Source organism: Passer domesticus, chromosome 3 (assembly GCF_036417665.1).
Source record: "Passer domesticus isolate bPasDom1 chromosome 3, bPasDom1.hap1, whole genome shotgun sequence".
Classification (NCBI taxonomy): Eukaryota; Metazoa; Chordata; class Aves; order Passeriformes; family Passeridae; genus Passer; species Passer domesticus.
Window position 1 is genome coordinate 113,356,750 of NC_087476.1, and position 238,855 is coordinate 113,595,604.

General features: G+C 39.6%; 1 protein-coding gene and 2 long non-coding RNA genes across 3 annotated transcripts; 1 reads left to right on the forward strand and 2 right to left on the reverse strand.

The window, feature by feature from the left end:
• Positions 1-19,232: 19,232 nt before the first annotated feature.
• On the reverse strand, positions 19,233-29,884 carry LOC135297530 (uncharacterized). Its single transcript, XR_010359496.1, has 3 exons — positions 29,765-29,884; positions 20,217-20,622; positions 19,233-19,310 (listed from the first exon to the last, which is right to left on the reverse strand). It is a non-coding gene; the product is annotated as an uncharacterized LOC135297530 (long non-coding RNA).
• A 12,318-nt stretch (positions 29,885-42,202) lies between these two features.
• On the reverse strand, positions 42,203-228,494 carry LOC135297840 (uncharacterized). The gene is made up of 12 exons (XM_064415794.1): positions 228,426-228,494; positions 228,062-228,218; positions 198,728-198,832; positions 183,609-183,724; positions 167,268-167,405; positions 53,877-54,094; positions 51,503-51,587; positions 49,845-49,954; positions 48,308-49,126; positions 47,242-47,435; positions 46,771-46,950; positions 42,203-45,981 (listed from the first exon to the last, which is right to left on the reverse strand). Exons 1-7 carry the CDS (start codon positions 228,492-228,494, stop codon positions 51,569-51,571), a joined length of 822 nt encoding a protein of 273 aa, XP_064271864.1. The 3' UTR covers positions 42,203-45,981; positions 46,771-46,950; positions 47,242-47,435; positions 48,308-49,126; positions 49,845-49,954; positions 51,503-51,568.
• On the forward strand, positions 137,475-140,432 carry LOC135297531 (uncharacterized). The gene is made up of 3 exons (XR_010359497.1): positions 137,475-137,620; positions 138,191-138,275; positions 138,419-140,432. It is a non-coding gene; the product is annotated as an uncharacterized LOC135297531 (long non-coding RNA).
• Positions 228,495-238,855: the final 10,361 nt, after the last annotated feature.

The window sequence follows — 238,855 nt, forward strand, 5'->3', positions numbered from 1 at the left end:
TCTTAGAGAGATCTAACATTTTAAGCAGAACTGCCTGTCTTCCCCTCTGACAGCCCACAAGGGCTTCATTTTTAAGTCAAACATCCAAAAACTGAAGCATGAAAGATTATCACCATATCTCATCCAGCAGGTCTCAGACACCTCTGTCCTAGGATAGAATCAGCCATGAAGAAGTGGCAATCTCTTTTCAACAACAAAACAAGAGATAGAAAATAAAGAACAAGGATGTAGGCATCCCACTTTCAGCTACCTTGGGTAGGGAAGATAAATCCCAAATGCAATGTTTATATGGCCCAGCATCTTTATGTCAAAATCCAAAGAAGGTTGCTGTATAATACTGCCCTTTTTACCTCGCACTGATAAGCTTCATATGCAGTGATTCTCTTCAGATTACTGGAAAGAGATTTCCCACAATCCTCTTTCCTGTGGTATCTGCTGATTTTTTGCTTTTTCTGGTACATTTCTGAGACTGAGCTTAGCTCAAATCACAAACCACTTGGGTCAGCCTTTTTGATCCAGGGCCTGATCAGTCACAAACTATGCCAACTCCAGTCTATATGCTACATAAACTGGTATTTTATTTCTAGTATCTATATATTAATGAAACCAGGACAGAAATTTGCGATTTCATCTCTGTGACTCTTTCTGCTCACACATTTTAAGTAATATGACAAAAATTCACAATGGATAAATTATGTGGCTTAATTTGAACTTCTAAATCTTTATGTGATTTGGATAATTTAGCTTCCATTAAACAATTTGGAAAGTAGAAAGTACTGACATGAAAAATAATTGGAACAAAGACAAAGCCAAAATAAAAGAGCAGAAATTATTACTAATGAAAGAGAATTAAGTATATGGCAATCTGGAATAAAGAATTCCAATACTAATTTTGAAAGATTGCTCTGGAGAACACAGCTGGAATAAACAATTGCTTTTACTGAAAAGGCTACACAGCTTTGGCTGGTTTCTTTATGGTTTAATTAATTATTACTACAAAACCATTTGCAGCTATCTGACATTTCAATCTAAGTGAGACACAAAAATGTGAAAACTGGAGTCAAAGGGAACATACATTTTCCCAGTTTTAATGACAAACATCAGTAATTATCTGACTGAATATCAGGAGCTGAAAGTAGTGGTGGTAATTTTCCTCTGAAACTGGCTCTTTCGTCTTCTTGGGGTGTTTTGTAGACCATTAATCAGAGAAGAAACTATGCTTATTGTGAAGGGTAGGCTGACACGAGCAACTAAATGTGTTCTGTGTGTTCCACCTCTGCAGGGTTGCAGAAAAGAGCCTGTCCTGGGAAAATGGCATTTTTTTCAGCTACACACATGGGATTGATACAATGACATTTAGACTAAACAGTAGCATTTGTCTATGAACTCTATTCAGCCTGTATTTATATTTGATTCTTTATCCCATGGTTTGAACATAAATTACAATTCACTTTGAAGATCTGTACTTCTTCAAAACTTTAAATAGAAATGTATCTAAAGATAATTTTATTTCTGTACACTAAAAAAAATAGAGAGGAAATATTAATTATTACTTCTGATGAAAATGTATAAAATATTGGAATTTTTATAAAAGCAAATTTAGCAGCCTTTTCATATGCACCCAGGCAACAAGATACAAATTAAATTTACATTTCTGAACTCTATTTGTTACATGAATAAATATGGATTAGTGGATTGAGTCAGAATAAGCTTATTCTATTACAGTTGTATTTGTCAGAGATTATTTACAGCGCTCTATATTTCCCTCCCGATGGATTTGTTTGGGTGGGGTGTTTTTTTCTCTCTTGTTCCTTCCAGGATGTCTGCATTTAGTCAGGGGCGTCTACTTTTTTGCAGCTCATTTTCTTTTTCCAAACACAACTTACATTTTTTACAGGTTGCCGAAAAATATTTTAAATGTGTAACTCAGTCACAAAATAAATTGTTTGGAGGAAAACTGAGAGCAAAATAATATTGTGTGGGGGGTTTTTTCAAACCGTGGCAATCGCTTATTTTGGTGCAACTCTTGAAAATTCTCTTGCTCCACTAAGCAGATGGGCACATGATTGTCCCACCCACTCCCCCAGATTTCTGCATTTTGGGAACCCAGGTCCATTTGTGCTCCCCATCCCTCCTACTCAACAGCAAGCTGCAGAGGCACTTCCAGACTCGCCCAGCAGCCTCAGCTTTGCCAGTGAGCGACACCTTCGAAGATGGGCAGCTACTTAGAGGCAGGTGTTGATAACCAGACCGCCAACTCAAGCATCACCACCCCCGCTCCACAAGCACACCAGCATCTTTCCTTCCATCCCTTCGCGCAGCGCCTGCGGCGGGGGAGAGCATTCCCTTAGGGCAGAGCTTCTCTCTCTGTGTGGGAGAATCAAATCTGTCTTTTCCCTACTCTCAGGTCTGCGTTGATGTAAATCTCCCCCCCTGCCAAGCAGCTTACAGATGGAGGGTTGAATGAACCAACGGTGTCCGTGGAAGCAGAAGATTTAAAATACAAAACACAACAATTAAAAAAAAAACCACCAAACCATATTCAACAAGCTTCTTTCTCTTTTCTTACAAGGCTCCATCACTGAGGCTTCTTTTCTGAGCCAGAACTCTACAACGCTCTCCAGAAAACGTTTAAATCCTTTGGCACTAAAATGAAAGTAGACCTCTAAGTTCATCTGCTTCTGTGTTCTCTCAAGTGAGGTTAGGAAAGAGGCAAAAAGATCATTCTGCCAAACTAATTTCTTAATCCTTGCCTGTCATAGTAATCTAAATCCTTGCCTGTCACAGTAATCTAGGATTATAAAGTTTCCAGTAAGGGAGCAGTGAGCGTCCTCTGTGTGCCTGGAAGGTTTATAGAACACCACAGATGCTAAAAGCAGCTAAGAGATCCCAGTTTTCTGAAAAACTTCTGTGTGGTTCAGTACGGCCAATGCTGAAAAGAGAAAATATCTTTCTTTTCTCCATCGTGCAGTTTTATATTCAGAAAGCATACACAGTGTTTGTGATTTTAAAATAAATCATTAATATGCACATTTTATTTCCTCTGCCTTTGCAGCCTTATTTGGATTAAGTGATACTAAAGCTGAAGTCTCCCTGTAAGGAAAGAGATATTGACAAATCAGTTATCATAAAAATGTTCTGCATCATTTTGTGCTAATTATTGCAACAGCAAGTCTTGCAGGTGTCACACATCCAGAATTTCACAACAAGCATCTAGGGAAAAAAAAATATATATAGCAGCTAAATAAATGAATCACAGGAAAGTGAACTGAAGAAAATATCATACATTTTCTATTCACCCATAATTTCAGTGAAGCCAGGATGATGATAAAAATACTCTTTCTTCATTCATGCTGATCTGCTAAGTAGTGCTACTAAAAATGTAGAGAAATTCTTCCATATTCAAATAGGAAGCAGTGCAAGTTTGCACAAGTGTCAGCCAGCTGCTGACTGTCACTGATGCTACTGCCAAGCAGACTTTCCAGGCTTGAAAAGATGCTCCTACTCATAATTTTGCCTATTGCTCATGGTCCTTTCACCATTGTGTGGATAAACTCCATCCTTTGCATGCTTTGCCAGCAAAGTTGGGGTTTGGGGGATCTTGGTGGAGTAGTCTGGCTTTGCACTGAAAGGGCTCAGTGCACTGGGAGAATCAGGGAACCTGGAACGCTGTGTTGCTGCTGTTCCTCCATGCCCCAGCAGTCTTAGGACTGTGTTGATTCCCACTTTATTTTGCATTCCTGACCATGAAAATAATACACGTGCACAGTTTTTGGTCTACTAATTATTACCCATCTCCTCTTTTCTGGTCCATGTCTTCAGTTTGATGTAGGAGCCAACCTTGTCAGTGTGGGTCATTTCAACAAATCCATGAGCACCCCAGTATAAGACATCTCCCCATCTGAAAAGTCTCCTGAGAGTTCCCTAAAATAGAGAAGGTTGGGTTTTTTCCTCCTCATTAACTGAAAATCCCAGATGTAACCTAAACAGACATATTGCAGAAAATCAACAAGTTTCAGCAGTGCCCAAGAAATGTGTGTAATTAACAAGACTTCAACACAATCTTTACAAATCTTACTGCCATATCTGAAAAGACCTTAAAAAATAGATGAAAAATCCCAAGCAGTTACCAAGCTGAAGCTGGAAAGACATAAGTGAAGGCATACATGTTTCAAAGGACCTTGAGAAGGAAGAGAAAACAACTTAAACCCCAGCAATACCAAACCATGTTCCAGTGCCAGGCCCAGGAAGGGGAGGCAGAGAAAGGAGAGAGGAGTGAAGCCTTTTTATCTGGGACTAAAGCGTGGCAGATGATCCAGTGAGACTTTTCTACATATGGCTTTTTAGGCACAAAAGAAGCAGAAAGGGTGTAGTTCTCATTTCCTCAGGACACAACAGCTTTACAAGCCAAGAGGAATCCTTATTAAAGATAATCTTAATGAATTCTACCGTTTTCTCTCTCTTTTTATTTTTTTTTTACAAATTTAGTGCTGTAAATCTGTGCTTTTAAGTGTATTCTTTTAATCATGTTTCACGAAGCAGCTTCCTCAGAGCAAGAGCACAGAAACTGTGTCGTTTCCATGGAAGCAGCAGTCCCCACAAGTATGGCACTGCAATCTGTCTATGAAGAACCCTAAAACAGTGCCTGGGGAGCAGCACAATGAGAGCAAGCCTGCACTTCACTTCTCCTGCCTACCTGCTGGTGTGGGAGAGCCAGAGGCAGAGAGATGTTCCAGCAGACATGTGAGGGATAGTGATGGCAGCCCTGGATGGGACAATTATGCTGTGGAAGAGGTCTGGGAGAAGTTCAGTTCAGCTGCTGTACCACCAGGCTGTGCTCTCCTCAAGCTGTGCCTCTTACAGCTACAGCTTGACAGCAGCTGTCCTCATACCTTGCTCACCTAAGAAGTGCAATGAAGTAAATTCTAATAAATACCTGGCAGTTCTGTAGCATTTCCTTGAAACTTTTTAAAGGCATTACATTCTTTTATTAGATTATGTTTAAAAGATTTCAGCAGAATGTGTTCCATGAGATGGATAAACACACCATATGATGGATGAGCAGCTGGCTCATAGGTCAGGAACAAAGGGTTACGGTCAATGTGGAGACATCAGACATTTGACCTGTCACTGGTGAAGTTCCAGAGGGCTCCGTCCTTGTCCCTGTGCTCTTCAGCATCTTCAGATATGATCTTGATGCAGGACTGGGAGGGATGCTGAGCAAGTTCACACATGATACAAAACTAGGAGGAGCTGTTGGCTCCCTCAAGGGCAGGGAGGCCCTGCAGAGAGACCTGGACAAAGGAAAGGACTGGGAAATCACCAGCCACAGGAAGTTCAACAAGGGGAAGTGCCAGAGTTTGCACCTGGGATGGGGCAACCCTGGATGTACAGACTGGGGAATGAAATGCTGGAAAGCAGTGCCATGGAAAGGGACCTGGGGATCCTGGCCGATGGCAAGTTGAACATGGGTCAGCAGTGCCCTGGCAGCCAGGAGGGACAACCTGTCCTGGGGACATCAGGCACAGCATCAGCCGGGCAGGGGAGGGAATTGTCCCCTCTGCTCTGCACTGGGACAGCCTCACCTCGAGTGCTGGGGGCAGCTTTGGGTGCCATGATATGAAAAAGATATAAACCTGTAGGGAGTGTCCAAAGGAAGGTGATGAGGATGGTGGAGGGCCTTGAGGGGAAGCCTTGTGAGGAGCAGCTGAGGGCACTTGGTCTGTTCAGCCTGGAGGAGACTGAGGGGAGACCCCACTGCAGTTACAGCTTCCTTGTGAGGGGGAGAGGAGGGGCAGACACTGATCTCTCTGACCAGGGACAGAACCCAAGGGAATGGCCTGGAGTTATGCCAGGGGAGGTTTAGGTTGGAGATTAGGCAAAGGTTCTTCCCCCAGAGGGTGGTTGGGCTCTAGAACAGGCTCCCCAGGGAAGTGGTCACATCCCCAAGCCTGACAGAGTTCCAGAAATATTCAGACAACACTCTCAGGCACATGGTGTGACTGCTGGGGATGGTGCTGTGCAGGGCCAGGAATTGGACTCCATTATCCTTGTGGGTCCCTTCCAACTCAATATTCTGTGATTCTGTGATTTTTTGGGGGAGCAGTCATTTTGAAGATTTAATACAAGTTCTGTACTTGTAGTATATTAACTGAGCTGAATTGCTACTGGGAAGTTAAACATATTACAGGAGATGCTTTGCAGAGTGAAACAGCAGTAAAAAAGAAGCTATTTTGTTGAGATGATGCATTTTATTTCATAGTCAGAAACATATTAAAGTATGTAGAGCATATAAAAGTAAGTGTTGAAATTTCATCTAGGATAGTTTCAATTTGAGATAAAGCACCCAATTTCTTAGACCTCTTCTCAAACAGTAAAAAAAAAAAAAAAAAAAAAAAAAAGCATCAAAATGTAAAAGGACTGTTCTATAACCAGAAGGGCAGCATGAAGGGCACAAAGATCCTTTAAGTCAACAACCTGCTCTGCAGGAATGCTCCCAGATCATCCTGATGCAGTTCAGTGAAGAACATTATAGAAATACAGAGCAAAATTGCAGTAGGTATTAAATATATATATGCATATATTTATATTCAAGCCATGGAATGATATCGGAGAACATCAGCCAGGAGTCTGATCTATTGCTTTCTAAAGGGTCTGCTTTACAAAGGACTCAGCTCCCAAAAACATCTTAGTTAGTTATTCATCATGGTGGTATCTCAGAGACAGAACTCCCAGTGTCATGCAAGTCATCTTTGAACAATATTAGGACTGTAAAACTCTCGAAAAAACCCTGACTTCCTTCTTTTTCATCTTCCCAGTAACATCATGGATTATGCTTCCATACAGAACAGAGACACTGAAATCTAACTTTGGTTTTACAGATTTCAGACCAGCTGCTGTCCAAAGGAAAGGGGTTTTATGAAAGGGTCTTCATATCAGAGTTCACCAGTAAGCTACTGAAATGCATACCTTCTCACACATTTCCCATTTTAGGGCATGCTATGACACCTGGAACATGCCAGTTTATGAGTTGGTAATTTTGAGGCTGCTGAAGTTCCTGCTCAGCTCAAAAAGGTGCTGCTGAACAAAGCAAGCAGATCCCATCTGCCTGTCAAGCCAAATGTTTTAAGCAATCACAGAATATTCTGAATTGAAAGGGACCCACAAGGATCCTCAGGTCCAACTCAAGCGAGTGGCCCCACAACCTTGGCATAATTAACACCATGCTTTAATCATCTAAACTAATCTCAGTGGCAGTGCAGCTCAGGGTCATAAAACTGGCTTGGTACTCAGCTAAGCTTAGTATAAACATGGATAGCAAAAAATAACCCTGTTTTTGGCTTTAGACTCCTGAAATATGCAGCTTATCACACCTTTACATAATGCATCACAAAGTGAAGGACAGCACTGCAACAGAGGCAGGGAGCACCTGTGAATGATGTCCTTGCTGAAGTTCTCAAACAGCAGGGGAATGAAGGAAAGACACTGTCATCTTGTCTCAAGGAACCAAACAATATTATAAGCTCTAACAAAGGGTTTGTCACTCTTTACTACAGGGGGTATGAGTATTTAACATGATTTTTTTAACAGGGTCCTTTGTACATCAATAGAATCAGGTATTTACACAGATAAAAGATAAAACATACACACAAAGGACTTCACATTCTAAACTTGAATATTATGCTTCTAACTGCAGATATCCATAAAGTGTTTTTATCTTCTCTGCTGCCAGTCAGAAGCAATGTCAGATCCTAGTGGCTGGATGACAAATTTCCTTATCCTGCGAGTGTTGTGCAGTTGCAGTTGATCTGGAGGACTTTACCTCAAGGGTGCTGTCTCTCAGTGTCACAGTTTAACAATCACTAAACTTTACATCCATTTCCATCAGGTCTGTGCAGCCAGTTTCCAAAGCAGAGCTGTCATACAGCAGAACGCCTGCTATCTGGCAGTCTAAAACCCATTAAGACAACTTAGACTTAAGCTGCAGACTATCAGCTTTCCAAAGGCAGGGAACTAATTTCTTTTTTTTTTTTTTACCACAGTGGAAAGAGCCTGTCTCTCACAGACAGCACAGTTAAAAGAGAGTGTCTTCAGCAATTTAGTGAAAAGGGAGGTGGAAGTGGGCAAGGGGTCACAGAGAGCAGCCATGGAAATTCCTGTATCTAACACACTACTCCAAGCTATTTGTTAGTAGCTGGAATCAGAGGCACACGTGTATATTTTTCCACAGAGTCTGCAACTTTCTGACATCTTTAGTGTCATTCAGGAAAAAAACCAAAACGCTGTTGCATGAGTAGTGTATGCATCTTGGGCGGCTTATCTTTCAGTAATTTCAGCATGCCTTATTCAGTTTGCGTTTCTCACATCTTCCCAACACCTCACTCTCTCTCACAGGAATTTCCAGCACAGATCCAGCCATCAGAACATCTTCAGAAGTTCATATCTGCCTGTGGATAAAGCTGGATCCGGATGATGCATAGTTTTAGATTTGTATTCACATAACTGGAAATTCTATAAATGAGGCTCCTGTGTGTCAATAACCTTTTTTCCTGATAATTACTGGTCTATTTATTAAAAAAAAAAAAAATAAAAAAACCACTGTAATTATACTTGTGCACTCAACGTGCTTTTCCTAATTAAAAAGTAAGCAACTACATATCTTGTTCATTATGAGTTCAAATGTGCTTGCTTATAATTCTTGATTGACTAGAGCTGAGAAGTGAAAGTATGTGAAACGGGGATTTTATTTCTTTTTCCAAAATAAAGCGAGAGTGACAAGTCATTAACTGAATACATACTAATTACTTTTGAAGCACCCGTACTCCACATTGTTTCTCAGGTGCTCTGAAAATCTGCAAGTGACTGATAGTCGAACCCTGGTTTCAATAGGTTTCTTCCCTATTGCAAAGGAGCTACTCTGTGACATTATTAGAAGCCACTTTGTGTGCAAGTTACAGAAACCCAGGCATTCACACATTTAGAAGCTTTTCAAGAAGTTTTTTCTTGCAGGTCAAACAGCAACTGTCAGTCATTGTGACACCTCAGCTACAGAGTTACAGTGAAACAATGGGCTACACAAAAATAAAACAAATCCCATGCAAACTGCATTCAGTGCAAATGCCATCTAAAAAGACCATACTGGAAATCTCTGAGCAATAATTGTTCTCCCATTAAGAACTGGATACATCTTTTATTCACGCCTGATGTTATGTCACATTGCTAGGAGAAATTTTTATAAACAGCAGAATTTATCTTCTGCACAGAACCAGATTTTTCTAATTAATATCTTATATTAGGAAAGCAGGAGGTGAAGGGAGCTATTCATGATTCTTCTTTGTCCCAGGTAAAGAGTAATACATGGGGTAGAAAAGGAAGGAGTTGACTATAGTACTTTAGCTACAGAGGAGATATCTTCTGAATGATGACCCCTTTCATCTTCCTGGAATTCCTTTTTTGCAGTTACCAATAGTTCGGTTTGCACAAGCAGTGATTTACAAGCAGCCTCCCCAGGAGGACTTTGACTGCATTTCACTGATATTGGGCTGCAGCTCAAAACAGAGACTGTCAGGTGAGTGCACTGGCACAGAATTTATGATAGATCAAATGTAGAACTTGAGAGCACAGTGAGTTACTGAACACATGTTCCATCCCAAATCCAAAAAAGCTGGCCCTTTACTATTGACACTGAAGTGCCAAACTTCTAAACATGAGACAAGCTTCCTTTTTTGTGCCATTAATTCCCCAAAATGTGCTTCCACCATAATTTCCACGGCATAAAAACCAGCTGTGAATTCAGCAGTGCATACAAACCACACTTTGTACAAACACACCCCCTCAGTCTCATATTGCACACACAACCTCAGCAGCTAAACCTGCACACCATAAACTCCCAGCTACTGGGCACAGCAAGATTCCAGTGTGGATGCAACTTATGCTGCATCCTGGGAATGCATAAGGCTGCTAATGCACAGCACATATCCTGTGACAAGTCAGCAACTCTCCCTGAATACAAAACAGTTACATTCAGCATACAAAAATGGAGATATCAATGGAGATATCAGCTCCTTTCTTCACTTTCTAACTTAATGCAAGGCTTCTGAGCCATTCTCCAGTAAGGACAGTGTTCTATTTGCATTTCTGTGGCAGGCAATATGCACGCTGAAACCTACTCCACCTTCAGAGAAGTAACTCTAAGTCTACCTCTAAACAGAGCAAATAACTTGTCAACTAGCTCCCTTCATTAAAAACTGTTACACCTCAAAAACTTAATTTAGTAGAAATTGGCACTTCTTTGTTTTTGCTTGTAGATATAAAACAAATCAAATGTATCTTGCCGTTTATTACCAGGCTCGTTATTTAAGCTACTGTAATAAAAGTCACAGTGAAATTGATTTGGCAAGATTAATTTCAAAATACCATTTCTCGTGTGATAAAAGGATATCATTCCATCTCTTGTAGCATCCATATTTATTGTGTGCTGCTGAAATTTTCAAATGAATTGAAAATGCTGCACCCTTACAATCAGATAGATTAGGAAAAATGTGGTTTGTATAGCATTGCAGCTGTTGAGAGAGAGCAGTAGCATTCCTTATGTCAGGCATTCATGTCTTGCTCCACTCCACTAAAAACAGTGGGCAAATCATTGTGGGACCTTCAGGGATGCAGGGCCATAGTGGTCTGAGCTAAGTAAGTAAAGCACACAAAATAAACCCTGGAAGTGCTCCTGTAAAACATCATTCAAATTGTCCTGACCAAACACTGCACATCCAATACAGTTCCCCAAGAATGAAGAATCCTTGAAAGTGAACCAAAGCCCTCTTGGCCAGATTTGCGTGGAAAAGTTTTAGGAATTAGGGGAGAGGGAAGGCACTGCAAGGGTGGTTTCCGCAAGAAGGTTTCCCTGTGTCTGACAGAGCCAAAGCCTGCCAGCTCCAAGACAGACACACCACTGGCCAGGGCTGAGCCCATCAGGGATGGTGACAGTACCTCTGTGAAAACATATTTAAGAAGGGGAAGGCATTACTGTGCGAAAGCAATTGTAGCCAGAGATGAGAGGAGTGAGAATATGCGAGAGGAGCTGCTCTGAAGGCACCAAGGTTAAAGGCAGGTGCTCCACGTGCCAGAGCTGAGATTCTCCTGCAGCCTGTGGTCAAGAGCATGGAGAAAGACCTGTAACCACACAGGGAACCCACATTGGAGGAGTCTGCTCCAGAACGACTGCATCCCATGGAAAGGGACTCATGCTGGAGCAGTTTGAGGAACTGTAGCCTGTGGGAAGGACTCACTTTGGAAAAGTTTGCAGAGGACTTTTTTCCATGAAAGGAACCCCCTGTGGAGCAGTCCTGTCCCTTTGAAGGAGGGAGCAGCAAAAAACATCGATGAATTGACCACAACTCTTTTTCCCCATTTCTCTGCACCCCTGGAGAGGAAGAGAGAAAATCCAGGAGTGAAATTAAACCTGGGAATAAGGGAAGGGTGAGGGGAAGGTTTGGGGTTATTTCTCATTGCCGTACTCTGATTTGATTGGTAACAAATTTGTTACCTTCAGTCACATCTGGTTTGTCCATGATGGCAACTGGTGAGTGATCTCTCCCTGCAAAGTCAGAAGAAATGTTCAGTTTTTCAAGAACACACTGGAGCTGGAGGAAGACTTGTTTTCAGATCTTTTAATTTAAACCTGCCTGACCCAACCAAACTGTGTAATCTTTCTAAAAGTAGTTATCTTGTTCTGGCTTATTAGTTTGTGTTTGTTATAATAAAACAAGGACAAGGGACTGGAAGCTACTTTGAGCACTCTGGCACATCAGCCATGCAGAGAAGTTGAGGCTGTTCTGCCTCAAGGCCCTGGCTGACTGCAGGTTCCACACAAATGCCTCTCTAAACAACCATTTTGTCTTTCAACACATAAAAATTGGAGGATCTAAATCAATAGCTGGAGCTCACAATGGATGCAGAGCAGCTGTGTTTTTTCACAACAAGTACAGCCATGCAGGCTCCAAAATGAGCAGCTGCAGGGGGAGAAGCAGCAGGGAAGGGGAAATCCTGCCAAGGCAAACCAGTAGGTCACAGGTCCTCAGCAGTGAGCATGGGAGGAGCAGGGACCATTTTAAACAACAGGATTCTTTTTCACCCTCAGATCTATTTTAAAAGTAGCAGAAGGAGTCATTGCATTTAATCTTAAAATAATCCCCTTTAAGCCTGAAGTGCTTATGTCTCTGTGAGCACAGCATTCTGCTGACATTGTAAGGGATCAGAGGGGAACAAGAGGCAATGTGCAAACAGCACCATTTTCAGGAGAGAGCTCATCAGACAGGTATCAATGTCTGCTTTCTGGCAGCTGTCCATTACAGGGCTCCTAAGTACTGTATTTTGTACAATTGGCTAGAGTATAGAGGAAGTGCCACCTGATGTCTACTTACATTGGAAATGGTTTAGTAAAATCAAAAATTGTGTTAAACTGTGGCTTTGGCCCTGGAGGCTGCAAGGTGAAGCACAGTGCTGTCGGTAGAGCAGGGCCCCAGAGGATGCAAGTCATAAAAGGAGGGGGGGAAAAAACTAACCAAAAACTCTTAGAATTTTACCAGCCTTTTTCATGCCAGTGGGCAAAGAAGCACATCAGCACTATGTGATGAGCTGCACAGCACTTCCAGGTGGTCATCTGAACAAAAACAGCCAAAAAAGCCCTGGTAGAGTCTGATGGAGTATGTTGTACCGTCCCCTTTGCTCAAGAAAGCCCAAGGCTGTATGATGCAAACTCCAGCTCATCCTTATCAAGGAAGGGCCAGAAGCTATCAGTTTCAATTAGGAATGGGAGAACTGAAGATAGCTCTGGTCCAATGTATATATTTATTTAAGTACTGTAGGAAGAATAAATCACAAGAGATCTGCTATCAGAAATGGCAGCAGGTAAGCTGCAACAACCTTTTGCTTCCTTTGGTCTAAAAGCTAATATTCCAAAATCAGGGTACTCTTCTTCTCCCCCACCAATATTCTTTAGATCCAGATCTTTAAGCCAGTGTAACAATTCCCTGCTCAACATTTCTACACTCTCATCAACCCATCATTGTCACTGCCAATAAAATACCAATTTAGAAAGGGGACTATTATGTGGCTCTGTGTAGGAACAGTATAATAATATATCTCAACAGCAATAATCATTGTTATCTGTGCTTGACAAGTGCAAGGTCCAAACTTGAAAATGAACCAGACTCTTAAAGAATAAAGCTTTTGGCAACAAAAATATGCTTTCTCCAGCACTTAAATACCAGCTAGAAGCAAGGAAGAGCACCTGTTTATGCACAATGGTTAATGTCCAAGCAGGTGCTCTACCTAATGTCCTCTTCCACTAAAACCTGCCAAGGTCTAGTGAAATCAATGGGAGTTTTATAGTTTATTTCAGTAGGGTTTGATATATGCCCTTACATTGTACTGACAGTTTCTTGTTCATACTGTGCAATAAATACTGCATTTTACTTCTAAAAATATATTCAGAAAATAATTTTCTAATACAAAAGGGTAACTTTTTGTTTACAGAAAGCAAAATTTAAAATATACCTTACATATTTCAGACTAGTTACAAAGAATTAAACTTCCTCCCTTCAGGGGGAAGGAGCTAAGCTCTATGGACTGTTGCCTTCAGCAGCAAAAAACCCCACCTGGAAACACAGTTATGGATATCTGAAATCCTTACTGGCTTTTTGGATGATGTAGGTCCTTAAACCATCACCTGGGCTTTTCAGGTTGCAGATGTGTGTGTTAACCAAGAGTGTGCTGGATGTGGGCACAAGCACATCTGCTTTTCTGCCATTCTGCACTGATGTGAACTTGTTATATCCAACCTGACACCACAAGCTCTTCCGAGGTGGGCTCGGGAGGCAGGAATACTGATGGCAGGTTTGTTTATAGCCGTGCTTATCAAACATATGTTCCTTGATCACACAGGCTGTAAGGAGATTATGCAGTGATTCTGACAAAAGCAGGTGGCTCCTCACTGTGAGCTGTGGCAGCTGAGGCCATAAGGCTCTAATAAAGTCTGAGCACCCTTGGGAACACTCTCCCATTCCAGCCTGGAGACCTGTCAGACCTCTGAGGATCACCAGCTGGTGACTGCTCTCCCAGGGTGGCTGAGCCACCAATTTCTCCTTAGTGGTACCATCAAAAATCAGGTCCCATTTTCATCTTCCATGCTAACTGAAAATGAAAATAAATTGGAAACCAAAAATAACCATGCTCTTACTAACAGAGCAAAATTTGAACATTTGAAAAACTGATATTCTTTTGCCATTTTAGTTGTGATTAGTCACTAAGGAGTTTTATCAGTCCAATCTATTTTGACCAACATTAAACAGGAAAATTCCTCTTTTTTTTTTTTGAAAAGAGAATGTCACCCATAACACTCTTTACTTCATAGACTTCCACTTTTTGTTCACCCATATCTTTCTTATCTTCTTCCCCTTGTATCATGATTATTTGTACTAAGCTGAACTGTGACCACTTTTTTTTTTTTTTAATCAGAAATTACACTGTCTTTTAACCAGACTTCCAAATAAAGTATTTCTAGAAGAATACTTTGTTTCATTACATGTCTATTTCTTACACTCTGGTATTAAGACATCTTAAACACCAATTTTCACATTTTTAACAATGAAAAGGACTAAGAGTTGTTGGTAAAGGATGTTTTCATAGCTGACCAGGTGCTAGTTTTGCAGAACCTGCCTCTGCAACTGGAGTTAATGATGCAGAAACTTTTCTGCATCAATTATTCTGTAACAACCTCCTTTGCAACCAGGTAAAACCAAAATTCAAGACTATGTAGCCTTCTCCTGAATATTTGTATTTAATAAAATGCCAAAAAAAACAGGTTCAAAAAATGTCCCAAAACTCTGTAAGTGCCTCTGTTATTGCTGTTAGTGAGCATCAATTTGTACAGAGCACCAATTCTTTCAACCCTTTACTGAAAACAGCAGTTTGTATCACAAACATTATTTGTTGACACTATGAAAATAATCAAAAGTCCTAAAATTAATGCACATTACAGAAGAACATTATCTGGCTCATAAGCCCACTACACATGCAATGCCACAGCTCCAAGATATTTCCTTGGATGAAATGTCTCACCACCAGCCATTCAACTATCAACAAAATTCACAATCGGTACAAATTCCAGCTGGTTTTTTAGCACTGTCAGTCATGGGTAATGACCTAATTATTCTTACCAGACAGTTACAGAATCACAACCATCTTCCCACTTGGATCAGGATGTAAGTGTGCAGGCTTACCCTCTGCAAGCAGAAGCTGAAAGAAGAAAGGTTTCTCTAAAGCTGATGATGAAAATACCCATTTAAAATTCAGAGCTTCACATGTTGCCAACAGCCTTCAGACCCACTCTCAGATTTCCTTCTGTTGAGAAGAGTGGAGTCTTGCAACCCTGCAGGTCAACAGCCAAATGCTTAAGCAGAAACCAACAGAGGTATTTAAATCTCATCTTCATTTATAAGAATTGCTTGCAGGTGGATGCAGGCCTCAGAAAAATAAATCAATAGCACAAGGCCAAACAGGATTTCCACTGCCTAGAACAGAAAGCTTAAAATTCACTCAGTGGCCAAACCCAACTCATACTCCAGCACTGATGTCAAAATAGTCCTTTACTAATTCCTTAAGGCACCAATATTCAATCCCACCCTAGGGCTCAAATACTCTTTGCAAAGTAAAATAATCCCAGAACAGGATAACATTACTGCTTTACCTATATAAGGTCCTTCCAGGAAACACAGTGAGTTTCAGCCAACCTCAGTGCCTCTTAACTATCAACAGATGAGAATTTGAAAAATTACATTGAGGACAGAGAGGAAATTAGAGGGGTTTATGAAGTTGGAACTTCTGCTATAAACTGTTGACTTCCTCTACATTTCCAATGTGCCATGAAACCACAGTGATAACAAACCTCTGCACCTCCTGATCATTGTGAATAGGTCCTATTTTTAACATCCCACTGTCAATTTAAATGCAGTGCTATACAAACATGAACTAACACCTTAAAATAAATCAAGATGTACAATAACAAAAACATGGAAATATTTCCCATTGATGGGAATCAGAAACTTACAGTTTCTCTTAACATGTGCATCTTGGGTAGTATGGTTTAAAATCAACTACACAAGCACTTTGAATATACAACAGGCCATTAAAAGATGTAGAAAATCCAAAAGACATCTACCCCTTCTGTCAGCACCCACATAAAAGTCATATCTTCAAATTTAGAATGCTCAGCACTATTTATTCAGCAGACACAGGCCTTTTGGCTATAGCCCTTGGGAAGCGGCTGCTCTGTATCTCCATGAATGACAGGCAAGTCTATCCTGGTGCATCTGAAAGCCAGCTGATGTTTTTTATCAGCAGTCCTACCAAACTCACCAAGGTGACAGGGTCTACTGAGAGCCTAAGGTTTTCTACAGATGAAAACTAATTTCAGCCAGTAGCCCATTAACCATATCTTTCAAGCACTCAGGAAATTCCTAACAATGGTTCCTAATTGAAGCTGCCAACAGAGTGAATTAATTGTTCATCTGAGCCCTCATGGTCTACTGTTTGTTAGCTCCTGAAACACTTTTTCCTATTTATTCTTACTTATCACTGTCCCATAGGGTCTTAGGAAATTGCTCTAGAGGGGAAAAAAGCATGTAAACCTTGGTGAAATTAATGTCCTTTTGCATAAAAACACTTCCTTTACAACTTATCTGAAGTGAAAATCCTTCTATGAAGAGGTTTCAGGGAAGGCCCAAACTCAAACCTAGAGCTGTAGAAAGAACAGCTGGAAATGACCAAGAGTAATATAATATAAATCACACTGAGTAAACTGAATAAAAATTTAGGAGGAAAAAATTTCTAACATTTGATTCTGCATAATTCACCTCCCTGGATTAAAAAAAAAAAAATAGAAAAAATGTAGGATTTATCATTTCCCTACTCTTATTTCAACTTCTCTCCTTATCCTGAGTGAGCTATAAAAAGACACACATGGAGGGAAAAGCCCTCATGCTGCCATGCTGTTTTTCCAGTATGATTTGATTAGATTCATAGTGCATGACCAAAAAGAGCTCATTGTAAACAGCTGATTGGGTTTTAAAGCAGTGGATAATCAGTTGGGTAAATTACCAGTCATTGTCTTTAGGACATTCTCTGCATTGTTCCCTCTCAGCTGCTTCCACGAGGCTCTCCCTGGTGTTGCATGGGGCAGAGCTGTGGACCTTGAAGGAAATAAATGAATATCGACTTGCAGTGATAGAGATGACACATCTTGGGAGGATCCCTAATGTCAGCACAGACAGAAATTGAGAAGTAATGACACCAGAAGTGTGCTGCGAATAAAAAGCAGTTGCTGGCTGCCACGAGAGGACTGGAAGTGCTGCTGAGTGGGAGGTAAATGTATCCAACCTTTCATGAAATAGGAAAGAAAAGTTCTTTCTTTGTAAAACCTCTCCAGCTAGACATAGTAAAAAACATAGCCATTGAATCATGGAATCATTTAGGTTGGAACAGATCTTTAATATGACTAACAATTAACATGACACTGCCAAGCACCCACTACACCCTGCCCCTTAGCACACATCTGTGGATCTTTCAAAGTTCTGGCACTTCTACTCCACAGGATGAGGATAAGTTCCCCTTTTTTCCAGTGCAGGACCCAGCACTTGGCCTTGCTGAACCTCATACAAGAGGCCTTAGCCCATCAACCCAGCCTGTCCAGATCCCTCTGCAGATCTTTCCTGTCCTGCGGCAGATCAACTACTTCGTGTCATCTGCAAACTGACTGAGAGTGCCCTTGATCCCCTTGTTCACATTGTTGAAGATATTAAACATGTAAAACATATTAAACAGATATTGGACTGACACCAATACTGAGCCCTGGGGAGCACCACTCGTGACTGGCCACCAGCTGGATTTAACTCCATTCTCCAACATTCCCAGCCATCCATGCAGTTTGCTACCCATCCAACAGTACACTCCTCTCAAGCCTCATAAAGCCATTTTCTCCAGGAGAATGCTGTGGGAAACCGTGTCAAAGGCTTTATTACAGTCTACCACAGATGGACAACATCCACAGCCTTTCCCTCATCCACTGAGAGGGTCACCTTGCCATGGGAGACTGGGTTGGTCAAGCAGGACCTGCCTGCCCTCATGAAGACTGGGCTGATGCCTGGGCTGTCCTTCACCTGCTGTGTGGTGTCACCCAGGATGATCTGATCCATGGTCTTCCCTGGCACCGGGTTCAGACTGACAGGCCTGTAGCTCCTCGCCTCCTCCTTCCAGCCTTTCTTGCACATGGTGTCACACTTGCTGACTTGCAGCCCCCTGGGCCTGCCTGGTTAGCCAGGCCTGCTGCTGAACGACTGAAAGTGGCTTAGTGAGCTCTTCTGCCAGATCCCTCAGCATCCCTGGGTGGATCCCATCCAGCCCCATAGACCTCCATGTGTGTCCGAGTGCCATTCCCCTGTGGACCATTTCCCTTTGGATTAGGAGGGCTTCATTCTGCTCCTCAACCTTGTATTTCAGCTCAGGGGGCTGGGTACCCGGAAAACAACATGTCTTACTACTACTTACTTACAACTTACTTCTTACTACTTACTTCTTACTTACTACTAAAAACTGGCCAAATCTTTCATTCATACAATATTGAAAACAAAAACATCAAATATGATTTACTGAAGTTAGAGATTAGAAGTCTGAAGCTACAAAGATACTCAAAGAAATTATTGAGGAAGTGGTGTTTTAGCCATCCAAAATATCATGCAACATTATATGAAAATATGGATCTGCCAAGAATAATCTGTATCAATACATTTTAGGATCTGACAGGGCTACAGGAAATAGTTGCACCATTTCCTAACTATACTGCATTTTTAAGACAGCAGAAATCACATTACATAACCAAACCACATAAAAGAAACAGAGATTTTTTTTAAGATTTTCTCTTTTAGAGACCAACAGCTGTTTTGCAGAAGAGGTGTGACCACTCTGTAAACTTTCCATATATAAAATAAATGGTTTTAAAGCCTTTTGTAAAGTCTTTAAAGGCAGTGGATTTTGTCTCTGCCCAGGATCCCACAGAACAAAACTGCATGACAAGAGCTGTCAGTGCAAGGCTGAGTATCAACAATTTTATGTCAAATCAAGGGGTTATTTCAAACTAGGAGCATGTTTGAGACTTGTGCCTGTTCAAAACTTCCATTACTTACCTGGATATCAAAACAAAGAGGCTCTGTGCAGGTCACCAAGATCTTTGCAAGCATTTGCACCACTGGTTCGGAATTCTATGTGATTTTGACAGAGAAATAGCTTAAAAACAATACTAAAAAGAAGTCATGTCTTACAAGCTGCAAACTGAATACAGGCACACAGTGTGATACTGTTGCTAAAGAAAGATTAAAAAAAAAGTAATCACCCTGAAACAATGCCAAGAGAAACATCACTATAGTTTCCAATTCTATTTTTCACATTCCAATTTTTAACGCTTAAAAATCTGTTCTTCACCCATTTATTTTCTAACACCTTTCACACAGCAAAAAAAAATCCTTTCTTCCTCAGAACTTGGCATGGAGTTTGGGTAAAAAAATAGTGATTTTCATCAGCTTATTCCAGGCTGAATTCTGCACCAACTCTTTGATTCATTTTGTTTGTACCAGTGTTTTTGAACCCCATTATCAGTACCATGTCTTAATTTTCATTCATTCACCTGCAGCTTTAGAAGCCAGATCTTTAGGAGCAGTCCAGAGCAACAATTTTATGCTCTAACATCTTATCATGACATCATTGCACCTCATCCTGAGTCACATCCTGAGCACACTGGCATCAGAAGCTGCTGGTAAAAATTACTGGGGGCAATTAAATCATCATTTCAATGAAAAGAAGCTTATTCTATGCTTATTTCTCAGGTGCCTTTTGCTATCTCCATAGCTGGTTTATCCACAGGTTCAGAATTACATTCCCATTCCATCTGATGTTATTATAAAAAGGACCATGAAAGAGACAAAACATTTAATTATTTTATGATCCTTGAAATAGGATGCATGTATATCTTCTGTCAGAAAGCAATAAAAGGAAAGACTGACTCCTTGCTAACATTTATTTTGAATTTTATGATCTGTGTATGAACGTATCGACTGGAGTTCAAAAACAAAGCTTTTTCTCCAGGGTTTTATTATGATAAAAGAAATTACCTTCTTCTTCTTAGGTCTATCCCTCAGTGCACAGAAGTAGCTGCTGGAACCAAGAGAAATGAGAGATGCAACTTGAATGACTGAGGCCTCTCCATCTCTCTTCACTCCCTCCCTCCTTTGCTCAACATTCCTTCCCCTGGCTTCTTTTTCATGCAGTGGTGTTTGATGGAGCAGCAGATGAGAAACACTTCCCATCTGTACCTTTTTATACTTGTCCAGGTTGTCACCATTAAAAAGTGCAGCTTCAATGCTACTGTTAAACCTTGGATAAAGCTCTGATGTAAATAGTTCATGCTGAAAATCTGTCATTGTCAGGTTGCTGTACCTACAAGTCAACTCTCAATATCATATAAGAAGCAGAACTGTCATCTCTTTCACAATCATGTTAAAGATTTCTTGGATGTTCCTGGAAGAGAGAAACACCATGGCTACAATCTGGTTTCTCAATTTCCCCGTAAAATACAATCAAATACACCTCTACAACCAAAGAATGACCCTTTGAATTGTGGTCTATACCATAAACTTATTTTCACTTGACCATTTGCCATATCCTTATTTATCCTGATCAGATGTTTACAGTACTCCAAAGACCTTTAAAATGGTGGGGGTTTTTCCCTTTCTGGATTACATTTTATAAATACTATCTCCCTTAAAAATTATTATGAAACAACATATCTGGATGACGTGCAAATCAGGACATCCATACATATTTGCTACTGCTTTGATGTTGCCAGTGTGATAATTGAACTTGAGCAAATAAGAGGCCATAACCAAGTGGTCAGCAAGACATCCCCATGATCAGAATGTTTGACAGTCTATGCACCACATGCTGTCCAAAATGGAATCTGTGTTAAACTGTAAGCTGCAAAAGTGCAACTGCTTTCTGCCATGACTGCCAAAAGATAAAAGATTGCTGCATTCACAACCCAGTGTGCCCAAATAGTCCATGGAAACCTTGCTAAACTGAAGAGATATAACATTGTGAAAATTGCAAACTAAGATGGTGCTGACATAGAATCATTTAGATTGGAAAAAAACCTTGAGATCAACAAGTCCAATTATTGCCCAAACAATGTTAAGTGATGGTAGGATGAATGTACTTCCAGAGCTCGAACAAATTCTGAGCCAGGCTGAGCTGGACTTGCTCTAGGCCATGCCCAAATTATGGGAAAAAAGGTTGTTAGTTGATCTTCTCTGCCATGGTGAAATGCTTCTCCACATCATTCAATCATTAACAAAAAACTATCAAAATCCATCTGAAACCTCTGCAATTCATAGGAAATCTGGTAACACTGAAGAGAATTTTGTTATCAACATTGTCTATCAAAAATGTCAGTGGTAAAACCATGGCATTAAAAATCAAAGAGTTTCAAGGTGACATCGCACACCTCCACCACCAAACAGATTAATGGAAAATTGTATTCTAAATGAAACAAAACAACAGCTAAAATTTGCCAAATAACTACAAGCACAGACATAGTGCACACATCATATATAGTTACCTTCATGCGCTTATTTTTTCAGCCACTCAGAGCAATAAATCTAGCAAACATTACTAGTTGACAGATAAGGATGATAATTATCTTCTTCTATCAAGTTAAGATATATTAATTTTCCTGAAATTGATTCCCAACCAAAATTTGCCCATCCTCTTGATATCACTACCTTCAACTGACTACAGACAACTGTTATACTAAAGAATAGTATAATAGTCATGGTGTGTAAAAATGTGTTAGTTTAACATTTTCCTCATCTCAAATGCTTTGCATAGTCTTAGAGGTATCCAAGAAAGAAATAATACTTGAAATTATTCCCAATACTTTAGGATATAACTCGTGGCTAATCAGAATTTTGAGAAAATGTAAAACATTTAGGCCTAATGTGTTGTTCTAATCACCAAACTTATATTCTGTGGCAATAATAACATTTGAACTAGGAAAAAAAGGGATTTTTTTTTTTTAGCAACAGAATCAATAAATATAGGTTGGTGTGCTGAAATATAATTCCAAAATGCACACATACACACACGTTCATTTTGTCTCAGCAGATACCTTCTCTTCTAAAATAAACTTGAAAGTATACACAATAAAATTAAACTTTGGAATTATGTAAAGAAGGTTGTTCCTTACAAGCCTTGTTTCAAACCTACAAGGAATGAAATCTTTAGATGTTATAGAGACACAGAATAAGATGAGTTGGAAGGGACCCACAAGGATCACTGAGTCCAACTCCTGACCCTGCACAGGACCATCCTCAATAGTCACACCATGTGCCTGAGAGCATTGTCCAAATGCTTCTTGGACTCTGTCAGGCTTGGTGCTGTGACCACTGCCCTGGGGTGCCTGTTCCAGTGCCCAGCCACTCTCTGGGGGAAGAACCTTTTCCTCATCTCCAACATAAATATCCCCTGACACAGCTCCAGGCCATTCCCTCAAATCCTGTCTTTCATCAGAGAGAAGAAACCAGTGCCCCTCTGCTTTTCCTCATGAGGAGGTTGTGACTGCAATGGGGTCTCCCTTCAGTCTCCTCTTCTCCAGGCTGAGCAGACCAAGGGACCTCAGCCACTCCTCACATTTTGAGAGGTTTGTATTGTTTAACAGGAATTTAGTTATCGTATTGCACCAGAATGAATTGAGTATCTGTTGCTGTTCTGGAAACTCATTTTCAGTCAAGTTACTACTCAGAAAAAAAGCATCGATATCACTTGGTGGCAAAACACTTGCAAACAGGGTTGTTTTATTCAAAAAAATAAGATTAGAAACAGTATAATGTCAAAGAAAATGACTTTTTGCAGAAAGAAAAAAATCCCTTTTCTTTTTGTGCAGTTCTATTTAAACGTGTTTAGTTTACAAAGAAATAATTCCCTTTCTGTGGCAGTTCAATAGCCAGTTTAATTTCACTTTTTCTACTATGAGCATTGCTGCTGTTTAATTTATTAAGAAGATAATTTCTGGAGAGCACACACACTCTGGGAACAAAGAGAAAGATAATCTAGCCATTTACTCAAAGAAACACTAGCATATTTATCCTTCCTGCATTAAACAAATCAGTCCTAACTCCCAGAGAAATCCATTTTGTAGTCTCCACTTCCATTTTATATTAACACTGTTTTCTTAAGGAGTATATTCAAAGATATTCCTGCTTGTGTACTGTGCCCCACAGCAGTGACAAACTAACCTTCTTCCCCATGGAGCTAAGGTTAGGATAAATGTCCTGTTATATCCAGGATAGAAATTCCATAACTGGGCCCTCTATGACAAGAGTGAGTCTTCCCAATTCCAATAGAAAGAAATTGCTGGCTGTCTCTGGAGTGAAGACCAGAGATTTCCTTGTTGACGATGTCCTTGCACAAGCCCCCAAAGCCTTGTATTCAGAGCAAAATAAAGCATAAAAACTCATCCACCAGTGATATTAAATAATAATCATCACCAAATAATGAATTTTCACTGATTTTCTCACAATGGTTTTCTTCTCGCACTTATTTTTCCCCTACTCCAACTGCACTTCAAAAAAGTGTACTGAATATTGTTTCTTGATTTCTCTGATCTGCAGCCTTGAGCAAATTACTGTAAATCCCTGTTTAATCTTTCTGTAATGCTGCTGCTCACCTTTTTACTCCTGCTTTTTTACAGTATCTACTTTAATTCCTCAATGAGTCAACAGGTCAAGAAATATAAGTTGCTTTCTCTCCTGCTCTTATTATCAGTATATTCCGATTAGAGAGAGCAGCTGTTAATACTGGTGAAACCAAAGAAGCATAAGTGAAGCTGTATAAAAAACCTTCTGAGTTTATTGATCCATTTAAAAATATAGGTTTTTGTTAATAAGAGTGTACTGCTTAAATAGTAAATTTTCAATTATCTCAGCATGAGCAATAGTGACTGCATGAGGATAGTACAAACACCCAGTACCTTAATTACCCAAAATAATCTTCTAGGTCCATCATTTAAATATCCTACCCCTAAAGTGATTTCCTTTTCTAATTATTGCCCCTTGCACTGTCCTGTAGGATCCATGTTTGTTTGCTTTTTGAATTTTGGTTTTTATTTACCTCTTTATAGCTTTAAAATCCTCTGGCAAGGAGTTCCACAGTCCAATTATTGCACATTGTATGAAGAACCAACCATCATTAAATGACTCCTATTATTTCTTATACAGGAAGATCCAAACAATTATTTGTTATTTAGCCCCTTTGATCCCCTCACAACTCCTTGAACTTTTTATTGCATCATACCTGCCTCTACAATCCCTTCCCACCTCGTTTTTCATCCCATGGAAGCCTTTTTTCAGTCTTTTGACCATATTTGACATTCTTTTTGACTTCTATGATTCTACAATGTCCAGCTTGAGATGGAAAATTCAGAATTCCATGCAGTATTCAAGATGCAGCCGAACCACAGATTCACACAGTGGCCTAATAATGGTTTGCACTCCATTCCTTTTCTAGTAATTCCAAACCTCAATTCACTTCTTTTTTACTGAAATAAGATAGTAAAGTCAATGCTGTCATTCAGAACAACACCAGTGTCTTGTTCTTGAGCCGTGGCAGCCCAGTCAAAGCCCATCATTTTATTCAAGATATTTTTGCCTTCAAGGGCCCTCATCTAGTTTTAATTTCATCTGCCATGTTATCACTCAGTTACCCAAGATCAATCTACCTCTGCTAGAAATGCTAAAGTAACCCTTATCTCATTCCACAGACTATCCCCACTGGGAAGGAAACCTCCTGCCTGGCACCAAACTTATCTCCCTGACTGAACCAACAAGTCCTAGGATGGGAGATAATACTGGTCTGGAGACCTCAGCCCATAAAAGTGGGTGGTGATGCAGCACCTGATGCATTAAAACTCTCAAATGGTCCCGAGACTAAAGCTGATGGCATTAGGGAATTATATCAAGCTAGCTCGCAGCAGCAGGCTTTCCACGCTGTGGAAAGATTTTTATCCCATCTGGGTAAAAAGCAAGTCCTGAAATATTGTCAAACCCATCCTGCAGAATGGAAACTGTAGTTCTTCAGCAGCTGTACTGATGTGGAATCAATAGTACCTGCACATGGCGCTATACACAAAGATACAACTGGCAAAACTGGTTTTTTATTTCTTTTCAAAGATAGAAGGAGCAGTAGTTCACTGTTTGCTCAGTCTTTGCCAACAGATGGTTTAATTTCTGTTTTTCTTTCCTCTGGTTTTAATCCAATATAGCATCCTGAAAGTAATGGTTACTTTATATTTGCAGTTTTGTATAAGGATACAATAATGGAAGCAGCTCGCTGATTTTCTCACAATGGTTTTCTTCTCACACTTATTTTTCCCCTACTCCAGCAGTATCAGTCAAGCATGTTAGAGACAATTGCAGTCAGAACACTTCAAAAAAGTGGACTGAATATTGTTGCTTGATTCCTCTGATCTGCAGCCTTGGGCAAATTTTTGCTACAGCCCTGTATAATGTTTTCAACAGGGATTTTTTTTTTATTATATTTTAGGCATTGTAAGAATCATTCAATGCAGAGGTCTTTGATCAAAGAGAACTTTTAAATATAAGTACTTTAATTTTAAATTGATTTCTCTCTCACAAAGCCTATTGTAATCAGTGGAACTGCACCACTGTGAAGGCAGACCAGTTTCTCTGAGAGTATTTCTTCTTATTTATTCTAAGCTTATAATAATGTCTAGATTATTTAGACATTTACAGCCAAAGATTTTAAAGACTGCCTTCTCTCCCTGCTCAAAAAGCCCCCACAATCATGAGCAATACAAGACAGTGTTTACTATGAATATAATTAACTAGGCCTAAATTAAACCCAAGACTTATGCTTCTATTTCTAGGAGGTTGCCCCAGATTTCCATCCTAAAATTCCTTCTCCTGTTGTTCAGTGAGTAAGTTTACTCATCAGAGAGACGCCTGTAGAGCTTGGGATAGCTTCCATCCACCATTCAAACCCTTCAGAACAGTCTCCAACTAATACAGAGTGAAATTCATATGCAGCAAATCCTCTGAAACAGCAAACATACAAAAATCCTCAGATCCCATTCCCAGGGCTTACACTCTGCACCCTTATAGGTGTCATCTAACACTGTAAATTAGGACACAACGAGCATCTCCCACATTTCCTTGCCCCTTGAGCAGAATTTTTTTCCTGGGATAAATTATTAAATGTGGCCTTCATAAGTGTGTCTAGCTCAGCTGATAATTAAATGAACACTGACAGAAATCAGTGATTAACATGTATATTTAAATACTGGAAAGAATTTTTTTTTTTAAATTCTGCAGCTGATGAGAGTTGTTGACAGTACAAGTCACCTTCTCAGTGTCCCATGCAAGTGCAGAATTAGACAGGAAAGCTATTTTCTGCAGTGCATTGTGCCAAGCTAAATCAATCTCTTCTAATGTCAACAGCAAACTCAAAGAATTAAAAAAAGCAGGTAGAGTCCAAGTCAGGCAGAGTGGATCTTACTTTAGGAGCTAGAAGAGGATTGTTTAGTTTTTCTTTCATTGGTCAGTCCACTCCCTCATTTCTGCACTCATCTCCTCTTCTGAAGTCAGAAATGTGCTCGTCTGCCAGAGGTTCCAGGAGAATTTCAAGTGCAAGAATTGTCAGTGCAACAGCCTGCAAAGCTAACACCTCCTAACCTGAGGCGGATTTGGTACTTTGTTTGAAATAGAGACAAGAGAAAACCTTGAGCAAAGTGAACATGAATCAGAACATATGTTGAACTGCTCTCTGTAAATGATACAGCTAACAAGGCTGCTAATTTTGTTATCAGGAAACAGAAGAAATGAGATTCATTCCTCATAAAACTGGAGACATGCTCATCACACCCTGCTCACCTCCCTCAGCACACAAATTCCTAAGACTCACACAAGCCTTCCCGCTGTAAATACACATGCAAGAGCAATTAATATTTTCATTTTGTGCCTCAATCCAAGCCCAGGTGTGTTTTTTTCAGGGATGATTCTATGCCTTCCTGCAAGTCCACTTTTAGGTTACCACTTTGGGTAACATTTCTGTGGGTCCTTTCAGAGATACAAAAGCACTGTAGCACCTTCATCATTCCTTATGTTAAGGTCCCACACTTCTCAGTTATCACATGTTCTATGTTCATATTTGGAAGGATACTTCCTCTCCTTTACATGCTATGAGGAACAAAACCAGAGGGGAAGTATGGAAATGTTAACAGTACAGATACCTAAATTCAGGTGCCAGCAGGATTTTTATCACCCATTTAAATGATTACCACTCATCACACTGAATCCTTCCCTACTTCGTAATTGACTCCTTTCCCTGAGGCACAAAAGTAGCCAGAAAAATTAGAACAATGAACATTGCTGTGGAAAAGCTCCATCAAGGCTGCCCACAGCGTGCCCTTTCAAGCAGTTTGGGAACATGCCTGTTCCCACAGCTGGATAAAACATATCCTATGTGTTTTTCACAACTTCTTATCCCAAGATTTACTATTCAGCACTCTGGTGTGCAATTTTTCACCCAAGTCATAAAGTACCTTTTCTGCATTGCAAGTGAATGATGAAACCACTGGGAAAAAAATGAAATAGCAAAACATGCATAGCAATTGCTCCAGGACATGTATGGCTACATGTATTCAGACACTTTAGTTTTTCCCATTAGGTCTGTAGCCTATCTAATTTTATACAAGGCATTTAATCTAATATGCCTATAATTTGGCAACTGCATCAAATCTCAGAGTACAAGTATCCAGCTTTTCTTGTTTTTTCATAACTGATGAGTGGACTTAGGACCTTATTCTGACGTACTGAAGAGAAAATCATTCCTTGTATGACCTTGATCCCAAATTCTGCTTCCCTGCTGTTACTCAAGCTGCTGATGAAAAGTTTAGATGAACAGCTCTTTCCTTAGAGCTTGATTGGTTTGAGTTTTTATTTCAGTTTGTCTGTCTAAAGTCTAGTTAACCCTGATAAATTAATCTTTATGAAATCAAGTTCAGTACCAGTAAGGCAAGTGAATTGTCTCTGAAGTTATGAGACTTGTCAGCATGACTATTACAGAGAAATACAACTGTATACATTTATGCTCCTATGAATATTATTTCAGCTGGTGGATGAATGGAAGTCATTTCTCACAGGGAACATTTAAAGGATAGTAAAGGAGAACTGTGGGCTAAACCCTGAACATCTTTCCTCATATTTAAGCTGTAAAGGGGCCCGACAATACAGTAGAACTATTTGAATGGGCAATAAATTGGTGCCAGCTTTTGCAGGGCAAAGCTGTGCATTGGCATTCAGGGCCAGCACCCTCACACTCACAGTGATCTGAAAACATGTCATGTGCTAAGTGACAGACCATATGCACTGCCTGGAATAGGAACTTTGGCTTGCTCAGAGGACTTGAATTAATGCATCAAGTAGGTGACAAGCTTTTAAACTGATGTATACACCAAGCTTCTCATAACCAAGCTGTCTTCGTCTATTATGTTTTCTGAAAAAGTCCCCCAGACAAACATAACTTTGCTTATTAAGCCCAGCAGAGAGCCTACAGCCTGCTGCAGACAATTGTCTCTGTTTTTTAAAATGCTATTTCCATCAAACACCTGGCAAAGTAATTTAGATCAGTGTTACTGGCAATACCTGTAAAAAACTGGAGAAATTCTTAATAGTGTTTATGAAACTCTGCAGAAACCAAGGAGCTGTGTGTATCAGCTTACCTGGCAGAGCTGAAGTCAGCTGTTTACTAGAGATGCAAATACTGATCAATAGATCATTTTTATGAGTTAGGGAAGTATTTACTTGCTTACATACTTTGGGCTGCAGCAAACAGGGATAAAACCCTGTTTTATCCTAAAAATAAACCGAGGGAGATCTGAACACACTAGGAAAAGCTGCATGAAAGAGAACAAATGGTGCAGATCAAAGCCTAAAGCACGGCTGACAAATGTGGGGAAGGACCTCTTTTTCCAAAGGTTGCATATGCCCTCCAAGAAGGCCCATGGCAGCAATTCCAATTAAAAAAAAAAAAAAAAAAAAAAAAAAAAAAAAAAAAAAAAGAGAGAGAGAGGAAAAGGGAAAAAAAAAAAAAGCAGGGGAGAGAGAGGAGAGAAAGAAATGGGGTGTGAATTACCTAGAAATTCATGTGCTATTCAAGGCATAAGTGCTTTACTGAATGACAGCCAGCAGCTCAAGGCGTCGTACAGAGCAAGCAGAGCCAAGATCCCGATGCTACTCAGGAAAAATGTTAAGTGATATTTGCAAGGAGAGCAGAAGCAATTTCAGAGTGCTGTCTAGGTAACACAAAGGAGATGCTAAAAGCACTGGTTCTTCAGCTCAAACAGACTTTCTGTCCCATCATGATAAGGTTGCCTTGCGTTCTGAACAAGGCATTGCTGGGGAGTTTTTCTGTTGTAATACATGCAGAGAAAGCAAACTATAAAAATGAAAGTGTGCTAGAAAAAGGCCTTAATGTGGCAGAGTGTTTCCATTATGCAGATGAATACTTGTAGGACCAGTGATGGGCTAATGTGAAATGTCACCCTTACGTTGGAGCTTTTGACCTGCCAGGAAATGTAACTCTTGACTACCTCTCCATGAGACATATTTCTTGTGGAGAAACAGACGTGCAGCAGACTCATCTTCAGAGCATTTCAAGAACTGAGATCAGCACTGAAAGCAGATCGCTGAATTTTAGAACATTTGCAGATTTTTTTTCCACTTTATATTTTAGTAGCCTTAAGGAAAAAAGAAAAGAAAAAAAGACAATTTAATTAAATTCTTCCAAGAGCTTAATTACCTATTTTTAATAAAAGCACATTCACCTATTAGATTGTCTGTGATCTTTATTTACTAAAGGGGAAAAGTAATAAAGTTACTGTCCCTGTTGTCTACCTGACTCTCGAATACCAAGACTATTTTTCAAATACATAATTAAAACACCTTTTTTGCCCCCTGCAAAAAACAAGTTTGATCAAAAGAGAAATAATAAATTGCTGCTAGCTTTCAGATGGCATTAGCATAGATTTTTTTTGTCTTAAAGTTTTTAAGGAGCCTAGCAATTAGGATCCATTATCATGCTGATTAGAGCTTTGAATCATTATAATGACTTCTGTCTGCACAAATCACATATTAATAGAAATGACAATTGATGGCCATCTTTTGGTAGCTGGCAGCTTGTAGTATTTCATGTAGATGGCAAAGACAACAGTTATAAGGTCCAGCAATGAGATTCCTCTGTGTCAAAGGTGGAATATCCTAATCCGCTTATGCATCTGGTGTCCCCATTCCTCAAAGGTGTGAATAGGCATTGCCAAATCCTTCTGAAACAAGAAATCACTTGGACTCTCAGCAGCAACCAAGGTCTCACCACGCAGCAAAACATTTTGCCATCTAAGCAACAACTTAGAAGTACCCTAAAGGAATATCTCCTCATGAAGGGGATCAAAACCCTTTTTGGAGTGACAAAGTGCCATCCAACTGGAAGCTATATGGCCCCTAAATCTGTTTTTGGTGGTGGCAACTGGTCATATCAGAGGCAGAATATTCTGCATCTGATAATAATTCACCAATAGATGGGGAATGTTTTCAATTTCACCAGGCTTCTAACATTAAAAACCCAAGCAAACAAACAAACAAATGAAAAACCCAGAACATACAAAAAGCCCCAGTAGCTCCAACACAAAATAAGACTTCTTGCCATGCAACTTCTTCCCATCTTAAGGAAAGAAACACACAAAACCAAAAAACCCCTTTACTTGAAAACTTCTTTAGAAGACAAAATATTTTCAAACCCCAATCACAGTAACATACACAGAATCACAATCACCCTCAGAACATTCATTCCCTTAATTATCAACAATTCAGAGAACAAGAAATCTTGTTGTCATTCTAAGCAGTAGTTCTTTGTTTGTCTTTTTGCCAACCAAATGAAAAAGAACAAATTAGGTGATTTTTTTTTTACTCAATTTTACCTTCGTTGCTGTTAATGAAGTGCCTTGAAAACCTGAAAGCTAAATACTCACATTGTCCATTAAATGAAAGTGTGTATTATCAGAAATAATAGGTGCTGTGCTTGCCAGCTGTGGATGAATCAGAAATTACTTTGATTCGTAGTTCCTGGTAATAAATCTCCCCTCTTATATTTCCCAAGTCTTGCAAATGCCTCAATTTTCACATCCCTTCTTGTAGAATGCATTTTCACTGAATTTAAGACAGCTGGTTGTATATTCTGAGGCCATACTCACCCATCTCAGCCTTTTTTCAAATTAAATTAACCATGTTTAAATCATGCTTACTGAGAAAACAGCCCCAGTCTAATCTTTATATTGACACAGACTCAGTATTTTCTTCCTTATCCCAAACCTTCTCTCAAACATTTCCTTTTAATCAGTCCCCATTTTCTTGACTTCTCATCCCCCTTTAGCCACAAGGACACATTGGACTTCTTAAGAATTAAATCAAATAGGGTTTTCAATCCCCAGATAATTATGAGATCATATGGAAGCAAAACATAATTGTACTTTCTTCCATGACGTGATGATAAATTGGAATTCATACTTTCTTCAAGAGGGGGAAGAACAGGAGGAAGGAAAGACACGAAAGCACATTATCGTGAGTGGTAGTTAATGATCTTCTAATTAATGTTGCAAGTCTCAATTTTCAGTTTTAATTGTGCCTTGCTCTACTTGCAAGTTCACCCTTATATGTTTCTGCCTCCAATAAGTGCAACCTATCAGTTTGAAAGCAGTTACAGAAAGCAGACCCTGATGCCTATTAATTAGATAATTACTATTGCTGACTTTTTATTCCCCCAAACTCCCCAATGGGATAAACACCCTTCCAAGAGTCAGAAACCTCTCATGCTATGGAGATTCCTGTTTTGCTCTTGCCTATTTGGTTACTAATTACATTTTAATCACTGAAATTATCCTCACAAGCAAATATATAGGTCTATTCACGAAAGTACTGATGTCTTGGGATATTTATTCCTTTGCAACTGTAAAAACATAGAACCTCTCCAGGTAAGAGATTCTCCCCTTGTATTTACACCAATTATGATTCTCCCCTTGTATTTACACCATTGTGAGAAAAAAATGCAAGGAATACAGAAGTTTTTCCCCAATCCTTTTATGTTCAAGCAACTCATATGTCAAATTGATGCACATATTATAAGGCTGCATAATTAGTTACCAACATTAAGCCTAAACTTAAGCATCTTTTTTTTCCTCTTAGTTGATGGTAACACAGTCCCTGGGTCATGGTCAGCACCACCTTGATATTTATTAGAATCTGTAACTGGAAAAATCCTCAACCCACCTTCATCACCCAGTTTGGAAAACTTAAGAGAGGTAACGGGAGGGGGAAAGGGGAATATGATGACAGGACACAGAGCAGACAGAGAAAAGGAGGAAGAAAAAAATGTTGGCAAAACAATTGGGAAAAAAGAAACCAAAATAAAACCCCTGCTTTTTTAGCAGCACTGAACTGTTACATACTTAAAATAGAAGCATGGATAATGTATTTTCATGGTTTATGACAGATGAGTCCCAGCTGAATGAAATCAAACAGTCATTCCCCAAAAGAGCCCAAGACTTTATTTCATGTGTATTTTACATTTGAAAGAGAGAAAAAAGATCCTGTTGTCATGCATCCTGATATCACAGTGTGGCCATTGACCTTTCTTTATTCCCCAGTTGTGCCATTTCTGGTGCCAGAGAGACTCCAGAAATGAACTGCCACAGTGAGTCACCCTGGCTGCGCTGCCACAGCCCAAACTGGAGTGCAGGAATTGAGGCTCTCAGAGCAGAAACTCTCTGGGAACAGCCTGGATCCTGGAGGGAGACAGAAACTACCTTGGACAGGCCCCCTTCAGATGCAATTCTTGGCACTCAGGATCCAGGCATTTTATCTCACAGGTTCTGTTTCAAGCCTAGAACATAAATATTCCTCCCCTGAGTCCAGGTCTGTATATGGCCATTATTTATGATGAACTGAAAAGCATAACTACTGGAGAGAGAATTTTTTTCTATGCAGATTGACTTTCCCAAATGTCTTTAAGATCCCACTGGAAAACATACATTGTTGGGAAAATTTGCTCCCCTTGTACTGCTAATAAGAGGTTTACAATTAAACTGGACAAGGCCATTGAAAACATACAATAAGCAGAAATGCTGCCATTGCCAGAAGCAAAGACTTGAACAGTTCTTTTTCCTGTCTAAAGCCTATGGCTGATAATTAAACTGAAATTGAATACTAGTTTAGCTTTTTTTAATGATTCCTGTTCAAGAATCCTACTGAGAGCAGCATGCAAACTTCATCCTTTTTTTCTGGGCAAATATGCCAGCAGGAAAAGAAACCAAATGAACACAAAACATTTCTATAACCTGTTACCACAAAATCATTTTAGACAAACAAAATTATGATGGGAAATTTATACTTTACAGATACCCTAAAAATAAGGATGTTCAAGGGGGAATGGGGAGGTGACACAGAATTGTTGCAATAAACTTTCAACACACAACTCATAGTCCAATACCCTGAATGAATCAATTTTTTTTTCTTGGGAAGCTGATGGGAGAAAGAAGCAGGCCAGGTACCATCAAAATTAATGAAGCAGGACTGGATACATAACTGCTAAGCAAATGGGATTATTATAACACCCTGGGAGGTTTGGTCTGTCCCAGTTCTGCTGCCTGCTTTTCTCCCCTTATTGGATGGCAAGTGACCCTCCGGGAATCACCATCTGAAGAAAATAAATCATCAGTGAAGTGACAATTTCACTGTATCATTTCATTTGCATCAAATACAAATACTTATAAAAGCAAATGCATTGGTTTGTATATAAAACACCAAATGTTACTTCAGCAGAATACTACCTTGGCAGATTTGGACTCTGAAAAAATGTTCAGTTACAGAATTAGGATTACCTATATGATTTTAATTTGCCATCCTTATGCATCTGCTTATGGGTAACAAACCATTTCTCCACCAAGGCAGGCGAACACACACAGTGCCCAGAGGAAAGAAAGTAGCAGGGAGAAAAGTTTGAGTCCAGAAAAACTTTCCTACTTCCAAAACCCACTCTCTACCACCAGCTGAAGGGCCACTGGAGGAGAAAAGGTGCTGTACAGAACAGCAGATTCATCCCAGAGGTCACCTCTGTCCCACAGTTGGACACTTCTGCAATCTGATATCACTTTCTTGTTTATTTTGACCTCCTGCAGGTATATTAAAGCCCTTTCCCATATGGGTCCCATGTTTTGTTGTAGTGGCTGACAGGAAATGGAAAAGGTAAAAGGTAAAAAGAGGCAGAACCCTGTAGAAGAAAGCTTTTTATCATTCAGAACCTCACAGAGGGGCATGGGACTCTAAGAATATTACACGGTATTGACAAATAAAAAAACTTTTGAGAAAAATTGACTTTAGTCCAGCTATAAATTTACTGCTCAAGGTTCCAAAGTACATTAAGTAAAAAAGACAAAGCCAATTAGGAATTTTAAAAGATACTTCAAAATTATTCCTGGCAGAGATCAAATGAAAAAATTAAAACAACAATAAGCTTTTTCACCTGCCTTATTGGAAAGCTGTAACATCAAGTGAAAAGACCCCTGATCCAAACTCAAAATTTTAATTTTATTGGAATCCAGTATTCATGTAGTCATTTCCTTTGCAGGTTGGAAGTAAATGTCAGCCAGAGAGCTTTTCATGGCCAAAAAAACATCTGGGAATTTCAGCTGGAAAGCAGTGAAACATTTTCTTCCAACTGGGCACGGTGAGGGGGCATGTGTTTGAGCAGACCAGAGGGGTTTCAGAATTCAAAAGCCAACATATTATCTCAATGTCTTATCTCAGGAGAAACTTAGGAAAGCCATACCCAATATTTCAGCCAAATTTCCTCACTTACTTTTCTCTCCTGAGCAGTTTGGGGATGCATGATAAGCCTCTAGTAAGTGCCACTGAGCATGGTGAATGTATTTGTCCCAATTTTCATTGAGTTAAATATTCCCATTCAAAACACTGCCTAATTAAAGTATCCATTATAATTCCATAATGTCAAGTTAATGGAAAAAATCTCCTCTAGAACTCAATTAAATTATTTCTGTTAATAATTGCTGAAAGACTGTGAAAAGAAGCCCTGTTAAATGCAAACTCCATACAAGGTCATTGCTTCATAATATGACAGGTTCAGCCTATTTCTAGGAGGCATGTAAAGGATCATGAAATACCTCCTAGATCATGCAATTTTCTGTGAACTTGGACATGTAAACATCAACTCAATAGTCTGAGGTGCATTTCCACTTGGCTTCGGTATCACTTGACGGTCAAGAAAATCTTATTGCTGTAGGACAGTCCAGCAAGGATCAAGCTCAATCATATGATTCACTGCTCACTTACTGGAAGGGGAGGAGAAAAAAATTCTCTAAGGCTGGTAAATTTAATGCACACATAAACACAAAATATCAAACTCTGAAAATACGTATTACCTTGTGATTTTCCAGAGTATGTGATACCTTAGGTTATCTTATTTACACAGTTCAGTGAGGGCTTTCTGTAGGCCTACAAAGAGCAAAAAAACCCACCTCATTTCATGCATTCCAGATGAAAATATTGCATTTTAGTCGGATAAGGATTTTACTCTTGACTTTCAAAAGGTCTTTTCTTGAGATCACATTTTGTTCACATTTAAAGGTCAGAACTTACACTGTTACACTGGATGCCTTCTTTAGGCGATAGTGAGAGTCCAATCCTTGTTTTATAAATTCAGTACATATTTAAATTAATGAAAGAATACGTATATACACATGTGAAATTTAATTCATGCTTTTAATACAATTTTAGGTGACCATCAACATGTTTTTTTAATCCAAGAATGCACTACAGTAAGTTTTAACCACCTCAATCTAGTATTTATATTATTTTCATTCCTGTGTTCTTTGCCCCAGGACTGTGACCTACTTGCTTTTTTGGGGGTAGAAGGGCTTTTTAAAGAACATATGACAAGGGGCAATTACTTTAAACTGAAAGAGGGTAGGTTGGATTGGATATTAGGAATAGATTGGATATTAGGAATAAATCTTTAGATTGGATATTAAGAATAAAGTCTTTAATGTGAGAGTAGTGAGGCACTGAAACAGGTGTTCCAGAGTTGTGGATGTCCTATCCCTGGGAGTGTGTAACACCAGTTTGGATGGGGTTTTGAGCAGCCTGGTCTAGTGGAAGGCATCCCTGCCCATGGCAGGAATGAGATGATGATCGAGATCTTCCAACCCAAACCATTCTGTGATTCCATAATGGTGGAACACTGACCATGCAATTAACACACAGCAGGTGGCTTTTCCAAGTCTCTCTGACCAAAAAACAAGGGGAGTTGTGGGTACAAAGAGTGTCATGCAGCCTGTCCCACTGGATGCAGCTTGACCATGAGCCAACCACTCTGTTGCAGATACAACAGCCTGAGTGAGTGTCCTCTGAGCTGTCCCTGCTCACATCCCCTGGGGCTGTGACATCTCTCAAGGTGCTCCCCGAGGCACAGAGACCTCTCTGTAAATGACATGGACAGGTCCAAAATGAGTTCTCTCTAAATTGCAACTTGAATGCACACCCCCTTGAGCTGGGCTTTGCGACTTCTCACCTGAAACTGAGATCCTTCCTTACCCAAGGCAGGGGAATCCTCCATTCCTAACAGATCCTCCCTAAGTTGCTGATTAGTTGTATGCTAAATTCATATTAAATAAATCCATATAATCAATTCCTCTAGATATAAACTGCTGTCCAAATCTGAGACCAAGATTAGACCAAGCTGTTAAGCTCCATCAGGAATTTGGAAAGCAAGGGCATGCACTCAACCTCACAACTCAATGGGAGGGTCTCCCTTACCCTTTTAGATATCTGGATTCTGTGTAAATCACTTTAAATCCATTCTAACTCAATTTTCCTTTGTGTTTCATCTCACCATTAAGCAATACAGTGAGCTTTGCCCTCAAACTTTGTTAAATGACACTTCTATAACTCATAGTGAAACTATTTTTGCTAATACCTTTCATGGTATTTTTGCGATTCGATACCTGAGACTGACAAAGTAAATACATACCTTAAAATTATTTAAGACTATGAATTGCCCTTTTTAGAATCACCTTTTAGAAATCACATCTGTATTTTGCATTCTGTAACAATTTCAGTTGGTCACACTTATAAAAATAATGTAAAATTATAAACACAGAAGAAAGAGAATATATTCATCTTAGGAAACAGTTTTACCTTCAAATTAAAAATGAAAAACCATTGTATAAAGATCAGCTATTGGTACTGAAGTCATCTCCATGACTTACAGCAGAAAAATATAAACCAGGGTGTTTCACGTTTCTTTGGGAGCCAATTCAGGCCTTGTGCAGTCAATTGTTGCTATAGCAACATATGAATCAGGGAGAAGATAACACATCTGAATGCAGAAAATGAACTTACCTATGATCATCCAGTTGCCTTTTGATAGGATGTATATGCTTATTTGGAAGGGAAAAATCATTACATTTTCATTACTACGCATCACTTCCAACAACATCCAAAAAATCTCTGTATGAAATATTTGAGGCCAAAGGGAATATTATACATTGCACATCATCCTTGCACTCAGGGTAGTTTGATTTTTATTTCACCATCTTCCAATAACAGAGCAGTGAAAAAGCGTAACACCTTTTTATATGTCCTTTCTCTCTGACATCAAATACAAAATTAGATCCCAATGTTAGGAACTTAAATAAGTCTACAACAAGGCATATTGCAAACCTAATTACAGTGCTATTGTTTAGAAACCTACCATGGTTGTGAAGGAAAAAAGTTCAAATGCAAGAAAGCCTCATTTCAGTGCATTTTTAATCCAAAATAAACATTTACTTTGCCTTGAAATCAAAGAACTGATAATAGTTGTTTAAACTATTTAACAATATAGAAAATGAGAGGCAAAGGAGAGTAAGAACTCATGTATCTGAATTTTTTAGAATCAGGATTAAATCATATTGCCCCAAGCTGTAATCAATACGTTCAGCATATGAAATAGTCACTGCCATGAGAATATAATCCAGAATTGCCTTCCTAATTATCCAACAGCTTTGAAACCACTTTTCTTCTGCTCCAGGCTGCACTTAAAAGTTCCCAACCCACACAGACACAATGCAGAAATACAGCCTCAGACATCAAATGCTGCACCCACAGGCATTCAGGTAGCTGGGTCCCACACAGCCTGCTTTGTCACCCCATCAGACCTTCCTTCCTGAACTTCCCTGGGAAGAAAGTACACAGGGAGAACAGGAACAATGCTTGCTGGTGAGAAATCTGTGCTGGGAAATGAGATGCAGCTCCCAACAAACAAGTCTCACCTGCTAGCAGGTGAGCCGCAAGAGGAAGAACAAATCAAGTGCAGGTTCAAGTAAACTTGCTGCATAAAGGAGAGCAAAGTCTTCAGCAAATTACATTTGAAGCCCACAGAATAAAAAATGCCAATTTTTCAGTTGCCATTGACACAACTCTGAGTTGCTGGTGAAATTAATGCCACCAGGAAAAGCATGAAAGACCCCAACAGAAGGCAGTCAGAGGAAGTTAGTAGAAATTACTAGTGACATTTCTTTGTACCAGCCAGACTTCATAAACTTCATCTCATTCCTCAAAAAAAAAAAAATCTTGCATAAATCCCAGAATTCTTAAAAAGTTTAGTAGAAAGAGACATAAGCTACTGACAAATGAAAATCGGCTTCTAGCTTACAAAAGCAGACATGGGGAGAAATGGGAGTTGCACATCAGCCATCTTAATTATATTGTGGAAAAGCAAAAATGTAACTGAAGGCAGAAGCAGCTACTGCTAAAGCTGCTTTTAAATGCTGGACAGAAACCTGCAAGGACAGGCACCAGGTATGAAACTCTCATGAAAGTCTCACCATCCGTGCACTTGTTTCTTAACCTTCCCAACCTGCACCTGCACCACCAACCTGCAAAAAGAAAAGTGACCCAACTCAAACCAAATCCTTTCCCCAAAAACACTCCCCCAGACTGGTGCTGGAGATTAGAGGTTAGAATTCAGTCTGATTTGCTGCTGTGATTTCCAGATGTACCTCTTCCTGTGGAAAATTAGCTCAGTGCCCGACACAAAGACAGATTTTACAGCTTTGTCCCTATGGCCAAGCGCAGAGAATCATTGACACAAAATTGCAATACAAACACATGGGAGAACTGGAGGTGCTTTAGCGTCCCTGAGGTAAAATAACTGCAAAGCAGCCTAATCAAAGCAAAGAAGGCAGAGGAGCCACAGCAGCCAGCCAGGAAGAAATACTTCATCTGCTGCCACAGTTTAAGGGAGTTTGAGGGATACTGTGAAAAAAATGTTTTGCACCAAAGAGAATTCTATTGAAGCAGTGACAAAATATCAATGTCACAATAAAAAGGCAAAATAAACCACAGGTTAGTAGGCTGGATTTATACCCACCCTTCCCTCACCTGTGTGTTTTTTTCTCCCTTCTCTGTAAATATTCCAGAACTCACACAGTGTTTCCTGCCTGTGTTAAGCAGTCAAAACACACAGAAGACAAGAACACATCAGCAGTACCATGACCAAACCCTGTCTGCTTAGCAGTGAACAAAAAAAGAACATATTTATGAAGTGAAAAAAAATTCAAATACTATCTATCTGTCTATACACCCCCACACTGACTGAAGATGAAGTAAAAGAAGAGGGTGAATGGCTTTCCATGCAAAGGAAGATGAAGAGTTCTTTCAACTGGCAAAGAAGGAGGATATGGATCTCGATGTTTGCATTTGATCATCTTGCTGCAGTGTAAATGTTTATTACATCCCTTTTTTTTTTTTTTTTTTTTTTTTACCAGAAGCAGGAATGAATTCCATCCAAGCTAAGACTAAAGCCACATCAGTTTCAGATGCCAAGATTACTTCTGGCAAAATATAAAGGCAGTTTTTCTTTTACATTGTGAGCTCCCTTTGCTGATATATAAACAGATGTGAAAGGAGCCTCCAAACTACAAAGTTTCAGATCAAAAATCTTTTGCTGTTTTGCTTTAGCTTTCCTTGAGGACAAACCCCCTGGGAAATCAAGTTGGGAAGCCAACAACCTCTGGCTTAGATTAGAGAACACTTGAGAAGCTTAAGAACTTTTCAATGAACTGGTTTGGGCTCAAAAAAAGTTAATTGCTAATTAATTGGTTCAGTGAATGTTTAGAGCTACTCCTTTACAGGAAGGTACCTGCGCCATGCAGAGATGGGTGCAATCAGACTGATCTGGAGTCAGCAGCAACACAAGCTGGATAAATGACCTTTGAGGGGCTGGGACAGCTCCTGGTGACCCACACATGGTGCCATGGGGACATCCCACTCAACCCCACGCTGAGCTCTGTGTATTCTGCTGTACTGTACAGTACAACAGCCAATCTGGAGTTCCTTCAGCTGTGCCCACCAGGGAGCTGCACATTGATGTGGGGATCAGATACCAGAGGGAATTTATCTGACTCAGCTGAGTACAAGAATTCAGCAGCCAAATCCAGCTCCAACATTTATCAGAATTTCAAATCCAATTTCAAATGGACTAGAAGTGAACACATCCTTTATGCTGGGCAAATTCTTAAGAAATAACTTAAGACATATTTTGCAGCCACCATGCCTATACAACACAAATACACAAAGGGAGCTACAAATCCTGCAAATTCAAAAGCTAGTTCCCCCCTTCCAGTCCTACTGACCTGTCAGTAGTCAAACCACAACATCTGAAGTTCATTCATTATTTATGCCCTAAGCACTTTGTTAAGAAGCTGGATTTAACTCCTGATTTACATCATTTATGCAAATCTCAATTGCAATGGCAAAAATAAACTGCCTGGGCTACAAAAAAGCCTGGTCTTGAAAGGCAAGAGATCAAGGCGCCCCCTCCTCCACAATTTTATTGCAAACCAGTCAGAATTTTCTAGTCAGAAAATGAAAGTTGTTTCCTTCCTTTATTATTTTTTTTAATCATAAAAGCATAGAGTCATTTTGGTTGAAAAAGACTTCTAACACCAAGTCCAACCATTAACCCTTCACTGCCAAGTCCACCACTAAATCTGATAGCCTCAACTACACATCTTCTAATTGACTTGAGAGATAATGACCCAAACTACTTCCCCAGACAGCCTGTTCCAGTCCTTGACAGCCCTTCTCGTGAAGAAGTTTTTTCTAACATCCAATCTAAACCTCCCCTGGTGCAACTTGAGGCCATTTCTTCCCATCCTGTTGATAGTTACTTGTGAGAAGGGACCATTTTTTAACAACCTAAAAGGTAGCAGTGCTAGGGCATCATGTGGGAAAAGCAAACACTGATACTTGTTGAACAAATTTATCCCTACATCATTTATTCCCTAAAGATTACACAATGAAGTTTTCACCCTTTTCTTGATTTTGCTGCTGCTCTAGGAAATTATTATTCTACTCACTGAGAAAACCTTCCCTTATTCCCCTCTACCCTGGGAAAAATGTAATATATGAAATGGGACAAAGTAATGTTGGTGGGGAAAAAAATCTTCCATTGAGGAGCCAAAATATCAAACAGTAATTTTAGTGAAGATTTTGTCTAACAGTTTAACATTCCTCAATCAGACCCAGAAAGAATTTGCCTTCTGCCTCCCTCAGGCCAGCCAAGCATCTCTGCTGCCCATCTTGCATTGTCCATGAACTACAAAGTGTCACTGAAGGGGCACCCCAACAATTTCATCCTTTAAAGGAAAGCAGTCATCATCAGACTTATGCACAACGTTGAAATGCTCACTTGACTCCATCTGCAGGGAAAGCTAGTCCATTGAAAATCTGGACCATATATCAGTTACCTCCAATTCCTTCTGGTTTTGTAATTTGTAATTAAAATTTCGCTTTATCATGGCAGAAAACTGTCACAAATTGCAGGGCATGAGACCTAAGAGTTAAGCCAGATATAGCATTGATTACAATAAAATATTTGCAGTAGCAGTGTACTACAGGTAACACATGCAGAAAATCAAATATTCTTTGCATATGCTGTGCCCTGACAACCCTTTATTTTAATTAAAGACACGTGTAAATATTTTGTGCAATCTTGTAGAACAGCAGGAGCATGTGTGTGTACAAAAGCAAAAAAATCATGCATTTCCACAGGACAAAATAAGGAAGAGCCATGGGAAAATGCTTTGCTTCTTCATTATCCTGTGTCAAATAAATGTGTGGTTCAGATGAAGGCTTAATGCAATTCCAGCCTCATTTATATCCTTCAGATAAAAGTTAGTAATAAATCAAATCAGCCAGGAGATAGAAACTTAATGCTTCAATAGCATGACCTATGGTGCACAGATTTAAGAAAAAAGCAAAAATATTTCAATATTAGGACAGATTATATATGTTTATCTTTTATAAAACTCAGTCAAATAACCAGACAAATAACTAAATGTTTTTTGATAAAACATTACATGTGATCTGAGGCATAACATGAAAATATATCAGCAGCATATTGACCCAACTGTTATTTTTACAATTTTTCTCTGAACTGTAAGGAATAATGAGACATTGACAAGAGTAGTTTGGTGGTTTTCCCACAATATGCCACTAATTTTTAAGACTGCCAGTTTCTAATGGTAAAAAAATATTTGTTTGCTTCCTTAATAATATTACTATTTTCCCATTAAATACTCAGCTGCACCCATTTAAAAATCTGAATAGGAGTTTCACCAGCTCCAGCATTAGATTCTCTTTGTTTACTTTGTTTACCTCCTCGCAATTTAGGAGACTGAATTATTTATGTGAGCAATGGTAAGAAGTCAATGGGACAATTCAGAGCACCCCTGTTAGATGCATGAGTCAGATAATGCGAAGACCTCCCCACCATGCTGAAATTTGAAAGATGTATTTGAATAGAAAACAGATTATGTCTATTCAAGACACAAAATCTGAAAGAAACCACAATTTGATTGAATTAGATTTCAAAAAGATCAAAACCACGTCATTACAAACATGGTGCAACTTTCTGTACTTCAAGAATGTTGCTGTCTGGTTTTTGAGGAGACAGTCCTTTATGTGCAAAGCCTCTAATTTGGGCCATGCAGTTAAAGACAATGAAACACAGATATCTCTTGGGTCAATCAGTAATTCCACAGAAAACAGTGAACTTCAGAACCAGTTGGTTAAATCTGTCCTAAAGGGATGGACTGAAAGCTGGCAACTTTACATTTTCACAAGCAGCCCCTCTTCCTAACAGTATCAGATTTTGTATTTGCCAAACCTTTCTAGCTCTAAATGCATTCTTGATTCTTAACTTCCATGCTCTGTGCCCAGAAACTCTGGCATCTTTTACCTTTAATAAAATGCAGAAGTCTGGTATTTCCTACTTCACCCACATCTTCCTCTTGACCCTCACCCATGGGGTTGTCAGCAGCATGACTTAGAGTAAAAGGCAGGTTTTTCCTTAGAATGAAAACCTTTGTGGCTATTTTCCAGACAGATTTTCTCTTTGGTTTACTGAATTTCTATTTAGCACTGAGCTCTGGTGCTGTTGTGACTGCTCCAGGATGTGCCAGCCCCTGACAGCCAGAGGAATGCTATTGCTGCCTTCAGCACACCTTTCCTTCTCATAAATGCCTCCTTCCCTCAGGGGAGACACCACTACACTTCCAGCTGAACAGCTGTGCTGGTGGCAATGCTGATGTTTCTCCTAACAACTGGCAGCAGCCATGCTGTTCACTATATTTAATAGCTGTAAAAAATTTAACATCCCAACAGCAGCCAGCAAGCAGTTGGCATTACTATGACTAGGCTGCTTGTTAAAATCCATGGCAGGTATTTTTATTGCACTTTAATTGCAGAGGGTAATTCAGAAGACATACCTGTAATTTAAGTCTCCAAATTAGGGCCTGTGATTTATGATGAGGGTGCTAGCAGAGTTTTATTGCAACATAACTGTCAGCATCTGAGCTTAGGCAACCCTGATCTCCAAATATTCTCTGCCAGAGTAAAAATATCAGTGACAGGGCAAACAAATCTAATTGGGGAATGGGGAGAAAAAAAAAAACCACAAGCACACAAAACCCCCAGAAGGAAGATAGCAATTAATTTTTTCTTCATCTAACTGGAACAGGGCTTTCCTTCCTGTAAAACAAAGAAGCCTAAATGCCAGAATTTTCTACATTGTACATGGCTAGAACCACTGGGCTACTTACAGGTCCCACACCCCTCTATCCCTGCATGGCCATCTCCTTGCAGCTCATGATCCTTCCACTGCAGCTACAAAGAAAATTCCTAAGGAAGGTTTTCCTGTGCATGGAGGAACCTGAGTTATAACAGACCTGCACAGGTTCTGCTCGCTCCCTTCACACAGCAGTGACCACACAGAGGTTTTTCAATTAACATCCAATGTCTAAAAGACTGTCAGCAGAAGGAAAAGACCAACAACATTTGCTATTGTGCAGGTTTGGGGCACTTGAAGAGTTTTTTCAGAAGTGTAGATTTCCCTGGAAAAGCAGTAGCCTCCACTGCCTGATTCCAACACGGAAATATCATTCCAGTTACAATGAAGCTGTAGCATGAAGAACATAAACACACTTCTTCCTAATTATTTGAGTTCTGGCTGCTGTTTATTTTTGGTTTAGGAAAAAGGAGAGGGAAACCTTCCTATTCTTCTGATTTTTTTTTCTTCCCTGCAGAAGATTTATACAGCTCTCATCAGCCAAGTCCAAAGAAATGCCTGTGATTGGCCACATATTGTCACCCCTAAATATCTCCCAACAACATGGCCACCAATCAGGAGAAATTCCCTTTGTCACTTTACAATATATCCCAGCAGTAAAAAAGTAGTGCTTAATGCCCCCAAATCCACAGGTATCCAGTGACCAAAACATCCTTTAGGGGAGAGGAGGAGGCTTTGGAACCAGAGGTGGAAGCAGATAGAAAACTCAACTGCCTGTGACCCAAGAGTGGCATCAGCTGTAAGCAGGAGCCATGGATTACTGGATTACAACAGCAATTCAAACAATATAAAATCTACTATTTTGATAATTCAAATTATTAAAATTCCACAGTTTCTTCCAGCAGCCTCTTTAGTTCCCTCATCAGCCTATTAGCTATTTTTTTACTTGTCCACATTTTTCCCCAGTGGGAGAAGAAACACTTGCGTGAAACAAAACCAGTCTTGTTCACTAAAATGCTGAAACAAAACACTAAAACAGTCTTAGTATTGCTCCATAATCCCAATCTATATTTAGCAAAGCTAAATCCTATTTATGGATTCAAACATGTGTAGTACCAAGCAAACTAAAGAGCCAATTACATCCCCAATGTCATTATCCCAGTGACAGAACAATGTAAAACCCAATAGCAGCTTCTCATTGATCAGCTAATCAAACAAGTTTCTAGGAGCTTGCTTACCATAAGCAAACTACAATATGACCAAATCCTTAAATATTTTCTTTGTTAATAATTCTTTGTTACTGTATGTCTGCAGTTTTACAGATTAAAGTCATACTTCAGTCTTGTCCTAAAGAAGCAGATTGCATGCTTGTAGCTGATTGTTGTCTCATAAAATGATGAGCATTCACCTTAGGCTGGGTGTCAGGCGGACATTGGCATTTCCATCTCCATCCCTATATATTCAGAGACCAAAAGAACATCCAGAGATGTTATTGGGAATACTTTTAATCATTTTTCCACCAGAGCACAAGGAGAAACAATGGAGCCCAAAAAGTCACAGCACTCGATCACCTTTCAGCCCTGGTTAGAATCAATAAACAGCTGTGATTCGCCATTCTTCTGAAAATACAGACTAAAAAAAATAAAAAGGGGGGCGGGAGGGAGAGAGAGAAAGAAAACATTAATCCCTGTAAGTCAATAGAATAATGAAATCTACTTGCATTGGAAATATCAAGAAGGGCACTTCATTTAATCATAATTTCCCACAATCCAGATCCACTTTCTACCCTATGTACAAACATAAAGGGAAAGAGCATCAGTGTAGCAGCACTACACACTCATTCATCTTATGTTTTTTCCTTTTTTATTTTTATTTTTTAATGGATATTTTTTCTCTTCCCTCAAGGGTATTTTCAAAGACAAACCCAAGGTATGTTAGGAGACACTGAGTTATCACCATTGCCATTTGCTTCCCATACTAAAAAGTTTTAATATGTTTTTCACCAAATAAAACCTGGATTCTAACAGTAACCAGCTCTGCACAAATGAGCAGATGCTTTTAGAAAACAGGGTGAGGGTTTAGCATTTTGCCCCAAAGAAGAACAAAGAGAAAAGGGAAATCAGAGCAAGGACTAAATGTTTCACCATCCTTGTAGTCAGCATTAGTGGTATTGACCAGAGAAAAGATCACAGACACCTACTCCCTGCCTGCTCCAATTACAGGAGAATTGGAAAGAACTTAAGAGAGCAAAAAGAAAGTTCCACAGCCCAAAACACCAACATAATTTTCTTTGTTCAACTCCATTTTCTTGGTGCTTTCAAAAGCTTTTAAGGTGCAGGAATTCCATGCCAGTGTGTGTTGTGACAGAGGGACACTGCTTTTAGCCACATGAAAGAGTCCTTGCTGAAGTGACCCACTCACAGGGAGAGCTGGGATGCAGGAGTTTGTTTTGTCTGGTTCAGGCTTTTGTTGCTTGGCAAAATCCACTTCACCAGTAAGTCAAAATCTCTTTTTAGCCAGAAGTATTTTGAAAAACAAGTTATCAATGCTCTCTGCTACTCTTTCATTTCAATTGAAATCAAATATCAAGGCGGTCAAAAACTGAAAAAGAAAAAAAAAAACAAAAACTCAATATATTTTTTAATTGGTACTATTTCATTTTTACCCCAGCTCTGTGAATAGAGGCGTCTCCAGGGAGCCCAAAAAGTAAAATTTCCAAAGTTCTCAACCATCCTCACCAACATGGCAATGACACTGTAAGCACCAGCACTTCCCACTACAAAGCTGAAGTGGCCAGGCTGATCTGTTCATGTCAGTTGCCACTCGTTTGCAATAAAATCATATTAAATCAGAATAGATGGGCCACTATGCTCTTGTTCTTGAAGGGCTTACCAAATTCTTACAAAGATGAGAAGCTTCCTGAACATCTGGCACCATGAGGTCTTCAGGTCCCCAGCCATGCCATAATTTGTACAATTTAAGCTCACTTGTGCAGGTCAAACAACATGCACACCCTCAATTTAGAAGTATTCTATAGGCTGAAAGACATTCAGTGACACTTTCCCTTGGGATGCATCACACCTGTGCTGGAGAAAAAAAATAGCAGTCACAAATTGGATTACAGGAGATAGCCTATATTTGATGGTATATGAAAAGTTTTCTTCTGTTGCATTGGGAGCCTTTTTATCACCAAATGACAGATATCTGTCCTTATTAAATCATATCTAGGATGTTCTTTGAATATCTGAACTGGTTCTCACCATCAAAGCCTGATAAAGCTGTGAGTAGTGAACTGATGAGCTCTGATACCTCCAACAGGCAGTAGGTTTAAGTGAACATTATCAGGAGGACCCACTATTTCCAACTTGTTTTGGATGCTTTCTAGCAACTTCCAAATCTGAGAACCACATAAACTCATTTTTACTTGATTTGTTAAAAATAACTACCAGCATTCATTACAGTCATTAACTGATCCCATGCTTTCATCACAGTGCTCCAAGATTGTTCCAATGCAGATATTGAAGCCTGCTCTAACCCACAGCTCCAACTCACCAGGCCTCATAACCTTTCTGAAAAGGTTGCTTCATTCCTTCTTAGGTCAATAATTCCCCAACTTCTCCATGGAGTAATTTTTACATTACAAAAAACTTCTGCTGTGCTCTGAGACTGCAACTCTGCCTCGTTTTCCCTGCTATGATCAAGCAACCAAAGGCACAATCCTTTCCTAGTTCAATCAGTGAGTCAACCTACCTGAGGCCTGCTCATCATCAATCTGCCACAGAAATATCTTCCTTGAAGTAGGTTTACAGAACAATAGTCGAAACAGAGCATGGGAAAAACCAACCTTGCTTGATATATATAAGCAAAAAATATCAGCAATCCACTTTTTCTATACACCCCCTCTCCCCGAATTTAGTGTTTTGCTCCAGAATTAAGCACATTGAGGATTTAAGCTTACCTTGAAAAATAACACTATTTATTTTTAAAATGCTGGAAACAGCAAGCTAGATACTACACATAACAAATCTTGACTTTTTTTTCTGTCTTCAATCTTTTCTCCATCATGAGAAGCACCATTTATGGACTGTAAGGTCCTGGATAAGCAACATCCCAAATGAACAAAAGTTGCCCTAGAGAATTGCCGGCTGAAACCTTCCACAATATTTAGTATTTTTCATTATGTGCTGGCTGCTGAGATCGCATGGCTTTATCTCAGCTTCCACAGGGGCATCATCTATTCCCCAGGTCTGTACAAGAGAGCTTGAGATGATAAATAATGTCATTTCATCCTACAGAGAAAGAGGAGATACTCAGTCAAAACTAAAAATATATTTTGAGTATCAGTATAGCACTTCACTTTCCCCACTTGTTTGCGCCACACACCACCCAGTTCATCACAAGCTCTGTCACAATATTGCATCACCAAAACGCCTTTAGCTTCAGTGTTCTACCTTTACAATAAGGAAGGGTTTTCAGTCACAACAGTATTAGACAAATTCCAAAAACCAAGTTTTGCACATTTGTATTCAGAATCCCTTGAACAAAGTCATCTATAGCAGCTCAACCAAGGAAGAACTAAAGTCATGACCTGGAAAGCTTGCTTCAAAATAAAATTAGGAACTGTTGTAGTGTATACTGCCAATTTATCTTCTAGAGGATTTCCAAGCTAAAGTTCCCCTGCCACATTGCCCATGGAGGGAATTCCACATGTGAAACTTCAGCCTCACTGCTGTGTTGCTTGGGCTTCTACTGGACAAAACAAGGATGTGCAGTATGCCTGGTTTAGGGAAAGAGAAAAGAATGTCAGTATTGCCCAGAAAGGGTAGGGGGGAGACAGAGAATAAAACAAAACAAAAACAAAATAAAAAAGAGTTGCTACTGTGCTGAAAGCCAAGATTCAATCCACTGAGACAAAGAATTTGAACCATTTTGAGGGTGACATGGTTACGATGCTTTCAGAGTGCCTGATTTATTTCTTGAACAAAACAGCCATGTATTTGGCACCACACAGCTTGAAACAGAAAACCAAAAACATCCATAGGATTTATGCTTTCTAGAAACCAACCATACCCCCAAGATGCATTTCTAGTTGGCCAAAAGAAAGCCAGTTCAGAAGGGTTTGCTATTTATAAGGCGCTCAGCTACAAAATGTTAAATAAACTTAACTTCACTGCAGAAAATTCTCACAAAATCCTCTTTCCTTGACTTCATCATCAGAAATTGGGAAGTTTATGCATACCATACAGATGCATGTGGACTCTAGCTTATTTGCTAATACATCTTGAAAAGTAAGAAATTATTAGATATACTTTATAGATAAAAACTGTGAATTAATATCAAAATCATTCATAGCTTGTCAAAAGGACTTGATTAGAGAGAAGGTGCCTTTTCAAAAAAATCATAGCATAAAAAAACCTGGAAAAGGAAATACTTGGAAGCAGCCTTTACAGGCAGGATGAAGGCAAATGGCAATCATTTCCAATCAATCAGTTTACCTGCAAGTTAGAAAAATGAAAGAAAAAGTTCCACGAGGCACATGTGAAGTCTGTTGTGATGTCTCCCCTGCTGGCTTCATGATTTCACTTGCACTGACGGATGAATACACCTAGAAAAGCCAAGACAGACTAAAAGTAGCCTAAAGTTTGCTTCCATATGAAGGAATGTGGTTATTATCAGATGTATTCCTGCAATTTGGGACAACTAATGACAATCCCATCCTCAATTTCCTATATATTCCTTATATTTTCTCTTTCACCACAAATGCATAAAACCAAACATAGTAAATTATTGTGGGTCTTCTTTCTTTCATTATTGTTGTTTTCTCTGGCCTTTATTATTTACCCATAATTTACCACCAAAATATGTTATTTCTCTTTATTTAAATGCAGAATACCAAAGTCATGCATAATTGACAGCAGTGAAATATGGGGCTTCGCACAGAAAATTCCTTTCTGAAAGAGAACCTCAGAGCAGCTTTCCCAAACTCCCAGACTTCTGCAGAGAATTGAAAGTATCTGCAACTTTTCTTATCAAGCCTGGAGAAGTTTCATTGCATCTGCTCCAAGAATTTTAACAGGTGAAAAATTGACAGCACGTAACATAACTTGAGCAGATATCTAATATTCTGAATTCATGGGGGAACTTATTTTGAAGACTATTTAATTCCTTGTTCTTGGAAAATTCCCACTGAAGTCAATGAGAGTGTGTGGGGTGAATTCAGAAACTACAACGTAAAATGGTACAATAGCAGCCAGCTCCTAAGAGAAAAGAACTTGGGTAGAACTGCTCTTTGCAACAAAAGCTGAACTTATCAAAACCCTCACATGGCTTCAGATTTCACTTTAATTAGAAATGAATCAACTTTCAAAACAATTCTTGAGGTGTATCAAATTTTAAAGCAAAGCTGGGTTTATTTCCACAAGCAACCTCCAAAGCCAATGTATTGGTTTTCCCAAAAATTAATTCCAAGAGAACTGATGGCTTCTGCTTCCTCCAGTTGTTTTGAACAAGCTGTACTTTGTGAGAAGATCAAAGGAAACAGAATGAGGGTATTAGCAGCTGTCATATTCTTTCTGCATGGTTACACCCAGACAACATCGCAGGGGCATTGCCAGGTGCTTCAGGGAAGAGCAAAGAGAGCAGCTGCTCAGTGACATTTGCAGATCCTGGCTCTGGTAGATTCTGGTTCCTTTCATGATGCTGCAACTACATAGGGAAGTACAATGTGAGCATGGCACAAACCCTCCCCATGGCCCAGCAGGCCATTTCCCCTTCAGAAACCTTGCAGTGGATAACTGGGAATAGCTTGTTCAGGGAATATTTCACCTAAGGCCCAGCATTTAGGGAGCTGGCTTGCATGGGAAGCATGCAAAAGTTGACTTTTCTGGCAATGCCTCCCTTATTGGAGTGTTTAGTTAGAGCAGGTCTGTTGGCATCACCATATTACAATCTATATAAAGGGTATTTCTTGGAGATTGTTGCTTGGTTATTCGTGGGGGTTATTGGGAGCATGCTGGTAGATGTCTCTCTCATGAAAAATGGGAAATAAGGATCATTGTTTTGAGAAGCTATTTCAGTAAGCAGGGCCAGATCATCAGGCTTCCTGAACTGGCTCTGCAGAGCTGCACTGATTGGCCCCTGGGGAACATCCTACCTTGATTCCTGCTGCTTTCCTCACAGATAGGATCTTGTAACCATCTTATTCCTCAGGCACATTTTGTCACCTCTCCTGCATTGCTCTTCATGAAAAAGAAACAATAGTTATTTTGCTCAGCCTCAAAGTTACAGTAAAAGCCCAGGGCAGAACATTTTACTCCATTCCTCTACTCATCAGTGTAAACAATTACTACCGAAGAGTAAAACATCAGCCTCACTTCTCAGCTTACTCAAACATCCTCTGGAATATCAGATCCTCCAGACTTATGTGTTTTAAAGGCATTAATATTAGCTATGATACTGCAAAATCCAACAATTCAATCAAATTACAATAATTAAAACTTGGAAAGACTGAGTAGAATTGTTTTGCACAAACTGAGCATCAACTAAACATACTCCCATGAATCAAGAGCTTGTGGTATACATGAACTGTAGCAACTCTTCAACCCTAAAAAGATAATTGGAAGAGGGAACAAAGTGGTTTTTTCAGTCTGGATGAATGATAACATAAAAGAGTTAATGCTGGAACTCCTGAGAAGCTCTTGTAAAACTGAGAAAAGTCACAACTTCTTTTAAATCTGTGAAAAAAAATCTCTTGTTTTGCTTCTGAGGCATTACTACGCTTCAGCAGGCACCAAAAACTTGAAAGTACTGGAATTGGATCAACAGCACACTTCTTTCAGGAAGCTTTGGTTTTTTTGTATCCAAGAAATTAATATTTTTTAAAATGAAACACTGCTTGAAACAAAACATCTCTTTTCCTGAGACTCAGCAGGTCAGGTTTAGTGGAACAAGAAGTTTGTCTGCCACATTGAAACTATCTAGTTTTGAAAGAGAACGAAGACAAAGACAATTCCCATCTCACCTCTTGTTTAATCCCCCAAGCCTTGGAAGACAGCTTTGACATCTACATTCACATATTCAGCAAAGGTTATTTTTTCTAAGCCGAGCTACAGAAGAGCCACCATGTGATTTCACTCATGCTTTGCTACAAAGGTACCACATTTACTTTGCTTCGAGGGTTTTACCAAACAGAAGAGTCCAGATATATCCAGCCCTCATTAGAGAGAACATATTTTCATTGGCCCTGCCACATCTAAACAGATCTGAGCCATGGGACATCCTCCAGTAAGAGCAGAATCAAGGCCCCAGCAAGCTGTGATTTTCCAAAAAACATAGCTGGCAAAAGCTGTGAAATATTTCCACCATAGAAGAGCATACAAGGTACAGAAGTAACAAATTCTAGTCTAAAAGTCTGTACCATTAATCAGGCCTTGCAATCACTCACTCCACCAGGTGGTTACACTGCAGCATCATAAATGAAGTCAGAAAATTTTAAATTCCCTGGGTGGAAATACCAAGCACGTGCTCTTTGTGATTATGGCTTTGCTGTTGCATATCTCAAGGAAGCATCAGTCAGGGTAGCCATAAACTTCTGAAAAGTTGCAGTCTAAGCACAGTTTCTATAAAGACTTAACTCCACATATTAAGGGAAAAAGGAAACCAAACCTCACCACTGACCACTAACATACTTCTTAAGTTCTCAAGAACTGCCATTGATTGAGAAGAAAGAAAAGTAAATGTACCCATTGTAGGAACAGTGTCTTCTAAAATAGAAAGTAATAAAATGGAAGGAGGAACAGATCTGACATGAGTCAACAGGAAAGGAATTCACACTGGGCAGGTTCAGAAACTCTCTCTTACCTTACAGCAGCCTTCTCTTTCATTTGCTTCCAGCTGTTTCAGATCACCTGCAGGTTTTATGGCATAAAACTTTTTTTAAAAGAAGTTTATGTAAAAGGTCTCTTACAGATTTTTAGCACTTTCTTCTTCCAGACTACCTGATTCATTTGACTGTTTTTTACAAGGTGATCTTTAAAAGGCTGGACTGACACACCAGTCTATCAAACAAATGCTAACTTTTGTTTAATGATATTGCCACAATCAAAGTCCAGAACTCCCAGGTATTTCCAAGGTGAAAAGTCAGTTTGGGTCTCATGAAGAAAGGCTGAGAGAGTTGATGTTTCCTAATGACCTCAAACTGTTCATGAGACTTAGCAATTTTGCATCTACTCATTATTCACTGGTTGGTTGGTTGTTTTTGCCTGTTGCTGTTTCTCTTGTTAATAAACTGTTATTTTTTTCACTTATATCTACTCATATTTAATTTCTCCTTATTGGTGGAAAGGGACTCGTTGAAACTAAGGGGAGGCAACTCATTTTAGAGTGTCCACCTCTTAAATTGTCTTAAACGAAGACACAGAGTTAAAGCTGCAGGATGAGAGGTTCAACCCTCCATGCTATTGTTACAAGGCTAAGAGCAGCTGACCTACAAATTTCTCCTGGGACTCTGTGGTTAAAATCCTTCTCACCTAGCCAAGAGCTGATTTTTCTTTCTGGAAGATTTATCCATCCATCCATCGGGTTTTCCACTAAACCAGCAGGAGAGCTCTGAAGGGTGAAATGGGTTCTTTATTTCACAGCTGCTTTGTGGGTGCTTCTCCCCCTTTTCTCTCAGTGAGCAGAACCCAGAAGGAGAGCTGCAGATTCTGTAAATAATCTCATCTGTGTCTCTCAAGAGTGCATTTTTCTGTAGGGAAGAACAAAAAACATGTCTGATGTCAGAAAATACTTTCATAATTGGTGCAAGATTTTCCAACACTAGTTTATCTTGTCAGTGGTAGTGATTTCTAGCCCAGAAAAGAAGCAATTATCAGGAACCCAGTGACCCAGATGGAAGACTTTGGATTACATGTAAAATCCTCTCATATCTTGCCATCTACTTTGAGAAAGGAGAGTTGAGCATAAAATTGACTTGCAAGAGAGAAAATAATTCAGAGTACACAGACTCAAGCATGCAACTCCTCTCAGATAATTGAGATACTCCTAAATAGGAAGTGTATGTGTGAGAAATCTTCCTACATGCTTGTGAACTAGAGACCTTTCAGGACTACCATTCCTTCATACTATTTTTTTCCTTAATTACTTATCAGTGGATAATCCCAAAAAGCAGTGAACCTCTTAATTTAGAGCTGTATTTGTCATTTTAACAGTCCAGACTATTCCACCAGATATTTGGCATAACTGACATAGTGAAACCCTATGGGCTTGGAATGTTTCATTTCAGATCCTGTGCAGTTGGTGCTTCTTTGAATTTCCTCACTATTTGCAAAGAAAAAACTGTGTTACGACATTAATCTGAAAATAGAGATATAAAAAAAATACTGCTTTACAAAATAACTCTTTTTAACAAGGCAGAGAACACTTGAAGTGCTGGATGAAGCCCATTACCTCAGCTTTACACCAGAAAAGATTAATCTTGGTCTATGTTTATGAAGCTGTCTTTGAGGAAGTGGCTGAAGAAAGTAACAGAGCCATCACAGATGTGGTTTGTACAGAGCAATAACAAGACATTCGTGTTCCTTTTATTTCTCCCAGTGAAATAATTTTAGGTTTAAACATCAGACACGGATCCACTGTGTATATGGGAGAATGAAATGTGAAAGTGTTAAAGCAGAAAGCTCATGTGAGAGATGAAACTCCTACTCCTTACAGCTGAAACACACATGGATCTCCCAGACTTCCAGATTTGCTGAAGAGAGAACCTGGAAGTTTCACACATTCCTGAACATCTCACAAGAGGGCAGAAATACCACCGAGAATCCCCAAACTGAAAGAGAAATCATCTCCAGAGTTAAGTGTTATGCACATTCCATGTTATACAGCCATGGCTGGAAGTGCTTGAAATCCCTTTGGAAATAATGCCAGCATTCAAATAATTCTCTCCATCATCTGAGTTTCCCTATAGGCCTCAATCAGATTGTTCCATCAATAAAATACTGGACCTGAAACATTGCTCTGTCTCTTTGGAACTAAATCTGAACAAATATGTATGCATCAGCTTGCATTTTTAGCTGGTAAAAGAATTCCACAAATAAAGCACATAAAAAGCTACTCAGCTTTTAAAATTTATGCTTTATGCAAGAAAAGGTCTTCACTCCTAAAAGACTACAGCTGTCATAAGATTTGCTTCTATTATGGGGGAAGTTTCTGTGTGAAGAGAGTATTGTGCACACATAAATCACCCAAAAGCACTTGGGTGTCTTTGCAACAGCAAATCCAGTAGTTTTAAGGGGATTATTTTAAATCTATATCAAAATTAATTTAAATTCAGAATTGTCTGCATTCTTAATCATATATCAGCAAGTATGTCACTGCTGACCTATGATTAAAACTCCAAGCATGAAAAGGCTCTGAATATTTAAATGATGAGATCAAAGCACCTACTCTATCATTAGTACCTAAACCCATCAATTCACTTTCTCAAAAAGTGCTCAAATTTGATATAAGTATCTGGATATAAAAACAAGGAAGCCTATGAAATATAGCAGCTAAAGCAAAACTTTTGCAGCAAAATACTTGAGTAACCAGTAGAGAAATGCCAAGTGTCCCTTGTGCAGTTTTATGTGATCACTGAAAGGGGCACTGGCACTAAATGAATTTAGTAATAAAATCAGTGTATCTGGGGAGTGAAATCTCACAGCCAGACAGGAGCAATACTGGATTTTCTTTATTTCTAAACAATACTAAAATGGACAGGCACAAGAATTGTCAAGGAATATTATCAGTTGGCAATACCTGAGAGTACAGTTTTCGGCTTCCAAGTATGTTTCATCAGCCTTGTCATCTGTGAAATAATCATCATCATCATCATCATCCTACTCACTTGTAGGTCAGGATTTAGACTTTTTTTTCCTTCATGAGCCCAGAGGAGCTTCTGGAATAAATTATTTTGACCAAATTCACAAGAGTGAGAAGCTGGTTTGGATTTGAGAGACACTAAAATTTTCCATTTAATTCTTTCAAAATCTAATGGCAAAATTCACACTGAGAGAATGAATAATCTACCTGGGCAAGCCTGAATAAGGAGAGAGTTGAAACAAAACCCAATTTATTGTGCCAAATTCCCTTTATCCTTTTGATGTCTGTTAATTACAGAAAGTTTTACAAACACCAACTCGTCTCCCATAGACAAGGGTTTACCTTGTTCTTTATTCCAAAATGAAAGTAGGACTTTCAGTAGGACTTTACTCTTTCTCCCAAAACCACCTGTATCCCCTTAAAAGTTTTGATCACAATGACTTCCCAAGAGAGAGTACAAAAAGAAATTCCCACAGGCTCAGGCACCCAAGGCTAAGTGCTTTGGAACACCTCTTGAAATTGCTTCAGAATGAGAAACTGATGATTTTTATCAGTTCTACCCCAACTGTGTACAATCCCCTGATGCAGCTCAGCACTATTGCCTCATTTGCAGGCTGGACAATATCTAATCCTGAGGAAAGGGACAAATCTGTTCCATTCTGGGGCTCAGACCAACCCCCAGATGTCCTGGACTTGAACTAACAGCTGCAGTATGGCCAAATGCATATTCAGATTTAATGGCACAAGCAAGGTTTATTGCAGAATAATATTTAAAATGTGGTGGAAAATAATTTTTTATTTCTATATTCCAGGTAATAAAAGCATTAAGCCACAATAGACATAGAAGTAATCCCTATGCTTACAGACATTACAGAGCTTATCATTTAGAAGAATTTTAAGGTTATTTTTTATTTCCTACTCACAAATACTCCACCATTTTATTGATATTATAAGGAATAAAATAATAATTTCCACTTATCAGTTCACCATGGTGAACATATAATATGATTTACTTTTTAATTAAGGAGTCATTTCCAAGGCTGAAATAGTTCATTTTTAATCAAGAAGAAAGCTATAAACTTTTTCCTATAAACTCTGAACTCTTGAAGAGTTTAATGAGCTACAAGGCTGACATTTCAACCACTAAATTTTAACTGAAAACATAAAATATTAAGGTTTCTTTTATTTAGTGGTGCAGCTGACATGATACTCTTTGCCAGTGTTGGTTTTGGGCATAATATGGATCAGAGTTTATAACCAGCAAGAAAGGCAATGCAGGCTGAACAAAGCATGGAAGAGAAATCAGAGAAGCTGGAGGAAAAGCAAACTCATTTAAATCAAATCACAGTTGTTGGTCAAGACCAGCAGCACAAAATTCCCTCTCCCACCTGTAAAATGTGGTTATTAAAGGTAAATAGAGGGTTTGCAGGTATCTGGCAAATTGCAAACAAGCAATTTTACAATTTGGAGAGCAGCTTCACGTGGGGCATTCCTTATTTAACCATCTGGAGATGACTTCACACCGTGGAAAAGGCAAATTCTGCTTCAAATTATCACCAACCTATAAGCAGAGTTTGCCTTTCCCTCCACCACTTATAGACATCTGAAAAAAAACCCCAGATTAAACCAGAAGAAAACATCAAGTAGGGGCAAATAAAACCACTCAGTAACAGCTGTGTGTTGTGAATGTAGAAAAGATCCTCAGCCACAGATGGCCTGAGGCAGCAGAACAGAAGTGGGGTTGAAATGATGCCGAACAGGGGGTGAGCTCTGAGGTTGCAAAGTTAAATGGAGTTTAAGGAGATAAAAACATCTGAGTGCTTTTACTTGAGCACAGCCACTTGCCACTGAGTCTGAGGAGAAGAGCAGAAGCCTGTCTCCAACAAGTATATGGACATTTAGGTGCAGGCAGGGCAAAGCTGGGTGCCAGACCTGTCAGCAAGGGGGCACACCTGGCCAGGCTCTCCACAGCACCAAGAATGGCAGCACCCACTAGCATCAGAGTTCCCTTTGTCTCACTTCCAGAGCTTTCACAATTAGATAGGTTCCTTTAGTAACTGAGAAGCGACTCAGCAAGGATAACAACCAGAACTGCACATCAAAACAGTGGGGGGGATAAAAGATAATGGAAGTGAAAAATTGACAGGTGTTGATTTTGCCTGTTGACATTGGTAGAAGCTGTTCCACAGGCAGAGGTTTTAAGCATGAATTGTGGCTAAAATAACTGCCTTTTTAAAATAAAACTCAGTAAATAAAGTTTTCTGCTTCACTATGACAAGTGGATTCTCTTTCTCTATATATACAAGTCCATAAGGACAATGTCCTGGATGAAGTCCTGGATGAAGATAGGTTTTTTTCTCAGGCTGCCATTTTGATTCAGCAAACAGAAATCAGAATCTAAGCCAAGGCACAGTGTTCAAAATACCTTCCTGAGACTTCCTACAATTACACACATTATGTAAATAATTGTATTTTTAGTTGAGATGTACTGTTGGACATCTGTTTTTCTATTATCCATTTCTATATTGCAGAGATAAATGCCACTACTGTGCAAGCAGAGCCAGTGTAAAGGAGGAGGAAAAACTTCAACCCAGGCTGCCGTACCAACCTCACATTTGCTGGAAATAAGGATGATAGCCCACAGGAAAAAAGATCTGATAGCATTTTTCATTAATTATGCACTGATTTCTTAAAATTATTCAGAGCAGGTTGGACAAGCCTTGATGGATTTCAAAGGCCATCCTGTGTGTACGTACTAAATAGCCCACATTTATTAAAATCCAGCTGTTGGCTATGCAGAGTTCACATTGCTACTCCAATAATTTTCCATAAATTGAAGTTCTTGCAAGTGTAGATTAATTGAGGCCATGAAACAGCAGCTAGAGTAAAGAAATTAGATATTCCCTTTCATAGTTTCTTCTCTTGAACTTTCCAATTTCACAGTGGTGGGCAATTCCCAAAAATCAGGCAGCAGGGGAATAAAAGCTAAAACAGCATTTATTAAATCCAATGGTAGAACTGGTAAATGGTTGCATATGGACTTTGCTTTGTATTGTGATGTCACTTTGAAACAACTAAATAAGCAAACATTTGAGTGTTGTGGTTGGGCACTCTGTGAAAATAGTCAAGAATAACTTGTCAACTCTATCTGTTGCCAAACCACAGATTATTTGGGAATAACTCTGTTTAAGACAACCTGGTCATTGTGTTAAAAAAAAAAAAGAGAGAGAAAAAAATCCAAAACCAAACAAAACCATTACACTATAAAAATCCAAAATCTCCCCAAAATCCAGCCAAACAAAAAGAATAAACCCAGCAAGGCTCATGCTCCAACAAGTAGGAATAAAAACATCCCCCACACAAGGCAGCACCTCATACTCCCAACATCTAAGCAATGATAAAGGGAAAAACTCAATTCACTGAGAAGTCTAAACCCACACCACATTCCTATGGAAAAGGGAGGATATTTGCAGTCAGGCATCGAGGACCCAAAGTGGGATTCTATCTCCTAAAATCCTGAATGTTGGAAGATTCCTCCCAGACCCATGGCTGTGGCCTGTCTTGGACTCTTGGGGTCTGCTTCTTAATCACCCTCAAGACATTAGGTTGCCAGGCTTTCCATGCTGAGGAAAAGGACTGATATTCATAGTCATGTGTTGCCAGAATTGGGATTCCGCCTCCTAAAACTGCAAACATCAGAGGATTGCTCCAACACCAAATCTGCCAGGACTGACAGCTCTGGCTGCCCTTGGATTCCCAGGAAATGCCTCTAAACTGCTCCCAAGAAGTTATGTTTCCAGCTTTTCTTGCCTGTGGAAAAGGGCTGATATTGGTTGTCAGGCACATGTGGCTCTACGTGGGATCCTGTCTCCAAAACTTTCTATCATGGGATTTCTCCCAGACCAAAGCTACCAGGACCAACAGCTCTGGCTGGCCTTGTACTCCTGGGGACCTCCTAGAAGCTTCCCCCACGGCATTGAGTTGCAGGGTTTAAAGCCTCTCTTCCTCCAAGGCCAGCCAGAGTCATCAGTTCTGGTTAGACCAGGTTGCTCAGGGCACCACACAACCTGGCCTTGAACACTCCCAGGGATGGGGCATCCCTGCCTTCTCTGGGCAACAACAGGAAGAAGATGCCTGAATGACTGGCAAAGCAAGCTCAGGAAATCTGCAGACACAAGCTCTTGTAACATTCATTCATTCTTCAGTTTCTTAATCTTAAACTTTTATGTTTCATCATTGACCCATAATTGTACTCCCCTCCCTGACTTCCCTGCCCTTCCTCCCCTCAGGCCAAGCCATATCTGATATGGGGCACTTCCATGGATTTTGAGCTGCTCAGGGAATGGAGCATCTTTTCTAAACATCAAAGTGCCTCAGGATGCCTGTGCTCAGTGAACTCACTGCTATGCTGCCTCATTTCAGATAATGCATATGATAAATATCTATGTAATTATGAAAATATACATCTTTTTATAAATGCATACTTCCATAAAATATAAAATAACTTTGAAACTTAAACCAAACCACATCAAAACAGTCAGACAGTGAATGTAGAAAAGGAAAAATGCCTGCATGCATTTGGACAGAATATTCTTGTACTGCTGTCAAATTCTAGGAATATCATTTCAGTGGATTTATTTTCCCTCTGCTGTTTGCATCTGCCAGGGACTCCTACTGAGGGCCACCAGCTAGCCAGTGGTTTTGGCAGAGGAAAGATACTCCTTTCTCAGGAGTTCTGCTCAGCTGCTACAAAATCTGACGGGTGAAAACAGTCTTCCCATATCCATATATTTCCTGACAATTTCAGACATTTTTATGACCTTCTTGTGCAGTGAAACACTGCAGTCTCATTTCAGCTCTGCATCAAATAACAGGCAAGAAAGAAACAAATAAAAAGTCTTACCTTATGGTACTGCTGATAGTACCTTTGGGAGTTTTTATCAGTTAAAACACTTTCTTTGCTAGCACTGCATCACAGCCATAATTGTGAGATTTAATGAGACTGACTTAATGGGTCTTATATTTGTTTTCCAGAAACTGCAAGATTTTTGTTGCTTTGCCTCAACTCACTAAAAGGGCTGAAAGCAGGGATATACAACCTTCCTCCATCTCCTGTACAATAGCTGATCTGCTTTTATTGATTATTTATTTTACTGTGCAGTGACAAAATCTGTCAGTTACCATCTTTTGAGTGGGTTCACCTAAATTTGACAGAAGGGCTGTAATCAAGTTCTTGTGGCTAAATGATCTGCAAGTAGCACCCAAACTGCCTTTATTGTGGAGAGCTTGGGGTTTTCTCCCACCCAGGTCTTCACTTTTCTTTTACTTTTCTGCCTTGCTGCAGCCAGAACAATTATATGCAACGCAGGTCATGAAAAAATTAAAGAAAGCAGGACTCAGTAAAGGCTCTGATTCCTATTTACCCCAGCTGTGCAGGCTGCATTGCACTGCCAGATGTTTCATGGCTGAGCCTGGCTAGAAGAGAGACACTGTGCAGTCCTCACCAAGGGCCACACTACCAACCAAGTCATTACCAAGTACCACAGGATCTGCGCAGCAGGCAAATGACAGAAACATCCTAACAGGAAAAGCTCCCTTTTTAATAAATTCTATCCTGTCAAAGCAGTGGAGACGAATTCATAAAACATCAGGCCTCGTTTGATCCAGCGCTCAGAGAATTATTCATTTAACGCTGTTTCCTGAGGTGACTTTAATTCTCACATTACTCAATAATTTAGCCAATGTATTCTTGGACTGATTATTTTATGAGACAAATTAAAATGATAAGCAGCCAGCCTCACTTAGGACAACAGTGTTTGATACATGGTTGTTTAGAAGGATTGGGTGTTGCTATTTGTTGTTCATCCCTCTCCTCCACCCACACAAACTTTTTTGTTAATATTAACTTCCCCTGTGCTTTGGAAGTCTAGACCTGACAGCAGCAACATGAGTTGAGCAGTGTAGACTCCCAGACACCCCAAGAGCTCTCTCTCTGCTCTGGCTGTCCCCTGCTCTCTTTGAACAGTGACAATTAATCAGGTCAAATTGTCTCAATGCCAAAGCACTTTTGTGATGGCAGTAAATACTCTGAGAGGACTTGCTTCAGATGGAGACAAAGATTCATTTCAACTGGTGGCCTCATCAGAGTCCAGGCTCAGAGGTAAAAGGCTGTGGGGCTAATTTACTGCACATCCTCCATTTCTGCAGGCCTGGGAATATGAGGTCATGATTTAGGAATGAGAATTAATATATTTCACTGATTTTAACAGATGCTGGCCTCATCCTGTCATCTTTATAAGTAGGAACAATTCATTGGCTTTCATTAAAGTACACATGCACTGCAATTTTGTGACAGCATGTCCGCTATGTCTGCTACACAAAAATAGGAGCAAACTTTCACCTACCTTCCTTTTTTTCTTTTTCTTTTTTGTAACGTTACAGTACCTTTCAGTATCTAATTAAATAAAATTTCTTTCTTATACTGAACTGTAGGAGCTCGTCCACAGTTCTGGTTAATTCCCTAGACAAGATATTTTGGATTTTTTTTCCTTCTTCTTCGTCTTCACAGCAGATCATTTTAATTCCAGCCGAGACTGAGTGAAGCAATGCTGATTTCCCCAGATGGCTCTGCTTTCTTAGGCAGAACCCCAACAGAATGATAATTAAAGGTGAGGAGATAGGAAGAGCTGTGAAACAGATGACAGAGAAAACAATAACTACATTTTGCCAGCATGCACCAGCTAGCTGAAATGATCATATGGTTCCTCACTGGCCTCATGCATGATGCTGTCATGCATTTCATTCTTCATTAGATTTCACCAGTCTCTTTCACACCTCTTTTCTATGATTCCACAATGATTGGCAAATTCCTAAAATAAGAAAAACAATTTCCTTTCATACCTCTCCCATATGAGAAATGAAGAGTATCAGTGGGGAAGAGCCATTTATTGGATTATAAGAGATGTTACTTCTTCCTACAGGAGCATCTGAAATTCTTTCAGGAACATGTGAAATTCTTTTTAATTTGGAATTAGCTCTGCTGTGCTGCCAGTGGGAGTCCTCTGCATGATTCTAGCAGCCAAAACCTAAACAAAACTCATAGTGAGCTGACAGATGGGTGGGGTCTGACTGTCTCACTACACTGACAGCACAGAATAAAGACATGTGATATTTGTCTGATCCAAGGAATGGAGCAAGGACTCATAACAGAGACTTATACAGACTCGGAAACAGAGGAGAATGTTACACACAGTCCCATCAGTGGACACGAAGTAAAACAGACGGTTTTGGTGGCAGAGACGTGGGGGAAAGGCTTTGCACACTCACTCATCTTGATTCTCAAGTACTTTCATTTCCTGTGAAGGTGCTGCCTCAACACTTAATTGGTAACAACTTTTTACACTTGCAGATATCCTTAGATATTGATGAGTCCAGCCAGTAATCGCCCTCAGGTGTCCATGAGAGCTTCTCTGACTATGCCAATTTCTTTCCAATCAAAGATTTTCCATTAGCATCAGAGAGACATGTGCTTGCTTTCTTCCCAAATCTTGATTACAGAGCACAAATCCAGCTTATCAGGGAGTGCTCTTGGCAGGCAAGGCTCCAGTTAAACAGGCGAGTCAGCAGAGCCACAGCTTTGCAGGCTGTGGAGGTGCCATATCCTCCACTGACTTTAAACTCCTAACTAGAATGTACTACAATTTATCCTGCCCTCCAGCTGAGGTTATGGAGGGGCACACTACTCCTGGGATCATTATTATTCATTATTATTTCATAATGTCCCCTGGTATGATTTTAACAGCTGCTTGCATGAAGGAAAACATGAAAGTTGGGCCACCTTTGTGCCACTAGCACTGGGGACATAGGAAAGGAGATCAAGCACAAGATGGTGCTAGGTGCCTGTGGCAGCATCAGCATTATCTCCCTGCAGGCTGTGGTTGGAAGTATCACCTTTTAAAAATTGAACTGAGCTAACCTACAGTCAAGCTTGGGTTTGGAGGCTGCAGACTATAGCCTGGTAAAAGCTTGGAGAAAGCAAAAGTACACAATAATGCATAAAGTAAGATAAGAGATTAACACCTTGCTAGAACACATTAAAGGTCATTTCAGAAACAAAATTAAAACCCATCTAATTGGTGTAGTGAAAAATACTGCGGAAAAGCAATAGATAAGGATACAGGCAATAGGTTGAGAAAGACAGGTGGAACTTCATGTATGAATGCATATACAGTTGTAGCAGGAATCCTTTCTACAATCTCCTTTATAACAAAACCAACAAAGACTTTTCCTCTTCAGCTTGTGTGCTCACATTCCTAGCTCTTCTCTGAATCCCAACAGACTCTTCCAAATAACCATCATTCACATCTATTTTTATTTCATGGACAATTCGTGAGTCTGCTCTTGTTCAATCTGTTTTAGAAACAGCCAGAGACCAGTTGATCCTAAAATTCCAGAACATGAAAGTGTTGTGGAAAATATTCTGTATCATCTCTTGGGGTGAAAAACACAAGTGAAATGCAGCATGACTTTATTCCTCTCTTACAGAAAAGAGGCTGTCTCTCACCTATTCCTGTCAAACTGCACAGGGGCTCAGAACAACAGAGGCCTTGCTGGGTGACAGAAGAGGCAGGCAGGACTTGCCAGCTCTTCCCTGCATGTGGCTGAAGGGAGACACTGCCCACTTGCAAAAGTGGATGTTCAGAGCAGAAGGAAAGAGGATCCAAACCCTGTGAAGAACAGCAGGGCACGAGGGAACCTGGGCAAGCACAAAATTTTGTTTCTGCTGCTCTGCCTGTCATTATTGGCATTACTTCAGAGGAAAAAAGCTGATTTGCAGCTCAGTTGATCTATGAGCAAGACACTAAATAGTGGAATATTCCTCAGGCAGCAGAGCATATGGATCATGACAACCAGTACAGATTTGGCTGCATTAATCCAGAGGCACTACAAAGTGCACAAAGATCAGTCATTACTCCCTCTGCCCTCACCAAGGCACTCTTCTTTCCAACAGCCCTGACTGTGACTTAAAATCCCACCTCTTGTCAACTGGCTTGCCTGCTGAAAGTCATTTCTTCCTCTCTCCAAGGAAGGACATCGGAAGGGAATCTGTGATTGCAAGAGCAGAGAAAGCGCCTGTAACAGGCAATAGTAAAGAAACTGCAGAAAGTTGTACTAAGGCCTCAAATAATTGCATACAAAGATAAAATGTGAGGGTCTTCACATATGGTATGTGCAGGACAAGTAACTTAACAAATTTCTGTCATGCCAAAGGTCACTAGGGTGTCAGCAACACTACTTGAGTATGTGAAAAAATATTTAAACCCCACTGAATTTACAGTGGTGGTTTTAACAATAGATCTACCAGATCCAACGGGACAGATGGGCTCACAGTGCAGGGTAGTAGGAATAGTCAAGAAAAAAGGGAATTTTTGGCAATATTTACTATTCTAAAGAAAATCAGTATATTCTAGCACTTCAGTGAGCCGGGTCATCTGCAGAACAACAACTACGTTCTAGTAAATTGCATTAACAATTAATGTACAATTGGCATAAGTGCTCTAAAGTATTAAAATTTTCATTGGCATGAATAGATATTCTGCAATCAACTTTATAGATGTTACAGTAAAAAGAACTGAATTTCATAAAGCCCTGAATAATTACTGATCCCTTGCTAAAAAGTGGGAGATCATTACAACAAATAGGCCAACAGAAGAACATGACAAGCCAAAAACATCCACTTACAGACAACATAAGATAGGCAGAGTGTTAATCAGAACAGAGAAGTTACTTGGGTCAGGGTGAACCTTTTCATGGAATAAGACATTGCTATAGGTGCCAGGCAAGTTTTTGACCTCTATTCTCAAAACCAATAGAGGACTTGTCCGATATTCACTGAAATTACACTTCTAACTTGTAAATTATACACTATAAGGACAAAACTGATGTTAGATACTGTCACGTGGATATTATATTGTAACCTGAAAGAGGTCACTCAGTGATTAGGTGATTCAGTAGTAAAAATAACAAGCAATCATACACTCCAAAGCCAGGTAGCTATAAAATGCCAGCCTTTTCTCTTCCCTTCCATTATTTCCTTTTATCTGATGTTAAACATAACTCCTTTTCATACTGTTTTGAAGTATTTTCATCCAATTCCAGAATATACATCATCACAAAGTTTGCATGATACATTAAACTCATATTGGGGTTGTTAGAGCACTTGTTACTGTAACCACCAGAAGGTCATTTCATGTTCCTTTTTACACTGAATACAGTGAAAAGGAGGAACATCAAATGGTTTATTTGATATATTTATGGATTTAGCATAATTACAACCATTACAGTTGCTACAGGGTCTATCTACAGAGCTCTCTCTTTCCTCACTGTGTAATAACAAATTACTGGGCACATAAAATTCTACTCTCTGCCAACAGATGTAGTAGACAGGTACAAAGGTTATTAGGAACTCACAGATATTCCAGCCAGAGTTAGGGCTGCATCCAAATCATCTGAAAATGAGGCCTACAATCCTATTTTTCTCCAAAAGAGTAGAGCTTTAGGAATGAAATTTCCCACCAGCCTAGCAACCCAGTCTCTCAAAATTTCTTACACATTTGCTCCATAAATTCTTAATAAATGGCCTTTAAATTGAACTCTGACTGGTTAGTTTTGGGGTGGTTTGTTTGGGGAATTTTTTTATCATTTGGCAGTTCTACTTTCTTTACTATTAAGATGCAAGACTGAAAATATTCTGAGGATGGAGAGCAAGAGTCTGAAACTTCTCATTCAAATAATGATATGAATGTAAACAAGTCTGTTTGATTTATCAGTGACCCATCTTACAAACTGCAATATTATGTTAAGGTACAAGAATCAACTGTAAACCAGTCAGCACTTTGGAAACCAGGTAGAAAAGATGCTTCCCACTTCTTCTGGTCACCAAGATAACTTGGCAGGTTTAATTAGAGTGTCTGTGATGGTTTTGGATGTAATCTAGGATCTAACAAATTCCATTCAAACTGGACTAGCAGGTGGAGGTGGCCTGGTCTATCAGTGCACTTTGACATCATGCAGCTTCAAGAATTTGAAATAATCCGGTTTGCAATGTCACTTCTGAAAGCTGTGAACTCTTAAACATTTAACTTCAAGACTAAAACCAAGAAGGGAGAAAATTATCCCCCACAAAATGATTTTAAAAAGGAAAAAGTCTCTTCATTTCTAAGAGGTTTGTTTCGCCAGGAGAAGCTCTGGAAAAGATGGAAAACACTGATACTCTAAATGAATACCCCAGTGCTCAGTCACTAGAGCTCTAAAATATCAATCTGTGAGGTTTCCACCAGGATAAACCCATTTATTCTTTCTGCCCTGAGAGTCACATGATTTAATAGCTCTTACAAATAGAAACGAAGACATAACTGGCTAAAGAATAAGTTTTCTCTGCTTTCAAGGCACATGTGGTTGGGGGATTTTTCCTAAATTTTAAATAATTTTTATGATCTTGGTTGTTTCTGCTAATACTCAAATATACCTTTTCTACACCAGCTGTTTGTGATCTAAGTAAAAATGTGGGAATAATGGCTAAGGAGGGAAATTAAACATAAAAAGAAAGAAGCAAAATGTACCCAAAGGGTTCAGATTTATACCTTGGATAAATGTGTGGCTTATTATCATTATATCTCAGTGTTTGGTTTGGTTTGAAATGCATCTTATCAGGGTGAAATTTCTTCCATTCCAACTCTTCTTTTTTTTTCTATCTCAAAAGCCATTGTTTGTTTAGGGAATGCTGCATTAGCCCTATTTTTCATGGGCCACTGCTAAAAATGTCTTCCTCAATCTCTTCATGCCCTTTCCTCCAACCAGCTGGGCCATAATGAAAAAGCACCTCAGGCTGATGATGTGCTATCAATAACTGTGCAGTTCAGTTTCAAACCCCTATTAAATCTCTTTTGTAGCACTGGCACTATTACTTTCCCTCTGTTCTCACTTTATCAACCTCTACTTTAGCTGCAGTGGGTACATTTTTTCCCTTTATGTTGCCTCATTCCAAGGCTGGATCCTCAGGCAGTGTCAACTGGCCTATCCCCATTTCCTTTTGGCCTTCCAACACAGAACCTGGCTGAATGTGTTTTTCTAATTTTGTGTGTCAGGCTTTCTTTTCTTATAGCAGCAATTAATATTTCTCTGTTAAAACAACTGGAGTGATTTTCTATTGCTTGACTAATTTTTGTTCCACACATGGTTCTGACCAGCAGAAATGGACCAAGGGCATCATCAGTGATTAGACTGGACATGTTAATATCTTTCAAGTTTTTGTCTTCATTGTCTGCCATATCTCATGGTGCTAAAAGTGAGTTAAAATTTCAAGACCTTAAAATTAAATTTCCATCAAAACTGAAACTTTTCATTCAGAAAGTTGAATTCACTTAAAAATCACATAAACATGCAAAGTGCATCCTGCCATCTTTCAAGGATCACCACATAACTTGGATCAAAAAACAGGAAAACGTAATTCAACAGAAAAATAAATTAAGTTTTTAAGTTACTAAAAATTTCTCAGTTTCAGCATATGCTGAATCATTAAATATAATCTGAATCATTAAATAAAAATAGTTCTGTGCAATTTGGCAGTTTTGGTACTTTCAATGTGCCAAGAATCCTAGGTATTGGAGACTTGGATCATAGAGATATAATCTGAGGCTTGATATAGAAAACAGAGGAGGAAGTTTCTCTCATGACTATGAAAAGAGATGGTAAAATGGAATATAATATTGTAATAGGAAAGTTCACCGAAATAGTTGCAGAATTTACTAGAGAAAAGACACAGTACAATCAGGAAATCAGAAAGTAATTCATTTAAGCAGATATGGGAAATGAGATGTAAGAGCAGCAGAACACTGATCAGGGATAAAAGGAGGGAGCCCGATTGCATTAAAATTGAGAGAGATAAAAGAGCAGAATAATTGCTAAGGAAGTTCTGTATTGCTAGGTCTTGTTTAAACTGTTTTCATTCCATATTGTATTCAACAGAAATAGAGAGCAAGGAAAAATCTGGGGCAGCAGCAAAAAAGAAGCCAGCTACGAGAAATTGAACAGAAAGCAATAAAGACAGAAGGTCCAATGATTATATTCAGCATATTGGAGAAATTCCTCAGGGCATACACAGAGAAACAGCAGCACAAAGACGTGGGACTGTGCAGAAAACACTCTTGATTAACCACACCTATTCCACAAATAGCCAGACAAGGAGCAAGTTTCACTCATTGAAGCAAATCTAAAAAGATTTTGGGGGATTTAGTACCAGAGAGACAAGCAGATCCTCAGCTACATGAACTGACCCAGCACCCTGCAGCGTAAATTCCCAAATTGCTGTTATTGCCTGCTCCATGACAATTTGTGGCATACACACACTGAAAAGAGAAAACCCTGTACAGGTATTTTTACATATGCTTGCAGAAACACCTCTCCCATCGATCTCCCAAGGTGTTAGAAAACACATTTTATTTCAAGGAACAGTGCAATGAATTTTCTGAAAAGAGTCCTCTCCCCTGACACACCATACTGCCTGCATGGCCTGCAGATGGAGGTGGAGATTAACGTAAAGACACCAGAATCTTTGTTTCAGGGAAGAATTGTCATGTTGTTTTTTTTCCTTTCCCTATTCCAGAGGTAATCATTGATACTCCCCTACAATGTTCCTTCTAGACTACATATTCAACTGTGATTTTTCCAAAATGGCTCATTTCCCTCCTATCTTTCCAGTCTCAGGTGTGGGTTGGGCTCCCAGCTTTCTGCTGGATTTGCAGCACAGCCCTGCACGTGTCACTCACTGACCCAAACACAAACAGGCCTCTCAAAAACAGCAAGAAGGAGGCTGCCTTCCTATGCAGGAAGTCCTCTGGGGCCAATGGAGACAATCACAAATTGCTTCAATGCTAAATATTATACTGAGCAATTTCCTAATTATTCTAATCATGTCATTGATATCCTTAATTAAGTGTGTTTCCAGAGTACAGTTTGAAGCTCCTTTTCCCTGGCACATCCTTTAGCTCATCAATAGACTTGTGGGAAGTAGCTTTACTACCCATAAGTAGACAAGAGTAATATTTCTGTCATTGCCTCCAAGGAAAACAAAAGAACAGAAAATAAACACATGCACCATTTGTATTTAATGACAACAGGGCATTAGCTGGGAACAGAACTGAACTCAAAGCACTTCAGACAAGGCTCCACCAAGCTCTGTAATGGGACTGTCAATTAATGTGCTGGCTGCTTTACCATTTTTCAGACTGCTCTCTTCAAGGCTTTTAAATCCATAGCTTGAAAGCCAAAGGCCCTGCACTTAAAAAACTTGTGTATGAGTGTTGCCTATGTCCCTTTATTAATACCTCCCCTGATGGGCAAGAAATACATGGACCTTGCTTCTAATGTGATCTCCTTTTAGATTTTTCCTTTTAATACCCTCTGAACTTCTGCTGACTCACTGTGTTTCTTTATGGGAGATAGCAAGCAGAGCTTCTTGATCATTAGTGTCCTTTGATCCTGCTTTCTGTCTTGCCTGCCTCTCCCTCATCCGCTCTGTACATCCTCTAAGTGCCCTTTGATCTCTTGCCACTCATCTCCCTCTTTCATTCTTGGACTAGGAAAGAAGCTGCCTATTCCAAATTTTTATTTCCAAATTTACAGGTGGACCTCTCCTTTTGAAATAACCTCTGCATCAACTATAATTTCTAATTGCTTGAAAAGTTATTTGTTTTGTCTCTACAAGCTTCAGTTTCTTTTCTTTCACCTCCAGCATTACTTCCTTTGTTTTTGATGGCAGGTTTTTCCAACCTATGACTTGTTTTGTTCTTACATATGCTACCCTGAGACATAAATGTATGCATGAGATATCTGGAAAGACTGCTAGCATTTCTATTACCTCTATACTTTCATTCTCATTTATTGTAAGGCAGCTGGGGAGTTTGGTTTGGAACCTGGCACCTCTCAGCTGGACCACAGGTGCTGCACATGCACTTCTCACCTAAATACCAGCTGAAGGAAGGTGCAGGAGTGACAGACATCCAAATTAACCAAATGTTCTTACTTTGAGTGCAGAACATGCACCATCCTCTTGAAATGCTACTACTGAAGTAGCATTTACTGCTATTTACCAAAGAATTCTCATTTCACTGCCTGAAGGCTCCCAGTGTCACCAAAGTTTGTATTTTATTTTCCTCACAGAGAAAGCACAGCAGAAGGGGCAGCTCTTTCTGTAGGAAGCCCTGAAGGGTAGGTGTGCCTCCTGCATGCCTACCTGACACTTTTACTCTTTCCCCAGAGAGCCTTGTAAATCCAAGTTGGTGATCCCACAAAAAAAAAAAATCGCAGAAAGCTCTTAACAGCAGGGGGAACATGAGGAAGGACCGAGGATTTTCTGTGATTTTCACACGTGAAAAGAAAGAGCTGCACTGTCTGGAGCCTGCTGCAGCCTCCAAGATAGATTTCAGTGCAATCTCTTGCTCCCACAGCTCTTGAAGTCCCTCCCAAGCAGCTTGTTGGATGAAGCAGCATTTCCTTCCCATATTTCCTACAGAATTTTATGTGCCATAACTCACCTCTGGAATACCACCCCACCAGGCTTTCTCAAATCTTGATAAATCAGTGCAAGCTAACTGATTTGTGCTCTCGCAGCACTTGAGAGCTCAGCTCTCCCTTCCAGTCATAAACCATGTCCCAGTAAATTCCTCCAGTTTCATGAGGATTGGGATGGACAGTCCTACAAAGGAGGCTACTGAACTTCCACCAAAAATGCTCAGACAGCATTTCCCTGTAGCACTAGAAACAGAAATAAATGTCCCATGGACCAAAACCAGGAGAAACATTCAGAGTACAGAAAGTCCCACCACTCTCCCTGGCAAAACATGGACCCACACTCTTTCTCCCACAGATTTTTAAGATGTTGCCCTTTGCCTTTAGGCATTTAATACAGACTGTTCATGTGCCACTTCCAAATCTCAAGTCTCTCTATACATTTCCCTATTTTTTCTGACTTAATTTTCACCTGTTTTCCCATCAGGATATGTAGGTGCTCAGCACAGGTTGGTAGAAAATATCCAACTCCCTTACTTTCAAAAATTCTAATTTTTCAGTGCCAGTAAGCATGACACCTCCAATGGAGTCATTCAAAAGTCTTTTTTTAAACGGCAATCTGAGGAGATGGCTTTCAAACTTTTTGTCTGCCACATACTTACTGTGATGTCTGACAGAGAAAAATGTGTGTTGGCAACGCTGCTTAGTCCACACTGAAAAAGGAAAATTGAAATGATACTTCTAAGAAGATTAGTTAGTGATCAATAGCGACAGGTAGCTATAAACACAGTAATGGAGACCCTCTCATATTCTCTCTCATCTGGTGCAGCCCTCCCAAAATTACATTTCAGGAAAATTAATTTGTTCCAACTCCCACTCTGGGCAAGTTCCCACAAAAACAACATGAGACAGAAAAACAAAGCCAAAAAAATGTCCCATATCCCATAAAAAGAAATATGAACAGCTTCAATGCTAAACAAAACAACACTAATCCAGCTGTAAAGGAAAGGAGAAGATTTTCACAAAGTGGATTTTGAAGTCCATGGAGTAAAATAAGAAGATGCTCCAAATGGAATCTTCTCTGTTGGAAATGAGTAACTGTAGAGTAAGAGGTCTCAAGAGACAGGAAGACCAAAGGGAGGAGACAGGATAAAGTTTATGTACAAGCTAGAAAACACTTCTGGCAAATGCCTACAGGTTTAGCCACTAAGAGTCAAGATTCTGCTTTTTTTTCCTGACATATTTATCACTTAGTAATGCTGTGCTCCCAAAAACATTCTCAATAAAAGCAAACCATGATTTTCATCTGAAAATTTCATATTTCTTAACTTATTTAAAAAAACCTTTCCTATATAAGAGGTCAAATTTTGTGCATGTTTTGTTGTGTATAACGATGCCATTCCTCAAAAAAAAACACCACTTAAAGGTATGGATTTTAAATTCAGGAATATTAAGCAGTTAACATACAGATAATGACAGAATCAGGACCACTGCATAAATATCAAGCCTATCTTTGAGGGGAAATTCAGGACTGCTAATCCAAGCACTCTTAGGCATAACTTAAAATACAAAAAGAGCCTATCAGAAAGTAAGTTGTCATTTATAGTAAATGTTGTTTCTCATTTAAAGAGCATAACTGTGAATTTATAGAAAGCAAATAGACATAAACAAATAAAAAATCTAAATATCTTAAATAAGTTACAAAAATGAAATCAAAATGTCCTAATTAAAGTGAAACTTCATTAGCCAATTATTTTATGGTCAGAATATAAGGGCAATAGTATTACAATGAAGAAAAAATGCAGTTTATCTTTTTTTTTAGTCATGGTAGAACTGACAATGCAGCACCATCAACTCAAAACAAATTAAGTTTCAGCACTCAGTTTGGAATAGATAAGGCCCTAGTCTGTATTTCCAGGGACTTAAAAATTGTCATTTAAATCAAGATATGCATAGGCAGACAAAACCAACATCAGTCTCTTAAAATAAAATACCACAAGGCTCAATTCCTTTTGAAATCTTAGACATAAAAGAACTTCAACATTTCTTCTCTGTGTCCCTGCACCCAGAATAGGCTGAGTCTGTTCCTTACATCCCAGATCTTGAGGAAAAAATTGAAAGTTTTCCAGATCCGCTTTATCATTCAAAACTTTCATTCTGTGTAGGAAATACTGTACCCATTTGAAAAGTGTATCCATCAAGACTTCCTCTGCTTTTTATGCGGAAAAATACAGAATAAATGACATATGTAGTAGCAGTTCTACTCAATAGGTGAGGTAAGCAAATTTGGGTTATTCTGGGAGTGATTTTTCTTCTGGATTTGTCCTACTTTTCACCTTTACAACCTGATAACCCTAGAACAGAGGTACCACACTGCTCCAACATTTCACTAACAGCCAAAGTTCTGGCTTTGGTCCTTGACAAAAACACTTCCTTTACTCACAGCTCCTAATCCACTTTTAAGGAAATGTTATCACACAGAAAATCCTTTGCCATGGTGAGACAGCGCAAAGCTGCACTACCTTTGCTTTGCAGCCTCCATTCCAACCTGTACTGTGAGTTTCCATGGAGATTTGTGAAGGAAGAACTATCCCTGCTATGTCAAATCTGAAGATCACAAACATTTTCCTTCCAATATTTAAGGAAACAGATCCAGAAGGAACATCTTGTCCTTAAGGTCCATTTCTTAATTCATAGTTCTGGCCTCTTGTCTGATCTTGGGAAAAGTTAACATCTTTGAGCTGCAGTTTCTCTTAAATTACTTATAACAGTTCTTCTCCTCTGCCACGCTTTGTCTGTCTTGTATATTTTAAAGGTATGATCTCCAGAACAAAGAGGCTCTGGCTAAAATTTTGCACCTCACTTACAGAAGACGAGAAAAAGATCAGTTTGAGAGTTTGAGAGTTCTCCAAAGGAACCACAGACTGGGTTTCACACCATTTAATGCCAGAATTATAGTTTCCTACAAGCATCGTAAAAACTGCTGATCTGAGTCAAGTTCAAAGCAGAACCATCTCAATTATGGTGATATGTCTGCATGTTTAATCAGGTAATGCTAAATAAATGATTAAAACAATTAACTGCATCTTGTAAGGCACTGAATGCAACAAAGCAACACTAAATTGCGTGCAAACATTACATGTGGTTTGAGTGCTTATTATACTTTGGGGAAAGTTGTATACACTGGCAATAAACTGATCTAAGATTTTTGGCTAATACCACATGGAAACTTTAAATAGTAGGGATTGAGGCAAAGGGAAGCATCTAAAGAAACATTAAATGCCAACCATTCTATTCCAAAGGAATGTAACTCCTCCTTCTGCCTCAAATTCTTTATAGATTTTTGTCAACATCTTACATTTTGCACCCATGAGAAAACAGTTTTCTCTTTCCTTAAGTTTGAAATACAATTTCTCTAAGGTTGTCTATCAGCACATTTTTATTCTTTGATTTCTTTCTACACAACTTCATCAAAGCAGGGCTCATTAAATTGAGCCTAAAGAGCAGTGCAAGATGAAATGCTGCAGAAGAGGAATATTCTCATTTCCCCCTAACATTGCAATATATATTAAAGATGAATTGGAAGAAAAAAAGTAATTTTATTTACCATGCTTAGCCTTGTTCCTACACTTAGCTTAATGGAGATCAGGGGTAGAAAGGCAGTTAAAAGACCAGGTTTCACAATTTTGTAACATTCTAATTTACAAACATTTCATGGTATACAGGTAAAAGTTTGAAATTTACCAGTCAAAAACTACAAATCCATCTCTTCCCCTTCCTCTTTAAAACAAAGCATCTTTAGAAATAAGGATTATTTCCTTACTTTCCTGTTGTCACCTCACCTGTATCTTTCTTCCCTTTCAAACCCATTAGTGTATTTTCACACTGTTACCTTCTCCAGTGTGTAGGGCTGGCAGTAAAAATCCTGCATGGGAAACATCAGAAGATTTTTGGAAGACACAAAGTAATGGGAATCTTTTGAAAACTATTTTTCACTAAAGTTTCACTAATGAACTGATCATTGTAGGGCTGTGTAACTTCCAAAAGGAAAGAGAGATGAGAATGGCAAAGCAGTTCAGTGTGTATTTTAAACTGCAGCACGGTACATTTATTTTGGCACTTAAATTCCTCATTTCCCCAAGGACAAAGTGTGCACATCTCAAGTAATGATGCCCAGATGTTTCAAGGCTATGGCTTAGCAGTCAAGCTTCTTGCTGGTATAAACTGGCAGTTTCCCTGAACTCCCAGATGTGCTGTTGAAAGCTCATGAGCTATTTCATCCACACCAACAGGTCTAGCACTCTGCCTAAGCCACTTTTGCAGCAATAATATTTACCATTTTGATTTTGAAATTTACTTCCTGGAAGTTTGGAGTATTTATCCAAAATACACTGCTTTGCACCCATGCATGCCATTAAAAGTCTGCTAGTAAAAGAAAATCTCCAAGGAGAGTGAACACTCCCAAAGCAAATGTGATACCAAGTCAAGGAAATACTTGCAGAATTCTTTCAGCGCCCACCAAGCTTTAGTGTCAACGTATTTGAAATCACTGCAATTAGCAGCAAGTGAGGCTTCAAGACTGTGATGCAGGAAAACATCCTAAAAGGAGGGAGGGACCTTTCTTGACTTGCTGAAATGATTAGGGAAGAAGCGAGCAAGCAGCACATGGCATTTCCAGAGTTACACAAGTTTAGCAGAAAGAGCTGCTCCATTAGTTCACTTAATAAAACATTCTGTCACCCCAGCTTCCTCTGAGGCTGTGCAGAAGAACAGAGGAATTATTTTTCTTTAAATAGAATCAAAGTCTATTCAAAGAAGAATATATAAAATAATGTAATTATTCTGAGGCTGAGTTTGTAGCCAGAGTTGCTAGGGCTTGGCCTATATTTTAGGACAAATTTAAGGCCATAATCAGTATGTGTGTTCAAACCTAGGGCAGCTTATATGGAAAATAGACACTTCTTGATTTCCAAAGGAAAGGGATTTCGTATTTTTTTAATCTCTAAACACCACTGAAAGTCTACAGGCAGATGAAATTCATTTGTTTATTTCAGTCACCATAGATTTCAAATATGAAGGTACCTTCTCTTTCCTTAGATTATCTAAGCCCATATCAGACAAAATATATCCAACTCTCTTAATGACATAAAGAAAAGGAAGGTGAGATCAATGGGGAGAAAGGGGAAATGGAAGGGGAGAAAGGGGAAGACAAGAATAAATGTGGAAAACATTATTTGCAATATAGATTAAAAAGGAAAACCACTCCTTGAATTAAGAAACAATACTTAACCAAGCAATAATTTCATATTCTCATAGGAAAACATAATTATTCACACAATGTAAAGTTTTGAAATAAGGTTATTTGCTGTAACTCTTGATTTAAATCTAAATATCTCATGAGTTTTTATGAAATAAAAATACTTTTTGTCTCATTTGCAAACAGAATCTTGAGCACCTACAAGACAGAGACTGGGCAGAGCACATCAGGGCAGGATTATCTTCCCTCTTATTTTCTTATTACCAATTTACTCAAAAGAAAATTACACTGGAAAGGTCATCACACTGGGGAAAGCAGCTCAGGGTTTTCAAGACCAACAAAACACACAAGCTTGCCATTTACTGTGAAAATTTAACAGTAATCCTTCTGAAAGTGCGAGTTTTAATCTTGCTGCCATTGCAGCTTCTGAATTTCTACCTCTTCCTTGTTCTTTGATTTCCATTCAAATTATTTAATGAAAGGATGATAAATTCTTGACCTTCCTCTCACGAGCATTCCCCTCTGACATTTGGTAATGCTCTCTGATAGGACAATGCGCCTGGCAGGGATTAATATTGTATATTAACCTTCTAAACTGAACCCATTAAAAGAATGTAAATTAGGCAAGCCCTCTTGCTGTACTTTCACCTTTTGATAATTCACCATTGATAAGATTTCTGAAGCTAATCAAGAGCTGGAAGCTTTCTTTTTCATGTGTAGTGCATTTTGAATGTTGTCTTATATGCTACAGCTTCTTCTGCTTCCTGGGACAATCACAAAGGTGTGTTTCAACCTAATTTGTTGTTGTATAAAGCAATACAACCATAGGATGTATAGGATGTTTTGGTTGTTTTGTTTCTTTTTCAGTTTTGGGGGGGGGTTATTATTTTTTTGAGGTTGCTACCACAGATCATGATGCCAGGACAGGCTGCTGCAGTCTGTGACTGGCTTCATGCATAAGGGAAGCCATGGGACTCTTGAAATGGTTTCTGCTTGGACTATCTTGTGCACTCTCAGGAGCAACCCCATTCTTGCTTTTTAAAATCCCAGAGGGAGCTCAGACAACCACCATGCATGTCAAGCTAAATGTGTTTTATTTCACCTCTGAGTTTGTCACCTTCAGCTCCCAGCTTTCTGACTAAGGTGTTTTCCTCCCTGCCTGACTAAACAGCCCTACAGTATCAACCCTTTGTTCATGTATCTTTTGGTGTATTCTGCATCTATACCTCCCAGAGGAGGACATTCAGTGACATAGCCAAATCCAGTAAGGCTTCCCTGAAAGTCAAATCCTGAAAGCCTAAGCTGCTTCCAGGACTGGACTTGGCTGGGTCAGTATTAATTTGCCCTCCAGTTCATTAATGACCACAGGTACCAAATGTACAGAGGAGGAACCTTCTGTACCCCAAAGGTGTCATAATTCCTCAGATATCAGCCAAAATCTCATGACCACAACATCATCCTCACTTCTCACCGGGGTGGTGAGAAACCACAAGAGTTTCAAGATTTTTCCAATGTCACTTTCCAGAAGAGAATCCTCTATCCTAACTGTCACCGCTCCACAGAAGAATTCCCCACTAAAAGACAGTTTTCTTTGCTCTTTTCAGTATGCCAAACCAGGTTATTCCCATCAGCAATCTTCAGCAATTGTCATATTCCCAATACTTGCACTGCTTTAAACTTCACCCCTGTTACACACCCTTTGCTAAGCTAATTCTGGAAAGAAAGGAAGGATTTCAGACAGGAGTCATGTCTTCCTGTTCCCAGGTCAGGTTTGGGGCACACCACTTAGCTGTTTTTCATCCATACATTGTATAACCATTTGATTTTGTGTTATTTTTATTCCTAATGAGAAAACTGTGCAGAATTAATGCAAGTCTTATCAAAGTTTAATTACCTTGCCATTAAATTATCAATGCTTTCAAATCAATAGTAAAAGACTCCTTTGTCCAGGGCAGATGCCAGACTGATTGGTCAAGAACTACCAAGAACAGTTTTCTTAATGTATTTAAATGTTGCAAATTTGTTTTCTTTCACTTCAGGGAAGTTTGTCATGACTTCGAAAACTATCAATGACCCTGGAAGAATTTTTGCAAATTACTTAGATCCATAGAATACAGAATATTAATAGTTGCTGTTGAGGAACCTTTTGACCTGCTTCTCTCCAGTAAGGGACAGGGCTCCAGAACCCATTTGAAGACAGACTCAATAAAGCAGGGCTCCCTGAATGTAATGCTGTGTGAGCCCACGAGAAATTGGACTGAAGGGCTGTAAGTAGAGTTTTTATTGACATTCTTTTAGGCCCCTGCTATTCCCTAAGGAGTGCCAAGGGATGAGCAGGGTGCTTATGGAGTGAGTTATGCTTCACTGAACTTCTTACCTTATGTAAACAAGCAGAAACCAACGAGAAGTCCAGACTAGTTTTTGTAGACATTTACTGAATATTTATAATCAGTTCTGAGTTATCATTTTTTGGGGTTTTTTTCCTAAATGCATTTCATTTGGCCAATAATAGTTTCAGCTTTGAGAAACTGGCAAGCTCTGAGTGTGATTCATCTCTGAGGAACCAGTCTTTTGGCAACAGGTTACGCCATTTTTAGAGCAATTTGGCACTTCTCAAACTTTCCTCACTTGCTGCTTCCTGATTATCCTCTTTACTACAGTAATAAAAACTTCCCCCTCAGGTGTCATTTATAGCAACTCAATAGAATTAATAGAATGAATGCCTATGAGTAAGCAAACATTCTCTGTTTTGTTAGCCATGAAGCAGAAAAATTTTCATTACAGCACATTTTGTTCAACTTCTTTGACAAGTTCATGGGGCTGCTCTGAATTTGCAATTCTTTGGCTCTACCATCCACTAAGGAAACCTGAAGGAGGGTGTAACAAGGTTTTCAGAATAAAATAACATAACTTTTATTCAGCACATCCCGTTAGGTGATTTGTTTTCAGTATAGCTATTGGGACCCTGGGATTCAACAAGTAGTCAGCATTCCTCCACTGCTGCTGGGCCTACAGTCAGTTAGGTGGCCAATTCTACCATGGGTAAAAATTTCTAAGTGATAGAGCGTTCAGTATCTTAGCAAAAAAACTTGATTTCATTGTGATGGATTATGACACAATGCTGATCAGCAACATAAGCACCATGGACAGAGCATTTTTTTTAAAAAACAAAGGCACTTTACTTTACTGAGAATACATGTGGTAGTGCCAACATGGATGATAAGAAAACTGTCCTCAGTCTCCTGAATAGGAAGGGTGAGTTTCTCTCTGGCTGACAATGAGAATTATTTATAAAAGTCCTTCCAATAGTGACTCCAAATAATTTGCTTGAATCTCAAACCAGTGGATTGCCTCACCCAGGCAGACATATCAATGAGATCCTGGACCAAGCAGGGAATTAACAATTGACTGTCATCCTTGTATCTCCCTCACTGCTTAAATTTGATGGCTTATTTGGTTTGTAGACTGTATGCAAAGCTGTAATTTAATAAAACTCAATCTAGCACTGAATTGTAAATTAGCTATGTGGATTATTTAAATGCCCCTTTATTTTTTAGCTGATGATCTTCTGTAAAGTCATGCTGGATATGATGCTAATGACTGGTTACAGACCCAGACTGTCAAGTACATGTGTTTGTGGGATACAGGGGTATTTTTAACAGTGTTTCATGGAGGTTTGGGATATTTTGAATTCTACAGACCTCAAACTTTCTCCCAGCTGTCTCAGAGCAGACTAGAAAGAGAGTTAATTAATTAGGTTCACCGTGAAGTGAATCAGAGCATGATTTGTTGAGGAGGCCTCGATATTTTAAGTGTGCACACCTGAAATGCTGCCTACAGTCAGTTAGTAGATGCACAGAAAGGAAAATCACAATGTAAAAACAAATTGTGCAATGGCATTTTTTACTGCTCACTGCATTTAGGAATCTAGTCTCTGTTTTCCAACATGACAGGAGGATTCTTGAAGAGACAAAGTGTTACAGATGAGAACTACATAAATATCTGCTTCTTAAGGCTGCCCTTGACAATAGACACCCAGTAGGTATAGAATACTTGCCCTCCTATTACATCTTGGGGTTTTCTCCTCTTTCCTTCCTCTGTAAAATCTTTTTATCTTGTCCAATGATTTTTCTCACTTTCAATCTCCCTACTCTCTCCCACATCTTGCAGGGATGGGATGGGATGGCAGGAGTGAAGTGAGCAAGCAATCCTGTGGGTGCCAGGGTCAAAAGGTAATATTGTATCTCCAAGCCTTTTTCACCTTAAACAATTTATATACTTCTCTTTAAATATTGCTTGAAATCAGTAATATCTCCAAAGTCAGAATGAATTTGGAAGCCAGCTGGCAATATTCAGGTTGTCAGCATGTAAATTGTAATGACAGAGAGCATTAGCTACTATTCTATTTTTTTTTAAAGTCTGGTCAGAATTTAGCTCGAGGCAAGACTTGCTTCACATATGAAGCAAGAATAGCTACAAAGTTCATTCACTCACAGATTTTCATCCAGCTCTCAGTCTGATTTAGAAAACATCATGCATTAAAAGACAATAAAGTCTAGACTTAATAAAAGGGCTGTAAAAATGAAGGTGGCAAGCAAACAGTGACTCCAAATTTACACCAGTGTCAGAGATCTTCATACATCTGAATTTAATCAAAGTGTTGAGATTGACTTCTGAGGTTAATACAATTAAACCTTAATAAGAAGACAATAAAAAAATCAATGAATGCAAACTGAGTGATTACACATTTCCATAGGCTAGTTAAATTGGAATGTACTAACTTTATCAGGATGCAAATTTTCTAAATGTGCCCACCTAAAGGAAAAAAAGGAGCTGCAGATCAATATTTAGAAGCTGTGCTAGGTATGGAAAATAACTCTTTCCTAAAGCTCTCCCATATATGCAGTGGTATGGATTCTGTCCCCTTCTAAGTTTGGAAGAAAAGGGAATATCTTGTTGGTTTTTAATTATTTTAGTTCATCAGCAAAAGTCAATCTCAAGAGACGCAGAATGAGGCCTGTAAGAGCCGAGAGTCTAAAGGACAGGAGAAATGTAACAAAGATGTACCATGGACAGAAATTATTACAGGCTAAATTGGGGATATTCTTTTTTTGTTTTGCTGCAGGCATTTGATAACAAGAAACATTCTCAACAAGACAGATGGGACTGAATATCTGAGTTCAGGAAAGGCAGAAATATGTTTCAGGATGCTGTAAGGGACAATACAAAATAAAGACATTTGCCACCAGTTCACTGAAGCTCAAGAAAAGGAAAAATGCCCTACCATGTGTAGGTTGCAACTCTCCTGTTGCTAGGAATCTGTTACTAGATTCTACATGATTGGAAAGCTTAAATTACCACTTAATTTCTGTATGACTGTAGCCTTCCACTAAGAACAAACCAATATTTACTTCATCTTCCTCTCTCCCTCATGGCAATGGTTTTTTAAGCAAGGGGAACACAGGTCATTGCCTTAGCTCGGCTCCTGTTCCTTGGTGTCCAATATTTTCTGCCAAATTTCATCTCTAGGGAGAGGAAGTAGATGTAAAAGCCAGGCCTACCTAACACCTATGAGCACCACTTTGAATCTTTATGGAAGTTTCCCAAAAAATCTTGCTGTTTCATGAGGTAGACAGTAAATGTCACTGATTACATTTTCCCCTACCTACAAGCAACATCCATTCTGTTTCTTGGTGGTCTGCTAATTAGAGATGTCTTCAGGATCAAAAACTTTAATGGCTCTGAATGGCATCATACACTTAAAATTCTCTGAAGAAGCAATACCCTAAGCAGCTCAAAATGCAGAGGGATCAGATTTACAGAGCAAAAAGTGTAAAGTGACATTTGAAGTAAACACATTTTAAGCATATATTGCTGATTGCAGCAGTTTTCAAAGAGCATTTAGTTCTTCCACTTTGCATATCTCTATCAGTGTGTGTGGCGACTGTTGCATGCAAGTCTAGCAATTTAAAGAAACAGAAAAATCAGGTCTGATTTGATGTGACATCCACTACCCTCACCCACGCTCCAGTCAAAATGGCAAAGATCTGAGCTGAACTGGGGAGTGGAAGCAGGCTGAGTCAGCACTTCACCTGACACAACCCAGCTTTCCCTGGTGTTTCTCTGCATTGTACAAGAATCATAAAAGTACCACAAGCGTGAAGATATTCTATGCAATACTAAGATACTACAATTAAATTGCATAAAATTCACATAAAAATGATCTCCTCACTTTGTTTACTTGGCCAACTGTTTGTTCATAACAATGTAGATTGAAGATTGCTCTAAAAGCATTTAAAAATGTTGATTGTTTCAGTTTTGTTTAGAAGCAAAATTACACCCCATTAAATTTCTCTTTGATGTTCTGGCTGGGTCAGTACATGCTGTCCCTTATTTTCAAAACAAGGACATTTATCTGTAGGCACAAATCAATAATGAGCATTAAAGATAAAATACTGCAGAAACAATCATGTAAATTATTGCAACATCAAAGTAAGGCTCAGCATGACATCTAGCTTTTGGTGCCTGGTGTGCAGGGAGGAAACCACAACTATATTTTAAATGACTGCTGAAGATCATTTTATTCAGCAGGAAACTTAAGGGAAGTCTAGAGGGAAATGCTGAACAAAGCCACTGTAGTCTGAGCCACTAAGGAGGGATATTTAAGAATATTCCCCAAAGAGCAGAAGCTTGAAAGCCCTCTTTCAAATTTTTGAGCACTTTCCTTTAAGACAAAAGAAAAGTGTGCCTGCCTTTTCTTTAGCTTACTTATGGTAAAGCCATGCCACTCTTTATCCCATTGCCCATTTTCTCATGTGTCTTAATTAGTCCTTCTTTCAGACTTTGTTCTAAGCCCTGCATGCAGCTGAGGTGAGATTAATGGCCTGTCCTTTCCCACATCACTTCTGCTCCCCTCCTAAATAAAGGTACTGCATTTGCTATTCCATAGTCATATCCATTCTCCCCAAAGGTTTATTAAAGATGCTCAGCCACAGTCCTGCAGTTTCATGTGCCAGCTCTTTCAGCACTGTGTGATGGAAATTAGCTGGTCTCCTGACTTGATAGGATTAAGTTCTTTGTGTTCTCATCTAGAAAGTGGTGATTTCTGTTTCTATAACCTCACAGCTGCTTGCCTTTGCTCAATGGTCACCATCCTAGGACTGCTCAATCCCAGCACAAACCATTCAGTTCAACTTCTATCCATGCTTTGATTATGCTTCCCTCTCCTTCACCATACAGCAAACTGGTCAGTCATTGCTCATTTTGGTTTCTAAGGCTGAAGAATATTTTGCCATTTCCTATTAATATTTATTTCAAAGTCTTTCTCAGTCTGGCTTGTGGAAATTGTAATTTTATTTCTGTATTCCTTGACTTCTTGTCAAATCTGGTTTATAGAGAGAATTTCCTCCCTTTTGTTGTGTAAGGATTGTCCTCAAATCTTTACTTTCATTTTTTGGAGTTTAAATCCCGACTGGTGTTGTTGGACATTATAACCAAGGACTAAGAAAAAGTGGAGTAATACAGGAGCAAACAATGAAACCTAAGCATTTGTGGCATGACATCAGAACATACAAAAGAGGTACCTGGAGTGGTTCTTGCCAGGTGAAAAGAAGAAACCACAAAGATTGACAGATTTGACAACACAAAAGAAATCCCAAAGATCCCAGGCATAACATGGTTTATGTATGTAAGACTTCCCCCTTTCAGCCATTCATATCTTGAAAAGCTCCACAGAAGTCAGAGGAATCCCTTTCTATTAACCATGGAATAATACAGAAGGGAATGCTGAAAGGAAAGGAAAACCAGTCAGAGCAGCCTCATGCTGACTTGAGCCCCCTTTAAATGGATCACCTGCTAGCAGGGACTAGAATTGCAGAAATAGATAATCCCCCTCTGTTCAGCTATAGTAGCCCAACATATTTAATGCAACTCAAGGAACATTGAGAGATGTATGGTTTATTACTCTGGTAAAGTTATGCACCACAGACTCTGGGGGAAAAAGCCACTGGGTAAATCTCAAGAGTGTATTACATAAATTCATTTAAGCCTTTCCTGTACATCCTTGGCAATTTCAGGTCCCTCATTAATTCTACTCACAACTCAAAGTAAACCCATTGTAAATAGCAGTGCAGATCCCATGCAAATGTAATTCTGGAGTCAGACCAGAAATCACCAAAACTGTCCATTTGAATTCAAGGGAAAGGATAAGCAATAGGTGCCATCTGGCTGAAGAGGAGCTGATTTTTATTGACAGGAATGACATGCGGTATATAGAATACTTGAGTATAAGAGAAGAACTGAGAGAAGATTTCTCTCTGGGTGTGCTGTTCTGACAGATCTCTGAAAGTGGCACTAAATGCCAAAGTCAACTGAAGAATATTCATCCTCACTAGGAATAACAGCAGAAAAGTTGTGCACAACAGACTTTGCCATTAAAAAAGAAAGAATTATCTCCAAGTGTCTGTGTCCCTCTCAGTTAGCAATAAATCCAGCTGACCTCATCTTGGGAATAGAAAGAACTGTGGCTACAAAGGAGTATTAAAATACAGCACTCTGACTGCATGCTGGGCTGGATGGAAGTGGGTGAATCTGGCTTGCTGAACCTGCTGCTGGAAACAAGCTCTGTAATCTTAATCCTACTTTCCTAAAAAACCATCCCCCCTCTCCTGATGTATGCTGTCCCAACACAGCTTTTCAGGTGGCTCTTCCCAAGGTTCTTCATGTCTCCCAAACTGGGTGGCATACTCTTTGCTACCTGCCAGCTTTTTCCCTGTGGTTTTGCCACTGGTAGTGCTCAGGCACTGGGGGCCTCTGTAAGCACACACTGACCTGAGTCACATCACCCACCTCGATCCAGCTCTCTTTTCAAAACTTTGTTTCCAAAATCAATTTCATTACTGCCAAAGTGACGGAAAATAAGGATGGTGTGGAAGAGGAACACAAGAAGCAAACATAGCTGCAGATTTTTGATGTCTGTAATACAATACAAATTTAGCAGCAGACAACCAATGGTTTAAAAAAGCTTTACCTAATATTGCTCTCCTTACCTGAATATCAGCAAGATTCTCTCAGGCTCTCTCACTGTGAATAGCACTAATTCCTGTGCACCAGCACCACCAACTCCTCCACCACCATGATAAGTATTTCTTCTTCAGTTTTACCTACTGCTATTTGCCTAGTTAACACTTCTCCTTTCTTCATCTCCTAATCTGGCAACCCCAGATGATCCTCATAATCCCCTTTTTGCCTCCTCAGAATTTCTGAAGGAAAAAAAACCAAGATCAAGTGGCTGCTACAGGTTTATCCTCTCAGCATTCAGTTCATTAAAAAAAAACCTCTCCCTTGAATTAAATCCCATGTTGTCATGGGTGTGGACTGCTTTCCTGCAGTTGCATGTACGTATCTAGGTTTAACCAGTGCACAAATGGATCAGGTGGGCCTTCTGGGATCCAGATTACTCAAAACTCCATCCAGCCTGGCTTTGAACACCTCCAGAGACGGAGCATCCACAGCTTCTCTGGGCAATCTGTTCCAATACCTTCCTACCCTCAAAACCATATCCCCTTGTTCTATCACTGTTTGTATAAAAATCGCTCTCCCACTTTCATGTGTTTTATCACTATATCAGTTTCTATGGTTTCTGTGATTTTATTTTCTCATTCTCTTTACTCAGATTATCCCTGAAAAAATCCATCTAACTCCTTTTGTTTTTGCAAGGGGTTTCCACCTCCAGGACAGCCAGGTTACAGGAGATAAGAAATGCAGATATCTTCACCTTGCTATCACCCCAAGGACCTGTGTATATGTCATATTTGTTTCCTGGGAAATTCATATCTTGACCAACACCTCAGTGATTCTTTGCCATGAAGGGAAGCACAAAGTAAACCTAAAAAGAATTCCAAATCCCTCCTTCTCACAGGCCATTTCTCTTTTTCTGATCATTATAACTCACATTTCTCTGGTTGTTTAGGATGATACAACCCTGTCTCATCTTTAATTCTGAGTGCATGTCCAGGTTCTGTAGAGCTAGCTTGTAAATACCTCTTTAGTGAAAAGCATTCCTGTCTGGCTACTGTCATGCTGATAAAATTCACTTTTAGACTCCCAATTCCATCTTGCTCACTGTTATATAATTTAATTTGGCTTTTAAAAATAAAAATAAAGGTTCATAGCCATTTCAAACATGGCAGGAGGTATCCTATTCCTACCTAATTCCTTCAACTACACCTTCACTTTTAAGGTATTTCATTACCTCTTCCCCAAAATCTTCCATTACCTATTACCTAGGACTGTTTTCAGTCCTAACTGGGCTTATGACCTTTCTCACCACCATTTATTTGTTGCAATTTTTGGAATTAGCATCTTTCCATTTGTCATCCCTCATGACACCTTCACTCGAAACTGTGTATTCTCCTCAGCAGCAATATAAGGAAACCCAGTCAGACACTGAGCTAACAAAGCACCAATTTCCCGTTCCCTCAGTCTCTAAGGCAGCTGCATGTGCTCACCTGTGGCCTCAAGCAGCAGCAACATCCTTACAACAAGAGGTCACTGAAGTCTGTTCTTTGCTTGTTGCTTTTGCCAATAACTGGGTGAAAAAATAAAAAAAAAAAAGAAAAAAAAAAAGAAAAAAAAAGAGCAGAGATGAAAATTAAGTCCAGCAGGAAAGTGCAGGTACAAACATTTGTGCTGAAAGGAACATTTGGACAATAAATGCATTGCATGCTTAGAAATACCTGACAATTCACTAAATTCAGAAGAATCAAAGTGAAATTATCCCACTTCCTTGCCTTGACCTCCTGTCTTTACAAGTCAGCAACTCCTGTATTAGTCTAACATGATGTAAATATGTGTTATTCTTACTTGGGTTATGTCAACACACTCTACACATAGAGCAAGGTCCCAAAGCCACAGGGCTATTCCCACACAGAACCACAAGGAGAACACATCCCCAGCTACATCTGGGTGTACCCTAAGCAGCACCACAAGCCATGTTTTCAAAATCAACTCCCAAAAATAGGCTGTCAAAAAAAAAAAAGGAGTGGAGGAAGAACTTCCTAAGTGAAGATCATTTTGCACGCCATCTGTGAAGTGCTAATTAAACACATCATTGTTTTTTGGCAGGATAAGATATTTCAGAATGATATCTGTAAGCCACCTGCCAGCTCTTACTCACATTCTTTACATCACCAGCAAGAGATCTTATACATTTTTTTCCCCTTAGGTAAGAATCTGCAATATGGAAAAAAAAAGTTAAATTTTCTAAAACTGGCTTCTTAGCATATAACTGAAGTCAAGTGAATGGCAAAGGAATGATTTTGATTTGTTTAAAATGTCATATATCAAGTCATGGTTTTAATATTGCACACAGGTATTAGGCATGAATTTCAACAGGTGCTTTCTGCTATATTTTCTATATTTTTATGTTATTTTCAAATAGAAGCAGCAAGGACTTCCCATGATAAAAATTAAGTACCATTAACAATTGCATTATGCAAACATCTTATTTTATGTTCCACTAATCCCAATCTTAACATTTTGTACTTCCTTAATATGGCAAAGTATTGTTGGTTTGGGGGTTTTGAAGGTTTTATTCTCCCTATGAATCATTATTATTTTTATAAGCATGAAGAGTACTGCCACAGTATTTACAGTTCAAACCAGAGATTAGCAGGTTGCAAGCTACTGTAGAGATGCAAACCAGAAAAAGGAATTTCTCACACAAAGAGGGTAAAATTGTGTTTAAGAAATTTAAACACACCCAGACACAGAGGAGACTTTTTTGAACACTTTTTGAGGGATAACAGAAAGGACAGGCAAATGTCTACTAAAGGTTCTTGGTATGTAGCTTCTCCAGGATCACCCATGTAAATTCTGTCCTCATGTATGCCACCTGTCAGAATATCTGAACAAATATGTATTGAAACAGAATTGACAAGAAAACTGTCATGAAACCAGATTCAGCTTGGGAGTGGTGGGGGAAAGAAAAGGGAAGAAATAAATACCCCAAAGCATACAACCTTCAACACACACAATCCAATGGGATACTTTCTACTCCCTCCTTAGGAACACAAGCTGCTATCTTTATCACCCTCATTCAACCTGATGGAGTTCTTCTACTGTCAAGGATTATATTTCTGTTGCCAAAGAGAACGTTGGCTATTTGATAGCACAACAACAAACCTGATTTAGCCAGGACATGCAGTAAGAAATACAGCTATATAGACATCATCTTAATATAGCTGGCTGAGATCAATTGCAGTTGAGAACACAATACATTAACTTCATCTATGTCAAGGTAAGGATCACCTGATTCCAGCTGGGATTTTGACACAAAACAGCCATCTGGAATTGCTTATCCCACTACAAAAGCACACCATTGTGCAGAAATGTACATATATTATCATTGGACACACAGAGAGTTCATAGAGGCCTTTGAAGAGAGAAATTATATCCAAGACAGAAAATATTCCTGGCAGATGGAGGAATTGGTGGATAGTGAATAGCTTGGGGTACACTCACACATCTCATCAAAAGGGCAAGAAACTATATAGGAGAGGAGAGGACCACTCATATTCTGAAGTGAAAATGCTGGAGAACAAGGTGTGGGTCTGTGGGGGAAAAGAGATGGGAGAAAAAGGGACTAAGCAAATAGAATTTCCTGTATTGCCCCAGCCACCCACATGTGGGGTCAAGCAGAAATTACCATGTATTTATGAAGTAACATGCATGTTACTTAATCAAGGCTTAATGAGATGAAAATACATCAGCAGAGCTCATCAGCTGGATACCACTTCTCTCCACTAATGCACACAGTGTTTTAGGACTGACATCTCATTAGAAATAACACTGCCACTTCCCAGTCCATTATCACACAGAATCTAAATCACACAAAGAACACAAACATTCAGAGCTGGAATATCACATTGTGTTGTTTCTTTTTCAGAATATATTTTTTAAGATGTCCTACAAGCATCTCAGTTTTAATTTCCACTAATTTGTGTTCTATCCTCACCCCAGGTTGCCTCTCAATGTCAAGTCTATCGAGTCTAACACCAACAGAGCTGAGTCAGAAACAGTCTGTTGAATCCACAACATCCAAAAATAGGAATATTTAGGAGTGTGGACACCAAATCAAGTGGCCAATGCAAAAACATCATCCAGGTGTTCAAGGCTTTGTCACATAGAATAAGCAAGACCTCTCAAGTAGAACACGACCCTATGGTTATTGTGCAAATGTTGTCATGCAGATTCAGTTCTCCCCAAGTATTTCTCTATTGCACCAGTTACACAATACTCTGAGCTGTTTTTTTCCCTCTTTACTTATTTTGTTTTAAAATAAATACTCTTATGCTTTGTACAAAAGGTCTTACTTGCCAGTTACAATGTGGTTTTCACATGTGACACACGCACTGCCTCAATGAGCTCCTTGGTATTGTTATCTTGTTATTGCAAGCAGGTATTTTACCATGCAGTCTCCAGCTGTTATTAAATTTAAAGAGAGAAACAAGCCCCACTTTAACTGTCTGTCCCTTGGAAGCAGAAACTTGAGAAGATAATGAATGAAGAAACCTTTAAAGCTTTGAAAAGACATGTACCACCATAAATCTTTTACTGCCTCTCCTCTTGTGTATGTGCCTTATTTCTTCATTTGCAAAGGTCACCTCTCGTAGAAGCTGAGACATCAAAACAAAGGTAATGACTGGAACAGAAGAGGTTGTAAATCCCACTTCGATTTTGGTTCTTCCCCATGCTACAGAGTTGAAAGCCTTAAAGCAGTTGCTTGTCTGCGACCACTGAAGCCCACCCTCCTGAATATGCCTCTGGATTCCTGGAATTTGGACTGTGAGCTAAGCCACCTGACGGGAACTTTTCTATCTCTCTCCTTCTCTCTCCACCTCACATTTACTTTTAAATAAAATCCATGCTATTGTCGTTGGTCAAATAGTCTTGTTTGCACCTTAATTCAGGCAGAGGCATCTCTAATAATCAGATTTTAACATACATTACTGCACACCTTTTACATCTATAACCTCATGCTCTCTCATGTTATTTATTATATAAATAATGTAGAAAATCAGTGTATAATATATAAACAATATTTGAAATCAGGGTATACTTGTTCTAAATTAATTAAGGTGCTTTCAGCTGTTATTGTTCTTGCTGACACAAAAGAATTCCTTTTCTCCTCCATGGTAATTCAGAGCTCTTCCCCAACACAAGCAGGGAAAGCAAAAGAAAAAAAAGTTTTGTGTATACATCCACCATCTTTCATGCATGCAAATAACCAGAGGATGAGTATTTATATTTAGGATTAGAGCTTTGAATAGACAAACAGTGGATAAATGTGTGCCCTCAGTATCTAGGTTACATCCTTTAGGAATTTAGCCTAATAATCTCATTTCATAGGGAAAAAAAAAAATGATTTGAAGAAACAATGAGAAGATGAGAAACGAGCTTACTTTGAAATATGACAATAACGATACACAAATGCTTGCCAGAGGCACATTAGTTACATTCTTCAAAAGGTTAAAAGTTCAAGCAATGTAATATAAGGTACAAGATATAATGAGATGTAACAAGTGAGAACCAGGAATAGCTGTGTTGTAAGTCAGAGGACTGTGCAAGCTTATTTACAAGTCAGAGGAAAAATAATCACTCTCACATTCCCATAAAAGCCCTTTCCAAAGCTCCCATTAGCTATGATGATGCTTGCTGCTGCCAGGTTTAAAATAACTTGGCCCTCATTTCACAGAAGTGATTCACCTCCATTTGCAACCCTTCTCCCAGGTGGGCCACTGGAGAAGGTGCAGAGGCTTCTCCCTCCCAGTGAAGCAGAGCTGGCCATCTTTTTAAGGACTGAACCAGCTCCACAACTGACATTTTGGGGAACACCAAAATCGCAGAGATTTGGGGTTTTGTTTGATTTGTTGGTTGGGTTCTGTGCTTTTGGTTTGGGGGTTTTCTTGGCGATTTTAGTTTGTCCATGCTTCTTTCTCTGTGGTAAGTCTGGCAATTTTTGTCACTACAGAGAGAACATCATATTAGATCTTTTTATATCAGCAACTTCAAAATTGAAAGGCAGCAAAAAAAACCAGCTGACAAGAACATGTAAAAGCAAAGCTCAAGGCCAAGAGCAGAATTTCAACCTGTGTCCTCTTGTGCTCTGAAGTCTTCCGTCACTGCATCTGTCTCACTGAAGGGCCTTCAAAACACCCTGTATATTCAGCTACACAAAAGAAAAGTTTTCAGTGCTACTCTCAGTTTGAGCAAGAGGAATATCATGTACACACACCTTATATTGGCAAACAAACAGGGGTGAGAAATGGCTGCAGCACGGACATGCTGGAGAGCAAATGCAGCTGAACAAATGAAAGAGAAGCCAGGGTAGCAGTGAATCGAGTGGACAAAAAGGAATCTGCCCATCTCCTTGTTATTCTGGACGGCAGCTCAGTTTGTCCAGCTCTATCAGCCTTCTTGCTCTCTTTTCACTACAGGGAACTGGCAGCACAGTATTCCCTTTTTTTTTTTCCTTTTTTTCCAAGACAGTTCACACGAATAAGTACTTTCAAAATAGTCTCCAAATTAGCAGGCTTGCCAAGTAAGAAACTCACTACATGGAAAGCAACAAAAGGAGAGTTCTATTGGTCAGCTGGGCTGCTCAGCACATCAGAAAAAGAATTGTATTAAGATTTTTTTTAGAAAACTCTTTTATTTGCAAATAATTTGTTATTTACCTGATTTTAATTTTTTAGTAGCCCAATCAGGGTGATTAGCCAATACCTTGAGAGTCCTAGGCCTACCAACTTCAGGAGCAAAATTTTCATTTTAGTTTCACCAAATCTTTGTTTTCACTTCCCTGTGAAAGGGAAGACCTCAAAGAAGATCACATATTTTGCAAACCTCAGTGTTTGACAGGGTGCAAGAACAAATGCTCTCACAGATTTCAAATGGTTTATGAATGTCTGCAATAAATGCATTAAATAATTCGGTTTCTATCAGTCCCAGTACAAACCACTTCATGTATCCTGGCGAAGAAGATGCACAAGCAACAGGTGCCTAGAAACAGTTAAATACATAAAACCTGGGCTAGGGTAACTTTCCCTCTGACATCCACTGCTGCACCACTGAATGTGAGAAGTATTTTATTGGCATCCACCCTTGTGCTGCCCAGCTGATGCATGTGGCTGAGGTCGTGTCTAGAGCAGCGCCACGGAGGGAGGAGACGCCGTCTCGCACTCCCTGACTCCAGCGGCTGTGCTGGCTCCCACCACCAGAGCCTGACAGCTTGGCATTTCCCAACAGCCTGATGGATGAAAAGCACAATTCTGCTCTTCTCCCTGACACCCTGCAGGAACGACAGGGAGCTTGTGAGATAAAGCTGGCAAGTTCAAAGGGTGCAGATCAGAGTTTGAAAAGTGTTTTCTGTAGCTCTAATGATCTTTATTTTTCACTAGGGTCTTTCATAGCCCAGCATTTCTTCCTCTAGTTAATAGTTTTCTTCCATTCCTCATTCCAGCCCCTAGCAAGGCAGGGATCTCAGTGGCTTTGTTGGAAAGGGAGACCATATCCTTCTTTTTACATGTGTCTCTCAGTTGCTGGCAGGAGCACCCAGACACCAATTAGCTGCAGGCTCACTCACACTGCCCATAACCCCACTGGCACTGGGGGGGATCAAACCCAAGGAATTTTTGTGGATCACATGTAAAGGATGAGTCTCAACAGAACTGGGTCTCCCAGTCCAGGCAACCATTTTTAATGCTACTGCTATTTAGAGATGTAATCATTTGAATCTACATAATCTGTGACCTTATTCTCTAGTCTGAATACAACAAGAAAAATGCTGAAAAAAGGATATCCACCACTATTTCTCTGGCTATTTTAAGCTCTTTTTCAGTTCCTATTAAGCCCTTTTGTTTGGTTCTCAGAAAATATATGAGTGATCTTGTTTTTCTGACCAAAGGCTTTGGAAAAATTTTAAAAACTCAAGTGTTCCTAGCAACCAAGCTTCAGCTTCACCCACAGAGTTATTTGAGCCAGAGTGCTTACATGTTTGTCTAATCAAGGAGCAGGAAAAGCATTATAAAATGCTTCTGATCAATAGTCTGTAGGCACAGAGCTCAAACACTGAATATTCACCAACAATCAAGAGAGCAAACATTTAAAAGCATTTGTTGAAAAAAAACCAACAACCTGAGTAAACCAAAGTCTGCTGACAAATTTACTGCTAATGCTAAAAGGAAAATTCCTCTGAGCACTATTCTTTGCAAAGTATTAATTCCTTTCCCACTATGTATTTACATTGCTTAAATTTTGCCATAAATAACATAAAGGTTCTGGATTTAATATTTCTGTTCAGATAATGAAAGAAAATCCTAGTTAAAAAACAATTATGTATATATAGTCTTAAAAGAGAGGACATTTAGGAGAGCTTTGACATTTGACATCACTCTTTTAAAGCAACCACAAATGGCAGGAATCAACAGATCTGTGCTATTTATACAAGCATAGCAGTGGGCATGAGAAGGAATGATACACAATTGTATTTGTGTCTTTTCCTATTCAAGCAAGACGTCCTCTCAGAATTTTAACCCAGGAGGCTTACTTTGAAAACAATATGTTAAGCACAATTTATTTTTACTCTATTTCTCAAAAAAAAAAAAAAGTCAGGAGCGACATGTGGATAATGTAACACTACATTTCACTCGCAACATTTAAATTGTGGGTATGAAGACTATCAAAGAGACAGTCAGCTTGCAAGTAAACAAATTATTCATTTTGTTCCATGTGTTTCAAAGGAAGGAGCCCACATTTACACTTCAGCACTCCAATCCCTTGGGACATAAATGTGATTGAGCAATACCTGGATATTGTTCAGCTCTGTACATGCCTCAGTGCTCCCCTGGTTTTCTGAGCCATCCTGTGGTGCACTGTTCACATTCTGCACTGCTATGACTCCATCCAGGTGACAATCTCAAAGCATTTTTGAAACACGAATGAATTAATTCTCACCCACTGAAGCAAGGAGAGATTCAGTGACTTCCTCAGGGAAACAAAACCCAGCCTTGATTCAAGCCTCAGGCTGCAGTCTGGCACTTCAGCAGTCTCGTAGTCATGGAAAAGTCCAAAAGTTCACTCTAAGTCATCAACAACATTCTGCTTTACAGCACATCTTACTCAGGTGATGCAAATAAATGAAAGAGTTGTTGCTGCAGAAATGAACCTGTTCATAAATCATACAGCTGGGCCAGAAGTCAGATCTCTCTCTTCCTCCTAGACATCACACCATATTTTCTGATGCCTGCAATTAGTTGGGACAGCAGGAAGACCTGTCATCCTAAAGCTGAATAACACAGCTAAAAATGAACAGCAAGCATCACCCTATTGTCACATCATTGCCCAGCTAATACCAAAAAGGCTGGAAGTGAATTGCAGAGAAAGAGCAGCTTTGCTGTAGGAACAGGAAATGCCCTGATGAGATGTGCCCTACAGATCTAAGCCATCATTTCTTCTTCTGAGCTAAATGGACAGCCAGAAGACCTAAGGGTTAAAACCACTAACGCAGACCAAAACTCAAAAGGCATGCTACCTTTCCAAGAAATCATAGGCTTTCATCCCCTTCTCTCCAAAGAACTTTTAAAAAGCATTTAAGGAAAAGAGGTAGAAAGAAAACAAGGCAGAACTTTTATTTCTCCACATACTTATAAAAGTCCCCCTTTGAGATGCTCCTGTAGGCAGAAGGAAAGAGCATCACTATGCAATGAAAAACAGCACTGGCTGTCCAGACAATAACTAATGGGGCTATTGCAGGACTAGAGGAACTATCAGTTCTCAGAGTGCTTTCATTTATTGGTTTGCTTTCAGCCATTTGTGGCAAAGGCATGCTATTCAAACAATAAAATATGGAAAATACAGAGAAGGACATACAGCTAAAGGGTAAGAGTCACTGAAGGAGGCAATATTAACTTAACTGTTCTTACGTATTCACTGCTTCAGTACACAGCTCATTCTTCACAGCTGCACTGCAGCAAAAATAGAGTCATTCACTTCTTATCTCTCAGCTCTGTATTCACCCTATTTTTATTTTTCTTTAAAGAAAATATTAATTTCTTATCAAGAAATGCCAAATTCTCTTAACTTGCAGGAATTATAGGGAGCATATCTTCTCTACCTGGATGATAGACTAGAATATCAAAGTTTCTGGTTCACCTCTTAGCTGATGATGTTTCCAGCATTATGTCTAAAACCTTTAAGCTTCAAAGGTTGATAAGGCATTAACACATCGCTAAAGCAGGAGCTCTGGTGCTTGAGAACAGACACTGGAGTGAATAATGTTTTGGTGGAGATCATTCTGGAGATTTTAACAGAAGCTGAGCACATCTACCTCATTACCTATGGAAAACAACACTTCCCACTAACTTGCTTTTATTTCCATATATACACCAAGTTTATGAGACAATGTAGGATGTGCTCCCAGGTCAGAAAACAAATACAACTATTAATTATAATATGTACAAACTGAGGATATAACCTCTATTTTCAATGAAGTGACTCAAGTCTCTCCAAATGAAAGAATGCAGGGTCTGAGAGGACACTTTACTTAGCAGCAGGAAGACAATTAGAATAGCTACAAAACATCAGATTATCCAAGTGTTTCTGATCTCATGAAACCACTTTTTGCCCACTTTTTCCTTCTTAAAAGACAAAACATGTCTTGTTAAGATGTACAGCTCTTTTGCAACATCTCCAGTCATTTCCAGTTTCACCCAGGGGGTTGCAAAAGGTGAAACCCAACACTGCAGTGTGCAGCAGTATTTACTGAGCCCTGTAAGCATGGAATGAGATGACCTGAAGATCACCCAAAAAAGGAGGGGCTAAGACAGCTCAGACCCATCTCACTGCCCCAGTCGTGTCAACAATACCGTTCTTTTAAGCTGCTGCACACTGCACAAGTTTATAAAGAGAGTCTGATTTTATTCTATTAGTGTTTGTTTGAAACATCTCCACTGTGACCAAAGAAGTTAATTCATATTTACCAAGGTTGGTCACCACTGTTACTTGTGGCAAGCTCATATTAATTCCTTATTCGTTATGACTGACCCCCATGCCACAAAGAGCAAGAACTCCAAAAATGTTTGCTGGAACAGTTAAGAAATGTGCTTCGAGCTGTAAAGCAAGATTTGGCCTTTTACACTTTCTTTTTTCTGAATATAGATGATCAGGTTTTTGCTGCTTTTTATGCCAGGGTTATTCTGAACCCCACTTATGGCACCTTAGTGCCGTGTTCCCCCAACTACATGGCAGACTCAGTACTAAAGACACAAATATTTATGTAAGACAAAAGGTGACAAAGGGACAAACAGAAGCGCAACACTCACTCTTGAAGTGCCAGCTTGTGCCAAACAGATTGTGCCAGATGCAGAGATCAATTATTCTACAATATTGCCAACTGTCTCCAGCATTTGTTCAGGATATTCAGTGGCAGTGGGTGGAGGCCAAGGGAAAAGAAAAGCAACTCATGTACTAACTGGGCTATTTGGTCTTTTTCAGGATGGCAATCGCCTCTCACTCTAATGAGCAGAACAAATGCTAATAGCCCTCAGTTCATTGCAGCCAGGAGAGGAGGTCAGGCTGAACAGAGAGCTACAGAACTCCCTGCAAACCAAACACCTATTTAATCAGTACAACGAGGCCAAGAGCATTATCCACAGGCAATCATATTGTTTCTAAAATACACTCTGACATGTTAAAACAATAGTCCAACACAATGAGAGGCTCTTTGTGCTACTGTGGGACACTCTGGAGCTGTGACTGTCAATTTTGTGTATTTGTGTCAAATGTTCAGTGCAATAAAAGATGTGAGTGATACGCCCTTCAAGTCTTCCCGTTAAATGAACCTCTGTGACAAAGTACTTCAACAAAATCATGCTGAAATACTTGGGCAACAGTGTCACACAATTGTGCTGAAGACCTCATGTAAATGACATGATTGAAAAAAGCACCAGGCAAAGCAGAATAAAAGGGTTGCTGTAGCAGGTCTTCACTATTATTTCACAGGAAAAGAAATAGAATGCAGCAGCTCAAAGAACAACTAAGTTCTTTGAAATCTCTAAGAAATCTTTGACAGGTTCTCCATAATTTTTATATCATTTTCCTTTCCTAAACTTAGGGACAGCAAATATCTACAAACACATTTATCTTATGCATAAATATGGGGGTCATTTCATTAGTAGCAGAGACCTGCATTCACAAATATTTCTATAATGAGATGTGAAAAATATATCTACTCTAACAAATTGACCTAATAAATACAATAAGAGCACATCAATATAATTATTAATAACTGCTAACTCATTTTCTTAAAAAGTATAAATATGCCAATGTACTCTAATGCAAAAGGCATTCTTAACCTGGGCATTATGATAACCACAGTCACATGAGCGGATCAAAAAGCAAATGTTGCTCAAAGTGTGCTACTGCCATAGAAGTGTGAAAACAGGGCAGAATCTGCCCTGGACCACATCCCCCTTGGTTCACCAGCTGAGATTTGCCGAACAGTCTGGTCCCTGAAGCAGCTTTTTCTAAAGTCTTGCAGCTCCTCTGGCCCCACAAGTCTCCCTGCTCCAGGGCTGGCTCTTATCCCTGTCTTTAGTTCCTTACTCCCTTATGATTTACATCAGCAAATAAGAGGCCTTGACAATCTCACATCTCTGGAGCCTGGCTGGTGAATTCCATCCTGGTCTGAGTTTGAGGTGTATTTACATGACTGGGCAACACAAGCCAAAATGCATTCTGAGACAGAAATTAAAGTTGTGCAGTGTGTCTTTGTGGATGTTTGGAGTTATACTCTTGTCTTGGTTTAAGACAATTTAGGGGCAGACACTCAAAAATTAGCTGTATTTTTAACCCCTTCCCTTTCACCTATAAGGAAAGATGAATGTGAGAAGACATAAGTGAAAAAATAGCAGTTTACTAAAACACAAAAGAGCAACAACCAAGATACCAATAATAAGCACCCAACAGCAAGATGCTGAATGCCATGGACTCCCCGGAAACAAAGGAAACCACATGGCAGAGAAAGTCCCTCTCAGCTCAACCTTCCCCCTGGAAGAGAAAAACAGGAAGATGAGCGTGTACAGAGAACTCCTGGCAGCAAATGCAGGGAACTGACTCCATCCAGAGTAATTCCAAACCTACAGGGCCAATTTATGTGAGAAAAGTTAGATTAGCTGGTGACTGTCACCTATGGTGGTAGCTCATAAGATATGCATGCTGTTAATTTGTCCCCAAAGTTTGTCTCTCCTGTCTCCTGGCTTCACCAATGATCTCTGTCTCTTTAAGCCTCTGTTTAATTACATCATTCCCTGTTCATATCATATTGGTCATTAATGCCCTTATAGTTTAATGCAGCACCACAAATGAACACAGAGCATTTCACAGAGCTGCAACTACAGTAATGCTTCATTTGGTATTCCTATCAAATGGAAATAGAACCAGCAGGCAGAAATGTGCTAGAAATGCAAACAGGTGTAAGGAAAACGTTTGGTGTTTATAAGTAGCACGCTGCTTCAAATGTTCCACATTTCTGTACACATCTGAGTTTTGATAGCAGTTTAGGTTACAAGTAAATAATTCCACCAAAAAAAAATCTTTTCTGATTGCTTACTTACAGGACAACCACTTTTACCCATCCAGGCTGAGATGATGTAGGGGTCGAAAGCAAATATACTGAGAAGGACTTGAGGGGACTGGTGAATGAAAAGCTAGACACGATCCATCAGTGTGCATCCACAACCCAGAAAAACAACTGCACCTGGGCTGCACAAAAGGAGGCATGGCATGGCAGGGCGAGGGAGGTGGTTCCACCTCTCTGCTTTGGTCTGCTGAAACCCTACTGTGTTCAGTTCTGGGGCAGGTCCAGAAGAGAGACACAGAAATTATCAAGGGGATGGAACACCTCTCCTTGGAAGAAAGGCTGAGAGAGTTGGGGTTGTTCACCCTGGAGACAAGAAGGCTTTATGGGCACCATATTGAGACCTTTCAGTATTTAACGAGGTCTTACAAGATGGTGACAGACATTTTAATAGAACCTACAGCAACAGGACAAGGGGTTTTAAACTAAAAGAGGGTAGATTCAGAATAGACATAAAGAAGAAATATTTCATTAACAGGGTGGTCAAACACTGGAACAGGTTGCCCAGAGAGGCTGTATATGCCCCATGCTTCCATTCGAGGGGAGGTTGGGTGGGACTCTGAACAACCTCATCTACTTGAAGGTACCTCTGCCCATTGCAAGGGGTTTGGACTAGAAGGCCTTTAATGATCCCATTCAAACCAAACCATTCCATGATCTTTGGTTTTCACTTCCCCTTCTGCATTGAACCCACAAATTCATTAATGCTCTCACTTTCATCTTTCCAGTGCTGCTAAAATCCCTCCTTTCCCTGTGCTAACAAGCTCAGGAATACACTGGAATGTTCCTTGCCTTCAATCCCACAGTATCCCGTTATCCATAACTCTGTCTCATACACCCCTCTGCTATGTTTCCAAAATACTACTCCAGAATCAGCTTCCCAGAGCATCAACCCTCACATGTGTTCTTCCCTAACAAAAATTAATCTCCAAAAAAAGGAGATATAAATCCCATGAAGGTGGCTTTGTTCTGTCTTTCACTGTCTAAGAATAATCTTCATTATGCCATGAGCAACTTGTTAGACAACTGCGTGACAGAATCATTGAAAGATTATATTTAAAAATTAGTTGAAAGTGTTATGAATAAAATATAATTTAGACAAATTTCAGAATTATAGAAGATTTGTTTTGGCAGTGCTTAATATAACCACCATGCAACTGGATACTGGATGAATGCAAGTTCTAATACAGAATTAAGTTTTTTTAAAGATATTAGTTTAAAAATCACATTATGATGCACAAGAACAACACTGACATCTTTGTATAATCTTTGAAGCACTGTAGGACAGTCTAGCTCAAAAATAGTCACATACAGACCTTTCAAATAAACTAGCATTGAGCTTTAGAGACATTCTTATTGCAAATAACATATCAGCCAGGACCCACCCCACTACTTTGTCTTAAGAGCTCAATGAAAACACACAGAGAAAATAAAAGCAACTGTGTTTAAATAACAGCTAAAACCCCCTTTTCAGATATAAAACCCCCTGAAAATGAATGGGACTACTAGAAAAATTTGAGATTTGTCCAGTGTTGCCTAAGTAACAAATACTAAGCATGAAGAAAAATGTCACAAGCAGGTTAGTTTCTGACAAGAAAAGATTTTTTAAGCTTTTTTTAATATGATTCTTATTTAGCTATGAATAATAGCCAGTTTGTATGGTTCATGGTCTTCTCTTAGCACTTTTTCAATCATCTAAGAACATAGATCCCCATAGGCTTTCTAAACAGGTTAATCCACCCTCACATGTCAGGAGGTGTTTGACACATTCATGGTTAAAGAAATAAGAAAAAAAAAAAACTCACTGAAAAAGAATTTCCAAATTAATAAGATCTGCTATTTGTCTGGGAAAACCAGCACTTACAGCTGGCCTACAGTGCAACACCAAGCAAAAGATGCAGAATAATGCACTCTGAAGCCTCATCTCCAAGAAATACCTGTTCAAATCCTTCCACAAGTACTGGTCATTAATTAGAGCACCTATGGATATCCAATATAAATATTTTATCATTTCATAAATATTATGTTCATGACATCAATAGCTTCCTGTGCCTAAGAGTTCTACAGTTAAATCAAAAATTGCACTGAAAAATATTTTATCAGTTCCACATTTTCCTTTTCAATATAATCATATTTATTTCAACCTGTTAATTTCAATTTCCTTCTTCAACTGAAGTTAAACATATATAAAAGGATAGACATAATAAAAGAATTAGGTATAAAACTATTTCATGGCAGTCCCTCCAATTTTCTGTATTGTCCTTTCCTTGGATGTGGATCTTAAGTCCCTTAGGCTCAGGCATTCTTTTTCCTAGTGAAATGCAAAAAGGAGCCACCAGTTACCACCACATGGGCACTTTGCTGTATTTTTTGTATTGTTCATAAAGTAATCCTTTAGTGATACATCCTTGTACTCCTGCAGGTGCTCTTTAGTGTTTTAGATTAATTTACAGGGAGGAATTATTTTCCTTCCTTCCTGCAGTTTAATAAGGATTAGCCAGTGCAGTTACTGCACAAATAAGCCAAACAAAAATATTTCCAAAAGTTTAGTTTTGTTTAGTACCAAACTGTTTTGACAACATGCATGCTCAGCTCTGGAGCTGATGAGTCTTCTCACAGCTACTGAACCCATGAACTTTGATTTTCTCTCCCTAGAGGTTATTATAGATTTCCATGGGTTTGTGCACTGAGGAAATCAAGACTGTATTTTCTATCGATCTCAGCCCTGCAGAAGTCAATAATCCTAAAAAAGGGCATTTAAAAAAGATCCTGTGTGGGCCTTTTTATAGTTGTTCACCTATTTTTATCCATTAATTATAAAATACTGTGCAATTCAGGGGGATAAAAAGTAAGTTTAAAGGCACTGTTGGAAGGGAAACTAAGCCTTCTGCAGTGAAAGAGCTGGAAAACATGGAAGTCCCCCAGGACAGCTCATGATATCCGAGAGCCTCTGCACTACTTCACTGCAGGAAAACCTACCTCAGTCCCCACAGTCCCCATCACCCCCCAGAGTTCTAGCATGTCCTCACTCTTGAAATTACATCCTGACTTCCTGTATTTCTCTGGAACCCAACAGAATTTTCCCTAAGAAGGAGGAAGTCAGCATTTCAGTCAGATTAGAGTGCAGGACCTGAGGCTTTCAGTGAGAGAACAAAGCACGCAACGGATGCTTCATTCATTTCTGTGCTGTGAAAGGATCATACCACAACAGACAGTCCAGAAAATCCATAAACAATGATTTTTTTGCTGCTCTTCACTGTATCTCATTCTGCTTTCCCACTAAGACCTGCCTGTCAGTATCATGTATGCCCACCACCCAGGTGCATTTGAAATTTTTTTGTTTTACTGTTATTGAAGGAAAGGTTTCAAAAAATTATTTTTTTTACTTTTCTCCTGGCAGGAAAATCCCTGCTCTGGTGAGCTCTAACTCCAAATACAGCATGGACATCTATGAAGTGTAAAATAACCTGCAAGGGAAATTTAACCTAATTTAATCTAATTTGATAGTTTACCAGAAGTTTTACTTCTACCATTGAATTTCTTAAGTAGTTCAGACTTATTCAGAGAATCAAGACTCATATCAGACACAGGAATAAAAGCTAAATTGGTGTCTTGAGGTCTGGGGGTCATTTTAAATAGATCTTTGAATTCTCTCCCAACATTTTGTCAAGCACGCAAAACCAAAATGCAGTTGCTCAGCACTACTTCACAACCATGCCCTGCCAGTGCTCAACCTAAAAGATCCCCAAATAGGATCTTTTTCTCTGTACCAAGAAAAATTAACAGACTATTGCCATGGGGATGTATAAGAAATAGCTCAAAATTCAGTGGAAAGTAATTATGCAGGAAACATTCACAAAAGCACACCACAGATAACAAATAGCAAGGAGACTGTGGTTAAAGGAATAAGAGGAATACTTTCAAAATATTTTCAAATACTTTCAACAGATGTGGGAGAGGATCAGAACAGAGGTTGCCACAAGAGCCAAGATAGAAGAAAGTCAATATGGCCTTTTGTTTGCAGATTACTGGAAAAAAAAAGATCAGAAGCTCTACAAAATCAGGCCAGGGTTCTTCAGATGCTATTTTAACTTATACACATATTAAAATATTACTTGTGGTGATTCAGCTATCAGAAATTACTTGAGTAATTTGTCCCACTTGCAAAATTATCCTGAAATTATTTTAGTAGAGTTGAATGTATAAAAATTGATGTGTATGCAATGCTTAGGAGATTCTTTTCTTCCAAATCACACAGAAATATCAAGTGATACTTCCAGATTTTGTTCCTACTGGTATAAAAAAATCAGCTTTTATATTTATGACACACATAGGATTACTTAATATATCTTCATTTAAAAATAGGAGCTGCTAATAATATTTCACAAAATCCTATTGTATGTGGAAATGCTTTCATGTTTTTCTCCAGTTTCTTGCAAGTTCTTGGTGAACTTCATGCTGCAAATGCATGAAGCCATGTAATTGTAATAATTGTAACCATGCCCCAAAAATGTGGTTCTCACAGATTTGGTTAAAAAAAACCCAAAAACAAAAACAAAACAAACAAAAAAACAAAAACCAAAAAACACCCCACCACCTGTTGTCATCATAATTTGGAAGTTTTTACTGTAGAAGCTTCTTGTGTTCCACAAAGATATTTAAATCCTCCTGATATTTTATCAGGAGGCTCAACAATTTCAGGGCAACTCTTTGAATGGTTTTAATTCATTACTTTCAAAGTAGCTGAGTAGACCACACTTGTACAACATCTCAAATATGCATGGAAAATTTAGATGTTCAACAAGTTCCAAAACCGATCAGTGCCGCTGAGGTGCTTCATTTTGTCAACAGTAAGAGAGGGTTACAAAAATAATTAAAATATTAAAAATATTAAGATAAAAATATTTAAAATAGTGGACATATATTAATATTTAAAATACATTATTAAAATATTGAAAAAGAATAGGGGAAGGACCATGGGAAGAACAACTGGGTCAACAGGAAAAAAATGTGGGGGGTGCTGGTGGGACAGAAAGCTACCACCACTATGAAGGATTCAATGTGGGATTAAAAAAAAGCAGTTTCATTCAGACTGCAAGAAAAACCTCATTGATAAGGACTAAGCAGTCTTCCATCAAGCCCTCATTGACAGAAACACTGAAAACCTCAAGGCCATTTAGAGTGTTTTATCCATCAAATAGAGCTTATCTTGCTCCCCCACTAATGTTTTTTAAATGCATTCTAAATAAATCTGTTGTCAACCCAACAGGTTTTAACTGTAGATTCAATTTAACTTGTTCCCTATCACACAATTAAAACAAAATAACAGTAGCAGCACAGACAGGAGCCCAGAAAAAAAGACCTTTTTGTTCACTGTCTGCAGGGAAGGAAAGCATGAAATGTTGATGTTCTGCTGCCAGGTGCTATAAACCAGGTAACCTGATATATGAGACCATTGTCATGGTCAAGGAAGACGCTGGAGGAAGGAAACCTCATAAATCACAAACTTCCATTTCTTTCTTTTGTTAGGCAATATCTCCTCTGTTCAGTACAGAAAATATAGTACAGACTCTACCCCAGTAACTGCACTCAAGGATTAAGGTCAGTAGATTGATGCCGTAAGTTTAAATATCTGGTGGATTCCAGATGAAGTCTCCAGCTCCAGCCCCATGGAGACAACAAGTTCTTGTGGAGAGACACTGACTGTTCCTGGTGTGCTCAGTTCCCACAGCTTCCAGCCCCTGACCATTCAGCTATGAGCTCAGCTCTTTATCTTGATTTCTCCCCAGATGGCATTTTACAACAGTAAAATTCCAAGAAACAAGGAAGGGAGAAATTGCTTATCTCTACCCTCCTTTATTCCCCACTCACACTGATGAAAACAGATTAAAAAGGGGGAATTTTGTTCTACAGAGATCTTTCATTGAAATGAAGCACAAAGGGTGGAGCTATATTTTTCTATTGAAGGATTCACAAATGTTTTGAGGGATAATATGCAAAACATGCATTGATTTCCCCTTCAAATTTCAAATACATCACATTTCTTTCAGCAGAAACTGAGATAAACTGTGGATTTATTCAGAGGACAAGTTCTCCAGACCTTTCCATAGTAATTTTGCAGCAACTCCAGTTACATCTATCACACAACATAAAATGCTATTAAGAAGGTGTTAGAAAAATCCCAGCAGTGGTACAATAATGTGTGTGAACTTGTAACTCGTACACTAAAAATATTTGTATTTTTACAACTAAGAAACTGAAAAAAAATCCCAGAATGGTATCAAACTATCAGTACAGCCAATAAAATAACATTTTACAAGGCATGCTAACTGGCTTTCCAAAACTGGGCTATTTGTCACATATATGCAAACTAATAAAATTATTCTGCATGCTTCTCTCCTCAGATTCATGGAATATTATCATCCAGATACAAACATGACAGTCACATTCTCTCTTCTCTGAGAAATGAGAGCTAAGTCATTCCATATTGTGCATTTATCTCGGAATACTGCATTTTCCTCTGCAGTATCAGGAAAAGAATAGACTTAAACAGTACAAAGAAAACTCTACATCCATCTTATCCAAGCCTTTCTCCCTAGCTTAATGAAGATAGCACTCCTCATTAAAAAAATTCACTAATAAACACATTTCACGTCCCAATTTTTTCTCTAGGACTCAGGTAAATATTGTAAATATTCTCCAGTGCTTTCAAAGGAATTGGATAGGTAACACCTTTTAAAATAGGTATTCCTTTTTCAAAAAAAAAAAAAAAGCAAAACCAAATGAGAGAGACACTGCAACAAATTATCCTTTAAGCAACTAAAGCAGAACCTTACAAACCTGCAAGACTGGGTTTGTAACATGGATTCCATGGTAATTTATCCTAAGCAAGTACCTGAATGTGAATTTTTTAGGCTTTATAGACTGGGTCATTGATTCTTATCAGTGAACCATCATGTATTATTCAATTAGTGCTACTTTTCTTGACACCTATAACAAGGACTTATTAACATTTAATTTGTCCAGAAGTAGCTATTCATTGATGCTATTCAATGGGAATATTAGCAAGTCTCAATAGACAAGTTATATACAAAAGGAAGAGGGGAAGTATATCTCTTTCTATGTAACTATATCACTATATATATATATATATATATATATATATATCACTATATATATATATCACTATATCACTATTAGTACCATCCTCAACAGAAGCTGGGCTGATCCTTTTGACCAATTCAGTCATTCAGCAGCATCAATAAAAATGTACAAATAGTCTGCTTATTAAATTTAGCTATATAGAAAGTGAAAAGTGTGAATTTTTTTTGTGTAAAATATATCCTTTTTCACCTGTGAATTTACAAATATTTGGCTGCATTTTTTATGTGTCATCAAAAATTTCTTAATTACAGTGAAAAAGAACCAGAAAGGCAAGGACTAGCAAGAAGGAAGCTCCTTCTACCTTGTGTTTCTCAGGGACATAAGGCAAGTGGGACAAAGAATCCCTATCTAATTTTATATTCATTCAGGATGTAATTACAAAACTAAAGACAATGGAAGACAGTGAAATAACCCTCAAACATTGTTTTAATTAGGCCCTCTTTTTGTAAGAATAAAATATTAATGAACACTCAGAATGTCCTCATAGGACTCAGATTACTTCTCATCTTCCAGACAGATCCATTCCAAATGTATGCACAATGCTCCTTGAAAGATGGAAAAATTAAAACTTTTTTTTTCTCTAGGAATGCCTCATTTGAAACTCTTGCCTCCCAGATCTGCTGGATTACCGTGAACATACTGAACCTTGCAAAGGAAAAGGTTCAAGAGGTTTCTTCCAGTCACTTGTGTCTTCACTGGGGCATGGACCTATCCCAAACCTAAAACATAAAGTACCAGTTCAAGCAAGACAGAGTTGAGTAAGAATTATCTATAACACAAATACTCTGAGAGTGCTGTGCTGGGGTTGACACTGGTCTGGAAATTGAAAAGAAAAGCAGAAATATTCTGATTTTTAAAGATGCCAGGGAAAGCCCTGGTTTCTGAGCAGAGTTAGAAAACCCACACAACATGGCACAGCAGTGCACAGATAAATCACTTCAGCTGGCCCCAGCACTGCAAATAGGAACTCCTCCTCCTTCTCCTCTTGAATGGAAACTTGGGCTTTAAATAAAATAATTCCATTGCATAAAAAGCAGGCATATGTGAACAACTAATTTTGGTAATTAAGAACACCCAGGTGGCTCATGTTTGTTGGTTTGAAAAACACCTTCTCATTTAGTGGTATAAATCAAGAGTAATTGCATTAAAAATTAAGAAATCAAACCAGTACAGCAAGTGAAGCAGATCCACTTAGAGTTACGTAGAAAACAGAATTTCAGTCCCAGGGGAATCTCTGACACTTCAACACTAAATCCAATGTCAAAAAAGGAGGCAAGCCAACATATGACACCTTGTGGAAAGCTTGCTTTGTTTTGCAATGCTGAATAAATGAAACTGTCTCCATTTGAAATGTTCTGCGTTTTTAAGGCTGAAGAGTTGGGGGCAGATTTCAGGGCTGGAATTAAATGACCCACTCTATGATTACATGAGGTGCCTGTTTTGAACTTTCCTATTGAAAAACAGAGGTCCACTAACAAATCATAATTTACTGAGAAAAACATGTAACTATCAGGAGCTCATATCTTCCTCAGGAGGTCCCTTTGTATAAGCTTTAAGACCATGGAGCACAGATATAAATCTATCCTGTTGCTGCCCCATGGGAAAAAATGGGTAGAATAAAACTCAGCCTAATATTTCATTATGTATTTTTTGTATTTTTATCCCATGTTCTTAATTTTGTGCTCTGTAACTTCCCAGAGAAAGCCTAAATCAGACAATAATACAAAATCTGTCATCTTGAACCACGCAGGAGTCCTGAGCATCACTCCCCTTGTCTTGTGATTTGTGTCTGCAAGGCTCTTGGCCACCTTCTGCTGATGGAGAAAGCTCTTGTAAGGTCAGAAAAGCTTAAGAAAACTCAAATACTTGGAGACTGCCTTCCAGGCTGCTCTGCTATGACATTGTACAAACGAGGATTAGACTGCCAGGAGATGTCCTGTTAGAAGGCTTTCCCTGCATGCAGAGTTGTCACCCTTGCTCCCATCTTGACTTCTTTTGCAGAACAGCTCCATCCCTTTCTCCCTGACTCTTGGTCTCTGACTTCTCAGGAAGCTTCTGCCCTGCTTTATCCTCCCTACTTAACTTGGGACACCTGACAATGACCTAACACACTCTACATCCAAGACAGGCTATCTCTGACAGAGTAGATATTTTGGGTTTGAGCTGCTTAACTACCCATCAAGAAGAAAAATGTAACTGTGATCAGAATTAAACCAAGGAAAAAGGACTCAAGCTTCAGCAGTTCATAAAGAACTGCAGCTTGTGGGAAGTACTCACACTGGAGAAATTTATGGAGGACTGTCTTCTGTGCTAGGGACACATACTGGAGCAGGGAAATGAGACCTCTCCTTGAGGAGAAAGCAGCAGCAGAAACAACATGCTATAAAGTGATTTTAACTCCCATTCCCTATCACTGTACCAGTGAGGGGGAGGAGGTAGAGCCCAGGAAGGAGGGAGGGATGTGGGGAAAGGTGTTTTTAGGATTTGTTTCAATTCTTATTATACTGCTCTGATTGAGATTGGTAAAAAGCTCAACTATCTTCCACAAATCCAATCTGTTTTGCCCATGAGTCCAGCTGGCGAGGGATCTTTCCTTGCCCTATCCAGCCTCTCAGCCCTTCATTGTATTTTCCCTCCCCTGCTCAGATGATGAGGAGAGGGATAGAGCAGTTTTGGTAGGCAACCTATCCCAGGCGTGCAATTCATGGGTGTAAGGAAGAGTTTGCCTAGCTGACTCCTACGTGCCAGTATTATGCACATCTTGCAAGGTGCTGATTATTTTCTAGGTCTGGTGGAAATACCAGTTAGGAAAATCAAGCAAAAGCAATCTCCTAATTACACAGGTTAATCTCTTCCTCCTATTTACATAAAGAAAGAAGATGGCAATCAAGATGCAGTCCTACTGCTGAAGGAAGACAATGCTGGGGTTTCTGAGTAAAATCTGGGGTTGACAATTCTTGTGTAAAACAGAAAACCTTTGGTTTTTAACACAGCGTGTGGGCCTGAAGAGTAATTTTCCTTGCAACATCTGCTGGGTTTTCATATGCTATTTGTGCATGCAGCCTTCTTGCTCACATTATGGTCTGTAAATAATGCATATCTTTTTATTTATTTTCACTTAGCCCACTGAAATGTGTTTTCTTGAATAAGCAGCATCCATTTATGAAATGCTGCAATAAAATTTAACACATCTTCCTGATAGCATTCTGCATCTAAATAAAGTTGTGTAGAATGGAGCTTTATTCCAGGTAAATCAAGAGTCACTCAGGTTGGAAATGATCTCTAAGATCATTGAGTCCAACTGTTAACCCAGAACTGCCAAGTCCACCATTGAATCATGTCCCTGAGTGCCACATCTACATGTGCTTGAAATGCCACCAGGGATGGTGACTCAACTGCTTCCCTGGGCAGCCTGTTACAATGCTTGACAACACTCTCAGTGAAGAAATATTTCCTACTATCCAATCAAAACTTCCCCCAGCACAACCTGATGCCATTTTGCTCATTACTTGGAAGAAGAGACAGGTGCCTTGCTACAAAACTCCTTTCAGGTAGTTGCAAGGAGTAATAAGGTCCCCCAGAACCTTTCAGGTCACTAGAGAGTGATAATGTCCCCTCTGAGCCTCTTTTTTCTAGGTTAAAGAACCTCCAGTACCCTCAGCTACTTCTCATAAGACTTGTGCTCTGAACAACTTCAAACAAAAATAAAATAGATAAAAGGAAGGCAGGGGGTAGGGGGGAGCCTTTAAATTGAAAAAAATTTAGGCTATAACTGGCTAAATTTTCAGTGAAAGTGGTCAAAGATTTCACTTTAAAAAAAAAAATTTCTTACTAACTAGCTCATCTACCTGCATTTAAATATGTAAAAGCCTCAGCATTCAAATACTGGGTGCAAACAGCTGACAGTCTACTAGACTAAAACACAGCAAGACTGCCTTATCATATCTGGTCTTAGAGATCTTCTCTGGGCTAGTGAAATTCACTGCAACAAAATACATCTCTCATAGACCAACTAAATGCATCTGTCATGCATTTACAGAAGAGAAAAACTTCTCAAATTTTCAAGGGAAATGATCCTGATTCATTTTTACATAGATTTCTCGAGTCTGTGGAAAAAGGCGGGAGGTAAAATCAGAGGACACTGAGCAGTTATATTCACATTCTAACAGAAGCTGTAACAGTACAGGATTCACAGGGTAAAATGCAGCTGCTGCTCCCTGGATGGAATGCTGCTGGCATGCTCCAAGCCTGCTCCAGGATGGTTCCCCACAGACACAACCTGCAGCCACAGCCCTGCTGAGGGGATGGAACAGAGGCTGGAGCGGAGTGGAAACACTGCAGCCAAGTTCCCTGGGAGTCCTGGCAGGGAGGGATCTCCATGGTGCTCTGCAGCTGATAAACTGCACAGGGCCTGTCAGCCATGGAGATAGGAGGTGTCTTGTGGCTGAGCCAGGAACCAGGGTGAAATCACCCTCCTTGGATGAGCTCAGTTCACCATAACAGAATTGTATTAACACACACACACATCCCCTTCCCAAAATCCCCATCTTGGATGAGCCCAGTTCACCATAACACAATTGTATTAGCACACATCCCCTTCCCCAAATTACCCTCCTTGGATGAGCTCAGTTCATTAAACACAATTGTATTTACACACATCCCCTTCCCAAAATCCCCCCACCCCAGAGTGTGACCACCCCTCATATGCTCTGTGCTTTATTGACCACACCTCTGAGCAAGGTGAGAGGATTTTACACCAATCAGTAACAAAGGCACGTATGACTAAGAGTCACTCGAGCTCGAGCTCCACCTAAACATAAAGAAATAGCATGAAAGTAAGCTGAGAATAGAAGTTAGGGAAGACTCCATTGTAACTACTGGGATCAGTCACCAGGTTGAACCCGTCTTCTTCCTCTGTGGGTAAGAAACACACTCTGCACACTGGATACTTTTACTGGGAATTAGAGGTTCTTTGAATTGATTTGAATATGTTTTTTGCAGTCAGATACTTTCACTGGCAGTCCCTGAACCTTAACCTGTCATAATTTTATGTTTATAAGAAATGTTATTCCATGAACTGTCAGTGTAAGTCCTTCCCAGGCACTGGTAGCAGAGAACACAACTGAATAAAGTGGGTGACCTGCTGAGGGGTCAGAAAGTAGGAACAGACATTGAGGGGTCTCCCTTACGCTGCTGGTGTGTGTCCCTGAACAAGTCAGCTGAACCACCTCTGATCCAGCAGGACTGTTCAGTGAAGGATCCCTGTAATGGGACACTGGCAGAATGGTTGGGCACAAGGGTCCCAATTTTCCTGGGGTGCTGACAAAAAAAAAATCAAACACTAAGGCTTGAGGAAATCTCCCCTTTTCACATGAACCAGAGCTTTGAGCTCCTCCCCACAAGCATATCATTCTGTCTCAGAAGTATGATACAGCTAGAATGAATTAAACTCTGTTTAAAAATGCATTTCTGAGCAGTTTTACTCTAGAATATATTTTACTACAAAGCACTCCAGCAGGTGTTTGAATTCAATGCTTAAAATAATCAAGAGTGGCATTCATATGCTAAAAGACAACCCCACAGTCAAGTGTCTTGCTGAATGAGAATCTTGGTGAAATTGGTAATTTCAAATTGGTTTAAAGTACTTGAAATTTATTCTACACAGTGATGACAATCTCACACGCTCTTATTATAATTACAGTGCATAAAAACAGTAAAACAGTCCCTGACCAAAGGTCTGGCAGCCTAATTAAACAAAAACAGCAGAAAAAACCTGACAGGAAACAGATACAGAGTGGAAAGTTAAATAGAATAAAAACCAAGATTTGTGATCTTTAGGTTATGAATAAAACCATATTGCCTCCTCAGGCAAATTTTGCTGGTTATCCTGACAGTTCCTGGGTAGGTACAACATACAGACAGTGCTAATTTAGATTTCTCACAATCTCCTAAAGAAGTCCTTGAAATCAGTTGGGTCCCAATGTTCCTCTGAGAAATGTAAGCCTTTGAAATAATTCTATTTCATCTCTACTTAAAAACAAACAAGGAATCAGTATAGCTCTACTTTGTACTCCAGGCAAGAGTTTTGCAATTTTTTTGAAAGAATTTTCAGCTAAAGGAGACAGATGAACCAAAAAGAAACCACATTAACCTGTAAGTTAAATACTTATGCTAAATGCAGGATTCACAATCTTGATTAAATATTTGAAAATCATGATTTCACACTGAAAATAAAAATATAATAATAGGATATTTATAGAAATTGTGGAATAATTTTGATAAATACACTATATTATCACGTACAAAGATTCTGTCATGAAACACAAAGTATGACCACTTGGAATATGCTGAAAAAGAAATTATAACCCACAAACTCCCTTTTGGTAGTTATCAGAAACATCTTGCAATGCCCAACATGTTTTTGGCAACAAAGAAAGAGGCTGCTCAGTTATAAAGTCAAGAAGAATGCTCTTTATGAGCTTCTTGTTCCTCTAACCATATCTTTTGCAGAGGAAAATGAATTTGCCAGAGAGAAGTACTTCCTAGCTCCTGACAGCGTCAGTCATTTCACTGTTCCCAGAAAAAGTGAATCCTGCCAAGTCATTCCAAGATCAACCACATTCATTTCTACCTGGCAGTAAAAGATGGCTCTTCATTACTCACCGGGTTTAATGAGCACTGCAATGTTAGCTCCCATCTCCTGGCCAAATTCCAGTACAGGTAATTGCCTCCTGCCTCCCCAAATTCCCTTTGTGATTCCCTTAGGTCAGACACTCTTCAGTCTGCTCTAAGCTGCCCATGCACTGTTAAACACCAGAAGGGGCCACTTTTAATGAATTAATTACAGAGTGAGCTAAAATCTCCCACTTTCTCAGGCTAGAATTCACAAAATGCATCACCGGCATCTATGAATCATTTTTCTAAATGTCACTGGGTCACTCAGGATGTTTTAATTAATGCATTTTTTAGACAGATTTGTTTTAATTATTTTAACAGATTCTCTAATGTGTGCACAGGTGTTTTGTTGGTTTGCAGACTGACGCCAGCCAGGATCCTGGTCACAATGAAATGTGTTACACTTAAGTGTATTTCACCGAGATATTCATGAGATGTCTCATGAACCCCAAAGCATGTACTTACTTCAGGTCTTCAAAGAAAGCATGACCAAATTGTGCAATTTTTTGTTCAGAGGCGAGGGGACAGGGGGTTAGGACCTGCCAAAATGTTCTGTTGAAAAGCATCAAATTCTTGCCATTTCTGGCTGGGTACTTTCATTTTACTATGTATTTTCATTACCTCAGAGTTTTGCATGCAAAGCACTCAAGGTCAGTGTCAAAACTCCATTGGAATTCTCTTGAAATTAAAAAGTTCCGCAAAACATTCAACTCCACGTCACCTACTCTGCCTGTTGGGTGAATTCCACCCATACTTGCTCTCACATACAAGGATGTAAGGGAGATTCATACCTGGCAAAACAGATTCTGTCCTTTACACTACACTACCTTTACATTGCAACCACAAATTAACTTTACTTTTTGCATTGCTTACTGTCATTGCATATTTTTTATTAATCTGAGCATTTTGATAATAAAATATTGATAACAAATTTAAAATAATTTCAAGTGCTGTGCAGACACCAGAATAAGTTTATGCTACCAGTAAAACAGATGGAGGAAAAAATTCTATTTCTGTTGGTAGTAGAATATTCTAAGCTCCAATTTCACATTTGGTTTAGTCATGAAGACATGCACTTAATCCACAATGCACCATCATGAATTTTTGATTATTTCATTTCAGAGTTATCAATATGCAAGTCCTTTTCCTTTTAGGGTAAGGACTTATTTTGTCACACTTTTATTAGTTTTTGAGTCGCTTTACAAGCTCCAGTGTTCAAGTTCTGTGCATACACTATCTCTGAGGGTGACAAGCAGGTTTCTGGAAAGTTGCAGAGGGGAATCCCAAAGAACATATGGCCACAAGAAAATATCATTTCCTTTTGATAATGAACAGGCATCTGTGACAGTCCCTCACTGAGTGGGACTGGCAAGCAGCTTGATTTCCCACAGAACTGGTGGAGAATCAAAGCCAAAGCATATCCAGGTGGACAAGACAATCCAATCACTTCATCATTACATCAACTGTGTGACACACTCCAAGGCAGCTCCAGAAGCCACCACAGCAATTACCTCATCTTTCCACAGTCTCTGTGAAGAAATAAAATCCTGCCACTGGTAAATATATTTCATTGTCTGGTATCTGGGTGCTTTGATTTCTGTTCAAAAACAGAGGAGCAGGACAGGTGAAATAATTTCTGAACAAAATTGTTTAAATATGTCAAATGTAGCTGCAGAAAACCAGCTATAGGCCTCCAGAAAAGTGAGGAATAAAAGCAAGCACATCTCTCTAGAACCTCAAATGCATGTCAGGCCAGGAGCTCAGTTCTTCAGCACTTTATGCAAAACTGCTTGGATAATGAGTTCTTTTTATACTGTCATTCTGTTATGACACAAATCACATTTATTTCCTTCAGTAACAAAGATTTCTTCAGTTCAAGACCAGATCTGAAGCTGCTCTGGAAGTGCCAGAGCTCCTCAAGTTCAGGACTCCTCCTAAAACCAGAAAGATGTTCACCAGGTATTTTTCAAATAGCAGGAGGAAACAATAAAACTCCTTTCAAAGTGAGCCCATCTGAAATCATACTATAAATAATTTTGAAACAAAAATAAACAAGAACAAAACAAACAACAGCAACAAAACCTTTCCATTAGAGAGGAAGATGGGCTTTGCATCCAAGGCAGGGACATTCAGCTGGAGGTATCTAGACACAGTTCCCAGCACCAACTCTTTCCCGGCACTATTACAGTGACATCTGGGAAAATCACAACCATCCTCTGCTATCACAAACAAGGATATCCAAAATCTTCTTTGCTATCATGATACTTTAGAATACAAACTCTTCATGTCCAGAAACACGTGCACACCTAACCTATTTTTTGAATAGCGAGATGAAAAATCATTCTGCAAATGTGTTGGATAAAAATACTCTGCATGTATTTGAGAAGATTTCAAGGCTTTTCTGTACCACACGTAACAAGCCTTTTAATCATTAATACTTTTACCTATTATAAGCACAGATAAATAGCAAAAAACCTACCACAGATATTGAATGATAAACCCAGACACAACTTTAAAAATATTGATTTTCTCCAGATGCACTGCTGGTATGGGGTTGTCTCGCATGGATTTCAGCAGGGATAAAATGCAGAAATTATCCCTAAAGGAAAACATTTAATCTCCACTGTAAAAATAAGATTTGTTTTAAATAGACCTGCAGCTGAGCACTTAAGATTTACAGTGGTGAAGAAATAGAATGTGTATTTTAAAAGGTGTAACTCCATAACAGAACAACAGAATAAAGTGGAAGGAGTATTTGAAGGTTAAAAAGCTACCCAGACACCACGGCCTACATCTTCCCCACCTACTTATTTCTTCTTCCTTCTTCTTTTTCTGAGTTTCATTGTAAAGAAATTAACTATTCAGTTAAAGGGTCAACCAACCCTGTGCAATCTTCTTCAAAATATATGTCCTGGCACAAAATTCAGTACTGCTGTCCATGTTGCTAAAAAAGGATGTTTTTGATAAAAACAAACATTAAAAAATTAAGTTAAATATTATTTTGTTAAACTATGCTCAGTAATTATGCCATTATACATTAAGCCTCAGCCTTTACCTTATCATGTAAATAAAAAAATATATTCTATTATTTATTATGTTCCAGAGTACAAAATCATGTCATACCAAAAAAAAAAAAAAAAAAAATCACTTCCCAGGCAAACCAGTCTTTGATCATTTTTATTGATGTCATTTGAAGTGACTGGTGCCCAAGATCTCTGGGAAAAAGAAAAACCCTACCAACCTCATGCACCTGTCACTGAAATCAGCTGCAAATTAATGATGCATGACCTACAGCTTCAAGTTCCAGTGGCATTTTTATACTCACAACTCCTTGGAAGGCAAGAAGAGATCAACTCCTAAAATACTAAAAGATGCAAATCATTCTTTAAAACCAGAGGTTGTACACAGACCACAATTATAAGACTTTGATTTTTGTCCTGCATTACCAAGAAGGACACCTGATTTATCTTAGCTATTCCCTGGACACCTTGTTAGTCTCTTCTCTGGAGTCCCTCTACCTGACCTCCTTTCTCAACATGATCTCTTCACTTTCTGTTTATGCAGAGTTTCCATAATCCAGCCAGTGTATGTTCTCCTTTTAGTGAAACATTTTGACTCACAATTTATTACTCTGGCACGAAGAGGGATGAACACCACATTCAAAGTCTGTTCTACGTTAAACTGTGTTATAATTCTCCACAGTGAAGAAAATGGGATACTCTCCAAGCAGGTTGCTCCAAGTGCTTGAAACCACACCAAGCATTATGGTTTTTATGGATTTCTCTTTCATCTCAAAGGTCAGGCCAGATTTTGGACATAAAAAATTCTCAACACAGAAGGCAAGAGCCAAGCCTGAGACTGGTCTTGGAGCAGAGCTGATTTTACTCCTTAGAAAAAATGGGATACTTGGGGCAGAAACCAATGCATGGGAACTGCTGAATGGGCAGTTTCACTCTCTCCAAGAACCTCTGGGTTTAGTTTATGAAAACAGTTAAAACTTACAGTACTCACACAAAGAACTGAATCAGCAAGATGCAGGATACCCACAGCCACTTGAAGGAAATAAAAAACTACTTTGAGATAATATCTCCTATAAGTACTATTCCTATTGATTATGGCAGCACGCAGTGAGAGCTTTATGAAGTGGAATTGAATTTGCCTTACAATATATACTGATTATATTGTGTAAATGCTGCTGCACTGCTCCATTTCCTATGGGATGCAGACAAACTCTTTTACACTCCCAGGGGGTAATAAACACGATGAGGCTGAATGCTTTGTATCTCTCCCTCTTTGCACACTCACACTTTTGGTTGCCAGCCAATTAACTTGGTCCTTGGGAGAGAAGCTCTCACTTCACTCTGCAAAAATGGACATACAAAGTCTCTAGTCTCTAATATACTGCAATGTGAAAAATACTTTAAGGCTACTGTTAGCTTTGTTTATTAACTGTTTTTATGACTTTAATGCTATTTCCCATCTGACCACATTGCTACAGTGGCTGCACATTATGGAGTGCTCTTGTCAGCGAGGGTTGATGTGCACTCCAAGGGCAAGGCTTTATTTAAATTCAGTGCACTGAACTTTATATTCAAGGCACCTTCCTGAGGAGGTGCTCCTCAGAGTTACACAAGCTCATCAGTGAGCACATGGGAAAAAACAGAGTATATGTACCTTGGCCCAAGTGCCTGAGGCTCTAGAATACTCAGCTCTGAATTAGGAAATGAAGTCAGACAAGAAACACAAAATTCAAACACACACCAACTGCAGGATGCACAAACCTTTATGACAACCAGCTACGTGGGCTGGGTTTGCTTGTTTAATTACATTCACTTCATATGCAGGCTGAGATCATTAAGAAAGAGAAAACAACACTTCCCCAAGAACTGTCAGGAATCATATTATGCATAAGAACTTAGTCTGGGAAAAGATTTGTAAGCAAGTTATTGTTTTTCTAAAACTACCTTGTTCTAGAGGTCAAAAAACCACTAAAAAAAAAAAAAACACCAAAAAAATTTAAAAGGAGAAATATACAAAAATATCCTCATTATATTCTAAAAACCTCTGTTGTGACCAAAGAGGCTACTTGAAAATTTGCCACAAAGGCCTGTTACAGTTTTTTGGGGAGTGGATTAAGCTGATGACAATGGATTGGTTGGGTTTGGGGAGCTTGCAGGGGCCATAGTGATTCCCTTTCTCTGAGACACCGCAGTGAGAAATGCAGAGGTAACAGCAAGAGGGAAGGACTGAGCTGACCTTTGTGAGCAGGGTGATTGGGCAAATGAAGGCAATTTATCACTCACACCCTGAGCACACACCTAGGACCTGAGCCATCCTTCACCTCCCCTTGGCTCCTGCTGCCTCCCGTTCCTCACGTGGCTGCTGGGCACTTCCCAGGAAGCTCCACACCCACAGCAACTCCTTTCTGAGTTCTTCATCTCATATCTCATCCTGCCTCTTCTGCTCCTAGCATCTTCTGTTTCCCCTCTCTGCTGTTTCTTAGGTCATTAACCCTACTGACTCCTGCCTACACTCCATCCCTCTCCATCATCAGCTCCTCCCTATGCTCCACAGCCCTTCATTAGGGTATATTGCCTCAAAAGCAAACAAACACTTAATAATTTTTGCTTCTCCCTAAGGTTTCATTGTCTCTTTTTGTATCTGGTTTTCATAACAGATACGCCTTTTTCTCCACATCTGTGCTGACTTGCTCTCATTTTTTTCCCTCTCCCACCTTTAAAATTTCTTTTCCAGTACATTCAACTAGCAAAGTGGTACTTTTCTGTAGCCTTCTTCACACCAAACCAGATATTTTAAACAGAAGGGAGCTGCAAAGTACCTCCTGACCAGTAGTCACAGACTCTAAAGTAATAATTATATTCTCTGCCTTTCAAAATGACCTCTTATGATCCCATTTTATCCCAAAAACTCCAATAATTTTGGAGCCAACATCAATCTAGAAATATATGCCACTGAAATTAATGCATTTCCAGATAATAGGAAGCTCTAATATATCTCAAATTTAAAGAAAGAGTACCCTAGAGTAATAAAACTCCAGCAACCACCCACAGCTAATTTATTTCAGATGTATGTATAAGGTTCCAATTTTATTATGTCCCAGCAGAACAAGGCAACCTTAACCTCCACTGGATTATTATAATTTCCAAATTGTTTGCCCATCCTGCTTTATGTCTTAGGGGGGCTTGTATCAAACACATTGTTAGAACAGCCAAACCTCTGGAGTGGGATTTGCTTTGGTGGAAATGATTAAAAATGAGGAGGGCATTACAGCTCCAGTAATATATGTTTAAATTATACAACTGACAGCTGCAATCTCAACTAAGGAACTGATTGAAACACTTGAGCAGATGCCTAAACTTCTCCTTGCATGGTTTCTCCTCCCTCTGTGTGAAGGTGCACTGTTGTGGGTGCCTTCAGCAGTATGAGGATGTATTATCCTGCAAAGTATGTGGTGCTACTGACTTTACGGTATTTATATTTTATATTGTCCATATTCAAATCTGTCTCTAGCTAATTAAATGTTCTGAATCCATTAAAAAAAAAAAAACAAACTAACAAAAAAACAACTTTGTATGATATTTTTCTCCACATTTACAACTGCACACTACTAGTCTTGAGAGTCTGCTTCCCTCTCTGTATCTCCAGGATCCTCTGCTGACACTCAGGATGTCAACTACATGCCTGAAGTTAGCAGCAGCAGTATTTTAGAGCAAATATCTGAATTCTGTCACTCTCATAGCTTTTGTGGAATGTAGCAACAGTCATGCAGCTACATTTCTTTGCATCTCTGTAAATATATACACAAAAATTATTTTTCATAAGTCTTCAGGGCTTGCAGGGTTCAGGAAATTTGATAAATTCATGCATCTGCCTTTCTGTTAAAGACTTCTGAAAGGGTGGCTCCTTTGGAGGACTGGGAATTGCTTTTAATTAAACAAACCAATTTCATGGTTACTTGTTCATATGAGCAGATGCAAAAAAGTGTTGTTACATAAGGGTTCCCAACCCACTGGGCAATATTCTGGTGCCCATCTGTTCTCATCAGGACAAGGCCCTGTGCTGAAACAGCTCTGGACTGGCATTGCAATTTCCCTAGGGACAAAGTCAAATGTCCGCTTCATGTGGAATTCTGTGTTTGCTCCCAGGAAAAGCAGCACAACATACCTGGGCAAGAAGGAAAAGCCTGCAGATCCTACTGTGAACGTGAAGGGAACTTCAGCAGGCACATATTCACCAGCTGAGAGCCTACTCCCATGCTTGTAGTTCAAATCTATTAAAGGCCATCTACACTGTAATTTGCCTCTGTTGAATTTTAAACTCCATAAGCTAAATTGCTGCAAATAAGTATGTGGAACCTCTTATTTCCATTAAAGCCTGATTTTCAGCATAGCTCAATTCAATTAGGAGCAGCCTTTCTTAACTAAGTCTGTCCACAGCAATTTAAATTTCTTTCCTTTAACCAGCATAGTGAACAAGTTTGAATTTCCATGCAGACAATTCCCACCTTAACTTTCTCATTATCACTGTTCAGAAAACAGCAACATATTTCTAAATGAATACTTCATGTAGTCTCTTCTCAATTATACTTTTCCAATTATTGCCTTTTCCCCATTCAGAACCTGGATTTTATTATATAACTTTACTGAAATTTGAAAGATGCCTGTTCAGTAATTCTTACACACTCTGAAGGCAGGCAGATAAACTTTCCACATGAACTAAATTGAAAAGACCAACTAATAAAAAACTCTTTACCTTCAGTTTTCCTTGTCACTTATGCCAGTCACCAACAGTTAGCAACATTTTATGTAAGTATAATGTAGGTTTACATATAAAATTTATATATATATATATAAAGCACAAGAATATACAGTCACGATGAGATGGTTTGGTTAGCCTAAGGAGCTGAGAGATACAGAGGAAGGTGGAAAGATTCTGCTTTCACCAGTATTTTATCCACTGTCCAAAAACTGTGAAAAGAATCTAAAGAAAAAGAAATCAATACACTCCTCTCATGAAAGATGTGAGATCAGATGCTCGTTTTTCCTTTCTTAAGAAGCTCAGAAAAGAACAAAGGTGTTAACAAAACACAGTGCTGAAGCCATTAGCCTCATCAGATAGCAGTGCTATCTCCCTGCAGCTACAGATTGCTGCCTGCTTTATTTAACAAATTCCATTCTCACAGGTGCATATTTATGTGCAGATACTCCAGTGATTAAATCCTTCCATGAATATAAATCCCCACTTAGGAGTTATCAAGCATTATCAACCTTCATTCACAGATATACACACACAGTCATTCTGAACATAATTGTGACAGTGACACAAAGAGATTCTCATCAATTTTATACAAGAAAAAGCAGATTTTAAAGCTCTTTAAAATACTTCAATGTTCACACATTATCTGACCAGAAGAGAGGGGTCAAAGGTAAGAATCCTAAATTACTAAAATGTTTACAGCATTTCTTGTTAAAGCTGTAAATATTATCATTAGGAGGCATTGGTTTTCACAAAACACTTGGTCAAATAAGCTGGCAACCAAGGAACTGAAAACAAACTGAACTTGCACGCAGCAAATATCAGTGGTATTTTGGTTGAACATAATTTAGTGTAGACAACTACATGGGGGAAGGAGAAGGAGGGATAGCAGAGCATTAGCTTTCTGTACAAGGCATGACACATCTCCTTCAGATAAAAAATTTACATCTACAGGGCATCAAACAGCTTATAAAAGAGCCTGGTGTGGTAAAAGAGCGGAAGGAAGTCAAGGCTGGAAACATGATCCACCTGAGAAACAACACAACCAGGTTTTCCCTACAATCATGTGTGAAACCTAATTAAATCTCCATGCTGTAGACAAAGAGTTAATTTGACATATCATGGAAATTTTGATAGCACAGTCACACCTTCAGGAGACAGAGTGGGACACTCTGATTGCTTTGTAGTGCCCTGGTAAGCAAAAATAACTCTGCAGCCACACTGCAAGGGTTACCTTACCCACTGCTTTCACAAACCAAGGGTGAGAGAAACATTTGCCTTCACACAGCAGGTCTGACTGATGAGAGATGTGGGGCCTCAGCTGGTGTGCAAAAACATCTTTGCTCTAATTAATCTGAACTAGGTATTTTTTAAGAGAAACAACCACTGTTGATGACAATTTCTGGCACTGGAGAACACACCAGCAATGAGTTGCTCATGCATTTTGCTGCTGCATGACAAGCACCATGACTTTCTCCATTTCAGTCTTGCATTAATCTACTCTTAAATCCAACTATTATATTGGCCTTCAAAGCTCTTTTCAGCTCTTGTTACATTTTTCCACAAGACAGAGATTCCCATGCTTTAAGCATGTTCAGTGTTCCTTGCAGCCAGCCTGGTTTTCCATGTGGCCATACTGAATATTTTCTCCTCGTGACAGCCTCACCAAGGAGTTCAGCATTGCTGAGAGCTTTCAGTGTTCTCTCTCTGCAAGTGACACACTTCTTCCAAACTGGAGTTGTCTGCATATTTAAGTTTGTGATGATTTCACTTTCAAAGTAAAAGAAAGATGTAAAATATCTTAGGGTTAAAAAGCAGGCCCTTTAGGGACCACATGAGAAACACATGCGTGTAAAAATTGTCTGCTAACAAATATATTCTGAGACATATTTACCTTCTTTATTCCATTTAGCAGGGCCCATGGAAATACTATTTTTTAACAAAAATGCCACAATCTATTGAATTCAAACCTCCACATATATCTGTGACTGACTAAACACCTAAAGGTGGAACAGAGTCTCTGAATGAACCCCTCAAAATGAACACCACTCAAAGCTGCGCAAGGGTGAAGCACCCAGGATGCTCAGAGCACAGCAGAAAGCATCTGGCTTTGTGGAACCACAGCAGTGATCAGACCAGAATGGCAAAAGTAATGATGTGCCTCACCCAAAACTAGCAAAATACTTTCAAACAGAGCAACAGGTCTGAGCTAGCTTCAGCCTAAATATTCCTTCCTGGCAATTGAGGATGCCAAGAATGTTAAGACAGGTAAAAGTGAATCACATTGGTATTGTGATTGATTCCTTTATTTGATTTAAATGGGCAGATTTATTGCAATTTTTACATTTTTCTAAGTGTAATTTACATTTGCATTGTATTTTTCCTATATTTTGTACCACTCTGATAAACCAAAAATTGCATGGAACATTAAATATCTTTTAATAAGTAATTTTGACATTAAATATTACACTCTTCATTCATGGAGTATTTAAAAGAATCTGGTCTGAGGATATTGGACTCAGACAATATTTATGGCAGACTTTAAATCAATGCCTTTATCAATGAAATATAGAGTCTCAAAACAGGGATGTCTAAATTGTTAAGGTCTATTTCCCACAAATCCATGTGCATTAGCATTCATTATAACCCACTCATTAAATTCTTTATTATTCAAGTCTCCCAATAACCATTCCCCTGGATTACAGATTTACTGATGGGAATTCCACTTATCCTGTGACAAAACTTTGTCTCTAGGATTCCCTAAATGTTATAAGGTTATTCTAAATAAAGCCAGGAATGTCAGAGACACAGTTTAATGTAAATTTTTCCAAAGTTGAACTGACTCTTTTTTAGAGTTAAGCAACTTTAATGAATCATTTCCTTAAGCCACACAGACATTTGTGCTGGCAAAATGTGTTCCACAAGACAGTGCCAGGAGAGGACAGTTTCCCATATATCAGGGACACATCTAAGATAGATGCTTTCCTTAACAACTGTCTGGTGATTTGCTGCCAGCACCATCTACTATTACTCTACATTTCTCTAGTTGGGATTCAATTCTTCTTCTTCTTGGGATTCACTGATTTCCAGGATTATTTACTTACTAATTTATGACACAAAGCAACAGTTTGACTGGTTGCCTTCCCAGTGCTGCCTATGCCATGGATTTCAGCACTGCAGATGTACACCTCTCTTCAGGCTCCCATTATAACAGGACTATGATATAAAATTCCTTTAGTCATCATTTTAGGCAAAATGTTTCACTCAATGTTATAAAAACATTGCAAAGCAATTTTCTTGGGGTTTTTTTTGTTGTCTCACTTATTTCAATAAAGCCTGCCTGACATACAAAGGGTATTTTCATATAATAGAAAAAGCCCCAAAAATTACTTTCTCCTCTCATTATGAAGCACAAAGCAAAACACTTCAGTATTTTTGCACACCAGCTGAGGGCCCTCAAAATGAATCATCTATTATGAAAGAACACCCAGACAATGTAAAAATCCACCTTTCCAAGGGAATACCTGCTGTCTTCCATGGAAAGAGTCAACACCCAGGGGAATGGGGTAGAAAGAGCAACTGTGTTCCAGCTGTTTGTTTATAACCAGCCCATTTTGTTTATAACCAACTAGTGTGAATCAATAGACCAAAATCAAGCAATTAAATTTTCCTTAACACATTTATGAGCTACTCAAAGCACATGAGTTGAGTGTTTCACATCACCTAAAACAGTTCATATCAGCACCTTGCAAGCATTCATTTGTATGCTTAAGATGCATAATTTTAATAGCAATAACCCTGGAAGAAAAAAAAAAAACTAGAATCCAAGAGTAGGCCCACATTGTTATCCATGCTTACATTCAGACTCCATGGATTCCCATGGCATTTAGGCATCCAGATGCAAATTTCAGGAGCAGGGCCTGATTTATAAAGGTGCTTAAAGCCTAGGAATAGAACTCATAATCATTTTGAAAATCCCAGCAGGTCCTTAATCTTCATAATTAGTCACTTAACTGCCTCATTACTGTTGGCCCAATTCTCAGCTGCAAGCAAGGGCTATGCTGAGGCACACCATGTTCCTAAAAGTTCTTCAGCTCAATCTCAGCTGGCTCAGCCACGTTTCAGGGCTTTATCCCTGGTTTCAGTCATCACAGAGTAGGATAGGATAGAAAAAATGTACACAAGGCAGCAATAACTCATTATGAAACAAGGGTAGACAGGACATAGAAAATCATCACTGTCCAAAAGCCTGCCCTGCAGTCTGTAAGTTTAAGATGGCTGTTTTCTGTCAGAACTGTTCAATGGGCTTTGCTCTAGGTCTCCTCCTAAACTGTTAGACCAGTTGGTTGATCTGTCACAGGTCTGTCTAGGTCTTGGCAAGCTAGTGGGAAACAATCCAAGAAGTTCCCCCAGAAGTGAATAAACTTCACTGCTGTTTGTCAGATTTAATGAAATGCAGGTAAATGAGAATTTATAGCAGTCTTTAACCCTCCAGACCCTGTACCCTCTGATGTGCTTCTAACTTCTTTCTAAATCACCTTCAGCCATCTCATACTTGTGGTCAGGCAAGCACTGGGCCTGCAGTAGCTTAATCCTATTTTCCTTTCATTCCCTTAATAAGTCCATTTATTAGTCAATGAGTGGGACAACCTATTACAAGTCAAACTTCTCCTTTTCCAGTCTCAACACATGAGAGAAGCTGGAGCCTTTTGCATGGATCTTCTCACTATCATTAAAAAAAAAAAAATCCACACAAAAAGCCATCCATCCCTCCTCAAAAACTCCATAAGCTATAAAAAAATATATAGGACTACCCACCCATAAACCTTTGAGAACTCCAGTGGCTGCTGATCACGGACCTTACATGAAATCCCACTGCTCTCAGAACAGTAATATCATCCCAGATATTACAATATGTTCATCCAACACTCACACTCTTGTCACATGCTGCATTTATTCTAATGTGATTCTGGGCAATCTGAGCAAACATTAAGAAAAAGCAGGACTTCTATAATTACAAGACAGAAAAGTAATTGAGACTTGTCACCCTCCTACAAGTTGTTCTCATAATAAAACTGCTAGAAAATAAATCTTCAAAACTTGAATTTGCTGCTTAAGCGCTTCCAACATATTCTGACCAAATCAGGTAAACTGGCAATGAAAACAATTTATGTGCACCAGCTCCACATCTATTCATTGCTTATTGTGGGTTCAGTGGTCAAAGCTACTCATATTTTGGTGGAGGAAAATGTTACTGAGGAGGAGAATGTCCAACCCATCCCTGGAAACAGGCCTGGCAAAAGCCCAGCTTCAACAGGAAGTGAGCAAAGGAGCCCTGCTAGCACCAAGAAGCTGTCAGCAACTGTGGCACAAATTTCTGTAATAAATACTCTTTAACTCCATTCACAGTTTAATTAAATCCCCAATTTAATTATTACAGGGGGAAAAAAAAAAAAACCCTGATCAGGGCCACAACTCCACATGAAGTAGCTAGAATTCTGTTTCCATTTTTAAATTAAGTGCCTGGAAAATACTCAAAAGAAAATTAAACCTTTCCATAACAAGACTCTGAAACTCATCACAGATACATTTAAAACAACCATAGCTTTAATTGGGTAAGAAAGCAGGATAAAATTTTAAAGTTGCTTGGTAATGTTTGAAATATAGCTTGGTTATATTTACTGACAAGTAGGAAGTTATTTGAAATGCAAAAGTATTTAAAAGTAATTTCTGGGCTTTGGGGTTTGACTTAGAGCTTTTCATATAAGTTCTTATTAAAGAAGCCTTCATTCATATAAATAATGTGAAAGATGACATAAATAATCTGTTACTACAGGGCTTTAAAGAAGACTCAATCCTCACATCATTGCAATTAAGAGCAAAAGTTAAAAAAAATCCTAGCTTTTATGGGGAACTGATAGCAATCAGAGTTCGTTGATTTGACTATTGCTGGCTGACAAATTGATGTGAAAACATTTATAGTACACCATAAATAGAGCTTAGAGGCAGTCAAAATATACAAGGCAGAATGAGCATCCTTAATAAGGGAACATCTCTAGATATAAGCACCACTGATGCTCTGACAGGCCTGATAAAATCTTAGCCAAATTTATGGAGATTTGGTCTTGAGCAGTTTTGGGCAGCACATGGCCACAGGAAGTTCAATTAAAGTCAGCAGTGTGTTTCTCACTTAGAACTTTGTTTTCCCTGAGGTCTCAGGTTCCCAATATCAGATATTTTTCAGACAAGTTTACTCTTCCCTCATCTCATAAAATTCAGAGGGTGCAAATGAAAATCCCTGTGGAGGAGCACAGGAGCCCTATCAAGGAGTCACTGCTACCCTCTGTTTACTAAAATGAGACTCTTTCAAGCCAATTACTTAATGACAATTTATATCCCAGTTACACACCTGATATGAAGGTCTTGAAGATGCTTATTGCATTCCTGAAAACTTTCGACTTTGTCCTGGCTTGTCTGGTATTCATGAGATTAATTTTTGTCAAGTCAACTTGCACCAGCAAAAGGTCTTATCTTAGACCCTTTCTCAGGAAGTGTTTTAGACTCTGTCATTATTTCTGTCATTTGAAAAAAAATAATACTTTTTATTTAGTGGTTTCAAAAAGTTATTTCATACTGTGTTACAATTTGTGGCTTCAGTTACTAAGAAAAAAAACCAGGCAAATCTCCCAACCAGGTGCTGATAGATAGAAAAGTCTAAATGTGTCAAATTGTAGTCTTTAATAAGACTTCAGCAAAAATAGCTGTCATTCAAAAAGTTACCTGCATTTCACTTATTTCAATTTTTCTAATGTTTACAGCTACCTCTTCAGTGACTTTGGGTTTGTTTACGTCAAAGAAACAACTTCCATTTTAAAGGTCAAGCATAAAAAATTAATTGGGGGCAAAGAGAGAAATCTCCCAGCTGACTTAATACTCTACAAATGGACTTCAAGGGCTGTTCACAAATTTCAATAGACCTGTTGTTCTCTAAAGTAAGGATGCAAACAAAATAGTAACCGTTTCTTTTAAGCATTTACAGAACCCTAGAAAATTCAGTAACAATCAAAGTTCTCACTGTTATACAGAGCAGAACTCTTTTTGCCTGAATCATGAAACAAGATGTGATTACTGCTCCTGGTATCACATTTACCTTCCAAGTTTAACATGATGTTCATACACTTCCACGGAGGTCTAACTCCAAATAACAAGATATATTGACATATGTAAAATATATATAAATAGTCACAGTGGCATGCCAAGCTTAACAGTGCTGATGATTTAGTACTTAAATGGAAATGAAATCATTTTACATAGTTATTAGCTAAAGATATCTGTTTGATTTGCTTTTCTAATTTTCATATCTGCAGAAAATGTTGCACACATTTGTAACACCTGAAGATCCATTGTGAAGTTTAGCCAGGGTGTTGGAAATAATATAACTTTCCTAACTAATTAGTATGAAAAGTGAGAAATCAATAACCAGTAGAGAACAGAATACTAATTAATGAAGTGAATTACGTAACTTAGAGCCAATGAGAATTAATTTCTTTGATTGCTAAAAATGTATAAATAAGTGAAGAAGTTTTATGTCAGCATCTGTGTGGAGGCCATAATTTTGTGGGCCACACACACCTCCTGGACAAGAATAAAACAATGCCTTACTCGCCAACATTAAAACACAGTGTTAGAGGGTCTTATTTATCCCAACAACTTCAGAGAATTTTGGTAACAAGGGAAGTGTTTAACTGATTACTGCATAATAAACAATTTCATAAGCACTCTCCAGAATCCATTACCAAATATGCTGTACAAGCACTGCAATCAGGTACTATTGAAATTATAAGCAAGTAAAGATAATCCAGTCATTTTCTGATAAGCGGCAGAAAATACACCCAAAATTAAAAAGCTTTCCATAAGAGCAGTCATTTGTTTCCATTCCCTGTGCACAATTTTTCCTTCCCTGCAGATTTCCTGAGATCTGCTCCAGACCCCACATTCCAATGCCTCGGCCACCCTGGCACCATTTGGCCCAGAACGAACTTGGGAACTTGGGAGTTTGTTTACTTGACAGACACCAGATTCAAAACTTGTTCCATGCTCTCAAAGTCAGCCAGAGACGTTCAGGAATGGAAGAGTTTCAGCTCCTTGTGCAACTTAACACCTCTCCTTGATCTGTGCATGATACCAACTCAATTTTCCTTTCCTGCTCCTGCAACTCTTGGTTTCTTTGAACCCCCACCCCAACCATGTTCTCCCAAGCTGCAGCCTTGGTTTGTTGCCTCTTTACCACTACAGAAAGGTGAGGAGGGACCTGGTTTGGATGTTTGTGCTGATCTCAGCTGTGTGGCCAATACTGGGACCACCAGAAGTGAGTCCGATTGTGTGAGGAAGTAGTTTCAGGCTCCTCTGGACTAAAAGGTGTTTAATTCAAGAGCAAACCAAAAAAAGCACTCTCAGAGGTACTCTAAGTCCTTTACTCCAGATGGGGTCCATCTGGCACTGCCATCTCTTACTTATTATGTTCTTATTTCCACATGAATTGTTAGATGCAATAGCAGTAATGTCAGTGGCACTGAACACTGGGACTGGCTTATGGTTTCCCACTTTGCCTGGATGCTTATTTTCTATAATTTCCCACCTATAAATTAGCATTTATCTTGCTGATAGGGACTATTATCAAGTTAAAATCCATATTCTACTGAAATGAATCACTTAATTAAGACCACAGTGCTATTCTTACTGTGTAGAAAAGTATTTTCCCAGTCATTTTCAGTACACTGAGTACTGCTATAGCTACAGGAGCAATGCAGTGTAATAATATACTCTGGAATAATAATTTGCACTTGTACAGGGTAAAGGTGGTTAATATTTTTTGAAGAACACCACAGGATACACCATCACACTTGAACTTGTTTCATTCAAATTCTGCACATATGGTTTGACACATAAATGTGTTTTCAAATAATATTCCCACTAATTGCATCAGCTCTTTTCTGGCTAAAAATTCAAAGAATCTTTGAAGGAAATGTTCAGACCGAGAACTCTAAAACCATTCAAACAAAGTAATTACTGTTTTCACTACCCTTAAAATTGCACTTTTTAATAAGTGGGTTGCAGGCATTCAAAATTAGCAGTTATACCTGCTATTGAACGTCCAGTAGCAGCTGATTTTCTCCCTGGGACACCAACATGGCAAATTCCCACTGATCTTGAACAAAATATGAATGATCTCATGGAGAAATAGAATTTTTTTTCCTTACAGATTGTCCCAAACCTACAGCTGCTAAGTGCAAATATTACTTTTAACATTGCAATTTCATAAAAACTACAGAAATCACTGAGGTGATATGGGATTTCCAATGGGGGAAATATTGATCTTTATGATAAAAGGAAGAGGAGTGATGGAAAATAATACACTTGATGTAGTAAAATAACTGTTTACACAGTAAACATCAGAGACACGCTTTGAAACTTGGAAAAAGATGGAATTAAAATCCTCTGTTGGATCAGTTTTACTCACAGCCTCACCCTGAATCATAAACAAGTGCAATTCCCCCTTTCCTAGGTATGCCCAAGAGTTCTGTTTTAGCATCTTTAGTCAATAGTGAGTTAAAAAATCCATATATAGTAATTCCATAGGACTACAGCCACTACCAATACATAAAATATGTGCAATGCATTTTTTAGTATATTTTCTAAAATCTCAGGTTCATCCTTTTAGCTTAAAATGTGAGGGACTTCAGGTCTAAAATACAGCCTGTTTCTCCAGTGGAACTATTAATGAAAAACCTTTCAGATATTCAAAAGAAGCATTCAGTAGCTTTTAACAATAACTACTACTGTTATAGGTTGAGTCTTGGATGATGGAAGAGGAGTATAATGCAGAACCTTAAAGAGCTGATGCTTCAACTTCTTTTAAATTAAAAGCAAATCTTTTTATGAAGAGTCTTTGTGTGATTAAAATCTACCATTACCAAGGAACTCATTTTCATATCTATGTTTAAACAACAAGACTTATCAAATACCAAGGTGATCACAAAATTCAGTGAGAGCTTTTGCTTATTTGATGTTAATAAACAGACTTTTTCAATTACTTTATATATTAAAGTCAATTGATTTATTTATATAAACTAACAGAGAAAAAAGCAATAGCAGAGAATAGCAGTAGCATTGTTCAACTACAAGGCTATTATAGCTACTACTACAATAAATCTGGTGAAAACCTTATTCACAAACTTCCAAACAGAAAATATATGACATTACTGATTAAACTTTTTTCAGAATATTTCCTGTGGTTTCAGTGATAAGACGTGTCTTGAGAGAACACACAAGAAGTCAAAGGCACTTCTAGGCTGTGTTAAAAAAAACAACAAATTCTGCCTGTTTGGGTTACTGTCATAACAAAAAGTCTTGACTGCTGGGGGAATAAAGAATGGTTTTGCCTCATGTGTGGCTGAAGTGCTGAAAATGTGGTGCTATTTAACAAGAACAACGGGACAGTGAATTTCCAGCCTGTCTTGCACATTCTGCCATGTGAAATCTTCAACGCATCCCTTCCTCACCAGAGTTCTGCCTCATGCTAATAATGTCATCCAGGCTAGTCCAAGGTCACATTACTGAGGACAATGCATCCAATTTGAAACCACAAGTTCACTCTGGGGTAAGCCAAGGCCAACCTGAAGGAGGACAGAATCAGAGGACAAAGTGACATGGAACGTTGATCCTTCCTTGAGGTCCCTACACACTGGGACATGAGTAATGAAGAATGTAAAAAACTGCAGAGGGGTAAAAATTATTTTTCCAATGTTTCTCCCACCCTGTTAACCTGCTTTTATGCAAGGATGCCTCATGCTCAGATGAGGTGCAGAGGTGAGCTCTTGTTTATCCATGCACATCAAAGTTAACTATATTGGTAAACATTTTTTTGTTTCTTATTTTGCCAGTAGTGGTTATACTTACAAGAGAGGAACTGAAGATATAAATCCATAGTTTCCTTTTCTTCCACCAGTTTCATCAGTAACTTTATTTTCCCTTCCATCCATTCCTGTCCCTTGGCTCCAGCAGAAGGTATCACAAAATTATCTTCTCCCTGTGTTGTTATCTCCAGAATCAAAATTTGTTTAGGGTTTAACAGGGATTGCACTTGTTCCCACTTTTTGAGGAGATTAATAAGGACCAGTGGTTTGCCATGAGTTTACAGATACCAGATCTTAATAATATTTCCCAAACTCTGTGTTGCAGTGCCATAGACACTTCCTGCAGAGTCCAAGTGAGAATTGTTGGTTACCTCCTTGTTCTGTTTGGGCATTGTGCTGCAATGTCTGAGTTGGAAGCCTTGCTGAAAATCCTTTACATCCAAACAATCCTTTTTGACTGAAATGAAATAACCTAAGTCAAGAATCTGATAGTTACTCTGCTGATGGCCAGACAAGAGAATCCAAACTTCTTTTTCTGAAGTTGGACACAACTGCAAAGCTCCGTACTTGTAAGTTACATCTGGAAGGGATTTACAGCTAATTCAGAATGAGTTAACTAATGTCACCTAAAATTAGGTAGGACAATCTCAGACTATATTAAGCAGATGAGAAAAAAAAAATTAGAAAAAGAAAGGAGATAAATTTTAAAAATAAAAAGGAGTAATATTCCTCTACTTCTTACCAGAGGCAAAATTCTGAGCCACTGTGAAGTCTTTATACTCTAATTCATTGGGTCAGCCCTCCAGACAGAAGAATCACTCCTTTTTAATGACTCGTGTGGCAATTTTTACACTTCTGCTACTGCAAACCGAACAGATTTTCATTTCTCTGTGGGTTTTTATTCTCCAAACAATTTAACTAAACATTCACAAGAAGGCACAGTATATATGGTTTGGGTTTTTTCTCTAACCTTTGAAAAAATGAATAATAATTCTGGGATTAAAAAGTTTAAAAGCTTTGCATTTAATTGCACCCACTATCTGACTTCAATGTGCTCTTAGGCCACTCCATATACCAAGAGGTGTTTAAAATCCAGTATTTATAGAATTTTTTTTATAGGAAAAAAAAAAACAGTATTGTTTAAACCTCCTAAATAAAGATATTTATGTCTTTGGCAATATAGTGACCAGTAGATATACTTTTTAAAAAACCTTATGAGCTATTGAAAACCTATTAACTTTAGGCAAAATCTTGACCACTTAAAAGAAATTAGTATTACAAGTTTTTCTATAATTTTGTAAGTCTCTCTAGTCTTGCACCTGAGCTTAAAGGCTTCCCAAAGAACCTGGGCTGGCAGGCTTAAAAACCAATCTTGTTTTTTTTTATAGCACCACACAGAAGTATTGGTTTTGATGATTTTTAGGCATACCTTTGCTAAATACGTTTATGGAGAAATGATCCCACTGAAGTTGACAATCTGATTACCTAGTTTCAAAACAACATAAATTGAAATGGCTGCACTAACACACAAAGCCTCTATTACAGAGATTTATAAAGGAAAAGCTGAGTGAACTTTAATTACAGCAGCATTTCCCATGCCACTGTATTACTGACAGGTCTATTGCCTCTTGCTCCAAGCTAGGATTATAGTTTTACTCAAGGGCTTTCTGTTTCAGAACCTGTGGCATAAGCTTTCTATGACAAAGTGCCTAGAATTGCACTGCCTAAATCAGCATAAGCCAGTGTTTTTAAAAAGGAAAATCTTGCACCCTGAAGAAGCCCTGATCTCTTCTAGAGCAAGCCAAGTCCAGCAATGGCAAAAGGATATGAGATACTGGGAGCCATAAAACAGCTGGATGAGATTGGTAGCATTGAAAAAAGATCCAAGCAACATCAGCTGAGAAACCAAGCACTCAAATCTCAGGACATCCAAGTGTTATGATTTCTTCTTCACCTTGCACATAGCTCACTTCTAAAGGCATGAATGAGTAAATTAAGATAAAGGTCTGGCCTAAGTAAATACCCTGAGTCCCATTTCTGGCTGCTGCCAAACACCCTTTCTCCATTAGAGGCACGGCAGCTTTGCTGATTCAGACCAGCTGTGGGCCTGGGGTATTAGTCAATATGTTAATGTAGTCATTAAGGGGCTGAGGTAGAAGGTGCAGAACAGGCCACAGGTTCCAAAAGCCTGATTCTGTCTTTCTCTCACTCATCTCAAAGGTAGTTTCAAGGGGAAGCAAATCAAATTTGTGAATGTTTCAAAAGGTAAAAGAAAACTTTAAGAGCATCTAGTGCCTAATACTGCTAAGGATGTAACAACAAGCTTTCTGTTCTTGTGCTTTTACTGATAATCACCGTAGAGTCATTAAAGGCTATGATTTTCAAGGTAAAGCTGACACAAATTGGTCACTTGGAATGCTTAAAGTGAAGTTAAAGCTTTATAGTTAAACCTTCATCTGTGCACAAGGAACTCACAACTCACACTGTGCTTTCACAGATTTCCTCAGACTCAGCTACAGCCCTTGTGAGACCACAGCTTGGTGGGGCTGCATGACAGAGGAAAGCAAATCAGGAAATCATTTCACCTTCCTGACTCAATTCCACCTGCAGCCTGTGCACACATAAATTCTGCTGTCAGACAGCTTTAACTCCAGCCATTCCCTGGAGGTCATGAAGGATTTTCATACCTTCAGGACAGCTATACTGGCAACACAATGTTACCTGTCTTTGCACATCTTTCTGCCAGGGAGGCTCTGCCAAAGAAAGAAATTTTCCGGCAGAGCTGATACTCCTCCAGGCTCCAGGATGGAGCTGCAAAATCTTGTCTTCAGCCACGCATTATACAGATTTCTTCCTCAACACAGCTAGCAAAAGCTACAAAAAGAAAGCTCTGTATGCAGAAACTGAGGTAATGCTGAAAGTATCTGTGCATAATGTGCAAGTACACATTCTAGGTCCAGCTGAACTATTATAAATCCCAATGATATTTTTTGTGATATGTTAACAATTAGATGCAAGCAGTCCATAGCCAGGTGTAACATACAATATGTGATTTCTTCTGTCACTGACTTATAAGAGTGTTTATTTAGCTGTTGCTTGTCCTTTCAGTGATCTAAACCTCCAGAAGGTAAAAATACATACTGGCCTGAGAAATTGAAAATATTCTCATTCGCCACCCATATGTTTTTACCTGACACCCCAGGAGCACATCTGCAACAAAGGTTGTATTAAAGTAACACAACTTTAATTCACTGGGTCTCATTTTTTGGAGTTGCTATAACAAGTTGTCTGGGCCAACTTATTTACTGTCAAGTTATCACATTTGCACCAAAGTTCTTCACTTTAAACCTTCAAACAAATGGCTTCTCCTTGGAATTCATATGAGCAATAAAGCCTCCTTCAAAAACATCACTTTGAGGTCCAGCAAATGAAAAAATTCTTAGCTGAAAACTCCATCAAAGGCCACAGCTTTTCTTTGGACCAGAGCTCTCTCACTTCTGTATTAACACCAGGATAGAGTGGATAAAAATCAGTCTATTATAGAAATTTATAAAGGAAAATTGGAGGGCTCTGACTGAATATTGACTCAAGCCTTGTAATAATCACATCCTGAGACTCCTGAGGAGTTATGTGTCGGTTCAGAAGCCCAGGGAGAGCAGATACTTAAATAATTTTTCTGCTTTTTCTTATCTATCAAGTCCAAGAAGAGTATTTCCCTTTCTACCAATGCTTGTTGCAATCTGAAATCAATAAAATTAAAAGAAAACAATGTTTTGGAGGAGTAGCATACTCATGACCATAGAAGCTGTACTTCTGCAAATATGATAAATCACCAGAACTAAGCCATCCAAGTAAGACAGAGAACTTCCCAGTTTTTCTCCTGATCTCTGTTCTCACCATAAACAGAAATGTCTTTCATGGACCATGCTAACTTTCCTCACATACCGAAAGGAAACCCCTCCTTGGCAGCAGATCTGATCTGAATACAGCACTGATGTGTTCTGGATAGCTGGAGTCTGGGGCAAGATGGGATGAGAGCTGACAAGGCTGCTGCCAGCCCACACAAGTGTCACCCTGATGCCTTTGCAAAAGAGCAAAGGTCATGAAGAATAACGTTGTAAAGAAATCAGTTGAGAGGTTTAGAAAGGTCTGGATGTAAAAAGCCTTGCTGTCCAGGCCTGAATTTTAAAAAGTACTGGTCAAAGCCACATTTAGTGTTTCCAGTATCAGGATATTTTCCTTTGTCCTCTTCATCAGCATTTCCTGACATCCATTTCCTGCTCCTCCTCCTTCCTTCTCCATCTCCACAGCCTATTACTTCTGTTACAGCCTGTAACTCCTCTGTTGCTTCCCGCTCTATCCTTGTCTGGTCTTTTGTTTTTCCTCACATGCTATGAATTCTTATCTTATTTAGGGAAACTCAAAGCCTACAAAACACTGCCAGGTTTATTCTGCTTCCAGCATTCGTTTGCAATGCGCCAGGAAAATCCTCAGCATAAGCCAATCAAATAAATATTCATTTCAGGACAGCCCGAACATGATGTTTAGAAAACTCTTACGGCTTGTAGTGGGGGGTTTGAAGTTCTCTATCGGTAGAGCCCAAGGCTTTCAGGGCCAGCTCCTAACGCTGCAGCTCTCCCACATCACACATGGATGCCCATCACCCTTCCATCACCATCCCGCTTTCTGCCACTGCCCATCCCACCTGTGCTGCCCCCAGGCCTCGGGGGTTTGGCCGGGATGGAGCTGATCCCCAGGGCCCTGCACACAGCCGGGATGGAGCTGAGCCCCAGAGCCCTGCACACAGCCGGGATGGAGCTGATCCCCAGGGCCCTGCACAAAGCCGGGATGGAGCTGAGCCCCAGAGCCCTGCACACAGCCGGGATGGAGCTGATCCCCAGGGCCCTGCACAAAGCCGGGATGGAGCTGATCCCCAGGGCCCTGCACACAGCCGGGATGAGCCCCAGGGCCCTGCACACAGCCGGGATGGAGCTGATCCCCAGGGCCCTGCACACAGCCGGGATGAGCCCCAGGGCCCTGCACACAGCCGGGATGGAGCCGAGCCCCAGGGCCCTGATCCCCAGGGCCCTGCACACAGCCGGGATGGAGCTGAGCCCCAGAGCCCTGCACACAGCTGGAATCCGCCCGTCTGGAGCTCGGTCCCACCACTGCCAAGGCGTTCAGAGCAGCTGTGTGTCTGTCTGTCTGTCTGTCAGTGTGTGCCACAGCAAGGCGAGCAGCGGCTCACGCTGGGGCGGCTGTGACTCGAGGGCCCACAGTGACATCTGCTGGAACCGCTCCTTCCGAAGGGCCGCTGGAAGGATTGGTCAAGCCCACACGAGCTCCGTTCCAAAGGCAAAGGAATCGGTAACATCAGCTTGTCACGAATTGTAATCATCGATGCTATCGACAGCGGAGCGCCTGAGGGGAGGCAGGCTGCAGAGCCTGAGCAAGGCTCCCGGGGAAGAAGGAACACAAAGCCTCTGGCACCCCAAACCCTCTCTCCTCTGGCACCCCAAACCCTCTCCTACCCGCTGGGCTTCTTCACACAGAGGCCTGAAAACAGAGCCCGCCCTTGCAGAGATAATGTCTACACAAGCTGGCATCTCCTTTTGATCATCTCATTGAGAGCACAGCTCCTGAGCAGTGTGAGTCGCCAGGTTTCTAACAGAGTGCTAAATCCTTCCAAGTTTTCCCAACCATTTTTTCCCCCTCCTTCTTCCAAGCAGAGTGTTAAAATCCTCCAAATCCTAATTGACCAACTTGAGCATCCTCCTAGAGAGTATCAAACACATTTGACAGCTTGGAACTGCTTTTCAGTTACAAGATTTTAATAATACTAATTCCACTTAGCAGTTCCACCTCCATGCCCTTTCATATTTTTTCCTTTTTTTTTTTTCCCCTGCTGCTGCTGTTAACTGAAATATCTTTCTGTAGAGCTGAAGTTCATCACAGGATTGACAAGCACCTACTTTGGCATTGTGGGTTAAGCCTTTCCAGGTGACCTTTCCATACGCTGAGGGTAAGAGCACACACAGGGGAGATGCATTGATTATCCTGGGGATGAGGACACACAGTTCATTTTAGGATATGTGGGAGTGTTCTGCCCCAGTGTGGAGACTCTAAGAGGAGGACTGCTAAGCCAGGATTTTTTTTTTTTAACAGCAGCACAGAAGAGGAAAGAGAAACTGGCAGCAAACAACAAAATTCAGAGGGAGAACAGAGAAGTCCACAGCTCATTTTGCAAAACTCAGAGGTTGGGCATCCTGAAGCTTCCAGGAGCGGCAGCAGGACAGAGAGAAGGAAAGAAAGTGCAGGAGAAACAGGCATCACGGAAACTGGAAAGGGAAGAAAGTTTTTTTACAATTCCTCATAAGAAATGCAGTAACAGGTGTTCCATGCTTTTCTGTATCCAAAACTTGCAGAACCACAACAACCTCCCTCCCTTAAAATTGAATGGAAAATAGGAAAGTCAGGAGGAGCTGACTCATGAACTATTGAAATCCAAGTTACTTACTTAATTTTAAAATTTTAGTTACCCAGTTACAAAGTCTCGACTCTTCTAATGCTGCAATCATATTTATAAAGTGCTTTATCCTATTTTGGAAGCCTGGAGACTACAAATAAATCATGACCTAACCAGAAAAAGCCTCTCTGGAGGAAGTTGTCACCAGTGTGTAGAATATTTTACATGGGCAGGGGGACAATTCAGAATGGGAATTACCAAAGGTGACCTCTGATTTTTTTGCCCCCCAAAGAGCCAAAAAGTGAGTTAAATGGCTTAAACTGTAGATTCAAAGAAGGCTTGAAAATGCAACAACTTGGTTATCACGTTCCTGAGTACAGACACATGGCACAGCTATTCAGTTCAAAGACAAGCAGGGAAGAAAACAAAACAATCCAAACCCAGACAGGGCAGCTGTCTAGATATCTCCATAAACAGGCCAGGTTTTCTGCTTTCATTTCAACAAAGCAATGTCTCACTCATGGAGGATCTGGCCAAAGTTTTCAGACTGTGTGAAATACTAACAAACTCCTATTCATGTGAATATGGAGAGTAAGAGGGTTTTATTAAATTGTAAATCTGCTGCTAATTCATCAGTCTAGTCTGCAAATGCCAATTAAAAAACCCCACATGTTTTGAGGATAAAAATTAAATGTTTTGACTTTGATGAGACTATTCATGTGTCTGAACATGTGTTTATGGTCTTTTCTGGCTGGAGGCCTTACTGCAAATCCTTTATTCTTTAGTGCTACTGGAATAGGAAATAAGCAATAAGAACAGTTTTCACTTGTCTCCAAGAAATTTTAATATTTGGCTTTTAGCAGATATTTCCCTGAGTTTCTCAGGAAACATTAAAATCTAGTGAGTCCACAAACTTTTGGGGGCTTTTTTTACTGTACTTAAAATCTGATCCATGGTAATACAGATAAAAACAATGGGATTTCTGTTTGACAGAATTGGTCAGAGTGGATGTTTTTATGTTTACCCTAGATCTGGGGAGAAGCTTTGTATATTTGGGGGAAAAAAAATCTGAAATATATCTGCCATAGCATATATATTGCCACTACACAGGGAGATTTAATGTTGGAGTGATCCAGCACAAACCATTCTGAATTAATGAAGCAAACTGAGCTATTTCTATTCAGGTGATCTAACACAAAGTTAAATATTTGTTTTGCTGTTCATCATAGAAAACATTTGTGGGCTGGTTTGTTTGGGTTTGTTTTGGAGGGTTTTGCCCAAAATTAAGAAAAAAAATATAAATTATAAAAATAAATTCACCACAGTTATTTGTTGAAAATTCGGTTATGCAGGGAATTTGCCAACCACCTCTGACCAGCCATCATCAACATATTTATATAGGTTTCACTGCTAAATGCACCTCACCTGCTGGCACTCCTACCAGATGAAAACATTTTAAAGACTTGATAATATTTCTATTTTATCCCTGTGTAAGTTCATGTAGATGCCACTGAAGGGCATTCCCATTCTGTTCAAATATTGGATCCTTGGTTCAAACCTTGAATCCTTAGTTCAAAGTTCCTTATTATATCAAAATTCTAAATTCCTAATAATTACTGACAGTCAGAATGTGTTCCATTTTCTAATTTTTTTTTTCTTGAAAGTTTTAGATATTGAGTTTATTTTTCAGAACATACATGATCTGATTGTGAACATCCCTTTGAATTATTTTTAAAAGATTCTACATGAATAAAAATGAATATTGTTCACTAAAAAATGAGGTGTGCCTTATTGTCTTTAATTTCTGAAAACTGGAGATTTTGGACCCCTTTTTGAGTCATTGTTTGATCAATATTTTCAACATATTGAAAATAATGGTCTGACATTCAATAACACTTTTTAATTCTCTCTATAGTATACAGAATTAATTTTTAAAGCTGTGAACAATGGTTGAAACATGAGAGCTTTTGCTTTCAAGCCAGAACAACCAGAATACAAATATTTCTATGAAACAATCCACTAATCTCACTGACAACTTCTAACACTCTAAGAAAAATAATTTTTAAATAGCAAATCCTCAGCATTTAACTCAGAGGATATCACCAAAATAAAACCAAAAAAAAGAAAACTCAAAAATAGCACAGAATATGAGCAAACTATTACAGAAACTCAAATTGCTTGTCATTAAGAAGAGGGAGGAAAGCCATCACTATGATAAAGCACTACTCTGTAAAAGTATTAACCAGTCATTTAGTCCAGCTGACAGCTCTAATGCTTCAAGAGCTTCAAAGATTTCTCAACTAGAAATGTAGTAGTGCCAAAAATACATCAAATGGGCCTTTAAAAAGTCATTCTATGCCTTCTATTATGCTAACACTGCAACTTTTGATCACTGGCTTTAGCTCCAAGAGTTTATGAAATGAGTGAATTCTTTTTGACCCTTTCCATAATCCGTACAGCACAAACTTATCCTATTGTCCACCCAGTAAAGCAGACAAGATAGAAGGGACATTTTATGGTTAGCCTGCAACATTATTAACTCATCTGGAAGCCACTTGGCAGGAAATCACAGAGAAGAAGGTAATTATTTCTCATTTTAAATTATCTCTGGCTAGTTGGGTGCTGTTGCCATTCTTTCATGCTTCAGACCAAGTTTAGCACTCTCCTAGGAACCCCCTGGCCCTGCCCTCTTGTCAGAAATAGCACAAGTAACACAGAGAGATATCTCCTCACTGCCTAATACATTCACAGACTCCAATACCCACTCTCATTTGGAACTATCTTGTAATCAGACCCCTCTACAGAATCAGTGCCTCAAGACCTAGCAGCCATTAACATGATGCCAGACTGCTGGTGATTCCCTTCCTGATGTCATGCAACAAAGCACCTTCTTCCAAACTAGTGTATGCCATCAAACTTTGGAGATTCAGTAATTAACTTTCATCTCTGCTCATGCCCACCTGCAAGCAGATGCTGGTTTTCCTGGCCAGGGTACATGGAGCAATGCAGAACACTCTATCAGGTCCACAGAGTTATCCCTGGGGTTGTCCTATGTAGGGCCAGGAACTGGGCTTTAATTATCCTTGTGGGTCCCTTCCAACTCAGGATATTTTATGATTTTACACAGCCAGCATGCAGAAAAGTGGAGCTTGGCCATGGATCTGTGTTCTGATAAATATTCATGATCTCACAAAATTTCACACTTTTCTCACATGAATATATGATTATGGTTTGCTGCCAGAAAGTCAAGGCAGGGCATCAACACCAACAAATGCCTTCTGCTTCTACTACTGGTGTAATGTCATATATCCGTCTACCTCCAAACACCCAAATAAGAGAATAAAGGGCATCTCCCAGGATCTCTTTGATGTAACAGTGATGCTTTCAAAACTGATAATTTAAACAGCCCCTACAAAACCTTAGGTAAAGTTGTTCTGCTGCAAAAGCTGACAAAGGTGCAAAAGCAAGTGATGATAATCCATTGCCAAACACACCTGACCTGCAAAAAGGTAAACCAAAATCAAACCCAGCATTATCTATGAACACCTCTTTTTGGCTAAACCACAACTTAGGAGCATTATTACTTTGTAGGGCTAAGCCTCACTGTTTAATGTCACCATGCCCAAATATGAACCAGTCCATCACCTGTTGAATTAGCAGTAGAACAGGCATACCAAATGAAATGCCAGAAAGTAACCACCCCCAACAGCTCGAGGCCTAGTTGTTCACTTCGTGCCACATTGATACTCTTAATCCAGAAATTCCTTCTTTCATTTATAAACTGTTCTCTCTATTAATTATTTTGGCAAAGTGTAGAGGAATCAACAAATCATGGTGAGCAGAGTGGCAGGCAATCCTGCTCCTGAAGCTGGATATTTCATCATCCCAATTCTTTCCTGAGCTCTGCTGATTTTAATCTGTATTTTACCGGGTAACAGGCTGTTCTTCCATCTCTGCCAGGGGAGTAGGGAGGCAGGTTTGAGGTGGATTTATGAAGAAACAATAATCCTCAAATCACTTGCAATTCCATCACCCTTCAGCCAGCAAATTCTCCTTCTATTTAGCATGTGTTTGAAGAGCCCTGGTGGGATGGAAGTGGTGGAGGCACAGACAACTGCTGCCACATACACAGAGTGGTAACTTCAGCTTGTAAATTATGACACAGAAAGTACCTGTAACAGCACAAGGCATTTCTGAATCATGCAGGGAGCTGTTCTGAAGCCTCCCTCTGCTTAGTTATTTCTCTTCCCTTCCTCTCAGAAGGCTCTCATTCCCTGTAGACTCTAAACAATTTTTTCCCTACAGATTTATGTCTTCTTGCTATAGACAGACATTGTTGAAGCCTGCAGAAGGAACTAAACACACTCCAGCAATGCTATTCCAGAAGATGTTAAATTTCAACTACTTATAAAGGAGTTTATAAAATCAAGTTAAGCTCAACAGTAAATATTACCATCAACATCCTTCCATTTTTTTTCCCTCAGACACATCAACTCTGTCTCCTGAAGTGGTCTCTGATTCAAATGGGATCTCCAGATCATGATCCTGCTAACATACTACATTCCAAACACATTTAAAGCTTCACAATGATCAAAGATGACAATGTCAACACTCACAAAAGATCTTCTTTAAAGCACTCAGTTTCTGCCACTAAAATTCTTTACACCAACAGCCTTTATTTCCAGCATAAATTGTAAGAAGAACATTTTAATGAATGTCATATTTGTAGTATGGTTTATATTTCCTTCTCTGTGTTGTATTTTACTTCCTCTAAGTTTTTCTCTAGTGCAGTTTCTGGCTTTGCTTCCACAATCCAGCCTTACAGAGAAAACATCAATATGGAGAATATTCTCCAAAACTGCAGCAAATTAATGCTGCAGTTCTGTCTTTTGAAGGAAAAAAACAAGCCTCTTCAGCATTCTTAGGAATTAAATACACCAGAAAAATTTACAAGGCTCCCCAGGAAATCACCTGCGAAGGTCAAAAATTTTAAACCTCTGGCATGCCATAAAGAACATTTCCCGTCAAAACAGCACATTTACATAATATTTACATGTATATTATGACCAATTTATAAGGCATAGTGCCAGTTACCCTGAGACTGACAGGAACTTTCATGGCCTAATGAGAGCAAGATTTTCCTTCTAGATTTTAGAGGTAGGAGGGCCCAATTATAATGGTCTGGTTGAGCTGCTATGCACCAACAGCCAGAGAAAGTCATCCAGTAGTTTCCATGTTGAGTCAAAATAATTCACAGATGTATCAGCACATATGCCTGTCAAAAAGCATCCAGTTCCATTTAAAGATTTTACCCAGGGAGAAACAAATTTTTTTTTATTTTTTTTTTTGCATTTTGTTTCTCTTACCTAGTTGATACTTTTATCTTGTTTCTTTATCTAAAGCTGATACTTTATCTTAAAGGAATTTTCAAGTTCAGGTATCTTTCCTCACAATGGAGATTTTAGGCATCAGTACCTACTTTTTAACTTTCTCTTCAGCATATAAATATTTATACAGCATATTTATATTTTAAAGAAGAAAAATCTCAAAAATATGCTGCTTAGTCATGGAGGATGAATAGCATGACTCACAAAGACTGAGATGGTAACAAGTTAATACAAATCATGCACTGTACCAAATGTTCCCTAACAGGATCTAATAATGCCCAAAATTTTGCTTTCTAAGAGGAATGGAATGGCCCATCGTGTCTCTTCAGAAAGTTGTTTTAGTCAGAGTGGTTTGGTTCATTAGGATTGTATATACAGTGCACACTGATGAACAAAGCCACCTTTTCATCCATTTTCCAAGTATTTTCTGATGTGACTCAGTGAGGCTCCTCACAGCTCAGTGGTGATGTACAGAGGTTCCCACGCAGCTATCATTATGCCAGGAAAAGGTTTGGTTTCACTTATCATACATTTTGAATACACGGTTTCTGCATTTTCAAACCTTTCAAAACACTTAACTCAAGTGCTAGCATTATAAAACCATCCTTTTGGCAACCATTATTTATCCTTGCACAGCTCATTAACCCTTCTCCCTTGTGGTTTAATTTAGACAAAAAACAGGTCCAATTCTTCTTTCTAATCAGATGACACTTTAATGGGACCTTGGAACCCCTTTTAGTGTCTGAGAGAGAACTGTGAAAGGAAAACCCCTGTGCTGCTTACAGGGTCCTCCTCATACTCAAAGGGAAAAGTAGGGGAGAAAAGTGTTTGGATGGAGGTGAAGAAAAAGGGTCTGACTGAGGGAGGGTTTGATTGGTTGTGGTTTGGAGGAGAGGGAACAGGGGTCACACAACACTTCAAAATCTGACCTGGCTTCTTCCAGTTTAAAAGATAAAATAGAAGATTAATTACATATCCAGATATGAGCTGCTGCAAGCTTTTCATCTAAAGCCTGAAAACACAAATATAATTAATTTTGGTCATCGCTTTGAAACAGCCATACTTAGGGAATTATCATAAGGTAATTTTTGCAGTTTCCCTCCCCTGTCACTTTATTTCTTGCTCCCATCTTCAGCACTGTGATAAAAATTTAAAAATAAAATAAAATAAAATGGTAACAAACCAGAGCAAACAAATTAACCTACATGTGTAATTTAGGCATCCAACTGCCAGAGACTTCTACTTCACACCACTAATTCAATGCCTTGCATTAATTTTAAGAAGAATCCAGACAGAAAGGTTTGTTTTCTTTCCTGTGCCACAGCTTTTAAATTCCATCTGCTCTCCCTGTTCCTGCTGGTTGCAGAGCCTTTGCACATCTTCCATCTATGTTGTATTTTTCCTGATGTCCACAGCTACAACTCAAGTTCCCTAGTTTATCATATCCCTCCATAATTCAAGTCAGAAATATCACTAGTGCATAAAACTTAATCTTGGTGGTTATCTACAATGAATGCCAAGTGAAATGAAAAAGTCACATCCATAACTCGTTCCCAGAAGCCTCCATCCAGTCTTTCATGCCTGTTTTTAACCATGTCATTTGGTGGGGAAAACTAACACTTCTTAGCTCCAAACAAATACTGAAGTAGTTCAACTGGAGATGAAACATCCTTCTAATATCACATAGTTAGCAAAAAAAAGTGAAACAGACTGAAAAGGCCGATGTCAAAATTACTTTCCACTTAGATTAACACAGAAAGATTAGAAGGCAAAGCAGTTTTCTAAATTCAGCAATTTAAAAGAGAGGATTGTGATGAAAATCTTCATATCCTGCATGTGGATGAGAATGAAAATCAATAGCAGACAATTAAATAGATGGTTCTGGTATCCTTGGAAAAGGGAGACACTTCAAAATTGCTGCCCAGCTGCAATCTTTGTACTATTCTTTTCTCCTCTTATGTAAAGCTCAAGGATGAGGAGGCAAAAATCTGTATTACAAAAATTACAAACAAAAAACCTTATAGAAATGGAGGACTCTCAAAACAGACACACAAAAAAAACCATGAAGAATGGGAAGACCATTGACTAACATAAAACACGTTATTCATGCTCATAAACACCAATCAGATAGTGAATGGTGAACTGGCAGTCATATATATGATTTTTAATGGTTTTGTCCTTCAATTATTTTATAAGGAGTTGAGAGGAGAAATTTCCTAGGAAATTTCAGTGCTGAAAATACTGCTGAATCCCAGGACATCTGTTCGGGAAGATACATTTGGAGATTCAAGACACTTCAAGCCAACATGAACATCAAGTGAATTCAATTACCACCAAGAAGAGAAATCCACTGATGACCCAGGTCCTGAACTTTGCTATCAGCTGTACATTTGTCAATTGCAGAAATGAAACGAAGGTTCTTGACCAACAAAAGCTCCTCAGGAGTGGTTTCGTGCTATGCTTTTATTAGTGTTGACCACAAAAGTTGGATTTGTTAGCCAGCATGCACCAAGCCAACGATTACACAAGATAGGCACAGATTATTTATTACAGAGTTGTACAAGCCTGAGTTCTTGGTGGTATTCCACAGATCAAGCATGTCAGCTATCAAAACTTTTTACTATTTATGCATCTTATCATACAAAGGATTTGGAGTTCATTGGCTACAAGTGGCATATTATTGTCCTAGGCCACCTAAAAAAAATGTGTATTCAACACATATTTATCAACTGTTTTGTATCTCAGCATTTTATCAAAAATTTTAACATGTTAAGTTTTTGAAGTGGGAGGAGAAGGAAGAGATAGATGAAGAATGGAAATATGATATGACTTTGTACTTAAAGCCTGGCCCTGCTGAACAGGGCAATTTTGTTATTAAGCCCAACCAGTGCAGGATTTCACATTAATTTTATGTGAAATAATCTTATTCAAATTTCGCTTGCATCCATTTAGAGGTGTAACTGAAAAATCTGTTTTGTGTGGACATTGGATGAAAATCTGAATAGCATCTTGTTTTAAAGATGCTAAAGTATATATTCTTTTTAAACTAAAAGAATATATACTTTAGCATTTTTAAAACAAGAAAACTAAACAAAAAAAAAATTCACCAGGGGCCAGTGGAAGTAGTAGAGTAGAAATCCTACCAGGCTTCTGCATACTGTCTGCAGAGTATCCACCAGGAAACACATCATCCCATCATCAGAAGTGGAACATTATACTCATGCCTGTGTCTGAATCCTTTAGTTTTAAAGATTAAATCTGTATTCTGCATGGTAAAGAGCAATTCAAAATGGAAATGGAGGGAAAAAAAATGTTGCTCCTTAGATCTGCAACACTGTCCTTGGGAAACTAAGGACAGAGCATTTCCAAAGAGATAAAAATCAGTATTTTTCTTTAAAAAAAAAATTTATGTTATACTTCACTAAAGCACTAAATGCAAATATAAACCTCACTGCAAAATGTTTATAAACTAAATTATAATAGATTGCTTTAGCCACTTTTTTTTTTTTCTCCCATTGACCATTATCCAATAAATTTTTTATGCAAGCTGGCAGAGGTAAATAGCTGTAACTAAACATCTGCTCATCTGATCCAGGAACAGCCTGATTTGACCAGGCAGATTCAGGCATCACAGGAACATCAAGGAGCACACATAGACTGACCCTTTGTTTATGAACTTCAGCTTTTCTGAATACCTGAATAAGACCCATAATTTTCATTCCCTTCACATCTACCAGTCTTCCCTGATGACTTTTTCATTAAAATGAAAGAAAATTATCAGCCCAGTTTTTTGAATTGCAAAGAAGTCTAAGGAAAAAAAACTGTATGCAACTACTGCTCAGAGGGGCACAAAACATGAGCAGAGAACAAAAATCCATACAATAAAATATTCCTGAAAATCCATGTTATCCTCTGAATTATACTCATATATTTTCTGGTTTTTATTTTAGATGGACTCTGACCAGGAAATCTATTTTTCCAGAAAAATTTTCACCCTGCCTGCAGTTTTCATGCCACCAGTTTTGCTGCTGAATTTGAAATGGGAAGTACAGGAAGACTGACATCTGTGGAGGGCAGATCAGGCTGTGTTGGGCAGTCCACAAAAGACATGTTTATCAGAATCTCTGAAGCTATGAAAACATGGTAATTTTTTCCTTGAACTGTGCATATTAAAAATACCAACAGTGCTGGTACCACCTCAGAGGGAAACAAAGATTTTGAAGTTAGATCATGAGATAAAAACCTCCTCTCCTAACAGTACAAGCAAACCCATTAATTTTTGAAATAATTTATAATACTGTGGGAGGCAATATTGTTTTATTGTCATTTATAAAAGATAAAGAACCCTCAATAAAATAGGAAGAGGAAAACAAAGAGAAGAAAAAAATTGTGTCTCTCTTCCAAGCTTGTCACAGCTCAGCCTGCTATGTTTTATACCTGAGCAGTAGGAATGAGGCTGTTTTTTTTTTTTAATATATATATTTTTTAATTAATATAAGACTACTTGATAGTGGGACAGGATTTGTGCCAGCTTTACTACAAATTGATTGATTCATTTCTCATTGACACAAATTGCCTGAGAAAGCAAAGGGTGCTTTTCATTTCCTGCTGACAAGGAGGTTTTGAACCGAAAATTTTATTGAGTCCTGGCTCTGCAGCCAGGAGTCCCACCTTAGCTTGTTTTGTAACAATTTTCAAAGTAAACCTGATCGAATGTACTATGCATCCTAAATTTAAGACAAAAAAATTGAAATAACACTGTAAAAGAATCTGCCTATTTCTGAATGTTAAAACGTGTGCAACAAGGAGTTGAGATGATTATTTGTGCCTTACATGTGAGGGGAGAGCAGGCCAGAGAAGACACGACCAAAGACAGCTGAAATGATACTGCCTAAATGTAATACACAGCAATTCCCTGGCTGGACAGGAAAATAATGAGAAAAAGGAATGAGAAGATAAAGTGAAAAACTGGCAGTGAGGAACATGCTCAATCCCCCAGTGCCAGTGAGGAGCAGAACTGTAAATAGGATGCCCAAGCAACTTAATTTGCACACCAACCCCCAGCACCGCCAGCTTGGCAAACTTGCAGGAAGGTTCTAACCCAGAGCAAGGCATGTAGCTACACATTTTTCCTGCATTTAGAAAGCCAATCTACCAAGAGATAAACAGGACCCTTGGACAAACTGGCTCCAGTGAATTTTGCAGCATGTTAAACATCCTGTGTTAGAAAAGCAGTCCATAACACATGTACCACACAAGTGAGCATATGTGAACAGAACACATAAACCACACAAGTCATGGCACTTTCATGTGAAATAAAGGCAAGAGGATACCTCAAATAAAGCACTCAGGACAGGTGTAATGACATGTACAGATCATGACAGGGCAGGTGTCCTTCCTCCAGAAACTGGGAAACAAGGGGGTAAAAAAGACTCCAGCCATGGAAGGTCACCAAACAGATAATAAATTACTAGGTGGGGTTTGCTGCTCTTGCAGCACTGGGTTCAAAGCAAGCCTGTTCTGGCCTTGCATCTCTGATGTAATTTTATGTAGGTAACACTTTAGTTTCAAGCTCCATTGAGCACTATGTACATTTTGGGTACTGAATGTTTATAATTAAGTGTATTTATATGCAACTACATTTAAAGAGAGGTGACATAAAGATTAGAGAACTGAAATAATTTGATTCACACAATTTAGCCTGGATTTTGTATCTCAGGTCTCAAATACTCAAAACAGTACCAGTGTTTCACAGCCAACGCAGACAGAAAATGTGTTTGGGTAAAATATATTTTACTGGATTTATCCAAATTAACAGCTGCAGTAAAATTATGCTATAACTGACAAAACATCCATAAATGTGATTAGAATTGAGCTTTTTATACCAGAGCAAAAGACAGTAAAAGCCAGTTAATAAATAGCTAATTATTACATTTAGTCCAGCGATTAATTCAGGCGATTTATCCTTCTGTCTTGATATTGTCCATCTATACAACACTATAGATTTTCAGATATTTTGTCATTAAATTTGCTAACCAAACAGCTTTTACTGGGCACCTTGTCAAAGGCAATCCCAGTGTTTGATGCAATGACCCACAATTTTTTATAATCTAATTACAGCGGCCTGAAATTGAATATAAATTTTAAAATTCACTTTGTGATTAAGAGTCCATAGCCACATTCTCAAATTTAATGACTAATTTAGTGACTAACACATACACTATAATAAACACCTAATCACAGTTAGAAGGCTATAGATAATTCTGGTCACTTTTTAAATTTTCTTGGAAGCAAAGAAAGGAAAGCTACAGTATTTTCATCTTTATTTTTTAAGCAAGAATCAGTTTCAGTGTTGACAGTGGAGATACAGTTACTTCTAAAACTCTTCAAAGGAAATTATTTTTGTGAAATTTATAAAGTCACAATATATGATCCACCAATATGGTTCCCTCTTTTTATTTTTGTGTCCTGGTTTCATTTCCAGTCAGAATGCACACTTTTTGTCCCATGAGCTGCATTAAAAAAAACTTTCATCCTTTCTCTTAAATCAGAATATAGAAACTGTGTGTCTTGAAAAGTTCTTCCTATAAAGTACCCATTATCTCACAGAAAAAAACCTCCAAAATAAAGCTTAAATGAATTTTATAGAATGAGCTGTGAAAATTTACCCAAGATGTAATAGAACCTTATAATCCATGATTTTTCCATAATTCAGATTTTGATTTATATTCTCAACAGATAAGTCATAAAAACCAACACGAGTTTTTACTCAAACACAAACCTAATGTATGACTGTGGACTTCCAAGAAAACAAGTAGTTTTCTAGAAAGAACTCAGTCAAAATCTACCAATTTACCTCAGCCAAATATCACACACGAGAAGGGGCATATCACACACGCTATTCATTTTTGCTGAGGTTGGACAGAAATATTTTTAAGCTATTTGACAGCATGATGCTCTTCAGGTATGTGTCATTTAAATATTTATAACATGATTACTTAAAGTTTCCATCATTTCTATAAGCAATTTCTGGAGGAATGAAACTTGGAAAAACATGGAAATAACTAAAGCACTACGTGGCCACGCTTGCAGAAATAGCAAATTTAATGTGCAGCATAAATAATTTCTAGCCCTACTCAAAGCTTGAAATAGAAGGAAGTTGTCGAGGAATTTTAATCAAAACAAATTTTTGAGGATGCGGGAAGCCATTCCATAAACCAACAAATAAACAGTCTGAATGGACAATGCACACCCACCTCAGGGGATGCTGCAGGACAGCACGTAAAGAACTAGAACATGAAAATCAACAATTTCAACCAGTCAGCTTTACAGGGACTGATTCTGAGTTGATTTATACCAGCTTAAATCAGAATCTCATTATATCTACATAACAATCCATCTCCCTGACGAGAGGCCGGGTGCTTTTTGCAGGCTCAGGCTGCTCAGCAGTCGCTGCAATCCTACAAAGAAATGTTCACTGAGCTCTGCTGACTCATTGCAGCTTTTGATTTACTCCAGCTGGCAAGAAGAGGAGACAGAGTGTGGCTGGGAGGGATGGAATTGGGCTGGGTGGCTGTCAGGTGAGAAATACCTCGAGTTTGTGGTCACCTCATTATTAATGAAAACTCTGAAAATATTCTCCCCCTCGTCAGAGCCTTTGCACGGATGCACAGGCCTTGGAGCTGTAATCCAGCCTAAGAGAAGGAGTGCATGGAGATTTGGACAAGCAAATGAATTCTGCACACACCTTCTAAACCAAGGCACTGTTTACATTCACAGGTTAATTATTGCTTATATTTGCCTCTAATCTGCAAATGTGTCTTAAACAATCCACCCAGAGCGAGCTCTTACAATTAAGAGTAACCTGCAATTACTTCCAGCCAGGGTGTAGTCTTGCCTGCCAATTAATTACAGAGTTTGTGGGAAGTGTTTACAAACTAGGCAACTGAAAGGCTAAATACAGCAGAGCAGTCGTCCTATGAGGCAGGAAATAAAAATGTCCTTGAGTATTTCATGACTCTGTTCTGGTGTCCACAACCAAAGGCTGATGAGAACACATCAAAACTCCACTGGCAATTTTCCAGGGTGCCAAAATGATGTTTCCTACATTTAGCTTGCAGGATTTATAGTGCATTCCAAAATGTGAGACTCTTAATGGCAACAGCAGATCAGTCCTTCTTTGAAAAGTTACAAATGCTTTTAAGAGCCTTTTTCCTAACAGTACCTTGACTTTATAACTGCTGTAATTAATGTTGACAGGAGCTGTGTTCCCTAATTTTTCACGGTTTGTACAAAGATGTACCATCACTAGTTTAAAAGTTAGAGGGAAAAGGAACTTATTGTAGGAAAACACCTGGGTGATTAAGTTCAGTCATCTGAAAACTTATTTTATAATTGATCTGACAATTCTCATGCTCCTTCTCAGGCTGCCCCTAAACGTCTGACTGGAACTACTGGGACTCTTCTTCTAGTTTCTAGCCTTAAATATATTCATACTACTCTATAACCACTTGCTTTTGTGCTGATGTTTTATCCTTTTATCTCAGAAAAGACGTAATTATATTGTGAGATTCAATGCCACAAGATGTTGGAATTATAAAGGGATAAATGAGAAAAAGTGGAAATGAAAATATACCACCTCAAAACCCAATCAGGAAGTCCATCAAGGGCTATTAAAATTTATATATAACTTTCTGAACTTCAGATTGAGAATGTAAAGTAGAAAAAAATATAACTCTGCACTTATTATATTATATTATTGCCATAAGTATCCAATACTGGCTACTAGCAAAGAAAAGGCACTGGAACAGAGAGACCTCCTGAGCTGTCCATAAACAATACTTTCCATGTAAATATAAATCAAGCTAATACTCTTAGACTAGTCACAGATTATTTTGCACTTAATTATTTTTCACTTTATCTAAATTGCCAAAAGAAACGCTGTCATTCTAAATATTGAATTAGGCTGAAGATCTCCAGTGCCGTCCCTGCTAGATTCTGTGATAGAATGTCATTTTATTAAAAAAAAATAAGGATAGAAGTGATTTAACCAATTTTTTTTGTTTGTTTTTTCTTTCAAGGAATTCTTGAAAAGGCCTCTAGATATTAAATACAAGCAGTCAAAGCCATGCCCATGATGAAACTGTTCATAAATGAGGCCATAAACAGTAACCTTTTCATTAGCCTTGTCCACATGAAAGAAATTTCCCTTTGAACTAATTAATTTTTTCAATAACTGTACAGAACAGGAAACGTGGCTTGACAGCACTGGATGTGACATCAACAATAAGACAGATTTTGCTTCTGCACCATGCACTGTAAGGGCATTGCCATGGGAACATTTATCCCTTTACCCCTTCTGTGCTGAGGTTCATTGCTTTGAAGGTGCCCAGACCCACGAGGCTGTTGGCCTGAATATTTTAATAGTTGATGAGTGAGGAGCTGAGGGGCCATAGGAGGAGAGACAAGATGCTTGTGCAGCCTGGAGCAATACATTTATAAAAATTCCCTCATGGTGAGCTGTCTCCTCCTGACTGAATCAGACTTTCAGTGCTGCCCCTAAACTATGACCAACCATGGATTTTGAACCCAAAGCACATTTCCATATGGAGTGAGCAGGCAGGCAGGAAGTCCTGCCAGGAAATTATATCTCTTGGCAGATACACCACAGCAACATCTTCCCTCTCATTCAATGGGAATTTATTCAGGCAACAGGTGCAAAAAGAGCCTCTGAAAAGCTAATGCCAGCTCACATCTCCAAAAATCAGGACATGCTTCTCCAGAGACCAAGGCAAGATTAAGGGCTAAAGGCTGTTTTGTCCTCTCAATGAATATGTTCTACTGCCTTTAAATAACAGGATTTGGGTTGCTGGGTTTTCACAGAAAACCAAAAACCAATCATAGAGCCAGGGTTTGAGCTGGAAGGGAACTTATAGATCCTCTAATTCCAACCTGCCCCACAGGGACCCAATATTAAATTGTATGCCCTTTGCATTAAAGGAATCATACTTGCTTACTACAATAGAAATTACTTATTTCCTTATAAACTATTGCTGTACTGATTTAGATTTCTTTCTAAGGGAAAAAAAATCTTTGTTTGTATTAGATGACCATTTCTGGACATTCATCCCTACATAGTATTTTTGCCTTGCAAAGGTTTTTGTAGTATTTATTATCTTGAAAACCTGAGGTCATTGGTTCAATTCAGAGAGAGGCACAATTGCTCCTAAATCACTACAAATATCCTTGTGTCAGCAAAGTGCTGCGTGGAGTAACATGTCTGAGAAGGCTCCAGAAGAAAGAAGATAGTGCAGAAACATAGATAAAATTCCTCACTTTTGTTGATTATTCTTGAAAACTCTTCTCTCTCAAAGTCATGAATGAAGTATTCTTATAGAGAGAGGTTTTCAGAAGTTTGGCAGGTTATTGTTAAAAAGCTTAAAAGACAATTTAAAGATGCAAAACTCTGGAGAATTGTATCCACTTTCATTTCTAACAAGGAAAATTAAGTGAAAATTTACCAAAAAAGGAGCAGATGTTACCCTGTGAGGCAACAGCAGAGCAAGTGAAATTATGACCTGACAGGAGCTTTTCTCAGGGCCATAATTTTAGAGACTCCACACCTACAATTAGGGTCAGACTGAAAATGAGCTACCTGATGTGTGAAAGCCTCAGGCATCCCACTGGATGTTTTCCTAGCTAAAACCCAGCTTTCAAAATGAAAAAAAAGAAACATATGCTTCTGGTCTGGGGGGCTGAGCAGCCATTTGTCAGAGACTTTTCAAAAGAATTTTTTTTTAAATATCATGATATGGAGATAAACGAACACTCAGTATCCTGCAAAAATAGGACTTTGGTCTGCAAAATATCCCCAATGGTCTGTTTTAATATTTAAATGTTTCATTTCAATACTGTTTTATATTTGAAACATTTTTTGTATTGTCTTATCATTGGTATTGTAAAACAAGTTCAAGATAAACTTAAACAAAAATTATTATAAAAGCTTCACTGTCATTAAAAACAGACAAAAAGAAGACCTCCTTTTGTTTCAAGGTATTTTTAAAAAGTATATTTTCAATCAGATTCAGAAAGAAATAACATTCTAATTCATAGCTCCCATTCCTCATACAGCTCATGGAGCACTTTTGCTGGCATTTCTGCCTATAGAAAGACAATGTCACCAAAAATGCACATGTTCACATGAAGCTGAGAGTCAATAAATATTTTACTGCTAAAAAAGAATTGTCCTTGGATCCTGAAAGTGCTACTGTAATTAAGTCAAAAATATGTGATTATTTCAAGGGCCAATTCTTGCCTACTTTTGCAGAATCTGTCCCAGCAATTATGGTGATGTGTCATCAGTTGCAAGTTACTTTAATATCTTGTTTGTTAAATATGACTCCTACACACAAAAGTGCTTTAGTTCCTTAATTTGCAAAATACTTTAGCACATAAGCATCAAAACTCTTTTAAGAGCTATAGAAGCATCATCCACTATAGAAGGCAACAGCAAATTAAATTGGGAGTGGAAAAGAGGAGGGGAAAATTATAATAGGTGTACAGAATATCAGGGTATTGAGTCAGGAAGGTACATTTAGACTAATTAAGGGTTCCTTTCAACTAAATGCACTAACCAGCATTACCTCACTGTTAGATTTTGACTTAGCACCTGGGAATTGTTTGTTCATGGGAATTGCAGTTTGTTCTCAGGTCAGGGAAACCCCATGCCTGTCACCATATGTTCCCCAACTCAAACCCATCAGACATCAGGAGGTGAGCACATTTTTGCAGCAGCATGTCTAAAAATATCATAGTGAGGGGAAATATCTCTCATCAGAGAGACTCAGCACAGAAAAATCCCTCTCCCTGAGGTTTTGGGGAAGCACAACAGCAGGGAGGTATAGCAGACTCCTGGTGAGTGAGATCAGACACAATACAGAGCGTGCTCCATTTCAGCAGTGGATATTATCACCTCTGGAAGGAATAAAAGAGCTGCATAACCCCCAATCTTTATATTTCTGAGAGCTTCAAATCAGTGACAGGCAGAACAAGGTGAACTGCCTGAAGAAAAGACACTGTTCCCCCAGAAAAGCACGAAGACAAAACTCCAAACTGGCAAGAGAGCAAAGAAGAAAGAATTGATGCTCCCACACTATTCTCAACTCCGAGGATTTTTTTTTCTCTATACACTAATTTTTCATATAAAGAGATTTTTTTTTTCTCATTCTCCCTTATGTAAGTGATCTTCTCCTTGGTGAACTATCAAAAGTGAGAATGATCAGTGCTGGAATTTAATAAATTTGGGTACTAATTATTTTTAGTAGCTCCTACATTGAATTTTTTTTAATTTTTTTTTGTTGTTGGGATAGCTAGATTAAAATCAGATTGCAGAGCAATAACTTGGGAGGAAAGTGACCATGCCCAGTGAAAGAACATGATATACAGTGGAAAGCAATCATAGCCAGTAGCTATGATGGAAGAATTAGATTTCAAAGGAGAATTTCACATTTCCCAAGATGTAACAGGACATAACGCTGCACTGATTCACACAGATGTGCAAAAGCATACAATAGCCTTAGAGATGGGAAAAAATTCACCTAAGTTAGAGGAGGCAATGTCAATAAGGTGTTTATTTTAAAATGTTTCTTTTTAGTTAACTATTTACCTTATATATCTGACCTTAAACATCAGTGCATGCCATACTAATAACCTTAATTTATTACATAGACAGCTTTGATGATTTCTCTGTCTTAAAATGGGCTAAATCAAAAATGGAGGAAGGCATTCCAGGGAAATCCTGGACATTTGTTTTTGTCAACAAGCTTCAACACTTCTTAAGCAGTCATGTTGCCCAGGTATCTACTGAAGGTGGGAGACTGTTTCATTGTGGGAACTGAACATCCTGCAAATATTAATAGGCAATGGAAATAGAACGGAAATCACTTTGTAGCATCAGCTATAGGTTTCTGTTCAGAGATTAAAGACAAAGGAGTTTAAACATTCACTGCCCTCTCCACAGAACAGGTTTGCCTGTTCCCAAAAACACAGACCTCCATGCTTAGAAGAAAAACCTGCTTGTACCCTTCTGAATCTTAACCATCAGCAGCAACATAAGTCTGTCTCTGCTCAGGGGAACAAAGAAAAGAAATCTTGGGATGCAACAGAGTAATGAACTCCATGAACTTCCCTTTGGCATTAGTCCTTCCTTGAAGAGTGTCATTTCCAAAGAAAAAGACACACTACAAGTACTGGATGTCATCCTGTACTCAATTACACCTTTGTGATGCAATCAGGCAGGTTTTAAACATCAGCAAGGATTTTAGTAATTTTCTTTGCAGTGCCCACAGAAATGTTTTTACAGGGGAAAAAAAATATAGACAGAAAGACAGCCACATCTGACAGTGAAGACAGAGAGCCCATGCCTAATGGGCTGCAGAAAAAGCCTAAAAGCATTCATCTCTCTGAGCTTTCTGAGTGACCCCTGCAATGCAGCTGTGGCTACCAAAACATATTGCTGCAAAATGGGCAAGGGAGAAGTGTGTGAAGGACAGTTAAAACTTGCACACTTGGTCAGTTTTTCAAAATACTTTGAGGCAAGACATCAGATTGCCTCATACTTTATGTGAGCAGCCTAATGTGAACCCCTCGGTACAGTTAATGTAAAAAACTACATTCTACCAGCCAGAATAAACATATTAAACATAGCAGCAAACGGAGCTCTAAATGAGACATTATTTTCTGTGTTCAGATGCTGTGTGCAAAACCTATAGTTACTGCCCAGGCACTCCCAAACTTTCTGAGAGGGCTGTATTTCCTACAACACTGAACAGCATCCCACCCCCAGTCTCTTACTGCACAGCAGCATTAACCCCTTGCAGAGCCCCATTCAGACAGGGGACAGTCACATAAGTCACTGGCAGCTTCATCATTATGACAACTTAGGACAGAGGCAATGTCAAACATTTCCTCTATTGCTGGACAACTGCTGTAAAAATAGTGCTGCCTCTCCAAAACAGAAGAGATTACCAACTTTGTCAAATTGACTGATTATTTTGTTTCACCCAAATTCCAGCAGTCTGCATTCCAGGCTGGTGCCCCACAATGTGGAACACACAAAATCTAAGTACAAATTGAGCTTTGTAGAGTAGCAATGAGTGTTGAAATACTCACTCTAGAATCTTCATATAAAAACCTGGCACAAAAGGAAAGACAATCCTCCCATGAATGTTATTGCTGTGTATTCCATCTGCATGCACAGAACACTCAAGTGAGGGTATATTTTAGGGTGGGCATGACCCTGTTCAGTAAGAGACAGGGCCAAAAGCACAGGAAGAAGATGAGGTTGGCCACTGTCTGTCCCCAGGAGTGCTGAACACACCAACCTCCCTACAAGTGAGAGACAGCATCACTGGAAAGTCTGGAAACAAACAGCTTTATTTTACTTTCTGTGGAGTGGGGCAAATTGCAATTAGGTTGGTGATACAACCTAATGAAACTGGGTGTGAAATCTAGAGGGGAAGAGAGAGTGAGGTACAAAGATTTTCTCTGCATTGTTTACAAAACCCAGCATTGATATACTCTGAGAAGGGGCAGTCAAACAGCAACATTTTCCCATCCTGCAGGACTGAAGGCTTATGAAGAGCCCAGCAAAATAGGAATAAAGATATTGCATCTACATCCATCTCCCCACAGCAAGCAGCAAGAAAGGTCATCCACGACCTTTATATTGCAGTTGAAAATGCACATGATAATCTTGAAATTGCTGTTGAACCCACACACAGAGCCCTTTGAAAAGCAGGTCCATGCCTCTGTTAAGGTCAGCTCTGCCAGGAGCCTCCTCTCACAGAGCTGGAGGAGCTCCCAGTAGTCCTGCAATAAATATGAAACACAATGAAACAGAAGAGAGGGTCAGTGTTTTAAGTCTCTTGGTGAGATGTTCTTGTGTTCAGTGCACTCAGCGATACAGGGCAACCTTAAAATTGCAAGTCAGAGCTATCTGCCAACTCTGCTTGCCTTCACAGAAACAAAACCCTGAGCTATATCCCTTCATGGGCTCTCTGCCTGAGGACAGCAGAACTGCTCTGCATAGGAACTTTGGCTGAAAAAACATTGAGATATGTAATTTAGCAGCTGCAGACTACTGTAGTGATGTTATATGAAAAGCAACTCATGTTTTTGGGTTTTTTTAATTCACTGCCTTTCTAAGCAGGTCCTTACTTGTCTAACCCTTTTTGTGGGGAGACAGATGATGGATATTTCCCTGGCATTGACAAATGCAAACTCTGCCACAGATTTCAATACCTGGCATTGGTTTTAGCATCAAGATTAAATATTTACTCTCTATAGCCTAAGAGAGGAGAAATCTTTGAAAGTTCCTATCAATCAGATCTCTGGGTTTTTTCTTCATTCTAAGCCTGAGTTTGTCCCAGAAGACTTTGAGAGTTATGAAGTATCATAACACCTGTTGCAATATATGTTTATGTCTGGAAAATTGACCTGAGGTCAATTCTAGTTCAATCTATTGTAATTCTGATTTTAAAATAATAACAACCCTTCTTATTAAACAACCAATTCACTCCTGAAATTCATTTAATATTTAGATTCAAAGTATAATTCTTTATATTCAAGGTAAAAAAAGTTATCATTTTACCCAAAAGCAGGCAGAGTATATAGGCAACACTTTCTCTTTTTTCTCTCTTTGTTACACAAGAGTAGGACAGCAGAACTTCAAAACATCTAAGGCAGAGAAAGCACCAAAACCTTTACCATCACTTGTTTTGAAATAAAGATCAATTCTCCACCCTCACCATTGAACTCAACCTCAAAACACTTCTGCTGCAATGGGTGCAGGAGCTGAGAGACAAGAGAAATATACAGATAAATCCACATGCTGTGACATATTCACTCATCTTGCATCAATAGTCATGAAATAGCAGCACTGAGCTCTTGCCTGTGTGTAACAAACATCAGAGATGAGTTGGACACAACTTGCATCCACAGGGGTGCTCTAAATCATCCACTTTCAGCTGGAGAGTGGCAAGAGAAGAAATTAAAGGGCTTTATATGATACTGTGATAATTCTAGATAATTTGCCTTTTATCCTTCCTTTTCTGCTGTTAGCAATATCAGCATCACAAACCAATTAATGGTCACTTTAGGAATGGTAATGAAGGTAGAGGAGGTGCCTGCTTGGTGTGCACAGTTTATTTTACTGCATCAGCTTTTCTGCAGGGAAAGCAGACACGTGGGAATCCAGGGAAGGCAGACACTTTGCCTGGGAGCAGGGCACAGCAGTGGATGGAGCCCGCTGAGCTGCTGAGGGAAGGGCACTGCCAGCACTGGCTTTGTCACCAACCTGCTACCTGCCTTTTGCCCTCTGCAACTCTTACATGAAGATTAAGGTGTTTGCTGCAATTAAAGACAATTTTGGGATGATGCAAAGCCTGCAGAAAATCTGCCTTGGAATTTTGCAACCCTACCAGCAAGTCCACTGTCTCCAGTTTTCTGGGAAAGAAGGAAAAATTAAAGAGCAAAGTGAGGGCTGTCAAGTCTAGTGCCACATCTCTGGGCCCTCAACAGCCTACTCACCTCTGCCCATCATCCACTGAATACCAAATTCTATTTAATATTTCCTTATTGTCTTGGATGATGGACTGGAGTGTATAATTGTAAAATCAGCACAAGGAGACGGGGGGGCCAAGCAGGCTGAGTGACACAATCAGAACCCAATATGAACCTGCTAAATCAGAAAGAAAACTTCAAATTAACAAGATGCATTTCAGTAAAGACAGGCTCAAACCACTTCACTGAGTAAGAAGAAATTGAAAACAAAAATTCAAGCCATGAAGCAGCTGGTGATGCAACAGAAGAGATGATGAGACCTAGGTTTGTAACACAAACAGGATATGCACACACTGACCATGGACAGTGCAGGCAAAACAGCAACCCTGAACTCCAAATACATCCATGCCATGTCACACACCTCCTAAGAGTTACTTCTTTGTCACTCACAAGTGACCAAGTCTTAAAGTGGAAAATGCGTGTTTTTATCATGTACTGAAAAGGTACTACATATGATGGGTTGAGTTTTTTATTTTATTTTCAAATTATTTTAACTTCTGAGGGATACCATTTATCTAGAGCAGGAAAAACTACAAAAATTGGGACCAAGCAGACTAGAGCAAACATAGGTTGAATCTTTACATAACAGTGAGATAGAGATCAATGCAATGTAACAACAAAATAAACAGGCAAGGAGAAAGCTGAACCTTAGCAAAGCCTGCTAAGCAGCACCTGGCAGATTGCACTGGCAGGCAGCAGAGGACTCCTGCCCATTTGGTGTTTGTTCATTCTTCCCCTCACACTTGCCCTCAGTGTGGAAAACATTCAGCCCTTGAATTTCAAGTGTTTGCCAGCCCCTTTTCTGATTGCTTCTTCTTTGTTTAAATTACAAGCTCTCAGCAGCAAGCACCTTGTTCCATATTATGCTACAAAGCACCCACCACTGTGCTGATGCTCTAACAAAGACAGACAAGACAATGGTCTTTCAAAAGGCTGATTAAGAAAAGCCATTATTCATCTCCAGGGTCTCATACAATTCCCTTCAGGAAGATAAATAGTGCTACAAATATAGGCCTTTGTGAATAAGGCACTGAGATGATAAGAACTTAATTTCCATAGGAGGAAAGATATACATTTGAGTTATAGCTGCTTTAATTCTTGTGTCTGGGTTTCCAGCCAGAATTTAGCTGCAGCATCTCTAAGGGGAAAAAAAAAAAAAAAAAAAAAAGGAAAAAAAGGAAATCAAGTAATCTTAAAACATATGGCATCTATACATTACTGAAGAGACTTTTGGTAGTAACCACCATGTGATAAGAGTCTATAGTTAATGAAGGAGTCGAGTAAGTTGTTGAGAGATGTGAAACTCTCTAGCCTAACTAACCTTGAATCTTACGTGAATCTTCCAAGCATCTTCAATGAGTCAGCTAAAACAAAGGCTACCACTGGAAAGAAATTAAACAAAACACAGAGTTCATGGGTTTTCTAAAGGCTCTTGGAGACTTCTTTCCCCTCAGAGATTTGCAGGTATTACTGCAAGGTAAACATATGCATCCAGAGGAGAAAAGGACTTTGGGTTTATAATCTGCAAAAATAATGAATGTTCAAAAAGACAAATAGATGAACACTATTGGTGCCAAAGGAAGAAGTGGAAAGTGAAAATTTACGTTGTTGAAGTACTCTGCCTTCTGGTTTTAGGAATAAGGCCCATCTGGATTTTTGAACTTTTCACAGCAGTGTCAGAAAAATACGTACTGTAAATAAATGCTCCATTTTAAGTGACTCCAGTATGTTTTTTAAGTGACTCCAGTATGTTTTACCTTGTTTATGACATTAAAATGCCACCAGGGAACCAAGTTTGCATGGAAAGTACACTTTCTATAAACAGATTTTTTTCGTCTTCCTATAGCCTAAAGATGTGGCTGCATATAAGAATCCTTATAAGCACCATATACACCCATGCAACTAAAGTGACAGCCTTTACATCCTGCATGGTGTTTGACCTGAGTTCTGCCCAAAACTACTGTAACATATCACTCATCATACATCCAAAAAAAAAAAAAAAAAGTCCAAACAGTCCCAGCCACCTTTTCCATTCCAACCTGGGAAGCTGGGCATTGGACTCAATTCCCAACTGCACCAAAGGAATTACTCTGAAAACCTCTCTTAAAGAACAAAAGCAAACATTGGATGTGAAGGGATTCACAAGGGAAGTTGGGCTGAATTCCTACTTTCTGATGTGAGGAAAGCAGTGATTCCTATATCTTCTCTGAGATTCAAAGATTATCCTAGAAAAATCTCATTTTTTATGACACAGCTCTCTAGTGGTGGATTTCTTTACTTAAAAAGTACAACATATGCCATCACAGAGCCTAATGTGCCGGATCTTACCAACACCTTCAGAAACAGAAATCACAGGTAATAGCCAAGATTGTTTCCATACCAAGACTTATAAATTAATTCCTTGGGAGGGGGAGTCCTTTCCTAAACAATTAAAACTTAATTAGCAACTTCTGCATTTTAAAAAACTTATCCAAAGAGTTATAAATGGCTCTCAGCTACTTGGGTACTCAATGAGAATGTCAAAATAAACCTCTGCAGATTTCAATTCCTCTTATTTAGAACCAGTTAAACAAGAGAGAACCTGACTGGGACCGGGTAAATTTGGGGGGTTTTGACAATTTTCACACTACTGTCATAAGCACAGAGTTTCTCAGCTTTCAAATATTTCCAAATCACTTGAGCTGTAACATTTCTTCTGAGGTTGCTGAACCCTACTGAGCTATGTCCAGCTTACAGCAGGGCCTTGCAGGGCTTTTGTGGTAGAAGGGTTTTGACACTCAATAATTAGAAGTCAGAAGCCAAATGGAAATCAACTTCAGCTCAATCAGCCTTTATCATTCTGTAGTTATATCGAGAAAGTTGTCAGATGCTGATTAACCAGAGCTTTTTCAGAACTGTTTTGATGAGGGAGTCAGAACTAAATAAACAGATTATTTTGTGAAGTCAAAAGTGAGATGGGGAGGGTGGGAAGAAAAAAGGAATAAGAGCTGCTAACAGACTTATAATTCATCTCTGATGAACCTGCAAAATCTCTCTAATCATTACAAGCCAACTGGATAAATAAAACAATTTAGATAGGTGCACAGAACCAACTCAGCAATCATTACTATTATTGTTGTTGTTTCTAACAACTAAGAAATTGGAATATTTTATCAAATCCCACATATAGCCACAAAGAAATGAGTTATCTTAATGATTATTATAAGTATTATATTATTACCAAGAAAGCGTAAATGGGTGGGCAGTTATCACCATGGAAGTAGTGAGCAGACTGTCAGAGGTGGAGTTTCTGTCCAAGTGTGATGTAAAGGATAATTTTTACTAAATTCTTGTCCCACAATGCCACAAGAACACCTTTCATATTTCCTTCACATGCTGTTGGAGAAAGCTCTGAAGGCTTTAGCAAAGCTAAGAGATAGAAATGCTAAATATCTTTCTGATAACTGAACGCAAATAACAAAACTGATGAAGTAGAGCTGTGAGAGAAGAGTGGATAGTTACATAGTTAATTCCAGCAACTTTAGAACTGCTTAATACCAACAGCAGAAAAATTGGGTTTTTTCCTCACAGATTTAGAATATGAGCCATTTTCCAGAAAAATTAATTACAAAATCTCATTAAATTCAATGGAACAGAATCAATCCTTGTAATTCTGTCCAGCTTTAATGGAAGTTGTATCTACAAAACAGGTGTCCAAGGGGACTTAGAGCAAAACTGCAAAATGTTGAGAGATTATTTATTGCAAATGAAAATGGCACTGAGACCCAAGAATAGAAACTGCTTAGTCTGGGGAAAATGAAGACACAGGGTGGGAAAAACCCAGCCTAACTGTTCTTGTAGGCTGAATTGATCAAGGCCAGAAGGCAGAACATATTCACAAATATATTTCCAGTGCAGAGAGAAGTCAACAGAAAGAGATTTGGAGGTTGGAGCTGACAATCAATGAATTATGGATTAAAATAACCCTACCTGCCCCTCCATGACTCAGCCCACTTACAGATATTATAACAATTCATCATTACTCATTCATCTTGGTGTTCGTGATCTCGAAGGTGGCAAACCCAAAATAAAGCTTATCTGGCTTAAAAATTTCTTCCCTAGAAAGAATCCACATCTTGTAATGTCAAATGGAAAACCTCCTGTTGGCCCAGGGAGGGCAGGACCCTCTTGGCCTGTAAAGAAACTTGTACCACTTTGCAGTTGCCAGGTCTGCAGCTGCCCTCTTTCTGCTCCACGGAAAATCCAAAGAACCAAAGGAGTTTTCCAACAGGCAGATTACCTCCAATTACCTTATATCAGTTCTTCCTTGTCTTTGTACCTTTGAAAATTAATTCTTCAACTTTCTGCCTCGCTTCTCTTATCTGCCAAAGCCTCCTCCATTTAATTAGAATTGTTTAAATTTTGAGTGTGCTTGCAAAGAATATATTTTAGTTTCAATAAAACATTGCATCTTATGTCTTGAACACATTATTGGGGCTCCCTTTTGCTCCAGTTCTTTTCATTTCACATTCCAGGGTGTGCACACTGTCCCATCTGTGCTGCTAATAAGGTGCTCTTTATGTACCTCCGTGTTGAGTCCAGGGATTTAATTTCCTAATTTTTTTTTTCCTTTCAGGTGATTTATAATTTCTTCTAAATACAAAGAGCTTCCTTTTTGCAGGCCAATATTGCTTTTTTACCCCTTGGTGATACCTCTGAACCACATTAGGATTGCTGACCTCACCCCATTCCCACTCATCTCCTCACAGGTGCTTAGGACTACAGGACATCCCTGTCACTGTGGTGCACTGCTTTAGCAATTCTGAAAAAAATTTATTTCCACAAAGGCTGGAGATTGTTTATTTTGGGGCCTAGGTGGAGATCCACAGACAGACAATGCCAATACCCCTGGCAAAGTCCTGATGAGCTGTGGAGCCACCAGCACAGTGACCGCTCTGCTCAGCTGAGGAAGAAGAGAGTGGGGCCCTTGAGGCTGCAGCTTCAGTTAAAATCAATATAAAGATGCTTATCTTTCATTTGAGAAACTGTGAGAAAATACTTGACTGTTTCTGAATGTAATTCCCCATGATTGTTGTCATTGGGAAAGGAGAGGACATTTTCACGAGGAAGAGGCCAAGAGCACTGTTCAGCGAGGGGGAACGTGAACTGTACTGGAACCTCAGTGAAAAAAACCATGAAACAGTGTGTGAAGGCATCTGGTTTCTGACAGCTAAATAATACCCAAGCCTACTCATTTTGGTTAGTGTCAGAGCTGCCTTGCCATCTGACAGCCATCTGCTTTCCTTTCCAATTCCAATACACTAGGGAAGGGGCTGGAGAAAACTTTGAAAGCACACAATGAGCAATAAAATAAATAAAGGAAAGCAAACCAGATTTATTAAACTAAGCATCCTATGCAAGATATTTAAGGCAGTTACTTAAAGTGTTTGCATTTCAAAAAGGTCAAATTAAATTAGCCATTAATTTTCACCAGAGTTGCCTACAATTGTCTCCGAAATTTAATCTAAATGGACTGATATAAAGCATTAATTTGCTCCAACTCCCTCACTCTCTCTCTTACTGGACACAAATCAAGTGCAATGAAGGAGTAGGTTCATTTTTGTATTATTTGTGTATCTGCTAGAAGGACTATTTGCAGTTAGGACTATTACTATTATTTTTTAGGCATAATCAAAAATAAATGGGCTGGAAACAAACTCTGCTTTCTTATTGTTTCTTTGGGTGAAGTTACAGAAAGAAAAAGAAAACAGTTTTATTTCTGCTTGGCAGAAGTGTGTTCATAAATTTTTTAAATTGCTCAATTGAAATGCCTACAAACTCCACTGCTGCCCATATGAAATAAGAAATTCTTGATTCACTCATACATCCATGAGCCCAATATATTACTTATATTTGAGAAAGTTGAGGTAAGAGAGAAAAAACTGCTGTACTAGAGAAGAGCAGATTTAACAGTCTCCTGATGATAATTTTTTTTTAAAAGAGTCCTAAGTAGATTCAGTGTTTGTATTTACCTCTATTGCTATTTTGATTGTAGCTAGCAGAGTAAGAATTTATTTGAATTTGTTACTCCAGAACAAATCTGGAATTCCTCTCTGTCTGATAACCACAAATATAATTTAATCAATGTCTTCTGTGGTATTTTTTCTGACATAATTGGACACCTTTTTAACCCCTTAGCTGTTCCCAGAAGAAAGGGAATCACAGCAGCCACTGAACAACTACAGAATATCCAACACTTCCAGAAGTATTCTAAGAGTGAAGCACAAGCCAACAAGAACAAATATACCACCTACTCATTTTTCCCCTGAGGATGCAGCAGTCAGAGTCACTTGTTTCTAAAAAGCCACTGATTTTCATGAAACTTGTAGAAATTTATCTTTCAGATCTTCAATCTTTTGCCTGGAGTGCTTAAAACTTGACATTACTTTCTACAGATTTTTGCTGTGTGGGAGGAACTGCCCTGGCAGGCAGCAAACTTAATTTTCTCTTCAGAATATAAGCTAAAATAGTGCCTGGAATGTGTTTGTCCTAATAAACTTACCCTTGGCCAACTGATCACGTGGGTTTCTGAGAGGGGAACAGCCTCTGTCACAGAAATTAAGTTTTTGAGTGTAGCACATTCCATTCTTGTAGTTGTCTTCACTGGGCTTGTCTTACTCTTCAAAGACCTCAGAATAATCTATGCAAGGGAAGAAGGAAAAAACTTTTTAAACACCTGAAATCAGGATTTCGTGAAAAAAGCAAATAGGAACATGGCAGAAATACCCAAGTCTGCATTAATCAGCAGAAAATCTGGCTGTCAGGCTTTGACAATCCATTTAATTTAAATTTAGCCTGATAAGGATATTTTTACTTACTGCAATTAGAGCATCTGATAATATCCAGAGAATTAAAATTATGTTTAAATGTAGATCCTGGAATCAATCAGAACAAACATAAAAGGGTTGTTCCCATGGGTATTACAACTATTTGTAGGCCTCAACCTGTATTCCTGAGTGAATCACTGGGAGCCTGATGGCTGACAAACCCAGGCAATAATTAATTAATATAATTTTTTTTTCTGATATACCCTTCCCACCTACAAAAAAATGTGGGAAGTCTTATTCATACTGATCTAGCACTATGAAAATAAGCAACTCTCAACATCAATTCAAGAGCTCCACCTAATCTCCATGGACAGAACAAAACTGAACATACTCAAATTTATGGCGTGGTTTTGCAAGTGTGAATTTGTCTGTATGAAAGAGAAAATGCAGATCTTCATGACGCAAACTTGTAAATTTGTGCAATAGTTCTGTCATATCTGTAAATGCTCGCACACAAAATGGAAATACTGGAATATAGACAGGCCTCATGTCCTTAAACAAAAGAAAATAGGAATTTTAAACTGCATTTTATAACAACTTAGCATTACTCAAAGTTCAGTGATTTAGCACTAGGTTCTGAGTGCGACCTGGATCTAATTCTGTGTCAAGAACCACCCTGAATAACTGGTCCACATTTATCTCTTTATTTGAGTTTTCTTCTTCAATTAAAAACTTATCCTGACCAAACAATGAACATTGTCAAGAAAGCTTGCTGCTGGGGAAAAAAAGCAAGTGTATGTTCAACAATTTGGAGATTTTCTGAGACAAGAATCTAAACAATAATTGTACTTCATTTGTAATGTGTAAGGCAGTGAGCTAGATGATGTTGCCAATAATCCAAGTCAGGGGGAAAAAAAAAAGCTATCTGGCAAGAAGGTCCAAACCAAGGAATTTAAAATTAGGTTCCATAGTGCATGAATTTAAAAAAATAACTCAAATCTCTGTCTACAAGAACAGAGGAAAATTATGTTAGAAGAAACAGTTTCTTGTGGGAGGACTTCTGGTTCTGGAAATTAGTGGACGCACCTCCCACTACCTGTATTCCTGCCATTACCATGAGCTCCTTCCTGAGGACTGAGGGTTAAACACATGAAATGTTCACAAATATTTAATGACAATGGGAGTGGGTGAACAGCTGTTGTACTTATGAACAGGAAGGATGACACCACCAGGAAAGTTTAAGTCGCACACCAAGATTCTGAAGAGCAATTAACAGGTTAAAGAAGCAAAGCTCATATTTAGAGATTCAGGATTTTTTCTCCAGTACCTGCTGTCCCATTAGAATTGTTGTTTGGATATTGTTTAGCTCTGGAGACTTAGTCCAACCCAGTGCCATTGTGGTGTCCAAGGTGGCAAAACCTTGGAGGTGATCTGAACTGATCTGTGATCCATCAGCACAGAAATGCACCTGAAGAACAGTCCAGGTGTGTGCTTTTGAAAAGAATACTTTGGCACAGATGCATCATCTCAATCAGAGTGTCTGTTGCCCCAGCTCCTGCACAAGGAGTACAGGAATTACCTGGTAATCCTCTACGGTGAGATGTGCTGCAAATGAAGAATTCACATTTGCCAAAAAGAAGTAAATGCTTCCTGTTACCTCCACACCTTTGTTTGCTTTTTCATCCTTTCTTAACTGAGGGAGCAAGGATTTTGAGGATTGATCTCCAAGATTCAAGGGTAACCTTCAGTACTCCAGGAATTTAAAACAAAAGGGTTTTTTACATCAAAAATACAAAGTTACAAACTTCTTTGTTGGTTGCTACCTTGGATGCCCCCAGTGCCCAGCAAACAGCCCAAAACTCCACAGAGGGTAAAACACAGGCAAAATGTCCCTGTGGTCTTTCTGGGTGGGCAAGACTCTGAAGCTCTCTAATCCATCTACACAGTGACACATGTCAACTGTGATCAGCCATGGGCAGTTTTGGACTGAAATGGGAAAAGACAGTGACAACTCAATAAGAGCAGCAGCATCTGAGGCTGGAAGGCTCCAGGTAACAAAGAGCTGCTGAAGTGAGAGCAGCACCAAATCCCTCTTCTGCTTTTATCTGTTGGTTTCACCTCCAACTCTTGGCTATTCTTTTGCTTTGAAACACTAAAGCCATCACCAACATGTGAAGGGCATAAGACCTCACCTAGCCAGCAAGGCTCTTGCGAAAAAGCACAAAGAAAAGCTGATGTGAACAGTTGCAACAATGAGGGATAGTCAGGAATCACTCAGGAATTCTCACGTTCTGAGACAATGTTTAACAGCAATACAGACACAGATTTCAGGAATGTCTGTGAAGATTAATCCACTCGTACAAAAGAGCTTACAAATTAAGTCAACAGAACTGTAAAGGAGAAGCAAAGAGGGACAATGTGATTATGGTGTTTCTTGGGAGTCTTAAACCTATCATGGAAGATAACACAATAGAATAAGGTTCTGTTGGGGTTCTTTTAATGCAACTATGTTAACTTTTAGTCTATATGTAGTCAAGCTCTAAAGTCCTTAACCAGAGAATGTCATTCTGCCACAAAGACCCCTTCTGCGAGACCACAAAACCACAAATTGAAGAGAGAAAAGTAAAAGCTGTGAAAACAGTGTGGGAAAGTCTGATAAGTTCCAGACCAATATTCCTGATAAATCAGCAAGAAATTTCAAAGTGAGGACAACAATCTGCCAAAGCCCACTGCCACACGCCGGCATCAACACAGTGGAATATTAACGCACTGCCATGAGGTGGTGTCTTGCTCTGCACAGATAAAGACCACAAGCCTGTATTTATATCTGGTGTAACTCAGGAGCCTCTCAAAGACCCTCTGAACACCTCTCTGCCCACCTATCAGCCTTGCACATCAATATAACCCTCCTTGTCCCCCCACACCCAGGGAGCAGCTGGCCTTGGCCAAGTCTATTGTCTCTCATTAGGTGACACATTGTCCATTCCCTACACAACTTCAACCCGTGGATCTACAAGGCTGTCACAGGTGAAGGTGTGCATGACCTGCACTCTGTCACCAAGATGAGAGGGAAAAAAAATGAGGGAAGTTGGTGAAAAGGCATTCTGGCATTTGACATTGTAATTTAGAGAACAGCTGAGACTGTGAGCAGCCACTTTGTTTCTGTCAGCCTGAGGCTCTCAGTGAACACTGAACTGCGTTTGCTTCAATCTCAATAAAACTCAAAAAGCCCAAAAGGAAGAGCCACAAAAGGAAAGGTGTCCACTGAATTATATAAATAAAAATTCTTGCAAAATTAAATATATTCTAATGAGCATAGCATTTAATCAAAGGCTCAGTTAATGATGGCACCGTGCCAGTGACCATCTAAGCTTTATAATAGACACAAACTCTGCCTTTTGGTGTTTTCTGTGGCTCTCAGCAGAATAAATGGCATGCCAGCAGCAGGCACAGCTGAATGCCTCGCTCTCCAGGCCAAGTAATGGAAGATCTTTTTAAGGGACAGTCCAACATTCACCTAAAACACTGGGGTTTTTCCAACCTCTGGTTTTCTTTCTTTTCCATCCTGCTATTATTCTTATTCAAATCACAGCAATGTCCAGAGTCTACAGTACCTCCACCATATAGACAAGTCACAGGAAACATTTGAGTTGGAAGAAACAGGAAGTGCAAACTTAAAAGCATATGCTGAGAGCAGAGATGTGGATAATTCAAGTGATTTGTCCAAGGTCAAAAGTGAAGTCTGATGGCAAAACTATCTATGCACTTTAGTTAGGATTAATCCAGTTCAAGAATGGAATTTATATTTTTTCAGCAAGGGCTGTGTGCAGAACAAATGCTTTGCTGGAAATCAGACTTGAGTAATATACTGTGCTTTTCTTCTACACTGAACACACCAACACTCTACTCCAGAAAGCTCAATTTAAGGTCATAGACTTCAGCCAGCTTAAAACCAAACACATAATTAAGACCTTGGCTGGAAAAAGGTTCAGTTAAGCCTGCAAACTAGTGCACAGCCATCCCTTGATTTCAGACCACCGGTACTTTCTGCAACAATCCCTGCTCTCAGCTATTAAAGGGAGTTGCATGCAGATGCATCAATAGGAGTCACATGCAGGTGTCAGAAAGGTATAATTTGCTACTCTCAGAAAAGAGTTCTTCCAGATTTTCATCTGCATAATAAAATGAAAATTGCTGTTCAGTTTCATTACTTGATGTCTTGCTGATTTTCCCTCCCACTGACTAGCTAAATTATTTTCCAGATATATAAAGTTCACTTGCTTGAACTTTAATTTTTTTTAATATATTTTTGCTCCTTTCTTCGGCTTCTAAGTGCTTGTGTAAAACTAAACTTGTCCACCCTCACAAGCACTCACCACTTTCCTCAATTTAGCTGCCTCTGGCAACTTTCACTCTATTTCTCTTCCAGATCAAACCCAAAGATATTTAGTCAGATCTGAAAGTTGATCTACTGGATACATTTCCTTTGTATCTGTTGCTGGATATTCCAGTTTTCAGGCCATGTGACAATGCCCCCCCATAAGTCAATCTGAAATAATTTTTAACTGAGCATTCAGAGCAGCTCCTCTGAGCTCCCTCTCTGAAGCCAAAGGACTTTCCTCACCTGATTCTCACCTGTGCCAGCCCAGGTTACCCAGCCTGAATTAAAACCTCAAACTGAGCAAAGAGCTTCTACTCAGCTGCAACAAAACAAGTGGCAGAGGGTTGTGTGCACTCAGCCACAAAACCAAGTCACAGCTTTCTAACCTTTTTCCTCCTGGATTTCTGATTTCCTCAGTGCAAGCTCTCAGCACTGTAAAGGAATTTTTATTTTACCCCTAGTACACACTGGAATCCCTGCTAACTCACTCAATAACACATTCCTGCTTCTGTTCTTTAGAGCTCTTCAAAATTCAAACATTTGTATTTCTTTAAAAAATACAATAATTTTCCTTAACAGTTCTGTAACTGCAGTTTCTGCTTTCACATGCAATATTTTATTCCTGCTGATGTGCAATTTCAAAATGACTAGCACAATGCTTTTAAATTATAAACATCTTCTAAACAGGGTATTTGCTGCTGAAGCACTCACATTTATCAACTTCCCCCCTGGATGAAGGATTCGATGCTAATTTTGGAGGACAATGTTATGAAGGTACATACAGCTATTGCAGGCATTTATTATTTAAAATCATAAACCCGTGTAGAGCCACAGGCATCTGTGAATCTTGAAAAAAAACAAAAGGTAAAACCCACCAAAACCAAAATATATGACCCTTGAAGGATTTTTCTGGATTTTAACTGGAACATAGGTAGCAGACTGCATGATAACTCTTATATGTGCCTTTTTATATACAGAAATAGTATTCCTAATTTGTTTCCACAAGGATCAGCAATATTTACCTTCTCAAATACACTTGATATATATGCTGCTTACAGAATTTTATCTAAGGAATCCACAAAAGATAGACAAATCCACAGAAGCAGCCTCCCAAGGATTTGGCACAAAATAGTCTTCATAAATCAGGCTACAACCACTACATATAAGCACATAAGAGTTTAAGGCAGATTAATAAACTGCTACACCATCAAGCCCATGAACTACATCCCTAGGGAGGAAGTCATGATGGACCCAGTGAGAGTCTTCAGATGATACAAAAACCAATAATAATTTGCACACGACAGAAAAGAACACATTCCCATCTCAGCCTCACTGGGACCCAAGCATTCCACTTAAAAACCAGGTTGCAACACTTTTACTGGAAAGGCCAACTATTTCTTTATCTTCCTTGTTTTGTTTTTTTGTTTGTTTGTTTTGGTTTTTTTTGTTGTTGTTGTTTTTTTTAATACAATTTAAAATGTTAAACACTATTAAATATCTTTCTGGTGTATTATACTAAAGTAAGAACTTCATTTAATGAAATCAAAGTCACCTTCAAGAGCTTTAAAGCAATTCCAGAGAAGTAGAATAACAGGGTTAGAAATCAAGTATAATTGTATATGGGACAAAAAATATTTCCTCCTTCCTAAAAATTAGATTTTTAGTGAAACTTCTCTGTTTTGTTATAAAATTATTCCTCCAGTTTCCTCCAAGGAGACACATCAAATCTGTCACCTTGTTTTAGCTCTTCATCTGAGCATTCAAAGCAGCTCACAGGTATGAATATGCAAGTTTTGAATTATGTACACTCATTTCAAAGACCAGTCCACAACATCTCAACCACTTTCCTCTCTGCCTTTAATCAAGTGCCCTATTCAGTACTTGAATACTTTTACCACAACTATCAACAATGTAAAACCAAGAAAGCAGGAGAAAAGGATAAGGGCTACTGCAGGGGAAATTAACAGATTTATGACAACAGCAACAATTGTGAATTTATAGGTACCAAGTGAGTGATAAACCCTTAAAGCAATCTGCCATACATATCCCAACAGGTAAATTGAGGGAGGAGGGAGAGATTTACTGAGTGTTTGCTTATCCTTGATAGAAAATAATATCTACTGTAAGAAAAATACATTATGTACTCTGTGCTTTAAGTATTTATTTCCTTGTTTAAACTTGGACATTATGAATGTTGTGACTGCAATTTAACAAGCTGTGCTTATTATTTAAAACAGCATTTCTTACAAACCCCTCATTTCCAGAAGTATTGACAGAAAGGAAAAATCTGAGGCAGGATTGCTAAAGAGACTGACCCTACAAGGAAATACAGATCTGCCAAAATAGAATTCCTTTCTCTGACTAAGAATATCAGCATGAAACACTTGGATAGACACAACTGGTTTTTCAAAGGAGTGTCTGACAAGACAGAACAATGGTCCAATTGTGAGAGCCCCAAACTAGGATTTGAGCCAGCTGGTTTCAGGTACATCTGCTGTGTTGGGTAAATATGAATATTAGAGAAATAACCCATCAGGATAGAGTTGCCTCAGAAGAAGACTTCTAAGAGAAGCTGCAGAAGCCCAACCAACTATTAACAATTTTCAGACCAATGCCATTACAGCAAATGCAGGGAAAGACTAACCAGGAAAACACTTGGAAAAGCTCAGGCTGTTCCCTGGCACATCCAGGATTTTTTTTTTTTTATTATTTTTAAAAGCAGGGAAAAAAAAAAAGAAAAGAAAAAAAAAAACATCACGAGAAAACCTTGAAAACACAGAACACAAGTGAAACAGTGACATCTATCTAATTTTCTGAAGGACCTACAAGTCCTCTCACCAAGACATCCCATGCATTTCCAGGTGTGTGACCTCAGGAGCCATGAGGACACTGTAGTGGCCACAGTGATGTCTGTGTCGGTGCTCATCGACAAAGGTAAGATTGGAGAGGGAAGATCACCCTCTGGAGCTCTTTCTGTTTGTGCTGTGAACATATCCCATCCAGAAAGAAAGAAAACATACAAAATACAGTGCACTTTCCTTAAACAAACCCACCTTCCACATTTAGGGAAGAAAGAAGCAGACTGTTGTCTTGCTTACATACAGAAAAAGCAAAATGGAGGCAGAGATCCAGCACTGGCTGGAAGAGGTCATCTGAAAAATAATTGATTATTTGCATGGTGATTTGACACGATGCCATCAGAACACCTTACCTAACAACTGGATTTCACACCCTGGATTTCTTGCCCTGCTCTCCCTAATGGTTTTATTTTTGCAGGTGACAGTCTGTGTTTAACATCATTTCAAACTGTTTACAGTGCTGTGTATCAATTCTGCAACATGATACAGGAGCTGAAACAGCCTGAAAGCAAACCTGGCAGCAGCCACCACGTGCACTGCTGTGGAATAAAAACAGGAATGGTATCTCAGAGCAGGGCTGGTCTCTGCAGGATAGGCTGCCTCTTATCCCAGGTTAATCATGTTAAACATTATTAAATATCTTTCTGGTGTATTATACTGCCTCTGATCCCCTGCCAGACAACAGGTATTTATTTCAAAAGCATCTTTTAATAGAAGCAAGAGCTGTGAAATTCTTAGGAGAACATGGCATAAGGGCTGAAATTCAAGAAGAAAGAGAAATCTGGGAATGAGAGTATATTAGAATTTTTAAAAATTATGTGTATCTTTCAGGAGAGCTTACTGTGTACATCAGACTGACCTAATACTGTTAAATAACCCAAGTGCTTAAAGGTTTTCTTTGTTAATAAATTTCCTGCAGCACCAAGACTTTTGCCTTGTAATCCTTTGTTGTTTGTAACAACTTGTGGTGTTACAGAGGTAGTTTCTGAAATGCAGTCCCAGGAGAAAATGAGAGTTTTGAGGCTCTGACCTAGGTAGGGACCTCATCTGTCAGGGGTCCTGGAAAGTGTGAACCAGTTCAGGCAGACAAGAGTTAACAGAAGGATGCTGGGTGATTCAAGGGCAGTCTGAATCAACTTGCAATTTGTGAAGTAATAACACTGCCTGTGAGACCAGATGAGACAGAAAGTGTAATTAATGCCTTGAATTTGGGTTTATGGGACCACAGGGACTCAACAATGCTGAAGAGAGGGAGGTCTTCAGTTCCTTGCTTTTTCATTATATATGGATCCTGTAATTCCTTTTTCTCCTCCAACAGTATATCCATAATTTAGATTTCTAAAGCCCAAACTTAAAACCTACAAAATGTACATTTAAATAGTATAAAAAAATATTTATAGGTAAGGGTGTGAGGGTGTAAGTCCACATGGATGGAGGTGCAATTCCACTATCCCTAGGATAGTGTTGTCTTGACATTAAAATCTTGGATTAGGAAAAGTGAAATTTCACCAGCTACCCAAAATTCAAACCTGTCATCACTGCTCACTTTATTTTCATTTAACTGAGGGTACAAGAGTATTTAAACTTGATAATCTTCTTACTAGCCATAAAATGTCCCATTGCTTTTGCCGTCTTCTCTCTTCATCTCGATTTTATCTCACCTCATACTAATTTATATTCCCTTTAAATACACAGAACCATGAAAATGTGGAAATTACAGCAATCAGTAGTCCCTGGAGCACACATTGTCTGCCATGGAAAAGGGGTGGAAGATGTGTCTAAAGGGTTAGTAGAAAGTTAACCCTCTTTCATTTGAGGGCAATATCCAGGGAGCAAGAGTGTGCAGCTACAGAGGAGAAAGGAAAAATATTCTTTGCAAATTTCTTCTTATTTTGTTGAGAATTAATGATTTATTATAACCTTCCACCTGCAACTGTCCTTTTTGTGCATTTCTGACTAAGAAAGAATAGTTCATTGTGATGTAAGGCAAATGAATGTTGGAGCAACTTCAAAATTGGGGTCCATAACAAAACCCCTTTCCTATAATTTTTCTACACTCTCCTGGTAAAGAAGTTGCACAGCTTAGCCTTTCACTGACCCACAGCAAAAAAGAAATTGAAAACCACATAAATAGCTCAAGACCATCACTCTAGGAGGGAAAACCTGTGCCAGCAGTGAAATAAATTATCCCAGGCCTGCTCTATCATGGACAGATTTTTACAGGTATCCATCCCATATCCATCCCAGCTAGGCTCACATCCACTGCTCGGGGAGTATATGGGCACTTTCTTTTACAAATGCTATATTCACCAACTCCTAGAGTTTATAAATCCCAGTTCTACCCCTTCCCACCTTTGAAACAAGTTTGTTAAACCAGCCTTCTCAGTGCCTCCTTGTGCAGCAGCAGTTCCATCTCCAACACCAGTTTCAGTGCCTTCTCTCACACCTCCTCAGTTTTGTCCTGCCTGAGGTGTGGACACCAGAATGGCACCAAAGTCTCGTTCCCATCACAGGTCTGCACAGGAGTGCAGCCATTTCCCCATCCTCTCCCAGCACCTCTCCTGCTGAGCAGGCACTCAATAAGGTCCTCCAAATCACCCCTTTAAATTGTGCATCCAAACAACTTTATGTGGTTATTCCACGTCCTTCCCTCTGCTCCCCAATTCTCTTTTCTGCCCAAAGCACACATGAAATGGCAGGTTTTACAGCAGATCATAACACTTTTAAGCCAAGGACAATGTATGGAGAAAACACATTAATCTTTTTTATTGTATTAGGGCCATTTCCATGTTTACCATTGGATGTTTCCCCACAGATGATGGTTTAGCTACAAGCTCTTTATGATCCAGCTCCAATGCTCTCACAATAGAGCTGTACAAACAGGCCATCCTGCAATTTCCCATTCAGGGTGTTAAAGTAGAACAGATCATTAATTTTCATAAAAGCAAGCCAGGACTCAAACACCCAGAAGGGGAATGCTGAAGAGCATTCTCAGTATTAGGCACAGCATTGAAACTCTAGTGAGAATAAAGGCTTAAATGAGCTACACCACCCACAGTGCCATTAACAATACCTGTATCCATTAATTACATCTTCATCTCACCTAAACCTTTCCACCAAGATGGTTTTCTGGCTTTCCTAATTGTAAAGAGATGATGAAATGGCATATATAAATAATAAAATCCCAAAGTGGAACATAGAGTCTTTCATGTCAAATTATTAGCAGTGGTCAATGATTTTTGGAGAGCCAGACCACTTGGCTTTCCAAGTGTTATTTGCAGTGTTTTACATGTGCACATACAATTATAAGTTCATTATTTAAAGGAAGGAAAACTGAAAAGTTAACTGCCATGGGTTAATACATCACAGTCTTCTACAATCATCAATGAACTGGACCCATCAACAAAAAATAGAAAACCCAAAATTCTAGAAGAAATCACTAAAGTAAATTTGTCAGCTAGAAAACTCAATGTTAGGAAGATAAGCAGCAACTGCATCTAATAAAACATGAAAATAATACATTGCCATAGATGTGGGTTGTGAGATAACACCACTACTTTTTGCTCCACTCTAGGTTCTTAATATGAAAAGCATTGTTTTTGCAGCTACCAAATCAAGCAAGCTCATGATTCTGCAGGTTGGAAGAATGAATAAATCTTTGCACAGGCAGAGACTGACAAGGTCAGGTTTTAATAATCTATTTTGTTACTATGTAAAAAAACCTTACATAAAGGCTGAAAGCATTGTGTGGGAGTAGTCCATCTGAGTCTTCACACCAATTCAAGGTTCAGAGTGATTTTTTTTGTCCATTATCAATATTTCTCAGAGCATCTCTAGATAAAACAGGTCCCCAGCAACCCTTCTACTCTCAGATTTCTTCACCTGAAACTGTTTTCCCCTTTTATTTCCACATTTCCTATTTTATTATATGCCTCCACTTGTCAGGGGAAAATAGTTTTTCTTTAGTCTTCCACCACTGTCCTTAGTGCCACACTCCTAGCAGTGCTCTCTGTATGCTGAGAACATAATTTCCTAATTTCTTGTGCCTTTTCAGACTGGAGCTCCAGCAGGATGCTCTTTCTCTGTCTGTGAATAAAACATTGGCAGATTTTTTTTCCAGACCTGCTAAAGTCTGGGCAGCCACAGGTCTGACATGAATTCTAAGTTTGACCACAATTGAGTGCTTCTTGCAAGCCGAGATGCACATCTGAAACTCTGTGGCAAACAGATTGTGGTGCTTTGGTACTTGGTAGATTTACATTAACCACAAATATATTCTAGTAGCAATTAATCATGGATTCTTCCCTCATTTTTCCTGAAACATCTGTCTTTTCACACAGTTTCACAAGGTTTTAATTGATACAACAAAAGATTTTGCATTTCTGTGTGGACACTCAGTAATAATATTTAGCTGAGAGGACCCCATTAGTGTTCCAATATTTCTCTTTGCAATGTGACTGTATTTGCAACATTTTTTTCTTTACTTTTAGTTTTCGTTAATACTTGTCTATCCATCTCAGCCAATTTAAACAAAAACCCTAAATAATATTTCAGACCTCTAAGATTTTTTGACAGCTATGTTACCACACACTTATCAACGTGTGTTTCTCAGCTAATTAAAGAACTGCATATAACACATTTATTACTGCAATTTTTACACCTTAATGAAGACTGACAAGAAAAAATAATATTTTGAACCTACAACCTCAACAAATACCCTGTAAGCTGCCTTAAGGCCAGTGTTTCCATAGCAATTAAGATAGCTACTAAAATTTCTCCCTCACTAGCAGCCAATGTTGTGTTTGATTAACTTATACCCAAAATGTTACCCTCTCTTCTTTATTACTACAAAAATGCTTGATTATTTCTTTTTTATTAGCAGCTTCAGTTGTCAAAGGTGGAAAAATATCTTATTTTTTTAATAAGTTAAATTTAGAGATGTTAATAAATAAGCTTCCAGATCCTCCTTCTTACAATATTCTGATTTTTTAGGATTCTTGCTCATAACAGCATGCCTAATTCTCTTACTCATCTGAGACATCTGCCATTTAAAAAAGGAAAAAAAATCTTTCCCTAATCAAACCTAAAAAGAAACATATCTGCATATGCAAGATGAAATTAATTTAGACATATGAAGAAAGGTATGGTTTTCCCTCCTTAAGCAGTAATGATTTGTACAGAAAAAAAATTCCCCAGAACTACTAGCATATCGTTTTTTCCCAAAATAATTATAGAACTGATTCACTCTTGTATTACTTCAGTCCCAAAATACATTGAAATCAACTGACTTCAAAACTAGAATTATGCAGCAATGAATCAGTTTTTATACATATATATTTAAACAAAACTATTTCCAGATATGTGACCTTTTAGTATTAAACAGCCTCCTTAATGTGTGTATTTCTATACCTAGATATAAAAACTACCCATGTGTGCTCCAACTAAACCTTAGAGATTCTTTTTGTTTGTACAAGAAAGAAATTGTGAAATACTGAAAAATTATATCAAGCAGTGAAGAGCTTAATTTTCTCATCTTCCCTCCTAATGGGCTGCAAGTTTTTCTCTCTTCTTGGCTTCACAAAAGGGAATATTCTCTTTTCCCTAAGGATCCCTTCCTTGGGCAAAGAGTGTGGGGTTTTCAAACTCCATGTCCTCCTCAGTATCTCTTCCATCTCCTGAATACAGATTGTCTGACTGAAGGGTGAGAGTGCCTGTTTGAAAAAGGACTAAATGCAATTAAAGCATACCTGTGCTGACACAAAAAGGGAGACGATCATAAGAATATTTAAAACCTTTTGAGCTTTAATGAAAAATATTATCAAAAGAGGGAGCTTGAATTTCTGCTGAACTGATTTTTTTTGAGTAGGCTTGCCAAGAGTAACAGTTGCAGTTAGAGTTAGAAATCAAGAATTACACGAGAAAAAGAAATATTTTTAAATCCCCACAGTTGAAAATGTAGCTACTTATAGACCACTCACTCAAGACATACTTGAGTGCACAGATAAACTCTGTTATATTACAAATTCAATATCAAAATTGAAATTTAAGTTGCACTTTATTCAACTATACATAAGAACGCACAAAGATCCATTTTCTGAGCTGTGTATGTACCTGTTTAAGCATGACTCCAGATCCAGCCAGAAAATCTTTCTATTTACTCAGTTTTCATATGAAACATATCAACACAGTCTTTAGAAGAATAAGCACATCAAAACTTCATGCAAACCTCATAACCACTACCTGGTGAAGATTTTTGCCAATGGGCATCTTAAACTGACATGGATATTGGATTAAGTGCTAGAGAAGACAGGTCAAACCTGGTTTTACAAACACAAAGAGCATGATTGAGACTGAGAGGCTTCCACTCCAGCCTCTGCACCGTGCTGGAAGCTCTCAGTGTGTCCATCCTGTGTTTTCTGCAATGCACCACACTAAGATACTACACAGAGCATGGATCATCTGATTTACTCATAGGAACATCCTAGGACCTCCACTTTAAATTTCAGACAATCAGAATAAGATTACAGTTCCAGAAGGATATGTGGTGCATAATAAAAATGTACAAGCAAACATCAAAGGATATAAAAACCTACAATAGTCAATGTTTTAAGTAGGAGATGCAGTTTTTGTTTGACAATGCACCATGACAGTGTGAAATGTCAAATAAAACAGTACCCCAAGGAACATGGCATTGATCAAATCTGAGACTTTAAAAGGAAAGATTTCTCTTGCTGAGCAGACCTTTCTGATTTATAAGGAAAGTGAATTTTTTAAAAAGCACCTTAATAATACAGTGGAATTTGGAAAAAAACTAGCATCTTCAGGTGCTAAGACAAATCAACAGGAATTAATGGCATTCAACAAAGAGATTTACTTTCACTTTTCTGAAGGACTGTGTGCACTCCCAGTGCCTGATAAAGAACTTGACAAAGGCAGGGTGTATAACGTAAACAGCCCAGAGTTCAGTACCTATTGAATTAGATAAAAGCCTGTACCTAACTTAACAAAACTGAAATTTCACTTGAGCTTTTCTCTCTGAGGAAAAAATCCAGAAGGGGCAGAGGCTGCCCAGAGCTGTTGTGCACTCTCTATTCTTGGATGCTTTCAACACTCCACTGCATAAAACCCTAAGCAACTTTTTCCAATATTACAGCTGACCTTTCTTTCAGGTGGAGGCTGGATTAGAAACTTCCCAAGATCCTTTTCCAACCTCTGACTACCATGTGCATATATTTATTTATTTATTCATATATTACCATTAAATTGCCACTGTTTTAACAGCTGCAGTGTGACAGCAGCCATAAGGATTAGCAGGAGAAGCCTTACAAATATTTTAATGGAGTTAGTTTAAAATATTTTATTGTTAAAAAGCTGTAGGATAGAGCCCCTACTAAATTTGCTGAAGAGTTTATGAGCCTTTGCAGGCCAGAAATGCAGCAGTCTCTGGGTTGTTAACTCAGAATACTGTTTTAGCTTACTGAATCTACATCACAATAAAACATTGGTCTTTAAAAGAAGTTAAACTCAATATATTCCAAAATAACTCCAAATTCTGACAACCTTAAATTATTTATAAGGCTACTGTACCAATTTTATATCAAAATTACTTGCTTAATTAGGGGAAAAAACCCACTCTGTTTTCTGAACTAAGACCTTTAATCTGATCATACATTTAGCATCATGAAAAGTCAGCCTTTAATCAGTGATCTGCAGCAGGTCCATCCTTGACTGTGTTTATGGCTCACATGCAAGCTGCCAGAAGGGGCATTGAACCAGCACCCAAGTTGTACAGAGTGAAAAAACAGTGGGAGCCTCTCCCAAAAAACAAGTGTATGACTCAAAATATGTTCCACATACAGGATGAGAATACAACACCTTGATTTGCAGCGTTATTTCTGTGCCCTTATGGGCATAAGGGCATGGAAGAAGTGCTCTGGGTGCTCACCAACTCTGACAACCAAGTTGTTACTACCCCTGTGGGTGACTAGAGAAGGATACGACAAATCATTTTTATCAGTTAACATTGCTACTATTCATATTCTTTCAATATACTGAATATTCAACATATTCAGCTGTTGCATTTGCATTGTTGTTGCTGGATCAGGAGAATGGGCTTGAAAATGCTGAATGCCATTTCTTACTGGGATTTGTCAAAAGCTTTCTGGGGGTTTTGGAGCTTGCTTAGGGTTTTGTTTTGCATTATATGTCTCATATTTTACATACTATCAGTTCAGTGGGAATAAAAAAGTTACCAGTGCAGGACAGACTTCTGACAGCTCAGCAGTTTCACAGATCCCCCAAACCAGGACACTAGCTCAGGGACAGGACTGGTCTGTCTTTCCTCTAATTTCTCACCTCCATGCTTTGTTTTTATGTTTATTTTTTTTTAATTTATGTAAAGAATACTGCATTTTCCAACTCTTTTCAGGAAATCACTCCCTCTTTGCTGCCTTAGTCCATGCTATCTCTCCACCCATAGCAATTATTCAAATCTCAATTTTCTCATTAATTTGAGTTCCATTTACTCAAAAGCTATGGTTTTGCATAATATATTTTTCTTCTATTATTTAATTAAATTCCCAGCCCAAAAAAAAAAAACACTTCCTTATGCCTTTTATCTTGAGAGAATACTGGGGATCCTGGAGGCACTTTGCTCATACCCAGCAAGCCTAAATGGTTTACTCAGAGCACCACACTCTCTCTAGAGGTGTCAGAAGCTCAATACTGCCATGGGATTATACTGCAGTGCAAAATCCCAGAAAGTAACAGTAAAAAAATAAATAAATAAAAAAGAAATGTAAAAAAATAATAATAAGAGAGAGAGGGAGAGAAATTACCTCTGAACAAGTGTGGGAAAAGTAAAAAGCCAACCGAAGTTTTGTGCTGGATTCTCGGGGCTTATGGATCCAGACCTCCGAAAAGAAACAATTTTCAGCTTTGCACTGCACCCACTCTGTAGAATGCAAAAAGCCACAGGCATGGTTTTAGTGAAAAACTAAACAAGGGTTATAACCACCAGCAGCTAAAAAACATGAGGGGGGAAAAAAAAAAAAATCAACTTATTCTCTCCAGTATAATAACACTACCAGAAATACCATGGATATACAATTCCAATAAATTTTAAAAAAACTACTTCTAAAGTATGATATTACACTGATTGAGATGTCTGGAAAGCTAGATACAAGAAAACATAGGCATTATTTAGCCAGGATTTCCAAGAGAGTGGGAATGAATGTTTCTTTTTTACAAGAGTGGCAAAGTTAGAACACCAAGAGCCAAGGAAGTGCAAGAGAGACTTCATCCTCCCAAACTGGAACCAACTGAAACAACTAAGAGCACTAATTATTACGATCATTACTAATTGTTATTACCTACAAGAAAAAAGGGTATTTTCTGGTTTTCCCTTTAGCCCTGAACAAGGGCCTTGAGGGGGCTGTCATTGAAAATGGGGTTTTGCACAGAATGGTGCTGCCTTTGTTCTGGAAGGCAGAAAAAGATTTTACTCTCAATTCCCCTGACATGCAGACATTAAATGACACACTGAAACAAGAGTTACTCTGGTTTTATTACTGCTCTGTGTACAGGCATGGATATACACCAGAGCAAATTAAACTTGCCTGAGGCTCTGTGCATGTGAAGATCCTGAATTGACCAACTTCTGAGTCTTTATCAGCCTTACATTAGGAAACATTAAAACCACGCTGTTCCCAGAATACTCTGTCATTCACCAACACTGCATTACAGCTGCTTCTCTCCCCTTTTTCTGTCTTTATGTCTGTGGTTGCCTTTCCATTTCTCCAGAGCCCGTGATATCCCTCCAAGGAGCAAAACATAACAGCTGTGTATTGCTCAGGGAAATGAATCTAGCTCCTGACTCCCAGCTGGGATACAAGAACAGCCTCACACCAAGTGAGATATTTCACCTGCAAACGTACCCAAGCAAGGAGAGCAAAAATAAGAGGCAGTAATTCAAAATAGAAATATCCACATTAAAGTGAAGATTGGAAGCATCCCATGCAGACAGCTCCAACAACAGCAAAAATAGGAAAATTGGTGTGGAGAACAAAATGGCTATGGAATATTCCTATTTCCTGGCTGGGTTATGTCCTCAAATGTAACACCAATGCTGGTTTTATTTTGCTCAGAAGGGTCCCTTCACCATCTTGCTTTTACACCACCAAGTTTTTTGTAATACAGATTTTGTAGTATTTCTTTTCCAGCTTATTCTTTTTCCTCGTGGCACTGTAGGGTCCCTCCAATCCCACACACCTCACCCAGCTGCTTCCCAGGATCCACACACTTTTCTGGGCACTGGGACTTGGATGATGAAATGATGTTAATTGCATATATAAGGCCCCGTTTTACTTTTACTACTTTTTCAGCAGCTCCTTAAGGTTAAATATTATCATACATGCTTAAGAAAATCAAAATTTACTTCCAATAAGTAGAGGATGCTGAATAAAAGTTTAAACCTAAACCACATTTTATTAGTTATTCCTATCATATTGCCTTTAGTTCTGTCAATGAGAAAAAGAGAGTGAAGACACATGGATTAAAACAATTAGTCTCATGATAGAAAAAAAAAAATCAGTTTTGCCACCTGCCAATGAGCAGATATTTGAAAAACTAAAGCAATTATGAAATCCACAGGTTTTTAAATGTTTTTCAGTGCACAAGATTGAATAAAATATAATGTTTAGGGATTTTATCATAGACTTTTCTAGTTCTACCATTGGAAGAGAGCTGAGGTGGAGCAGGGAATGAAAGAAGCAGCTAGAAGGCACTAGCTCCAATATTTGAATTCAAGTTTTCCTTGACATAAACCTGAAAGTCCCACAGCAACATTCAGCCTAGAAGAGCTGCTAAATAAAATGCATCTCAGAAAAAGATTTTCTATATGTAAAATTAAATTAGACAGGCAGGTTTTTTTCAGAAAATGTATGAGCTGGTGCACCTGTATTGCCCAGAATTGCCTAATTGATTCAGTTGATGAGATCTCACACTCCTCATGAAAGTGCAGCAGCTCCAACTCCCCATGAAAAACATATCAACTGCCCCAGCTCTTGCAGAGGTGGGGCCTGTTTGTTCTGAAAGTCCATTCTAAGAATACTCAAGCTCAGGAAATATTTGAAAAATCACAAGTGTAATACACAAACTTTCAAACTGAGAAAGGCAGAAAGTTTAAGTGGGACAGATTTCCCAGCTCATTGGTATTATTCATTAGTCATTATTGTGATCCCTCCAAAACAAGAATGTTCTCTACTATCCTTTTGTTCATATTTTCCTTTTTTTAAGAATAATTTCTGAAGCATTGTTATCAGAAAATATCCTGCACTTGTGAGACAATTACTGTTAGACTGACTTATGTCTAACAGAATATTATATATATCACATCCTCAAAGCTTTTAGAATCAACAGAGACAAGAGGGGAAAAAAGTTCTCAATATATGGATTTTCAGGTTTGTTTGTAGAACCTGTATCTGTAAAAAACTAAAGATGTTGACTATTTAAGTGCCTAAGGGCAATACTAGTAAGTAAAGAAACCCAAAAAATACATATTAAATACTCAAAATTCCTTATTGGAAGTATAATCCAGTAAATGTTAAGATTAAGTGAATCCTGCACTTAACTTCTTTTTACTTTCTGAAATTAGTTGAATTTTGATTCTGTACAGTTATACTTCCTACTTAGCAGATATTGCCATAACAGTGCATGTGGATCAGAGCAATAGATCTATAGGGTTTATTGATCTGGGAGATTATTTTATCAAAATGTTTCCTCCCTTCAATAGAACATCCAAGTCTCTGATTAAAAATCTCCAGGAGGGTGCTGGAAAGAGACAGGCAAGGTCTGGGAACACCTGAGTGTTGAGTATTCATAGAAATGAGGATTATGAGTATTCATAGAAAGTGCCTGCATTGCATAAATTACATCTAGGAATTATATTTATTTAAGATAAATTATGTTTTAAGCCTATGTCAATACAAAGACTCTGTGTGTATGCAAAATATAAAGAGTTCTCCATGAGCAAGTTAAAGAGCATGTTAGTGATCAGATAAGTGAATTCCTGGTCATTATGAGACTTTTAGCCAAGCGGAAGGAATAACTCTTAAAATAAAAATTTTAATGGCATGTCAGATATTTTGTCTATCCTATTGGAGCAAGTAAGGTGCAAGAAACCAAATTAGACTTTCTCAGGATGTTCACACCCCTTTTCTGAGAAGTGGCAACTGGTGATGTGTGCAATATTAATTATCTGCAAATACAAAGCTAAAAAGGTTAATTTCAATTCATTACTATAATAATAATTCAAATACCACATCATTTCCCTATTTGCCAATGGATGTTATTCTATTTTAAATACTACACACTTTTTCCCTGTCTGCCAATGAGCCTTGCAGGGGCTCCAGCAGAGAGCAAAGCCAGCAGGTCAGACTATAAAGAACAAAAATCCTCAGCTGATTTCACTGGCACCATCAGGATTATCTTATCTCTGTAATTTATGTCATTAATTGCAAGAGTGTATGCCTGTAATGCACCTCTGTGGAAGATGCTGCTGTTGTATTCACAGGGGTTTTTTTGGTTGGCACTTCCAGAATAACCATAACCTCAGATTGGAAAAGAGACACTGCAGCTACAATGTCTTCACTGCCTGCCTCTAATGAAAGGGGAGTATTTACAACCCCAAGAATGTGAGATAAATGATTAAGGAGTTGCTGCTGTTTGCTGTTGCTGAGGGTGAGGGGACATGCAGTGCATGACATGAGTGACAATCACAGCCAGGTGAAAGTTTTGTGTTGGAGAGCAAAGATTTGTGTCTTGATTTCAATAAACCATGCAAAAATAAAACCTGAAATAGTTGTCAAATCTAACATTTCCCAATTCTTTCCCAATGCTAACCTAAGTCACTAGAGCACAAACATCCAAAATTTCTAGTGAAAGAGACATTGTCTTATATTGCTGTGAAGACATATTCTACCCCCTCCCAGGAAGACTGACAGTCTCTATTTTGAGAGATCAAAACTCAAAGAGGACAAATGTGTTTACTCCTTTTTCTTCTGCATGGTAATTAAAACTGGCAGACAGAAATAATGCTCAGGTTGACTTCCTTTTATTCAGTTCAGTTAATGAAACTGTGATATTTTGCAAACACCTATCACTTTCAGATCAGAGTAAGAAATTCTCCAAAGTATCTTCATTACTCAAGGCTTCAAGAAACAATGATTAAAAATCATGCATATTTAGGACCCTGAGTCCTGCTAACAAGGAACATGTCTTGTAAGCTTCTAAATCATATGGCTAATTTTGAAAAAGCTAGTCTGAGTCCAAAGTCACAATTTGTGGCCATTAAAGGATAAGAAAGCCCACAGGATGTTCTAAGAGCAAGTGCAGGTCTCCCCCATGGTAGGGACATGCACTTCTCATGCCAGCTGGCAGGATAGAGGCTCAGCATCCAACCAAATCCTGCCTGGCCCCCATTCAGGTCCTTCCTCTTCCATCAGACCTTGCGCAGCTCTCCATGACAACAGGCAGTGCCCCAGCACGGCTGATTAAGGACCAGGCACAAAGCTCATTTAGAAATTGGGAGTGAATTTACAGCCCAAACACCGTAGAAAAGCATTTTTCCTCTCTTAACAGAACTGTGCTGTATTTACTGAAAATATTCAGAGCAGGCCTCTTCCCCAGAAGACACAGAGGCACAGCTCCACTGGAGTTAATGGAGCTGGACTGATTGACACCAGTGGAGAAGCCAGCTCAGGATTTGACTGGTTTAATACTAAATACATTTCATTCAGACTCTAATTTCAGCACTCTGCACCCTCCCTCAGGCACTCATTTGATATCCTGCATGGCTAATTTGTACTCAACATAAAATATGCATGTTTGCTGCTGTCTCCAGAACTGAAATATTCAGCCTACCCGTGCATGCCAAAGTCAGCTTCCCCTGTACACTTCAGAGTCATAAGAATGTGCTGTAACTGGCATACCTGTGCCTTTGGGAATGCACCTGAAAAATTAGAAAAACATTTTCAACTGCTTACTGAGTCTCTAATTGCAGGCCCTGATGTGTTTACTCCCCATGCAATTGCACAGCAATTAAAATAACCATTTGTGCACCTACAAATTCTAAATTTTAGCACATTCATATTTCAAGAACTCAAATCCCACGAGGGCATGGCAAGAAAACTTCTTGCCTAAAGTAGTTTTTTTTCTAAAATGAGGACTAGGGACTCAAGAGTGGAAGGCCTGTGCCTGAAAGGAAATTGGAAAAGGTGGAAAAGCACGTGGGAAAAATCTCAGCCAGCTCCCACCCGAAGAGCAGCAGAGGAGCCAAAGGAACACTGCAGCTCCAAACTGCATCGTGTTCAACCTGACAGAGCCAGAGGGCCACATGCCAATGGCACATGTGGCTCACAATTAAATGAAGAGCAGCACCAGCAATCTCATCAGTGCAGAGCAGCACCTGAAAATACTTTTAACCTTATAAACGAAGCTATCACCTGGTTGGGAGTGGATTCAACCCTTTTGCTCTTTGTGAAATGTTTTGTGCCATCTGACCTCATGATGTGAGGGGTTTTTGTTACCAAGAGAAGAAAAATATTGGCACACAGTGAGGTAGACACTCAGATTTTAAGCTGTATAACACAGATGTATGTCCTGATATCTTTTATGATACCCAGGCTAGGGAAATGCTATCAAACCACTGTTGTGGACTTAAACTTAGCAAAGACTTTGCAATGCAAGGTACCAGAATATCTCAGCAAGTCAACAATATTAATATTAATATATTCCACTCCATATTCAAGCCATAGCCTACATAATTTTCACTGTTAAGCAGGCTGGCAGAAAGAGCTGTCCAATCTTGTCAGTATGATCTATTTTTTTAAAAAAACAAATATTTTATGACTAATTTCTCTCCCCTGAAATAGCATGATGATGAAACCTGTGCTTTAATTCCTCTGCAGTTATAACTCTGGCTACTGCCTAGAGTTTAAAGTATTCTTTGCAAACTATCACAGGCTCCACTGAGCACAGATCTTCCACCAGCAAAGATTTCATGCAAAGTTGAATTTTAAGTACTAGAAGTAGATTTGCTTGGCAAATGGAAGTCTTACTAGGCATTCAACCACTGTTCACACACAGCCTGGAACATAAAAATTCAGCTGAAGAAACCAATATCTTGACAGAGGAAGAAAGAGCATGAGCACACTGCCACAACCACATTTTTTTCCAGAGAGAATTCAGAGACAGCAAGTAAAGGAAAGGTATCACCTACAAGCAAAAACCAAAAGAAATAGGTAGGATTTAGATCTGTTTAAAAAAAAATGCAGCCCCACAAGGCACCACCTCTGTGCAAACAGAGGCTGCTCTGGGTCTGATCCAGGATACGGTAGAACAAGAAACATTTTTGTCATTTATTTAAAAAAAACCCAACCCTAGATTTTCAGTTTTGTCTTTAGGTAACATTTCCTACAATCCTTATGGGACTTTTCCTAATGCAGCACATTTTTTGCTTCTCAAAAATTTGGAAGACTGGTGAAGTAAAGGGCTTCACTTACAACAAAAAAACCCAACCAAAATCCTTCTGCTTTTGTGTGCCTATATAATTTCTGATATAGGCCCCAAACTTTTGGGTTCAGTTGAAATAATTAGCATTGACAAAGTTTTATTTGCACATGAGAAATGTGCATGGATGATGAGGCTGAGCCACTTTATTCAGCCTCACAGATAATGACACTAGGTTGAATATTAGATCTGATTTCTACATAACCATAGAACCATGAAGTCAAAAAAAGTTAAACCCTGCTTAAAAGAAAGAAGGTAGGCCCAGGTTTACAAACCAGAATTTGAGGGTTGCCATAGTCAGTTTTAACAGCACAGATATGGAGCAAATTTAGAAGGGTAAAATGTTTCTTTTACAGAGATATGTACTACAGCACAAAAAAGAAAACAAACAAAAAAAAAAATCATTGCAAAAGTAATGATTTCCAGAAAAATCAGACATGCCAAAATACCAGAGATCTTGTGCCTGAGTGAAGAGCACACTGCAAAACCTTTAATATGACAGAAACACATATTTTTCAATCATGCTACAAATTCCAAAGCATATTGCCATGGAATGAGATGCTCTGAGGACATAAACAGGTTTACCTCTACATTTCTAGAACTCCTCAGTTTTCTGGTCTTACATTTTATTTACTCTGTGAAAATGCATGCTCATTTGTTTCTTAAACTAACTCTCACTTTGATGCTTAAGGAAAACAACATAAACAAGTCAAAGTAACATCTCTGAAAACACCAGCCACTAAAGCTCTGCGCAGTAAAAATAAAGCAGACATTTCAAGGCATGGTCTCAGTATACAGCCCTTCAGGCAAGATTGATTTTCTCAGCAGCTTTCCTGTAAAATAAATAAATGTCCAGCACCATTGCCAGAAGATGAAAAATTCAGGCTGTTTGAGCTGGTGTGGGATGGGAATAATGCACTGCATGGAAAAGAAGCCTTCTGCAAGAACTTCCCAACAGCAGCAATGACTGGTTTAGAGTAACATAAGGTATTTGTTTGCCTGGGGATATTATGGGAGCCAGTGATTTTTTGCTGCTTGTAAATAAGTTCTGGAGAAGATCTCATTCTTGTTTCAAAAATTTATACTCCCTACCCACAGCTGGAATTATATATTTTCATAAAAATAAAAAAAAACTCCATAACATACATGAACATGTTCAGATGAGGGGACAAACAGCTTTTCCTGCAGTACTATAGGAAGAACTGGAGTACTTCTCATTCTGCTCTATAAAGAAATAACAAACACCTTTGCATCAGCAAAACAATCAAACATCTTTTCCACTACCCCAGACATCAACAAGAGTAGATGGAGAATGATGCCAAATCAGCAGGAATTCAAAAGTGACCAAGAGTCCCCAGGGCTGAACCATGGTTCATTGTGGAGTCTGACCCGAAGCAATAAAAACCTGCCAGTGTTTTGGATTTTTACATAGGCAGAGAAACCCACCATGCATAAAAGATATCTCTGGCTTCTAAGGCTGAGCTCATGCTTTTCATGTATGAAAAATAACTGTGTTTCAGCACTGGCTGTGTTGGTGACCTCCATGAGACTTTTAATCAAATCTTGCATATAGCTGGGGCTTCAGAGATATTTGATTTCTTCTCAAGAAAGAGCAAGACAGCTCTTGTTTCAATTAATATTTCAATCTCACAGAACACTGCATAATCAAAAAATGAAAGAGGTCCCTGCAATTTCAAAAATTGAACCCAGTAATTAAAATAAAGATTAAAAAATATCATGGAATCCTTATGTGGCCATAGCAGTGAAAACACACCTCAAGATACCATAGCAACACTTGCTCTTTTATCATTAAATAAAGTATCTTGTAGGCTCATAAAATGCCAGTCAATGCTGACATATTTTGGGCTTCACTCCATTCCTCTGCTATTCCTCTTCTCTTGAGCTTGTCTTACTGAGACACTAGAGGTCAGCCTCCCAAAAAAAACTAACCACTGCTCAGCTTGAAATTCATGAGGGATTGTGGCACTTGGAATTTAATGCATTCAAAAGTGGCGCTGGAGACACAGCAACCACAGAATCAAGGAATATTGCAAGTTAGAAGGAACCCACAGATGTCTTGGTCCTGCACAAGACCAGCCCCAAGAATCACATCCTGTGCTTGACAGAACTGTCCAAACATTCATTGCAGTCTGGCAGGCTTGGTGCTCTGACCACTTCCCTTTCATCCACAAAGAACAGAGCAATGCTTTGGTTTCTTCGATGTTCGATTTAGCACGGTTGTGTTTACCAAGAAAACACAATTCTTAAACAGCCTGATGGCCTTCCTGGTGAAAATGGGTGAATTTGGGCACAGGGGGAGAGCAATCCATGTCATGTAGCTCAGCTTTAGCTCTTACACTGTGCCCCAAAACAGACACACACACCCAAGCCTGTAGTTTACATTGGATGCAGAGGCAACCACGCGGATTGAAAAGCAAGTCACCCCTGGAACAAGGTCAGTGTGGGGTCACCGTGGGGTTGGTTCCTGCAGCACCCACCCTGTGAACACAGACTGAGGTTCCTGGGCTTGAAGAGTTGGATTTGGAGGAAGAACCATCTCTGAGAATGCTACAAAAAGCACAGAGCCAAGCCCTCCACAGCACTGGGTGGGGGATGAGGAACAACCCACAGGCAGAAATGGAAACAGGAAGGGATGCACCTGGACACAAAGGAAAACTTTAACATCTTGGGTTAGTCGAGCAGGGACAGAGGTTGTCCAGAGAAATGCAGCCTCCACTACAAGACATTATTAAGGTCCATATCAATAATTCTCTGAGTAGCCTGACTTCTCTGACCAGCTGACCTTGCTTTTAGCTGGAGTTTGGAGTAAAAAACTCCTGAGGTTCCTTTTTACTTGAATGGCTTTCAGTCTTTTCATTTATGGATATGCTGTTTAAAAAGTCTGTGGAGGATGTTCCCTTTTTAATCTTTAAGCTTAGCCATGAAATTGGCTAAAAGAAATTGAAACACAGAGTTTGCCAAATAAGGGGCACAAAAACTGTATCTCTGTTTCAGTCCTTACTTTATCATTACTCTCTAACACAATCACTCCTATTTCAGGTTGAAAGGCTTTGCACAAAGGCAAAACCTTCTGAGATAAAAAACTTCAGGTCAGTCCCTCTCATCCCAGAGTACAGCCACAAGCACCAAATGTGGCAGAAGTCACTTAGCTCAACGTGCAGCAGGAGTTCAAGAGTCCACAGCAGCACTGCACGAGGCACCAGGACAGGAGGGGAGGCAAAGCAATAAAACCATTAGAAAAATCAATCAGCACAATATTATGGCAGCTACCAGAAGGGAACTGCTGAGACTCAAGGAGGGAAATCTCTGTTGTGACACAGTCAGTGATTAAGGTGTCACAGAGCTAAGTGCAGGAGAAGGTCAGCCATGCTAAACCCTGAGATCCCCACTGCCTCCCACCACCTACTAACCAGGCTCACTTTTATTTTGCTCAGTCTAGTGGAATAACAGCCTGGGGCATTTCCTTTGTTTGCTTATTTGCTTATTTTGCTGAACAGCCTTTTCCTCTCCAACCATTCCCTCCTCCCTCCTCCTCCAACCATTTGTCTCTTCCGTGGTTGTTTTCATGCTCAATTAGCTCTCCTTTCTCCACCTCCATCAATTAGCTCTCCCTTCTCCATCCTTTCTCCATAGACAGGCACCACTGCACTCCTTTTTAGCCACAACCACTCCCAAATCTGTCACCTCCAGCTCCTGCAGAGCTAATGACCAGCAGGGACCAGGGGAAGCTGGAGGTGACATGCCACACCTGCTGTGAGCTGGCAGCAGTGTGACAGAGCCTGCACATCCTCCAGCTGCCAGCCAGCCATCAGAGCAGCTCCGTGCTGGTGGCTGCTTCCCAGCCCAAGGTCTGCATTTTTAGTCTCATGACTCGATGAAAATAAAGGTGCAAGAGAGACAAAAATAGGAATAAGGCTAAATGGAACTATTTTCAGGAGCTGCATGCATCTAAATTAGGACATGAGAGAAAGGATGGAGAATGGATGAATGATATTTTATCCTCAAATAGCAATAGAGAACATCACTGCAACTTCTAACCAAAAGTAATGAAATGCATAATGTGTTTCTATCTTCTATATGTCAGTGGAGGAAAATAAAATAAACACAAATCTGTTGCAGACACAGGAACATACATCACCTAAATAATTACCAGTTGTTTTATAAGGAAATTGTATTTTTAGAAAGGCAAAAAATCATTGGGCTTTTTGGCTTGGGTTTTTTTCTCCTTTTTAGTGCCTTCTTCCTTCATTTTACAAAAGCTTATTATTTAAACTAGGCATTTGGGATCTGTACTGGGGATCAGAGACATGAAAGCACAGCTTCAGTGAGGCTGAAGTTTCTGAAGCCCTCTGCCAAGCTGGGTCCTACCAAACCTGTCTGTCACCAGGGACAAAACCAGCATAACTCTGTCTCAGTAAGAAACTGCCTCCACAATCAGTTCCAGCACACACACTGGGATCATCTCTGAAGGAAGGCTGAGAAACAGCTGTGGAAGCAGAGGGAAAGGAAGACAGGAAAGAGCTGCAAAGGACACTTCCTGCCTTCCTGCATAATTTAAGCCCTGTATTTATGAAACACAGTGAAGGTCTAATTATGTTAGCTTGCAATGAACACTTAAGTGCAATTAGCCACAGTTTCAAGCTGGAGGCAACAATTATTTTTATTGCTGCTAATTAACGTACAGGATGCAGTGTAAGATTATTTTTTTCCTAATTCCAACAAAGCAGCCTCAGCCACTTCATTGCTTTCCTGTTTTAATATGGCAGGTTTCAGCCCTGCCTGCTCTGCTGCTCATCTCAGTCTCATCCCACTTTTCCTTTTTTTGCTTTCATTAATTCTTTGGAATTTTCCAGCTGTGTAATTTCTGTCCATATCACAAATGGGCAAAGCATTAAAGTATTTAAGCATTTTCTTAAGGTGTGTAGTCCCACTAACTTCAATGGGTTCCTCAGAGCTGGATTACAAAGAATTTAATTTCAGCAGATATTTTCCTGTAATTTGTATTTTTAACGTTTTTCCTTTTTTTTTATTTTATTTTCACCCTCAGGCATGTAAAAGAAAAAGAAAAGCTTTTTTTTTTTCTTAACTTCAAATTATTTGTGATCTGAAATCCTCCAGCTCTTCCTTCTGCTGTCTTCTCCTGACAATCAAGAACTGGGACTAGGGAGTCAGGTCCAGCTTCACAGCTTTGATGACTTCTTGGTAACATTCCAAAACAATCTGCCCTATGATCATCCTGCTAGATGTTACCACCTCCTTATTCCTCTTTGTCTTTGGGGCTGAGTAGGACTGTTTCTAATTCTTGGGAAAATTGATATGAATTCAGCTACCACATAATTCCCCACAGCTGCATTATTGTAACAGAAAATTATAGCCTTTTACCAAACCCAGCACATTCTGAGCATTCAGAATGCAGGCAGCTCTACTCAGCACATTTCATCTAGGCAATCCATTCAAAAAGACAAAATTTGCATTTAAAATTGGTCTTTCCTGATTTGTGGCATAATAAGCCACAATGGGGGAAAGCTTGCACTCCTCTTGTCTTTCATCAAGATTGGATAAACAGAAAGATTACATTGTCCAGGGAGTATTTGTGAGAAATACTAAAATCCACTGGAGCAGCCATAACTCAGACATACACTTGGTACTTTTGCAAGGCAAAAGGAGTCCCGGATTTTTAAGAAAATATCCACAGCCTCACATATTACTCTGCTGTTCAATTCAATTAATGAAACAACACAACACCAAAAAACAGGAATGGTGTAAACCTCAATGTCTCAGTAATTAGACTCTAATAATTACAGGGTGGAGGGCATTATCTCTCCTTACATTTTCACCTGATACAAGCCATTAGTGTTGGATATGAAAACCAGAACAAATGGCCCACAAGTTCAATTCACTGCAAGGATGCCCAGTGTTTCCTCCTAGCCACTGCCATGTCCTCATCTGCTGCAGCTCCCAGGAGACAGAGATTATTCAGGTCTCTCAGTGCAAGAACAACCCACAGGCCTACCTAAGGAGTGCATTTATTTGCAGAGAGTAGGACCCACTATTTTTCAGCCATCCATATTTCGGGACAGACAAAAAGTCCTCCCGTGAAAACCAGCTCAGTTGTTCTCCCCACAGATTAAATGTCACTTTATGTGATAAACCCACAACAAGATACCACAATCTAACTTAATATAAAACACAAATTTAATATTTTTGAGTTTCTTTCCTGCTGCATCTCCTACCTTGGCTTACACTTGTTTGGAGCATTTTTTCCAAAGTTTCCCCACGCTACTGAGAGCGATGAATAAAAGAGCTGCAAAGATCCTGAGAAGAGGTATTTGACATCCTCCATGGCAATATGCAGGTACACTGAAATAGCTCACAGCACTCAGGCTAGGACCAGGTGGGATGTCTTAACATGACAGACATGCAGCAGCTCATCTTCCCCAAAGCAGGGAAGGCAGAGAAGGAACACCACATTCTGTGAGCAATCTGTGACATCCCTGATTTATGTAAGACACGAGTCAATGAGAAAAAGAAGATGCAGATTCCCCTCATGCAGTCCCAAGCAGCTGCTGTGATATGTTCCTCCTGCTATAGTGCTTTAAAGAAAAACAAACCCAAAAAAACACCAGTAACTGAAGATGCCATTGGATTTCCCCGCAACCTCTGAATAATTTAGTGACTTTTTCCTTGACAGGAGATAAAGAAATAATGCATAATGTGAGGGCCAAACCTATTTCAAGGAAAGAGGCCTTTCCTGAGAATTTTTTAATAGATAATTCAGAAACCAGAATCTGAGTATTAAAGTCACCAAATCAATCAACCAAACAAAAGAAAATTAAATTATAAGCCCTGCTGCTCTAAGTGCAATACAGCACTCCTTGCCCTCAAAGTATTAACACCAACATGCACAAAACAACACAAGCAGAAAGACACTTTGTCCTCTGGCTGTCTTCCTGAGTGCTACTGTGCTGGAGTACAACTCACAAATCCTCTATTTACCATTCTCATCCTGAAGGGAAGAAGAGCCTTCCCCTGTTTTGTCACTTCACACTGCTGGGAGAAGCCACCAGCAATTCCTGGGAGAAAGTTCTTCTGCACAGGTGCTGTGCTACTTCTAGGTGGATACCTCATCCTGCAAGGCACAGGGAATTCCCCCAGGACCTGGAACACGTTGTTCCTGGCTTCAGCAGGCACAAGACACAGTTATTTCTGTTTATTGGTACGGCTTGCCGGCGTACACCTTGAAAAAGCTTTTGACAGTTTCTTTCTGAAATGATCAGAACTTCCTCCTCACACCCAGCGAGTGTGAGGCTGGGATTTAGGCACTGTGAACTCTGAGCACTACATTTGCAAAGAGAAACTGGTTTGCTGTTGAACAAATGCCCCATTTTGGCATTCCCATGCTGTGTCTTTGTACCCTCATCTCTTTTAATTAGGCTGTGAAACCCGGCTGAAAGCTGAGCTCTAAATGAATCACACTTTCCAGGGTAAATCAGGGTTGAAAGGTTCCCAGCTGCCAGTAGGAAGGCTGGAAGTTGAGCACCAGTGATGGGAATGACTGTGACCCAAGTTCTCCCAGATAATTTTGAGCCTCACTCAGATTTTAAGCTTTCCTATTCCCCACCAGTTTTTGCAGATAATTACAAGGCCTTGTTATAGCCACAACATTTTTTACACCACTAATCCATAAAATACTAAAAAGTAGGAATAAAATATTGAAAAAATTTTAGGTGTTTAACACAAAGAACCGAGTGTGTAGTTAATTTAACAATATTCTTCTAAGTTCCCCTGATAATACCTGACTGAAATTTAACACAAAAAAAAAATTTTTAGTCTTCATTAAGGAAATGTCCCTTGCCCTTTGCTGCAGGATTAGTAAAACTCATCCATCTCCCCAGGATCTTACAGCTCTCTAGGATACAAAGACCTTTTAACTTGCCAGGGCAGTGAAAAATCTAAACCTTTTTCCTAGCAAATGGCCTAAATAATTCTGTTCTGCAAGTTATGAAAGCCTAACAGTCTATCCTGATTTCACCTGGCCACAACTATAACGTGTCTGAAACATTAATAAATAAGACTTTTCTGATTCCCACACACAAGAGAGAAGACAGTAAGAGCAAGGTTTAAGTGTGTGTCAATAGAAGGCATTTAGTTATTTGTGAAACAGCTGATGTTTCTCTTGATGAGAGCTTCTGGCTGTGGCCTTTCTCTGAGGAATTACACAGGAAAAGGAATCCAAACCTTTTTGCTCTGGGATAGTCGTGCCATAATAATGGTGGAAAGGGACTGGTTAAAACTAAGGGCAGGAAACTCATTTTAGAGTGTCCCCATCTTCAAATTCCCTTAAACCACGGCCATTCCTCAGGCTTACCTCCTTCAGATGCATTTTCTGCTCCCCAGGAAGACAGAACACATCTCACACCACATTTTATTGGCCTTTTACATCCTCCAAGGTCATCAAAGCCTTCTCCAAGACCTAAGGCAAAATCATACAGCTCAGTTAAGAAAAAAAAAATTAAGCCAAGATAATGAAAATGTCCATTTTCATTTATCTATTGATACACATAGTAATATTAAAGAGGCACAGCATACAGATACTTTGTTTCAGCCATTATTAGGAGAAATTTACAATGGTTATTTTGTTTCCAAGGACTGGTGATTGGGCTACAGACCAAGCTGTCAGACTGCCAGCTTCATTTGCACCTTACTGGAATGGTGCTTTTTAGAGGCTAAAAAGCTACATTTACTACTAAATCGACAGAGCCCTGCTAAATTACAACAGCAAGGAATGCAGCACAAATCCTCAATGAATTGGATTTGGCTCGAGTCACAGAGCTGCCAGCCTCTGTCTCTCAAATCACCTTTCAGCAGATCAGCAAACAGGCAATGCCAGGAGCATCCCAGCTCTCTTGTGCCAGAAGGGCAGGAGCACCCCAGAGGGAAATGAGGCTGTGAAAACCTGCCAGGCCAACCTCAGCTGTAAGAAATTCAGCTCAGCCTCATGTGCTTGGCATCAAGGATGTCTTGGTACCCAATAAATCAGAAACAGCTGCTCACTCCTGAGCATGTCCTCTCCACTTGCATGACCAGCAGCTGGTTATCTCCTCCCTACCTCAGGAGCAGGCAAACTCATCCTGCATCTTACAAAGTCATCTTAAATCCTACTGAATGAAACGTTAAATCTCATTTATCCTTACAGAGTAACTGTCAGAGGGCTTCCCCCACATGATGGTCGGCCAGGACCATATTTCTTGATAAAGAAAGTCATGAGAAAACTTTTCCCTTCAAACTAAGATCCTTGAAGGTGCTATCAGCTAAGAGGATGATGTCAGCCAATTGTTGCAAACTGCATCCAAAGTCAGCCTGTCCTGATACACTGCCCTTGGATGCAGTTGGCAAGACAGGCTCCCCAGACGTGGCTCCAGGCTCTTTTGGATGCATCTGCCTACCATGGAGAGAAAAGCACTGGATCAGCACTGGTGTAGAGCAGCAATTGATGTGTCTTGATGTGTCTCAAGACAGCAGAAGGAGCCACACTGAACCTTCCAGCTAATGAGTAATTGTCACCTAAATATTGCAGAGCTTCCCAAGGCTGTAGAACCTTCTCCACCACCCGCACCAACCCACATCGGTGTTCGGTGCAACAGACACATCTTTGCCTGTTTGGGTTTTCAGACTGACCCCAGAATGGATGGGAAGAATGTCACAGCACTCATTGTGGCTTAGGCTGGGCTGTTTCTGCTCAGCTGTTCTGCTGCCCATCACCTGCTAATGTCAAGCACAGAAAGCATCTGCCAGTGGTGACTGCAGGGCCATCACGCAGCCCCACGGAGGGCTTGGAGGCTGTTGCCACTCTCAGCACTGCTGAGGTGAACCTTGTGAGCTTGCCCTCCTCTGACTTCAGGAGATGCCAAGGGATCAGCTCTTCAGACTGCTTGGAATAACTCAGAGGACCCTGCCTGTGTGGGGTAGGGAGCTCTGGCACAAAAGGCTCTGCGGGCAGGACTCTGGAGAGAGCAACCTCTGTTGGAAGGCAGGTTATGAGGAGCATGAGCATAAAAACCAAACCTCCTTCAGACAAGCTTCAGAAAAGGCCCTTTGCCTCTCAGATCCAAAGAGAGATTAATTTCAGTTCTGATTGAAGACTGATGTTATGCTTTAGCAGCCAGTGATCTCTGAGCAAAATAAAAACTGATTAGAAATCAAGAGCTGGGGACTGGCTTGAAGTTAATGAACTCAATTTATCATAGATCCTGTTACAAGCAAAAATAACAGAGTGTGTCTCATGAAAGTCTGGGAAAATGATTTCTGCAGCCCCAGTCAGCGCTTCTAGAGAGAACAGCAAAATTAGTGGTCAAGGAAATGAAATGTACACAGTGATTTATATGCAGCCCTGGGTAATATCAGTGAAATTAGTAAAATTAGCTCCAGGTATTATTTCTGCTCCTTAGGTAAATTATTTGAAACAAATTTCAGGCAAAACCTAATTTTTATATTAACTGAAAGAGACCTGAGTGAGAATGCATTTCCAGGGCTGCAAACCTGTGGGGGAAAAGAAAGAAAAAAACCAAAGAATTGCAAAAAGAGATTGATGTATCATGATGGAAAGGTAAGGGAAAAGATCTAAAGAACATAACAGTTTTCATCATTAAGAATTTGTTACAGAATGAACTAGATCATTCACTCAATATGTTAAAGTGAAAAGGAAAGGAAACAGTGTAATACTGAAGGAAAAAATCAGGAAAAAATAAAATACAAATACTGTATTTGCAGAAATTATAAAAACCTAAAGGCCTCTAAGTCAGACAACTGGTTTGCAAGGACCATAAAAAAAGTGGTTCTGCTTTCTTCACTTCCAGGTGGAAGCAGCTGTGAGCAGAGTGTGATCAGTCCATGCAGGGTAGTGGAGACAAACAGGAATGAGAAAAATCAGCTGAGTTAATTCCTTTCCATTTTCCCATCCCAACATTTTTTTCTTTATCCTCATCCAGCCAACTCTCCCAAATAATCATCCCACACAAGTTTTCTTTCTAAGGCATGTATGAATAAACCCATCTACTCCAATATCAGTAGCATATCTGCAGCTGTGTGTACAACTGAATGTCCTGCATCCAGCTGCTGCATTAAGGCAGAATTATTGTATTTCATAAGAAATGTCCTGAACTTCACATCTCAAAAGTGCTGCTCTATTAAAGACAGGAGTGTCCTCCAACTCCTGGAATGCATCCTGAAAAATTATACTCTCTAAGAACCAGAAAAGCATTCTTAGGGGACATTCACAGGGAGGCTGAACATGGATTTAGGCCTTGTCTTAACCAGCTCTGAGAAATTCCTTGGTTTCAAGAACCAACCACAGCAAAGAGCACAGAATAAAAGCCAAATCCTGTGCATGCAAAGGAGCTGACAACACAGGTGAGCAGAACAATGCAGGTTCCCCGTGCTGTGGGAGAAGTGAGCAAGAACTGCACTGACAGAACACCTCCTGATTTCACTCTGTGTTCTTTCCATGGGTAGCAGGTACTGCCAGCAGTGCTGATGGGAAAGCAACACCTTTGGGAGATGCAAACAGAACTAAGGGACTGAAGGGGAAGGCAGACCTTGCTGCTTATTTTAGCCCTGCTCTTGCTGTCTCACACATTGCCTTTCTTGCTGACATGACATTGCCCACCAGAAGGCAGGTGGCTGAAAGATCCAGGGAGCATTTTAGGAGAAGGAGAACACTACAGCCAGTGACAGAGGTAAAACCAGCAGGTGACTCAGAGCTCTCCTTTCATTATAGAAGAGTCTGTTCACAGGAGAGGGCTCTGACATGAAAAAGACTCAGGAGAAGGGGAGGAGATGGTACTTCCACAGTTTATAGTGCAATATAAAAGGCAGGAACGTGCTATTCTTTTAGAGTTTAAACGTGGAATGGAAAATAAAAGTTTTGGTTTTTTTTTAACCATCCAGAAAGCAAACTTTACTGAACAAAGACATTAGGACTGCAGTTCAAAGTCGTTGCATTTGCTCATCCTCCTGCATCCAGCACTGTGGTTTAAAGTTCCTGCTGACACTTACACAGCCCCAGCCCAGTGATAATTCTGCTGCAATAGTGTCTGGCACCAGCAGTCAATTTTCTACCCTTCATTCTCTCACTACCTGTTCCTGTATCTTCCCTTTCCTTCCTTGTGGTCCTGGACTGTGCATCCTGCACTGAGGCATCTTTCCTGAAGCCCATCACAGATCACCTTTTGCCCCAGACAACCCACATGAATATTCCTCTCCCATGATCCCTTTGGAAAGACTTTCTGATTTTGGTGGATCATCTTTTTAAGAGTTTTGTCTTATCTAGCTTCTGTCTCCCAAAACTGCACTGTTGTCTGTATTCCAGACAACATTGTTTGGAAGTATCCCTTTCCAAATCTCTCAGCCTTCCCTTTCTGTCACATATCAGCCTTTTTTTAAAGGCCTCAAAACACTTCTAGCCCGTATCTCATACTAAAATAGCTGCTATAAATCTACATATCTATAAATACAGACAATATGAGAAATAAACCACATTGCCACAAGTTTATTCCCGTTTTGCTGTGGGAAAAATAATCACTCTGGAACCATTTGCAGCACTGGGGATCTAATTTCCAAGTCAGAAAGACTCCAATTTAGGACTCTAAGAATATGGAATATGCAGTGGTTCTGCAGAATTGCAACTTTGAGCTGCTTCCTGCAGCTCAGGCAGAATCACTAATATCCAGTGTCATTTGCTGGAAGTGTGTGGCAACTCCAGCATGGCCCATCTGTAATTACACAGCTTGTCCTGCCAGGGAGAAGAAGAACATTTGATACACACATCACTATTCCCTCTCCCAAAAATGACCCCCTATGAATCCAGGAGTGAAATGGGAATTTTGCCCCAGCTGACAGTGCCCAGCTCAGATGCCAGAGGTGCCTCCTGTCTCTCCATCAGTGAAAGCACATCCTTCAGGCCATGCCCTGCCTGCCTGTAAGAACAGGATCTTACCTGTGCTTCCAGTATCAGTGTGGGGCTCTACCATAAAGGAATAAATACCTCATAATTGCTTCTCTTCTCTCTGTCTAGAGCAAAGATTTCAGCTCAGTCATATGATGGAAAATTGTGGACAGCAAAACACCATAGATCTACTACAAATAGATAAAAATCTCTAGATTACAGTTAGTAAATTTCCTTCTACAGGGTGGAAGGTTATGGCCTAAAAAATTTTTATAACCACCCAGATTATTAACATATCCAAGCACACAAGTTTATTGTGCTAAAGGACCCATTGCCACAACCATCCTGGCAGTGCTCATTTATCAAGGCACTGATAAATATTCTCAGTGTCTTCATATCCACACCCTTAGGACTACTAATTTAAAATATTTACCAGTGTGAGATTTTTTTGACCCTTTCTCAAATGCCAAAAGCTGGTTTGGTGCATCTCTAGGTAACTGATTATTCAGGTTAAGAGTCCTTTACGTGGAACGAGGTTATCACCATAAGTCATCAAAATAGCAGCACTCCACAGGAATAAGAGTTAAAAAGATCAAAGTTTGGACTTGTCAGAGCAGACAATTCTCAGCTTTTGACTTCAGATATGACTCATTACCAGAAAAGCTGAAATGAGGGAAATCATGTCCTCTCTGAGCATACCCTGTGCCCAGTGCCCAGGGTTTTGAGCCATCTGTAAGGACCAGCACAGATAATGCCCAAGTGTCCCTAAAATCCTTCCTCCACAGAAGCACATTGCCAGCATCAGCATGAGAAGTGCTTCTAAGAAATGTTTGTGAGAAAAGACAAGAAGGGAGAGTTAAACCAAGAGAATTTCAACAGACCACCTACTCCAAAGAAATGGATGCTAAATGTCTTACATTTCACATGAACAGGAAGGAGATAATAACCAGTGTAAAGGAACCAGGGACAGATTTTAAGATACCCCCACAGTAATGGGCAGAGATGCTTACTGTGACATTTCAGGTTTTGATAGTATGAACATTGTTTTCCTCTCCACATCAAAACACACCTTTTTGAATTTCTCACCTTCTTCAAGCCATTTACAGAGCGTGGTTGAACCAACAGCTCTAATCAAGATTTAGATGCACAGCCCCACACCCTTGCCTTTCAGAATTTTTGACCTCCAGCTGGTCAGGAGATCCTCTGGCCCCACTCAAACTGATACTACATCCAGTGCTTCCAAAGGAAACTTCCACTTGTGCTCCAGACCCATCCCTGCACAGACTAAAGCCTGAACAGCTGTTCAGCAGCTCTGAACGTGACAAGAGAATGAATTGGTTGAAAACTTCATGTTATTCCACTCCTAAAGACAAGCACAGAGCAGGGTGCTGCATTGTTCCTTGCACACAGAATCCCAGAGCATCCACAGCAGAGGCCACTCCCATGAGAAACTTCAGCTCAGAGGAGATGAGAACTAGAAACAACAGTTCAACCAAGCTTTATCCCCCCCCCGAGCACATGAAAAAATCTTTTATCACCTCTGCCTGTTAATAAAAACACAGTTAATATCTATTTCTTTGTTTCTTTGATATTAATAAGAGAAGTGAAAGGCCTGTTGTGCCACAAGTTCTCACACTTCTGTGCCTCCTCTGTATTTCTTTTTGAGATGTGCTGGTTCATTTGCTAATTCTAAAGGCTGACAAGGGTTCCTAAGTGATGGATAAAGATGTTTTTCCTTTGATAGGAAGACACTTCCATTGAAGCACCATTATTCTCTAAAGGCACTTGTGGTGATGGAGCCTTTTTTATCAGTGTAAAAATCCAAGTTGCAAAGACTGCATTTGGGATACTAAACTCTCTCTCTTATGTCTTTACTAATTTCAACCAATAATAGTATAATAAAACAGTATAATAGGATAATAAAAAGACAAGCACATGTATTGTGAAATGGAGCAGAGAAATAGCTCAGAAAGGACTCACCAGATTTTCATTTGACCTTCAAGATGGCTATAAAATATGGACTAAAAGGTGTGTATGTTCTGTACATCACATTTTAACAGCTCATTTTAAAGATCTTACATGAAATAGGGTGCCCTGTGACACAGGCTCCAGTGCACAAGAGACAGAATTACAAACATATCAGCAAGTCTAAGTATTATCTAGATATACAAAGCTGCCACTTCTTCATACAAGCAGAGTCAAAAACTGATAAAGTCAGCTTAAGAAAAAAATCCGACTCCTGACTCCAGGCTAGAAGTCCCTGTCATCCCCACTCCCCAGCTAGAAAGTGTGATTCTACTTTACCTATTCATTCAAAGTTGTGCAGTTTATCTCAGTCCTATTTTGTATCTAGTGATCATTTATTGTTATTTTTTTGCTTGTTGCTGCTTCATTTTTTAGTAAACGGGGGTTTGATATATTCATATTTGTTTCTCCTTATTGGTGGAAAGGGATTGGTTAAAACTAAGGGGAGGTGACTGATTTCAGAGTGTATTCCTTAAATTGTCTTAAACCAAGACACTTCCCTTCTAAACACATGTAATATAACTGCTTTCAAAATATAACCACCAGCAATAAGCTGAGACAAACAGTTCCAGGACCAAATCATTTGTCTTGATATCAAAAGTCTGCATACACAAGTGTGCTATTCCAAACTTCTCCTTTTTCAGTTAGCTCGCCTTTTTATTTTACCATTGGGTTCACTATCCCTCCCCTTCTTTCTTCCTTTTTGTTTTACCCCACCCCCGAGCACCCTGGGTCCCAATCCCCAGCAGCAGCACCATTCTCCATGTAGATATTCATCTCCCTCCTGTTTGCTATTCGTTAGCAGCACACAGAGCTGTGCCTTTTGACTTCTAGGTTTTGGTGGTTTTATTTTTTAAAGCTCTGTTTTGTGAAACAGAGAGTCTTGAGCAAAAAGGATTCATCATAGTCATCATTATTCCACATTTATCTACAGTGAACTATCTTTCTCATCTATTATGCTTTAAATGATCTAAAGCCTCCTATCTGCTGTGTTCCTCTTCATTACCTGCTGTTCCTGTCTCATCCATTTCTTACCAGCACTGTCTTTGTTCTCCTTCTTTCATTCTCTGAGCCACATATCAATGCTGCTCACCATGATCAAGAGGTTTACAATGAGGAGCCAACAAATGATTTTCTAAGTGTGATGAGGATCACAAAAATGGATTTTACGCTGCACATTTGGGTACTGTTGTTATTCAAACTGAAGTAGTCACTCCTTACCTTCCGAGTTTTTCTCCAAAAACACTCAGAAAACAACACTGCTAGACTATAAATAATGAGAGAGATATGACTTTCATCCATCCCCACCATCATCTTTCACTTCCATATTTACTGCTACACACACTTGACTTTGACTCTTTTAAATTCAGATGTTGCACAGCAAACATGCATTAGACTGATACACATTTCTCCACAGCCCTGACGTCATCTATTAGCAGTGGCTGAATTACCCTTGTCACATATTTTTTAGCCTTTTAGAAGATGCTGCACAAACTGCATTTTTAGACAGCATTCAGCAAACTTATTGCTTGGGAAAGGGACTGAGCTAATCAAGTTATGCTCCATGAATTTGTGCTATTTCATAGCAAGGACTGCATGCAGCTGATCAGTCATCAGGTAGCTACAAATGGTTTTTAAATACCAAACAGAGCCAACCTGCCTCTCAACAACTCTGGAACAGGAATTTCTACCTCAGGGGGTTGCTGCTAGGATGGAAAGATTTCAGTGCTCTCTTTCTGTGTACAGCTGTGGATGAAATATATCTCTGAAATACAGCCCAACCCACAAGAGGAAAAGAATCAAGAATATGGCATAGAAAACCCTGTCCTAGACAAAAAAAAAAAAATACAGCATTTCACTGCCTGTAATACTGGCTTCAGAGTCCATTGTTCCCATTCAGTCATATACAAGAGACATGAGTATTTTTAATACAGCAAACAAAGACCAATGCTGGCTGCTCACATTCCCAGGGAAAGATGCAGCCTAAGTATTATTCCATCTAGATTGGGCAGACTGGAAAGTTTGCCTTCTTTTTTTACCTGCCTTTGTGTTTTTCACTCCGTAGTTTCTGACTTCTGAGTGTTTCTGAAAATGTAATGCCAGTGACATAAGAGAGTCTTAATGTCTTGTAAAAACCAGAATGATTGTGCTTGAAGAAATCTTCCTGCCCACTGGGAATTAGTTCATCTGGCTGAAATGAAGAATTCTGCCCAGCCCCACCTTGCACCCAGTGTTTGCCAGGCAGCTGAAACACTCCCACTGCTGTGACCAGACAGCACTGGTCCAAAGGCCTTTTGCTTTGGGATTACATATGGGGACTTCAGCACAATCTCCTTGGAAAATCCTCTAGAACTTGTATGGAAATCTGCTTGATGTCTGCTTTGGTGTTACTGGGAAGAGGGGCAGCACGAAGGGCAGAAGTGACACAGCCCTGTGCTCACTGCAGAGCTGCTGCAGGCAGGCAGTGGGGACTGCTGGAATCAGCTGGGTAAGGGGTTTTACTCAAACTATTCTCACCTTAAAGATCATGAGGGCAAAAACTGGAGATAAATTTGAATAATAAGCTGAAATGACCCAGGTAAGTGGAAGAGATTATATTTTTCTCTTTCCTTTGGAAATTCATAGGACTGATAGGCAACGAATGGAAGTAGGGTATTAAAAACAATGCACTGTTCTATAAAACCCAAAACAATACAAAATATAGAGATTTTTCCCGCAAATAACTTGAGGATTTCTCAGTTGAAGCTGTTTTTTCTCAAAGGGAAAAGGTTGGATGGTTTTAGTTGCTGGGGTTTTTTGTAAAGTATTCTTATTAAGCAAGAGAGATTGGCACATATGAGAGTAAATTAGACTGGAAAAGCTTCTCTGAGCATCTCTTGTCCCACTTTTAAGGTTACAACCAAAGGTTGCCATGAGTTTGTCTTAAAGGACATTTGATCAGTTTAGTCTGTTTGTCCAACCGGGCCTGAATCCAACCTGGCTCCTCTTAAGTCTAGCTGTAAAAATCCATTCAGAGAAAAACATGATTTATATATAGCAATTCTCACACCGTTTCCTAAGCACTTTTCTTACCCTTCAAAATGTTCTACTACCTTTTAACTGCACTTCCAAAACTGCCAGGGGATCCACTTTAACATTTCCTACTTGAAGAAACTTCTTACCATAATGTCAGCACAAGGAGCCTGCTATGGAAAAGGAAAGGAAAAAGTTCCTTTTTCTCCTCTTCGAGAACACAAAGGGTTTTTTTTGGTTGGTTGGGTTTTTGATGGGTTTTTGTTGTTGGTTTTTTGTTGGGTTTTTTTGTTGGGTTTGTTGTTTTATTTTGTTTTGTTTGGAGGTGGTCAAACATGGGAAGAATCTCCATATGTGTTGTTGCTTGAAGCTAAGATTTAAAAAATTTTATTCAGCCTAAGGAGTCAGATCTCTTAGGGTGAATAATTTATTTTTTTTTATTCACCCTAAGAGAATAAGCACAGCCCTGTGGGGGTGGAGGCACTGGATCTGTAGATTTAACAGCATGAACTCTCCCTGTGCAGGCTCACACAGCCACACATCAGAGGTAATAAATAAAGACTTGCTGACTTCGGTACCTTTTGTTCATCTAAGAATCCATAAAGAATATTTGGAGCAATATTTTATCTCAGCATTCACCTCTGACTAGACTTTCTTGGTTTACTGCAGGAATACCTCTACAGGCATTTTTCCTGTTGGACAGCATATTGTCAGGTGAGGGTTCTCTGAGGACAAACCTCAGTGCTCAAAGTTTCTGAGTAACAACAATATTAAAAATTATCTCCCCCCAAGTTTTCAGCTGCTTTCATAGACATTAATTAACCATGTCATGTAAGCTTCCTTTGACTTACCAAGAAAGGAAAAACAAGCACAATATACAAGGAGTAATTTCAACAAAGGCCAGAAACATGAGGAAAGAACTGGAGCATCTCCCACACAAGAAGAGGTTGAGAGAGCTGAGAGTGCTCAGCCTGGAGAAGAGGGAAGCAGGCTCTTGTCAGTGGTGTTCAGTGACAGGACAAGACAAAAGGGACACAAATTAAAAGACAAAAAATTCCACCTAAAATCATGAACCAGCTTTTTACTGTGAGTGGTCAGGCAGTGCAGCAGGTTGCCTAGAGATGCTGTGGAATCTCCTTCCTCCGAGATACTGAAGGCAAAATAAAAATAAAAAGATCTGTCTGACATCATGTAGTAACCAACAAGATCAAACCCAGTTTCATCTGCCTGTGCTGAAAGAGTACTCCCACTTGCAAAGTGTGCAGGGAAGAAGGACAAATAATCCTCACCTATCAGAAACTGTCCATGACAATTCATCCCCTTACTTTAGTTTTATATTTTACCTCTCCTCCTGTGGGATCAGTTCAAGGATGAGGCAACTTGACAGAGCTAAAACAGTAATTTTACTGTGTATTTTTTCACTCCCTGCATCAATGTGTTGTCTGGAGAAGGCTGAGCTAAATGCCTGAAAATTAGACTGAGGCGGACAGGAGAAGCAATGTAGCATTTTATAGCCTGTAATTAATGAGTCACTCAGCTTGTAGACAAACATTTTGAATACTGATTGCAGCAGCCATCATTCCTCCACCCATCACTCACACCAGCAGCAGTGTGACAGCAGCAAGAGCTCTGCAATCCCCCAAAGCCTGAACTCACAACCTTGCTGGGTCAACTGAGAGTTGCTGGAGAGAGAAAAAGAGTTAAAGGGCTCAGCAGGAAGGGATACTGAGGGTTCACCTTAGGCATATTAATTGTTTAAATAGGACCCCAAGATTATTCCAAATGATTACAGTAACCCACATTAGAGCTGCTTGTTGTCCTTCATTGCCAGGCCAACATGAAACAAAAATTTTGTTTGCTGGCGAGCAATGCTCAGATCCATAGAGAGTCATTTTCACCTTTATCTTTTTCCCTATAATCAATTCTTAATTTACACTCAGAACCTGACACAGGAAGGGAGTCTGATGTGCTTCACAAGCAGCCTTGGTCTGAAGCAGGAACTGGCACATGTTTATGTTTTAATACCAAGGAGCTGCTTTCCTCCAGGGTAACATTTTACTGCTCACCCTCCTCCCTCCCTGCCGCCCTGCAGGAAATCTCTGCTCCTGGGAAAGTGCCAAACATTTGGTTGTCACCACGGGGGTGTGCTGCACTAATCACCTAATGACAAATTATGCCATTAATATGTAATGGTTAGCACTCCCATGCAGAAGCTCCAGCGTCTCCACAAAGCTCTCCAGGGCCATTTCCCTGCAAGGTGAGAAATCTCAGGTGCTTTGCAGGAAGCTCAGCACAAATGTTCTTTAACACCTGTTTGAAAAATATCTTATTTGACTGGTTTTTTAAAAAAATGCCAGGTGTTGTGAGAAAGCCACAGGCTTGTTTTACAGAACAGCCCTTTTCAAAGTCTCCTGTCCTATCACAGCCCCCTGATGTACCAAGAGTGTAAACATTTCTCATGGCAATTAAAAATGATGTCTCACTTGTCTGACTGACCACTTACCTCTTACCTGAATTACCCACTCCATTAAGTGGAATTACTGCTGATCTGCTTAGGCATGGCTCCCACTGAGGGCTCAGCACGAAATGCTGATGGCTGGGTGAAGTGTGACCTAAATTTATTACAGCTTAGGGTGTAGCTGTCCTGTTGTTTCTCCACTTTTAATTAAAAATTGACTTTTCCAGTGATTTTACAATAGTAAGGGATGAGGATGAAATTCCTTCCTGTACCTAGAAGACCTAACACTGCAGCAGGACAGAGAAATGGGCTTGCACTAATCCTGTGCACTGTTCACAGCCCTCCATATCATGACAGTGAACAAGGTGACAGCATCAGCCATGGGGAGGCAAGGAGTGAGGGCTAAATTAAATTAACAACAGCCCAAGCAATTAGAGTTCTAGACAGGTGCTGGTATATTTGAAACCCAAAGGAATACACGTGCAAACCTAACAATAGCATGTTACCCCACTTTAAATCACAAGTCCCATGACACTTGTGTCTTTCTTCGAGGTCTATTATCAGCAAATCTCGCTTTTTTTTTTTCTTTAATTAGGTTTTTAAACCTCAATGTGGAGAAAAGGTAAAAATTCAAATTAACCACTTGCTATGAGACAGCTTTTGGGGGAGAAGCAAAAAAAAAACACAGGATATGTATTGATTTTCAAGCCAATCCTGCAGTTTGGGAAAGCCTGAGTCTGCCAGTACCATACTGATACTGAGGCAATCTGTTTGGTTTCCTTTATTACTCTTTTGGGAGAGACAAGCAGACCAGGGTTAGATCCTGCATTGACCTATTGAATAGACATTTTCACACCTTGGGCCCAAGCAACATCCCTTTTGGACAGAAATAACTTCTGGCAGCCCAAAATTCCTCCTAAAACTGAAAAAAAAAAATTGTTCTAGTTTATACTGCTGCTTCCTTCATCTGCCTTTAGTGGAACAGAATTCAGTTGCACCAATTTATTGCAGGAATATCACATTATACACCACAAGTTACCTACCTTGCACAGCCTGGCTATGGAAATCTCATGTCACCACATTATCAGCTCTTCCAAAGGATTGTGCAACAGGGGGAATAAAGAAAGAGTCCAATACCTAAACTTCTAAAGGATCTGGCTCTACCCTACTAGAAATAGGCCAAATGCTGCAGATTTAAAAAAAAAATAGAAAACAGGCAGGTGAGACATCATTGCTTTGAGTGAGCAGTTTGTTTGGATATGCTCTTCAAAACCATCCAGCAACAGTAAAAAAAAGAACATACCAAAATAAGTCTATCCATGGTGTTAGGGGTGCCAAATAAACAAAGAATCTCGTTCAAAAATCCATGAGATCAGTTTTAAATAATTGTGAGGAATTATCTCAGAGTTCCTATGTTGCACATATGCATGTTTTACATTTTCATCTGAGTTGATAAGCACTAGAAAATTACCATTTTTAAATGCCTAGAAGATTTTGCAGGGCTTTTTATAATTACTATTTCAGTTTTAAGAAAGGATGGAGGCACAAATACTAAGACACATGGTATAATTACACTGTGGATAAGAGTAGTCAGATTTGCTTTGCTATCTGTGCATGTGCCACTATCTCTCTAATCAAATAGATCAGAATTCCAAGAGGACTGTATTTCTGGAGTCCAGCCACTGGCAAACACCAGACCCTGCTTTGCTCCAGCTGTGCCAGCTCAGCACTAATGATGCCTTGTGAAGGGTGACCTAGAAGAGAGGCTAGATGGAGTTAAAGAATGAAGTAGGGATTTATTTATTAAAAGGCCTCATTGGATCCACCTTGGGCAGTACAAGAGCCCAGCCAGGACTACACCCCAGAGGAACCCAAAATGTCACAAAATGGACAGCCAGTCACGAGGTCTCACACTTTTATAAGTTCTGGTCCATTTGCATATTGGAGTTAATTGTCCAATTATAGCTTTAAGCTATGAATTCCCATCCTTCTTGTTTTTCTCTCTTCATTCTGTCAATGTTTGTGCTATTGAGCCTGAAATTTGGATCATTTGTCCTTGGTCTCCAGCTAGAGAAGTAATTGTTTTATCTACCTACTCTGTGAAGAGAGCTTACCATCCTCTAATATGAAGCTCAGACTAAAGCAGTGCACACACTAAAACAGTACAGGATCTGAAAAGTAGAAAAGCTAAAACCTGAGGCATCACTAACATCACTCACAGAGCCCCAGTGTCATGGCTGGGAAAGCCCTGCAGAGAGGCAGAAGTAGCAGTGCCACCTCAGTGGGACAAGCCCTTCTGGGAGCATTAATAATGCCAGGGAGGAGAGCGCAAACCTTGGCAGAGCCTCGTGTGTGCATCAGCTGAGGCAGCCAGGATGAGGGAGTTAAGCAGGGCTGCAGGAGCCAACAGCCTGTGTGGATTCCTGGTACCCTTCCCCATCACCCTCAAGGGCTCCATGAATAAAGATAAGCTCCACAAACTCTCCATCCAGTTTTTCCCTCCAACATCATCCTACATGCACTCAATAAACTTCTTTATCTCTTTTGGTAGCAGTGACCTGAAAGATTAAACAAGCCAAAGCCTGAATAATTTAATGACATCCAAACAAATAGCTGAGAAAGATGATAAGGGAATGCTTTGCTGACAGTGGTGGATGAACTAAAACTTATCTTTAGCTGACAATGTGGTCAGTGTGTGATGTCAGCATCACTTAAATTGCATCAGGTAAACAACAAACAAGTTACCTTGACATTTCTCACTGTCATTTGGTGATTTCAAGTTAAATGTCTGCAGCACTGAGAGACAAAAAAAAAATAAAATAAAAAAGAGGAAAACATGTAAACGTGTTATGGTTTTGTACTGTGAGGTTCAGGTTTTGAAAAACCAGAGGATTTTGGTATCGCATTAAATGTAGAGTCCTAAGCTTTTTCCATTTTGGTTTTGAGAGTTCTGAATAATTTCTATTTTACCCTCATGCTACAGCATGATAGCATCCCATTGTACTTCAGAAAAGAAAATTAGGAGATGCTATGCTTTTCTACAGAGTTACCACCCCAAGGCATATCTCTTTGATAGTCTTAGTTACTTATCTGCTCAGATTTCACAAATCCTGCTAAAATTAATGCAGCCTACAAGTGTTTGGTGTCACTGAGCACTAATCACTGAGCAGCTGAGGCTCATACTGCAGAGTTCTGCCTCTGTGCCAAAACCAAGCTGTCACCTTGACTGGCACTGTTGTGCCAGCAAATCCTTCTTAATGTGTAAAGCAGCAACATGAAGAAAAAGGAGATTCCAGTATTTGTTTAAAAATGCTGCGTTCTTAACTCTACCATCTGACATGGCCTGGCTAAGGTTCAAGTTAAATTGGAGGTGGAGGTACTCACAAAGGCAATATGGCATGCACACTTTTATTGGCATGAGGAAATTCTAGTTCAAATCATGGAGAATCAGTCTGTAAAGGATTTTTGAGACTTGCTTCTCCACTTCTTTGGCAACTGAGGGTATCCTGATTTTACGTGTTCTCTGAGCCACCTTTTACTAAAAGCACCAACAACTTTTAACCCTCTGAAAGCTAAAGGAGGATTTTAAAAGCAGGTCAGTTGCTTAGAAGTGTCACTTTGGCAGGTTTCAAAAAAATATGTGTCCTAGAAAGGAAGAAGGGAATTATTAGAAAATACATGAGGACTCCTAAGAAAAGCAAGCACTAAATTCTCAGAAATTTCAAAGCAAGTAGAAGAGCAAAATAAACCCTCTAAGAAAAGAAGTGTGGTTTATACATTCTAGAAAGAACACTGGACTTTCCAGGTAGCACTGGGGAACTGCTGGAATTACAAGAGAAAATCCCTTGAAAGTACAGTAAGGAATTCCCTGAAAGCAGAGAAGAATTCCCAGGTATAAGACTGAATTTATCAAAAAGAGGGGGCTTCCTAGAAGACAAGGGGGAGTTTTTAACAAAGCAAGTGACAGAAAGCAACTCTGGGACTCCCTACAAAGATCAAAGGAGAGAATCTGGAAAGACAAACAGGGAATTGCCAGAAAGAAAATCAATATTTCCTCAAAAGAGACCATCCCTGGAAAAGCAAGGACAAACCACTAGAAAGCAAATAAGGCATTTCTACAAAGCAAATTAGGAATTCCTCTTAGAAAGTTCAGAGGACTTCCTTCTATGTAGGCAGTCCTAGAAAACAATGAGGAATTGCTGGAAAGCAGAGCAGAAATTCACAGGATGGGAACATTCCTAGCAAATGGATAGGAAAGAAGACATTGGGGTTTCCCAGGACATGGGGGGAAGCATAATCAATCTGGAAAGTTCCTGGAGTGGGATGTCTTAGAGATTAAACTGGTATGCTCTTAGAAAATGTGGACAATTATTACAGATGCATCCCAGGAATCCTAGACAACATCAAATGTTCCCAGAATGCATCAAGGAGCAGTGCTAAAAAGCAGAATTTCTAGAAAGCAAAATGAATGGGTTCCTACAAATTGTGGAAAATTGTGAGAAATCAAAAAGCAGGGGGAGAAGCCTAGAAAGCAAAACCAGATGGAGTCCTAGAGGGCATTGAAGGGTGAGCCCTAAAAACCCCCATAAGGTTCCTAGAAAGAAAATAGGGGAGGATATGGAGAATGGAGAGGGTTGTGATCCTAAAAAGACCGAAACAAGGGAAAGCTTCCTGTCATGCATTATGAAAGGAAACATTGAAAGAAAGTATTATGAGGAAACCATCCTTGATTTTGAAGCATCAGCAACATTCCAGACTAAGGACAGGACATTTTCCACACTAGATGTGCCTCTCAGCTGCAGGCATGCAACAGAGACACTTCTGAGGAAAGAATTTCAAAAAAGAATCAACAGAAAAATGTCTCCAGCTAAACCCCTAAATCTTTGAACTGTAAAAAATCACTGAGCCTTGGAGAAGACAAGGGGTGGACAGAAAGTTCAGAACTTGAACTCCAAAGATAAAAAGGCAGTAAAGCATAGCAGACTTTGAGAAGTTCACCACAGGACATTTTACCTGCACCAACCATTTCCTCTTGAAGTATTGTGTGGGCTTATCTCCAGACAATGGTAGTGCATGTGTGTAAACTCCAGGGAAATTGAAAAGGAACAGATTTTTACAGGAAAGTCAGAATTTATACACAGAGGGTTACCATGTTATCTTACAAGACTTACCTGTGTGCCTGTGGGGAATTACTCAGCAGCCCTCTGTGTTAACATCTGGGGTGATTTCATCTTGGAGCCTTATTCCTGTATTAATCTGTGTATTTTATGTAAACTACTACTCCAAGGCGCAACAGAGAAAAGCAGCTACTGCCACTTTTATCTTTAAATGGAAAACAGATAAGAGAAAAATATGTGATTCCTCACTGTCTGGGGGAAAGTTATTAATCAGGTTCTTGGTTCCCTGAGCCACAAGCTAAACCTTTGCTGGAAATTTGGCAATGCCTGTAATTGCCAAAGTATCACAAGGCTTTGCTGCTGGTCTAGGTGATCCACCCCTCCATGGACAGCAATTACAGATTTGCCACAAAACCTCCAGGAGAGCAGGATTAAGGGCCTATTTTCTGTTTCATTACCTGCCTTTGCTTCTATTTACATAGTGGCTGGCTTCTTTCCAAAGGAGAGAACCTCTTGTGAGGCAGGATTTGACTCCCATCTTCCCCTCCCACACTTCTCTTTCATTTCAGGAATTACTGGTTGGTTTGTATTCAAGGGACACTCCATAAAAATGCCACATGTTTATTCATGACCATACCCTAGCAATCTTGCAGGCATGGTGACAGACTGACAAGGCAAAACCACACATTTTTGAGCTCACCTGAATGCTCCTGCCTCAGGTGGCACACAGAGAATGGGTCACAGCCTTTGCTAGCAGGAGGACATCAGCCATGGAAACCTCCAAAACGTCCTCATTTTCATTCCCATCTTAGGTGTGAAGCACTGGAAAGCAAAATGGCTTGCAGACAAGGGTAGTTTCAGATGGGATTTTGCAAATAGATGGGGTATCTTTTTAACCTTTAATAATATAATAATTGTTATAATACATATAAATAAAATAATATAATACAATGAAATAATACCATAAATTTGCATTGCATCTTTTTAACCATAGCAGTTTGGGAAATGCAGGTAACATATCTTAAATTAAGGTTGGTGCCCGTGAATGTGAAATAACTGAGGCTACCTCAGGCAGAACAGGAATCCCAAACTGCTGCATTCAGTACTGAATGAAGAGAGAGAATGCTGCCCCACAGAATTCTGGTCACCATTTTAAAAACAGCACTGGCTGCAAACAGGTAACAGGGCAGTTGCACCCTTTACAGTGCCAAACCTCTAAAATCCCAAATAGAAATAAAAATTGAAAACCATGCAGTATCTCATGCTAAATATAAAACATGAGTAGGCAAAGAGTGGATTCATCTCCTTTGGCAACACTGGCCATTGAGGTTGGTCTTGAACAACTGCTCCCAGTCCTGCCATCCCTCATCCCCAGCTACAGCTCAGCAAGTGATGTTACCTCATCCAAATTCCCCATTGCTCAGGCCAGCCCCTGCCAGAACCACCCTGCCTGGGAGCTGTTCATCCAGGAACATCCCTGTACCCATCCCACGCTGTCCCTTTGATCCTTACCCTGGTGGAGGGCTGTGTGCTAGGGATCTGGAATAAACCTGCTGCTAAAATAATCCCAGGGAACAGAGGGGAGAGGGTCCTTGCTGGGAGATCCTCCTCTGATGACATTTCCAAGGGATAAGAACACAGCACCCACATAATCCCAATCCCATTACAATATGCAGAATACACACAGTCCCAAGGCATGCAGGGATGAGCCCAACCCTAACTGGGAGGATGCACAGGAGGTCACATAAAGGACATGAGATGGTGCCTTCAATCCCTATTTCAAACTCCAGCTGGGCTCCTGTGGCACTCACATTCTCTGAACAGAGAGAGAGACATAATTCTCTCTCTCAGGTTTTTTTTCCTGGAGAAGCACAGAGAGAAGAAAGAGAAAAACAATTCTTATCTCAACTTGCTGCCCCTGTTGTTTTTGCACATGTGGAATGTGTTAGGAAGATTGTTTACCTGAATTTCTTAGTTGGACACCAGTGAAGGTTGTTTTGTTTCCTTGGCAATTAGGTCAAAGCTGTGTCCTGGCTGTCTCAGACAGTCACAAGTTTTTCTTTAGTATGTAATTTAGTATAATATAGTATGTATTTCTTTAATATAGTATAGTATAATGTAATATAATATAGTTTTAATAAAGCAATTGTTCAGCTTTCTGAATCAATGGAGTCAGATGCCAATCATTCCCTGCTCAGGGGTTATCCTGTTTTATTATAGGATTCTATTCCAACTTACATCCTCTGCTCCTGCTTCCATCCCTTCACTGTCTCTTGAAAACACATTTTAGAGGTTTAATTCAGATGCCATCCAAAAAGCATTTGGCCAAAAGCAGCTATGCAGAAACAGAGAACCCATCTCTACTTTCAGGCATTAAGACACTTATGTGAGCTAGTGGAAAACACACTTTTTTCATTCAAATAATATTTAATTAAAAGACAGAATTGCAAGGTTTAGTATTTGGAAGGGTTTTTAGTTGGGTTTTGGGGTGTTTGTTGGGTTTTGTTGGTTTTTTGCTGCTTCTTCTGGTCAATTCCCACTGCTGCCCCAGAAGCAACTCAAATGCCGTGTGATAAAGGCTCCTAATTAAAGTGCACAGCCAAACAACTAAATCAAGAAATTGGATTGACTTATTTATTCACCACCTGCAGAATCATAGAATGGTTTGGGTTGGGAGGGACCTTAAAGCTCATCTACTTCCAACCCCCTTGCCGTGGGTGAACAAGTCCCTGCACTTCCACAGAAATGCCCAAACTGTGATGGCCCATCAGTTTGCTGTCAGGGGTACCCGGCAGGGATTTGGGTGGTCAGGGCTGCATCTCAACAGGTCCTTGAGCAGAGCAGGATCTGCAGCTCCTGCCTTGTCACAGCCAGGAGTGCCAAACCCCGTGGACACACACAGATCTCCACCACAGCACGTACCTGGGAGGGACACGTTCCCAGCACTAATGAGGCAGGGAAGGCTCACCACTTAATTAAATTGCATACATTGAGTAAAAAAATTCACATTTCTCACCTTGAAGGAGAAGAAACTCACTCACCTGCTGTCCTCACAAGCCCAGCTTGATTAATCACTTGAAGTTCTGCCTTAGACCTCCACTACCTTTTCCCATTTTTCAGCACTCATGCCTCTCCCAAAACTTCCAGGCAAATGTGTCCTGTTGGAAGCAACCTATGCTTGGGGAATCTCCTGACACTGCCAGGATGGGTCAGCACCTTCTGGGGAGCTGCCCAAGACCTGCTGCAAGGTAGCCCTGCAGGAGGAGGGGTGATGTTTAGCACAGCCTCTCCACACCTATTCCATGCCATGCTCATGCTGGCTTCAGGCTCAGCAGGACAGACTTGTTCAAGGCACAAACAGCCCTAAACTCTGCTATCTAGTCCTGCCTGGTCTGGGTCACACATATATCAACTAAATACCCTTTTTTATTTCACCCTAAAATATCATGTTTTGCATTCTTATTCTGCAGCCATTATAAATAATATCAGAGAAAAAATATCAATAATTTCCAACAAATGTTTGACTCATGATTGCCAATGGCAGTTCCATGGGCATGTTGGAACTGGATGATCTTCCAGGTCCCCTTCCAACCCAAACTATTCCATGTTTCTAAGAATAATGAAGCCATTCAATGAAACACAAAACCAGTCTGTTGTGTTGTTTTTTTTTTTTAATAGAAAGCAAAATTACTAGAAGATTTTATATTTTAGTGTCTTGCAGACTTCTATGAATTATCCCAAAATTCTCCCAATAACTGAGCAGAAAATCTCTTTGCTCAGCATTTTTCTTTATGACAAATTCATCCCAAATGTTTACTGTGAAAAATGCAGGATACAGAAGCTTTTCATGCATACTGCTATGGAGGCTGTGCTCCATGCCAACAACAGTTATAAGGAATCAGAGAGGGGAAAGTGTTCAGCAGAGTGCAATGCTGAGCAAATTATTCTGTCTGCTTTTCTAGCATCAGAGGTTCTTTGAAAATATCAGATATATGCAATGTGTGCACCTGAAAGAGAGAAATAGTAGTTTGAGAGTCAAGCAATTGCTCCCAAACTGATGGCCCAGTAAGATAAAATAACTGCTCAAACAGAATAAAACAAGTAAGTGGAATACTAATGACTATCTAAGAGCTACATCCTTCTAGGTAAGCCTGTAAGTGGTTTACTCTGGTTTTTATGCTTATATGAAAAAACAAGAAAAGCAGAATTTTACTCCCTTCTTTCACACACACTTTTTCAGTAGTACATGACAAATTGGGCTGTAGAGCATAAAAGCCCCCTGTTTTCAGGAAGAAATCTCTGCCTCTGTCACACAAGCAGCTTTTTCCAACAGAAGAGCAAGAAGAGCATCCCCCATGATGCAAGGAGATGATGTTTCTCTTTTTTCCCTGCTCAGGCAGGATTCAAACCTTAAATCTGCTAAAAGAAAATAATTAAATGCATGCTCCACTGATAAGCCTGCTGCACTGGCAGGCAGCAGCTGGGGGAGTTAACCTCAATCTGAAGTCACCTTTAGCTCTTGGACAGAGAGGTGACACAGGCAGGAGGGTCACCACAAACCCTGGGCCTGCAGGAGTGTTAGCTATGAAGGGGCAGCATTTCTGAGTCACAAAGGTTTGCAGGAAGCCCAACAGTGCCCCATGGTGTCAGTTGAAACTCCTTGAAATTCCTTCCCCTGCAGATATTCCAGGCTCCATTGTTTTCTGTTTGCAGTTCTTTCCTCCTGCATTCCTTTGCCAGGAGAGATGAAGGTCAGAGGAGAGCAATTCAGCTCAAGGTGACCAGAAGTTCAGAGCTCACCTCACTCCACAGATGTGAGGTATCAAACCTCAAGGACAGCACCCACTTCCCCCTTGCAATACGTGCCAGACCCCAAAAGTCAAACCAGACTGTGAGCTACTCCCTTCCAAACACATTTTATTTGCCATGAAGTCTATTCCAAGCAACGCTGTGTGTCACCTGTCAGGGTTAATGCAGATGAGACCTCCCAGGTTTCAAATTCAAGTGGATGCACATTTCCCAAGCAAGGAGCTACAAATGTAGTTTTGTGCAGTTTTTGTAGGGTTTTCTGGGGCATTTCCCAGCCCAAATGCCATGGGTTTAACATGATGCACAATCTCATCAGGGCACCAGAGGTACCCAGGCTCCCAGGCAGCTTCCAGGGCGTAGGAATCCATCTAAATCTGTGCACTTGTCATCTAAACTTCACACAGCAGCATCCTACCAAGGATGACAAGCAAGTAAATCCTTCATCTCCCTGTCCCTTTCCTCTTCTTCCCTGTTCCTAGCAGCTCTTTGGTCTGCCACTGCCTCTAAAAGGTTTCTTACTCCTTGTAACTGCTGTGTGAGAGGGAGGCTCAGATCTCTGGGCTGTCAGAGGGGAAAGGAGACCCAAGAAGCAGCTGATTTGGAGAGCAGAGGCCCTCCAGCACGGGAGCTCACAGCAGCAGGCAGAGATTTGCCTCATCAGGTCCCTGGCATGGTTTGCACCTCACACACACAGAGCTCAGCAAGCCTGTGCTGCCCAGGACCCTTCTCCAGAGCAAACAGGTCAAGGGAGTGATAACAGCATGGGGGGAAAAGAAAAAAATACAACCAAGCAGACAAAAAAGAAAAAAAAAATCCAGAAAAAAACCTACCACCCCATCACACATCACTTTTCAAGACTGACCTAAACGAGATGAAGCATTAGGTCAGATCACAGGTTTCAAGGACCTTTTTTTTTGCTATCACAGCAGGTCTGATATCTTAGCAAATTATCAGTGCAAGCAGACACAGCACCAGCAGGCCTTTGTTTTTCTTCCCCTGTAAAGGTATTTTTATTACCAGAGTGCAGCTAAGGCTCCCAGATGACAGGAACCCCCATGTCCTTGTGCTGTGCAATGTCCTGAAGGTGTCACACCCTCACTTTGAATGAGCACCTTGCAGCCAGGGGCTCTTAGCTGCCAGGGGAGGCATCACACACAAGCGGATTCTGTGTTTAGAAGCAAGCAACATCCCTGGCAGCTGGTATGGTGAATATTACTTAGAAATTCACACCATTTATCTACTTGTTCCTCTGTGACAGGCAGAGGTAAAAGCAACACAAATATTGATCCAGCTGGGACAGAGATGTGTCATCTTATTTAACACCCTCACAATCCTCAGCTCAAGGGGCTGGAGTTTAAAAGCACTTTGCAGACTTGGACAATCTAATTTTGAAAATTACCTGAATTGTGCTTTAATTATTCTGCATTTAATCACATTGAAATGGCTTTATTTCTGAGCACAATTCTCCCACCAGTTTCCTCAAATAAATTAGTTTTTAAAATCTGATTCAGAACAGTTTTATTTGGCTTTCAGGAGGGGCAGTAAAGCAAAGGATGAGATACACCAAGGACAGTATGCATACATTCTTAAAATAAACGTCTTCTCTGCTAAAGAAACATTTAATCTATTTCTTCGTATGCAAAGAAATTGATTTATTATCTGACTTCTTTCAAGAAGCAAAGATAATCAACAGTATTATACAAATGACAAGCAGAGTAACTAATCAGAGCTGGTGTAAGAACAGATAAAACTGCAGTTAGAAGCCCAGGTTAAGGCCAAGGAAAACTTATAATACAATAAATTATAAATTTCACACATGACACCATTTAGCTCCTTTTGGGGTATGATAGTTTCTGCTTTAAATGCAGATAAACTACACTAAGTTAATATAATTAAAATGAAGAGCTGTCAACATCTATGCTATTAACAAGAACAGATTTTTAAATTAAGTCTGAGGCAGAACAAGACTGAAATCCAGGACATTTCCATTTTTGTATTTGTTTCCTCCTAATCTGATTTATGAGATGCTGTGAGGCCTAATACCCAATATGAGATGAAACAGCAAGATTAAGTAGCATGAAAAACAGGTTTTAGGGTCCCTCCATAATAGATATAATTAAAGAATTAAACATAGATATTGGTCTTAAGTTATAAAAAAGAAACAAAAATAATCACGTTGTCTTTTTTAAAAAGTACCAATTAAAACAAATTTCTCGGCGCTGGGATTTATGGACACTAGAACAGGAAAACCCCACTCTAACTCAAAGCTTGGGGGAAATCACAGAGTCATTTTTGTGCCTTCTTACCTATAGAGAACAACTCCTGAGCCTGCGTGCTGAGCTCAGCTAAGGGTGACATGGCTCAAGAAGCCCTGGGATTGGGACAGTGACAGTGCCCCAAAAAGCAGTGCAGCCCCTTCCCTCAGCCCTTCCTGCCCAACACATTGAATTCCTGCACTCAGGGGAGAAAGGAGAGAAGCCTGGCTTAGCCAAGCACAGGGGCACAGCCATTCCAGCCTGGGGAACAGAAGGGAGCTCATTTGCTCTGCTAATAAACCAGGCTTACCAAACTGGTGTTAAACCCTGGGTAACAGCCTCCCGTTGCCTGGAAATCCCTCCAGCAGCACCCATGCACCTGGGAAATGGCCACCCATTGCTTCCACCCCCCTGCACCCACACAAAGAGATTCTTGATGGCCCCATCACCAGTTCTCAAAAGTATAGGGAAAGTGGAGTACTGCAGTTTAAAAAATTTGCAGTGAGACTGAAGGGTTTGGGGGGAGCTTTGGTGGGTGTTATCAGGGAAAGCTTAACTCCCAGGAGCTGAGGGGCACCCCTGGGTATAGTCTGGATTAACTCAAAATATAAAAAAGGAAAGATTTTATTAAAGAAAAAATTGATGGTGAGTAGCAGGCTGATCCTGGTATCTGAGTGTATGCCCAATAAAGAGGGTCCTTCAGCCTGCTGCTTTTGCTGCCAAGAGCCTGGATCAAGAGGCTAATGCTGCTATCTCCAGCAGTATTATTTGGGCCACAGAGGTAAAATAAATAGGGCTTTCAGCTTGCCTGAAGTACCAGGCACAGGACAGGGCCTTATTTGTCCTTTATTTCCCAGGCTGGAGAACTGGTTTTATAAAATGCCACTCAGCTCCAGAGGCACAGCATAAACATCCAGGCAGGCACACTCCAGACTATGGGGACAAGCAATGTGGCATGTTAAAGCAAGGATTCCAGGAGCTCTTTGAAAGAAGCTGTTCCAGCATCCCAGCCTGCCTCAGAGCTGGGGTTTGCAGGGAGCTGAAGCCGTGTCAATGCCATGGAATCACACCTTTGGCTCCTGCCCCACAGCTGGAGCAGCACTGGCTCCACATTCCCTGTGTGCTCTGCCCCTCACTATTGTATTCACAGGGTTCCCAGACCAAGGAATGATGGATCTGACTCCATGTTCTTAGAAGACTAATTTATTATTTTATGATACTATATTATATTAAAGAATACTATACTAAACTATACAGAAAGGATACAGACAGAAGGCTAAAAAGATAATAATGAAAACTCATGACTCTCTCCAAAGCCTCAACACAGTTTGACCCTGATTGGCCATTAAGTCAAAACAATTCACATGAAACCAATGAAACAACCACCTGTTGGATAAACAATCTCCAACCACATTCCAAAGGAGCAAAACACAGGAGAAGCAAATGAGATAATTATTGTTTTCCTTTTTCTCTGAGGCGTCTCAGCTTCCAGGACAGAAATCCTGGGCAAAGGGATTTTTCCAGAAAATATGACTGCCACACCTCACTGACCAGGCTGAGGGCTCAGCCTCAGCCTCACAGCTCAGTGCAGCAAGTGCCTCACTGCCCCAGCACATGCCATGCCCTCTGCTGAGGCTCAGAAGGCTGTGGAACTCTTTTAGTGGCCATTTAGTGCATTACTTGACAGGTCAGTCAAGGTAAGGAACAGTTTTGTTTTCTCACCAACCAAAGAGTTGTCAGGGTGAGATTCGTCCCATTGTTTAGCTGACACTGGCTTAAATTTGGCTCTTTTCCTGCCTTGGGTGTGGTGGTTGCTGACAGTCTGGTCATAGAGAAAAGTTAGATAAACTTTCCCATGCACTGCTCTGGGGAGTTTTGGGAAAACTCAAAGAATTAAAATACCTTTAATCTTTGCAGCTGGTGTTTTGAACATGCCATTTACTTGTAAGACATTTACAAGAATGGTGTTGTTCCTAATTAGCCAATGATGTGAGGGGTGTTGATGGAGGAGCAATCAGGTCCCAGTTGATTGGAACAGGTCCAGTTTATTGGAACAGTCTATAAAAAGAATGTGGTGTATAATAAACCTTGCATTTGCCTTCTGAGAACACAGGAGTCTGAGTCACTTCATCCATCCATCCCTAACACAGCAGCCACAGGGTGTCTCTTGCTCATGCTGAAAACACCACACAGAAATTCCCAGCAGCGAGCACAAAGTCAAACACCACCTTTGGATGATCAGCTTTGTTCTTGCTGAGCATCCCAAAGGTGTTCCCAACACTGGGAGCAGCGTGGGGCTCCTCTGCTGGGGAGAGCTGCCATCACCTCCAGTGCAAGAACAGCACCAGGCACTTGCTGACAAGAAGGCTCATTAAGAGGCAGCTCTGACAGTCTTTTTTAAGATAATTACATCCTGAAAGAGAAGACACCTTTGCAGATGGCTGGATATGACACAGCCCTAAGCAGGAACAAGGAGAGCTACTGTGGTTTGTCTGATCGTGTCAACAGGGGGAATAAACAAAGATATGACTGCTTAATATGGCAGAAATTAGTACCTACTAATTATGGTAGACAAACACGTGGTGATTCCCTACCTGCCATCACCTCCTAATGCTGGATGCTTCAGCTATAGGCTGAATGTACCTTTTCCTTTTGAACTGAATTCTCCTCTTTGCAAATGGAGCAGTGGAATGGCCCCCAGAGCTTTTCCTTTTCATCCCTCACATGCACACAACACTTGAAAAAGCAGTAAATCATAACAAAAGAAGTCTTCTATGGCACTGCCTACCAGCCCTCATTCCAGTCCCATCACAATCACTCCAAAAACCAACAAAGAGGAATAGATGCAGAAAAAAAAAAAAATAAATGTGACTATCTGAGAGGGACAAGGACAAGCAAGCTCTGAAATTAGCAGCTCGGGGAAGAAGGAGCCTCAAGGAACTTGCAGTAAATTGAAACAATTCAGTTCCATCACAAATTGTTAAGTCTTTCCCAGACAACTCACAGAACCAGGAGAAAACTGAAGCTTTACAAACTTCTTTGGAAGGAAAAATAATGCCCTTTTGGATGGATGACTGAACAGCCAGGGGTGGGACAAGGTGAAGGACAGCACAGATCAGGACTATTTTTGGGTCCCTTATTCTCCAATTCCCTGGCATAAACACAACAAAGCAAAAACAAATAAACAAAAATCCCCTAACCACAACAAAACAAAGTGAGAGTTTCTCCATTATTCCCCACCTCTTCCTGACCTGTAATTAATAATTACCAAGCTGTATTCATGGATGGCTTGTCAAGATTGTCTTGCAAGACAAATGGCTCTAGTGGGTTTTAGGCTGCCAAGAATATTTATTGGCTATGAAACAGACTGCTCCTGACTCCCAGGAGGATCCAAGGGCCATCACTAGGAAATGTACTTCCAGGAAAAGGAGAGCAAAAGAGCAGCACCCCTCAGAAATATTAGCACAGGCTTTTTAACAAGCACCCAGCAAATAACACATTTTAAAAAAGGAAAACCATTACCCTAGGTTTATTTACTTCTCTCGCTATCAGCAGAGATGCCTTGACCCAAGGGATTAAACATCTAAGGGGCCTCTCCTGACTCTAGGGAGAAATGGGTCAGGCAACCTGTCACTCAAAATTGCTCATGTTAGATGATGTCAATCCAGTAACACTGTCTTAAATGCGAGTTAAACTGAAAATATACTGCAGCCAGTGGTGTAGATGTCTTGAAACCATCAGAGGTAGAGCCTCAGCATACAGTGTGCTGACTGATCAAATACATATGGAGCACACAGCAAAATAAAGCACATATTAACTCGGGTAAATAATACTTTTGTCAAAATATCTCCTACAAATTTACACAAGTCTAAATGGTGTTTACCCAGGAGTCCAAAATAACTCCCAAGCTACCACAGTATTCTGCTTTTTCCCAGGTTAATTTAAGTTCAAGTGTTCACAACTGTTGATCCATGTTGGAGGTGCACTACCAGTTCCAAACAAAGCCCCCATGGGTAGAGGTGGTGCTGAATTTTTGGGGAATGTTTATCCTGCCTGTCATACATGGATGTGGCACTGAAATGGAGCACCTCATGTTCTCATCAAACCCTCAACATAACCCTGCTTCTGAGAGTTTCATAGTTGCATCATCTGAAGTTCATTTATTTTATGTTAAATGCTCATCTTTGCTGCTTCTGCTGCACCCTTTCAATGCTCCCTGCTTTTGCAACAAACACCATCCCTTCAGCAGCAAAGCCTGGGGCTTGTTTCCTTCCCCACACATTGCCAGCACCCCTGTAAAATTTTAGAGTGTCAGTAAGGTTCAGCAGATATTTTCTGGGAGCTGAAAACAAGCAGTAACCTGTGTGGCAGTGACTGTGCAAAAGGAGAAACACCTTACCTGTTGCTGAAAACAGCTGACAAACCCAAAATAAATAAATAAATAAATAAATAAAAATAAAAAGGAAGCTGGCAATAATCTACAAGAGCCATTCCTTTGGGAATCAACCAAAACTGCTCGTGTCAAGTGTAAGTGGCAACATAATCCCAAAATTCCTTTCTTTTCACTGCCTTTGGGTTTTGTTGTTACTCCTTCCCTCCAGACCCAGCTGCATAAGCACTAATCTCTTGAACTCTGCCTGCAGCTTGCTAACACAGCATTTAGTTCAAGCCCTATGAGAAGTAGGTGGAAACCAGTAATTACTTGCAGGAGGAATTACACTGTACCACTGATAACCAAAATGGCTTTGTTCCTTCCTTGCTTGTACTTATTTGTTTGAAAGGCCTTTGGATGACACAACTTATTCCATCAGACTCCACACAGGCCAAAGGAGAGCCCATGGCTCTAGTTCAGATTGTGCAGAATAACCCAGAATTGTTAACCAGAGCTTGTAATTACAAACAAATCCAAGAAGCAGGATAAAATGCACCCACTGTCCTCACTAGCCAAATTAACACTTTTGCACTCAATACACCTTACTTGTCCCAGCTGCCTTCAAACACTGTTCCTTCACTCTGCTCAAGTGCTGTTTCTTTCAAACTGCTTCACTGTGAATCTCTTTTTCTGCCTGGTCCCAGCACTTACCTTGCTGATACTCCTGGTGCCAGCCAGGGAGTTTGGTGGCTGCAGCAGGCAAGGTGGCACCAGGGATTTGGGCAGCATGAGATCCCTGCTCCCTGTGCACCACACAGGGAGAAAGAGCCTGTGTCTCTTTAGGCCTTTCTATATTAATTGCCTTTCCCTAAATGCAATCAGAAAATCAATCACAATTAATTGACCTAAGGAAAACATTTCCCTACACACACAGACACACAGAGCATAATTAAACAGTGTCTGAGCCCTGAGTGTTCTCAATCACTCTGACCATCCTCACCTGGGACACCCAGCCAAACCTTTGGCCACCATGCAGAAGCTCTGGATAAATTTGGGCTGCACTCCCACTCCTCACCTGAGCTGTGTAATTGTTTTCATCCCTGTCTCCCAGCACAGACTCTGGACCTCCCTTGCAGTCATCCATCTCCCCCTGCCCACCCGGCTGCTGCTGATGTCCTGCATGGCCCCAGTGTGGCTCCTCTTTGGCTCTGAGCTGCTAAACACTGGTACCAGCTCCCTGCTCTGCAAAAGGAAACCACTGGAAGTTCTGGGGTCCCCCTTGGCTCCCAGCTCATCCCACACCTTACAAAGGAGCTCCCTCACAGGCAAGGCCAGAGGAGTGCCTCAAAGTCAGCAGTGAACTTTCCAGAAAATTGAATTCTTTACAGAAGAAAACATCCCCAGGTTTTACAGCTCCTACAGAGATTCAACCCCCTCCTCCAGAGGTCTTAGTTCAACCCTTGTGGGTATTCAGGTATGCTGCACTTAAACCTAAGCCTAATTTCAGGAAGTAAATTAATCTGACCTTTGAAAAAGATAGAAAAGTCCTTTTGTCCCCAGTAGGATGTGACTAGGTGTTTAAGCAGCACAGGCATGGCACATCATCTGCATTTCACAGCAGAGAAACAATTTGTATATAGACCAGCAAGCAGCACTACCAGGAGTGTGATAAAAATTATCCCTCCCTGAGTTTAAATTTAAAAAAAATTCTGTTCAGTTAACTTTGCCTGCACTTAGCCATGATTTTTTTTTCCATGTATCATTAGGAAAAATGAGAAGAAGTCTAACTATCCACTGGAAAAAGCTTGTCCCAAGGAAGGGCCAGAATTAGGATCAGGACCAGAGAGTTGTAGCTTTTTGAAAGGCAAATTCAGTTAAATGAAGTTACTGTGCTTCAGATGCAATGGGAAGAAATTGAGGGAAGTGAGGAGTAAATGAGGTGAATCAGGAGTTCTGTTTGCATAAAACCTGTTCCACTAGTGCAAAAAATATAATGTAGCAGCTGTAGCATTCAAAACAAAAGCTATTTCCTAGAGTATAGGAGAGATAATTGTAACTGCAGAAATTCTGTAAAGAAAATTAGATGATCAAATTAGTATAGACAAAAGGTTTACTGATACATTACATTAATATAGCCCCTGGAAATATAAAATACAGGAGAATGAAAATTCAGAGACTGCAATTTGGGAATCAGATATTAGATCTCACTGCTAACTAAAAGAACTTCTGAGCCCGTCTCACTTTTGAGGGGGCTTTTGGGAAACATAAAGCAATGCTTGAGGTAAAGAAGGGCTGTGGTGAATCACCCAGGAGATCAGACAGATTTAGAGGAGTAGTCTTTAATCACTGTTTGCCTCTTCATTACACAAATCTAAGATTTACTACAGCATCCTCTCATCCCAGTCATTTGCTCCAGTGAAACCATCCCACCTCCACTGGCTGCCACCAGACTCCAGCACAACTTCCCATGGGGACACACACTCATGCAGGCTCTGCAGCTCTCCAGGAATTCTTTATTGCTTCTTCCCCTGTTTCCCTCTTTCAAACTCCAAAGAGTGGCTGGGCTGACTTGTGAAAAATGTGTATTTTATGATTGGCTTTTTGCAAATATTAAAATGAATATTGTACGTGTTATGCTAGAAAGTTATGTTGTATTAATTTTCTTAAGTAGTGTGTTAAATATAGTTTTAGGTTATAATATTATGTTAAAATAGAAACTATGCTATGTAAGATACTTTTTTTAAAGAGAGTACTTGCACCAGATAGCAGCCACAGGACTTTAGCCATAGCCTAAATCTTTCAGAGAAAAAGAATTTATTGCCCCATTATCAGAATAAACTAACCTCTTCCTGCCTCACTCAGCCCTGAAGATGCTGTTAGGATTCAGAGGAAGAAGTTGACACTGACCAGACAGAATCCTGTGTTTGAATAGAATTTATGCATCATGTATGAGGTGTATGAATATGCAACAGGCTGTTGCTTTTAAGGGTTAATCCTCTGTTAACACGGGTCCTTTTTCGGGCTTATTTTGCCCAGAAAGAGATACCCAGACTGTCCGTGACTCTTTGTTTTTATTGTCTCGTATTGTCCTAAATCCTAATTGTCCAAATTTTTTATTACTCTAATTACATTACTCTTTCATAACCATTTTGTTCCTATTAAACTCTTATAATTTTAAAAACAAGTGATTGGTGTTTTTCACAGACTGGCTCTGGATCTCTTGCCCTGGCTGGGACAGCCTGTGATGGCCTCAGGGATGGCTGGAGCTGTGCCCCTGGCACACCAGCACTGCTGCCATGCCCTGGGGAGGCTGCCAAGAGCCCTGGACTGAAGCTCCTTTCTCTCCCTCTTCTTCCACTGGTTTCTCCTGAGATTTTAGCTACTGGTTCACTTTCTTCTCAATGCCTCTGCAGACAAAGTCATACATAAACATCTATCAAACTAGGACATCAAAAGCTGTCAAACACACTTCCCTTCTTTGCCCCACATAAAAATTCTCTCTCTCAAGCAATTAATTTTTTTTTTCCTTTTCTGTAGCTAATAAAAGCCATTTTCCTGCAAGCAGAAGCCATGGGTCCAGGCAAGCAAACCCATCCTCTCTTTAAATCCCAGGCTGTGCTTTGCTGTCAGCACCATACAGTGACCTGTCCACACCTGGCCAGAGACAAACCAGACTTCAAACTCTTCACAAACCTCAAGTTACACCCACACACTTCTTGAAACAACTCAGATATGTAATTGTTCAACTCATATATGTAATTATCTGGACTCTCATTTCCTAGTGGCACTCACTCCCTATTTTAGTATTTGGTTAAAAAGAAAAGAGTTTAAAACACTGAAGGACTTTCAAAGGTATTTGATAGAGCTAAAAAGAAATGACAGGAACCCCCATCCTGCCCGTGGCAAAGGGGTTGGAACTAGATGATCTTTAAGGCCCCTTCCAACCCTATGAATCTCTGTTAGAATTGCACTAATTATATGTTCATTAGCCTATTCAGGTTAGGGGAGTCTGGACAAAAAGCAGAAGTAGACATTTACAGTAATAACTTTCAGGGACATTCTGAATTACTTACAACAGTTAATACTCATGCCATGAATTATCCTTCAATCTGAAGGCAGAATGAAAAAAAAAACAAACTTGAAATGGATGAAACGGCACAGCACAATCTGGCTCACCCATTTCCTCTCTGTTACTGTGAAATTTATATCCTTGTCTCAGTTTGTACCTGATGTCATTTAGATATTGAGAAACATTGGACTGTACCAGTGCTCTGCTTCTTTAAGACCTGTGGGTTTTTCTTGACCTGTCATTGTTTTCCTGCAAAGTAATGTCCAAATGGCATCTCTGACATTTCAAAGTGACAGCAAACAGGCTGAGTAAGTGCACTCTCTGGAGGGAAAAAAAAAAAAAAAAAAAAAAAAAAGAAAGAAGCCAGCAATACCAGCAGTAGAAAAAAGAAGGAATTTGTTTAGAATAAACTGAAATTTGTTTGCATGAATTCTCAGAGCTGGGCTAAGCAGACAAACTGCTACAATGAGCATCTGAGAGTTCTCACTTGAAGGTTTGGCTGCTGAACAGTAGTAGGGGGGTCCCATTAAGTCATTCTGTGTAAGGAAAGAAAAGGTGAAAAGAGAACTACACAAATCCATCTGGGAAGCATATGAACACTTATTATGAACACTGCTATCAAGTTTTCCAGTTAAACCTGGAATGGATCAGCCAGAAAAAGTCAACTCTCTGTTTATAAATGGAAATAAGCACACAAAGCAAAGCAGTGCCTATACCAAGAAATCTCCCAGATGCTGGAAACCTGCAGGAGCTGTCAGGCCAGACATATAATAACTTCCAGCATTCTGATATCTCATTTCAATAGGACATAAACTAATGACAGTGGGAAAATATGCTAAGTGCAAGAATGATACTTTGCTGCTCAGCAAGAATTTCTGAAGATCTGAAGTGCAGCAGTCTCTGGGCTATTATTCAGATACAGTGGATAAAGCTGTGCAAGGCAGCTTTGCACTCTGTGATAGAAGTGATTTCTGAAGTGAAAAAGGAGCTAATTCTGTGCAAGGCTGAATGCCACAGCAATCCCTGTACATTCAAATGAGGTGGAGATAATGGATGTCACACTGGGAACAGAGTACAGCACCACAGAATCACAGACAACTCCCCATCAGGCTGCTGGGTAAAGTCACTGGTAAATAGAGCACTTCAGTCTTTATTGCCAAGGGAATGGATACACACAATTAAATGTCATTTTAGGAAAAGCACCCTCCTCTTCCTCCCTGCCAGAGTGAGGCTGGCATTTGACTTGACATGAAAACAAGGAATGTAGGCACTGGCAAGCAGAGTTCACCTTGCACTTTCAAGCAAGGACCTGGTCTGCCCCTGCCCTAACACAAACGGGGAAAACATCCACTGAAAACAGCCAGAACTGGGAAAACTGGAGGGAAGGCAGCTCTGTTTCCTGTACATTTCAAGAGCACAGAGTGCCAAACCACCTGATAATAAATTACCCCACTCCAGCTTCAGGGGGCAAGCTGACAAATTGCATTTCTTCTGATTTACTCTTTCATAAGAAAATCATCATGCCTCCTGGAGATGCAGATATTGCTGTATCAGCCTGCTCTTTGCAAGATTACAAAGGGAGCACTGAAAAGCATTTTTAGCAATTGCTTTTCACAGGTGAAGAGATTTGCAGAAATTCTGACTACTCACTCAATTTTATCTTTTCCTCCCCAGTACACACAGCAGACACACATCAAAACATGCCTTGAGCTAAAACATCATGGAGTAAACCTAGAATGAACTGAAATAAATAAAATTAATTCATTTAACTTAAAAATTAAATATTATTCTGACTGAAGGGTTCAATTTCAATTCCCACTCCAAGACAGTCTCCAAAGCCTCTCACCTCATGTGCCCACCAACAGCTTCACAGAGGGGAGTCTCCACCAAATTTATGATGGCTGACGGAAAAACTGCTCTGAGAGTCAAGCCTGGGGTCTTCTGCTAATTCTCAGCTCAAATAGGGTCTGTTTCTGAGGATCATCCTTCACAAAAGATACACATTACTGAGAAAGTATCCAGAGACTCCAACTCAGAGAGATCAAGGCTTTAGGAAACATGGTCTCATGGGATTAATCAGAGGATTAATAGACTTGGGGTTTAATGTCAGGAAGGTAGGAGAGAGCTGTGAAAGAGCCTTCCAGTATTCCAAAGGATACTGCAAAGGAAAATTGGATTAATTTCTCTCTGTGTTCCATGCTGAGCACAGGGAGTGGACAGGGATGACAGGAGCAAGCTTTTCACCCAGGAGGAGAAGACAGAGCTGCATAGCCAGAGGCTGGTAAGGACAACACCAGCACAGCAATCACAGAGCAACTGAATGTCAAGAATTCATAAAAAGAAACATGCTGTCAAAAGAGCCCAAGTCATATTTGCTCTTGTTCATTCCCATTTTCTTAGCCTGCACGAAGCCTTCTGAACTTCCATTTATGCACACTCCAATCTCTCAGGAATTAAGGGAATTTTATTCCATAGACCAACTTTTTCTATCAACTAAGCCTCCATACAACCTTCTTGATAATTTTTGCATGCTCAAAGCCCCAAGGTCATCCAAGCACTGGCAGTACTGAAGGTAATAGAGGTTGGAGAGAAGTAATTCAAAAGACTAAAATACTGGTGAGGTTTTAAAGACCACTTTCTGCTAATTGCATCTGAATTTTACACAGTGCCTACATAGGCATTGTAAAAATCCCTTTTCCCTTGGAAAGGACTGCAACTTGCTTTAACATGATTGTGGATTTTCCTCAACTTCCTTCAGAGCACTGGAATTTTTCTGCAAATTTCCTGACTTATTTTGCAGATCAATTTGGGCCTGCAAATATGGCTCTAGAGGCTAATTCTCCCTATGCTGGCACTCTAAACATACTCAAGGAAAAGCAGCAGCTGAGGACAGAATGCTGCTGCACTGCCAGGGCAATGTCCACCATCATTGGGAACAGAGTTAATGCTCTGCAGCTGCCAGGATGTATGGGATCTGACAGGTCCAAGTGACCCCCCAAACCCACTGGAGAGGGCCCTGCAAGCGAAAAGGCAGGTCCAGATATTTTAATCTTTTAGTCTCTAGACATTTCAAGTCTTGGAATAACTCACGGAGAAGAGGCAAATGCTGTTTAGTACCCCACATAGTTTGCCTGGCATAATTTAAGGGAAAAAAAAAAACTGAAACATTTCTGCTTGCTGTGGGAGCAAAATACTAGAAAATAAGTGTTAAATCAACATAAGTGCTCACTTCAAGTACAATCCAGCATTTCCTAGCAGCTAACAAACAGATTCTTACATTAGTCGACATTGTTCTGATTCAGCATAATCATCCAACAATCAATACCTCCTTTTGTGACAATGCATCAATTCAAAAGTTGCATTTGAATGCTGCTCACTTCTAGGCATTGCCAAATCTGACTCTGGTTCATAGAAGTCACTGCTTTTTTAGGCCAGCTGTCCTTTCCTGAGGGCAATGGAGATCAACAGCTCAGCTGTACCCACACCAGACTAAGGGTTATCCAGACCTCCCTTTATTTCCTCCATCATCTAAAAGGTGTAATACAATCACATAAGGTTGCACATTATTATTGCTATTATTACTTCCTAAATGCAAACTGGTCAGATTCTATTACCCTCTAAGTCCTGAACTTGCCAACAAAGAGGAACAAGGGCTCTTTCCTCAGAGGAGAGAAAGAAATGTAAATGGACAGGCACAATTTTGAAGTCAGTGGAAGTTCTTTCCACCTTGGTCCAAATTGTGCAACGTAACCTAAAACTGCAAAATTCACTACTGCTGGGGAAAGGGGGTAAAAGACCCCTGCACTGGGGTGTAACTGGGGACAAAATTGCTCCTCAGAATAAATGCCCTAACAGGCACCAGGGGAACCGTGAGTGTAAAACTCACACTTGTTTGGACGCCGTCTGCCAAGATATTAAAAATGCAATTCCAGGCACAAAAAGAAGCGTAACAAATTCAAGAACCTGCCAAGCATAAGGATTCTGAAATCCTAGCTCTGAGAGGCCAGGAAGAAAAGAATTGACAAGATGAGAAACATGTTTCTTGCCACAGATGGTCACACCATAAATGTCTACGGTTCGAAGATAAGCCAGCACAAACAAAAGAGCACATTTGTACTTTTAGGAATCAGCACAATAGCTGGGTTTGAAGTACTTGTTACTTGAAAATTATTTACTGCGTATTCTTTTTCTGTATAGAATGTCATTAGAATGGAATATTAGAATGTCATTAGATAGAATATATCTGGCATTATACAGTAAATATTTTAGTCCCAGAAACACATCCAAGAATTTACTCATGGCTGCTGCTGGCCACTCTCTCATGGAGTGGTATTCCTCAGAGGCAACTCCACCCTGCACTTCAGACAAATGGTCAGTGTAAAGCACCACCAGCATCCCTGATTTCTACATATTTAAAATTCAGTCCAAGACATTAGACTGAATGAGCTTCAGAAAGCAAACACAGCCCTGATACAGCTTTCCCTTCCTATTATTTGGGATTTAGAAATTATTCAGATTAAAATATTCTTGTGAGTGCTGAAGTCAGAGGGTAAAATGCCAACAGGCAGTTTACAGAAGCTGTTACCTCTGAAAGCCAGATAAACAACAGGATGTCTGTCCTGTGCTCAGGCTGCTCTGGGTGAGGGTTAACTGCACAACAGTTTCTAAAGCAAGGATGGCCAAGCATAAATAAATAAATAAATAAATAAACTAAACCTTAAAGAAGAAGCTACAGGACCCAAAACACATCTTCCCTGTACAAGGTATAAGACACAGGTGCATTTGCTAACATGCCAGAATAATTTTGTCCCATGACTCTCCTATAAAGATGTCTGCAGAGATTATTTCCATCCTAAATCTCTGGGGAGGTCCTTCCCTGCACCCCTCCTCCCCCAGCCTTCTCTAGCAGAAACTGCCAAGAAAATAAACCTTATCCCTTAAATTGATATTGGAGCAAGTATTTCAGATGAGACAGGACCGTGGCTTTTGGTGACCTCCTGGACTGTCAATAAGGCTTTTAATTGATCAATCAGTCACTAATCCATGTAGCCTGCACAACTGATTCAGCCCATGACAGCAGCACCCTCAGAGAGAGGAGGGAAAAGAGCAAGAGGAGCTCATTTGCCCTCTCTGCCCCTGCCTGGGGAAGCTGCTCTCCATGCCCTCCCCGAGGTATCCTGAGCAATAACCCTGTGCTCCTTGTGAAAGGAGTGGGGACCAGGCTTCACACTGAGATAAGGCTCCACATTAAATTAGAGCTCAGGGATTTGGTGCTAAACTGTCTCATCACTCGGTGGCTTAGCTGACCTGAGAACCTCAGCTTTCTGGGCTCAGAGATAAATGGCTTTAAATGTTCCACCCAAATTCCCTTCCCAGCATCCCAGGGCACATTTCACTGGCATCACCTGTTTTTTCAGCCACCTCAGCAAGAAACTGGATAGTGCAGTTAGCCAAGTACAGTCTGCAGCAAATGACCAACATCACAGTGTCAGAGCACCTTCTCTTTATTCCTTCCATCAGAAAATGAGTGGCTTTTGCTCTGAAATTGCAGAGGAGTAGCCAAGGCCCAGCATAGTGCTGTAAGTTATGTCTCTTTGGAGTAGACACAGCTTTTTTTTTGCTGTTATTTCCAAACATCCTGTCACTGCAGCAGGATCTTGCCATGTTCAGGAGTGAAGTTCCAGACCATTGGTGCAGGACTCTTAGATGTTGCTGAGGCTTTTCAAGCAGAGCATCAGAACTACCTCACTCCTGCTTGAAAAACATCAGCTTCGCCCCAGTCTGCAGAAGCAGCAGAGCTCAGCCAGCATAACCCAGGAGCCTTGAATTCACAGGGCCCTGGTGCTGACACAGGTGCAAACAAAGCCCCTTTCAATAAGTGGGAGATGGGAGAAATTGCAGGAAGCCCCTGGGTGCCAGCACTCCTCACTGGGGAGCTCAGCTGACTTGGGCAAGAATGTCCAGTGCAAATGCAGCTCTGAGCACTGTGAGCAGCCAAGGCTGAGTGCTGCCAGCTTCAGTCAGCAACAGGCTGCAGGCAGAAATAATGGCTGGCCTAAAAATAGGGAGGGGGAAACAAAAAAAAAGAGATGGTGGTGGACACACCCAACATATCAACAAAGTCAGGAAAAATAAATTGTTTCTGTAAAACCACACTGGTGACTAGATGGTTGAAATCATTCCCAGCTGGGCTCCTGGGCTGTTGGATGACAGAGGAAGATGGGATGTGTTGGCACTGCTAACCGCTGCATGCAGAACAGGGAACCCTCTAAAGGTGATTTGTGGGAAAGTCTGAGCACCATCGTCTTCGGGGATTAGTATCCACATATTCCTGCAAAAATACAGACAAACAAGGCCAGGTAAATTCCAGGCCAAGGCCTCCAAGAACAACTGGAGACCCCAGACAGGGCTGGACTGGTGTTTCTTATGGCATAGCTCGTGCAAATTTACACAGCATTGTTCTGGTTTGAAAGCAAAACCAGTGGGAGACTCCAAGGCAGAAATACAATTTATTAGGAAAAGGGAAAAAAACAAATACATGCAATAATACAAAAGGAAAAAAAACACTGACAGAATCAGAATACAACCTGACATCCTGCTAGTTAGGGTGGTGGTAGCAGTCCAGGTGAAATGGTCTTGTTGAAGTGGTGATCCTGTAGAAATGATCTGGTAGCTCTTGTCCTCTGGAAAACCAGTGGGTAAGGACGGCCATTCCTTATTGGAAATAATTTCAGCGGAAAGCCTGCTTGTTGTGTCCCAAACCCCAGATCATATCCAGATGGGATTGCTTAGCTCCTCCCCTCTGGGCAGAGCATCTCACAATGGGCTGTTATCATTCTGTCAGTCATGTTTTGGGTCCATCAGAAAGAAATGGCTCCAGAGGGAGTTATCTCTGAGTCACGGGGAAAGGCACTGATGGGCCCATTAACGGGAGATAAGGAAAAACAATGCCCCTCCTGGTTTCAACAGCTCTTGAGGATGGGAATAGAATACATCTTTATATTGTAACCTAGGACAAGCATGTAAAGAAAAAGTGGGATTTCTGTAACACACAGGGCAAGAGCTGTCAGAGCTGGGATTTATTATTGCAAACCCATTTTCCCCTCCGTTAAGACACGAAGCGTGCTGCTATTTCAGGCAAGTATCCCAAAGATAATACTTTTTGTTCCAGTGTGTATTACTTCTCTCACGTCTATTTTGCATTTCTAATGAAAGATCTGTTTGTTGCTTAGCTGAGCAAACCCAGATATCTTTTTCAATGGGGACTTGCTTGGGTATATTCAACCCAATCCATGCTGGAAAGATGCTTCCAAAGCCAATGATTTCTCAGAGCAGCGAGGAGGAGAACAAAAGGAAACTGGGTGAAACAGCAGAGCAGAGAACCCCACTTACAATTGTGAAAAACGCCAATCACTTGGTTTTAAAATTTTAAAAGT

Excerpts from the sequence above, each read along its gene's own strand:
- LOC135297840 (XM_064415794.1), bottom strand. The coding sequence starts at position 228,494 with ATGGATGACTGCAAGGGAGGTCCAGAGTCTGTGCTGGGAGACAGGGAT. Across the intron at positions 228,219-228,425 it reads AAAACAATTACACAGCTCAG|GGAAAGGCAATTAATATAGA; the intron begins GTGAGGAGTGGG and ends GATTGCATTTAG. Across the intron at positions 183,725-198,727 it reads AGAAAATGCATCTGAAGGAG|AGTGGGTGCAGTGCAAAGCT; the intron begins GTAAGCCTGAGG and ends TGCATTCTACAG.